Consider the following 219,139-nt stretch of genomic DNA (forward strand, 5'->3'; position numbering starts at 1 on the left):
TTGACGCTCCTCAACCTATCCAGTTCTTCCTTTGCGCGTCGAACCTGAACCTGAAGGGCACAGATCTTAAGCTCCTCTTCCTCTATCAACTTATTTCTACTACAAATTCTCTATTCCCAGGAGAGAATCTTGCTAGAATGGCCACTGGCTTCCCCACTACATTCCCCACAGTGAAAATACTTTTAACAAATCCCACACCGTAACCCACTACTCACAAACCTACAACAGAACCCACACTTCTCACTCATGGTAAAATTGTACAGTTACTGAAAAAAACTATACATCTACGTTACCTGAGTTCAGTTACACCAGTAGAACTATTTCTAGAACTAACAATAGCAGTCTCAAAATTCTCTGTCTACTAAGAAAGCAACTACTTGTATTAATTCTACTACACCACAGTTAATACCAATACCAACAAAACTTCACAAAATTACTAGCTAAAACCTAAAATTGAAGTGGCCACTGGAACATTCAACAAAGTTAAAACACTGAATGAAACTTTTACTGAAAGATTTCGCTAGAAACAATAAGAAACGTCAGCTGAAAACTAAAGCAAGAAATTTACTAAACAACTTCAATGCACAGAAAACTTAAAAAAAAAACAACAGCAAGCGAACATTTCCAAAAGTTTATTAAATTGTTACTTCACCACAAAGAGCACGAAACACCGCTGAAAACTACTAAATTTAATAACTGTCTAACAGTGCACAAATAACTTTGTCAGTACTTAGCTTTATAAGCACTACAACTTCAACTGCACGCCGCAAAATGTAAACACATTCGGTGGTCACACATATACAAGGGCGGTTCAGAAAGTAACCTCCGATTGGTCACAGTGCGGGTTGTGGGGGGAGTAGCGACGCCATCTGTGCGTTCACGCACTCAACAGGTCAGTCGGCATCAAGCCGTGGTCGAGTGAACGTCGTACCTGTGCTAGTTTAGTTTTTGTGGCAGTTTGAAATGTGTGCTGCAATAGAAAACCCCGCCAAATGTGAAGTGCGTGCTGTCATAAGGTTTTTTACAGCCAAAGGATATTCCGCAGCAGCTATTCATCGTGAGCTTTGTGCCGTGTACGGACCAAGAGTTATGAGTGAAGGAGTTGTCCGTGAATGGGTACGTTTATTTAAAAGTGGACGAGAAAACGTTCATGGTGAAGAGAGGAGTGGTAGACCATCATTGGTGACTGACGAACTCATTCAGACAGTTGATGCAAAAGTTCATGAAAATCGACTTTTCTCAATGTCAGAGTTGTCTACTGGTTTTCCACAGATTTCTAAGACTCTCTTGTACGAGATAGTGACAGCAAGATTGGGTTACCGTAAGTTCTGTGCACGATGGGTGCCCAAAATTCTTACCGACCACCACAAAACTCAAAGAATGGCCTCTGCATTAGACTTTCTGTCATGTTATGAGGACGAAGGAGAACCATTGTTAAACAGAATCGTGACCGGTGACGAAACCTGGATTAAGTACGTGAACCCTGAGACAAAAGAACAATCAAAGATGTGGGCACAATCAAAGATGTGGGCACATTCAAATTCGCCTACCAAACCAAGAAAAGCCTCGCAAGATTTTTCTGCCAGAAAACTGATGGCAACGGTGTTTTGGGATGCCAAAGGGGTGTTGTTGGTTGAATTCATGGAACGTGGTACGACCATTAATCAAGACGTGTACTGTGAAACAATAAAAAAGTTACGACGGGCTATACAGAACAAACTCCGTGGTATGCTGACTTCCGGTATCGTTTTTTTGCACTATAACGCCCGTCCTCACTCTGCTCGCAGAACAACGGCCCTTCTTGACTCCTTCAAGTGGGACGTTATCAACCATCCACCTTACAGCCCAGACCTGGCGCCAAGTGATTATCACCTCTTCATGCATTTGAAGAAATGGCTCGGGTCACAGCAGTTTGATGACAACGAAGAGCTCAAAGATGCGGTCACAGGCTGGCTCCAGGCACAAGCGGGTGATTTTTATGCAGAAGGAATTTCAAAGCTTGTGAAGAGATACGATAAGTGCCTCAATCGCTATGGAGACTATGTAGAAAAATAGTGCAAAGATATAGTTGTAAGATGTATATATTAAAATATTTTTATTTAACTTGGTGTAATTTTTTAAATCAACCGGAGGTTACTTTCTGAACGGCCCTCGTATTAGAAAACAAGATTAATTGCACAATGCACATGAAGAACATTTCTTTTCTTCGTTAACACTTCATTCATGGCACTGAATGACCTGAGGTGGATACCAAGACTGTAAGCACAACTTGCATTAATTGTTTCAAATCAGGGTTCATCATATTTGTCTCTATATATTCCCTGGATCAGTTTATGTATTTCCCCTTCCCTGTAAACTGAAAACATTACACAGCTTCCTTACACTTCTGTCACCTTTATTGATGTATGTTCTTGACACTAATGAACTGTGGTCACAGTTTTCTAGTCTTCAAATAGCGCTTCCAATTGTTCATCTGGTCTGGTTCTAAAGAAGGAAGGTGTCAACCGTCGCATAAATTTTGCACTAACTGCTGCTTGAGATGTGCTGTCAGGCTCTTCAAAAAATGTCCCTTGTGAATTTCTTTTACTTTACTAGTACCCCGTAGAATTGTGGCTTTGAATAAGTGAGATTTCATTACATGTCGATTTGCTCTAAATATGGACCTGGACAGTTACTATAACTATGGATTGATGTGCACTTAATTGCCCTTTCTGCATCTGGGAGAGAGAGAGAGAGATCTCTATCCCATAGGCACAAGGATAAGTCAGAAATTTCTGTTACACCCAAAAATTTTAATGAATTCATTATTAGTCAGAATTTTGTATAGATCATTGTATTCTTTCCTTGCCACCTCTTTTAGGAGCACTTGCAGATAGTGTAAAGAGCATTACTAAGGGCCTATAACTCTGTCACCCTGCTTTGACACTTCTTATGCTCAAAGCTGTCTGTCTTATGGTGAATACCTATCCTATCTTGGATAATATCTGTCCTAAAGCAGCTGGACATTCATTAAGTTGTATCTGATTTTTAGAAGACATGCTTTATGTAGTATACAATTAATCAAAGAAACAAGGAAAATTAGCAACAACTCCACCTCACTTATTGTTATCACAAACAGCTAATTCCAGTCTGTGTCTTAAGCAATGCCATTTTGATATAAGGAAAGAGAGTTTTTTCATTTATGTTGCAACGCCTTTTTCTCTTAGCAACCATTGCAAAGGCATCACCACACGCAAATCCAACTAGGTTTGTTAAAGTTAGTTTCATTTAGATTATGTGAATCCAAATTCTTTAGCAGAGCTTCTTTTATTGAAAATGTTGTGGAGTCAGTCAGCCATACAAAATCGCATGAAAATTTTTGCAGAGGGTCATTGATCTCAAACAAATTACTAGAGCAAATAATCAACAAAAAAATCAATTTTTGAAAATAGTCTTTCCTTCACCCCTCTTCCTTCCCCTTCAACCCTTCTGCCATGAGGAGGAGCCACTGGCTCTGAAAGCGTACAAATTGTAATACCTTTTATCTACATCTACATTTATACTCCACAATCCATCCAACGGTATGTGGCGGAGGGCACTTTACGTGCCACGGTCATTACCTCCCTTTTCTGTTCCAGTCGTGTATGGTTCGCGGGAAGAATGACTGTCTGAAAGCCTCCGTACGCACTCGAATCTCTATAATTTTACATTTGTGATCTCCTCTGGAGGTATAAGTAGGGGGAAGCAATATATTCGATACCAGAAACGCACCCTCTCGAAACCTGGACAGCAAGCTACACCGCGATGCAGAGCGCCTCTCTTGCAATGTCCGCCACTTGAGCCTGCTAAACATCTCCGTAACGCTATCACGCTTACCAAATAACCCTGTGACGAAACACGCCGCTCTTCTTTGGATCTTCTCTATCTCCTCCGTCAACCCAATCTGGTACGGATCCCACACTGATGAGCAATACTCAAGTATAGGTCGAACAAGTGTTTTGTAAGCCACCTCCTTTGTTGATGGACTACATTTTCTAAGGACTCTCCCAATGAATCTCAACGTGGCACCCGCCTTACCAATAGTTAATTTTATATGGTCATTCCACTTCAAATCATTCCGCACGCATACTTCCAGATATTTTACAGAAGTAACTGCTACCAGTGTTTGTTCCGCTATCATATAACCATACAATAAAGGATCCTTATTTCTATGTATTCGCAATACATTACATTTGTCTGTGTTAAGGGTCAGTTGCCACTCCCTGCACCAAGTGCCTATCCGCTGCAGATCTTCCTGCATTTCGCTACAATTTTCTAATGCTGCAACTTCTCTGTATACTACAGCATCATCCGCGAAAAGCCGCATGGAACTTCCGACACTATCTACTAGGTCATTTATATATATTGTGAAAAGCAATGGTCCCATAACACTCCCCTGTGGCACACCAGAGGTTACTTTAACGTCTGTAGACGTCTACCCATTGATAACAACATGCTGTGTTCTGTTTGCTAAAAACTCTTCAATCCAGCCGCACAGCTGGTCTGATATTCCATTAGGCTCTTACTTTGTTTATCAGGCGACAGTGCGGAACTGTATCGAATGCCTTCCGGAAGTCAAGGAAAATAGCATCTACCTGGGAGCCTGTATCTAATATTTTCTGGGTCTCATGAACAAATAAAGCGAGTTGGGTCTCACACGATCGCTGTTTCTGGAATCCATGTTGATTCCTACAGAGTAGATTCTGGGTTTCCAAAAACGACATGATACACGAGCAAAAAACATGTTCTAAAATTCTACAACAGATCGACGTCAGAGATATAGGTCTATAGTTTTGCGCATCTGCTCGACGACCCTTCTTGAAGACTGGGACTACCTGTGCTCTTTTCCAATCATTTGGAACCTTCCGTTCCTCTAGAGACTTGCGGTACACGGCTGTTTAGAAGGGGGGCAAGTTCTTTCGCGTACTCTGTGTAGAATCGAATTGGTATCCCATCAGGTCCAGTGGACTTCCCTCTGTTGAGTGATTTCAATTGCTTTCCTATTCCTTGGACACTTATTTTGATGTCAGCCATTAATTCGTTTGTGCGAGGATTTAGAGAAGGAACTGCAGTGCGGTCTTCCTCTGTGAAACAGCTTTGGAAAAAGGTGTTTAGTATTTCAGCTTTACGCGTGTCATCCTCTGTTTCAATGCCGTCATCATCGCAGAGTGTCTGGATATGATGTTTCGAGCCACTTACTGATTTAACGTAAGACCAGAATTTCCTAGGATTTTCTGTCAAGTCGGTACATAGAATTTTACTTTTGAATTCACTGAACGCTTCATGCATAGCCCTCCTTACGCTAACTTTGACATCGTTTAGCTTCTGTTTGTCTGAGAGGTTTTGGCTGTGTTTACACTTGGAGTGAAGCTCTCTTTGCTTTCGCAGTAGTTTCCTAACTTTGTTGTTGAACCACGGTGGGTTTTTCCCATCCCTCACAGTTTTGCTCAGCACGTACCTGTCTAAAACGCATATTACGATTGCCTTGAACTTTTTCCATGAACACTCAACATTGTCAGTGTCGGAACAGAAATTTTCGTTTTGATCTGTTAGGTAGTCTGAAATCTGCCTTCTATTACTCTTGCTAAACAGATAAACCTTCCTCCCTTTTTTTATATTCCTATTAACTTCCATATTCAGGGATGCTGCAATGGCCTTGTGATCACTGATTCCCTGTTCTGCACTTACAGAGTCGAAAAGTTCGGGTCTGTTTGTTATCATTAGGTCCAAGATGTTATCTCCACGAGTCGGTTCTCTGTTTAATTGCTCGAGGTAATTTTCAGATAGTGCACTCAGTATAATGTCACTCGATGCTCTGTCCCTACCACCCGTCCTATCGTGTGTTCTTCTGCCACCATTTGGTGATTAGATTACCTAACAAATTACTTGGGCAGGTTTATTACATATAGTAGTAGACTCATCAGTTTGCATACTTCCTTTCTCATTTCTTCTGATATGTGATCAATAAAGTTCACACAACTAAAATTAAAATGCAGAACTCTCCACATATTCAACCCATTAATTTCTTAATGTTAGATGTCCACGGGAAAATCTGTACAAGGTCTATTCATCCTGGCCTCTTACTATTTTTCACGTTCAGCCAGATATTTTCTTTAGTAAAATAAATGTACAGTTCTGAAGTCCAGCGTGTCAGTAACCAAGGTCCTGTCTCAACAATTACACTGTCACTAGTATCACTTGTATTTGAACACACAGAACTCATCCTCTTACCTCCAGTAGAGTCACAGACATCCTCAGTTGCTTGTTTCAGTGTATTTCTCAACTGGTTCAACATTTATACCATACGTTTTGCTACACATATATTACTCGTGTTTTCAAACTGTTAGCTAGATGGCTGTAAACACATGCACAATACCATAAAGTATGAACAAAAGAGAATGGCAGCCACTGGCAAGAATAATGCTTGCCTCCAGATGTGCTTCTTGAAAAGTAAAAACAAAAGTCAAAGCAGATGCTCATAACTGAAGACCTATTCAGGCCAACCAACATGTAGTCTAAACATTAAAAATATCACTGAAGATTAGGACGCATATGCATGGCCAGTTTAATAATGCTCTGTCATTATTAACAAGCATATCCTTTTCTTGAATAGGAAATGTTCTATTTTATGATGATATAATTTCCCATACTGCCAATACAATGTTTTGGGTCACATACTTTCCCTGTGGGTACTGGCCCACTCAAGCAGTGGTCAGTCTAATATAACACAATACCTTGCTACAAATACTTTCCTGTAACCAACCTTTTCACATTACATGCACCAATTCTGAGTTCTCACGAGAAACAAGTGAGCTGGAGTTTGTCAGCAATTTAAGATGACAGCACATCGTCTCCTACCACCCCTTCCACCCCCAAAACCCCGTTATCGGGACCCTCAAAGAGTTCAATCAGTTCATCAGCTGAGTGACTACAACTCTATACCATAGTGAGTCTATCAGGAATTGAAAAGCTATCTTAGGTGAATGGACTGGAAATAGAACTGTATTAGTTAGGAGAGTTGCCTCATTATACCCCTTTCCTGTGAATTAATTGACAATATTCAGTTATTAAATAACTATTGGAACCTTGTTTTAATGTTCAGAAGATCCCCTGAGCTCCCTCTAATGCCAAGTAGAGCATTGAAGCTCCTGCATCATCTGGTTTGTGGGGTGCGAAGGAGCCTTAAATGACTCACCACTATTGTACACCAATTTCTCTATCCCTGCAGAAGGGGCATGAAATGTGCAGTTGGCCACCAATTTGAAGTGAACAGGAACGTGATATTTAAAATGTTTATTTCCTGGATTGGCTCAGTAATTCTATTCACTTGCTGTTGAGAAACCACTGACAGCCTGTTTCAGCAGCTCAGCACATGATGCTGTTCTCAGCATGGTCCCCATCACTACCTTGGCAAAGCTCCAGTTGCAATCTTTGCCAGTAGGTCTATAAGGTAGGATCATGTGCGACCACCTCTGACAGTTGCAGCCAAGGGCCAGGTTAGAGACACCTCATTCTCTAGGCTGCTGGCTCCCAATCCACTAACATCTCACACTCCTGCTTTCCTAGGTTCCCTTCACAACTTTGGCTGTATCAGTCTCTCCAAGGCAACTTCCCTCGGTGCAGCATATGGTGCATGGGGATAATCCTTTAAAAATACAGTAAACTGCAAGGGGCTTTTACCAGTTTAAATCTTAATTCTCTTTCCCCAGTCGCATAACTATCCAGGATGCCAACCTGTCTGCTATCCTTGCCATATCCTGCACAGTAAAGCTACCTGCATTGTTGAGGGATCCAAGTCATCCTATGTCAGCAATGTCCTTAGTTCACTGGCATGGGAGGAATGGAAGTAACAGGTAGAAACATTTAAATGTAATGTTGTTTAATGCTTTATCTTCCATTTTATTCAAAGCCATAAAAACAACAACAAATGCATCTTATCATTATTTTAATTACATCATTCTCGAAAAAAAAAAAAAAAAAAATCATAATTTGTCATCATAGGTCTTACAGGTTGCATCACTTGCATTTTACACTAATAATGTCACTTGCCAGGTTATAAATCATAAAACAACAATGGTAATATAGCACCAGAAACAGTTTTGTTATTTGATCTCCAGTCTCCCACTTGGTGAAAACAGTTTACTTAGCTTTCTTAATTGTCTTTTACCAATGACATGACACCTTGAATTTTGTGGAAGTTGATGAAATTTTACGACCACACAAGTTGCACATAAGAAAATTTTTTTCTCAAAAAAAATTTCTTTTTTGACTATAGAGTAACGAAAAAGACTTAGCAATACCAGTAAATGGGATTGACTCTTTTGTGAACGAGCTCTCCCTTCTTGCACAACAGAAGCTAGTGATTTATTCTCACAGCTCGTAATTGCTTGAGCATACACAATCTCTGTTCCAAAATCAGTACTTTTCTGGATTTCCTCACCACACTCCTTTAAAAGGTTCTGATGATAACTGCATTTCGGATATTCAACCAAAATTTTGGGACCAGTCTCATATAAATGTACAGGAAACCTTTTCCAGATGACTGTATACAACTGAAATGAGTACCTCCTACTTCGTGCACTGCATCTAGCTCAGCTGTATTCAAATAAAGTCTGTTAGTAGCTTTCTGACATTCTGATTCAGTACCTGCCCTTGTGTACTTATTTTAATCTTAGTCTTGTACATTTCTTGCTGCGCAACTCCCAAGGGTACTCGTTGCAACGTCCATCCTGTTTATGCAATGCAATAGATAAATCTATGTCCTGGTTATACACAGCTACAGTTTCATTACATTTTTCACAGAAATATTCAAAATTACTTGCTTGTTCTTTAATGAATTCAGTTGGTTTTATAAGCACATTTTCATCGTGAGATATTGTCTTCTTCATTTTCCTGACTTCACGGTTGACTTTTTCTCTCTGGTGCTGTCCATGCAGAACTTGTCCATCACCTTCTGAACTCCACTTTGGTACTCTTTGAAGCACTTTTTCACTACAAGATTCCTTCTGTCCTACAGTACTTGTTTCACAAATGGAACTTTTCTGTTGGTTATGTTCATTTACCACTTTTGTGAGACTTTTACTCTCAGTACTTGGTTTAGAAAGCTTTTTGTCATCATCATCATCATCATCAACATCATCACCACCACCATCATCATCATCATCATCATCATCATCATCATTGACATCACCATCATCATCATCTTCTTCATGAACAACAACAGTGGCAGCTGTAATCTCATTTTTCAGAGTAGCAAGTTCATTGTAGAGTATATCCAGCATGCCACCAATATTGAATAATCTTTTACTAACAGCATCAACTGACCTTTCTGCTTCAAAATATGGCAGCAGGGCTTCATAAATCCTTATGCAAGAAGTAAAAGTGTCAGTTGTGTGGCATGCAAGCTTATAGAATGAACCGTTTTTTGACTGCACTGGAGAAGACATTCTGACATCCACACTTGCAGAAAGACTGCTTCCTGATGAAATTAATGACTAACAGAACCTGAAACAAACACCAGAAGATTGGCATTAAGAATAATCTAAAACTTTATTCAGAACTAAGTTGCTATGATTGTCGACTTGAAATATGAGATGCCTACTTAAAAACTGTTTTCATTTCCTTTGCCACTCACTGAAAGTGTTTGGCACATGTTAATCCCAATTATTTTAACTTTTAGTTATGTTCCGGATTCTCCAAGTCCCATTACATGCTAAATTACATGTAATGAAAAATCATGACTACTTTTACACAATAATTATGACTGTAGACCAGGAACATAACTTGACAGGGGTTTGCCTTTACAAATGTCTGCTTGTGTCTGTGTATGTGCGGATGGCTGTGTGTGTGTGTGTGTGTGTGTGTGTGTGTGTGTGTGTGTGTGTGTGTGTGTGTGAGTGTGTGCGCGCGAGTGTATACCTGTCCTTTTTTCCCCCTAAGGTAAGTCTTTCCGCTCCCGGGATTGGAATGACTCCTTACCCTCTCCCTTAAAACCCACATCCTTTCGTCTTTCCCTCTCCTTCCCTCTTTCCTGATGAAGCAACCGTTTGTTGTGAAAGCTTGAATTTTGTGTGTATGTTTGTGTTTCTATCAACCTGCCAGCGCTTTCGTTTGGTAAGACACATTATCTTTGTTTTTAGATATATGATTATGTCAATGATTAATTTTGTGATGGTCACCTGAAACAGCTTGCTGTTCCAAAAAGCACTGATATTGTGAACAACACTATTGAAAAAGGAGACCATTTAGCATACCATGAAGTAAAGACATCCTTATATGCATCAAAGATTGTGGCAGCACATTCAGTTTTGCAGAAACATTTAGCTGTCAAAAAGATCTGGTTATGATGGATTCCAGACAAATTAAATGATGCTCAAAAATGGGCGCATGTCAATTGGTGTTAGGAAACACTCAAAAAATTCAGCCAACAATGTACTGAATCTCTAGATACCATCTTAACAGGAGACAAAACTTCAATGTATGCATACAATCTAGAAACTAAACATAAGTCAGTTGTATGAGTATTCCAAGGTGAACCGAAACCAATAAAAGCGTTTCATTCACAAAGCACTTTCAAGAAAGGAAGGAAGATTACGGTTTAATATCCCATCAACATTGAAAACATTAGACATAGGGTACAAGCCCTGATTGTTTCAAGGTCAGGGAAGAAAATCAGCCATGCTCTTTCAAAGGATCTGTCTGGAGCCATTCAGAGAAATCATGGAAAATCTAAATCTGGATGGCTGGACACAGTTTAGAATTATCACCCTGAATGTGAGTGCAGCATGCTCAACACTTCCAAGATATTGATGACTTGTTTCTTTGGTTACGTTAGGCACATTGTGCTTCTAAGCTCAAAGAACAGTTAATGCTAAATTTTATACAACAATTTCTTTGCCACAAGTCATCAACAAAATCTGGAAAAACAACAAAAAGTCACATTATTCTTCAGGATGATATTGCTACTTGAGTGACAGCTTATCAAATAAATGATTAGTTAAAGGAGAAAAATATTGTACGGATGTCTCATTGCTGCCCATTTTCTCATAAGTTATCTGCTAACAACTTCTTTTTGTTCCCTTACATTAGACAATCACCTCCAGAAACTGTTGAAATCTTTCCAAAATTTCATCTTTTAGGTATCATCTTAAAAATGGAAAAAAACTTTCCAGAATGAATACATGAAAAAGTGTATAAATTATGAAAGTGAATATTTGTAGAAACAATAAAATTGTAAGCACAAAAAAAGTTTTTGTTTCATAGCTTTTGTAAAATCTTAGAAGGTGGCTCTCATATTGGGTGTGTTTATGCTGCCAGCTCCCAGCTTGCTGGCATGGCCCAGCAATGATGAATCAGAGACTCTATGTCTTACTGCTCCATTTAACCAGCACCATCACTGTCCACTAAGATCCTTTCCAGGCAATGACATCAAGCAATTTGTGTTTTGCACTGTGACCATCATCGATGTCCTGCAACTTGAGCTGTGATTGTCTGCATCAAGGCCACTCAGTGCCACGTTTGATTCTCCTAACACCCTACTTGATATGTGAACACCTGCAGGGTAATTACTTCCAGCAGGCAATGAGGCTGCAGTGTAAATATGAAGTGTCAACAGTGAGGTTGCAGTGTAAATACATCATTAGTCACTCTCTATTCTGCTCCAGTTGTGGATGGATCAAGGGTAAAATGACTGCACACTTTTGTAACAGTCATAATCTTTCTAATATTACTGATATGATCTCTACACAACACCTGATACAGGTAGTAGAATTGTAGAATTTATCTCTGATACCAACTCACATTGTCTACACAACAGGCCTTAGGAAGAAAAACCACATTTCTTCTGGTTCCCATTTAATTTCTGTGAGAATCTTAATTACAACTTCTGTATGGACAATATCAACCTTTACAAAATCTTACTGGCTTATACCCGGATTCCTGTAGGCCTACTGTCTTACAGTAGTCTTGAACAGCCACAGACACTTGTCTTAAGATTCTTACTAGGTGCTGTGCTCTTCCTCAGAAAACTCTTCAAGTTTTATATTTGTCTTTCCTATTACTGTTGAAATGTCCATTCCATTTTATACTTCTAAATTCTACGTCACCCCCATGTATTTAATCATATGATGCTATCTAGATATTTATCACTATTGGTGTAATTTAATATTGGATTTCTCTGCACTGTGCAAACCACTGCAAAGTGAAAATCAGAGGGTATGTTCAACTGTATCTCAACTGTAACGGTTATTAGTGCTTTTTCCCATTCCATTCATGTATGGAGCATGGGAAGAGTGATTATTTAAATGCCTCTATGCATGCTGCAATTAGCCTGATCTTATCCTCAAGATTCCTTTTCAAGTGATATGTAGACGTTTGTAGTATGTTCTTGTCATTGTTTAAAGCTCGTTCTTGGAACTTTGTTAGTAGACTTTATCTGTCCCACTAAATACGTCAGGTGTACACTACACATCAGAGGCTGCTACTCAGGTAGCTGACTACATGTGAGGAGCACTCAAGGGTTTTTTAAATGAGGCGACTCCCCATCCAATCCAGATAATGATGGCTGCTCGAAAGCCAGAAATATCAGTGTAAGATCGAAATAAATGCCTCCCACAGGTGAGAGTATTAAAATCCTAATGGTAAACTGCCAAAGCATTCGTAACAAAGTGCCAGTGTTTGAAGCGCTCACGAAAAGCTGTGAAGCTCAAATGTTACTAGGGCTATTCAAAGTGTACAGAGAAGGGCAGCAAGAATGGTCACAGGTTTTTTTTAATCCCTGGGAGTGTGTCACAGAGATACTGAAGGAACTGAAATGGCAGGCTTTCGAAGACAGATGTAAACTATCCCACGAAAGTCTATTAACAAAGTTTCAAGAAATGGTTTTAAATGTTTAAGTATATACTACAACCCCCAACATATTGCTTGCACAGGGATCATGAGGGTAAGATTAGAATAGTTACTGCATGCACAGAGGCATTGAAACAATCATTCTTCCCACAGTCCATATGTGAATGGAACAGGAAGAAACCCTATTAACTAGTAAAATGTGATATACCCTCTGCCATGGACCTCACAGTGGTTGGTAGAATATATATGTAGAGGTATCTGGATACTTTGCATGTATCTTGAAGAGTCTGTCAGTTCATTTCTCTCAACATCTCTGTGACACTCTCCTGTGGGTCTACCAAACCTGTGACCACTTGTGCTGCCCATTTCTGTATATGTTCAATGTCCCGGGCTAGTCCTCTTTAGCATGAGTCCCATGCACTTGAGCAGTATCCCCCCCCCCCCCCCCCCCACACACACACACACAATTTTATACTCCTGTACATCTAAAGCAGGTAGCCAATCTTTGCACCACTTTGAAATCTTAAAAAAGTCTGACTGAACATTTGTGCAGCTTCATTCACACTGCATGTCATTGTAGAAAACTGCATCATCTGTGAAAAGTCTTGGGTCACTATTAACATTGCTCTGCAAGGTCATTAATACAGAAGATGAACACACTTCCCTAGGGTACACCCGAAGTTACTTGCTGCACCGTCCCTACCAAAAAATCTTCACTCTAGTCACAAATTGCACTTGATACCACCATCCAGTCACAGTTTTGATAATAAGTGCGGGTGTGGTACTGAGTCAATTGCTTTTTGGAAATCAAGAAAATATTGCATCTATGTCAGTCAGTCTATTGATCCATGGCTCTCACAGGTCACAGGGAAGTTACTGAAAGTTGCACTTGACAATTATGAGCATGTTCAGTCACAGAGTTCAAAATATGGGTTGTTGGTAGCTCTTGGCAAAAGACTACAAGAATGAACGTGACCATAGAGTAAAAAGTGCTCAAAACAGAGTTGCTTATTGCAACAGAAGCACTTCATGAATGTCCGCATGAAGCAGTCTTCCAAGTTGTACTTCATCTGAATATCAAAAATACATTCAGGCAATGTTTGAAACCTCTCTGCCCCGAAGCCGTTTTATCCAGCTACAGTCCAGGAATACCAAACAAAGTCCTCAAAGACTGGAGAACAGAACTGAAGGTGTAAAATACACAACAGAAATGAAATTGAATCCCTCGATGGTGATGTGAACTGCTGTTAGTCATTACGGATACTGTGATTTTCTGTCTGCTTCAGCACCACCTTGAACTGTCAGAAAAATAAAATATCAAATGGCTGAATGTAAGGTGTACACCTGGGAGGAATGATCTTGACTGTATGTGCCATGTTTTGCAGTAGGATAGTATCGATATGAGTCCTGTCACAGTATCCCCTGAGTGAATCAACCAGAAGAGGAGACTCCTTCACTGCCTGTGGGAAATAGAAATCTTGAAAGAATTGTGTCAGGATTTGTTTCATGATTAGGCCGGACTTCGAGGCACCTTTGATCAGATTTTGCGATTTCAACATTTGTTGTACTACTCACACTCCAAACTGACCCCTAGGTTCCTGGTAAATTACATGCATCTTTGAAAACACTTGTCCACTTGCCGACATAACAGGTTAGATGGTGTAAGAACGAGTTGTTATCTGCACTGAGCTTCTTACTGACCTCTTTCCCTTGAAATGCTGAGTTCGCGATGAGTGAAGTTCTTTCTGTGCACCACTTTAATCAGTATTACAAATCTGTATACGTTTCATCTGTACACCACTTTAATCGGTATTATAAATCTGTATACGTTTCATGGTGTTCATGAAGGACATTACCTCCTTGAAAAACTTGTCCCACCTTTCATTCAAGTTATCATCCGTATTCCACACTTTGTTATTGCTCAAGTACCAAGATGGTATTTCCATTTAAACCTTGCAACCCATCTATGGATATATCCAGTGAATCGAGTCAGCCCTATTTCATGGGCCTTGTCCAAATCCCAAGCATGAATATCCCTGTTGTGCACATTAGCACTTACAACACTTCTCACCAACCTGAATTTTTCAGCTACATAATCATGAAGCATGTGTAATTTTGTGCGCTGGCCATCCTCTCCTTTCTCCACCACATGATGTAAATATCATAGATGGTGTATGTCTTGCACAATACTATATCATTTGTATACTGTATTGGAGCTTAATCTTTTAGTTTTCTCAAAACCTGGGACGCAATTAGCTCCTTTGCCTTTTCAGAGTATATATCATCCTACTTCTTCCTTTTCAGTGGGCTTTGCAGATAAGCAGACAATTGGCTTCCATCACTTCGTAACAACTCTTCTTCACTATCAGGTTCTGGATCATCCTTAAGTTATCCACAATCATATGGGTCTTCTTGATTGTATTCATATACTTCAATATAGTCAACTGTGTTTTTGTGCTGTATATTACTACCACTGGTTGTCACTCATCCATCATGTTAATTATGAGTGTAGCTGCATTTTTCTGCTTTGTTGTAATTTCTGTGAAGCTTCTTTTTTATGTGTAATGGCTAACAATCATGCTCACTATATTTGCAGGATTTATTATGACACTATTACATTGACAGTAAGAGTTATGTGACACACTACAAAATTGGTAACACCACAAATGGGTAGATTAACTGCCAAGGTTGATGGAACACATATGGTGGTCACTATTACAGTGGTTTCCTCGATCTTATATGTAATGTCTGTATAGTACCCTTGTATGTCACATCTGACACTTCATCAAATGACCTTCAATATGGTGCGGCGTGTGTCAACCATAGTATATGCTATAAATAACTATGTTAGCTACAGGAAGAAGAATTACATGATATGCTGAGTGGAATGAACAATGTAATGAGTACAGAACACGGATTGACAGTAAATTGAAGAAAGGTGAAAGTAATGAGAAGTAGCAGAAATGAGATCAGCGAGAAACTTAAGAAACATCAGGATTGATGGTCACAAAGCAGATGAAGTTAAGGAATTCTGCTACCTAGACAGCAAAATAACCAGTGATGGATGGAGCAAGGAGGACATCAAAAGCAGACTAGCCCTGCCAAAAAGAGCATACCTGGCCAAGATAAGTTTGCTAGTATATCAAACATAGGCCTTAATTTGAGGAAGAAATTTTTGAGAATATACATCTGGAGCACAGCATTGTATGGCAGTGAAACAATGACTGTGGGAAAACAGGAAAGAATAAAATCAAAACATTTGAGATGTGGTGCTACAGGCGAAATTTGAAAATTGTGTGGATTGATAAGGGAAGGAATGAGGAGGTTCTGTGCAGAACTGGAGAGGAAAGGGATATGTGGAAAACACTGACAAGGAGAAGGGACAGGATGATAGGACATCTATCAAGACGCCAGGGACGACTTCCATGGTACTACAGAGACCTGTAGAAAACACAAACTGTAGAGGAAGACAGAGATTGGAATGCATCCAGCAAATAATTGAGGAAGTAGGTTGCAGTAGTCTTACTCTGAGATGAAGAGGTTGGCACAGGAGAAGAATTCGTGGTGGGTCATATCAAACCAGTCAGAAGACTGATGACCCAAATAAAAAGCTACAGGAACACTGCCTGCAATGACCATAGTCACAATATCATTTTAGGTGTGGTCCACAGTGAGTGGAATATCATCTTCATAGATTACAGTGTAATTGGTGATGGCACATAGTTTACTTATTTTTGTGATCAGCACCTAAAATGTATTAATACAAATCACAACTTGACTGCAGTTCAGTATGTCATGTGAAGTAAGAGCAAGTTGAGTTTTGTATAACTGATGTTTTTGGAATCTGTGCTGGCTGGCATGGAGAAGGTCATTCTGTTCGAGATACCTCATTATGTTTGAGCACAATATATGTTCTGAGATTCTACAACAAATGGATGTCAAGGATATTGGACGGTAGTTTTTTTGGATCACTTCTGCTACCCTTCTTGTAGATTGGTGTGGCCTGTGTTATCCTCCTACTACTGGGCACAGTTTTTTGCTCAAGGGATCTACCATATATTATAATTCGAAGAGGGGCTGACACAGTGGCAAATTGGACACAGTATCCGACAGGAACTCCACTGGACCCAGTGGCTTTTTTCAATTATTTCAGCTCTTGCCACTGACACTAATATCTGTTTCACTCATCCTTTCAGTGGTCTGGGAATTGAATTGAGGCAATACCCCTGGGTTTTCCTTTGTAAAGGAATATTTGAAAACAGAGTCAAGCATTACCGCTTTTGATTTACTGCTCTCGGTTTCAGTTCCAATCTTGTCCACAAGTGACTGGACAATAACTTTGGTGCCACTATGCCACTAACAGCCTTTAAGTACGACCAGAATTTCTTTGAGTTTTGTGAATGATCTTTTGAAAACATTCCGCTGTGGTAGTCACTGCAGGCTTCAAGCATTGTTCTCTTGACAGTCAATCGTATTTCACTCAGCATGTCTCTATCTATACCCCTATGCTTTCTTTTATACCAATTTTGCAGTATTCTGTTTCTTTAGAAGTTTATCTGCAGTGACTGTATACTATGGAGGATCTCACCCATCATGAACTGTTCTTGTAGCTACATATCTATCCAGCACACCATCAATTATTATTTTAAACTAGAGCCACAGTCCCATACATGCTCCTGCCCTGAGCTAAAGGTTATAAGTTCCTCATTGAGATATGACACTGCGTGTTTTTTTTTTTTTTTTTTTTTTTTTTTTTTTTTTTTTTTTTTTTTTGCTGAACATATAAATCTTTCTACACTATTAGGTGCCCTTTATACTTTGGTATTCATTGTTGCTATAGCTGCCTCATGGACACTGATACTAGTTTCAATGAGGACATCCTCAAAGAGATCATGTATCTACCATATTCTTACCATGAATGGGACTCTGAACTATCCGTTCTAGGTAGTTTTCAGAGAAGGCATTTAGTAATGTTCCACTGGATTTGTTGTCACATGTACCAGTAACAATACTATAATTATCTGAATAGAATGCTGGATGATTAATGTCACCTCCAATGATTATGTACAAGCGAACTGACATTTTATTTTAAGTTTCCAGTTATATCAGGGGTGAGTCTGGCTGTCGATAGAAGGACCCAGTTTTCATCTTATACCCATCTTTTATTCTGAATATTAATCAAACGAACTCACATGCAGCTTCAGTTTCTGTGTCAGTGGATTTCAGTCTCTTAACTACTGTGACAAATACATCTGCTATATTTCGCATTTGCCTTTCTTTTCAGTATATGATAAATTTTCCCCAGAGACCTCACTACTGTCAATTTCAGGCTATAATCAGCTTTCTGTGCTTAATATTATGTAAACTTCAGTGCATTTTAAGGGTGTTTTCAAACTCTGTCACTTTGCTGCAAATGATTCAGCAGTTACACACTAAGATTTTGATAATCTCACCTGCACGAGGGATTTCTTTGGATCTTACACTGATACTTCTGGGTTTCCTACAGCAATTGGATAGTCACCTAATCCAAAAAATACCGGTGTGCACCCAACACAAAGTCAGCTTCCTGTGTAGTTGTCTGACTCCCGTGGGGGGACCCTTCAACTCTTAACCTTATGGTGCAAGTCTAAGAAGTCACAACATAGCTTGCGACAGAAGCTTTGGAGTCTCTGGTTCAAGCATCCCACTTGATTCAGAATGAGGGGGCATGATCTGTTCTGGGAGGAATGCTGCAGATTGTGAGCTGCATTGAAACTCTGTGAGCAAAGCTGGTATTCTCAGCCTCCTGTGATAGTCAGTGGAATGATTCAAGTACAACCTTGGAGCCCAGATGACAGACATTTGTTTGTCCCAATGTGTGCCACATCTGCAATTGGTTGCACCCTGTTCCCTCAATGGCTGCTGGAATAGCCTCTTCAACATTCTGAATGAAGCCTCCAGGCATAAACAGTGAGAGCACCTGATGTTCCTTCACATCCCTTGCCATTATTTCCCTATGGGTACCAGTATTTGTCATATGTTTCAACTGTGGACGATCAATAGACTCCTACCCCTTTGCATTCATTGCTCTTATACACAGGACGCAGCATGTTTCCCCACAGGAGAAGTGAATCTCACTGGCTCAGTTTCAGTGGAAGACAGCATCTGAAACCTGTTGGTTAATTTGATGGATGCAACATCTTCAGATCTGCCTAACATCTGTCTCCCCGGTGGAGGGTGCCAAGGCTTACTGTACCATTGACACACCACTCACAGCAAACGGACAAGTAATCATGGATGGTTTATTTACTGCAAGAGAGACAGTATCCACAGGAGAGGACAGTACTTGAGGTACCTTTGGTACCTCTTGTACACTACTCTTGGTAGCCCTCGCAACTCATCCATTTGCAGCAGCTTCTAAACCCTTGGGAGTAGTCAGAGGCAATTTCCGATTGCTTACAAACAGTAACCAACTCATCCCCTGCCTGAGAACAGCAAATACAGTGGGGCTGCATTTACTTTCTAGTGTAATATTTTACAAAGCAGTAAACAAAGAACTTATACCTGGTGCAGCAGAGCTATTTTGCAGAACGGTTAACAACCAATTCTACGCTGAAGTTGTTGTTTTACCAGTTGCCTTTTCGAACTAAAGTGATTTACGGTCAAAAACAAAATATCTGTTACAACAGAAAACTTTGCTAAAAGTTTTATTGTTTCTAGGCAACGTTTTTCTGATGATCGTCACAAATTCGACAGTTGTATTAATTTATGATATATGCCGACAACCTACACTCCTATTAAAAGGGAGAACTAATGTGACACGATATGTAACTAATTAACAGTGGTACCCCACCACAATATTATTGTACTTGGACTCCCATGGATTATCGGAAACATGCGGTGACTTTACAGTAAACCAGCACAGCGGCGACTAAGGAAAACGCTTGGCACCGTGAATAACTTCAGGGAAGTTGTGCATACATAATCAATTGTTACGGCGTTCCCTCGTGAAACATCGTGCGATAAGTCGACTGAAGCGCTCTCAGTCCCAGCTGCAATGGGTCTAATCCAGACCACCTACAATATATTATTGGTCTATTATTGCGGTCGGCTAATAACTGTCACGGCTAATAACTGTCAAACACATGCACCGATTTATTACGAAATAATATTATGCACAACACTCGTAATTTACAAAAATGTTTGCAATCGTTCGAAACTTCTCAAAAATATACCTTCTCGCGTAAATATATAATGAAACTGGAGTACCGTTAGTTGTGAACGAGGGTATAATAGGCACAGTTAAGTTTGCCGTTGACGATATAATACTACACATACCACGTTTTTAGAAAGCACAGATTATGTTTACAACTGACAATTTAGCACTACACAACAAATCACGATACCCGCACGAATTTTGATAGAATCAGCGCAAAATTACTTTTAAATTTTGCGTTAAGTTTTTGTTCCTAGGTTTTCGAAACGAATTTATGCGACATGTTCCTAGGTTTTCGAAATGAATTTATGTGACACATCTCATTTTACTCGAAGGCAAACGAAATGCCAGGATTCGGCTTATAGACTTCAGTACAGGTAAATAAATGTGCGAATTGAACGGATTTTGCAGTTTAACTGATTTTTTAACCGTGTCGTGCCAGAGATGAACACTGCAGCTACAGTAGGCCTATATCCATGCCTATATCTCACAAAAAAGACGTGAAATGCAGAGAACAGGAAACGCACATCCGCAAGGAACGGCCAACACCCAATATTGTCCACACCATTCTGCGTGTCCGTACAGATGATAACTGTTTTGTAGACAGCAGCGTAGTGGCGTCATTCCTGAGTGCTGCTGAACCCATTTGATAAACTGTTCAGTGTTCACTTGTTACGCTCGTAATTTTGTTAACAGTCGAATAATGGTAAAGCGGTAAGATCCAAACATGTAACTGCATCTTTGGATGTAGAGTTTAATATCTTGCTTCTCTTTTTACCATCTTCCGTTCTGACAGTAAATTGATAGGTGGCAGATTGGATGATAGATTTTTTGTTCATGTACCGTAATTCATAATTCAGACGGCATGAGAACTTTGTAGGACTTCCTGGCAGATCTTACGCTATGATTGGCACCGAAAATCGGCCTGGACTTTGAACACAACACTTCTTATAGGTGCACGGGTTCCATAAAATATGCTGGGTTAGTTTTTCGTGATTCTGTTCGAAGTTAGAGTTATCTCCAACAGTTTTTTAATCTTTTATTAACTTAATCGGTACAAATTAATCTACTGTGTAATTAACAATGAATTTCAGACCTGACTACGGGTCTTCTATGACTACGAGACCTCAACTAAATGTTTCCAGTTCATATGTAATGTGACTGAATAAAATACTTTTTTTTATTTTCAAGCAGCATTAGTTGAGGCAGCTATCACTATCATCATCTTGCAGTTACAACTGCTGATGGGTTTGGTGTTGTGTCATGAGCAAAGTGGCGATTATATTAGCTTTAACAGTTATTGTCACTGTCTTCAGGAGTTAAAGGTACTGAGTGCCAAGAATGCCAAGGTGATGTCTGTCCATACAGCACAGCAGCAGGATCTAGAAGTTTCACTAATATTATAATCTAACATTGCTGTGACTCCAAAATGTTCTGTATTTCCTTAACATAATGCAGGAGTGATAATTTCCTGCACACATATGGACACCATGCCATTCCCTGCAGACAGTAGTAACTCCAGATGATGGTGGTGATTAACTGTCAGAATCTCTGTAGCTCTATTGACATGGCTTGAAAACAGAGGATTTTATTTGATTATACAACTGAATATGATTTCAAGTATACAATGTTAGTGACTGTCTATCAGTTGTACGAAACAGAAATAAATTTCTCTCATTGTTCCTGTGATTTCAATGATAAGTAAAGTGCTGCAAAAATGTCTAAGTATTTATACTCATTAATGTATATCTTTTTGAAAAATTCTCTGTAATCAAGCAAATATTAGGCTGCTAATAGCAGATGAACAGCAGCTATATATGTTGTACCAGAGTGAGCAGCAGCTTTTTTCAGAGTAACAACTTTGTTTCTAATTGACTCAAATAAAATTTAAGGACATAAGCACAGTTAGCACTAAGCTATAGTCAGTTTATCACTAAAATAGTATCAAGGGTAAATTTCTATGACTTTCATGCCTTTTTTTAAACTATACATTGATCCATTCCACATCCCTGAACATTCTTCTTCTTGATGGGATCTAAAGTACATGATTAATGTTACAAAATCCACTTCTATAGCAAATAATTCAGATTTTTTATTTCCTTGTCATTGTATTTAGTGGGGATGTTAAATGTCTTATGACCAACAGAGATAAGTTCAGTGATTGACAAATGTATTTTCAGATGATTTTTAAGTAGAGCCCATTGGGAGAAAGTAAGAAAAGCACAAAAATACTAAAAAGCAACAATTGTCTGACAACAATGGTGAAGAAATGAGACAAACAATGATAAATAAATGTTCACTGAAATGAACCAGTCACCATGTGGGGGTCCATAGTGCTGTAGGCTAATGAAGCAGGTTGTATCCTTTCCTTAACAACAGTTCCCATCTAGAGAGATGTACAAGAGATGCCACAGGACTTATTAGGGTGCTTTGTGAAAAACATACAGAAAGATGAAAAGATCTAGAAAAGGCATTTGATTAAGTGAAATGGGGCAAGGCGATGGAAATTCTGAAATTGAAGAAGATTCACTATAAGAGAAGGAGACTAACTAACAGGGTACATACAAGGCAGAAAGCAACCGAGGAGCTAAGGAATGGTATGAAACACTGCTTTGAAATTGGAAGAGGAGTAAGATAGGGTTGTTGTGGCCTTCACCTACTCTATTTACCATATATACTGAATATTTGAAAACAAAGAAACTAGAGATAGAGGAGGAAGGAATAAGCATAGAAGGTCAGTAGATCAGCTGCATCATTTCTGCGTATTAGATGGTACTGCTTCGAGATGAGAATTTCTGTTCAATGAACACTATAAGGGCCTGAAGATGGATTCCTAGAGGAGCCTAAAAAATGAAGCAAACACTGATGATGAGACCACATGTTAAAGATGATATGAAAGTGGAAAGGTAAAAGTTAAAAATCAAACAATGGAAAATCCAGGATGGAATGTAACAATGTTATGAGAAGGAAAGTTGCTACACACAGTATAGCAGAGATGCTGAGGCGCAGAAAGGCACAACAAATAGACTCTCACAATTATAGCTTCTGGCCATTAAGGCTTTCCTCAACAATACACACACACACACACACACACACACACACACACACACACACAAAACCGCATCTCGCGCGCGCGCGCGCGCGCGCGCGCGTGTGTGTGTGTGTGTGTGTGTGTGTGTGTGTTTGTGTTTGTGTTTGTGTTGATGACGAAGACCTTAATGGCCGAAAGCTGTAATTGTGAGAGTTGAAATTGTTCAAATGGCTCTGAGCACTACCATACCCTAGTCAGGATTCGAACCTGCGACCGTAGCAGTCGTGCGGTTTCAGACTGTAGCGCCTAGAATCCCTCAGCCACATCAGCTGGACAGTTGTGAAAGTCTTTCTGTTGTGCCTATCTGTGACACAACATCTCCACTATATGGTTAGTAGCAATTTTCCTGCTCATAATGAAGGTAAAAGTTAGGTATTAAACAACCTCCCTCCCCCTGGATTTTTCAGTACCGGCATGGACATAAACATTAGGCTTATCTACCAGACAGTTTGTCACCACACTCACATTTTCGTCTTTCACATTCGTTGGCTTTGCCAGCTCACAGCTAAACTGTCACCTTCCACCCTAACCTAGAACTCAGTCTGTCCCCACAAGCAAGATTTCAGGTCCAATATGTTACTTTAGCTGTAAAAAGAACAATGGTTAAACTGAATAAGTTGCAGTGTATAGACATTTGGGGAGCACACTACTTAATAACTGGACAAAAGAAATAAGATCAAGAACTGCAATGGCAAACCAAACTTTCTAGAAAAAGAAACATTCATTATTCAGCAAAATAGGGTTGGTTAAATGCTTTGTGGGGTGTGTTTTTCTGTAATGGGCGAGAAAGCTGTACACTGAAAGAGAGATAAAGAGACATAATTGAAGCATTTGAGATGTGAGTTTGGAGAAGAATGAAGAAAATAAAATGGGTGGATAGTGAAGATGAGTGATTTAATGGAAAGGATGGTTGAACAAAAGAACTCTCCTAAATCCGGTTACAAAAAGAAAAGCAAACCAGGAGGGAAATATACTGCAAGGAAAAGGAATTCTCACAAGAGCTATTGAATGTACAGAGGAAGGCAGAAGAAAATAGGGAGGACAAGAATAAAAATGCTGCATGTACAGAGGAAGGCAGAAGAAAATAGGGAGGACAAGAATAGAAATGCTGCATGAAGTTCAAAAGAGGATCAGACTACGGAGCAGTTGGGCTGGAACAGGATCAGATGGACACAGCAATGGTGTCAGGAACATGCCACAACGCAGAATCCCCATTAAAATGATGACAGACTCGCCCTTACAGGTTTTGTCTTCCTTGTACAGCAAACTCTAATTGCAGTTTTAATTTTATATTTCTAAACCAATCCTGAATATTTCAGGAGCTTAGGTTATTTGTTTTCTAGTAACTCACACAGAAATATTGTATAATTCAAGCGTGACAAGTTTGAAAAAGAACAGTTAGAAGAACCTTAAAAGTGAAACTAAACAAGCCAACAGCTTCTTGCATTAATAGAGGTTTCTGGAACCTAGTCCAATGCAACTACATGGTTCCATGAGCATACTAAGGTGATAAACATCAAATGCGAATAACAACTGTGAAATGATGATGAAAAGTGCGATTACAATAAACTGTATCAGGTTAGGGAAGGGGCACTCAAGAACCGAAGTAACTTTTTTTACTCTTGCTGTTGCTGAGAACCTCTGCACGCACTATTTGTTTTGTCGTTGAAGCTTTGCAATTTCATTAACCGTTGTCAACATATTTTACAGTAATTGTCGTTATTATGTCTTTACATATCGATTGCCAATTCTTTTCCTTAACCTTCCGGTGGGCGCGCCCGTGGAACTCGCACGAGCAAGGCGCGTGCAGCACCGACTGCTGCCTCCAGAAAATCGGCTTTTCCGCTCATGTAGCAACCCTGTTTTCGATGTGATTGCTACGAGGAAGTAAATGACATCTGGCGCATGGATTGTGTTGACAGTAAAACCGACTGCAGGTATAATAATTCAAACGCCTTCACTACCACTTATCACATACACATCAACGTCTCACTGGAGGGTTAAGTGCAAGTCACGGAGTTTCAGTAATTCTGTTTCAAATTTCAGCAGTTCTATTAGGCACTGCATTTATCATAACTGTAACCTGTGACAATATTACAATACCTGATAAGTAACAAGCACGAAAACGAATGCACACCCGAACAGCTCAGAGTTTTCACAACGACCCACTCACAAACTTGAGTCTGTACCTATTGTGTATCCCTGGTACTCCCCCGACATGCAACTGCTACGTCTCCGGGGACCCGAACGCTCACGAGAAGAGCCGAAGATTTGCGTGACAGCAGACGAGAAACACTTTTTTCCGCGGTTTGATGACACCTTCGCAACACGGATAAGGCGCTGATTACAATAAGAATTTGAGGAAAAACAGAAACCAACCTCGTTATAGGCAAATCCAGGAAAGATCAGTGTATCGCTCTACAATCAAGGGCGCTAACATTTTAAAATATTTGCGAGGTGTGTGGAGAATAGCTTAGCCAATATTGTAATTTGATATGTCGCGGAAGAAACGCGCGTTTTTCGGTTAATGGTGCTAGTATGAAAAAGAAATGCCCACTGTGTGATCTGTCAGTCTTTTCTGGCCAGTAGTACACTAACAAATTTTTCTGAAACAGGTGGTTTCTCAAATATATTTGACATACCGAAGTGTAATAGGGAACTTTTGTCAAATGTTGCCTATCGCCAAATTTATTTGATCAAATCTAGCGCATCCTCTTAGATTCGATGTCGTTCGGCTGGCATGTGTAAACACACTGTGAAAAGATCGTGGGTTGTGTATATGGAGTGACGTTCAAAATGCAAACGAGGTCGCATTCCGGAGCTTATTGTGGAGCAATAAATAAGGATACGTGTAATACTCTGAGATGAAATAAGGTGTACTTCCTTTTTTTTTGGCAGGGAGACACTGAAATGCACCCTCTTTCTGCAAAACGAATTGGAATACTCTCTTTATCACGGACTGAAAATTAGCACATTACGCTTCTGCCATTTTGCGCATGACGTCACAGAAGAAGACTTTGCGCCCGTTTTGTATGTTACAGTCTGTGTGGTTTCGTGAGTTGTCGTTTTCACTTAGTTGCTTTTGTGTAGTGGGTTATTTGCAAGTGGAAGTGTCTTGAATATGTGTAAGTAAAGCCAGGTTGTTCCGTTGTTGTCCGTAATTCTCACAATCGCCAATTAAGGGGACGAAGTAGTCCTTCATGCTTTCCCTCACTATGCAAGTATACAAAGGATTTGGCCGTAGAAATGCTATAGAAAAGACACTATGAGTGTTGCAAATGCTAGAATATGCTCCCATGATTTAAAAAGAATGATAATGTTAGAGACTTCCGTTTGGAACTGCTAATATACCGCGGAAATGAGTGCTGAAGAGCGTTGTATTTACGTCGTGTAACTTGCGTTGTAGTAGTACCGGCAGTTCTAGCACACCACTGGTAGCAGAAGAAGGGAATGAACCTTTCAACAAATGTGAAGTCCACAGAGAAAACATATGGAATTTAGAAGAGCTTTCACCGTGGAAGAAGAGCGCTGTCAGATGTTCAAAGAAATGACGTCTTCAGTGAAGAAAGTAATCGAAAATGCGCTTGTGTCTCGTGAAATTAATCGAATATGTTCTTCCAATCAAACCAGAAGTTTGTCACGTGTGTCTAAAAGGGCCGGCCGCGGTGGCCGTGCGGTTCTAGGCGCTGCAGTCCAGAGCCGCGGGACTGCTACGGTCGCAGGTTCGAATCCTGCCTCGGGCATGGATGTGTGTGATATCCTTAGGTTAGTTAGGTTTAAGTAGTTCTAAGTTCTAGGGGACTGATGACCTAAGTCCCATAGTGCTCAGAGCCATTTGAATCATTTTTGTCAATAAGGGTGTGCGTCAAGAAGAACATTATTTTGCAATTCGTTTTTTTGTGCACCATTGCGCAGAAAAGTTACAATCATTACTAGATAAAAAATCGGATATCCTCTATCTGCAGTATCAGCCTTGCGTTCTTGGATAACCACAGTTTCAGTGGCCACCAGTTGTTTTGAAGGTTGTTCTAGTTGGATTAGCGAACTCAGATGCTTTCTAGAAATAAGACCCTTGTATAATTTCTTGAGTGAAAACAACAGTGCCCATCTGTTAGTTGCTTTAAACTTGTGATGAATACAAAATGAAAATGAGCTTTATGTAGGTCGTGTTCAGTCGTTAAAACTTTTATCAGAAAAAACTTACAAAATTACGAGCTCATTTCGAACGTTTACTTTGACAGAATACTGCAAAAACAGACTATACTTCGTGCTTTTTTTAATCTGTTTCGATACGACATATGCTTGATTTTTTTTTTTTTTACAAAAATCAGCAGTATCTGTTCAAAAGATGGTTAGGTTATTGGACATAGAGGCAGCATTCTAGCAATAGCAGAATATGAATCTACATTTCATCGTTTCATTACTTCAGTAGAAACTGAAACGTACCACAAATACATCGCGTCAGTGCGCAGCCCCACACGTTTCCCGTCGCCCACGAGAATACAGCAGCTGGCGCGTATGTCTCAACACGTGACACTGCAGCTGTCCCCTGCGGGGAGCGAGTAACTATTTCAGAAGAGTTTAATTATCCTTAAGTGAGCAAGTTCTCGATAGTACACGACGAAGTTAAGACCTACAGTGGGTACTTTTTCATTGACATATTGATTTTCCATGGGCCCTGCACAGATCCGAGTGTTCGTGAATTGTGGCAGAGAAGCCCACTAGTGTGAAGTCACATGTTTGTTGCGAGGGCTATTCGTGAGGCAGACGCTGTTCGTTAGTGACGTCACAGCATGAGTCAGTAGCAGCACAGAACCTTATTTTTCTACAGACATGGCGTTTCATCGATGATGCAGCAACAGTAGCTGGAACTGAGTTTTGTACTAAATGTAATGAAAAAGCAGCACAAGGGGACGTGTTAGAAGAATATACTGTATGTTGCAGCCAGGAAAGAGAAACTTGATAGGTAAATGCAAGGCGTGGAAGCAGGGACAAGGCCAAAAAGATCTTTTATAAGAATAAATAACAGCTAATGTCCAAGAAAAAATCGTGCCTAGTTTTGATGCATCAAGATGAGTCTGAAGTCAGTAAATAAATTCGCAAATGGAACTATAATCGGCGTGAAGCATTAGAAAGCAAACATGCAGATATAATCAGTTTCTTTTGAACCCAAACGTATCAGGCAACAGGTCATTTCTCACACTAAAGGGTTTTCGGCGAGAAGAATCACCGCCCTGTTTATTGATTGGGAACGATGAAACTAAAGGCAATTAACAACAGCAGTACACAGTAAATATCATGCGGTTCTTTCAAGCCAAACATTCTGAAAGAACTATGACGAAATATTTGACGCCATTGTAATCTGTAACAAACGTTTTTGTCCTACGTCGAAAATCTTTGTCAAAGTTATATCAACATTTGATCAAATTTCTTTGTCAAGGAAGTTCGATAGTGTAAGACTGGCCTAAGAAATGCTGTTTTGTTCGCTTGGCAGTGAAACATGATTTGACGATCACGTCAAAAGACACTGAGTTTGAATTTTCTAAAAAATTCGATAACTGGAAGCAGTAGAGCGAAAGAAACGTGATTCACTTAATGTAAAAAAATTGTGGTTCTTATTAAACTGCAGATAGATTCACATGATTATTTATTTATTTATTATCATCCCAATGTTCACATTTGTGATATAGGATTTGTCAGGATACATTTCAACAACTAAATAATATCTTTACAAAAAAATTTTCTATGCTGAATTCATATGAATCTATCTTATGTTTAATACAATATACAACTTATAAGTGTTTTTATAACATAATTTCTTATGTGCTTGACAGACCTCTTCCTTGATGTCGTGATTTCATTTGTCACATTTATGATATCATATATTCTTATACAGTTGAGCAGAGCTATTCACTTATACTGTAGTGACATTTGTTAAGCGTGTTGTTCTTAATCTTGCAAATTCTTGAAATTATTCTAAGTAGAAAACATTCTGAAAGGTCTTCATGTTCTCTTATTTTTCCATATTGGACATAATTTTTTTTTTTTTACATTCAGTGTTAGCTTGTTTGCACTAAACCATTTTTGTATATCTTGTAGTACATGTCCACAGTACTATGCAATGACTGCTTCATATCACTAACTATTAAACTAGTATCATCAGCAAATAACATGATTCTAGCTTTTCTCTCTGACACCTGAATATCATTAATATAAATGAGGAACAGCAAGGGGCCTAATACACTTCCTTGGGGTACTCCTACTGTGACCTCCCTTGAATCTGATCTTAGTTTAATTTTTTGGTTAATATTTGGTGCTGTAATTTCAACCACCTGCATCCATCCTAACAAATATGATAAATATGGCCTCAGATGTGTACTGTCTCATTTTCCAATGGTTGTCATTAGGAGAAACTAGCATTAGAGAGTAAACTAGATTTAGAGGCATTCATATACTATCAAAGATAATATTATGTCACAAAACTCTGGTACTGCAAAAGATTATATATTTTTAATCATTGTGTATTGGATTAGGAGATTAGAATAAAGGGAAATGGAGTAACATCACAAAAGTGAAGCTATTGCCAAACATATTGGTTTGCTCGTAATATTTGTTGTCAAGTGTGTATTCATTCCACATTGCAGTGGTACTTTATACTACATCAAAGTAATCAGAACTAATTACTAGTTAGATGTATGAAACCTAAGAGGGCAAGTGTCCCACAGTACTTTAACTGAGAAACTCACTTTCGGGGCTCTACAAGATGCTACCACTGGCTTCAGTTGATGGCTGTGCTGAGCACAGGTAGTGCCACCTCCCCTTATTCTAACCTCCTTGGTACTGAGAACATTATTTATGGTAAAATATTATGTACTGGAAATCATTATGCATTATGTTAGGCCTATATGTATCATGGAAACTCGTGTATCATATTTTTCCCACCTAAAATAGCTGCTTGTTGTATAACAAATAACATTTATTTGTTCTCACATAAGGTAAAACAGAAACAAGAGTAAACTACTTTCACCATGCTGAATTCAGCAAAGATAGTTTTGTATAGTGAGTGATGGGTTTGCACACTCATTGTGGTGAAGTGGATTGGTGAGGTCGCCACATCAGCCTCCTCACCCCAGTCTCCCCCCTCCCCCCTCCACTTTCCTTTTAAACTGGGTGCCCCAGTATGTGGAGGATAGCAGTAGTATAGTGGGGTTTGTAGCGCAATTGGATATTCAATTGATATGCAAATTAATTAAATTGATCACTTAGTCACCCATCCCCACATCCTCCTCAGATGACGTCACGTGTTTTTCTCACCTATGTGTGCCCCAGCCCCCTCAACCACCTAGCCTGCTGGCGGGAATTTCGAATTTCCGTGGGAATTTCTTTGTCCTAGGGATCTGCTGATATCCCACCCCACTCCCCAACTTGGAAGAGGTGGGAAATGAAAAATGGCGGTGCCCTTTGCGGGACTCGAACCCTGATCCTCCTGGGTGGAAAGTCCAAGTGCATCCCCTAACATATGGAAACTGTCCAGATGTGGGAGAGGAAGGTTAAGTTAGTGTACTTGATTTATTTTGGTTGGGAAACTGACACAAATATCTATCCGAATTACGTGATTAATTACGAAGATAGGGTGTAATTACACAACTACATGCATAGCGCTACACAAGGACGGCATAAAAGCGCAATACAGCTCAAAAACTGGCGACACCATACAACTGGTGTTATCCTGCTGGGAAAAAATTTCGCAATACCACTCGTAACTAGCGACAGACACACTCAAACTTTACCCTACACCTACAAGCTGGCGGGAAAAAGGCAGGGGTGTAAGGTACTATCTATACTCTTTTTGGTGGGAAATACGTTCAACTGACGAGATGCTAGTGTTGGACATAGAGGAGTTTAAAAAGTGCATTACCTGTAAGCATACAGGTTTGACGTTAGAGTTCACTACAGATGCAAAACCAGCACTCGTAATGAATGGGTCAATATGCAGCACATGTACTGGGGGAAAACCGTCGCCCTAAAAGACTGCAGAGTGCAGAGGGGGTGGTAGCTGAATGTGTGTTCTTCCCGATGTACAATCACAAACCAAGGCCTTCTCATTTCCCCTCACACCTCCCCCTCGCCCTCCCCTCTCTTTGATGCTCCGCCAAGTGTCTCACGCCCCCGCCACCATCCTCTAAGGCCACTGCCCCAATCAGCTTTCCACCATGTGGCTGCCACCTTAAGGCGAGGCTCCTACACCTGCATAATAGCGTGTATAGTCGACTAAACAATAGGAGATAAAAGGACGGCCGCCTCAAGTGCAACTTGTTCCTCTAAAATTTAGTGACAGGGCCCCCATGCACCACCACCCCTCAACCATCTGGCCGCCACCTTAAGGTGAAGCTCCTACACCAACACAGTAGTGTGTATAGTCAACTAAACAATAGGAGATAAAAGAATGACCGCCTCAAGAGCAACTTGTCGCTCTAAAATATACCGTCGGAGCCCCCACACGACGCCCCCCCCCCCCCCCCGCCCTCCCAGACAGAGGGATTGTGTCTGGCGACCACCACAGCAGACCTAACCCTCCCTCTCACCTCGCCCACAGCAGCCCGCCGTTCGGCGACAGAACAATTGTATTTGACATCAACGCATCTATAATCAAGCATCTATTTCAAAGGCAAAACACATTTGCGACCGTAATAAATGACTTCTTTCCATGAAAGGTAAATTCCATTTTCTTTTAGTTTTGTGAGCAAAATCAGTATAGTTTTTACGTTGCCGGCCGAAGTGGCCGTGCGGTTAAAGGCGCTGCAGTCTGGAACCGCAAGACCGCTACGGTCGCAGGTTCGAATCCTGCCTCGGGCATGGATGTTTGTGATGTCCTTAGGTTAGTTAGGTTTAACTAGTTCTAAGTTCTAGGGGACTAATGACCTCAGCAGTTGAGTCCCATAGTGCTCAGAGCCATTTGAACCATTTTTTTTTTTTTTTTTTTTACGTTAGACTGCAGTCGCATCTCATTATCATTTTGTAATGTCCAGCGAAGTGTACTGCCACCGATCACAAATGATCAGCAGAGACATGCCTACCTTACGTAAAATCAGGAAAAAACCACTTTGACTATTTTGATACGCGAATCACCAATCGCCACAGAATGCCCTCATTATTTCGAAACCATCATTAGAGTAAAGAAAAAGCGAGAATTTAAAGTCCAAAGAAAAGAAACTATATTAAGCAATGTCTTCCATCTTGTTGAACAAATTACACGACCTGAGAGCATCTCTTGCGTTCATTGTCTGCAAATAAACTCTCATGTACGTGTGTATTACAGCCATTTCAGACAATCTTTCACGCCATTGGTACACATGTTGGAAAAAAACCACACTTATTTAACGTTTGACAACAAGAAGCTGTAATTCAAGAGAACGTATTCCCCTTTTACGAATGCGATGCTATATCATACCAGTGTTTAAGAAACAAATCGTGAGAGCCTATCTCACCCTGTGTAGGTGGGTGATTGAAATTTCGTTAAAAGGTATCGTGGCAACGAAAAAAAAGAAACACTTGTCAAGAATCATTCTGTGGTGCCCTAGCCATCTCTTCCGCCCACCAGGCGTCATGTCATTGATATCAATTTGGTAGGCTAATTACTTAAATTGATCATGAGAGTCAATTTTTTTTAAGCAGTCAGATTACACTCGCCAAATAGGACAATTGGGAATCCACAGAAGGAACACGATGTTCTTTTCGAGGAACACTATTTAGAAATGTCACCTGAAACTGACCACAGAGGGGTTCTACAACCCACAACACACATTTCGCATAAGGACCGCACTATTAAAAACACAACCATAATGCCTTTGTTACCATCACCCTGCATGAAAGCAGTCTTGAGTGTACAGGCACACACGGTCACTGATAGAGCTACGCTTTCAGGCAGAAATGCCTTCCGCAATTTGGAAACAAGTATATCCATTCAACCACATATTTGCGTTGGATTCTGTAGAACTCCTCCCGAACAGGCCATGGAGGCCCAAAGGTACCGACCGGCCGCCGTGTCATCTTCAGCCCGCAGGCGTCACTGGATGTGGATATGGAGGGGCATGTGGTCAGCACACCGCTCTCCCGGCCGTATGTCAGTTTCCTAGACCGGAGCTGGTACTTCTCATTCTAGTAGTCCTCAGTTTGCCTCACAAGGGCTGAGTGCACCCTGCTTGCCAACAGCGCTCAGCATACCAGATGGTCACCCATCCAAATGCTAGCCTAGCTTGACAGCGCTTAACTTCGGTGATCTGTTGGGAACCGGTGTTACCACTGTGGCAAGGCCGTTGGCTGGATCCTGTGGAGACATCTTTTAATGATTACAGCCATTGGTGAATCATATTCGTGCCACTCTCGTATCTCGAAACGAGTCACCTTTTTTTTTGTTCTGAACCTATGTGCTAAGGATCCCATACACCAAGAATTCCAGTGCTGTTTTTAGACAGTCCCTTGCAACTTGTAACTGCTCCTAAGTCTCTGCCCTGCCCTCTCTGCAGCTTAGTCCATGTGATTATCCCAGTTTAAGTCCAACCTGTACGGAAGTCGGAGAGCGCTATATCTAAGACATACTGCATCCTGTGGGGAAAAGGATGAGCTGAGTTAATGCGACAGGAACGCGTTTTGACCACTCAGTGGAAATGGGAATGTGGTGTCATAGCTCCACCAACCGTGTACTATGTGTAAGGCCAGCTCCAAAAACCCTGCAACACGAGGTAGTAGAAGATATAGTACGAGCAGTTTCTTGTTGGGAAAATTAGTAAGTCTACACGTCATAAATGGCATGGAGGAAGGACGAAGATTTTGCAACACATCTCCAAACTACATACAGGTAGTCCGAAGGAGATGTGTGTCCCTCAGGGTGCATTTATATCTATCACCCATACATATGTGGCGATCCCACTAAATATACAGGTACTGGTTCATTGGAGCAAGTGGTTCATGATCGAAGTTACTTCCTCAGACCAGTAAAGTTTCATCACCTGTACTGTAGGACGACTATATCCAACAGACTGTCAATCACACAAGAGGATTCCTGTATTGCTCCTTCATAAGCAGTTTAATACATTGTTTTTTTTTCGGTTGTAACACAGCCAATCAGAGTACACTGCCATACACCTTGTTTTTTCTACCACGACTTAGAGACTCGTGTCAGCTGCTGCTAAACCGACATCGACAAGTTTCAATCCTCTGGCTCTCACCGAAAACTGAACATCGCATGTCATAAACTACACAGCTACACACCACAGGCTGGTAGAAATAAAACACAACATGATTTTTCTCATTGACAAAAATGTCTAAGACGTCGCAACATATGGAAACTGGAAGAGTTTGCAGTATTGTAAAGCGCCTCCAACAACTATTCGAAGGTGATTACCTGTACAGTTAATCTCATCTTCCCATCGAAAGAGTAGCGGGTGTCTCGGTGCTCCGTTTCGAAAAGCATTGTCCTTCATTTTTCAGTCATGTACATGATTACTGTTCCGGTGTTGTGGGGCTGTGTCGCTGTATTTTAGGCCAACAAGTTGCACTTGAGGCAGCTTGAGGTGGCCGTCCTTTTATCTCCTATTGTTTAGTTGACTGTACACGCCATTGTGCAGGCTTAGGAGCGTCGTCTTAAGGTGGCAGCCAGATGGTGGAAAGCCGATTGCGGGCAGCGACCTTAGAGGGTGGTAGTGGGGGCGCGGGACGCTCGGCGGAGCATCATAGAGCTGAGGAGGGGGAGGCGTGAGGGAAAGTGAGAAGCCTTGGTTTATGACAGTTTGTGGTTGTACATCAGGTAGAACGCACGTTCAACTACCACCCCCTCTGCACTCTGCAGTCTTTTAGGACGATGGTTTTCCCCCAGTACATGTGCTGCATTATGACCCATTCATTACGAGTGCTGGTTTTTCTACGACAATTTCGAAGTGTAATTAGATTTGTACCCCATTTTTTCCCATCAGTTGTGGTAGCGTGTATTGGCCTCGATTACCCGGGCTGCAGGATTGTTTTTGAACAGGCATCTATAGTGAACTCTAAGGTCAAACAGTGATAGATACTGTATGCTTACAGGTAATGCACTTTTTAACTCCTCTCTGTCCAACACCAGCATCTCGTCAGTTGAACATATTTCCCACCAAAATGAATAAAGATAGTACCTTACACCCCTGCCTCTTTCCCGCCAGCTTGTAGGTGTAGGGTAAAGTATGAGTGTGTCTGTCGCTAGTTACGAGCGGTATTGCGAAATTTTTTCCCAGCAAGACAACACCATATGTATGGTATCGTCAGTTTTTTAGCTGTATTGTGCTTTTATGCCGTCCTTGTGTAGCGCTATGCATATAATTGTGTAATTAGGCTCAATCTTTGTGAATAATTACTTAATTAAGATCGATATATAAGTAAAGTACCCTAACGTAACCTTCCTCTCCCACATCTGGACAGTTTCCATGTGTTAGGGGGTGCACTTAGGCTTTCCATCCAGCAGAATCGGGGTTCGAGTCACAGAAACAGCACAGCCATTTTTAATTTCGTGTCGATTCTTGGTTGGGGGGTAGGGTGGGATGTCATCGGAACCCTGAGACAAGGAAATTCCCGCCGAAATTCTAAATTGCCGCCAGTAGGGTTTGTTACAGGAGGGGGTAGGGGAGGAGGGGGCTGGGATACACGTGCAGCTGAGAAAAACACATGACATCATCTGTGGGCGGGGGTTGGCATGATGGATGGTGGGGATGGGTGGAGGTGTATGGGGCAGAGGTGATTAATTGATCAGTTTAATTAATTTGCATATCAATTTGATATCAAAATTGCGCTAGAAACCCCACTATACTACTACTGACCTTGCACTGGATTTGTTAGCCTGTTATCGTGAAAACAGCTAGTGCAAGCAAGTGTTGTGCCTGTTCTGTATTTGTTGCTTTGGTGTCCTCTTCTGGTGCTGAATTGCTAAGACACACTGTGTGTATTTTTTTAAGGTTGAAAATTGCCAAATTCAAAGCTGGAGAAGTGGACAACCGTGCCGTAGCTGTATTGATTCATTTATTGATCCATTTCGTCTACAGTTGCACAACATGGAAGAGATCTTTGGATTTTTGTGTCAATATTAACAATGTTCTATATAATTATACCTCTGTGCATAATAATGCACATTAATACATCAGTTAATAGTGAATACTTAAATAAATGTTGTTATGCTATATGAAGAGAGATAATATACAAATGTTCTCCTGCATGAGACTACAATGGGTTAATATACAAAATATGCTATATGAAGAGAGATAATATACAAATGTTCTCCTGTATGAGACTACAATGGATTAATATACAAAAAAGTTTTGCATCACCTCAGTTCCAAGAGTTCCAGAACCTGTACAGAAAACTGGAATAGAAGTCAACATAAATATCATTTCCACCCTTTTTATTGCTTATGAAAACCACACATTCCATGTTGTACCACCACACAGCGAGAAATTCAGAGTTGGTGGTCCAGATTGCTGTACACACTGGTACCTCTAATACCCAGCAGCACATCCTCTTGCATTGATGCATGCCTGTATTCGTCGTGGCATACTATCCACAAGTTCATCAAGGCACTGTTGGTCCAGATTGTCACAGTCCTCAATGGCGATTCGGAGTAGATCCTCAGTGTGGTTGGTGGGTCACGTCATCCATAAACAGCCCTTTTCAATCTATCCCAGGCATGTTCGATAGGATTCATGTCAGGAGAACATGATGGCCACTCTAGTCGAGCGATGTCGTTATCCTGAAGAAAGTCATTCACAAGATGTGCACGATGGGGGCGTGAATTGTCGTCCATGAAGACGAATCCCTCGCCAATATGCTGCCGATATGCTTGCGCTATCAGTCAGAGGATGGTATGCACGTATCATACAGCCATTATCGCGCCTTCCACGACCACCAGCGGCGTATATCGGTCTCACATAATGCCACCCCGAAACAGCAGGGAACCTCCTCCTTGCTGCACTCGCTGGACAGTGTGTCTGAGGCTTTCAGCCTGACCAGGTTGCTTCCAAACACGTGACCGATGGTTGCCTGGTTGAAGGCATATGCGACACTCATCAGTGAAGAGAACGTGATGCCAATCCTGAGCAGTCCATTGGGGATGTTGCTGGGCCCATCTGTACTGCGCTGCGTGGTGGCATGGTGTCGTGGTTGCAAAGATGGGCCACGCCATGGACGTCGGGAGTGAAGTTGTGCATCATGCAGCCTATTGTTCACGGTTTGTCATAACAGGATGTCCTAAGGCTGCACGAAAAGCATTATTCAACATGGTGCCGTTGCTGTCAGGGTTCCTCCAAGCCATAATCCGCAGGTAGCGGTCATCCACTGCAGTAGTAGCGCTTGGACGGCCTGAGTGAGGCATGCCATCAGCAGTTCCTCTCTCTCTCTGTATCTCCTCCATGTCCGAACAACATCGCTTTGGTTCACTCCGAGACACCTGGACGCTTCCCTTGTTGAGAGCGCTTCCTGGCACAAAGTAACAATGTGGACATGATCGAACCACAGTGTTGACTGTCTAGACATGGGTGATCTACAAGCAACATGAGCCATGTACCTTCCTCCTGGTGGAGTGACTGGAACTGATCGGCTGTCGGATCCCCTCTGTCTAATAGGTGCTGCTCATGCATGGTTGTTTACATCTTTTGGTGGGTTTAGTGAAATCTCTGGTTGAAGGGACTGTCTCTGTGACACAGTATCCATAGTCAACGTCTATCTTCAGGAGTTCTGGGAACTGGTGTGATACAAAACCTATTTTGATGTGCGTAGAAAAATTTATTTTTGTAGATACACCCCTGGAAATGGAAAAAAGAACACATTGACACCGGTGTGTCAGACCCACCATACTTGCTCCGGACACTGCGAGAGGGCTGTACAAGCAATGATCACACGCACGGCACAGCGGACACACCAGGAACCGCGGTGTTGGCTGTTGAATGGCGCTAGCTGCGCAGTATTTGTGCACCGCTGCCGTCAGTGTCAGCCAGTTTGCCGTGGCATACGGAGCTCCATCGCAGTCTTTAACACTGGTAGCATGCCGCGACAGCGTGGACGTGAACCGTATGTGCAGTTGACGGACTTTGAGCGAGGGCGTATAGTGGGCATGCGGGAGGCCGGGTGGACGTACCGCCGAATTGCTCAACACGTGGGGCGTGAGGTCTCCACAGTACATCGATGTTGTCGCCAGTGGTCGGCGGAAGGTGCACGTGCCAGTCGACCTGGGACCGGACCGCAGCGATGCACGGATGCACGCCAAGACCGTAGGATCCTACGCAGTGCCGTAGGGGACCGCACCGCCACTTCCCAGCAAATTAGGGACACTGCGTGTTTGGCGCCGTGCAGGTGAGCGCCACAATCAGGACTGCATACGACCGAGGCACACAGGGCCAACACCCGGCATCATGGTGTGGGGAGCGATATCCTACACTGGCCGTACACCACTGGTGATCGTCGAGGGGACACTGAATAGTGCACAGTACATCCAAACCGTCATCGAACCCATCGTTCTAACATTCCTAGACCGGCAAGGGAACTTGCTGTTCCAACAGGACAATGCACGTCCGCATGTATCCCGTGCCACCCAACGTGCTCTAGAAGGTGTAAGTCAACTACCCTGGCCAGCAAGATCTCCGGATCTGTCCCCCATTGAGCATGTTTGGGACTGGATGAAGCGTCGTCTCTCGCGATCTGCACGTCCAGCACGAACGCTGGTCCAACTGAGGCACCAGGTGGAAATGGCATGGCAAGCCGTTCCACAGGACTACATCCAGCATCTCTACAATCGTCTCCATGGGAGAATAGCAGCCTGCATTGCTGCGAAAGGTGGATATACACTGTACTAGTGCCGACATTGTGCATGCTCTGTTGCCTGTTGTTCTGTCAGTGTGATCATGTGATGTATCTGACCCCAGGAATGTGTCAATAAAGTTTCCCCTTCCTGGGACAATGAATTCACGGTGTTCTTATTTCAATTTCCAGGAGTGTATTCACATACTGTGTAAAAGCAGTGATCAGCCAAGTATAACTTCACTTTAGATTTGAAGTGACCACTGTTCTGTATGTGTTAAATGGTATCTACTAATGCATTGTATAGTTTGACACTAGGATGGATAAGACTGTTTTGAAGTATCTTTGTGTTGGCACTTTGAACATGGACACCTAGTTTTTGTTTTGTATCATGGCTGTGTATTGTGTGACTTTGAGTGATGAGTGCTCTTTTTGTGTGTAAGTTTTGTTTTAAATATATTATGTTTTCAAGTATGTAAATACAAGGAAGAGGCAGGATCTTACTTTTTTTAAACAATGGTCTACATGATTTGCGATCCTCTACCCCTCCCATTATTCTTATAATTATTTTTAAAATTTTGAAGGTTTTGGTAGCATCTCAAGAAATTCTGCAGAACATAATCCCATACCAGAGGTGAGATTGTACAACTGCATAAGATACATATTCAAGAGTGTTGTAACGGGTACAGTTTTTAAATGTACACAACACAAAACAAGAAGTACTTAATTTTTTGTTCATTTGCTCAATATGTGCTTTCCATTTCAAGTTTTGTTGTGGATGAAGTCCGAGAAATTTGGTACAGGCTGTTTTTGTAATTGTCTCTCCATATAGCTCTAGATTGGGTGATATCAAATTTTTGGTTTGTGCTATGTTTATATCCATAGCTACAGTTTTTCCAGTGTTTATTATTAAGTCATTTTTATCAAAGTAACATGTTAGCCTGTCAGTGGCTTCTCTTATGTTTTTGACAAGTCTTTCTTCTGAGTTTCCTGTAATTAAAACGTTTGTATCATCAACAAATTGAGATATTTGGCTGCTGGCATTGCTTATGTTAAGGTCATTTACATAGAGTAAGAACAGAACAGGTCCCATTATTGAACCTTGTGGCGTACCATATTTAACAGTCAGTAGTTTGGAATTATATTTCCTAATGACATTATCCCTTTCCTGATGTATTTCCACATATCGTTCCCTGTCCTTAAGATAAGAGCTGAGCCAGTTGTTAGCTCTTCCTCTGGTGCCTAGATTTTCTAGCTTGCATAGCAATTTATCATGATTTGTGGTGTCAAATATCTTTGACAAATCTAAAAATATGCCCATGGTAAGTTTTCTGTTGTTTGTAGCAAACAGTGCAAGTGCAACACAGTGGTCACATATCCTTGTTTGACAGCACACTGGTAAACAGATGGGATGGCACAGTGCGATAATAATTTGTAAAGCGAATTTCAGTTTCTGTTGATAGCTTCTCTGAAACAATAAATTGTCACAGTTCCTGTTCACTCGAATTTGGAGCTCATTTAATATCCATAATAATTAGCAGTTGCCTTTATGATATTGGCAAATGTTGACAATGAAGATTTAACTTAATTAATTTGCTTTGTAATTTCTTTGCACATGCTTGCTTATAGCCATCTATCTTTGTGCTAGTTCCAGGGTTTCAAAGTAAAGTGGAATCCAATTAACATTTCTCTTCTGAAATATGAATAACGTGTGCTATCGAAATCACTTCGCACGGCCGGAGTGGCCGTGCAGTTCTAGGCGCTACAGTCTGGAACCGGGCGACCGCTACAGTCGCAGGTTCGAATCCTGCCTCGGGCATGAATGTGTGTGATGTCCTTAGGTTAGTTAGGTTGAATTAGTTCTAAGTTCTAGGCGACTGATGGCCTTAGAAGTTAAGTCACATAGTGCTCAGAGCCATTTGAAATCACTTACCTCTCCTTAGGACCTAGATGTGTGTTATTTATTAGTTAATTGCTTGGACATTTCTTTGAATGATGTCGACGTTCTATTAGAAAATGTGGAAACATTAGAAGTAACAGAAAATTAATCTCATGGTCCCATAAATTATGGTTCAAACGATGATGTACTAATTAAAGTCCAGAACAGAAATGGAGTACCTTCCTAGCACTGCGGTGATGAGGGAATAACTTATAAAGCTATGGTGACATTCATTCACGAGACCACTTACATGACTGCAATATGAGGAATCAGTCGAAACAGAATGCAGAGCCATCATCTATTCTGTCACAGTGACAGATGAGTTTAAATGTCTCTACATTCACCTTTGGACAGCACTTTGGAAACGCTCCACAATGCCGCCAAACTCTTCCAGTTCACTTATGTTGTAACCGTTTTTTATTTAAAATCATCCAGTATGTGTGGTATGTTATGATACCAGCAACCACAACATGATTTACACCATGCGATGTCTAGTTTTCTGCGAGAGGCAATGGATCAGAATGTGGCAGATAAACAAAATATACGACAGTACAAAAAGGATGTTACAGTAGGAAAAAAGCAATTTTTTAAACAAAGACACAGGGTCACAGGGAGTGTCTCTTGCGACTTACAGTATAGTATGTGGGATATGGTCATTCTCCTGCAGTACAGGTGATGAAACTGTAAACTGGTCTGTGCAATGGATCAATACCTGTATATTTAATAGGATCGCTACATGCGTTTGGTGCAGGCATCCATACTAATTTGTTTTCGATATATGGGAGGAGAGAGATGCAGTAAAAATCTTATCGAGTTCTCTATCTGGTGAAGTCAGTGCAGCTTTCATAGTTCATAGTTTTCTCTGTTGGGTGCTACAGAATAACGAAGATAGAATGTTGGGGTGATCAGCGTGAATGGACTCTGAGGAACACAAATCTGCTTCGGACTGCAGTATCTGTATGTAGTTTGGAGAAGCACCACAATGCAGTTACAAAATCCTCGTCCTTCTCCCAGTTCCCGTACTGTCTTTAATACTACCTAGTGTTGCAGGAGCAGGCTTCGTTTGCCGCTGACCTTACACATTGTGCACAGTTGGCAGAGCAATGACAAAATGTTCCCGTTTCCATCAAATGGTCAAAACACAGTCATGTCACACTAACTCGGCTTAGCTTGTTTCTACATGGATTGTAGAAGGTGGTAGATATAGATTTCTCTGACATCTACTCAGTTCCGACTTAAATTGGAACGATCACATGCACAAAGCTGCAGAAATGGCGGCAGTTGCAAGAGGCATAGGGACTATCTATTTTTTTATTGTAGCAGATAGGTTCGAAAAAGGTCACTGGCTTCGAGATATGAGAGTGCCTGAAATATAATTCACTAGTGTCTGTAATCATTAAAGGACTTCTACATCAGATACAACGCAAGTATGTGGTTGAATGGAAAGACTTGATTCCAAATCACAGACATCATTTCTACCAGAAGTGTGGCACTAGAGATGTGAAAAGTTAGGGTACATTTCTTACGACCTCAGTCAGCACACCGTCTACTGTTTGTAATCCTTCTCAATCAACAATCTACTGCAGCCCATGTGATATATGACTGAACCTGTGACATGGCATTGAGACAGAATGCATTACAAATACTGGAGATGTATCTAGTGGCGGCATAATGGACTTGCAAATACTGGTTCCATACCATGTTCCTTAGCCGAATCACTTTCTAAATTCGGTAATTTTATTACGAGATTGCACAGTAGGCGACATGTAACAGCACTGTTGGTCTGATAATATACACTCTGGCGATCACCATCTATATTCAGTGTCGCGGTATTTGTGTGGAAAAACCACTTCATTCCGAGGTAATGCCATGCCTCGATTTATAAAAAGTCAGTATAGGTTTTAACATGAGTACTAGTGTGCACCTGTAGAACCAAGACTGCTTTTGATAGTAATTTTTTTAACATCTGGTGGTTTGAAAGACGATTACGTCTCTCTTTCTAAGAAACAGTGGTACCACTCGCAACAAAAACTTATGAGACATGTCCACCCATCGCTGATTTTTGGTCAGTATTATTTCGTATCGCCAGCAATCAGTTATTGGTGGAGTATTATACTTAGTAGTAGGGGATGCGTGATAGGTTTGCCCTGAGCATCAGGCTTATAAGGTATGTGTGTGGGTTCCAACATGGGCAAAGGGAATGATTATGTCCAGTCGTAAGGAAGTTATGGATACTGTGATAGCAAAGGGGAAAGTATGGCAAGTCATAAGAATGGTACAGATATTTCTATTTCCAGAGCCACAGCTGTCAGCAGGGTGTATTTCTGATACTTTGCTCATTTTCGAATGTCGTCCAATTGAGACCGCGATCCTAATATGTAACTGTAAGTACAGTGATAAAATATAAATGTGGCCAGTTCCCTGGGTTCAGTTTGTCTGTCCCAGTGGCCTGTGGCGGGAATGATTCACATTTCTAGCTAACGCTACGGGCTGTCTGAATGGAGAGGCCTGTTGGGGTGCAGGAATGTAGCTGACTTAACGTGTCGTCCTCTAGATGGCCAAATAGCGAACTAACAATTAGTATGAGATGGATAGCTTTCATGATCACATGGAAATTTGAGAAGATTCAATATGGAAGTGTGTTTGTGCTGGAACATTATTCCCTCCCACGTCAATTGTGCAGTTGACTGCTGCTATACAATTCACGCCGTTATTTAGTTGGGATAACATCGACTGTGGTGTATGCATCTAGCAAGTGAAAGACGTGTGGAAGACATGACTGCCAGTTCTCTAGACATGGGAAACACCTTAGTTGACTTTGTAAATTATAGGGATAACTTGGACTCTGTTGCATCACCGACATCAGTATTTTCGAGTAGAAATATCGGTTTCCTCTATTTTTTTCGAGTTTTCACATAAAGATCTTCGCAGGCGGGATAAGTTTCTAGTTACTCAGTGGTTTACAGCACACTCCATTTCGCTTAAGTTTCGGGTTTGAAATTATTTCCAGTCTATATCTTTGGAATTATGTTGTGCAAGTGATCGGTAGCATACTGCTATGTGCTTGGTATCGAGAAGTATCACGTACATGGTATAATATTCTGGCAAACCATCTGAAAATACATGTGTTCTCGTATTCTCAGAGTCTGGAGAAACAGTGACGCCTTTGTGCCGTGGGGAACCGATCCAGCCTTTGCGGTGTATGTGCGAGTGTCTGGTGGTAGCTACTGCATTTCCTATCGTGAGGGAGGTATATATTCAGCACATCGATAGTCCTAAGGGGAATGAAAGATTTTTTTATGTGGAAAATTCCAGGACCATGGTTATAAAGTGGAGACATATCCGGTACATTGCTCGGTGTCAGACTGCACAGGATTCCTAATATTCAATTGTAGTTACACTGATAAATATGTGTCTGGTTCCCAATATTCCTGTGAGTCTGGAGATGGCTGTAGAAAGTGTAACAGCAAGCAAGCAGGTCAGAGCCAGAAACAGCATCTCAGCAGACGCCTTTGTTCCGAGATGGGGCTTGCCCGTCCTTTGTACACCAGTTCAGGAGGCCAAGAAAGCTCCCGGCTTATGACAATTTAGCTTGGGGCTCCCCCTGGGTGGGCAAATGGTGAACTAATAACCAGTTGCTTTCGGGACCACGTGTGTCACACGTATATTCTGCGGAAATTTCAGAAGATTCAATACAATGAGTGTTTGCATTGGGAGTATTGATAGCATTCAAACTGCTATCTTTCAAGTTTCTGGGGTGCGGGGGTCGTCCATGGCCGAGTGGCCTCTCTCTGACTGACATTCGCTTCCGCAGCTGCTGTTATGGGCTGCGTTTACAGGAGCAGATTCCTCTGTTGGCGCTGCACAGTGGCACAGTGAGTATATGGACGTATTTGGCCATCTGTAGACTATTTTTGTGGGGTTTAACTGTCAGTGCAATACGGCGATCTGTACAAAATAGTTTTGTGCCGCTGAAAGTCTCATCTGCAGAAAAAAATGCAGACTGTGTTTCCACATGGGAAGCATCAGTAATTTGGAGGGTAAATTCAGTAAGATCCAATCACAATGCTCCATTCATTCACAAGATGTCCTTCGTGCTGGGGCATAGGAGCCTCTACAAACTGATTCGAACAAGATAGAGGCAAGGTATCTATGAAAAGTTCTGAGAAAGCAAGTGTTCAAAGACAAGTTGACGCAGACCATCCATCTCTGGCGGGGATCAGTCACTCATCCGCCACTGTGGCATTATGACATCTCCAGACCAGTAGCTGTAGGACACCGAAAGTTCCAGCAATTTTTCTCTTCTGTTGGACAGTGGTTCATATTCTGTTTGCGTAATTGTTCCGATTTTCTCGTCTGTGCTTAGACAGAGCTCGCTTTCCAAAAATCAAGAATGCTTTTATGATTAACGGTGTTTTCACGAGCGTGTGCAGACATGATAATGGCTTTTAGCAGTGAGAACATATACCGTTTCTGAGACGTACGTTGAAAGCAGGACGTCACGATTTCCAGGAAGGGAACACGTGATGTCTCGTTAGTACCATCAGGAATAATGTGTTCGTTGTTATTCTGAGCTATTTTCGTAAACAGGTCCTGTTAGGGCAAAAATTTCCGTGCAGACAAGCTGAGACATCACGAAAGCTGCTGCAAAAGCGACTGTTACCTATTTCTTCAACACTTTACTATTTCCGAAAGGTAGACTTGGCTCTTATTTACATACACGTGACATCAGTATAACATTGAGAACCTTTTTGCTGCACCTGCGAGAGTGCTTGCGGGGGTGATCCACTATGCAAACATCTCTCTCAGCTATGTGTCATCACGCCAGCAACAGTGCCTAGGTGAACACGTATTTCGGCAGGTATTTCTCAGGTGTCATGTATGAAAGGGATGCCACCGCCTCATCCTTGCAGGACATGAATTGACACCTGCGCATGGTTCAGCAGCTGACGGCTGCACCCTCACTTTGCAGTGGCCGCCAGTGCATCCTGACTCCTGGGAGCATGTGCGGTAGCATCCTGTGCAGTCCACTGGACAGTGGATGGCGGGCAGTGCATGCTTCACTCTGGAACGATTTTTAACTGTGTAATTAAATGTGATGTGTGTATCATGACAGTATTCCTTGCGCAACTCGAATAAAAAGGAACACAAAGGATGTAATTACTTCTCTCATGGCCTGCATCTATCCAAACAGCAGAGAATGATGAGCAAGAAAAATCCAACCCCTGCAAACTGATTTTTTTTTTTATGAACAAACAATGTGCTCTTGAATTTCCCTTCGTGAGATCCTTCCTCTCCACTGCAGAGCTGCCAATTTCTAGGTAGAGGAGGGATGGGGGAGAGGGAAGGGTATGGGTGAGGGGGTGGAGTTACTAGAGGGGAAGGGTTAATTAATTGCTCAATTTGTTTAAGTAGTCAATGAAACTGATACGAGCGAGGGGGGCCATTTGAATAACTCAGACATTACATTGTATCTGTAGCAGTGAGGGGGAGGGGGTGGGTTGGAGGTTTCCTGTGGGAGGAGGGGGGATGGGGGAACGATAGGTTAAGTACCTGTCAATCAAAAGGAAGTATCCTTTTAGCAGAACTATGGGTTCAGGACCTGTCAATCAAAGAAGAACAATAGGTTTGCCCCTGAGTGCATACCTGCCCAGATGTAGGCAACCTGCACTAACAATATGCACTCGCTCTCTCTTTGTCCCACTATTTATATCAATAGTAGGTTGATGGTGATAATGTTATGGCTTATCAGCTTATTAGACAACTTGTAATTAGAGAAAAAAGTGAAATTCGTCTGATGCACCAATCAAGAAGATTTTTTTATATGTAAGGTAGTGAATAAATGTTTTGTCTTCCTAGGTGAGAAGAGCAAGAGGTGAGAAAAGGCTTTTCCTTCATTGCTGCAGGTTGACAGGAGCAGCATAAATGAATTGTGCATACCTATCTGCATGTGTGATAATGACCTGACCAACTGCAGTAATTTTTGGCATGTTGTCTGTTTCGATTTCCTGTAAACGTACAATTAATTTGCTCCATGAGGATATTGAGTGGATACTATAAGACGTAAAAAATTAATTCACTTTATTACAACATAGATATGATCCATTTTCACAGGGATGTCGTTAGTACTTATAATTGTCTCTAAACATTAATGTATTCTAGATATGGACAAAATAAAAGTCTGTCACGTGGAGTACATTTTACAGCAACTTTCACATAGAGTTCTGACTAGTACACTGATCAAACAGTTGGCCTATTAAAAGACGATATAGTTGTCTTAGTCAGTGGACGTGTAATGTGGCAAGTGTTACTGTGCTCAGTCATAAGTAAAAGAGTAGTTGTGACAGCTTAGCGATACATTTCTGAGTGTGTCAACACTGGTGTCATTCATTCATAAGGCAGCTTCCAGCGATTATCTTCTCTTGTGGTCACATTGTGAGGTACCAATATTGCTTCAGCACCTTGCCTTCAGGCGACACCACAACTGGAGTTTCTACAGGAACAGATGAAGACACTTTTGGAGTATCCGGTACAATGTCGTACAAGAGATTCACTTTTCTTTTGATGCCTTGCAGACAAAATTCTGTGGTGAACGCTGGAAAACCTGTGAATTCTCTCTTTACCTTTGTCACTTTTCTTTGGCCTGCCTAAGTTGTCCATGCTCCCTGTTTCCATGAAGTCCCTGCAGTATTTATTCATGGATGGCTAAGAGCTTGATGGTTTCACTTATTGTGTTCTGAAATTATATGAACTTGAGTATCTGAATTCGTTTGAATAAGCCAAGCCACATGCTATGCTTTTTCGTGAGTGGACTCCATTCCTCAGGTCATGCATAGTGCTCTTACCGCTCTGCAACAACAAAGAAATAAGTTTTTCTCGCTTACAGTGCTCTTGTCATCTGGTAAGGCAAAACATATTTGGAATACATTGGTTGGTTGGTTGTTTCGGGGAAGGAGACCAGACAGCGAGGTCATCAGTCTCATCGGATTAGGGAAGGACGGGGAAGGAAGTCGGCCGTGCCCTTTGAAAGGAACCATCCTGGCATTTGCCTGGAGCGATTTAGGGAAATCACGGAAAACCTAAATCGGGATGGCCGGACGCGGGATTGAACCGTCGTCCTCCCGAATGCGAGTCTGGAATACATTGCATAAGTTTTTGGTCTATCAAGCAAACTTTACTCTTCTAAGTTAATTATAGGTCGAGTTATGTGACACTGAAGTCGTTAAGTACCTTTTGGGACACCATGCAACTTTATGTAATTCTAGACATGTCTTCTACACATTTATGGATCAGGCAATGGCCATGTACCACCTGGCTAACATAGACCAATATGTGTAGCATGATATACAAACTCTCATGTTATTATTTTAGGAATTTAGTTAAAATCTTAGAAATAATTCAAAAGCCAAGATCGCTTAAGTACTGTTTACTGGATAACCGGTTTCAACACACTAAAGGTGCCATCATCGGATCTGTGGAGATATAACATGACAGGTTTCAGGGAGGGCTTACATGTGTTACACTATATACATTACTAGTACCACACACCTGAATGTAGCTTAACATTTATAAACCATTTGGATATAACGATACATGACGCAGAGCAGCTGATATAAAATCACTGTCACAAAAAAATAAAAAACAACTGCTCTCATGGTCATTCTTTTCCATCAGATATGTAAAACCGAAGTCACTAGATAAAACTATTTGGTACATAACTACTCCTCGACTAACAACGGTCGGCAACACACTGCCCTATTCTGCACTAGTTTACCTGCTGCGATTCTAGTGCTTCACAACCGGCCACTAGGTAGCGCTGTCCCAGCAGTGCACACACAGTCCCATAGTATACCACTGATTACTACTACAGTACAACTTTACTATTACTGCTAATCAAATACCCATACAAAGAACACTTTCGTATACACTTACTGTACATACTATACATGCTATGCATACTGTACATACTATAAAGTACGTCAATTACAGAGTAAAAGCGTCTGAAGTAAAGGCATTATCCATATTAGCACCATACAAAACTAGATATGATCATTTACTACTGTTCATATATGGAAGTCAGGAATTTACACATAGTAAGCTGTTCATAACATGACTTAGATACAATGTGACGAGTGATTAAATCCTATATGCTGGGCTTTACCTGTCTGGGCAGTATGATCTTAGGTATTGTAAACGCTAAAAAAAAGTATTGACGTGCTATAAAAGGCTCTCACCGTCTATACACTCATTATGAACGTAGTACGGACCAACTATGAAAACCTGCATAGGTACATAAAATTAAGGAAGGCCAGGGGAGAAACAAACCGAGGGGGCACGGGAACAGGGGGGAAAAACACAGACATGTGCACCAAGATGCACAGCCACTCCACATGCGCTCCCATCGGCATGGTACTCGTTCCATCCATTCAACTCACCGAATGGGGAGCAATGGAAAACATATCTCTACGATACCAAGAAAACCCCATTCTGGACGGTCATACACAAATATATCTGCAGAATATAGAAACGTGATGTTGCCACATTTGGCGGGCAATGGTAATCATCAAGCAAACATTTACTGGCGAGGCTGACCAACTGCATGTCAGACCTCATAACGAGCATTTACCATAACATGGCAAGCCACGCCCTACAAAAAACGTGACCAATAAATGACATTAGCAGTACTCTATAGGTGGTTTTCCGAGCATAACAAATACACAACACCGAACATAGTTTGTGAATAGGCCGCGCAGGATATCTAGAGCACCGCATCAAATATGTCAATTATGGTCCGCCGATTCCAATTGGTCGTTCAACAATTTGCTTGGAAACCTCTTTCTGTTTTTGTAAATTTCGATGTTTTCCAAAACGTTGAGTTTTCTTCCTTTAGGTGCTTTATGCAAGATTTTTATACCTTGTTGTACATCAGTAATTTTATGGTTCGAGTGCCACAGATATATTTATAAACAACCTGGACAGTAAGTTATACAGGGATAATATAGCGCTAAGAGAGAAAACAGTCTATCATAAGAGGTATGCAGATGACATTATAGCCCTCGTGATAAGTCATGTTATGAACAGCTTACTATGTGTAAATTCTTGACTTCCATATATGAACAATGGTAAATGATAATATCTAGTTTTGTATGGTGCTAATATGGATAATGGCTTTGCTTCAGATGGTTTTACTCTGTAATTGACATACTTTATAGTCCTTATAGCATACATAGTATGTACAGTAAGTGTATGCGAAAGTGTTCTTTATATGGGTATTTGATTAGTAGTAATAACAATTTCCTGTGACATTCTTGTTGCTATGTTTCCCCTTTCCTTAAGTTTTACTTTCTTACGTAGCATTTTCCTTATTTTCCTGCTTTCTTTGAGTGTGTGCTTTAGTTTTCTTAGGTCTGTCCACATTCGTTCCTTTTAATGTGTGTCAGGGCGCTGATGACCTCGATGTTGAGCGCCCATAAGCCCCAACACACCACCACCACCACAATAGTAAAGTTGTATTGTAGTAGTAATGAGAGGTATACCATGGGACTAAGTGTGCACTGCTGGGTCAGCGCTATCTAGTGGCCGGTTGTGAAGCACTAGAATCGCTGCAGGTAAACCGGCGCAGAATAGGGCAGTGTGATACCGACCGTTGTTAGTCGAGCAGCGGTCATATACTAAATAGTTTTTTCTTGTGGCTTTGGTTTTACAAATCTGATGGAAAAGAATGACCATGAGAGCAGTTGTTTTTTTATTTTTTTGTGACAATGATTTTATATCAGCTGGTCTGCGCCATGTATCGTTATATCCAAATGGGTTATAAATGTTAAGCTACGGCCGGCCGAAGTGGCCGTGCGGTTCTAGGCGCTGCAGTCTGGAACCGCGAGACCGCTACGGTCGCAGGTTCGAATCCTGCCTCGGGCATGAATGTGTGCGATGTCCTTAGGTTAGTTAAGTTTAACTAGTTCTAAGTTCTAGAAGCTGAGTCCCATACTGCTCAGAGCCATTTGAACCATTTGAACATTCAGGTATGTGGTCCTGTACTAATAGTAATGTACATAGTGTAACTCATGTAAGCCCTCCCTGAAACCTGTCATGTTATATCTTCACAGATCCGATGATGGCACCTTTAGTGTGTTGAAACCGGTTATCCAGTAAACATTATTTAAGCGATCTTGGCTTTTGAATTATTTCTACAACAGTGTGATCGCCCCACTACACACTATGTGTTCATTGTTGGTTAAAATCCTCATCTGCAAACTGAACTTCTTTCTCCTTCTTTTTACTCGTGCTTATTGCTTGTTTCATACTGACTGGTGCCAACTCACAGTATGTTCACTCATATGTTTATTGCTGATTTAGCCTGACCAACTTAGGACCTTAAGGCCCTATCTTACATCTGACCAGGAAAAACACACACCAAAAATATTACAAAAACGTTCAGAGGAATAATAATAATATTACAACTAATCGAAATATCCACACCCAATACAAAAAATATACAGAAGATAACAGGAGAAAAAATTGAAAATTACATCCAACTGGCTGAGGAAGTCAAGGACATGTGGCATCAGGATAAAGTTGACATTATGCCAACGATACTATCAACTACAGGGGTCATACCACACAACATCCACCAGTACATCAACGCAATACAGCTACATCCAAACGTATATATACAACTACAGAAATCTGTAATTATTGATACATGTTCAATTACCCGAAAGTTCCTAAATTAAATACAACATATACCGCACAGTTAAATGAAGTCACGCTTGATCAAAGTCCGCGTCACTTTCCATTTTTAACCAGATATAACGTCTGAGAAAAGAAAGAAATAATAATAATAATAATAATATACTTGACATCAATAACGGTAATAATGATTGACAATAGTAATAATAATGAAAACAATAGTTCGCACTAATAATAATAATGATGATAATAGCGGAGAGTATTAAGAATTACATATTAGTTTAGCACATCTGAATATATGTTAACGTTATAGAAGTGGAATACATAAAGAAAGAGGAGAAGATTGAAATAACAGTGACGGTGGCTGTTGGGAAAGAAGAGAATTTAAATAAACTCTGCCAGCATGGAGAGAAAAGTTGTGGGGGACGGAGATTGATAAGAGCGAACTGCAGACTAGTATATGGGAGAGATGGCTACTGTGTAGCGATGTGTCGTCCGCGAACTAATGGGTCCAAAGGAACGGTTCATCAAGATGCACGGAACGAGCGATGAACGAATTCTAAGGAACGGTCTTTTTTGGTTCACTTCGGTCGCGGCTTTCTACTTATAGTTCCCAGGAACGGGAAACGGTCGGTCTCGTTCCAGCCTCGGTCCCGTTTCCATCTGTCTCGGATTGTCCTTCGCGTGACTACTCGTCGCAGTTCCACTGCCGACTGCTCATAGTTCAGTATAGAGTTGTTCGTTTCGTTCACTGCGTACGCCCATTCTAGATCTGTTTCAAACCTTTTTTTAACTCTGAAGTTCTAGTTCTTTTCCTATTCTATTCAGCGTCCATGATCGGCAATTAAAATGTATTTTATAATTACGTAAATTACATAAAATTACGTGGTATGTAACACATACTTTTTTTTCAGGTAACAAAACGGCATACTTTTTTTCAGGTAACAAAACAGCATATCAGCTTACTTCACTATTTCGATAAACAGCAGAAGAAATACTTGTAAAAAGGCTAGATTCTTTGGTTATTACACATGCAAAGAAAGTCGGAACGGCACACACGAGTAGCCATTTTCCATCTTGTTTTGGTCCAAGGTAAAAGAGCATGTTCATTGTTATGGAAAGCAGACCGACTTACAACCAAATGAAGTCCGCTTTCCATAATAGAGTGCCTGGTGTCACATTTTGTAAAGAGAATATCACAACTTCTACAATTTTAATTCAGTGGTACAGGGTGGCGCACGAAAAATCGGCCCAGAGTACTAGACTGCACATTGTCGCCTACCGATCGTCATCTGTTGTTTCGAAGTTGTTGTTTGCGTTAGGTTATTTGTTATTTCTTCACTGCCTAATTATTGCATGTTTATCTGTTCTGCTCGTAGCGGTCAACAAATCCTGCATAATTGGCGAGCAGTCTGTACTCGGGGCCGGTTTTTTGTGTGCCACCTTATATTATTTCACTACGATCAGCCACATAACGCTACAGTTGGCTAAAAAAGAGGTTTTGCAGAATCACGAAAATCACAAGTGGTTTTTTTAATGGTTCAAATGGCTCTGAGCACTATGCGACTTAACTTATGAGGTCATCAGTCGCCTAGAACTCAGAACTAATTAAACATAACTAACCTAAGGACATCACACACATCCATGCCCGAGGCAGGATTCGAACCTGCGACGTAGCGGTCGCTCGGTTCCAGACTGTAGCGCCTAGAACCGCACGGCCACTCCGGCCGGCCACAAGTGTTTGATAATTCTGTTATGAATAAAAACTCTGTACTCCAGGGCGGAGGTAAGTGTCCCCTCTTGGCGCCTTCCATCTTCAGTCACCTATGCTACCAATTTTCAGTTTTTCATAAGAACCGTATACCAAGCACAAATGAACGGTGAACGAGTAAAAATGAACTGTTCCCAAAAAAAGAGCGATCACCAGTGAACTAGTTCTCAAGGATGAAAGAGTTTGTCCATCTACTACTGTGATAGAAGGTGGGCCATTATCTGTCCCTTGAAATTTGGAAGGAATTTATTTTCTCTGATTTTTTGAGGATGATTGTTCCAAAGTTAGATTTCTGATACAGAAAATGGTTTAGAGAAAAGGAGTGTGTTAACTGATGGTACAGAGAGGATTTTACTTGAGAATGAGTATTTCTGCTGTGCTACTCGGATAGTAATGTAAGTGCTGAAGTTAGATAAGAGGAAGTGGAATGAATTAGAAGACAGTAGTGTGGACATGACAGTCCCTATACTTACTGGTATAGAGCCATGATCATTGTTCGTGGTTTAAATACTGTATATCACAAACATTCAGCACCACTTCTAGCCTGTGTGAGCTTTCCTAGAAATGTCCTTATAGAATGCCATCACCATGTCAATTACAAGGAGTGTTAGTGCTTCTATGAGCTGCTTTTTAACCTCAAAAGGAAATATTTTTTTACATTTCTGTGGTTAATGAAGTGACGCTGACACCTTCTTAGAGGCTGCAGTTGTGTTTTCAGTCCAGTCTAAGTGATGGTCCAGAATTAACCTCAACTTTTTTGCAGAAGAGAAAAGTATTATTACAGTGCCATTTAGGATTAAAGTTGGAAGAGAATCTCTGAAATGTGTGGTAATAAGTCGTTTGTTAGCGACTAATATTGTTTGCATTTGAAATGGGTTAGGTTTCAGACCTATGCTCCGTGCCTACTCAGATAAGACAACTAAATAAGTACGTACATAATGGATGGCTGCAGACATGTCTGTTGTACTTGCGCTTAGATGTAACTGAAGGTCGTCAGCATGAAGATGATACTTGCAGTGGGAAAGAATAGTTGACACGCCATTAACATACAATGAGAGAAGTATTGGGCCCAGATTGGAATGTATACCGCAGAGACAGGCTGGACAGTGAAGGGGGAGGCGTGTTTATAGCGATAAGAAGTGCAATAGTATTGACGGAAATTGACGGAGATCCGAAATGTGAAATAATTTGGGTAAAGGTCACGGTTAAAGCAGGCTCAGCAGCTGTTGTGGCCGAGCACCTGAAGGATAATTTGGAAAATATTTCGAGTAGATTTCCCCACCATGTTATAGTTCTGGGTGGAGATTTTAATTTGCCGGATATAGACTGGGAGACTCAAACGTTCATAACGGGTGGCAGTGACAAAGAATCCAGTGAAATTTTTTTAAGTGCTTTATCTGAAAACTGTCTTGAGCAGTTAAACAGGGAACCGACTCGTGGCGATAACAATTAGGCCTTCTGGTGACGAACAGACCAGAACTATTTGAAACAGTTAACGCAGAACAGGGAATCAGCGATCATAAAGCGGTTACTGCATCGATGATTTCAGCCGTAAATAGAAATATTAAAAAAGGTAGGAAGATTTTTCTGTTTAGCAAAAGTGACAAAAAGCAGATTTCAGAGTACCTGATGGCTCAACACAAAAGTTTTGTCTCAAGTACAGATAGTGTTGAGGATCGGTGGACAAAGTTCAAAACTATCGTACAATATGTGTTAGATGAGTACGTGCCAAGCAAGATCGTAAGAGATAGAAACGAGCCACCGTGGTACAACAACCGAATTAGAAAACTGCTGCGGAAGCAAAGGGAACTTCACAGCAAACATAAACATAGCCAAAGCCTTGCAGACAAACAAAAATTACGCGAAGAGAAATGTAGTGTGAGGAGGGCTATGCGAGAGGCGTTCAATGAATTCGAAAGTAAAGTTATATGTACTGACTTGGCAGAAAATCCTAAGAAATTTTGGTCGTATGTCAAAGCGATAGGTGGATCAAAACAAAATGTCCAGACACTCTGTGACCAAAATGGTACTGAAACAGAGGATGAAAGACTAAAGGTCGAAATACTAAATGTCTTTTTCCAAAGCTGTTTCACTGAGGAAGACTGCACTGTAGTTCCTTCTGTAGATTGGAATGGTAGATATCGAAATATACGACAGAGGGATGGAGAAACAATTAAAATCGCTCAAAAGAGGAGAGGCCGCCGGACCTGATGAGATACCAGTTTGATTTTACACAGAGTACGCGAAGGAACTTGCACCCCTTCTTGCAGCGGTGTACCGTAGGTCTCTAGAAGAGCGTAGCGTTCCAAAGGATTGGAAAAGGGCACAGGTCATCCCCGTTTTCAAGAAGGGACGTAGAACAGATGTGCAGAACTATAGACATATATCTCTGACGTCTATCAGTTGTAGAATTTTGGAACACGCATTATGTTCGAGTATAATGACGTTTCTGGAGACTAGAAATCTACTCTGTAGGAATAAGCATGGGTTTCGAAAAAGACGATCGTGTGAAACCCATCTCGCGCTATTCGTCCACGAGACTCAGAGGGCCATAGACACGGGTTCCCAGGTAGATGCCGTGTTTCTTGACTTGCGCAAGGCGTTCGATACAGTTCCCCACAGTCGTTTAATGAACAAAGTAAGAGCATATGGACTATCAGACCAATTGTGTGATTGGATTGAAGAGTTCCTAGATAACAGAACACAGCAGGTCATTCTCAATGGAGAGAAGTCTTCCGAAGTAAGAGTGAGTTCAGGTGTGCCGCAGGGGAGTGTCGTAGGACCGTTGCTATTCGCAATATATATAAATGACCTTGTGGATGACATCGGAAGTTCACTGAGGCTTTTTGCGGTGGATGCTGTGGTATATCGAGAGGTTGTAACAATGGAAAATTGTACTGAAATGCAGGAGGATCTGCAGCGAATTGACGCATGGTGCAGGGAATGGCAATTGAATCTCAATGTAGACAAGTGTAATGTGCTGCGAATACATAGAAAGAAAGATCCCTTATCATTTAGCTACAATATGGCAGGTCAGCAACTGGAAGCAGTTAATTCCATAAATTATCTGGGAGTACGCGTTAGGAGTGATTTAAAATGGAATGATCATATAATGTTGATCGCCGGTAAAGCAGATGCCAGACTGAGATTCATTGGAAGAATCCTAAGGAAATGCAATCGAAAACAAAGGAAGTAGGTTACAGTATGCTTGTTCGCCCACTGCTTGAATACTGCTCAGCAGTGTGGGATCCGTACCAGATAGGGTTGATAGGAGAGATAGAGAATATCCAACGGAGAGCGCGCTTCGTTACAGGATCATTTAGTAATCGCGAAAGCGTTACGGAGATGATAGATAAACTCCAGTGGAAGACTGTGCAGGAGAGACGCTCAGTAGCTCTGTACGGGCTTTTGCTGAAGTTTCGAGAACATACCTTCACTGAGGAGTCAAGCAGTATATTGCTCTCTCCTACGTATATCTCGCGAAGAGACCATGAGGATAAAATCAGAGAGATTGGAGCCCACACGGAGGCATACCGACAATCCTTCTTTCCACGAACAATACGAGACTGGAACAGAAGGAAGAACCGGTAGAGGTACTCAAGGTACCCTCCGCCACACACCGCCAGGTGGCTTGCGGAGTGTAGATGTAGATGAACAGCAATTCTTGTGGGATCCCTGATGCTACAGCCCCCCATTAAAACCTTTTAGTTCCAATCATTTCACACTGTTGGCAGAAGGTAAGGCATGAGTTGAACTGTTGTACAGCAAATGAAAAGTTTTACTAAAATCCAAAAAACACACAATAGTCGTCTCTTGTTTGCCCATAGCTTGTTTCAGTCGCCTTTATAAGAGTGGTCACGTTACGGTTTTGTTGGAAACCTGACCGGTATTCATCTAAAAGATTATTTGACGTTAAATAATTGGTAATCAGTTCCTGTACTATGTATTCTGAAGCCTTATATAATGCTGGTAGAATGCAAATTGGCCTGTAGTTGGAAGGCTGTTTGGCAGAGTTTTTCTTGGGTAATGTTTTTATGAGACCATGCGTCCAGGATGTTGGGAAGATGCTGGAGGTCATAGGATGGTTGACTGTGCGGCCAGTGCCGGCGGAGGTTCGAGTCCTCCCTCGGGCATGTGTGTGTGTGTTTGCCCTTAGGATAATTTAGGTTAAGTAGTGTGTAAGCTTAGGGACTGATGACCTTAGCAGTTAAGTCCCATAAGATTTCACAATCATTTGAACATAGAATGGTTGAAAATGTTCTTTATTTTGGGTAGTAGAGGATCGACGAAGAAACTGACCAGCTGTACTGTCATATTATCACGTCATATGGCAGCCAAACAAATACGAGCAGTGGACTTCGTGGCCGTCTAAGGTTAAGGTTGAGGTTATTTCTGGAATGAGACCAAACTGCAAGGTCATCGGTCTCATGAGATTAGGGGAAGGACGGCGAAGGAAGTCGGCCGTGCTCTTTCGAAGGAACTATCCCGGAATTTGCCTGGAGCGATTTAGGGAAATGACGGGAAACCTAAATCAGGATGGCCGGACGCGGCATTGAACCGCCGTCATCCCGAATGCGAGTCCAGTGTGCTAACAACTGCGCCACCTTGCTCGGTTGACCGTCTAAGGCTTACTACGTGCAGAAAAAAAGTTTTCGTTTCTGCCAACCACTGATACTTTAAGGTAGTCGATGGACTGCACCCTTACGAATTTGTCAAGTAAAGTCGTCGGTGTGCCAAAATGGTCATTTAGATCCTCAATAGGAACTAGTGGGTCAGCTGCAAATTTAGGTTTGCATGTTCCTAGACCTCACAGATTTTTCCACGCGACATCACGGCTGTTAAAGACCTCAGACAATGAGTCGGCATACCTGACTTTTGCATTTCTCAGAGATTGACTAATTGCTAGTAGGTGAGATGGTTATCAGAGGTCTGGTGCTAATTGTAATTATACGTCCTGTGTAGTGTGTCTGTGACACTCACTAGGTGTTTGAAGTGCTCTAAAAGTCATGCTGCAGGTTTTCTCCTTGCTCTTATTGTTTTCGGAGGAGCTTGTTTACCACATAAATTAGTAAGGCTCTCGGTGAAATGAGACACTACATTATTTTATGTCGACGTTCTTTCCTGCCATTGTCCAACAAGAAATATCGTAAGTGTCGGCTGTAAGATCAGACATATTCATGCACTTGAATCGCTAGAAGTTACCACTTGCGATTTGTTCTTCGGGCATTGCTACGAGTAGCTCACGAATATTATATCCTGATTGGACAAGCCAGGTGGCGAGATCTGATCTCTGCAAATTATTCTATTTGGAGATTTGGTTGCGAAAATATCGATCAACATACGAGAGTCAACTGTACAGTCAGTTCGACCAAGTGGAATCAAGTGTCAGATTTGAGCAAGAAAGTAAGCATGTCAGTTTTGCTAAGGAAGGGCTATAATTTAGACCCCTCGGTTTCAGTTATGTGATCTTACGAAGATTCAAGACTCCAGAGTGAAGAATTAAAACTAGAGAACTGTCCAATCTTAGACGGATTGTATATTACACAGATGAGAAACTTTCTGCTGGGAGGTTTAACTTCAGTGAACATGTACTCAGGCTGTTTGTCTTCGTTTTTAGATGTGAGCACGACTTTGGGGGACGAATTTGCACATACGAGTATACAGGGTGTTACAAAAGGTACCGCCAAACTTTCAGGAAACATTCCTCACACACAAAGAAAGAAAATATGTTATGTGGACATGTGTCCGGAAACTCTTACTTTCCATGTTAGAGCTCATTTTCTTACTTCTCTTCAAATCACATTAATCATGGAATGGAACACACAGCAACAGAACGTACCAGCGTGACTTCAAACACTTTGTTACAGGAAATGTTCAAAATGTCCTCCGTTAGCGAGGATACATGCATCCACCCTCCGTCGCATGGAATCCCTGATGCGCTGATGCAACCCTGGAGAATGGCGTATTGTATCACAGCCGTCCACAATACGAGCACGAAGAGTCTCTACATTTGGTACCGGGGTTGCGTAAGCAAGAGCTTTCAAATGCCCCCACAAATGAAAGTCAAGAGGGTTGAGGTCAGGAGAGCGTGGAGGCCATGGAATTGGTCCGCTTCTACCAATCCATCGGTCACCGAATCTGTTGTTGAGAAGCGTACGAACACTTCGACTGAAATGTGCAGGAGCCCCATCGCGCATGAACCACATGTTGTGTCGTACTTGTAAAGGCACATGTTCTAGCTGCACCGGTAGAGTATCCCGTATGAAATCATGATAACGTGCTCCATTGAGCGTAGGTGGACGAAACTAAAATGAGCTCTAACATGGAAATTAAGCGTTTCCGGACACATGTCCACATAACATCTTTTCTTTATTTGTGTGTGAAGAATGTTTCCTGAAAGTTTGGCCGTACCTTTTTGTAACACCCTGTATGTTCTGACGCACCACCCTCTCATCAGTTACACCTGTTATGTTTCAGAAAAATGTAACCATGAGGACTTTCAGAACTGGAAGGAATACTCGGTTTCAGTCATGTCTCAGACAGGAGTATGACATACAAGCTGAGGTCCTGAAATATGCGGCGGAACTCAGTCAGATGGGCTGGTAAGGACTGCACAGTTACGTGACCGAGCTGCAGTGCAGAGCCGTCACCAGTCGTTTCCGCTAAAAGTCAAAAATGGTTCAAATGGCTCTGAGCACTATGGGACTTAACATTTGTGGTCATCAGTCCCCTAGAACTTAGAACTACTTAAACCTAACTAACCTAATGACATCATACACATCCATGCCCGAGGCAGGATTCGAACCTGCGACCGTAGCAGTCGCGCGGTTCCGGACTGCGCGCCTAGAACCGCTAGACCACCGCGGCCGGCCGCGAAAACCAAGGGGGAGAGGGAGACAGAGTTTCAAAGTCATGGACGCTTGCTCGACATAGTACGTGAAAACCGAAGGTGCTTGGGTTTTCCAGAGATCGATAAAACACAGAGATTAAGTGAGCTGTGTATAAAACTTAGAGAAAATTTTAATGAGAGGGTAATTATACTAGGGATAAATAATGTAAAAGAAACAGTAAGAACAACAGATTGTACTGAAAAAGAACGGATTATACTTATACAGGAATGAAATAAAAATGTAAAAGGAAACAGTAAGAGCAACAGGAAATCAGTACACTGAAGGTTATGTTGCTAATGAGTACAATGATAATTAAACAGTAAATGAATAGTCTGAATTAAAGCCCTGTGAGAATGGTGACATAATAGTGAAATAACTGCCTATATTGGCATTGAAAGTATGAAAATCGAATATAAAATTTATAATAATACTAAAAATAAATCTAAACAAACAGATGATGTTTTAAAAGAAAGTACTACAAAAGAAATTGTTCCTTTACAATACAAAATGGCACAAAAATAAACACACAAACTAGATGCGGCAAGAGTTGACATGTTTTTAGCTCCTACAGCACAGGCTTTGATCTCTCCTGCATTGCAGACTGATCTTTTCCCGTTTTCGATCTTCACCGCTATTGTACTGTCGTTTGTCCACTCTTTTTATGCCCTAATCTCGAGATCTCATTGTTCAAAATCTTTGTTCTTTCAGAGGGGAGATCCTCTATTTCGCTCTGAAGATTTCAGATCTTTTCCAGTATTGCACAAACTGCATTATTACTTGGTCTAGGTTTCGAAGATTTTGGCGTCTTACGCCCCACTCCATGACTTCTGTCAGTGTCATTCAGTGCCAGTTGCCGGCATAGCTTCTCTCGCGTCCGTCGGTCGTCGTAATTTAATGTATATATTATTATTGTTATTATTATTTTTTGATTGTTGCCGACTTACGTGGTGGACCTTAATAAAAATGATATTTAAGTTGAACAATGTAATAAACTTTTCATCTAAATTTCCTCGGCTAGTCAGTTGACGTTAAAGCAAAAGATCTTTAGTTATTAATTACAATTGCGGCCCACACACGCGCGAGAGTATTTTCTTACCTCCGTTAACCATTGTATTGTAGTCAGAGTCCTGGCTCTGGGTCTCGGCTATGCTACTGAAAATAAGAATCTTAAAACTAAGTATTTCTGCAACTTCGTGCGGCTGTGGAGAAAAATTAATATTATGCTAATAGCGGTCGAGTTTTCCGCTTCCGCTAATTTTCATAAGTTAATATCGCCACGTAATGGCGTCGTTGGCTGCATCGGCCGCTGCGATTGTTGAGCTGTAAATTACTTGAATGCAGGTTAATTCAAGGAAGGCGGACATGAAATCGGGATCACCTCTTACAAATTAAAAGTGCACAATAATATTAAATCGTTATATTATTGTTCAACTCATACAAATATGCTTACATTTGTCAGCACACGCAAGACGTCCCTCTAGACACATTCAAGACAAAAGAAGAAGTGAAGTCGACTAAAAAATTAACAAAAGAGCGTATCTTGTCGTCTCTTTAGATCATTCTGTCATAAATTATTTCTTTGCAATCTAAACCTACCCAAAGAAATTATTATTTTACGGCTACATGATAAAAAATTTGGCACTGGGGACGCTATATTGCCCCCCCCAAATGTTTATGTCATAAAAAATGTTTGTATTTTTTGACATAAATATTTCCACTTTCATGTCCACAGTGTCCACACGCAGATTTTTCTTTCACAGTTTACATATGTCACATCGTATGTTGTAATTACTGAGGTGCGTTGCACACAAAGTGTAATACAGATGAAGTTCAAGGTATACAACCACGAGTTAGTCCGGAATATTTGAAGTCCCAGGGGTGTCAACTGTTCGCTCCCCATTTGGCGCGGCCGTAGGGAAACCTGGGGAAAACCTCGGAGGAGCGACAGACTAACTGCTTTGGTCACTTTCACTTAATTGTTTCTGGAATGTCATTGGAGTACAGGATGTGCATACAAATATTTTTGTTGCACTATGCAAAAAATGAGGTCATTAAAACAATTGATTGCGGTGTCGTTGATGATCTACGCCGCGACGTTTGGCTCGCGACGGCGTCGGTTGGTGTGTTCGGTGCTCGGCGTTCGCGGCGGCTGCGGAGAGGTCAACGCCCGCGCGACGCCAGCGTGTGTCTCGCCGTCGCGGAACGTCAGAATCAGCTGATCGGCTGCACCGTTGGCGATGCGCTTCTGTCTCGGCCGGGCGTGGTGGAGTGGGATGATATCCGCCCCCCGCTCTTGTTGGCAGGAGTCAGCCCTGCTACGCATCTCCGACGTAGTACCTGAAACATACACACAACCAACGTAATATTTGTTTCCCGCCGCAGATGGTTACGCTAGTGGGAAAGAAAAATTTATTAGTGCGGCAGAAGTTGTTAAGTTTTCGCCAGTTTCCGAGTGTCAAGCTAGCATTGTCTTGCAGAATACATGACATGGATCTTCTCCCGTGAATGAAGTTTTGTTGCGCCACTGTTTCCATTACACGTCAGTTTTTGTCTTGATACAATTATTTATGTTTTCGCCGCACTCGCAGGCACTGGTGAGTGTCCCAGTATGAGTTTAGCCCAAACATTCGCCGTTTCTGCGGTCGCTGTTTTGCAACAGTCCATGCATCGCATTCCAATCTCGCATTATTGTGCTCACTGAAACTACAGTCTGTCCCAAAAATAATGACTGTGGGTTCACTTCACGTTAACAGTTCACATTTATAAGCAAATTCACAGTTTTTCGTGCGTAATATTGGCGTTTGGCGTCCTCACCGCTGTTGAACGTTCAATACTAGCACTTCACTGTCCATATCACAGTTTCACCTTCACAGTATTTCACACTGTTTAAAGTAACTGTTTCGATTAGTTCACAAACACTAATGTATTTCATTCAGTCTGAACTGGATTTTGGCTTGTGCTGGATTTTACCAGTCTCTCGCACTACTTGTCTCTTTTCCTTTTCCACTTAGAGTCGTACTTGCCTTCAGATTTTTTGACTATACAATTGTATTTCCGTCTCATCTGAGGTGAGTCCCCATGTCATGTCTGCCCACTCACTGCGTACTTGCCCTCCAGAGCCAGGCTCGACTTTACAAAACCTTGCCTCTCGCATTATTGTACACATTTTATAATCTAGGCCTAGCGTGCAAGTTCCTAGATTAATGTTAGATTTGTGACTTTTGTTTGCACTACAAATTCGTGCAAATCTCTGCCTTAGCAGATGGCAATATATTTTAACACTGCTAAGCGGTAGTCGCGTTTACTGATTTGCTTTGTACCTTGTCCACAACACATGAGGTACCTTGGGTGATGTACACCCTGCACTCACATTGTTAAGTAAATTATGCTTGAGCATATTTCAAGATCGGTATAGACATAAATACATGAAACGACATATACACTATAATATTGAATTTCATAAGATGCATTACTACTACAGTTCAAAAATATTCATGACACACTAATGAAAAATTCTTTCATCGTTACATGCTGTTGAATTTTATTTCTTATTGTTTAAAGCATTTTTAAACATGAAATTTGTAAAATATTCTTAAACCTACGTTCATTTTTTTTTCAAAATGCAATTGTTTAATAATACTATTATTCCTTAACATCTACAAAATTGAATCGCACTAATCTTGTGTGCCTCATTGTCTTTAAATATTACACTAAAATCGGAACATTTACACACAGAAAAAATACACTATAAACTTAACCTACTACACGCAAATGTAAACATTGCTCTACTGAGCAAACTTCTTTAAGTCTTTGTAAGTATTTTTTCTTATTTCCTTGGTAACTGCCTCCTTATTTGACCACGGAGTGGTGTAGTTTGCGTGACAGAAAGTATCGTTAGGTACCACTTCGATGTTATAGGTGTAGCCCTCGATAACACCGGGTTTTTCCGAAAACACATTCTCATAATCTGTAAGTAGCCGAGTCAATTCGTTTTGTTGTGCTTCAGTCAAATGTTCTGACTCCCTAACTTTCATGGCTATCAGTTTCCTTTTTTCCTCTCTGTCTTCAGTAATAAACTCCTTATAACATGCTTGTCTTGTACTTAAGTCAGAATATAAATTCATTACCTGTATTCCTTCGAATCTCGACTGAAAGTTCCGGCAATATTTACCGTGCACTTCCCGTGTCCTCAACAGTGGCAAAATTACACGTGTACCCTCATTCATAAGGCTTACTTCTCCGCACAAGAGGTCGATTTTTGCGTCCCTCTGGCGTAGAAATTCCATCCCCAGGATGCAAGCAACACCTAATCCCTTAAGTACTAGGAACGAGCTTTTCATTGCTTCATTTCCTACCGTAAACTCGACTTGCACCTGCTGCTTTATGATATGAGATTGTGCACCTATTGCACCTGTTACACGACAATTCTTCACTGGCAATGCTGGTATTCTATTATTTTGACTCAAGTACTTGTAAAAATTTGCGCTCATGACATTGGTTGACGCACCGGTATCGACTATTATGTGTATTGGTGCTCCATACATATCTGCTTGCAATATAGCCTGCACAACACTTTTGTCGGTTCGGTTACATGTCTGCGGTATGTCTACAAGTTCCTTTTCTATTTTTGTTCCTTCATTGTATCTCAGCATACAAAGTTTATGGCTGTCATCCGTGAATGTGCCCTCACTACACCATCCTGCAGCCAACAACGGAGAGCGTATTGTGGCTGTCTTTAGTTTAACGGATGAGCATTAGTGGGTTGACAGTTGTCTGTCACTTCCACTAACCTCACATTGTGGTTCTGGTTGTTGTTGTTGCTACTGTTGGGTTGGCCGCCCTGCCTCCCCGTTGGTGTATTTTGATATTGTGTATGGCTCTGGTTTTGTGGTGGTCGGTTGTAACTCCCTGACATGTTCTGTGACGGACCTGGGTTGGCGTTCCATTGTGGCGCTGTGTTTTGTTGCCACTGTGGTGTCGGTTCGTTACGACCACGCCACTGGTTTCGGTTGTTGCGCCATTGCGGATTGCCGTTACCATTATATCCATTACTCATGCGTCCATCATGATGTCTCTTTCGATTTTCACGATTATAACCGTTGCCGTTATAACCATTGCCATTGTTTGTGCCTTGATTCTGTTGCTGGTGCTCTTGCCTATTCCCGTTACCATTTGGTACTAAGTTACTACCGTTACTGTGGCTGCTATTGTAATCAGCTTTGTGTTGATTATAGCCTGCATGGTTCCACTTGTTTTCGGTTTTCATATCTTCGATCAATAGGTCAACAGAATCCACTATTTCCATGAATTGTTCTATATCGTATTCCGGCACATTGATGAAATATCTTTTAATTTCACTGGGCAACTTCATTTTTATTAATCTGATTATGTCACGATCGGACATTGGCTCGTCCCAGTACCTGGTTTTGTTTATATACTTTTCGAAATATTTGCGTAACGTTCCCATCTTAGGATTGTACATTTCTGGACTGTACAACTCCTTACGTAGTCTTTCTTGGACGCTATCGGACCAGAATTTTTGCAAGAATGCACCTTCAAACTGTTGCATCGTTAGACATTTTTCGGACACGTCAGTGGCCCACAGTGCCGCGTCACCTTGAATAAAGGAGACCACGAACTGTATTCTTTGTCTTTCCGTCCATGTCCTGGGAAACACATTCCTGAAGCTCTTAATAAATACAACAGGGTGGACATTTCGTTTTTCGCTATTGAAGGGTTGGAATGTCCTGTGTTTTATTACATTGTCCTCTTTTTTGCATATCTGATTGCTACATTCTGGGACATTCATCACTTCGTGATGTGCGCTGCACGGTATCGCGTGTTGTTCGTGCTCATAATTCGCATTAGGTTGCGGTTGCGCACTCGCACCCTGGCTACCGTCAGCGTTATTATAGTAATCAGTGCGCGGAGTCTGATTCATGATCTGTCCGCCACTGTTTACATTGCTTTCCAACGCAGACAGTCTCCGCGCGACCTCCTGTTGCCAATTTGGCAAATCCGCAGTCACACGGGACTTAATCTGTGTTAATTCGGCATGTAGTGCGGCAGCGCTAGCGTCAATATTTACACTCGCGGCCGCAGTCGCTTGTCTACAGCTGTTTTTACGTCGCTTTCAATCTTTGCAGATATCTCGCGATCCTTTACTTCTAGCCATTCATTTAATTCTTTTTCTACTTTTTGAGCTTGCACTTCCAAATATGCGTCAATACTTTTCCGTGCATCTATCTCCACATTATCTACGCGGTTGGTTAAAGTCTGGACATTATCTTCAAGCCTAGCCTGCGATATCTGTAATTTTTGCATTTCGCCGGCTAAGCTTTGCGCAAGATCGGGTATTTCTTTGCACGCATCCCGCATCTCGGCTAGTTCGCTTTGGATACTGTCGAGTTTTGCTTCACTGCGCTGCTCTTGCTCAATGAGCTTTTGCGTTAATTTTTTCTCCTGCTCATGCAACATCTGAGCCAGTTTTTCGTCTCTTTGTTTTTCCCTCTGTTCTGACATTCTTTCCTTTTCCCTTTCTTTCAGTTCTCTTTGTTGCTCTTGCTCATGGAGCATCTGAGCCAGTTTCTGATCTCTTTCCCTATCTCTTTCTTCTAACCTGCGCAGAAATTCAGCAAAAGGGTCTGCAATCGGTGAGCATACTGGTGCCCCGCTTAATCTAGCACTCGATTGGCCCCCCTGCCAAGGCAGTGGAGTTACTCTATTCCCATTCTGCTGTGGAGCGTCATTCACCGTCCACAGATCCTCGCCCCCCGCTCCGGAAATTATGTTATCCGAGGCAGTGGCTTGGGATTCGTTTACGTATTGCAAATGATCCTCACTTTCCATATTAACAGAATTTTGTTCTTCTGGTACGGATGCTTTAGGTTGTCCTATCTTACCCATACTAAATTCACTTTAAGCCACTGACGAATCTTTAACACTGATACACACACGATTAATTATCCCCTCCAAAAATAAACACATAAATACACAAAACGAATAATTATCCCTCCAAAAATAAACACATAAATACACAAAACACCGAAGGTATCTCATGTGCACATGGGTTCGATATTCCGCGCAGAGCTACACAGGATGCTTGCACAATAGGTCTTACCTTACTTATTTTTCTTTCTCGCAATCCTCGTTCTTTTCTACACTTTTTCCTCTCCAGATCTCCTCAGGGTGTGGTTTTGTTGTTGTACATGTAAAAGAATTCATACAAGCATTAATATTTTACAACAATTAGACACATACATAATTACATTCATTACAATAGAATCATATTAATCGGGCCCCAAAGTTGCGGCGCCAATCTCGCGTCCGTCGGTCGTCGTAATTTAATGTATATATTATTATTGTTATTATTATTTTTTGATTGTTGCCGACTTACGTGGTGGGCCTTAATAAAAATGATATTTAAGTTGAACAATGTAATAAACTTTTCATATAAATTTCCTCGGCTAGTCAGTTGACGTTAAAGCAAAAGATCTTTAGTTATTAATTACAATTGCGGCCCACACACGCGCGAGAGTATTTTCTTACCTCCGTTAACCATTGTATTGTAGTCAGAGTCCTGGCTCTGGGTCTCGGCTATGCTACTGAAAATAAGAATCTTAAAACTAAGTATTTCTGCAACTTCGTGCGGCTGTGGAGAAAAATTAATATTATGCTAATAGCGGGCGAGTTTTCCGCTTCCGCTAATTTTCATAAGTTAATATCGCCACGTAATGGCGTCGTTGGCTGCATCGGCCGCTGCGATTGTTGAGCTGTAAATTACTTGAATGCAGGTTAATTCAAGGAAGGCGGACATGAAATCGGGATCACCTCTTACAAATTAAAAGTGCACAATAATATTAAATCGTTATATTATTGTTCAACTCATACAAATATGCTTACATTTGTCAGCACACGCAAGATGTCCCTCTAGACACATTCAAGACAAAAGAAGAAGTGAAGTCGACTAAAAAATTAACAAAAGAGCGTGTCTTGTCGTCTCTTTAGATCATTCTGTCATAAATTATTTCTTTGCAATCTAAACCTACCCAGAGAAATTATTATTTTACGGCTACATAATAAAAAATTTGGCACTGGGGACGCTATACCTCTCTCGGGCGAGATTGGTCACTAATTCGTCTGTATTCTCTCCGTTGTTCTCAGGAATCTCGAACAGTCTGAGATTATTGCGTCTCTGGTGTTGTTGAATTTCGTCATATTTCCCGATCAGCTTCTGTTTGAGCAATTGTGCCCCATCGTCAATTTAAAAAATGGTTCAAATGGCTCTGAGCACTATGGGACTCAACTGCTGAGGTCATTAGTCCCCTAGAACTTAGAACTAGTTAAACCTAACTAACCTAAGGACATCACAAACATCCATGCCCGAGGCAGGATTCGAACCTGCGACCGTAGCGGTCTTGCGGTTCCAGACTGCAGCGCCTTTAACCGCACGGCCACTTCGGCCGGCATCGTCAATTTATTTTGAAGATTTGTTCAGAGCCTGGGCCTCACTTGTGTCCGTCTTCGGAGTTTCCTGTACGTCGTCTGTCATGCCGCAGTGACACATCAGTGATGGTCTGTATAATGAGCCCGAGCTTGTCTTGAGACTGGAGCACGGTACTCACCTCAACGGCGATGTCGTGGATGCCGGGTGGTCCGGCCGTAGCTTCCGGTGTCGGCTCGACATTGGCAGTCCCTCCGGACTGACCGTTGGCGACGCCGCGCATTGTTCGACGGTTATCTATTTTTAATGCAGTTCCAGGTTATGGATTTCCTGAATCAAATGCTAGTATGACACTATGTACTCATCACACGATTCTCGTAGTAAATAGAGTAGCCTAAACGCTTAACAGCATCTCCAAAATTCAGGTAAACTGCGAACCAAAGTAATGCGCGTTACTCACTCGCCGCGGTCTTAGTCCTATCCGTGTTTTCATAATTTATTACTACAGTTTCAGTGGCGGCTAGTGAATACATATCATGGGTATTCACAAATTTTTACACTACTGGCCATTAAAATTGCTACAGCAAGAAGAAATGCAGACGATAAACGGGTATTCATTGGACAAATACATTATACTAGAACTGACATGTGATTACATTTTCACGAAATTTGGGTGCATGGATCCTGAGAAATCAGTACCCAGAACAACCACCTCTGGCCGTATTAACGACCTTGATACGCTTGGGCATTGAGTCAAACAGAGCTTGGATGGCGTGTACAGGTACAGCTGTCCATGCAGCTTCAACACAATACCACAGTTCATCAAGAGTAGTGACTAGCGTATTGTGACGAGCCAGTTGCTCGGCCACTATTGACCAGACGTTTTCAATTGGTGATAGATCTGGAGAATGTGCTGGCCAGGGTAGCAGTCGAATATTTTCTGTATCCAGAAAGACTCGTACAGGATCTGCAACATGCGGTCATGCATTATCCTGCCGAAATGTAGGGTTTCGCAGGTATCGAATGAAGGGTAGAGCCACGGGTGGTAACACATCTGAAATGTAACGTCGACTGTTCAAACTGCCGTCAGTGCGAACAAGAAGTGACCGAGACGTGTAACCAATGGCACCCCATACCATCACACCGGGTGATATGCCAGTATGGCCATGGCGAATACACGCTTCCAATGTGCGTTTACCGCGATGTCGCCAAACACGGATGTGACCATCATGTTGCTGTAAACAGAACCTGGATTCTTCCGAAAAAATGACGCTTTGCCATTCGTGCACCCAGGTTCGTCGTTCAGTACATCATCGCAGGCGCTCCTGTCTGTGATGCAGCGTCAAGAGTAACCGCAACCATGGTCTCCGAGCTGGTAGTCCATGCTACTGCAAACGACGTCGAACTTTTCGTGCAGATGGTTGTTGTCTTGCAAACGTCCCCATCTGTTGACTCAGGGATCGAGACGTGGCTGCACGATCCGTTTCAGTCATGCGGATAAGATGCCTGTCATCTCGACTGCAAGTGATACGAGGCCGTTGGGATCCAGCACGGCGTTCCGTATTACCCTCCTGAACCCACTGATTCCGTATTCTGCTAACAGTAATTGGATCTCGACCAACGCGAGCAGCAATGTTGCGATACGATAAACCGCAATCGCGATAGGCTACAATCCGACCTTTATCGAAGTCGGAAATGTGACGGTACGCATTTCTCCTCCTTACACGAGTCATCACAACAACGTTTCACCAGGCAACGCCGGTCAACTGCTGTTTGTGTATGAGAAATCGGTTGGAAATTTTCCTCATGTCAGCACGTTGTAAGTGTCGCCACCGGTGCCAACCTTGTGTGAATGCTCTGGAAAGCTAATCATTTGGACATCACAGCATCTTCTTCCTGTCGGTTAAATTTCGCGTCTGTAGTACGTCATCTTCGTGGTGTAGCAATTTTAATGGCCAGTAGTGTAGATTCAGGTAAATTTGAGCGTGTGAAATACCACCTGCAGTATAACAGTAATGATTATGTGAATTTATACAGCTACAGCGACTGCCAGTAATAATAATAATTATAATATTAACTTACCTGAAGAAAGAAAGAATCGCTTTTGTGGAATTTTTTTTGTTTTGTACATAGCTAAGTACAGTTGAGGGCAAGAACGAAACAAAATGTAAGCTTTCGCTACTCTCCGTTTCGCATTTCGTGTAAGTGGAAGTTTTCGTACTGTATTTTTTGGGGCAAATTTACAGTATCCCTAACATCTGTATTAGTCCAAGAATTAACTTCCTGGCTCAACATAGGTATTTTTACGTTGCACCCACACAACCTCTTAAGCTTAGTGTACACTTCTTTGTTAAATGTTCGCATGTAATCACTCTCATTTTATTTCGTCTCTTTCTCAGTCAAGAGATCTGTTTTGAGAAGCCTTAGTTCCTTTATGGCTAACTTTTCCTGGTAATTTACTTTTCTGTTGACGCTTTAAATAGATTCAGCAGACTTACTATTATCACTGCACACGAAAGCCAATTCCCGCACACTACACAACGAATTTCAAACAAACACTGCCGTTTGTGGAAATGCTTAAATTGAAGTAGTAATCCAGAATGAGATTTTCACTCTGCAGCGGAATGTGCGCTGATGTGAAACTTCCTGGCAGATTAAAACTGTGTGCCGGACCGAGACTCGAACTCGGGACCTTTGCCTTTCGCGGGTAAGTTCTGTACTTTTTTTTGCAGCTTCTCGGTGCAGACGTCGCTGTGTAACACCACAACTTAGGTTTCGTTGACCGAACACGCTGAGTTACCGCGCCGGCATCATCTGAGCTACCCAAGCACGACTCACACCCCTCCTCACAGCTTTACTTCTGTCAGTACCTCGTTCCCAAACTTTGCAGAAGCTCTCCTGTGAACCTTGCAGAACTAGCACTCCTGGAAGAAAGGATATTGCGGAGACATGGCTTAGCCATAGCTTGGAGGATGTTTCCAGAATGAGATTTTCACTCTGCAGCGGAATGTGCGCTGATATGAATCTTCCTGGCAGATCCCGAGTTCGAGTCTCGGTCCGGGATACAGTTTTAATCTAAAGTAGTAATGTCTACCAACATGGTCACTTGACTACAGGTAAAAGATACCCACTAAACTGGTGCACTCTCCTGTTAGGAATACAAATGGAATACTGTGTGATAAAATCCAAAACTTAGTGTATTATGACTCATTCAGAAATCCACAAAACCGGTTTTTCTGTCAGTAGAACTATAACATGCTCCGACATCGGGGTAATTTTACTATATGGTGAGTAAATTGCCATGACTGAGGTGTGTGTGTGTCGTCTAGCGGATTTTGTTAAGCAAACGGGGATAAAAGTCTACTGCATTGTGCTACCATCTAATGACACTGACGCAAACGTATAGTTGAGTATTGAAGGGCCAAATTTGCACGGTATGGACCGCGCACGTTGTCGTATTTGCCCATAAGGCAATTCCATTATGCCGGTTGCGCAGTGTACAACAGTAGATGTGCATGCGACCCTGATGCCAAGGGTTATTTTAATGAAAAAGTCGCCGCACTGGGTCACCGCTGGCGGAACATTGCTTCTAATGGGGCCTTCACATGTCCGAAATTCTCGGTATGCTAAAAGAAATAGACTGCCACGAATGTGATGAAGAAGTCGTTCATGAATGGATGAATATCGATGATGCAGATCCAGGACACCAAATCACGCAGGCCAGCGAGATTGTAAACGTCGTCACTGATAAAGATTTCTCCGGAGAAGATTCTCAGAAAAAAAGAACTTTCTGTGAGAAAGTTCTGAATTTCGTATGAATAAAAAATTCTAAGCATATTCTCTGACGATGGAGTTCCTCCCCGCTACCTCCCCCCCTTCTTGAGAAGGCTCTCGGTGTGTGTTATCTGCCATGTCCAGCACAGAATGCACGCGTAATCTTACATTTCATTCATCTCGCTCAAACAGGTAACTGTACAAATATGGAACTGGCATCAATGTGTTCTGGAAATGTTGCGCTACGCTTCGATTTGACTTGTTGCGCTACGCTTCGATTTGACTTTCATGTGGGACAACAGATTATTAAGACTATTAGGAACAGTTTACGAAAACACATGCAAACGAAATTTTAAGATCATGTGACATTTTCATGTACCGGTACTCTAAACTGGACCTCTGTCAGAGTTTTGTAACAAGAGATAATTTTGGTTAAATACGATAGATAGGTCTGCTCCCGTGTCAACTATGTAACCAATTCGTTACGAGAAACAGATCGCTAGATTTGTAACAATCCAGTTATTAATTTTTCTGATCCACGTGTTTATTTCTAACATAATAAAATATAAGATTTATGCTGTGAAAAGACATGATTATGAACATCTGTAAATGTCAATGAACAGTTGTTTGGTGTATACCTAAGACTTCTTGTGTATCAGTCTGAAAGCATGGATCTGCTAAATAGCAACAAAAATGTTATAATTTTCTCGTCGTTTGAAAGTTCGCCCCCTCTTCTTTCATGATCTTCTAGCAGGAAGTTTGCCAGACAAATAATACTTCTATTGTTAAATACGTACACACTTTTACAGTGTCTATCTTTAGTATTCTTTCGGACTACGTGTATCTTCTTTTGTCTTCTTAGCAACATAAATTGTGCCACTACTACCAAAAACTTGACCTCAACAGAACTTACCTCTAAGTATGCTACAGACTCACTTCAAAAAATTGAGAATGTTCTTTGCTCGTGAGAAGCTCCTCAAGTTTTATTCATACGAAATCGAATAATTTTCTTTGTTTTGAGCAAATTCCCCCACTCTTTTACTCAAGCGGAGAACAGTCTCGGGTAAAGTACATTCTCCGACAGGTTTTATTCATGTGAACCTTAGAATGTTTTCCGAAATTTCGAGTAGAAAGTATGTTCGTCGTTTCATTCATACGATCTCATGTTTCACGGAGTCTGGAGGAGTAGGACTGTAGCATAGCATGATAGACTTAAGTGCTATATATTTCAGATTACCGTATATATGTTATATTTAACAGCATCCAGAGAAAATAAACAATAAATCACAATATGTCAGAAGTCAGGGTGTTCACGTGCTCTTGTGCTCTTACACAACAACTGCCACTTTATTGGTTCAAACTCTGATATTTACTTATTATTTGTATCCTAACTGTGATAACTTCATAGCCGACTGACCATTTGACCTCATGACAGGTCTTACTATGGACATCTAGCATATTTAACTTACTTTTGGTCTTATAGTGCATATGATATATTTAGATTTCATTGTTGAATATATGGCACAATGTTGGTGATACGCTTTCCTGACACACATAACCGTTCACTGGTTTATTATGTACATTGTTAGTTTCTTATGATGATTCCTTACTTTTTATGGTGTAACGTTATTGTTTTAAGTATAGTATTTCAGTTTTTTATCTTCTTCCTTTTTACTAGAAGACCTGATAACTTTTTTATGCTTTCATAGTGGATCAGTTGATTGATGTACTTTTCCCATATAACATCTGTTACTGCTTGTTTTATTTCATATTTTCGTTTTTATTCATGTTTTACGAAAAATATTTAGCAGACTACAAGTATTGTTTCCAGGCTACTTTGATGCTTCGTCCTTAAGTTTTATATTTACAGTAGAGCGTCGATTATCCGAAGTAATTGGGGGACATGGGTGTTCGGAAAATAATCGAACTGTACATGTTTATTTGCCAAAAAGAAGTACTGTACAGTAAATTTATTCATAAAAACAGGCATCTCTTTTAGTATTACAAAGTAACATACAAAGGCAACTTCAGTAGGAATATATAGTATTATTTAACAACAATATATACATATTGCATACGCATTTTGTATGAACAATACACACAGTATACAAAATTAACGTTTAAAAAATTCCTTTATTTTGGTCTGTCTAAGCAAGCCTACACGCTTACGAGCAGCTAAGTCACGTACTTTTTTCATCACAGATATCTGAAACTGGTCACTTTCATCTTGGGCTTCAAACTTCATTACAGATATCTGAAACTGGTCACTTTCATCTTGGGCTTCAAACCATCGCAAGGCAGTATGTAAACAAGTGAACGCCTCAGAAGCTGTTGGTATACTTTCATTTTCACTTTCTGGAGCACTGATTGATGAGATGCTGGCGGCGTCATCTTTATCAGTGACGACGTTTACAATCTCGCTGGCCTGCGTGATTTGGTGTCCTGGATCTGCATCATCGATATTCATCCATTCATGAACGACTTCTTCATCACATTCGTGGCAGTCTATTTCTTTTAGCATACCGAGAATTTCGGACATGTGAAGGCCCCATTAGAAGCAATGTTCCGCCAGCGGTGACCCAGTGCGGCGACTACTGTGGGAAACTTGGTTTGGGAGTGAGGGGGATGATGGACGGTAGGGTGGGAGAGTAACAGGTGCGAGCGAGCACACAGTTCGGTTAAGCGGTCGTTCGGTTGACCGACGTTCGGATAATCGACGCTCTACTGTATTTATAGATTCGCCTAATTTTCATAAGATGTCTGCAGGCTCAGTACTGATTCATTGTTTGTCTAAAAGTGATAGTTACAACCTAGGAAAGCGTCAACAAGATACTCATACTCACTAGTTACTGGACGAGCTTCAGTGAAACTGAGAGGTTCCATGCCCACTTTTGTCTGTCGCCTCTCATTTTCATCAATTTTATTAATGTTTTGTGTCATTTCATTGTGGTAACAGGCCGAATAAGGTTATTGTAATGAGACTTCTTGTACTGAGAGCTCAAAATATTCTTCACTTGATTCCTACACGTGTTGGGTTACTTCCCTGGATGGGCTGCACGAGGCGAGCGCCGGAGGACGCAGCACATTGCATTTCCGGTTGGGGGCTGCGCTTATGCGAATACTGAGAGAGTCGTACATCATTGGGCTTAAGTGCCTGGTGGAACGACTGATGTCGGTCGAGTTTCGCCTATTGTATGCAGGACGAAACAACCTGCGAGACGGCTGAGTGTTGCCGCAGTTCGTGTGTTTACCGTTCCGGCGCGACCGGAACGAAGACTGCTGGCACCAGCTGACTGCATTGTCCTCATGATTCTGATAATACTTGTGGACCATGTCCTGCTGGACGCGACTGTCTAGCCCCAGGTATATATAAATATTCTTATATATTCATAATGGAATAAAACAGAATAGCATCAGATAACTAAGTAAAATTGTAAAAAACGACGAAAGTGTAAAAAGCAATGTAAAATGATAAACACTCATATTGGGAAAATGGTAATAAAAGAAAATAAAAAAATAGGAGCCTTGTCGCCAATATTCTTATATGTTCGTCTCAGTTTTTTATTCTTTCTTGTTTTAGCGCTTTTTATGGTATTTTCTCTTCCAGTAGCTATGAGAACAGTTGCTGTCTTAATGCGTCGTCACAGTTGTTAGATGATTTCCTCATTTGCATCATAATTCAAGAATACTCATTAGCAGAGTACCGTTATCTGTAGCAACATTTCTCGCTTTCTACAATATTCTGGTTCTGCTGTCACAGATGATACTTCGTTTATTTTGTCTTCATTTAATAGACGAATTGGTAGCCTACTGTATTACAGTCTTTTGGCCTCCTTGCTGATCCAGTTGTGTGATACAGTTTTCCATATAAAGGTCGTTTCTCGAATGTTTCCTGTATGCACGTATTTCATATTTTCGTCTAATTTGACTGACCTTTCTGTTTCATTTACGCTCATTCGGTTGGTATAATTGGAGTCACGAATATTGGCGGTCGAGTTTGGGCTTGTTCTGCCCTCTGACGTCACACATTCTCCCACAGCCAATGAGCACTACTGGATTCAAATTGCTCTGAGCACTATGGGGTTAACTTCTGAGGTCATCAGTCCCCTATAACTTAAAAGTACTTAAACCTAACTAACCTAAGGGCATCACACACATCCATGCCCGAGGCAGGATTCGAACCTGCGACCGTAGCAGTAGCGCGGTTCCAGACTGTAGCGCCTAGAACCGCTCGGCCACTGTGGCTGGCACTCTACTGGGAATACTTTAGCTAATGCGAGTATTAAATGTGATAGCAGCGTGTTAATTAGTGAACTTGTATACCATTTGTTCCCAGATGTCACCGACAGACATAATATGCTGGATATACACTTTCTTCAGGTGCAAAGCGCGCACATTGGCGTGCTGCAACTGTCACATGGAATCTGCTACAACGCAATCCCCGTCCTCGCCCTGACATGCGCAAACCGCCATCGTTCGTTGATCGGACTATAGTGAGTGTGTATATCTTTTCGACACTTTTCCAGGTTGTAACTATAACTTTTAGGCTGGTGCATCGCGTTGTCCTCATGACTTTTCTTATCTGTAGATTAACCTAGTTGTCACAGGATATCTGCATACTCAGTACTCGACCACTTCTCTTTCATTTGTAGTTGGGCCACATTTTTATACTTCCGGCCGCTGACACTACTCTGATGGTTAATAACAGTAATGCCTATTTTATTGAGCTATTCGTATTATGTAGTACACCTTTGCCTCACAACATTCGTTAGGTAATCATTGCCATTTTCCCAATACGACTGTTTATCATTTTACGATGTTTTTTTTATTTTTATCGTTTCTTACAATCTTACGTTATTAATCTGCTGCTATTCTTCGTTTGATTCCATTTAAAAATATAATAAATTAAATAACAGAATAGGAGGCTCATCATGCGTAACATTACATATTTTTGACAGTGAATGAAAAGGATTAATGTTTGCATTGCAATGAGCTATGTCTAATAGGTGACTTGTATCTTGTACTATTTGTGCATTCATAGTGTAAACTTGATTCTACCCTCAGTATATTAAATCACTTCTGTTTTCGTTTTACTTGCATATATTAATTCGCATCCTTCTTTTCATTCACATGATATATGTGCATCGTCTCATCTCTTGTAATTTTTACTGTGTAATGCCTTAAAACGACTCTGCTAACGAGTCGAAAGTAGTAGCATAAATGTAACGCTATAAAAATAACAGCTGTTGGAACACTGTGACTCCTAAATGCCATACCAGGAATCAGTACCTCACAGAAGCCCTATTAGCGAGAGAAGGCAATGGTCAATTAACATGCCTCCAGATTCTGATAAATGTCAAATAATTTCACGTTGTGTTTTATGAGCTCGTGAAATGGAGGACTTGGCCAGCAGCCCTCGTAAGGTGTACAAGTCCTGTAGCTTCTGAGGCGGAGGCGATGTTTTCACATCGTAGTTCAGATGCCAGAAGAGTGTGAGTCTTCGTGGTCAGCCAAGTTATTTCTTGCAAAAGGAAAACAAAAATCAGAACGTGTGTTCCCGTGTGTGGCTGTGGATTTCTGGTTGAGTCACTCCAGTTTTCTAGGTGAGAGGTGTTCAGCGAGTGTGCAGAGGCTCAGTAGGTAGAGACCTCAAAGTAGACAGTAGTGTTCACCGATTGAAATGGTTTTGGCGAGGTTTTAATTGAAGCAACAGAGCAGGGGTTCGCAACAGGGGGTAATTACCCCTGAGGGATAAAATGTAACTTCCTGAGAGGTAAGAGAAAAAGATTTGACTATTTTCCAGTCAGAAAACTAAATTACTTTTAATACATCATTGCTATTATCACTATAACAGAAGATTGTAATACCGATTATAGAAGTTACCAATAATTACATTTCTTTTCAAAATACTATGTTTAACGTTTGATGCAATGTTGTGGAGGCTACAATTTACTCACATAACACACCTACACACGTACTTTGCCCTCGTACTTGGTACCACGCATCTATACCATTACAATTGAGACATATGCACTGACGGAAAACATCGTAACACAAAAAATAAACCAACATTCATGAGAAAACATAACAGACCCCCACCCTGCCCTCCAACGCGCTCTCACTTGACGCCAGTGAAGTCACAAATGGCGGAGCTTTGGGCTGAGTGGGATGCAAGCAAAGGGATTCTGGCTCAGAGGTGTCCTTTGAGTAACTGGTGTGTAACGGTTCATTGCGTCACTGTGGTACCAACTGCTGCTCAGATTCCTGCTACTGACGCACCAGAACCATAGGGGAGATTTTGCACAGTATACTGACACCGTAGGTTGTATTTATACAAAATTTTTTTAAAACACATATAGTAATTGGAAGTACAACAACTGCAAAGTTAAAATGTTTATCACAAAAAGCATTAATTTTTAAAAATACAATACTTTAGCACACCAAGTAAACAAATAGAGAAATGTTCACGAATGACTATGGGGGAAAACCATTGCCCAGTATCACACTTCACAAACTCATTAATTACTACTGTAATTACTCATTTTTTGGCTAACAAGCGATACTTCTAATTAATTTATAAGTCCCTCTAAACAAATGGAATGTAAAAAAAAGATAACATGGTAATGTTTATGCATTTCAGTTGTCACACTTACAGTAAAGGAGATTTTTCTTGGTCCACACAAGCCCCATGAGCCCATCCTTTGCATAATGTGTGCACTGAATCCAATCTTCATTTGTTGATGCCCTGTAAATAATACACTCTGTAGTGCTGTCTTCTTCATTAGTCTCAATTTTAGAGCACCTGTTCTGTGGAATATTCTCCTGTGTACATTCTCCTGACCACCATTGTAGCAATCATGTACAGTGGCTACATTCCTGCCAAGTTGCTTTGCAGTATTACAGAAGAAACATCCAGCTTCTCGTAGCACTATACATGATCTCAGTCAAACTCTGTGAGGTGTTGATAATAGCGTCTTTGACGGCTTAACCTCATAATACCTGAATAAATTTCTTCACAGAAGAACAAAATCAGAATTTGTGTGTTTCTAGAAGTACCCAAAATACTCAGCAGATGGCAGCACATGTCAGAAGCATTGGCAGCTCCGTGTAGAATCTGCACCTACCAATGCTGGTGTTTGAAAACAGTTACCCTCCCACTCACTAGACACACTTTGGTGTGATGCGAATTGATGACACCTGGAATTAAGGTGATTCAACTTACCACATCCAGTCTCAAAGGTAACTAAAGCTCACGACCGTTACAGCGTGCATTTAAACCAAACCTGATATGGTTCTTTATGTCGCACAGCTCCTTCCTGGTATTGTGATTTTTTTCTTCATCAGTGTACATCACCACTGCTTCACTGTCTGATGAAAATGGCATCTTCAAATTGTGTGTAGTTCCCACAATTGGTCAGATATTGCTTCATTATTCGTTTCGCACCAGCACAACAAAACATTAACTTTGTAATAGGTACTACAGTGCTTTAGGATCCACAAAGTATTGTTATTATTGCTATTACTATTAGTGGTAGTAGTAGTACCAGGGATCAAAGCATTGGCATTCAAAAACCTTCCAATTTCTGCCAGTTCAGAACTAAGGAGTCCAGGGATCAATTGAGTTTAGGCCTAGTTATTCCGCACATATTTTAATTTGGTTCACTTTAAGTGGGGTGCAGGGTGTGGATGAAACAAATGTCGGTAGGGATAGAAGTGATGTCTTTTTGCAAGTGTATATCCTTAGTGTGGATAGGTTTCTTTTTTGAGAAGTGGTGGGTAGCACTCGTGATGCGCCGAGAATTGCGTCGTCGATCTGAAAAAAAAGAGTAGAAATAAACTGTACGACTGTCTCTTTGACACATTATTCCGTGGTTTTGTAAGACATCTACAAAAACTAAATATCATCTATTTTTCGTCATTTGAAAAATGAAAGGGCTCAAAGAAAATTGTTTATCATTCTAAAGATTAATGATGGTGGTGGAAGCCAGGATGTTGTTGGGGGGGGGGGGGGGGGGGGGAGGACGGGAATGCAAGCTAACATCTGGCTACCCTTAGGGGTAATAATAGTCTCAGAAAGATTGGGAGCCACTGCAATCGGTTTCCGTGGAAATTCCTGTGCCTTATTTTTACACGATGTTTCCCTCATTAACTTTAACCTGTATTCAAATTTTATGGTTGCGGAGATGATAGGCGAGTGTTTACTAGGGGGCAGTTGGGGACTGTGTACGAACTGTCTGCAGTGTACATATTGCATTCCGGTAATCAGATCTCGACTATTATTGAGAGTAGTTAGACAGCTATAGGGCTCCTAATTATTGGTTTCGAGAGGAAATCTAAATTCCGTCCACTCGCCCATAGGTACCGACAGCTGACCGCCGTGTCGTCCTCTGCCAATGGCGTCACTGGATGCAGAGGAAGCGTGGTGTCTCCTGGCCATTGTCAGTATTCGTGACCTCGACGCTGAACTTCTCGTTTCGGCTGATGAGGCTGAGTGCACCCTGTTCTACTCCTCCCACCACGGAAAAATGTCCCTGGCAGTGCTAGGAATCGAGTGAAGTTTCATGCCTGTTGCACTTGGTCGATCAATAGAGGGATGGCTTACGCTGTTTGTGGATGACGCTGAAGTTGTCGTCCGTTGATGTCCCATACGTGTTCGATTGGAGACAGCTCTGGTGATCGAGCGGGCCAGGGCAACTTCTCAGCACCCTGCAGAGCACATTGGGTGGCAACAGCGGTATGTGTTCAAGAATGGCAGCGCAACAGGTCGAATCACCAGATTGAAGTACAAATACGCAGTCAGGATACGTGAGCTAACCACGAGATTGCTCCTGCTGTCAGATGAAACTGCACCACAGACCATAACTCCAGGTGTAGGTCCAGTACGTCTAGCACGCAGACAGGTTGGTTGTAAGCCCTCAATTGGCCTCCTCCTAGCAAACACAGGGTCATCACCATGCCCTTCAGCAAGCTCTCGCTTGACTCTACTGAAGTCGCAAATGGCGGGGGTTGAGACTAATGTAAAGCACGCTACAGAGCGTCTGACTCGAAGCTATCCATGAAGTAACCGATTTGTAACAGTTCGTTGTGTCACTGTGGTGCACTGAGCGAGGTGGTGCAGTGGTTAGCACACTGGACTCGACGACGGTTCAATACCGCGTCCGGCCATCCTGATTTAGGTTTTCCGTGGTTTCCCTAAATCGCTCCAGGAAAATGCTGGGATGGTTCCTTTGAAAGGGCACGGCCGACTTCCTTCCCCGTCCTTCCCTAATCCGATGAGACCGATGACCTCTTTGTTTGGTCTCTTCCCCCAAACAACTCAACCCTCACTGTGGTGCCAACAGCTGCTCAGATTGCTGCTGCAGATGCAGTATGATGCCCCAGAGCTACACGCCTAACACCATGGTCTTCCCTCTCGGTAGTGACACGTGGCTGCACAGAGCACGGTCTTCTTGCGACCGTACGTTCTCGTGACCACCGTTGCCAACTATCACGTACAGTGGCTGCATTTCTGCCAAGTCTTTCTGTAGTATCACGGCAGGAACATCCACCTAAACCTATTGTACAACCTCATTCAAACTCAGTTGGGTTTGATAATGGCGTCTTTGCCGCGTTGAAGGCATTCTGATCTAACATAAACTCACCACGCACACTCTCAAAGGTAATTAGAGTTCACGACCGTTACAGCGTGTATTTAAAGCAAACCTGATTTGCGTCTTCATAACGGCGCTACTAGCGCCACTGTTATGCGATTGGTCCCACAATTAAGTATATGTAGAAACACGCCCCCCCCCCCCCCCCAACTTTCGTTTACGTCGCACAACTCCGCCTTGGTTCAAAATGGCTCTGACCATTTTGGGACTTAACATCTGAGGTCATTAATCGCCTAGAACTTAGAACTGCTTCAACCTAACTAGCCTAAGGACATAACACACATCCATGCCCGAGGCAGGATTCGAACCTGCGACCGTAGCGGCCGCGCGATTCCAGACTGAAGCGCTTAGAACCGCTCGGCCACACTGACCGGCACTCCGTCTTGGTGTTGCAATTTTTTTTCCGTCAGTGTATTTTAAGATAAAAAACCAAAAAAATATGCTGCCAGATTTTCAGGACACATATCTGATACAAAGAAGCACAAAATACGTCACATGAACATGGATGACCTTAAGAAATTGATTTGGGAAAATAAAAATTTATACAGAAAATGGTTATCAACTAAATTACCTCAAGACAGAAAAAATTACAAGAAATCAGGACTTACGAAACAGAATTAAATCAGAAAAGAACAAGATGTGGGAACAGAAATGCACCCAAACTCAGAGTTTAATAGGTGGATCGCAAAAGACAGAAGTATGGAGAACAACCACTAGTATGAAGAAAACACCAGTAAACAAAGCATTCCTTTAAGCGAATGGAAAAGGCATTACGCAGATCTTCTGACTGGAGACAGACCCCAGTACACTAGAGATGAAGGTAGGACTAATCAAACAGTTAGAAATATGACCATCACGATAGAGGAATTGCGCAGCGCATTACCTAAAAATTAAGAATGGCCGGTCATCTGGGGCTGGAAATATTCCTGTGGAATTATTGAAAGCTTGAGGACACCATTTGAAGAAAAGAATATTACACGTTATGAACAACTGGTGTGAACGAATTGAAGTTCCATCGGAGTGGAAAAGATCATATGCAGTCTCCATTTTTAAGAATGGAAATAGAAGAGACGCTAATTGCTACAGAGGCATCAGTGTGAACTGCACTATGAGCCGCTTATTTGACAAAATTATGTATGAGAAAAGAAGACAGAATGTTGTACACCATATTGGGGACGACCAGTGTGGGTTCAGATAGAAGAGATCCTGTACAGATAGCCTCTTTATTTTACAACAGCTAACGGAGAAATTCATAGCAGTAGGAAAAGAGTTACACGTCGCCTTTGGAGACTTAACTACACCTTATGACACGGTTACTTGACAAAACTCTGGAAAGCTTTGAAAAATATAGGTATGGATGACCATCCTTTACAGATTATTATTGAAATGTACAGATATTAAAAGGGGATCAAAATTATCAGAACCCATTAATGTCATAAAAGGGCTGAGACAAGGTTCCAGTATGTCACCCATCTTGTTCAATTTATATGTAAAAGTGGCTGTCTGAAGGTGGAGGAACAGCTGTGGAGGAATGAGAACTATTATTAACGACGTACAACTGTTTTCGTTAAGTTTTGCTGATGATCAAGCTGTTCTAGCACAAGTTGAGTTCGATCTTGAGTTCATGATACAGCCTTTATATCAGGAATATGATAAAAGGGGACTGCAAATGAGTCTGACAAAAACCGAATATCTGGTAGTGAATAGTGACACCAGATTTGAAGTTCACATCAATGACGGAGCAATTATGAAACAGATACAAAAATTTAAATATCTAGAGGCATATATTGACAAAAATGGACTGGATGCGTCAGAAATAAAATTCAGACTACAACAAAGCAGAAATGTAATAAGGGGTATGAATTCTTTTGGGTGGGACAAGAACATCTCTAATAACAATAAGAAAAGACTGGATAGACTAATGGTTGAATCTGCTCTATGCTATGGGTCAGAACTATAGATTTTAAATGCTGACCTGAAAAGAAGAATAAGAGCTGTGGAAACGAATTATTTTCGAAGGAGTGCCAGAATATCAAGAGTTGAAAAGAAAACTAATGACGAAGTGAGAGCTCGAATGAAGGCAGAAGAAACACTGATAGAATTGAAAGAAAATATCTAAAGTGGTATGTACATCTGTCGACAATGCCAAATCATGGCTGGCCAAAGAAAATTTTTGAATGGAAACCACCTGACAGACGTAAAGATGGAAGACCACGACATTCTTGGAGTGACCACATCAACAGAATAATGGGGATACGCAAGGAGGAGACACTCAGTAGAGAGGATTGGCAGAAGATAACAGGAGTGGAACAAAATGTCATTATCAATTGATCTCTGTATTAATTAATCCTGTACTAATAATAATAGCTTGCATCTGGAATAGCTTCAGCTCCCTGTTATAACTCATTTTCAACAACTCTTCACCACACAGCAGTGGTTCGCAACGTGGGATAATAATTCTCTGAGGAGTAAAATGTAATTTTCTGAGGGGTAAAAAGGATTCAATTGTATATCGGTCACTTCCACACATAGGCCACCCATTACAGATGTGGTTTGCTCTTCGACCTTGCATCTACGATAGAAAATTGAGATGTGTATATTATTATCATCATCATCCGCCCCCGGTAGCTGAGTGGTCAGCGCGATAGACTGTCAATCCTAAGGGCCCGGGTTCGATTCCCGGATGGGTCGGAGATTTTCTCCGCTCAGGGACTGGGTGTTGTGCTGTCTTAATCATCATTATTTCATCCCATCGACGCGCAATTCGCCGAAGTGGCGTCAAACCGAAAGACTTGGATCAGGCGGGCGGTCTACCCGACGGGAGGCCCTCGTCACACGCCATTATTTATCACCATCATCGGCCATTTCGATCTCTTGGTGATGTGGCCTCTTTGAGTCGACGTACAAGATAGGATTCCTGCAGGTTCTTCCGTTACTGGCGATCTTGATCTTCCCATCGCCTGTACAATCCGGCTATCTTTTTTAAGTCTCTGTCACATCTGCTCTGTGGTCTTCCTCTTGGTCTTTTTTTAGTAAATTGAGCTCCAATCTAGTACTTATTTTTACCACTTGCCATCTTTTCGTCGTGTGTCATGACCAGCCCACTGCCATTTCAAGGTATTCACTCTTTCCATTATGTCACTGACCATTGTTGTCTGTCTGACATCTTGCTTTACTTCGGTCTTTCTTTGTGTAGCCCAACATTGATTTTTCTATTTCTCTTTGGGATACTGCTTGTTCTCTGACAATGAACTCATTTAATATCCATGTCTCATAGGCATAAGCTATTACTGGCAGTATACATTGGTCAAAAACTGTTTTCTTCAGCTCGGCCGACATCTTGGACTTCAAAACTGAGGAGTAACTTCCATAAGCTTGCGAGCCTAATTTAATAAGTCTAAATATTTCTGGTTTTGGGTCTCCTTTAATGTTTAGCGTTTGACCTAGATATTCTGTAACCCTTTGAAGTTGTGTGCTTCCAACAGATGTATTTGCCTCCGGTGTCCATTCATCACATATGCTTAAATGTTGTGGTCTTCAGTCCAAAGATTGGTTTGATGCAGCTCTCCATGTTACTCTATCCCGTGCAACCCTCTTCATCGCCGAGTAATTACTGCAACCTACATCCCTCTGAATCTGCTTACTGTATTCCTCTGTTGGTCTCTAAGATTTTTACCACCCCACGCTTCCCTCCTGTACTAAAGCGGTGATTCTTGATGCCACAAAATGTGTGCTACCAACCGATCCCTCCTTTTAGTCAGGTTGTACCACAAATATCTCTTCTCCCCAATTCTGCTTAGTAGCTCTTCATTAGTTACGTGATCTACCCATGTAATCTTCAGCATTCTTTTGTACCACCACATTTCAAAAGCTTCTATTCTATTCTTGTCTAAACTGTTTATCGTCCATGTTTCACTTCCATACAATGCTACAATCCATAAAAATGTATCCTCCACGTTAACAAATTTCTCTTTTTCAGAAACGCTTTTCTTGCCAATGCCAGCCTACATTTCGTATCCTCCCTGATTCGACCATCATTAGTTATTTTGCTCCCCAAATAGCAAAACTCATTTACTGCTTTAAGTGTCTCATTTCCTAATCTAATTCCCTCTAATTCCATCACCAAATTTAATTCGACTACATTCCGTTATATTCGTTTTGCTTTTGTTGATGTTAATCTTATAGCCTCTTTTGAAGATACTGTTCATTCCGTTCAACCGTTCTTCGGAGTCCGTTGCTGTCTCTGACAGAATTACAATGTCGTCGGCAAAACTCAAGGTTTTTATTTCTTCTCCCTGGACTTTAATTCCTACTCCAAATTTTTCCTTTGTTTCCTTTATTTCTCTATGTACAGATTGAATAACATCAAGGACTGGCTACAACACTGTCTCACTCCTCTCTCAGCCACTGCTTCCCTTTCGTGCCCCTCGACTCTTATAACTGCCATGTGGTTTCTGTACAAATTGTAAATAGCCTTTCGCTTGCTGTATTTTATACCTGCCATCTTTAGAATTTGAAAGAGAGTATTCCAGTTAACATTGTCAAAAGCTTTCTCCAAGTCTACAAAGGTTTCTCTTTCCTTAACCTATCTTCTATGAGAAGTCGTAGGGCCAATATCGCCTCTCGTGTTCCTCTATTTCTCCGGAATCCAAACTTATCTTCCCCAACCCAAACTGATCTTCCACGAGGTCAGATTCTACCAGTTTTTCCATTCTTCTGATGATTCGTGTTAGTATTTTGCAGCCGTGACTTATTAAACTTGTTGTTGTTGTGGTCTTCATTTTCATACCTGTCAGCACCTGCTTTCTTTGGAACTGGGGTTATTACATTCTTCTTAAAGTCTGGGGGTATTTCGCCTGTTTCATAGATCTTGCTCACGAGACGAAAGAGATTTGTCATGGCTACTAGTAGTTCTAACGGAATATTATCTACTCCCGGGACCTTGTTTCGACTTAAATCTTTCAGTGCTGTGTCAATTTCTTCACGTGATACTGTATCTCCCGTCTCAACTTCCTCTACTTCTTGCATTTGCGTAATATTGCCCTCAAGTACTTCTTTCTTGTATAGATCCTTGTAACCGCCCTGTTAAATTATTAGAATCTTAGTCAACTGGTGTCGTAATTTTGATATGGAAGTTCGTATGAATGTCGCTTAATAAATATTTCACATTAAGCGCCGTTGCGACACAGGCAAAGTTCAATTGTGGGATCTAAGCTACTGAATGTTAAAAGTAATGATATTAAGGAATACACCCGAGTGAATACACAAAATAAGATGGCACGTACATTCACGAGTGAGTGGTTCAAAATAAGAATTAAAACTGTAAGGGAAATGGGTCATAAGTATAATTACGTCGGTACACAATCAGTTGTATGCGAACGTACGATCGGGATAGAGGCCCATACGTTCTAAGTACTATCATTCCCCGTGGCCTAGGTAAAAAGAATTGTGATTAAATGCATTTATTCATCTAAGAAGGAAAATTATCGGACTTCCTAATTAAATGAAAAGAAAGACTGCAGGTTCTGAATGTCGCGGCAAATAGGGCTATGACCTAAATATTGAAACTGATATTGGCGGTCACGAAGAGAAAGAGATGAACACATTCACGTACCTCTATTGTTGAGCAGCGCCGTCATGAAGATCGTCGCCTCCATCTAAACTCTCCCTACAAAATTAAAATAATCATAATCTTCCAGAGTTACAAGAGCTGGGATCCATGGTATCGTAAATCAGAAAATCATATTGTATATGAATTGCTTTCATTGTATAACACAATTTCACTTTAAAATTACTCAACACGTCTTATCACCAGGACACGAGAACAACGAAAGGTAACTAATACTAAAACTGATAAACGAAGAACGTAAAGCTTCTTTTGTCAGTGTTAAATACTTTTCAAGAGGATCTTTGGTGTGAGAGTCGAATAATTATCTATACCTTTACCAATAAGAAAAAAGTTGTTGAGTTCCTTTATTCCCTTTATATACTCGTTCCACCCGTCTGTTTTCCCTTCTTTGCTTAGGACTGATTTTCTATCTTAGCTCTTGATATTCATACATTCTTTTCTCCAAAGGTCTCTTTAATTCTCCTGTGGGCAGTATCTATCTTATCGCTAGTGATATATGTCTCTACATGCTTAGATTTATCCTCTAGCCATCCTTGCTTAGCCATTTTGCACTTTCTGTCGATCTCATTGACTGCATTTTTATATTTTCTCCTTTCATCGATTACGTTCAATGTCTCTTGTGTTACCCAAGGATTTCTACTAGCCCTCGTCTTTTTGCCTACTTGATCCTCTGCTGCCTTCACTATTTCATCTCTCAAAGCTACCCATTCTTCTTCTACCGTATTTCCTTCCCCCGTTATTGTCAATCGTTCCCTAATGCTCTCTCTGAAACTCTCTACAACCTCTGGTTCTTTCAGTTTATCCAGGTCCCATCTCCTTAAATTCCCAACTTTTTTCAGTTTCTTCAGTTTTAATCTACTGTTCATAACCAATAGATTGTGGTCAGAGTCCACATCTGCCCCTGGAAATGTCTTACAATTTCAAGCCCACGTCTACATGGATACTGTGCAAATCATATTTAAGTGCCTGGCAGAGGGATCATCGAACCACCTTCACAATTCTTTATTATTCCGATCTCGTATCGCGCGTGGAAAGAACGAACACCTATATCTTTCGGTACGAGCTCTGGTTGCCCTTATTTTATCGTCGTATCCCTATGTAGGTCGGTGACAAATATTTTCGCATTCGGAGGAGAACGTTGGTGATTAGAATATCGTGAGAAAAATCCGTCGCAACGAAAAATACCTTTCTTTAAATCCTATCCAGCCCAAATCCTGTACCATTTCAGTGACACTCTCTCCCATACAAAACGTGCTGCCCTTCTTTCAATTTTTTCGATGTACTCCGTCAGTCCTATCTGGTAAGGTTCCCACACCGCACAGCAGTATTCTAAAAGAGGACGGACAAGCGTAGTGTAGGCAGTCTTCCTTAGTAGATCTGTTACATTTTCTAGTGTCCTGCCAATAAAACGCAGTCTTTGCTTAGCCTTCCCCACAACATTTTCTATGTGTTCCTTCCAATTTAAATTGTCCGTGATTATAATTCCTAGGTATTTACGAGGATAATCCCAAACTTAAGGCCTCCCTTTTTTTGTAAGTACATAGATCTGTTTATTTCTACAGTGATTTACATCAGTTTACAGCTTGAACATTTAGCTATTTTTCGACATAATCACCATTTCTGCCTATGCATTTTTGTAGACGCTGTGCAGTTTTTGAATGCCCATGTCATACCAGCTCGCCGCCTTGCTGTTCATAAGGTTATGAACCTCTTCTTTCACCTCGCCGTCGGAGCTGAATCGCTGGGACCACAATTAACGCTGACAGGTACTGTGAGACTGAAAAAACTCAAAAGGGCAATTCAGAACTGGAGAAGAGGAATGTTGAGCAAGGGCGTACACATTCTCCATGACAACGCTCGCGCACACATCGCTCGGCAAACCGTTACTCTCCTGCAACAGTTTCAGTGGCACATAATCAGCCACCCACCCTATAGTCCTGACTTGGCGCCCAGTGACTGTCACCTGTTCCCTAGGTTAAAAGAACATTTGGCCGGAAAGCGATTCATCTCCGACGACGAGGTGGAACAAGAGGTTCATAACTTTCTGAGCAGCATGGCGGCGAGCTGGTATAAGGGCATACAAAAACTGCCACAACGTCTACAAAAATGCATCGACAGGAATGGTGATTATGTCGAAAAATAGCTAAATGTTCAAGCTGTAAAATGATGTAAACCATTGTAGAAATAAACAGATCTATGTACTTATAAAAAAAATAGGAGACCTTACTTTTGCGATTACCCTCGTAATTGAATTTACAGCCTTTAGATTTGACTGATTTATCGTGTAACCGAAGTTTAACGAATTCCTTTTAGCTCTCATGTGGACGACCTCACATTTTTCGTTATTTAGGGTCAACTGCCAATTTTCTCACCATTCAGATATCTCTTCTAAATCGTTTTGCAATTTGTTTTGATCTTCTTATGACTTTATTGGTCGAGAAACGACAGCGTCATCTGCCAACAAACCTGGTTCCCAAATCTCTGTCTTACCATTATATAATCTATCTGAAACCTTCCGGTGTCTCCAGGCCTCTTCCACATATACAATATGTTCTTCCATGTATACAACCTTCTTTCATGATTCATGTACAAATTTTCAGCTATGATTAACTTAGCTATGTGCAAAATTCTACCAGGCGGCTTCCTCTTTCATTCCTTACCCCCATTCCATATTCACCTACTACTTTTCCTTCTCTTCCTTTTCCTACTGTCGAATTCCAGTTCCCCATGACTATTAAATTTTCGTCTCCCTTCACTATCTAAATAATTTCTTTTATCTCATCATTCATTTCTTCAATCTCTTGGTCATCTGCGTAGCTAGTTGACCTCTAAACTTGTACTACTGTGGTAGGCGTGTGCTTCGTATCAATGTTGGCAACAATAATGCGTTCACTATGCTGTCCGTAGTAGCTTACCCGCGCTCCTATTTTTTTATTCATTATTGGTTCAAATGGCTCTGAGAACTATGGGACTTAACATCTTAGGTCATCAGTCCCTTAGAACTTAGAACTAACTATACCTAACTAACCTAAGGACATCACACACATCCATGCCCGAGGCAGGATTCGAACCTGCGACCGTAGCAGCCCCGCGGTTCCGGACTGCAGTGCCTAGTACCGCATACGAGCGCGGCCGGCATTAATCATTAATAAAACTACTCCTGCATTGCACCTATTTGATTTTGTATTTATAACCCTGTATCTACCTCACCAGAAGTTTTGTTCCTCCTGCCACCGAACTTCACTGATTTCGACTACATCTGACTTTAACTATTCCATTTCCGTTTTTAAATTTTCTAACCTATCTGCCCGATTAAGGGATCCGACATTCCACGATCCGATCCGTAGAACGCCATTTTTGTTTTTCCGGATGCTTAAATATCTCCTGAAAATGCCTTCTCTGAGTAGCAGGCAGTCCCAGAATTAGACTAGAAATTGAATCATGATTTATTCCCCAGCAACAAACGAAATAATTGACAGCCCAACACAACAGTAATATAATGGCTATTACACTGATGTTGCCCTATACTGTATTATTATTATTATTATTATTATTATTATTGTTATTATTATTATTATTATTGCTATCGTTATTACTACTACTACTATTACTACTACTACTAGTAGTTTGTTAGTGGCAGTGCTGACACACAAAGCATAAGCAGCTTGAAGTGTTTCAATTTCTACTATTTCAGTGGTAAGAAGTCCAGCAGTCAAGTGATTTACAAAGAGTATGTGTAAATAAAGTATCGCCCCTTCTAACTTGATTCATTTTAGATGCGGGTGTAGGGTGTGAGTGAAGCGAGTGCCCATAGGGAGAGGAGTATAGCAGAGGAAGCATGTTTTGTAACAAGTGTCTATCCTCACTGTGGAAGTTGCCGTTCTTTTCTGCGAAGCAGTTGCCGGTAACAGTCGTGATGTACAGAAAACTGCCTCATCATTCTACATAAAAAGAAATTGTTAGAAATAAACAGTACCAATTGTCTCATTGATTCATTAGTTCGTGATACGATACAACACTTACAAATACTAAAAATAATTTATCTTTGGTTAATTTTAAGATGAAAGGATTCAAAGAAAATTATTTTGCTTTTTAAAGTTTATTTAAGCGTTAATGTTGATGATGAGGGGAAAACTGGGGAGGGGTAAAGCTGACATATGACTGCACTCAGGGCTAATGGTCTCAGAAAGTTCGGGAACCTCCGCAACAATCATGGGAAACATGCAGGAACAGAACTTGCCAGCATAATACACGAAACTCTTTTTTCAGACGAATTGTATAAAATGTTGTCGTGGTTATGTCTAGTTAAGTTTTAGTCCTTCAGATTCCAAGACAGATGCTTAGGAAGAGGTGGACCAGTTCCGCAGCACATCCTTCCTTCGCGCTAAAAACCAGCAGGCATTTATATTTTATATGTGCATGTAGAGAGATGTAGAGTGTCATTGTGCTGTGCTGTTGAATGTTGCCTAATCATACACAGAACTTCACACGAACGCTGGATTCAATAGGACGGCAAGTTGCAAGTATCAGTGCTAATGAAGGTCAACACTGCCAGCAATTAAGACCCTCATGTGGTATGCTGATACGTTCTGTTGCTGTACGTGCTATGATACTGTGAAGAGTTACAGAAAATGGGTTGTAACACGGCATTAAAATGTTTCCGGGCCCATTCTCCTTATAAAATCTTTTCTTTTTTCTCACAGCAACAGTACTTAGTATACCCGTGGCAGTGGTTGTTGTAAGTCCGATGAAAGCTTATGTTGATAAAACATATACCTTCGTCGACCTATCTTGGAAAAACAACACGATGTACATTATGATTTACAGAATGAGTTAAACACGTAGTCAGACCTCGGTTGTTCTGTGCTGGCAATGACAAACCCACAAAACACGGACACATACATGATATTTTGACAACTATGAAAAGAAAATTGCACCCTGACTCTGTTGTCCATACACAACGGACACGCATCGCAGTAACACCACACGTTGGATAGTGTGTGCTGTGCAGTGACAGGTGTTCCAGTGCTGAATACATCCGCTTCCGGTTTCCTGCTGTGTGTTACAAACTGCACAGCGGGATTTTGTTGGGGCAGATACAAGGAAGACTCTAAAGATTCGAAATGTTCTATTGCTACGCTTTTACTTTCTGGTGCTTGCTGTGGCTGGTGAGAGACACGAATTTCTTTGTCTACATTTCTATTAACTATCATGAACATTTCATTAATTCATGTTAACGTAATGTTGAAACTTTCGTGCAGTTGCAACACAAATATCGCCTTGTAATTGTCTTTAAAATTACTTCGTAGGTTCAAAACAACAAAAAGGAAGGATGAAAATTAAGTTTTCTCTAATTAATATAACAAATATTGAAAAATCTTTAGGAACTGGTGCTCGGCATTTCGGATGTATTTACTGAGAATCATTGTGGCAATAAAAACATTGACTAACGGATGCATGAAAAACTATTTATATGGGCTGTTTTGTCACACAAAATAGATTCCCTCTGAAGACACCATTTTTTGAGATTATACTTGTATCTTTTAACTCCACTGACTTCTCCTCTAATCTTGCTAAGAAATCCTCATTTTTTAGCATTCAAAGCTTTGTTCAGTAGTTAGAGCACGAACTGTGTACTGAACATGCAAAGCTGACGCCACAACGACCATTTTTGATTTCACTGTATAAATTATTTTCCTTGCCACTTCATTTCTTATGCTCCGTCAGATTCATAATTTTTCGATTCTGGATTCATATGACCACATCTTCTAATATGTTGTTTATACAGTAAAATCAGCAGCTGACAATCTTCTGTAATGATTCATCCTAAGTGAAATATTTCTGACTTGCAGCAAGAGCGGCCAGTTGTTTCGAGCATCATACTGATCAAACAGCGTAAATATTCCAATTAAGGAACCAATAAGTAATGGTCATCAAAAAAAATCGAAATTTTAAAGTGATTTTGTCTCTTTGAGATTTTCCTGAAAAATTAGTTTTAGTTATTTTATTTTGAGTTTTGTTTAATATAGTGTGCTAATACCCAAGACCGCTTTTGATGTTATGCTAAGATTTGATATTTTATCTTTGTTTTAACGCTCACTCCTCATTTAGGCGTTTTCGTTTTCTATTCTAAAGTGTTGTGACAAACTTTTATTAACGGTATTTCGATGCTTGCTTGTTCCGCACGTATTAATTCTTTAGAAGTTTGTTTCCAGTTTGTTGTGTACTGTTTGTTTGTGTGTACTATTTTTGGTGGTCCATTAATTAAGTTGTCACTGAAAATTATTGTTTGAATGTCTCCAAAGATCTCATGAAGTGAAGACATACGGCCAATTGACGTACAGTTCATGAAGATGTGTGAACAATATGTTTTTGTAAATTTACCACGTATGAAAGGTTATGTCCTGTTCTCCATCAGATTGGTAATACATCATGGTGCAAATTTAACGGGGTACGAGTGAAAGGAGAGTCTTTGTCACATAATGATATTCTTCCTATATCTGTACATGGTGCAAAAGACCATATTTAGAGATCTGCCAATGCATGAGCTGCTAAAAAGGTATTGACATACGTAGACACAAAATGATTTTGGAACTGTCTACGAAAATCTATGTGCTTCAATAACTGCGGAAACCTTTCCAAGTGTTGGGTACTATAAAAATTATTAATTATTACTGAGGAAAATATGGTTTTAAGTCTTCGCCATTGTGACAACTGCCAAGTGCATGATACTAAAGGATCTGTGAAAGTCACTGCAACAAACAGAAGACAGATGGCTGGATGTTGACTAGACATTAGACTAAAAGAAGACCAAGCATGCGCACCAGGCGGTTTTTTAACATCTGTGAGCTCAACATTCATATTCCTCCAGAACAGTTCGAGGTACTTTAATGAAGTGTGTGGAGCTAAATAAACAGTATCTTCTGCTATGGAATCACACATAATATTAAATTTTTTTATTAGTTTCTTTTTAATTAAATTATAGATGGACAAAAAAGTGTCAATTCCGGATCTTATCTTTTCCAATTTCTTTAAATATTGCAGCTTAAAAAAATGTTCTTTTGAAACCTATCTGTTAATGGTGAATAAATAATCCTGGTATGGTAAGCTAATTGGAACGTTTGTACTCATACTTTGCCAGTCATACAGAGAGAAACTATCCTGGGCAGGGTCACCTATTGAAACGTATCTGCCAACGGGGGAGACTATACATAAGACAACTATCTTGGTAGGGTAAGCCAATTGAAATGCTGCGCGTAATTTGGTAAAGATTTGCACAACGGAACTGTCGCAAGAAGCACGTCCTCATATATGAGTATGGCTGATCGCCCTGGCTAATCCATTATCAGTCACATAGGCTACTGAAACAATAATAAAAAGAAATAATAATAAAAAGAATTCATTTATTTCACAATAATCAACTGGCATGGGGGAAAACTAAACATAGCGGACGTCTTCATTCAAAATAACAAATGAGACATGAAGCATTACGCTGTCTCAATTACACAAAAATACACACATGGTTGGCCCAACAGGTGTTACCTCCAGAGATTGCGAATGAATTAACTTCAGACTATGTGCCAGAAATATTCGCTTTATCCATGGTGCAATGAGCGGTGCTGCTCAGACATGCACAGGAACTAATACGTGCAGTTGGCAGGTAGTGACCAAGATGTGACATTACAATATTCAGTTAGAATCCACGCCTTAATCGCGAAAGAACTCAAGTAACTGAAATGAGAATCATGAATGTATTTTTAAGTAACATCTAACGTTTCCGCGACATTCCTAAACTTCACACCGTACCAGTCTCGGTTCAGTTCAGACATTGAAGCGAGAACACTACCATTCTACACAGCACTGGGATCAGACCCTATCTATGCTGCTCTAGCTTCGGACCCCGAATCTTTCGACGACGCTTTTGTCTCCCTAATCCTGGCATCCCATCCTAAAGAAAGACTGCCGAAGACAGCGTCATCCAACCGGGGATCAAGGTTATTTACTGAGCTATCAGAGAGAGGAAACTTGTCGCCAAATTTCCTCCTGTCTTCTGATGAGTCACAGAGAAGTTCGCGCCAAAATATTAGCTGACAATAAGAGTTCTAGTCTCATTGTTGGCCCATGAGACAAGAAGAAATGCAGCGCCTTCTTCTCCCTTTCTGAATATTTTCGAAATTTCTTCACCAGACTAACGTACCGAAAAGAAGAGCGCGCACTGGGCAGTACACAGGCAGACGCTCACCGCCCACGTAGGCAGAGAAAATGCCATTCTCCACTCACCCGCCTCTGCTTCTTTCGCGTGTTTCAACATCACCCTGTCGTAAATTTTCAAGTTTTTATTCTGAATGTAAGATCCAACAGCCTCGTATCACTAGCAGTCGAGATGACAGGCATCTTATCCGCATGCCTGTAACGGATCGTGCAGCCACGTCTCGATGGGGACGTTTGCAAGACAACAACGATCTGCACGAATATTTCGACGACGTTTGCAGCAGCATGGACTATCAGCTCGGAGACATTGGCTGCGGTTATCCTTGACGCTGCATCACAGACAGGAACGCCTGCGATGGTGTACTCAACGACGAACCTGGGTGCACGAATGGCAAAACGTCATATTTTCGGATGAATCCAGGTTCTGTTTACAGCATCATGATAGTCGCATCCGTGTTTGGCGACATCGAGGTGAACGCACATTAGAAGCGTGTATTCGTCATCGCCATACTGGCGTATCACCCGGCGTGATGGTATGGGTGCCATTGGTTACACGTCTCGGTCACCTTTTGTTCGCATCGACGGCAGTTAGAACAGTGGACGTTACATTTCAGATGTGTTATGACCCGTGACTCTACCTTTCATTCGATCCCTGCGAAACCCTACATTTCAGCAGAATAATGCACAACCGCATGTTGCAGGTCCTGTACGGTCCTTTCTCGATAATAAAATGTTCGACTGCTGCCCTGGCCAGCACATTCTCCAGATCTCTCACCAACTGAAAACGTCTGGTCAATGGTGGCCGAGCAACTAGCTCGTCACAATATGCCAGTCACTACTCTTGATGATCTGTGGTATCGTGTTGAAGCTGCATGGGCAGCTGTATCTGTACACGCCATCCAAGCTCTGCTGGACTCAATGCCCAGGCGTATCAACGCCAGAGGTGGTTGTTCTGGGTACTGATTTCTCAGGATCTATGCACCCAAACTGCGTGAAATTGTTATCACTTGTCAGTTGTAGTATAATATATTTGTGCAATGAATACCCGTTTATCATCTGCATTTCTTCTTGGGGTAGCAATTTTAATGACCAGTAGTGTATTTCATTTTTAGACATACATAGTGGGAGAAGAGCAGTCAGGGAGATTATGTCATGTAGTGGGCGAGGTTTTGTTGTATAAGGAATGGGGTGGAAGCAGACGTCCAGGAGAGGAAAGAGGCCCTTTTAAGATGTTGTTCATAACGCTTTTGTAGGGAGATAAATGGCCAGTAGAATCGTTGTCCAAGATAGCTTCCGCTGCTTCATGATCACTACCTTCGACACTCTAAAAAGTTTCTGCTAATCCTCAAAATCGTCTCAAGTAAATAAAAATTAAATTCTCTTCGTTGGTGAACGCATCACTTGAGAACGACTGGACCGGTTAGACTGTTTCTTTAAAAAAATGTTCGTAATAATCCGAATGCCGCCTTCAGGCTGTCACGATAAACCACTGGAAAGACAGTCTTTTTGTTTTGATTGTTTACTTGAACATCGATCTTGCGATCTAAATCTACCTGTAAATAAAGCCCTTGATATTCATTGTTATTTCAAATTTAACGGAATAAAATAAAGCATTTGATTGACATAAAATTCTGACCTAATTCAATTGAGACTTAAGTTCTGGAACAAAACCACATAGTTCCAAGTCAATCAAATTCCAGGCACATCACACATTTCAGTTTTGTATTGAGGAAAGAAATCACGACGCATGTAAAATCTCCCATTGGCGGTCTTCTAAATGTAAGCCTCCTCAAATAGAATACCCAGGTCCACAATCGTTAATAAATACAATCATCAATCAAAAATACTTTTATTTCTCATTTTTACTTTGTTTAGACATTGCCAATAGCTTTTCACGACGCCACAAAGCTATCACAAACAAATGTATTGAAATTTGGACATGACATCGTCTGTCAGACGAGGTAGTTTGATATCAATCTGGTGTGGTGAGTTCTGTATGCATCTATCATATTTCATTGATTTCAAGTCAGTGAAACATACGTTGAATAATCGTAGAAACACGTTTATTTCTTGGCTGTAGATTCTTAACTGCCTCATTGGTGTATACGAAAACAAAACTTTTCTCACATTGTAGATTCTTTGGTGTGCGCAATTTCTCGGCAGACAAGATGGTCTATTTTGCTATGCGATAAGACGCTACCTCATTGTCTGTCTCTTAGAAATACTAGAGGCCGCAGATGTCCAGTGGTTCTTGAAGTGGTGTTGAGTTAACACAACTGTACTCGTACTTTTGAGTGACGACAGCTTTCTGGAGAAGCTCTTTGCAGTTTCCGTCGCTAGTTAGATCCACACAGGTCGGCCAAAAGCAACAGAAATTCATCTTAGTTTTGAGCTGACTGTCACATACGTATTGGGTGACGATATTTCCATGACCATATTTCCATGACCATTGAAACGTATTGAAATAACGTTTAACGGCACAGAGTACACCTGGTTTCATTATCGTCAAAACCCAGTACTCACAGAATGAATAAAAACTGGCATACCTTTAATTAGACGCACGAGCCAATTCAAGTTAACAATTGCAAACTAAGAATCGTCCGTCTATATTATCGGTAGAAGATAGGCTTCAAGGAATGTACTTCAGCTAGTAGGTAACAGCACTGGTTCGGTAAAGCACTGGGTCGTATTTAGTTAGAATTTCTCACAATCCTGACGCGATGCAATGACATTATAGCACTGACGTACACTTTAAGACAAAGAAACGTCGCTCCACGAAGGAATTGTCTGAATAAGACGGAAATCAGTAGATGTGATTTACATGTACAGACAAACAAATGATTATAATGATTACCTGGCATTGTCAGCTGTATTGGAGGCGATCTCAGAATCTTACCACGGTTGTTCTGTGTTACGCACTACTGGCATAAAGTTGCCTGGGAGTAGAAGGAGGAGGCCAGACAAGGGCTGAACATCATTCGTATGAAGACTTTTACTAACACTTACCAGCTAAATAACTTTATTAATTAGGCCGGCAGGACCTTGATATATTAAGACAAAACTGTCAAATAAAGTTACTTAAAAACACTTACTGATAACCCATCAACAATTTACCAAATATTTCAGTGAGATCAAATAAGGAAAGGTTATGGTGTTAATTCAGATACTTGTTCTCAACTCTCCAAAAGTCATTCATGGTAACATGAAGTGTGAAAACTCGGATGTACAACAAATGTTATTCTCTCTTCAAAAATATACAAATCTTTTGTGCCACTGGTTACTATTGTTGAAATATTTACAGCTTTTTTTTTAATAAGGGAAGCGAGATAATATTTCACCAATTGAAGTTATAAAAACAATCTCTTCAAAGGTTCTGAGAAAACAGTCCTCAGATACGTAGACCGCAAACATTTCTTGAAATTGTTTTACTAAAATACAACAAATAATGGAGGAGCACCTAAAATTTATTTAAAAGGAAACAGTCAAAGCTGTTCAATATGAAATCACCACACGTCGGGCTTGTAGTCTCGGGAATGAACCCGATATTACTCAGGGCACGCCCGACACACTGTTCACCATACTTCTCGTTTCCGAAGCAACCAGTGGGAACACGCCCAAAGGCACGAACATACAGTGATAGCCTTCTGAACAGAAAAGCAATATTTAAGGAGAAAGAGAAAAACTTAAGTCATCATATTACACGCTAACAGTGTAGACAAACGTTTGTGAAAAATCGCTAAAAGATAATAAGGCAATTGGCCAAGGTAATTACCCCCACTTGCACCTGATAGTACGGAAGTTCAGCGGCCAAGTAACATTCAGCTTCAAATCACGCCACGAGACGGAAACCGTAAAAACTTAACGGCGCACGACGGTAAACATAGATGGAAGAAAAACACGAAAGGTTGGCTGATGAACCTCACCTAAGCCAACACAAGCTTTTATTGGAAGTATAACCCACCAAAATACAAGCGACAAGAATTGCTCCGATGAGGCACATGAGCTTGTAGGCTCCAAATAACTAAAGAAAGCGACTTGGCGATTTAGTACAAAAGCTACTAGGAAAAATGTTTTGGACGTCTCAGTTAATGAAACTTAACATACAAGAAATTTACAAAACCCTAATAATTTAAAATACGCAATCAAGTAATAACGCTGTGACAGTTGCCAAATGGAAGCTCCTCAAATCAGCTGGCCAGACACAGGAAGAGGTAAAGCCGCGCAGGGCAGCCATGTGGTCTGAGGCGCCTTGTGCGCGGCGCCCCCCACCAGAGGTTCGAGTCCCCCCTCGGGCATGGGTGTGTGTGTTGTTCTAAGCGTAAGTTAGTATTAGATTAAGTAGTATGTAACCCTGGCGACCGCTGACCTCAGCAGTTTGGTCCCTTAGGAACTTAACCACCACCAGGCAACAACAAAAACAGGAGACTGGGCTTAGTCCAATTTAGAAGTAGCAGGACCAAAACAAGCACAGGAAGCGAACCAGTCAAAATTATCGTGCTCACAGCTGGTAGTAAGGTCAGCGTTTACGGATGCTGCAGCGAAGCAACGAACTAAAAGTAGCTCACCGAGTATACAAAGTCACTGTGGAATGACAAGCAGTAGAAAACTTGGAGCTGTCAGGATACATGTAGATGTCGACAAGCCACGCCTCATATCCAGACCTGGTCAGCCAAAGGAATAATGTGTCCACTCTCATTTCCAGAAAGGTTTTTCAACAGAAAATGCCATATATGCTTTCACCAATCAAATTTTGAATGATCTGAATAACCGAACACCACCCATTGGGATTTTTTGTGATCTCTCAAAGGCTTTTCATTGTGTAAATCATGAAATTCTGCCAGACAAGCTCAAGTATTGTGGCATGAGTGGGACAGTGCACGAATGGTTTAATTCGTACCTAACTGGAAGAGTGCAGAAAGTTGAAATAAGTAGTTCTCATAATATGCAAAGATCAGCACATTCCTCAAACTGGGGAACTATCAAGAATGGGGTTCCACAAGGGTCGGTCTTGGGTCCTTGGTTGTTCTTAATAAACACTCCTGGAAATTGAAATAAGAACACCGTGAATTCATTGTCCCAGGAAGGGGAAACTTTATTGACACATTCCTGGGGTCAGATACATCACATGATCACACTGACAGAACCACAGGCACATAGACACAGGCAACAGAGCATGCACAATGTCGGCACTAGTACAGTGTATATCCACCTTTCGCAGCAATGCAGGCTGCTATTCTCCCATGGAGACGATCGTAGAGATGCTGGATGTAGTCCTGTGGAACGGCTTGCCATGCCATTTCCACCTGGCACCTCAGTTGGACCAGCGTTCGTGCTGGACGTGCAGATCGCGTGAGACGATGCTTCATCCAGTCCCAAACATGCTCAATGGGGGACAGATCCGGAGATCTTGCTGGCCAGGGTAGTTGACTGACACCTTCTAGAGCACGTTGGGTGGCACGGGATACATGCGGACGTGCATTGTCCTGTTGGAACAGCAAGTTCCCTTGCCGGTCTAGGAATGGTAGAACGATGGGTTCGATGACGGTTTGGATGTACCGTGCACTATTCAGTGTCCCCTCGACGATCACCAGTGGTGTACGGCCAGTGTAGGAGATCGCTCCCCGCACCATGATGCCGGGTGTTGGCCCTGTGTGCCTCGGTCGTATGCAGTCCTGATTGTGGCGCTCACCTGCACGGCGCCAAACACGCATACGACCATCATTGGCACCAAGGCAGAAGCGACTCTCATCGCTGAAGACGACACGTCTCCATTCGTCCCTCCATTCACGCCTGTCGCGACACCACTGGAGGCGGGCTGCACGATGTTGGGGCGTGAGCGGAAGACGGCCTAACGGTGTGCGGGACCGTAGCCCAGCTTCATGGAGACTGTTGCGAATGGTCCTCGCCGATACCCCAGGAGCAACAGTGTCCCTAATTTGCTGGGAAGTGGCGGTGCGGTCCCCTACGGCACTGCGTAGGATCCTACGGTCTTGGCGTGCATCCGTGCGTCGCTGCGGTCCGGTCCCAGGTCGACGGGCACGTGCACCTTCCGCCGACCACTGGCGACAACATCGATGTACTGTGGAGACCTCACGCCCCACGTGTTGAGCAATTCGGCGGTACGTCCACCCGGCCTCCCGCATGCCCACTATACGCCCTCGCTCAAAGTCCGTCAACTGCACATACGGTTCACGTCCACGCTGTCGCGGCATGCTACCAGTGTTAAAGACTGCGATGGAGCTCCGTAGGCCACGGCAAACTGGCTGACACTGACGGCGGCGGTGCACAAATGCTGCGCAGCTAGCGCCATTCGACGGCCAACACCGCGGTTCCTGGTGTGTCCGCTGTGCCGTGTGTGTGATCATTGCTTGTACAGCCCTCTCGCAGTGTCCGGAGCAAGTGTGGTGGGTCTGACACACCGGTGTCAATGTGTTCTTTTTTCCATTTCCAGGAGTGTATATTTATGACTTGCCATTCTATATTCATGAAAAGGCAAAGTTGTTCTCTTTGCTGATGATACAAGTATAGTAATCACACCTGACAAACAAGAATTAACTGATGAAATTGTCAATAATGTCTTTCAGAAAATTAGTAAGTGGTTCCTTGTAAACGGACTCTCACTGAATTTTGATAAGACACAGTACATACAGTTCCGTACAGTAAATGGTATGACACCATTAATAAATATAGACCTTAATCAGAAGCGTATAGCTAAGGTAGAATATTCAAAATTTTTAGGTGTGTCCATTGATGAGAGATTAAATTGGAAGAAACACATTGATGATCTGCTGAAACGTTTGAGTTCAGCTACTTATGCAATAAGGGTCATTGCAAATTTTGGTGATAAACATCTTAGTAAATTAGCTTACTACGCCTATTTTCACTCATTGCTTGCATATGGCATCATATTCTGGGGTAATTCATCACTGAGGAGTAAAGTATTTATTGCACAAAAGCGTGTAATCAGAATAATAGCTGGAGTCCACCCAAGATCATCCTGCAGACATTTATTTAAGGATCCAGGGATATTCACAGTAGCTTCTCAGCATATATACTCTCTTATGAAATTTGTTATTAACAACCAAACCCAATTCAAAAGTAATAGCAGTGTGCATTACTACAATACTAGGAGAAAGGATGATATTCACTATTCAAGATTAAATCTAACTTTGGCACAGAAAGGTGTGAATTATACTGCCACTTAAGTCTTTGGTCACTTACCAAATAGTATCAAAAGTCTGACAGATAACCAACAAGTATTTAAGAAGAAATTAAAAGAATTTCTGAATGACAACTCCTTCTACTCCATAGAGGAATTTTTAGATATAAATTTAAAAAAACATAAAATTGTTATATTAACTTAATTATATTGTTAAATTAACTTAATTATGTTGTTAAATTAGCTTAATTATGTCATGTATTGGAAAATTTGACTCGTTCCAGATCATTACGAAATATCGTATTCATGATCCATGGAACTAGTATTAATCTAATCTAATCCAGCGCAAGTCCGTCGTGTGCAGAAGATGCCTAACCAGACCAACTTGGAAGGCACACGGGCGGTAGAACAAACAGCCAGCTCGTTGCCCCGCAGGCCTGGGCTCTCCGTCCTTCTACACTGACTGCCTGTACCCGTAAAACGGTCTCAACGGCACTCGCGGCGAACGTGCCACGCCCCCTTCAGACCACAGAGTGTGTTCCATGGACGTGGCTCGAGCAAAGATTTATTCTTCTTACTATGGAAGTTTATCGGCCCTGGTCACATTTTACCGTGTTTAAACAATTAACTGCAGTTTAAGAAAAATTGTATGATTTATTCAAGAAGAAGAGCTTCACAAATTGAGCAAGTCAATATCTCGTTGCTCCACCTCTGGCCCTTATGCAAGCAGTTATTCGGCTTGGCATTCATTAATAGAGTTGTTAGATGTCCTCCTGAGGAGTATTGTGCCAAATTTTGTCCAATTGGCGCGTTAGAGCGTCAGAATCCCAAGCTGGTTGGAAGACCCTGCCCATAACACTCCAAACGTTCTCAATGGGGGAGAGATCTGGCGACCTTGTTGGCCAAGGCAGAGTTTGGGAAGCACGAAGAAAAGCTGTAGAAACTCTCGCCGTGTGTGGGTGGGCATTGTCTTACTGAAATGTAAACCCAGGAAGGCTTGCCATAAAGGGCAACAAAATTGGACGTAGAATATCGTCAACGTACCACTGTGCTGTAAGGGTGACGCGGATGACAAACAAAGGGGTCCTGCTATGAAAACGAATGGCACCCCAGACGATCACTTCCGATTGTCGGGAGGTATGACGAGCGACAGTCAAGTTGGTATCCCACAGTTGTCAAGGACGTCTACAAATACGTCTTCCCTGATCATCAGGGCTCAGTTCGAAGAGCGACTCCTCAATGATGATAATTCTGTTTCACTCATGAGATTCCAGGCCGAATTTGCGCGACATCACTGCAAATGGGCTTGTTGGTGTACGGAGGTGAATGGTAGTCGGCACAAGGGGCGCTGTAAGCTCAGCCCCCTTTCTCTGAGCCGCAAGTTAATGGTCCTTGTGGTCTCTGAAGCACCAGTTGCACGCAGGAATCTGTGGCCGTGACTGCCTCAGTTTTCACATCCTGTCGCCTTTCTAGGTCGACCGTTTTCTTCTTGACACTTGTGTTCGGCCATGCTTCACCCATTCTTACCATCATAATCGAATAGTGACATCGCTCCTATTCAAATGTAGAGCGATTTACCCATTACTCCGGCTGGCCATTTTGCGCCCAACTACACGTCCTCTCTCAAATGCTGAGGTCTGCGTATATCGTTCACGTTCCCTTCTGCAAGGAATAGTTACTATCCAACTGAGTACACGAAACGTAACTCGCAAAGACCTTATATCGTGGCATCAACGTGTGCCTCGTTTATTTGCCTTGTCTGCTGCGTGGTGCAATTGCTCTGCAGCGCCACACATTCATCCACTGACCGCCAAAGTTTATAGATTTGCATTTTATGCCGATATCTCTATGAATATCGATTTGTGACCATTGCTCTCATGAGATAACATTTTTATGGAGACTTAGTCTCAGCTTTATCTTCTATAAGGATAAAAGCTGAAGCAATGAATTAATATTTATGTCGCAGCTGGGACTTGAACAAGGGCCTCCTGCTGATTGGGGTGCTATTCCAATGTCGGAGAGCCTCGGCTACAGTAACAATGTGAGAAGGGGAAAATGGGCTGAGCATTTGAATTCAAGTTTGTATTATGGAGGGCATTTGACGTACATAGTCCGTGCAGAGGTGGTAACCACAGTGCTATAGTGGTGTAATGAGCCCATCTGCCTAATAAGCAGGAGACCTGAGTTCAAGTCCCGGTTGTGGCACAAATTGTAATTCATTGCTTCAGCTTCTATCCTTATTGTATAATAACATGTAATTAATCTATGCCTTATCTCTGATTAAAGCTAGTACCAACTTGGTTGAAAGAGTGTCCAGTGCGTTCTCAAAGTTTGTAAGTTCCAGTAAAAGCGAACATTCATACTCATTGCGTCAATCTGTTAATTCATTCATAACTTGCCAATGGTCAGCTGCGCTTAATCGCCTTTTAAGGCCAGCTGCTTTCTTTGACGATTAAGATAAGTGATTTTTTTGTATGATACACGAGGACAAATTTTAGTGAATATCTTGCAATTGTGGCTGTGGTGATCTAGCACATAGCGCGCTAGGCTCCGGTCCTGGAGGGCCAGCATCCAATCCTGGGTAGGGGAGGCGACTTTTCTTCGTTCCAGTACCTCCAGGACGGCCACAGGTCCACTCAGCCTGCTATCAGATTAGTACTGCGTATCGTTCCCATGGGCATAAGGCGGCTGGGATGATGGGCCCTCCATCTTCCCTCTCTTGGTGCCTCGGCAAAGAAAGGCTTCACTCTGCCTGCAGCAAGCAGGGTTGCCATATCTAGCTGGGACACACTGAGATGAGGGTGTAGAATTGAAGTAAAAATTTATTTAACGAAATTACTTTTTTGTTTAGAACACAATTACATGGAACTTGTTGGGGCAGAATTAATTGGTACACCCCATTTTTTGGAAGATTTCATCTTTTTCACCAATTCTTTTTTCTCTTTTACCTACTTATAAAACTCCATGCAAGTCAGCTTTTAGTTATACTGGCACTATTAGATCGATTCCAGTCTCTGGCAGCAGTCGATTTCTTTCATCAGTCCACTGGGCGGACATCAGCGAAAATACTCTTTCCAAATACTCTTTCCTCAGTGGCGTTGAGTGGAGGAACAGAAAACAAATACTCGTATAATTTTAGCAGCAGGCATTTTTGTTTAGGATTTTCGGTTTCGTTAAGAAAGTAAAAAAAAAAATGGTTCAAATGGCTCTGAGCACTATGGGACTTAACATCTATGGTCATCAGTCCCCTAGAACTTAGAACTACTTAAACCTAACTAACCTAAGGACAGCACACAACACCCAGCCATCACGAGGCAGAGAAAATCCCTGACCCCGCCGGGAATCGAACCCGCGAACTCGGGCGTGGGAAGCGAGAACGCTACCGCACGACCACGAGATGCGGGCTAGGAAAGTAAATCCACCTTTCTTCTATACAGTCTTTAGACTTCCGCTTTTCTGAATCACGTTTAGTTTCTAAAAAGCTCTTCATGTGTACACATTACTGAAAACAATTGTCACTTGAAATATTCACACCATTTTTAGTCAGGTATATAACAGTGTTTTCAATCATCACCCAGTCAGGGGTTTCAGATAGCGTCATCCACTCAAATACTTGATATTTATTGAAAGAAATAGCCCATTTCTCTATAATGCATTTGTTTGTACAGCCTGAACATCGGAATTGGATGCTGGGAGCTGCTCTGATTGGTTCCTTTTATTCTCACTAGGATGTAATTAAAGCTTCTTTCATCGTTCCTTAGTAGAATTATCGAACGCAGCCATCCACCCATTCAGTTACAATGTCCAGCCACATTAACGTGACCACCTGTCGGACGCCTGAATAACCATCCTTTGCAATGCGGACTGCTGCGTGACGTGCAGGAAAATAGCTAATGAAGTTCTGGAAGGTACCAACAAGGATACGGAGCTGTCTGATCTTCAGTGCGCTAGATTTCTCGGTTGAGGATCCACAGCGCGAACAGCCCGACTGAAGTTATTCCACAGATTCTCTATTGGGTTTAAATGCAGGGTGTTCGGTAGCCATGGAAATCTAGTAAAATCATCCCGGTGCTCTTCGAACCATGCTTGTACACTACAACCTGTGTGATACTTTGCATTGTCCTGCTGGTAGATGCCCTTGTACCAAGGACAAACAGACTACATGTAGGGATGGATATGATCCCGAACGATAGATACATACTTGCGTTGATCCATTGCGCCTTCCAGAATGACGAGATCACCCAGTGAATGCTATGAACACATTCCCCAAACAATAATGCTCCCTTCTCCGGTCTGAACCCTTCCGACTATTATTGCAGGATGTTTGCTTTGAAGCACTTCACGCTGTACACTGCAATGGCCATCTACTAAAGACGCCACCCGCTGACACTCGGTAGATGTCCAGTTGTGGTGTTGACGTGCATATTCCAGCCTCCGTCGCCGATGAACAGCAGTCAGCAAGGGTCCGTGAACCGGGCGCCTGTTGGGGAGGCCCATGAGCACCAACATTATCTGAACGGTTGTTACGGGGGTACTGTTGGTAGCCCTTGTTTTATTTGGGCAGTCAGTCGGTTAACAGTTGCACCCGTCTATTCACCCGTCCAGATTTCCACAGCCATCATTCACCTCTGTCATCTATGGTCCATGGCGCACCACAGCTGCCTCGACGCTGGCTTTGGATAGCGCCATTTTGTCATGCACGGTATAGTTTAACCACGGGGCATGTGAACTGTTTAGAAACTTAGTGTTTCGGTAATTTTTTTCACCCTTGTCCTGAAAGTCAATGCTCATGCCCTTCTGGACCTCAGATAAATCGTCCCATTCCCGCATTACCACAAATAGAGCACTGTTTTACGCGTCATCCCCATACGCTTTATACACTACTGGCCATTAAAATTGCTACACCAAGAAGAAATGCAGATGATACACGGGTATTCATTGGACAAATATATTATACTAGAACTGACATGTGATAACATTTTCACCCCATTTGGGTGCATAAATCCTGAGAAATCAGTACCCAGAACAACCACCTCTGGCCGTAACAACGGCCTTGATACGCCTGGGCACTGAATCAAACAGAGCTTGGATGGCATGTACAGGTACAGCTGCCCATGCAGCTTCAACACGATACCACAGTTCATCAAGAGTAGTGACTGGCGTATTGTGTCGAGCCAGTTGCTCGGCCACCATTGACCAGAAGTTTTCAGTTGGTGAGAGATCTGGAGAATGTGCTGGCCAGGGCAGCAGTCGAACATTTTCTGTATCCAGAAAGGCCGTTACAGGACGTCCAACATGCGGTCGTGCATTATCTTGCTGAAATGTAGGGTCTCACAGGGATCGAATGAAGGGTAGACCCACGGGTCGCAACACATCTCAAATGTAACGTCCATTGTTCAAAGTGCCGTCAGTGCGGACAAGAGGTGACCGAGACGTGTAACCAATGTCACCCCATACCATCACGCCGGGTGATACGCCAGTATAGCTATGACGAATACACGCGCTTCCAATGCGCGTTCACCGCGATGTCGCCAAAGACGGATGCGACCATCATGATGCTGTAAACAGAACCTGGATTCATCCGAAAAAATGACGTTTTGCCATTCGTGCACCCACGTTCGTTGTCGCGTAAGCCATCGCAGGCGCTGCTGCCAAGGATAACCGCAGCCATGGTCCTCGAGCTGATAGTGCATGCTGCTGCAAACGTCGTCGAACTGTTCGTGCAGATGGTTGTTGTCTTGCAAACGTCCCCATCTGTTGACTCAGGGATCGAGACGTGGCTGCACGATCCGTTACAGCCATGCGGATAAGATGCCTGTCTTCTCGACTACTAGTGATACGAGGCCGTTGGGATCCAGCACGACGTTCCGTATTACCCTCCGGAACCAACCGATTCCATATTCTGCTAACAGTCATTGGATCTCGACAAACGCGAGCAGCAATGTCGCGATACAATAAACCGCAATAGCGATAGGCTACAATCCGACCTTTATCAAAGTCGGAAACGTGATGGTACGCATTTCTCCTCTTTACACGAGTCATCACAACAACGTTTCACCAGGCAACGCCGGTCAACTGCTGTTTGTGTATGAGAAATCGGTTGGAAACTTCACTCATGTCAGCACGCTGTAGGTGTCGCCACCGGCGCCAACTTGTGTGAGTGCTCTGAAGAGCTGATCATTTGTATGTCATAGCGTCTTCTTCCTGTTGGCTAAATTTCGCGTCTGTAACACGCCAACTTCGTGGTGTAGCAATTTTAATGGCCAGTAGTGTACATCCTCCACTGCTAGTACTGCCATCTGGCGTTATTTCACGCTGGAGTCGCACAGAGGCGTTGGTGACGCTAATGTGACTGGACCGTGTAAAATGCAAGCACATCCATCATTAAATAATTGTAAGGGCAGATTTTATCTTACGTCTAAAGAAAAACACACATCATGTTGTTCATTGCAGGTCTTTCACCCTTCCGTGAACTGCAGCGATTTGAGTACTTGGCGAGAATGCAACGAAACGTATCCTGTTTCTGATGGTAAGTCTGAAAATACCGACTTACTCATTTAGTTTTAGGTTCATTCTCTCACTTCTTAGCCTCTTCCATTGGCCTCGGTAGCTGTCCACGTTATTGTGAGTCCCCAGGCTCTCCAGATCTTTCTTGACTCCACCTATCCATCTGAATTTTCCTATATGAAGAGGCCTCGTACCCTGCAACTTCCCTTGTTTGCTGTCTTCAACATCCTTTCTTCTCTCCACAGTACCTGTCCCAGCCATTCGTTTCTTCTACTCTCTATTACAGCTGTCACATCTGATTCATTAAATAGCGGGTGGATTTCTCTGTTTTCCCATCTTCTAAAAATTCCATTTCCTGACACTGGTTCAAAGATTTTTATTAACACCTTGTTTTCTAAAGTCATAATCTTTCTCTCCATTTGCTTGCTTAGTGCCCAAGTTCCAGCCCCATATATTAACACTGGCCATACAGTTATCTTGTAAATGCGGAGTTTTGTTGTTCTTGTTAATAGTTTTCTGCTGGACAGTTTGTCCATTGAGAATAGACACCTCTCTGCAGATTTTATTCGGTTCGTTATTTCCTCTTCTATGTTGGTGTATGCACTGACAGTAGTTTCTAGATTCTGGGTGGACCTACTCCTCTTAAATTCCATGTCTTCTGTTGCCAGTGATCCATCTGTTTCCTCTTCATTGTTTATTGTTACAGTCATACATTGTTTTATCTGATTATTCTCAGATCCACTTTTTGTGATCACGCTATTAGCACTTAAGTTGTTCTTATTAGTTCCAATTCCTCCTCCGCTATAACGGTAGTATTATCGGCAAAATGCTAACAGTTTCACTTCACCACCTAATTTACACTTTTTTCCAACTGATGACGCTCTTTTTTCTGTCTTCTCCAATAGCAAGGTAAATAGGCTGGAGGAGATGCAGTGTTCCTGTTTGTCACTTGTCTCCACTGTAAAACATTTGGACTTCCTACCTTCAAATCTCACTTCAGTTTTCTCACTGTACATTTTGGACAGCCTGATCAGTTTCGAAGGTACACCTGATTCTTCCATTATCTTCTATATGCGTTTCTGTGGATAATTCCTACATATTATCAATTACTTGTCTGAGAATGAATATGTATTCCTTTGCTGAAATGCCTTATCGAAATCCGACCTGATGCTCTTCAAGGTGTTCCTCTACATATGGTAACAGCCCTAGTAAGAGAATGCAAACAAAGATCTTGTACACACTGCATAGTAACGATATATGCAACTGTAATTCTCAAACTTGGTTCTGTTTCCTTTCTTATGTATTGAACATAGTACTACTTGTTGCCATTAAAAACCGCAGAATCATTCTACACGATGCTTTTCTGCATACTTCTTCGCCTTGTTTCGGTGGTTCTATTGTCATATCATCGGTTCCAGGAGCCTTATTGTTCTTCATTTGCTTTAGAAATTCATCCGTGTCCCTCACATTAGACTCTCCACTTTTGGTCTGGTCCTTCCATAGGTCTTTGTTTCCTCATGTCTTTTGCTACAGCGACACTCAACAGTTCTTTGAAATAGTCCTTCCATAAGTTCATGCCCTCTTCTTGGCCGGCCATCAAGTCACCTTCATTGTTGTACATCGTTGAAATGTTTCATTTGTAACCCTCCAAGAAAAATCTTACATAGCTATACAATCCTCTTACATTGTTCTTGTCTTTGTCTTTTTCAGCTTTTTCTAGTTGCTTGTTGATGAACTGCCTCTTTCCTCTTCCTATTGCTTTCCTAGTTCCTCTTGATGCCTTTTAATATTCTTCTGTACACTGTAGAGCATCGTCACTTAGCATCCTCTGTTTGTACTCTTTTCTCTTCTTTGTCACCTCTTAGCACTCCTTATTGTACTATATTTTATCCCTCCCTTTCCTTTCTTGCATTTTTTGGTGTTCCATCACAGTCTCAAACATTACAGGTAGGAATGTTTCCCGACTTTTTTTTTCTTCCTCTTTTCTTTCTCCTTTTTCTTCTACTTCTTCCAGAATTTGAAATCAATCCTGCAGCCTTACCTTGTATTCACTCCTTATCTCCTCATTAACTGAGTACCCATGTGTGTATTTATTTCATTTCTATTAATCATCTCCTTCTCCTCACCTCTCTCTATCCATCTCCTCTGCCCCCTCTCAGCCCAAATATTTCTCCCCCTCTCCCTGTCCACCACCTCCACCAACTGCTTGCTATCCATCTCTTCCCACCTCCCTCTCTCTATCTATCTGCTACTCACTCCTCTCTTTGTCCATTTCCTCCTCAGCCTCACTCCATCCTTTTCCTCTTTCCTTTCTGTGTCCATTTGCTCTTCCCCCTCTCACTGTCCATGTTCACCGATTCCTTTCTCTGTCCACCTCCCCCTCCCCCTCTCACTATGTCATACAATGGTGTAATTTTTTAGGTACATTCAGCGGCATATGTGGATACTGTCTCCTAAATGAGTTATGAAAAGAATTAGCAGCAAAGAAATAGTAATGAATTTAAACATCATGACATCACGCCTGATGTGACAGTTTTGCTGCATGAATGGCGAAAATAAAGTAAGCGATACATATTTTTCCTTTCGTTATTTCGTTGGGGTTGTAAGAAAGAAAGTTTCGTAAAGGTTTGAATGTCTGTGTCAAGTTTGTTGCTAGTCACTAAGTGATCTCATTCTCGAATAATGGAATGTTCAAATGTGTGTGAAATCTTATGGGACTTAACTGCTAAGGTCATCAGTCCCTAAGCTTACACACTACTTAACCTAAATTATCTTAAGGACAAACACACACACACACACACACACACCCATGCCCGAGTGAGGACTCGAACCTCTGCTGGTACCAGCTGCTCAGTCCATGACTGCAGCGCCTTAGACCGCTCAGCTAACAAATAATGGACAGTGCACATAATAGCTCTATGTTATGCAACAAATAGTGTGGAAGTATGGATTAAACATATCGAAGATTGTATAAGTATTTTATTTATTACTTTCAATCGTATCACGTAGCACATATCAGCCAATAAAAGCATTTTTACAAACATTATAAACTCCCAAAGGCAAAGAGTAAATAGCTTTCCCAAAGAGTAAATACTTTCCCCTGATTCGCGTAATATTCTTCAAATCAATAACCATGTATCCTACAACATACTTTCTAAAGTAGCTCATGTTCTTCCTCACGGTTCAGGCTATCTCTGTACCAAATGTTATCTAAATCGATTCATTGGGTTAGTAATAATAAACTTAAACGTCATGCATGATGCACAGTTTTTCACTCATCTCAGCGTTTATGGTGCCGTAAAAACTATATATCATACAATGATACAATTTTACAGATACATTCAGTAGTATATGCGAACACTTTCTGCAAAATGAGTCACGAATACAGTGAGTACTAAAGAAGGAATAAATTAAAACGTTAAGCCTGATGCGACACTGAACCGCGAAAACGTAGTAAGCGATAAACTTTTTTCCTTCTTCATTTTGTTTGGGAGTGTCAGCGAGAAAAAGTTTCGTGAAGGTTTGAAATTATGTTTAAAGTTTGCTGCAAGTCCCTAAGTGCTCTTGATGAATTAAATCTAAATGTTGGCATGTCGTGGCCTATACTTCATTTTCACCCTCACCCTTAGTCTTATAACAGGAAGGTGGTTCTTACCACTACAGCGATTCTTTCTAGACAGTAAGTGATATGTGTACCAAATTTGGTTGAAATCGGTTGCTTGATTTTGGAAGAGATGTGGAACACACATTCTAACATACATTTTTATAATATGTATCAGCTGAGTACCCGTCATTTCCCAGCTATGTGTTTATTCCATTAGCCCATCTCCTACTTCCCCCTCTCTTTGTCCATCTCCTCCACCCTCTTCTCTGTCCGTCTCCTTCACCCCCCCCCCCTTCTCTGCACAGCCTCCCCCTCCCCCACTCTTTGTCTGCCTCCCCATGTCTCTCTCTCTATCCATTTGCTGCTCCCTATCCCCCCCCCCCCAACCTGTCCATCTGCTCTTCCTGATCACTCTCTCTGTCTGCTCCTGCCCATCTGTCCATCGACTCTTTCCTCGTCTGTCCACATCCTGCTCATCTCTGTAAGTCCTTCTCCTCCTGCCCTGCTATCTCCTCCTCATTCCCTTAATCCCCTCCTCCCCCCTTTCTTTTCATATCTTTCTCCTCATTCCTCTGTCCATCGTCTCCTCCTGTTTTCTCTACCCATCTCCTGTCTCCTATTACCTTTCTCTGCTTATTTCCCCATCCCCATCTCTCTATCCAACTCCTTCACCAATCCTCTCTCAATCCATCTTTTCCTCTCCCCTTCTCTCTGTCCATCTTCTCATCTTACCTTCCTCTGTCCATCTCCCCCCCCCCCCTTTCTGTCTGCCTCCTCCTCTTTCTTTCCTCTATCCATCTCGTTCTCTTCCCTTTCTCTATCCATTTTCCCATCCCCCTGCTCGCTCATATCTGTGTCCATGTAATCCTTCCCCCCTTCTGTCTGTCCATCTCTCCGTCACCCATTCTGCCTCCACATAGTCACCACCACTCCAGTAGGAGGCTGCTGGTTCGTATTCCCGCAGTATTTCTTTCCAGATTCAAGTTTGGCTGAATTCGATCCAGGGGTTTAGGAGGAGCTTTTCGTCACCAGCTTTGCAACAAAATGCACTTGTCCCATATATTTAACACACTTACATTACACATACCTGTATTTCACCTTTATCTCTAGCGAGTTTGCTCCTGCAGTTTCGTTTGCACACAGCTCAGTCTCTATGATGTCATGTCTCCTGAACAGTTTGTTGTACAACATATACTATTGCAATCATATTCAGTGTTATATTTGAGTACTGCCTGCAAAATGTGTTGTGAATAATTAGCAGTAAAGCCTTAAAAAATTAAAAAGTTATGCAAGATGCGGCAATTTTCCACGCATTTCAGTGTTTATGATGGTATGTCTCCTGAACAATGTATTGTACGGTTATGTGATTTTGTGACTACATTCAGCGGCATATGTGGGCACTGTCTGCGATTTTTTTGCGAATGGTGTTAGTAACAGAGAAGTAATAGATTTAAACGTTATTCGTGATGTGACAGTTTTTCACGCATTTCGGTGTTTACAACGTTTTATTGTCCTGAACTGTTAGTTGCACAGTGATATAATTCTGTCAGTACATTGAGGGACATATGTGGATACTACTTGCGAAATTTCCTGTGAATAAATAGCAGAGAAGTGATAAATTTAAGCGTCATGTATGATGCGGCAGTTTTTCACGCATCTTGGTGTTAATGACGTCATATCTCCTGGGCTGTGTGTCGTGCAATGATATAATTTTGCAGGTACATTCAGCTGTATAGATGAATACTGTCTGCAAAATGTGTCATCAAGACAGTTGGTAGTAAAGAAGTAATAAATCAAGAACTCATGCCTGTGTGGCAGTTTTACTGCATGAACAGAGAAATTGCAGAAAGCGATAAACTTTTTACTTTCATCTTTTTTTGGGGGTTTGTGAGCGAGAAAAAGTTTCGTGAAGATTATGTGAAAAGTTTGTTGCAAGTCACTAAGTGCTCTCATTCTCTGACATTGGCTGAATAAAGTCTTTGAATTCGCCCTTCAGTCTGCAAATTCGCATGTCATGAGCTACACTACTTTTGCACCCCCAACTCCCAGCCCTTTGATAAGTATGTGGTTCTTACGTCCACAGCGATTCTCTCCAGACAATTGGTTGGTTGGTTGATTTGGGAGAGCAGACCAAACTGCGAAGTCATCGGTCCCGTTAGATTAGTGAAGGATGGGGAAGGGAGTTGGCCATGCCCTTTCAGAGGAACCATCCCAGCATTTGCCTGAAGCGATTTAGGGAAATCACGGAAAACGTAAGTCAAGATGGCCAGACGCGGATTTGAACCATCGTCCTGCAGACAGTAAGTGAGGTGTTTACCGATTGTGGTTGAAATTGGTCCTGTAGTTTAGAAGGAGATGACGAACATAGATATGTACATTTATATATACATCCATTTTTATAATATGTGTGGATGAATATCTTTTTTCCTCGACCCGATTTTTATGAAGTGAAGCCTATACGGTGCTCCAAACTAAGTTCAAGTCGCCTGCGAAAATCCCACGAAAAAGCCATTTCAGCAGCGGAAGATACGACGGTGTGTTTCAACAACTCAGAACATTCGTTAGTGCCAAGCTGGTAAGAAGTTAAATGTGCCTAGACTCGCCACGGACGCCATGCGGAAGATTTTTATGTTAGTTATGACGGTACGAAGATAACGCCCATGGTCCAATTCGACATGTTGAAACATTCTGTGAAGCTTTTTACACTGTCAGAATACCCTGTCAAAATGTTAGCTGCTAAGAAGCACTGCAAGTATTTTTAAACGAATTTTGAAAAAATTGCCAAATTAGTAGTTCGCTAGGGGGCTGGAGGGTTATACGAGGTGTGACTGGAAAGTTTTAAGAATGGATCTGCTACTGCTTATTCGTTCGGCGGACAGGTAGACAGAGGGTGGGGAGTGAGCCATTGTTTTGTCCTTGAATGCCGCATGGGTCATTTGAGCTGCTTGAGGCCATGTAGTGTCATGAAGGAAGAGAACTTTGCGAGACAGAAGTCAAGGGCGTTTTCCTTTGATGACACTCGCAGTTTCTTCAATACATTACAGTGCCTCCCTGCATTCATTGTGGTGTTGTGATGCAAGTAGTGAACGAATAACACCCCCTGCCAATCCCAAAAGATGGTTGCCATAAGCTTCATCACCGAATGTTGACCTTTGCCGTTTTTGGGCACTTTCGCCATGATTTTTCCAAACCCTGTTCTGACGTTTTGTCCTAGGAATCGAATGATGGACTCAGATCTCATCCCAGTGATAAGCCGTTTGAATACGAGATTTCCCTTTCTCTGACGCATTTTCAGGAGTATTCTGGCCGAATCCATCTGCTGCTGGTTGTTTTGCTGCGAAAAACCGAATGACAGAGCACATCTCATAAGCAGACACATTTACACGGAGTGTGAGTTTTTAACTACCAAAATTTTTTCAGACAACAATATCGTCCCCTTCAAAGCACAACCCTTCGGTAGCTATGCACCGGCGGAGTCGTTGTTCCAATCTAGGTAGCAGTGCTGAAAGGCTAAAATTTGTAGGGTCTTTTAACATGTCGGTCACAGTCTTTTGAATGTTCTCAAGGGTCACAAAATGACGTCCTTTAAATCATTTTTCAATTTCGGTAAAAGAAAAAAGTCACAAGGAGTCAGATCAGGTAAATGACGGGCTGTGAATCAACAGGAAGGCAGTTTGAAGTCAACAATTCCGTGGTGGAAGTGGCTGTGTGACATAGGGCGTTGTCATGATGCAGCATCCACTTGTCTGCAATGTCCAGTCTCACTCGATTCACCCTTTTCCTGAGTCTTTCAAGGACATCTTTGTAAAACACTTGACTGATAGGTCGTCCTGGAGGAACAAATTCTTTATGCATGAGACCCCTACTATCAAAAGAAGCAAATCAGCATTGTTTTGATATCTGATTTGCTCATTCGAGCTTTATTCGATCGAGGAGGTGTCTCAGTGTGCCACTCTTCACCTCGCCACTCTGTCTCAGGATCGTACTCAAAAATCCAAGATTCGTCACCTGTGATCACACGACTGAATCATTCGTGGTCATTGGCATTCCTCTCAAGAAGAAAAACGCATACGTTTTTTGGATGGACCTTCTATTCAGTTGTGAAGTTTTTCGGCACCATTATGGCACAAGCCTTTCGCGTGTACAAAACTTCGGCCAAAACTTGATAAACTGAGAAAGTGTTTAACAGGTCACCCATCATCCTTATTGTTAAAATTCGGTCCTCTCTTACAAGAGCACGCACACGTTCGGCGTTTCCGTCGGTTTTTGAAGTTGGAGGTCTTCCTGAGCGAAGTTCATCTGCAGCATGTTCTCAGCCTTCCAAAAATGATTTGTGCCAGCGAAAAACTTGTGCTCTTGGCAACGAATGTTCCCCATAGGCCTGTTTCAGCTTTTAAAAGGTCAGACTCATGGATTCCACAAGTTAAACACAAAACTTGATGGCATAACGTTGCTCTAAATTACGTTCTTCTATTTTATAAACACACAACAAAAATTTCACTGAGGGCGCTCTCAGAAATCATTTGATGGCCGTATGGAGCTGAAACAACTGAGCATCTGGAAGGGATGAACGCATCGGTCTACACGAATGGAACAACACAGCGTTGCCAGATAGTTTACAGTGTTATAAGTCTCGTTACGTCTCTCACACACCTCGTAGTAGTGTTAACACCATGCTAACTGGCTGCGTACTGGCAAGATACTGCGGTGTGCATCGTAAGCCAGTGTGAGCGTTGTCAACACAGACCGGTCGAACTCGCCAGCCGTCACCTGAAACACACACACTTTATTTTGCAGAGAAATAAAATAGGGAAACTTACTTAGTGGAGGATCCTCATATTTTGTGTGTCCTGCCATGTGCAGGATCAGAGGCTTCTATAGGTCTACCTCCTAACCTGGAGGTGGTTTGGATGTTTGGACTCCTCGGTGGATTTGTTTTCTAGCGTTCAATTGGCGAATGATGTTGCTGACTAGTGGCCTGGCGATCCGCTACTACGATCAGCTGTTACCAATGACTGTTGACTCTTGTGGTGTCAATTTTCCTCTAACTAAAATAATTGCAGTGTCCCTTGAAACAGCGTACGCAGTGATGTGCTGTCGGCGGTTTTTAATTAGGGTCGAGTGAGGGAAACATCTACCCCTACATTATTGCTGCTGCCTAGATAGTATGTACGAGGGTAAGTCAATTATTATCCACAATTTAGTTATATTTTTGTTTATTTTGGTAGTACTGTCGTTTCACGTTGATGACGCATGCTTTGTTTATTTGTTGTTATATCTTTGCAATTTTCAAGCTGCTAGGTTAGTTTTGTTGTCGCTGCCATGCTGTTAATCATGGCTGCTCCGCTTTCTATTTGCACCAAAGAAGAGCAACGTTCAGTGATCCGTTTTTGTTTGTTTTTTTTTGTCGGAAGGCATATCAAGGCCGAAATTTATAGAAGACTTCCAGTACAGTACGGGAACAGTGTTTTGCTACAACGGAGTGTCTACGAATGGATTGAAAAATTCCGAAATGGTCGCACAAGTGTTACGCACTGTTAAGGAGCCGGACGACCGTTTACCGCCACAAATGGAGAAACCATTGAGCGTTCACGTGAAATTATTCTCTTAGACAGACGATGAACTATTGACGATGTAGCACATCATCTGCAAATTAGTCACAGTTCTGCCTACGAAATGATCCACAACAGACTTGGGTTTCATAAAGTTTGTGCAAGATGGGTCCCAAAACAACTCGCATAGTTGCATAAACAGACGCTCTTGGACATCTGCCAAAAACATTTGGATCGCTATGGTAACGAAGGGGACGACTTCGTAGACAGGATCATTACTGGTGACGAAACATGGATCCATCATTACGAGCCGGAGAGTAAACGGCAGAGTATGGAAAGGAAACATCCAAATTCGCCGTGCAAGGAAAAGTTCAACACCCAGCCGTCCGCAGGAAAACTGATGCTTACGGTTCTTTGGGACGCACAAGGTCCAGTACTGGAACATTATGGGGAAAGGGGCACAACATTAAACAGTGTACGTTACAGTGAGATGCTTACTGCCAAGCTAAAGCCTGCAATTCGAAGCAAACGCCGAGAATTGCTGTCAAAAGGTGTAGTGTTGTGTTGTTGCACGACAATGCCCGTCTGCATACTACTGCCCACACTGCTGAAACGCTCCAGAAACTCAAATTTGAAGTACTGGATCATCCTCCATATAGTCCCAATCTTGCCTCTTCTGACTATAACTTGTTTGGTCCACTCAAACAGGCGTTAAGGGGCCGTCAAAAATGGTTCAAATGGTTCTGAGCACTATGTGACTTAACTTCTGAGGTCATCAGTCCCCTAGATCTTAGAGCTACTTAAACCTAAGTAACCTAAGGACAGCACACACACCCATGCCCGAGGCAGGATTCGAACCTGCGACCGCAGCGATCGCGCGGTTCCAGACTGTAGCGCCTAGAACCGTTCGGTCACTCCGGCCGGCTAAGGAGCCGTCGATTTGCCTCGGACGAAGCAGTGAAAGAAGCGGTACATTCCTGGCTCGCAGCTCAATCGAAAACCTTCTTTTATGAGGGCATCAGGAAGCTTGTACAACGATGGACAAAGTGCGTTGAAACGTAAGGAGACTATGTCGAAAAATGATGTTCTTGTAAGTTCCCTATTTGATTACAATAATATTTTATAACTACTTTGCGGCCGGCCGGAGTGGCCGAGCGGTTCTAGGCGCTACAGTCTGGAACCGCGCGACCGCTACGGTCGCAGGTTCGAATCCTGCCTCGGGCATGGATGTGTGTGATCTCCTTAGGTTAGTTAGGCTAAAGTAGTTCTAAGTTCTAGGGGGCTGATGACCTCAGAAGTTAAGTTCCATGGTGCTCAGAGCCATTTGAACCATTTTTTAACTAATTTGCGGATACTAATTGACTTACCCTCGTAACTGAAAGTCCCTCATAAATGTACTTACCTTAGAACGGCGTTTCGGCCCGTTGATGAAAGGGCAGGAGCTCGGCAATGCTTACCTGCTTGTGCATCATTGCAAAAAGTGCATGCAGTACGCTCTCTCCATTGCAGTAATGCTTAGGGGATATCGAGTGCTTCAGTTGGCAAAGGATTTATTGCGATTGGTCAGTTAAAAAGAAATTGAATTTATTTGGAAGTGCAGTGGTTTCACAAAACTATACATAACAGAAAGTACACGTCCCCAAATACACTTATGCCGACACCAAAGCAGAGAGAGCCATACCGACCAAAACAAAGCTGAGCGTGCACATTCCCAAATATGCTTCTATTAGCACTGTGAAGGTGGCATAAAATTTGCTGCAGAATCAGCGAGGAAACAAATATATGGAAAACACGGACAAGAAGGGACAGGATTGTGGGGCGTATGTTACGACATCAGGGAATAACTTCCATAATTCAAGAGGTAGTTGCAAAGATTGGAATATATCCAACAAATAATTGATGACAGTGGGTACAAGTGCTACTCTGAAATGAGAAGGTTGGCGCAGAGTACGAAATCGTGGTGGGTCGCATCAAACCAGACAGAAGACTGATGCTCACGTAACAACTGATAAACCAAAGGCACTGATCAAAACCTGTGTTCTGCCATGTGGGTGTTACGCATTTATTTAATTCAAAAACAATACATTCTTGGCGATAGCCCAATGTAGTTCACTAGTCCCAAAAGTCACTAAAAATCTCACACTTACAAGGAAAATGACACTAACAGCGACCACGTGGTTATAAACGATTTATAAAGGGGAGAGTGAAGTACCTGGGGGGATAATGTACCTACGAACGTTTGATGTTTCCTGGTTCGTGTTTCAGCCTAGTGATTTATTTTAGAATCACATGAAGGTATGCGCAGTAGAGAGCTAAAATCAGTTACTGTAATTTTTTTGCATTTTTTGTTGATGTGAGGCTTTGTTTGCGCAGCATTTGTAACTATTCTTAATTCCTTACATTTATGTGCTGCGACATATATTTAAGCCATTTGGAAGGTGATATTAATTCTTCAGCCATAGAATTTCACGGTGAGTAAAATTCTATATATTTTTAAAACTAATTGTATAGCATATGGTCAGGTAAGCCAACGTTGGTTGTACACCGTCTTGTACCTTGACACGGAAGAAGTTATTCTATCGTGGAAGAAGCGATATTTGCAAATGAAGTAATTGTGAGTTCCTTTAATGTCGTAGCAATTTGACCTGTCCTGAAGATGGAAATTTGTGTTTTCAATAGCTTTCATTTCAAAAAGTATCCAACTTTTAACTAGGTTTTGATAATGCTTCTACTTAATTTGATTTAACTTTTTGGTTATTGCGATTTTTTAAAGTAATAATGTAACAGACAGACTATTAAATACAGCATCGGCTAGATTATATCAACTGGGACACTTTTAAATTTCAGTTGAATATTTGTTCCTAAGTACTTGATCATATTGTACCCTGACACACTTTTCCACACTTGGAAAACCTTACTTTTGTGGAGTACTTTCTGTAATTACAGAAAAGGACTGTAGCACTTTAAAAGCGAATGCTATCATTTAAAAATTGAATAACAAAATATGGCAAACTTCAGTTACAATACTGACTAGAGGTGGAAGTCTTAAAAGTGTTTCAAGGTACAACACTCTCTCCTGCTATCGCCAAGACAACACATACATGAAGAACTAGCACGTTGGAGTGTGGGACATGGCTGTTCTGTGCAGCCGTCTTCTATACCAATGGAAGCCATTAAATCAGCTGCTAGATTTAATCGACGATGTTGGAGTTGCCCTGGTCACAATACACGATGACCACAGAACATGTTAATAATACAGCTTCTCTGGAGCTCTTTCTTGTAAGATCCTCAGGATATGCGTGTACATCTTTTTCTTGCCGCGCACTGTGGCACAGAGACATATGACGAGTGCTGCTTCGCAATGTCTTTTCCCTGAAACAACAGACAGCAACCCTATTTATAGCTTCTATTGAGTACTTTTCAGCCAGGACTGTGAATAAATATTTGTCTGCAAACGACTCTTGAAGTTTGATAAAGCTCTTTCAGGGATTCTGCCATTCATCCTGTTTCCAACTCTTAACAGAGCATACAAAGAACGTAAACATTGCGTGCTATTTCACGTTTTCCCCCGCTTTGGTAAACGGACAGTCCCATTCTTGTAGGAAGGGTTATCCTCGTAGAGAAATTGCGCCACAACACATGGGTTCAATGAAAGCACCAATGCACCAATGTTCTAGAAGCTTTGCAACTATAATAACCAGAACTGGATCCTGTGTCTGCTAGTTGCATTAACCAGACACCTCAACATAATACGCTTCTGCAGCGGGAATTGCCATAGTCACCCATATGCTCTCGCAATGGTTTGGTTCCTATGCAACATTAGCTACATATGTCGAACATACAGTAGCTCCTGAAAGAAGATATGTAGGCTTACACAGAATCAGCCAATTAAACTTTACTATTACATCACCCTGAATTTTCTTAATTTCTATACGTAATCAGATAATTATACAAGTACCATAAAGCTAGAATTAGACGAGATGGAGCGTGAACTGCAATCCAGTGCAACACTACAGGAGGCACATGAAAAACGTACTACCTCAGTGACCTCAGAGATGAAGAGTCCCATGCTTGCGAACCGCAAACCGCCAGTGATCAAATTAACCGAATTCGTCCATCAAGACCAGTGCAATCAACTATTTTTTTGACATGTCGACAGTGCAATACAGCAGTTTTACCTAATTAAATGTCTCACGAATGTATAAAATATGGGTACTAATGACCTCAGCAGTTGAGTCCCATAGTGCTCAGAGCCATTTGAACCATTTGAACCTAACTTCTGAGGTCATCAGTACCCTAGAACTTAGAACTACTTAAACCTAACTAACCTAAGGACATCACACACATCAATACCCGAGGCAGGATTCGAACCTGCGACCGTAGCGGTCGCGCGGTTCCAGACTGTAGCGCCTAGAACCTCTCGGCCACTCCGGCCGGCAAATATGGGTTGTTTACCATGTTATGAATATACTCACAGCATATTCATTCAGCTAAGCTTAAACGGCAAAATCATTGTGTGTTGTTTCAGAAACGATCATTTCCTTCCGGAAAAACGGCACTATACCAGACAAGTATGATACAACGGCAAGGGTAAGTGCAGGTATCAGCAGGTATCATTATTATTTGTATCCAGTGTGCATGATGTAATAAATATTCTTATTTTCCAGTGCTTCGCTGACTGTTATGGAAAGAAGACCACTATGGTAAGCAATTACTCTCTGAATCTGTTATCGTCTAGAAATATTTTTATGGGATGTACCAATATAGTGCTACATTTCCTGCAATATTTCATTAGTTTTGGAAGGAAAATCAGCATTGGTCGTATTTTGTTTTATTGTCAGCAAAATCGATTTTCGGTCACTTAGTGACCATCCTCAGTGCTGTAATATACAATTAAAATTGTGCCTACCAATCCTGTGACCATCCTCAGTGCTGTAATATACAATTAAAATTGTGACTACCAATTTTAATTGTATATTACAGCACTGAGGATGGTCACTAAGTGACCGAAAATCGATTTTGCTGACAATAAAACAAAATATGGCCAATGCTGATTTTCCTTCCAATTCTATCCACTATTTGGTCGTGGTACACAGAACACTCCATGGAATCGCCAATCAATAATTTCATTAGTTGGCTTCCTGTTGTACAGGGTGGCCATAATTAATGTTCCAGCTTCAAAACGCTGAAGAAAGAGAACTACTGCTCAGAATGGCTTCAGAATTGATGCAGGGGGAAACGTCATGGAACAAAAAAATTAGCGAAAATTTGACTAATAGATGGCGCTGTAAGCCTCATAATGTGAACACCAACAGATGCGCGACACGTGGCTCTTCCACAGTTGGCGTCCGAGACGCCAAACATGACTGTCTCCATGAAGGCTCGTGCGCTGCTGCTAAAGCTCTTTTACAAGAACGGTGACTGGACGCCAGTACCCGTGCAGAAGTTCCGGATACTCAAGGGTATGAAAAAAGGCATCGGTCTAGGGTCTGCTAAGGGTCTGGAGAAAATGATTACAAAATTCGAAAAGACAGGTTCTTCTAACGTAAGTGCAGTGTGGCAGAGGGAAAAAATCAGTTGATCCGACGTCTGTCGAAGAAGTGGCCACAGCATTGCTGGAGGGGTCGAGCAGTGGGGTGCAAACATACAGTGTGTGGGGAATTGCCCAAACATTGGACATGTCTGCGAACATGGTGTATAAAATCCTAGAAAATATCCTGCATTGCTAACCACACAAAATCATTCATGCTCAGGGGTTTCTTCTTGCTGAACTGCCAGCGAGACAAACGTTCACTCTGGAATTTCTTGCTCGCATAGAAGTAGACAGTGAATGGCTATGGAACAGCCTGTGAACAGACAAAGCCCATTTCGATCTCCAAGGACATTTCAATCAGGAGAATTGCAGAATATTGGCAACGGAGAACCCGCATGCACATCAACCAGTACCACTTCAGTGTGCAAAGGTGACTGGGCGCTGCGAGTTGACGGCGTTGTTTATCGTAGGGTCGTATTTTTGCCTATGAGATGAGTCATGAGGGTCCTGTTACCTATACCGTCACAGGTAAATGCTATGAGAGTCTTTTGCACACCAACGTCATTCCAGCCCTTCAACAGGGTGTACGTGTGGGTGGGGTCTTCTTATGCAAGATGGCTCTGCTCCATAGATTCCACAGCCAGTGAAGCGGCTGCTGCAGAAGCATTTCGGAAATACTAGAATTATAAGCTGTCATTTTCCTTCAGACTGACTGTTCAGATCACCTGATCTTAAACCGTGTGACTTCTGCCTGTGGAGCTCTCTGAAACAAGCTGTGTTCAGTGCCCCAGTTACGAACGTAGCAGAACCGAAGGTACACATTGTGCAACGCTTTCTGAACGTCACCCCCGAAACACTACGATCTGTTGTGGAACATGCTGTTTCTGGATTTCAGTTTGTGGCAGAAAACAGTGGACAGCATATTGAACATGTCTTGCGCCAGTCTCACGACAGTTAGATATCAATGCTATTTTTCTTTTTATGCGGTTTTGGCCCCAGAGAAGTAAAATACCAATGTCAGTTCGCTTTTTAGGCGGTGTTGGACCACAGAACAGTTAAAAACCGATTTTTCCCAACTGATGTCGTACGATCTTGCCGTGACACAATTTTTGACTGCCGAACTTGTGCTGGCACACACGTTGAACAGTATGGATGGTGTAATGTGTAACTCAGCCATGGCCATCGTATTGCGATTCATCTGTCATTTGTAGCCGACCCCATTTACGTTAAGACGCTTACAGCGCCGTCTTTTTTTTTTTTTTTTTTTTTTTTTTTTTTTTTTTTTTTTTCCATGACGTTCCCCTCCGTCAATAATATGCTGCTCAAATTTGACGTCATTCTGAGCATTTTCAACCTTCACCTTTGATTATAGACACCCTGTGTATTGAGTAAGTGCAATATTTTACGTACACAATAATTTTAAATTTCTATATGGCCATAGAGTAACTGACAGCATTCCCTAGAAAATGTACTGCTTTATATAGACACTATAATTCCTTTATTTTTCCAAAAATTACATTCAATGCAAGGTTATGCTTATTTTCTGTTACCTCATGCAGCTAACTTCAGATGGAGGTTTCAACTGGACCACCCTAGAAATCATTGCATCAAACTTCAAGACGAAGCACACCGCACTGGACGTATTTGGAAAGTGCAGGCAGGACAGTATGTATTTCAGTATACTTTTCCAATAATCGTACTAGATATTTCATAACAAACATCGGATTACATGTACTCTTTCTTAACATTTCCTGGGTTTTATATGTAAATAATACAGAGGAGGAGAGTTAATCTCCACGTCGACTTGTGTATCATTAGAGAAAGGGAATTAACGCAATCATACAAAGATGTGGGAAGGATGATACAAGTATAGCTATCGCACCCGACAGACAATAATTAACTGATGAAATTGTAAACGATGTTTTCCAGAAAATCATTAAGTGGTTCTCTGCAAATGGGCTCTCATTAAACTTTAACAAAACACGGTATATACAGTTCCACACAGTAAATGAAATGACGCCATTAATAAATATAGACTTCGATCAGAAATTGGTAGCTAAGGTAGAATATTCAAAATTTCTAGGTGTATGCATTAATGAGGGGTTGAACTGGAAAAAACACACTGAGGATCTGCTGAAACGTTTGAGTTCATCTACTTATGCTATTAGGGTCATTGCAAATTTTGGCGATATACATCTGAGTAAGTTAGCTTACCACGCCTATTTTCATTCTCTGCTTTCGTATGGCATCATATTCTGGGGTAACTCATCATTGAGTAAAAGAGTGTTGATTCCACAAAAGCGTGTAATCAGAATAATTGCTGGAGCTCATCCAAGATCATCCTGCAGACACTTATTTAAAGAGCTAGAAATCTTCACTGTAGCCTCACAATATATACATTCACTTATGAAATTTGTTATTAACAATCCGAATGAATTCAAAAGTAATAGCAGTGTACATGGCTAAAACACTAGGAGAAAGGATGATCGAGGTTAAATCTAACTTTGGCTCAGAAGGGGATAAATTATGCTGCCACGAAAGTCTTTGGTAACTTACCTAATAGCATCAAAAGTCTGACAGATAGCCATACAGCATTTAAAAGGAAATTAAAAGAATTTCTTAATGGCAACTCCTTCTACTCATTAGATGAATTTTTGGATATAGTAACTGGATAATTTCCCAACCCCCACAATAAAATTGAGTGTCATGTAATATTTATATTTTGACTAATGTAATATCTTGTATAGACACTTTTTATTAATCTGACACGTTCCTCATCATTACGAAGTGTCGTATATATGATCTATGGAACAAGTACTAATCTAACCGGTTGTGACACTTATGAAGGAATCATTCCGGTCTTTGCATTATGTGATTTATGAAAGCCACTGAATATACAGATTAAAATAGCCATACTAGGATTTGAACGAACCAAATTCTATACCTCTTCAATAAAATTGCAGGAATACAGTTGCATCCATTATTTTCCTCCCCTGATATTTCGACCAAGAACCATGCCCCTGTCTTCTAAAACATCTTCTGAGAGCACAGGTCCGTCCCTGTAATGTTACTGAACAAGCAGCACACCGTCAAAACACTAAGATTCATCCTATGCTTGTATACGAGGCTGTGCACGTCAACTGTTGATTGTCCAAACATGGGCTTCGATATAGTTTTGACGTTACATACAAATGTCTAACGCCACGTGAGCTGACCAATAAAGGATGTCTGGGCTAGAGGTGTACGCAAACAAATGCTCATTACGAGAGAACTCGACATTTTATGTTGTTGGGTAAAATCGATAGAAACACTCTCCAAGATGTGATGCTCACCGTCTCATGAACATTGCTGACAAGGGGTTAGCGTGAGTTGCAGTTGCAGTTTCAACAAAGTTTTGGTTTGCATATAAAAGTTTTATATGTACATTTCAAATATGCACACAGTATTTGGTATTGATAATTACACGCATGCACATATTCAGTCACTGAGTTCAAAAAATGGCTTGTTGGCAGCTCTTGGCAAAAGATAACGAGGCACTGAGTTCAAAAAATGGCTTGTTGGCAGCTCTTGGCACAAGATAACGAGGATGTACACGATCACAGAGTATCAAGTGGAGAAACAGAGTTGCTTATCATAGTAGGAACACTTCATGAATGCTTGCATGAAGCAATCTTCCGAGTCACACTGTTTGAACATCAAAAACGCATCGGGCAGTGTTTGAAACCTCTCTGGTCTGAAGTCTCATATGTAGTTACAGTCCAGGAGTACCGAACATAGTCTGCAAAGACTGGAGAACAGAACTAGTTGTGTAGAATACACATCAGCAATGAAATTGATTCCCTCGACGATGCTGTGAACTGATAGTCATGAAGGATACTGTGATCGTCAATCTGCTTCAGCACTGCCGTGAACTATTCAAAGAACAGCACACCAAGTAGCTGAATGTAATGTGTGTACCCAGGAGTCTCGACAGTATACACCATGTTTTGCGTTCGGATGGCATCGATATGAGTCCTGTCACGGTATGTCCCGAGTGTATCAAACAGAAGAAGAAACTCCTTCGTTGCATGTGGGAAGCAGAAATGTTGAAAGAATTGCATCAGGATTTGTTTCACGAATACGCCAGACTTTTAGTCAATTTGAATCAGATTTTGTGGTTTCAGCATATGTTGCACTACCTGCACTCCAAACTGACTTCTAGGTTCCTGGTAAATTATCAGCATCTTAGGAAAAACGTATCCACTTGCCGATATAATGGGTTGGATGGTGCAAGAATGAATTGCATCACTCTGCACAGAACTTCTTACCAACTTGTCTACCTTGAAAAGTAAAGTTCGTAATAAGTGAAGTTCTTTTCATATACCACTTTAATCTGCATTATAAAACTGAATACGTTCCATGGTTATCGTTAAGGACACTATTTCCTTTTGAAACTCATCACATTCATCATTCACGTCACTGTTCATATTCCAACCTTTAGTGGTTACAGTGGTTATACATTCTGTTATTGCCCATGAGCCAAGACTGCGTCTCCATTTAAACTTTATAACTAGGACTGTTAATATTTTTAAAACTATTGGGAGTCCGATATAGCGATATTTAAAAGAATATCATTTTTGCTCTCGATATTGCTAAAAAAGCTATCGACGGAAAAAATATCGATGTACCAGCCTGTAAAAATTTAGACCAGTCATGGTAAATATACCGCCGGTTTTAGAGCTGTATATTTAAGTATCGATTTATTATTAGATATTCTGGACATCAACAATCTAGCAGCCTGCTAATCCCCCTTAGATCAAAAATTGAAAGGGAAACGATGCACGTTCACACTTTGCTGGCAATGGTAACTTTGTGTAAGTGGCACAATAAAAGGTGTCTCATGGGTCTATCGTTCGGTTTCGGTACATATCGGATTTGTCTGGAACACTTCCGGTTCATTTCCTGTTTTTTCATTTCTGTGACGCCAGAGACCTAGCACTGGTAGTGTCGAACATGGTGCTGGTTACGTCAGCATTTCCCCTCACACGTCGCCATCCACCGCAAACACCTATCTTGTCATTTAGATTTTTGTTCATCATTGACAACAACTGTTTTCGAAGAATGCCGATGTGAAAGACATAGCATGCTAGTTGCGCTAAAAACTGTTTTTTTTTTCTTTTTTAACGCAGTTGGTGTGCTGTTTCTCCATATCAGAAATCTTGTTATTCCATTCACTCCGCCACCCTCAGGTGCAATCTGACTTCATTGTTCCACCTATACTTGCTTCACACAGTCAAAGACAAAACGTCCACGTGTCGGAAGCTCAAAAAGTAGTAGGACTCCTTCATACAGTGAAAGTAAAATTATATTCTAATGCAATTTCAAAAGAACAATTTCAAATATTTACCGAAAATAACGAAAAAAATTTAATATAAAAATACCAGCACTCGATATTGCTATTTCGATATCATATCATCGGGGAAGAAAATATCACCGTTACGTATCGATATATTTTTGGAAAAAATATCGATACATCTACATTTTATCAGCAACCCTACTTCAGCCCATCCAAGGATAGATCTACTGAATTGAGTTAATCCTATTTCTTGGGCCTTTTCCAAATCCAAAACACAAATATCCCTGTTGTCAACATTAGCTCCTGCCAACCTGACATTTTGGGCTACATAATCGTCAGTCACGTGTAGTTTTGAGTGCAGGCCTTTTACCCCCTTTCGCTACCGCGGGACGTAAATGTCATAGATGATTTGTATCTCGCTTGATACGATATCGTTCCTTTGCAGTACTGAAGCTTAATCTTTTAGTTTCCCCAGAATCGTGAAATGCTATTATCTCCCTTGCATTTTTCAAAAGATATATCACCCCACTTCTTCCTTTTCAGCAGGCTTGGCAGATCATCAGACGACTGGCATCCATCACTTCGTAATAGCTCTTCATCACTATCAGGTTCTGTATCATCCATAAGTTTTTCGCCGCCAGAAAAATCTTCTTCTGCTTATTCATATTCTTCAATACTGTCTATTGTATTTTCATGATGTACATTGTTACCATTGGTTGCGGCTGTTTCATCTACCGTACTGATTATGTATCCAGCTACATTTCTCTCCTTAACTGTAATTTCTGTCGATTCTTTTGTGTTCGTAATGGCAAACAATCAAGCTCACTGTATTTGCAGGATTCATTATCACACGGAGAATGATGTGATGCGCTATGAAATCAGTAACGCCACAAACGAACAGATTAACTGCAGAGTTTGATATTACACAGATGTAGATCACTATTGCATTGGTTTCCTTTCTCTTATGTGTAATGTCTGTCAAGTTCCTCTAGATGTCGCTTCGGATACTCGTCAGGTGATCTCCGGTACAGTGTGGCGTGTGTCAATCAGAGCATGCATTTGCAAACAGCTGCATTAGCAGGTGGAACACTGTTTACGACGACTACAGTTACTAAAGTCACGATATCATCTCAGTTATGGTGCATTGTGAGCAGAATGTCGCATTTTTGTAGCTTGCAGCACAATTGGCAACAACAATTTACACATTTTTGTAATCAGCACCACAAGCATATTTATATAAACCACAACTCAACTGCAATTGCGATCGCAGCTTGTGCTAATTCCCTTGTAAGTCATATGGAGCATTCACAAACCTGCACAAATGGTTCTGTGCAGCATGCAGGCATACTCTGACAGTTAACATGTGGACGCCACTACGAAATATGCAGTGTATGCTATGGTAAGTGGAGCTAAAATCTGCAACACACGTTCAGTGGCATGCGAGAAGAGACGATTTATGACTGGGACAGAACTCTTCAAGAAATGGAAAGTTTCGTTTTAAATGTTGAGAAACTTCCTAAAATTCAAGTGAGTGAAGAGACCGTGGAACACATGTGCAAAGCATTCGCTAGATCCAAGTATATCCATCGGACAAGCTAGTAGGAAACTAACCATACCCCGTTCAACAGTGCATGACATTGAGCACAAATGTTGCTGGTTGTGTGCTTACAAACTACAACTTTTGCATCACGTTAAGCCTGAGGATCACTGCAGACAATATGATTTCAGTGTTGAAATTTTGCTTCTTTTAGACGAAAACAACGACTACCTCAGTGAAGTCAGTGAACTATGCAGTGATGAAACTACCTCCCATGTTTATGCCAATGTCAACTTACATAACCGAGCAAGGTGGCGCAGTGGTTAGCACACTGGACTCGCATTCGGGAGGACGACGGTTCAATCCCGCGTCCGGCCATCGTGATTTAGGTTTTCCGTGATTTCCCTAAATCGCTCCAGGCAAGTGCCAGAATGGTTCCTTTTTTGAAGGTACGGCCGACTTCCTTACCCATCCTTCCCTAACCCAATGAGACTGATGACCTCGCTGTTTGGTATCTTCCCCCAAACAATCCAACCCTCAATTGACATAAGTGTCGAATATGGGAAAGTGAGACTCCAAAAGAAGTGTTGAGTATGAAAGGGGTATACCAAAAGTTAATGTATTGGAATTACATGAACATGATGTGATGGTCCGTTTTTAATGGAATCTACAATGATGGGGTACACCTATCTCGACAACTCGGTGAACTATGCAGTTCCACAGATGCTGCCTGACGTCCTGACGTTTTTTCTAGCAGGATGGTGCCCGACCCCACTGTCATGGAGACGTTACACCACATTTCTCCATGAGACGTTTCCTGAGTAGTGGATCAGAACCAGGACTCCCGTTGGCTTGGTCTCCTAGTCTGACTCTCCTGGATTTCTGTGCATGGACGTTCTTCAAGACAGAACAGAGGTTCATTATTTGGTAGATGTGAGACAACAGATCTATGCCACAGTAGATGCCATAACACCTGTTCTGCTTATGAACATGTAGTGAGGAGTGGAGTACCGTTTTCATATATGTGTACAATATTGGACAAATGGTTATAAACCTTAGTAGGTACTGAAATACAAAGAACTGCTTTTGTATACCTCTAGCCTGGACACCATGCACAACATCTGCGGTATTCACGAGAAATATAATACTCCTCAGAAATGCTGATACAAAAGCTATCCCTTACTGAGTGTAGCGTATCTTTTATCATCTTGAGTATCAGGAAAAAGCTTAAACGTCTTGTCCGCCCAGAAACCTGCCTATTTTACTATATTGCTGAGCAGGAAGGGAGGAGGAGTATAAACGTATAATTTTGAGATGTATGAACGTCGACAGGTTTTTGTTTCTTTGAAAGTGCCAATCTTACGTCTCTTTCTTATCTGAATACATTCTACAGATCAGATTTCGAATCTTGGAACCCAGCTGTAGCTGATCGGACAAGTATTATCTTTGATGAAACCAACAGCTTTTCCCAGCCTTGAGCTTTTGGGATTTCGTTGAGATCAGACTGCGTGACAATTACTACAGCTGTAACAATGTCTGGAAGTGAGAATTTGAAACTAAAAGGTTACAGACAGGAATGAGTTGTTGTTCAGTTTCCAACAATATCAGTGGTGCAACTGGCATACCTACATCACAGTAACCAACATAAACTCTGCTGGCATAGAAGAACTCACTGTACTTTGCATGACAGAAAAACGCTTTAATTTGTCCAACTATTACATGTAAAACACCACCGTAGCGTTAGTCTTTGTGTGATATACATTTTTAGCTGGATTTTACGAAAAAGGATTTAATTCTTGAAATGATTTCTTTAAGATGCATTAATTGTTTAATTTTTTTCTTTTTTTCTACTGGTTTTAGAGCTTCTTACTCTTTTCATTTATTTTATTATTCAGTGTCTGTTGATGATGACATAGGAAGCTGTGTAAAGCGTGAGCCACCATTTAATTCTAGTGCAGAAAGAAAAGCCAGAGTTTCACCAATAATATTAACGCAAAAATCAATAGTATTACATTATCTGAATAGTGGTTATCGGAGAACATTATACGATTTTGAATCTCGGAATCCAGCTATAGCTGACCGGACAATAATTATCTTTGATGAAACCAACAGCGTTTCCGAAGCACCGAGCTGCTGGGATTTCATTGAGATCAGAAAAAGTGTAAACAACAAAGACTACAATCGTCAAAGCAATTATGATGGAACTTGTAACCATATGTGGTTATCACGGAATATTAGTTGAGAGATAACACACTTAATATTTAATACACATTTATTGGTCACTCATACATTATATATATATATATATATATATATATATGGCTGTTACATATCTGCATGCTGAAAGTTCACACAAGAACATACTAGTCCAAAGAAGGAAGGTGCCAAAGATAGAGCGCTCTGCACCAGAGATGCCACTGACCCCCCTCCCACTCCTCTGGTAGTGCGCAACGGAGCATGGGGGAGAGAAGTCTCATGAGATGAAGTCGTAATTTTGGCGCCAATGCGACGGTTGTAGGTGCAGGCCGGCACGGGAAGTGGGAGCGGCAGTGTCAGCGGTGCTGCAGGCTGGTGGTTCCAACAGCTGCACATGAGAGGTGAGGGTGGGCAGAGATGAACAGCCAAAGGCAGGATCGCTGCGTCGGGAGGAAGGTCGTCATTGAGAGTCCATGCCAGTTAAGTCTATTAACTGAGACTGTCTTTGGCCGGCCGTGGAGGTGATGACGAGCATGTTGGTACTGTGATGTAGCACACAGTGAGGGCCTGATTAGGGCAGCTGAAGGACTGCCTGCACAGTGTCTTCCTGCAGCATAACAAAGTCGCATGTAGCTAGGTCCTTGTGGACGAACACGGGAGGGTGGTGCGGGGACGGGACACGGGGGTGCGGAGGTGTGCAACGTGCATGCAGACACGCTCAGAGTGGGGAGATCCTCTGATGTGGCAGAAGGTGAATTCTTGATGAACTTGGTGGGGAGAAGGTTGAGGCTCGCCATACAGAACTTCGGCGAGTGAGGCATTAAGAACTTCTTTATGAGCCAAGCGAATACCCAGCAGGACCCATGGGAGGGCCTCTGACCAGAGGCCTCCGTGGTACATTAGGGCAGCCTTGAGTGTGTGGTGCCACTGCTCGACAAGGCCATTCGACTGGGGGTGGTATGCTGTGGTATGGAACTTGGCGATGCTGCAGAGTTCACAGAGTCACGCGAAGAGTGTGGACTCAAATTGACGTCCCTGGTTCGTGATGAGAGATAGGAGACAGCCGCAGTAAGCAACCCACACCGAGATGAAGGAATGGCGATGGTCTCAGCCGTGATGTCAGTAGGTGGGACTGCCTTGACCCAATGGGTCACACGGTCGATGATTGATAAGATATATCCGTAGCCATCAGACAGGATAAGGGGACCAATGATGTCGACATGGATGTCCCAGAAACGCCCCTTCGGAATGTCAAACTTGTCCAGAGGAGGTTGAACGTGCCTGCCGACCTTTCTGCACTGGCACGGAATGCACACAAGGCTCCAAGTGCGCCCGTCATGCTTCACGTCAGGCCAGATGAAGCGCTCCGTAACCAGCCGCGTCGTGACACACATCCCAGAGTGAGCTAAGCCATGCAAGGTGGTAAAGACCCTATGGCGAAGAGCGGCAGGGACCAGGGTGCGAGGAGTGCCCATACAGAGAAAAGGTAGAACCATGAAGCAACTGCGTGAAATCTTGGATATGTGGAATGGGGTAGTTATCGATAATGGTACAGGCATTAAGGGACCTGTAGTCCCCACACATGTGTAAGGTGCTGTCCTTTTCGGAAACAAAGTGAATAGGTGAAGACTAGTTTCTATCAGAGGGGTAGAGGACACCCAAAGCCAACAGCTGCTGAACAATCTCCTTGGTGCACAGAAGTTTAGAATCGTTAAGGCACCTAGCCTTATAACGAACAGGTGGGCGATCAGTGGTGTGAATCTTATTGCAAGTGCCATTACTGATGGCCAATAATCGTGTAGGGAAGACGGCATTCAGGGGTCAAAAAGGTATTCACAGGCAATGTCAGTTCACTGACCTTGATAAACTGGAACGATGTAGGCAGGGCATTGGCTGCAGGCGGAGATGGAAGGTATGCTGCAGGAGTGAAGCAGCCCAAAGAATCAGAAGAGGCACCTGCAGGTGGGTCTTGGAAATTTGTCTGCGGCGATGAAAAAAAAGAAAACAGCAGGTGGTGGAGTGCTAGACACCGAAGCAGGTCGGCAAGAAGATTCTGTAGGGGGTGTGTGCTGGGCCACCTCACTGTGGAGTGGCAGATAGGTGAAGTACAGTACGCTGTGCATGTGACAATTCAGCAGAGGCAAGGCGATTCGGGCGCGTAAGTCATTGTTCGGGGTGTGGAGATTGTCGATCTGGGAGTGCACGTATGACAGATCAGAGAGCTGTGTGGTTATGTGCTCGACCAGTGAAGCACACGTGGAAAGTATATCCAAGGTGGTGGAGAGCTAAGTGGTGCTGAATTTGGGTGTGCACGGAACTGTAGAACCAGATGTGTGGCAGAGTGCAGCAGCATGCAGGTCTAGCAAAAGTTCATAATGGTGTAGAAAATCCAACCTGATCACTGGTTCATCCACGTTGGCAGTGTGGAAGGTCCAAGAGAATATGTGAACCAGTGAGAAGTGAAGCAACATCTTGATGGAGCCGTGGACAACAATGTGAGAACAGTTGCCAGTGATCAAGTTGAGGGTAGAGGGGGATAGTGCGTCAACAGCATGCTTGGCTGGAATGATGCTGACGTGGGTGCCAGTGTCGATGAGAAAGTGGATGCTGATCAAGATATCTGTGGCACAGAGGCATAGCGTCACTGCGAAAAAAATGTTACAGGACACGTGTATCTGGACATGCTGGAAAATTGGCTCATGCCACAACTGGAGACCGATAGCACCGACTTCATCTTTCAACAGGATGGTGCTCCACCGCACTTCCATCATGATGTTTGGCATTTCTTAAACAGGAGATTGGAAAACCGATGGATCGGTTGTGGTGGTGATCATGATCAGCAATTCAAGTCATGGCCTCCACGCTGTCCCGACTTAACCCCATGCGATTTCTTTCTGTGGGGTTATGTGAAAGATTCAGTGGTTAAACCTCCTCTACCAAGAAACGTGCCAGAACTGCGAGCTTGCATCAACGATGCTTTCGAACTCATTGATGGGGACATGCTGTGCCGAGTGTGGGAGGAACTTGATTATCGGCTTGATGTCTGCCGAATCACTAAAGGGGCACATATCGAACATTTGCGAATGCCTAAAAAAACTTTTTGAGTTTTTGTATGTGTGTGCAAAGCATTGTGAAAACATCTCAAATAATAAAGTTATCGTAGAGCTGTGAAATCGCTTCAATCATTTGTAATAACCCTGTATATGGGTTCACTTATTTCCACTGTTATTTCAAAGTAACAACTGATCATGCAGCATTGAAACAGCTAATGGGACTTAAATATCTAACAAACCATTTAACTAGATTGGCATTAAGACTAAGTGAATTTGATTTTGATGTTGTATATCAACTAGGTGAGTCACAAGTGAAAGTCCATTATAAAGTCTCTCTGATGAGCACTTATATTGAGTGAGTGTCTCTCTCTATATGTTTCCCACATCACCTTGTGTTTGTCTTTAGTTGTATGAGTGACTGTGTGTGCTCTGTTGTGTTGAATACCTACACTGTTGGTTTGATACAGGGTGATTTTTATTTATTTATTTTTATTTGGTATGCATATTCCATAGATCCGTACATGTGAGTGATTCGCCTGGATGTGGAACGTGTCAATACAATTGTACAAATACAATTAATGCTACAGAATAGTAATATAATTCAATGATATAGATATTACAAGCTGTCATTAAACTAGTATAGCAATTCTCAATATAACATTATAACTATAACATTAACACTATAACATTAACATAATATTGTATCATCCATCTAATAACTAAGAGACTAAATACATCTATTATTAAGGGAGGGCATTACTTCTGGAAAAGAATTCATCTAACGAGTACAGTGGATGGTCGAGCAGGTATTTTTTTAACATACCTTTGAACAGCGTTTCATTTTCTATTGTACATTTAATATAACTAGGCAATGCATTAAAAGTCTTTATAGCCGCATACTTTACTCCCTTCTGTACAAGTGTTAAATTTTTTAGTTCAACATGTAGATCATCTTTACCTCTAGTATTGTAGTTATGGTATGAACAATTTGTTTCATACTGAGCATAGTTTTTATTAACTACATTCATCAGAGAGTATATGTACTGACATGTTGTGGTCAGAATACCTAACTGTATAAAAAGTTTTCTACATGAGGTTCGTGGAGGAACCCCACACATGATTCTGACTGCTCTCTTCTGAGCAGTTAAGATTTTTTTGAGGCTGGTGAATTACCCCAGAATATTATTCCGTAACTCATTAATGAATGAAAGTACCCAAAGTAAGACGATTTTAAAATGTTGATGTCCCCAAAATGAGTAATTATTCTTAGAGCAAAAGTTGCTGATGGAAGCCTTTTTAGAGTAAGGGACACATGCTGTTCCCAGTTGAGCCTACTGTCAATGTGAACCCCCAGGAATTTAGTGGATTGCACCTGTTCTAGTTCCTGGTTGTCATGAGCAATTACTATACTTTCTAGAGTTTTATTTTTTGTGTGGAACTGTATAAAATTAGTTTTTTTAATATTAACTGAAAGAGAATTTATTGAAAACCAAGCTGTAACTTCTCTGAGTATATCATTAACATCAGTCTCCAGATCAGCAGTAGACTGACCATCAACGACAATGCTTGTATCATCAGCAAACATTGTGAATTCACAATTTTTACTAATGGACAGGGGTAAATCATTAACATATATTAAAAACAGCAAGGGTCCAAGGACAGATCCCTGGGGAACTCCATGCTGAATTTTGCCCCATTCAGAATCCACTAGATTAGGAGATCCTTTGTTGCAGCCATGTAGAACCACCTTTTGTTTCCTGTCTTGAAGATATGATTTTAGCCAGTTACCTATAGGCCCTTTGATTCCGTAATGATAGGCCTTCTCCAAGAGTATCTTGTGGTTTACACAATCAAAGGCCTTGGAAATATCACAGAAGACACCAACTGGTGACTTCTTACTATTAATAGACTCCAAGACATCATTTGTGAGTGAATATATGGCACGCTCTGTGGAAACCCCTTTTTGAAAACCAAACTGTCTGTGGTTAATAATATTAGGTTTATCAAGATGTGCCACAATCCTGTTATACACTGCCTTTTCAAGAACCTTTGAGAATGTTGTTAAGAGAGAGACAGGACGATAATTTTTTACATCTGTACCATCGCCAGACTTGAAAAGAGGTCTCACAATGGCATATTTCATTCTCTCTGGAACAACTCCCTCATAAAGAGACATGTTGCAAATGTGAGCAAGTACTACACTTACATCATTACTGCAGGCTTTCAACAGTTTATTAGAGATGTTATCTATACCTGAAGATCCTTTACTTTTCAATGAGTGAATTATTTTTTTTATTTCATTAACAGTTATGGGTGTTACATTTATATCATTAAAACATTGTGGGAGGTTAAGTTTCAGAATATCTAAAGCTTCTCTTAGGTCACCACTGCAACCTATCTGAGAGGTGACACTTAGAAAGTGGTTGTTAAATGTGTCTGCTATCTGTTTACTATCAGTTATTTCCAAATCGTTAATTTTTAGGACAGCAGATTTTTCATTGTCAGATGATGCAGTACCTGTTTCCCTCTTTATTACATTCCAAATCGTTCTGATTTTATTGTTTGAACAGTTAATTTCAGATTGCATGCACATACTTTTAGATTTTTTAATGACTTTAGTTAAGATTTTGCAGTATGTCCTATAATATTTCATCTGCAGGGGATTATTGGATTTTCTAGATATTATATACAGTTCCCTTTTTCTCTGGCATGATATTTTTATGCCCTTGGTGAGCCATGGTTTTTTGCTTGATTGCCTGTTCTGTAGTCTACAGACCTTTTTTGGAAAGACATTTTCAAATATACCTGATAATTCATCAGTAAATAAATTATATTTTGTATTAACATCATTTGCAAGATAAACATACCTCCAGTCAGTCTCCCGAATGCATAATTTGAATTTTTGGATATTTTCCTCATCCATGTTTCTAATGGTTTTCCACTGTGCACTAGCTTTGTTCTGATTTGTATTAAAGTTGTCAATTGTGAGTATTTGCCCATCATGATCAGAGAGTCCATTTATGACTTTTTCAACTTTGATGTGATTAGTTTTACTCATATCTACAAAGATATTGTCTATTAGAGTGCTGGAAGTGGCAGTAGTTCTTGTGGGAAAACTGACAGTGGAGACAAGGTTGTAGGTATGCATTAAATTTGCAAACTCTGTCTTAGAAGATGAGCTTCCTAGGAAATCTATATTAAAATCTCCAGTCACTATAATGTCCCTATTTTTTCTTGTGAGATACAATAGCACAGAATCTAATTGTTTCATGAATACTTTAAAATTACCAGATGGAGCCCTGTATACTGCTACGATTACCAGTTTCTTGTTACCTTCCACTATTTCTGTGACACATGCCTCAAAGTCTTTCTCTACACAATATTTCTCTACATCTATTGTATTAAAGGACAGGCTGTTTTTCACATAAATAACTGCCCCACCTTTGCACATATGCTTTCTACAAAATGAGGTAGCTAAAAAATAATTTGGTATATTGAGCATTTCAATGCCAAAAGTGATATGGTGTTCTGTCAGACAGAGAATATGAGCACAATTTGCGCCTGTTGGTTCATCAATATTTACAATAAATTGGTCTAACTTACAGAACAGGCTTTGAATATTTTGGTGAAAAATTTTGAGCTCATTTTTAATTACATGATTAGTTGTGGTGTTACCATTGCTGGGACTGAGTTTTATTACTTTTGACATACCAGTATTACAGGAACAGTTTTCTGCAGGGAAGAGGGAGCTGTTGTGCTGGTAACACCCACATTTGTTGTTATTAACTACATTACTTACATTCTGATTGGAACCTTCCCCCTTCTGCCCCAGTACCATAAAAAATCCCCATTTGCAGCTGAGGACTTTCTTGATCTCAGGCACATCCTATGTGGAGCAGCTGCAGTCACTACTGTGCTCCTTTTTGCCATAGAGGGTGGATCTCCTGTTGGTGAGGTTTCTACACTGTCTGCTTGTACACTTGATCCTGTGGGGGTTGGTGTTGCTGTTTCTGCTATTGATGACTGTTCTTCCTCCTTAAATGCTGCTGCTTCACAAGTTGGCGGTGGACTAACGTTTCCCACTTGAGTTGTAACTGCTGGTGCTGTCTTGCTTTTGTATAAAAGACCTGTTTGTGTTGATTCACATACAGGTGCTGCTGCATATGAAGTCTTCCCTTCAGCTGTTCCATTAGGTTTGAAGGAGTATTTTGACGACACTGTATGTATTTCTTCCAATGGTACAGTTTCAATGGGCACAGGTGCTTTTAGAATGATTGGAGGAGTGGTGTTTTCAAATAGTTTGAATGTTTCTGCTAATAATGCTTTAGCGAGTACACGTTTTCCTAGCCAGTTCCTGTGCATTCCATGCCGAGTAAAATGGTTTCTCTCTTCGGAATTACTGTCCAAAAACTTCACGTCCTTGAATGCTTTGCATACCTTTTGAAACATTCTGTTTGTGAATTTGATTTCATTATTTACACATGAACTGTTTATTAGGTCATGTCTATGTGGGATGCTAACGATGATTGTTTTTCTTGGCGAGATTCTTTCCAGTGCATTTCGCAATGCTGTGATTGCATTTTTCGACTCATTTTTATAAACATCGTTAGCTCCAGCAATAATTACACAAACATCGTTTGGTTGAGGGCTTAAATCTTTAATTATTTGCTGGAAAGGAGCCCCAGGTTTTACTGTGGCAGTAACGGAAAATTTAGATTGCATATTCGTAAGAATAGTGGCTAAATCTCGTCCATGGCTGTCTGCAAAGATATAAACTTTTGGTTTTGTCTCGTCTTCTCTCAATAATTTCATTTGTCGGTGTGTGAAACTGCTTTCACACTACATGCTTCCGTTGTTGTAGTGATCTGCTCCAGCTGCTGCAGACGCTGTACTGAAGCTGAAAGTGTTAATCAAAGTTGTGAAGAAATATTTGTCTGAGCTCTGTTGCATAGCAATCAGATTTGCTTTCAGTTCTTAGAAATATCCAACATTGGTGGATTAAAATGATCTGTGAAATTACTCCTTTTCCAAAGAAAGGATCAAACTGTTTAATTAGAACTGAATGCTCCCATCAGAAATGTTCTCGATTTGGTATTCATTAATAGATCACAATTGAAGTATACATCAATTGTGGAATAAACATGTACCTTTATGAAGTGAACAATCTTTTATTGACTTTTGTGTCTATGAAATTCTTCCCGTTACATGAATTATCTGTTCACTGGCCTATATACACGTATATAATACAGTTTCCTTCAAAATCTCGCAACGGCATCAATTTCTGCTTCACAAGAATGAAAAACTCCTAATGAATTACTTCTTAACAAAATCAAAGACTTCCTACACTAAGAATAATTATCTGAGTGCTAACCGCCACAGAGTAATAAAGAATATCTTTATCTCTCTCTCTAGCATCATCACATCAAGTTACGCTGCTTTCTCTTGTATTGCATGATACATCATATATGCCCCTCTTGTGGACGAACGTTTTTGGGCAAACACGAGCCTTCACACAACACTATGTCGATGATTTTTCATGATGCTGTATATTACACTGGTCAACACTCATTTTCTTGCCAAGGATATTTGAGTGGCTTTAGGATGGGTTAGTGGTGCTGAGGACGAATATAGCAACCATTTATGCAGTTTGGCTCTAGTTTTTTAGATAATGCATGATTTATTCAAAAAATTAGAAAAAATTGCTAATACTGAACTCGAGCGCTACAAACTACAATGAAAAAAGAAAATAATCTTTATAAATAGCTTCTATGAAAACCTGATAGGCATTTGTCCACATATAAAACATAATTGAAAAGTTTCTCTATAAGTATATCATTTTCCGTCCATGACGAACCGCTTCCTGCACGCTTTCCTTTTATAGGTCTCTTCAGAACAGTCACGTTGCAGATTCCAGCAATAATCTGCCATCAGATGCCTGTCCCATCTTCCTTTATATCTTTCCTCTATTCCTTTCATATCTTGATGGAACGGCTCTCCTTGTTCCTCATTGAAATCACCTAGATTACGAGGAAATCGATCCAAGTGGCTGTGAAGGAAGTGCAATTTTATGCTCATGTTAGCTCCTAAGTTTTGAAAGTTAGTGAGCATGTTTTTGACCAGTTCCTCGTAATTGGGAGCTTTATGATTGCCCAAAAAACATTTTACAACAGCGACAAAACTGTTCCAGGCCGATGCTTCAGTGATAGTCATGACACTTGTAAAATTGGTATCGTTGATGAGCCTGCGAATTTGAGGACCATCAAATATTCCTGCCTTAAGTTTTTCACTACTGAGTCCAGGGAACGTATTGCAGATGTATGTGAAGCAATTACCATTTCTGTCTAAAGCTTTGGTGAATTGCTTCATTAGTCCTAACTTAATATGTAATGGTGGAAGAACAATCTTGTCCCTACTAACCAGAGGTTCATTAATGATGTTTGCTTCACCAACAGCCATATGTTCCCTTGGAGGCCATGTTTTCTGCTTCCAATGTTCGTGCTTTGCCCTACTATCCCACATGCAGATAAAACATGGGTGCTTTGTGTATCCACTTTGTTCTCCAAGCAAGAAGTTCACCATTTTCAAATCAACACAAATCAACCACTGGTGCTGCATATACTGAATTTTCTGCAGAACCATCTTGATGTTAGCATATGCTTCACAAAGTTTTGTTGAGTGGGCAATTGGAATAGATGCGTAACGATTGCCATTGTGTAGGAGAACACATTTTAAACTTCTAGTGGAACTGTCTATAAAGAGATGCCAGTCCTCTGGTCTATATTCCGGCAGCCTCAATTCAAGTAAAAGTCCAGGTATATTGCTGCAATACACTATAACCTCTTCTTGGTTGAAGTATGGAAGAAGGTTTTCTTCTCTCGTCCGGTAAGCTGTTATTTTAACACTTGGATGAAGACAGTTCTTTTCCTTAAGCCTGGATGCTAAGAGTTCTGATGCTTGCTTTGAAAGATTGAGTTCTCGTATCAAGTCACTGAGCTCCTTCTGGTCGAACTGCTGGGGTTGTGTCTCACGTCCTTCGTATTCCGAACCACTACTTGTACATTCCTCGCCGTGCACATCGTCATCTGATGATGTTAGCGTGGGTAATGTTGTGAAGGTTGGTACAGGAACATCGTTGATGTGCACCACCGGTCTTCTTGCTGACTCCAAATTGGGATATTCCCACTTTCGTTTTTTGAACCTATTAAAACCTTTCACATTAACAATGCAAAAATAGCAATCATCTGTATGGTTCTTCTGCTCTCGCCATACCATAGGCACTCCGAAGTTTAAGCTTTTCCTTTTTCGTTTTGTCCACTGCCGTAAGCACTCCACACAGCATTTACAAACTTTATGGGGTGCCCACGCCTTGTCTTGATCTCCAAGTTTAATTCCGAAATATGCCAGATACGCTTCCTTCACAAAAGGAGTGATATTCTTCCTGTTCTTTTGAAGAACGTATTCACCACAAATGTAGCGGAACTCATCTGGATGGTTCACGCAAAGACGGCGTGAAGAACTCATGTTTTCCTAAAACAAAATTGCACAAATACTACATATTATGCAGAACTTTCTTGTATTTGCATGTCAATCACATCCAACAAACATCATTAATTGTTTTGTGTGACATGAATACTCACCTCTTATTTGCTACGTCACGATGAAAAGGTTCTATCTCCTTGAAGCTGCACTGCACATGTGTGTGACTTTCGACCATCGCCATTTTTCTTGTTTACACTGAACGCTACCTATCGGCTGTTGCGGGGATTACCTCGACCAACAAATGAATGTCGAGTACCGCCGAATTCAAATCTGCACAACCCTCAATATCTTCAACACACACACCGCACAACAGGACTGAACACATGCTGACAGTGTGATGTTTGCATGATGTAATCCTCAACCACACAGATGCACTCCCTGAGCACAATTGTTTAATAAAGATAGTACAATATCACTAATTAAAAAACAGGTAGCAAATACATTACACCATATATGGACCCTGCAGTCGATATTATCCACATGAAACTCTCATTTCCACAAATAACCTATATCTCAAAAACCAGAGCCAATTTGGAAAAAGTACAAATATACTCGGAATGAGTATCATAACAATATCCCATTTCCGTTAAAACTTCCCTGGCAACGAAAAAAAAGTTTTATTTTGTAGAGCTGTGTTATTAATGTCCACTACATAGAAATATCTGTAGTAACATTTTCTTATTAGTCCATACACTATCAATTGAAAATTGAACCTAAATTATACATTGGGGTGCATATAATTAATGAAGTACAATATTGTGCTAACAAATCTGTGCTGCTTGAAAATTACTGAAATGCAGCTTATATGCATAGCCCATTTAGCATGCTTTAATTCGTTTGTTGAGGATGGCATGAGATGTGATCAGAATCTTTTTTCATCATCACTCAAAGATTCTGTCACGTGCCTTGGGATGTCTCAAACTTGCAATCTAGCCATTCAGCCAATCCCCACAAAGGGAAACCAAGGAGAACCTCGGGGAAGATTCACCATCCTCGTATTTCTCATTTGCAAAAAAAATTAATTGAATAACAATGGATAATAGAATATTTACAATATGAATATTTTTTGAAATGAATTTAAACACTTTTCACAAAAGAAACACAACACTGTAAATCTTCTGTGTCTTGAGGTGAACAGTCGATGCGTTGGGTTACATCCATACAGGATTCCCTTCTATCTATCATCTTTTGGTAACTGATTTGAATTCTATTCCCATTTCATCGTATCCTCATGGGTATTATTTTTTCAGCACAGGGTTTACATAAAAATAAGAGTCAATGTAAGTTCTGTGAAAAAGGTGTTTTATCTATGCTGAGCTGAAATATAACCTAACCTTAAGTCCTTTCTAATTCTCTGTCCTGAATTCTAAATATTGGGAAGTTGTAAGATGTTCTTGATTCTTATCAATAACCGTAGGATGCACTATACACTAAACCAACTGATATTGCCATCTCAACCTATGCTCGTCATCTTTCAGATGCACCTTAACACTTGTTGATGTGCTTGTAACTGCTCAGCATTCACATAGTTGGTAACTTCACAAGTAACAATTGCAATGACAAAATTTACATACACAGGTATGTTACAACAATAATACAATTACAAAGAAAATGTCCATTACAAAAGATTGAAACAAAATAGAAGCGGGTTTTTAGCTGAGAACGGGTTACCCCTTCCGAACAGCATGACTTCATCTCAGCGAGTTTAAAAAGATACACACATTCACCGACATCGTCAAATTTGACATACGCAAAAAATATCTTGCCATAGACCAGATTCATTTGAATCACTAACCCATGGTCATTATGCATTGTGAGACCTGATTGAAGTTATTATTAATTAATTAATTAAAAATTAAAAGAGATCAGTCACACTATAGCTAAATTCTCTGCATTCTGGAAAGAAAACTTATCTCTACATTGAAAAACAAACACATAATGTCTGCATACATCTCGAACATTATGCCTGAAATGAAAAACTAACTACTAAATTGCAAAAAGAAACAAAATATCCTAAGTATGGTTCATAGTTTCAATGTAAAACTGTCTAATCAATGTTATTTGAGATGAATAGTATCTTCAATCTTCAGAACTTTCAGTCATCATGAAATTCCTTCAACAAGTAATGAGGATACATTCCTTTCTCCTTTTCATTCTTCACAGCCTTAAAAACATAGGCCTCTGGATGAGGTATTTTTGTAACCACAAATGGTCCCTGATACAATAATTGCCATTTTTTGTTCCTCCTCTGTATAAGTGAAGCCTTAGGATGAGTTTTTACTAAAACTTGGTCTTTCACTTTATATGTTTTTATTTTTCATAGTCGACTGTCAAAATAGATTTCTCTTTTCTTCACCTTGTCCATTATATTGAGTAAGGCTTGGTGTACTTTATTTCGTAGAGACATTCTGTCAATTGCTACTTTAGGGATTGGTCGAATCCAGACATTCTGTTGCTGTTTTCCAAACATCAGTTCGTACAGAGTGCACTCTGTCGTATTGGGTGTCATATTGTTCACAATTTCTTGAAAATTGTCAAGATAATAGATCCATTTGGTTTGTTGGTTGTGTTCTCATGAACCGGTTTAATTCACAAAAGATTTGTTCCACAGGATTTGCAGAAGGGTAGAACACTGATGTTAGAATTTGTTTTATACCACAGCTGCTTAGTGTTTGCCTCCAGCAAAATCCAGTGAACGTTGATCCATTGTCAGAAAAAATAGCCTCTCGTTTGCCTACATTGACTGTATAATCCTTGACCAGTTTCTTGATTATGGATGCACCAGTAGCTGATTTTAACGGGTGAAGTTTGACATATTTGGTGAATATATCGAGAAAAGCTACAATATATTTGTGTCCTTCCGATGATGGTAGAGGACCACAGACATCAACCGAAATTATCAATAGTGATTTAGTAGATATAATAAGATGAAGGAAATCCATCACACAAAAATCTCCTGGTTTGGCTAGCTGAAAAATTTTAAATTTCCTTAACTGTTGTTGCACTTTTCTGCAGATATTTGGGAAGTAGCAATATCCTTGAAACTTCTGAGCACATTTTAATACACCCAAAATGTCCCCAAGTGCCGGGCATGTACAAAATTAAGTCATCCTCGTTCTTCTCGGGAATACACACCACCCAATTTTCTGAATCAAAATGCCCTTTGAAAAATAAGACATTGTCCTCTACTTTATACAATAGCTTCAGATCTTCATTTCCAGGTTTTTCTAAAACTTCTTTTATTGAAAGCCATTGAGGATCTTCATTTTGTAGTTTTCCCATGTTCTTACACATTTTAAGAAAATGTTTCCTATATATTTTATCAGTCATTAACAGAACTTTGAATTTGGATGGATTGTCTGTGATGTTGATTGTTGAAAAATCACCGTCTGGCATTCTTGACAGTGCATCGGTGATGAAATTGTCCTGTCCGCTTATGTATTTAATTTCAAATAGAAACTCTTGTAGTGGGAGCGTCCATCTTGCTAGTCTGGGATGTAATAATTTACACATTTTCAAAAAACTTAACGCTTTGTGGTCACAGTATACTGTTGTCTTTGCTCCGTATAAGTAGTAGTGAAATTTTTTAAATGACCAGGCTATGGCTGATGCTTCCTTTTCGGTAGTCATATACATTCTTTCACAAGCAGTTAAGAGTTGGCTAGCAAAAGCTATTGGACAGAAAGTTGGTTTTCCATCTATCATTTTTACTTGGAAGAGGCAGGTACCGATTCCAATTTCCGAAGCATTCTTGGCTCGTATCTGGATGATATAATATTTGTGAGTTAACTAAGGCTTGTTTTATTGCTTCAAATGCAATCTGGCATTGTTGTATCCACACTCATGGAGGATTTTTGCGCAACAAGCTGTACAACAGCTCTGCATTAATAAAGTGGTCGTAAATGAAACGCCTGAAAAAAGAGGCAACTCCGAGGAATCCCTTTAATTGCTTTTTAGTTGTTGGAACTGCAAAGTTTTTGATTGCCTTTAATTTCTCAGAGTCTGGAAAGATTCCCTTTTCATTTATAAGGTGAGCCAGAAATTTAATTTTATCCCAAGCAAAATGGGACTTCTGCAGATTTGCAGTTATGCCTACTTCCTTGAAACAGTCCAACACTCTCCTCATTAAGTCGATGTGCTCCTTCCATGTGATCGTAGCAATGAGCATATCATCCACAAACAAAGTTAAACTGCTTTGAAGTGTTTGAAGTGCAGGTCCCAATGCATAATGTAGAGCATTTATAAAAACTCCCGAGCTCACGTTTAGCCCAAAAGGTAGAACCGTAAATTGGTAGCTTCTACCTGTGTGTACAAATGCAGTATACCTTCTTGATTGTTCGTCTAGCCAAAATGAACTGCTGAGATCAATATTCGATAAGTATTTTATCCCTTTGAACTTTTGAATTAACTCATCGATATTTTCCGGATGAGTTCGTATGGGCACAGTAATCTTATTTATTTGCCGTACGTCTAGCACGAGACGAACTTTTCTTCCCTTTTTTGGAACAACTTGAAGAGGACTACAGTATGGACTCATTGAAGGTTCAATAAGCTCCATTCACTCATCTGTTGGATTTCCACATAAACCACCTTTCGTTGATTCCACGGTACTGGATAAAAAGTACGGCGGAAAACCTGGTGTGGAATCACATCTAAATGGCATGTGTATCCTTTGATTGCATGAAGGTTTCCTTCAAAGACTTCATGATATTCCTGTAGAAGATCGTATAACTGCTTTCTTTGATGGTGCTGCAAATATTCAGGTTCTTGAACTTTTTCATATACCACATCTTCAGTTTTTAAGACTGGTTGCAAATAATTAATTTGGTATTCCCGTGCAGGTTCACAATGTATCCATTGGATTTGCAGTTTTCATCCATGACAATACTTTCCATGGCTACTATGTTCCCTGAGAAGATCCACCTGATGTCTTTGATCCATTATTGTAAAACTGGCAATGCCCAGAGAAAAATCAATATGCCAGTTCCTCACTCTAAATTCATCAATTCCCAAGATACAGTCCTCAACCAATTTTTCTATTACAAGGAATGTGTAATTTATAGCTACATTTCCTATACCTAACTGTAGTTGAGTATGCACTTTAACCTGAGAAGACCTACGACCAGTAGGGCCTACAATCCTACAACATCGAACAGGGAAAATCAGTGGATTTACTTTCTGAAGTATTCTTTGAAATAACTTCTCAGAAACAACATCTGCTGCTGCTCCCATGTCTAAAGTAACTTGCACAGTAATGCCTTCAATTTACACCTGAATTTTCACAACAGGTTCAGTGGTATGTTCCTCTTGACAAGGTATCATATCCTGCTAAAGTTCTTCTATTAGTAACCTGTCATCATTGTACCAGAAAAAATTGATGCTTGAATTCTCACCTCTCAAAACTTCCTCGACTGCGCTGTCGGGGCTTCTGACATTCGAGTCTAGTTTGATGATTGTACATTATTAGTAGATGTTTGGCCCATTATGTCAGTTATTACTGGTGATTGGTTTCACCATTCATTTGCATTGACGTTTGGCTCCCAAACTGAAGTTTGTGGTTGGTTGTGATACTCTTGGGTTTGTTGCTGATATTGGCATTTTGGCTGATAATTCCCCTCTTGATAATATCCTTTCCTCTGCTTATTATTTTTCCTCCATTTCCATTTATATGTTTGTTCACCTTGTTGGTCATGATTACTCTGTTCAGGATTTTCATTACAAGATTTCACATTTTTCTGGAAATAATTCACCTGTGGGTTTGGTGAATTGAATTGCGTGCAAAAGATTTGTTTCCATACCCGCTATTCTCTTTATTGTTGCTATTATATTTGTTGGGTTGGTTACTTGGTTGGGTATAGCAAACACGTGATTCTTCGAACAGGATGTCTATTGAATCCAATGTGGCTAAAAAATCTTCCACATGTTGTTCAGGCACATGTAGAAGTTTTTCCTTTACTTCAAGTGGAAGTTTGGCCTTTAATATTCAAATGACACCCTGTGTCAGGATTGGTTCATTCCAGTATTTGCTTTTATTTATGTACTTCTCAAAATACTTCCTTAAAAATCCATTTTTGAAAGAAAATGGTTGTGGGTCAAAAACTTCCTTGCATAGTCTTTCTTGCACTCCCTTATTCCAGTATTTGTGCAAGAAAGCGCTTTCAAACTGCTCATATTCATGACACCATTCGGATGCTTCTGATGCCCACATCAATCCATCCCCATGTATAAATCCTGCAACGTACATATTTTTTTTGTTGCTCAGTCCACATTTGTGGCACTATCCCTCTAAATTTCTTGATAAAGACCTGAGATTGATGGACTTCCTTTTGGGGTTAAATATCTGAAATTGATTATATTTAAGCACTTTCTTCATTCATAGTCACAGGTGTATTCTGGTGACTATTTCGTGGTGGATGATATTCCTGATAATTTGGTTCTTGTTGATTTTGTGAATATGCACCAATACATGGATATTGTTGCATGGATTCGGTTTCACTGGTTTCATCAGGAATAATGGCTGTTTTTGATAAACTGCAGGTAACAGGTGCCCCTATGGTATTAACTAAACCTTGATGGCGTGCTTTGAGTGTATTTTCAATCTTTACCTTCCAAGTAGGAAATTCTTCTCCTCTATTATCCTTAATCTCTTGAATTTCTGATTTAAGTTGTCCTTGTGCAGTATCATTGTTAACTTGCACATTAGCAACCATTTCTGTCAAGGTTTGATCAACATAATTTTGAGCCATCTCAGTTTGCTCTTTCACCCAATCCTCTATGTCTTTAGAAAATGTGATCTTTTGTTCACTGAAAAGTTTCTCTAGATGTTTCTTACCTTCGAGATTAAGACTGTCTATTCTACGAGTAAGATCAATGATTGCTTGCTCGTTGTTGTTCTTAATTGTATTCACATCCTATGCAATGGTGTTCTGTGCATGGACAACTCCTTGCACTTGATTACTTAGCTTATCTTGATGATATACGATATCATTGTATTTGGTTGTTAATTCTTTGTATTGCTGTTCTTGCATAACAAAGTGTTGTGCTTGACTGGCAATCAAGTGACTCTGTTTTGATTCCAAACTTTGGAATTTTTCAGTAATATTATCATTTATTGCTTTTAGTTTATTAGATGGTTCCTGAGTGAAAGTGGATTGTGCCATTGCAAAACTAGATTGTGTGGTTTCCAATGCTTGGAATTTGATTAATATCATTTGCAAAAGCGGATTGTGCCATTGCAAAATTAGATTGCGCAGCCTCCAATGCTTGAATCTTATTCGTTAATACATTAATCCCTTGTGATATGACAGTCAAATTTGACATTAGCTGGGGGAACAAATCAGTATTCTCAGCAATTGACATTTGCACTGGGTTTATTGAAGATTGTACTGACACATTAACTTCATTCTCGCGTGTAGTTGCAGGCAATGCTCCTCTAGCAAGTATGTCTGTATCAGAGGTCAAATTCATGTTATTTGTTGGTCGCTGAGTATTTCTTTGGATTTCACTAGACATATGAATGTTGGAAATTCCAACAGTTTGCGTCAATGGCATGAGCACAGTAATTACTGCTGGTTGCTCAGCCACAATCAAAATTTCACTAACTATGCCTGTATGAAATTCCGTGGCACTAGTTGATGATATATTTACATTACTCAGTTGATTTTGTGCCATCATGATGTTGTGTGCTTGCTTATTGGCTTTGAACATATACCTAGTTAACACCATGAAAATAAGCAACAGACAGCTTCTCTACTAAATACTTCCCACAAGAGTTAATATTGATTTCTACACATGCAAAAAAGGTTAATGTCCTAATGCTGTTAATGCACAGTTTACAATGTAACAGAACACGGTACACAGATAACACATAAAATACTGTCTTAAGATATCTACTGAAATAATGAAATTCTAGTCAAAGTAATACAGAAACGACTCATTTACACATTAAAATCAATAAGTAAAAGGTCATTACAATTCATAAATGCTCAAGAAAGATAGTAATTCAAATGCCTGGCCTTTTTTAAGTTTCAGCCTGGCTGCTAGGATGGCGTACATGTTCTCCTCACAAGATACTCCTGCACGTTCAGTTAGCATGAAACATACAAGGAACCATAATGTAGTTACTTCTTCTGGATATACATACATGCACAAAAATGAAACATTAATTACTTAATTAATAAGCTAACTAATTTCACAAAAAATTAGAACTATGTCTGTCACAAAGTATGTTACAGGTATCCGTAATCACAAATATGTTTGACTGTTAGTGTCATGTCTAACTGTCACCATTAAAGTGATATTAAAATGTTGTTGCAGCAGTCCTGTCATGGTTGCCATTTATAAAGTCTCTCTGATGTACACTTATATTAAGTGAGTGACTCTCTCTATATGTTTCCCACACCACCTTGTGTTTGCCTTGATATGTATGAGTGACTGTGTGTGTGCTCTGTTGTGTTGAATACCTACACCGTGGTTTTATACAGGGTGATGTGTGAAACTGCTTTCTCACTACACAGTTCTGTTGTTGAAGCGATCTGCTCCAACTGCTGCAGATGCTGTATTGAAGCTGGAAGTGTTAATCAAAGTTGCAGAGAAAGATTCGTCTGGGCTCTGTTACATAGCAATCAGATTTGCTTTCAGTTCTTAGAAATGTCCAACATTGGTGGATTAAAATGATCTGTGAAATTACTCCTTTTCCAAAGAAAGCATCAAACTGTTTAATTAGTACTGAACACTCCCATTGGAAATGTTCTCGAGCTGATATTCGTTAATAGATCATAATTGAAGTATACGTCAATTGTGGAGTAAACATGTACCTTCTTGAAATGAACAATCTTTTATTGACTTTTGTGTCAGTTGGTTTGTGGGGGTTGAAGGGACCAGACTACAAAGGCCATCATTCCTGACTTTTGTGTCAATGAAATTCCTCTTGTAACATGAATTATCTGTTCACTGGCTTATACACAGATATATAATACAATTTCCTTCAAAATCTCACAATGGCATTGATTTCTACTTCACAAGAATGAAAAACTCCTAATGAATTACTTTTTAACAAGGACAAAGACTTCCTACACTAAGAATAATTATCTGAGCGCTAACTGCCACCTAGTAATAAGGAATACCTTTGTCTCTCTCTCTCTCTCTCTCTCTCTCTCTCTCTCTCATGCACCATCACATCAAGTCATGTTGCTTTCTCTCATATTGCATGATACATCATACCATGAACTTAGACACAACATACGCACCATGAAATGTGCATGAGAAGACACAGAAGAATGGCAGGAGGCTCAAGTTACTAACCCAGACTATTAGCATGTTACAAAGCAACCACAATTCAGCAGTGTAGACAGTGTGCTGTATCGAGAGACAAGATGTGGTTTGTGCATAGTGATATCAGAAAAATTCCAAAATTGGTGTTGAGGGATGCTCACGATTCAGTTTTAGTCAGACACAATGGCCACCAAACCACAGAATGCTTAGTTGCACAAAATTACTGGTGGAAGACACATAAGGATGATGTCAAATATTATGCAAAGAATTTTATCCCATAGACACAAAGAGCGGAACTCAGCCGACAAAAAATTGTATTGCAGAGATTAGCAGAGACAGATAAATAATTTCAAATGATCCCCATGGATGTAATTAGACCATTCGCTCAAACACCTGCAGGAAACCATTTTGTACCAATGATAATTTATAATTTTTTGCATTTCATGTCTGTGATTGCTGTACCTAACCAGCAGGCAGAAACAGTGGTACACACAATGGTTTGTTAAGAGTACTGAAGTCTGGAACACCAGAGACAGTGATAACAGACCAAGGTCAAAATCTTACATGAGGTTTAATAAAGCAGTTGATTATTACAATTAAGGAATTCAAGACAAGAAGGTTAAGCCAGCAGGACAATAGGAAAAATGTGGTACTACATCAATAGCCCAGTAGTCTTAATGACAGTGATGCTCCACTCCCTTATGTAGTAACTGAGTATAACTTGAAGATTGATTGGATTACAGGCTTATTCCCATATTAAGTTGTTTTCTGTCAAAGCATGCCATCTCCTTTTGAGATAGCACAACACTTAAAAAAAAGTGTCAGTTCGAAATTTTTCCAAAAGGTTAAAAAGTATTTGCCATCAAATTAAAAAGATGAACACCAAGGCCTTAGAACAACAGGGAGGTAACCATAGCAAAAATACAACATTATTGAAGTATCATGTGGGACAGTGGGTAATGTGAACCAACCTATATGTGCCAAAGAGGAAGATTAAAAAGTCTGTTTTGCATTACAAATAGTCCAGCCAAATAGTAAAACTGACATAAACTGTTAATTGTAAATTACAACTTCCAACATGCACCATGATAGTGCACATAGGCTGTATTTGTTTATTTAAAGGAACCACGGAGACACTATCTCCATTACTGGCAGCACCTTTCAAAGGGGGAAGGGAGGGGTGGAAAAAAAAAAAAAAAAAAAGAAAAAGAAGAAAAAACGAAAAGAAAGATAAGATTTAGATAGTAAAACAGATTATACCTATGGTTACTCCAATCTATCCCTATGTACCTAGGCTGTGGGCCTGAATGATGAGCTAACAAAGGAATTCCTCTTTCTTTAGGGTGTGGTTCTTTTCCAACCCTTGACGAGTGGTAACAGTTCCAGCACTGGGCATTGAGCACAGTAGAAAATGGAAAATGAAGACAGGAAGCCTCATTGTAGAAGGTCTGCTGTGCTGTAGTGAAGTGACAGAATCCCTCAAGGTACATCGTCTAAGTAGTGGCATACTATTTGTGCTACAGCCAGACATAGTAATAATGTTAGGTCATCAGAAGACTCTAAGGATGAATTGTAATATATGGCAATTGAATACAAAATTTAGCAGTCAGAAGATACTTTTGCAAACTGCAACTCATGATGAAAAACCAACGAAGGTTGAGTCATACACGAGGGGAATCAAGTTGCTGCAATCAGATTTTACATGTAACAGAGGCAACTATGCCAGACTAGGGAGCTAGTTCAACGAAAAAAGGAGCTGGCTAGACACAGTTGGTTGAATCTTGAAAACTGATTTTGGTACGTGGTAACCATAGACCAACACAGGACACAGCTCTCCAGTCTTGAAAGGGATGTAGCAAATAACACTAAGCAGCTGTGCTCCTTACTCACCACACTCAAGACTTACATTCAGGCATCAGCAGAGACCACCAGTCACGACTTGGGCATATTTAGGGGCTGTAGACACCCAGCTAATGATTGTGAAGTTCCTTCCCACCCTCATCAATAGTATTATGACGTACAGACAGAAACCAATGAACTGCAGGAGGCACAATTACATTCTGTCCATGGTCATTCAATGCTGCTACTGGGTCTGTTCCTAGAAGGGTTATGAAGGTTTCAAGCAGAATTAGCAGAACCACTGGAATTACTAGAAACAGTGGGTATAGAATTTTTATCACTGCTGTGTCACATGGCCACCGTTGCTAGTACTCATACACAAAAGGCTACCCAGCTGAAAATTCGAATACAAATACCATTAACTTTTAGGGAGTACACATTTGAGTTTACACCCTCCATATTTACCCAGTAGCCTGGAGAGCCCTGCAAAAGTTTGTGCATCCGAATACTACTTGTGGCACCTAACAGACAGTCCCATATCCTGCTCTCCATGCGGTGATACTACACTGCTGAAATGGGTCAGTCACCATCAATCCCACATAATGAATACGCGCCATAGCCAGGTCATTTGAGTTCATCCTGTTCCACTTCTATAAATCTATGATGGTATACCCTAAAGAAGTGATCACAGTTAAAACTAAATTTTTCAAAAGGGTAGGATTGCACTGCCTGTTTTCTGTGGAAAACCCAGTGGTCACCTTTTACACTTGTTACAAACAAGTCTAACAACCTACACTGACACAAGCACCCCCACTATGTGGCTGCTTTTCGGACTACTTTCACAAGGCAATGACAGTGCCTTCAGCTACTGAACACCCTTTGAGAATCTTTCATATTAGCAAGAGAGTTCGATGATATGGAAGAATGCAGCAGTGATATTTCACCTTCACGATCAGCCTTCTGACAGCATTATTCATTCTTGGGTGGCCAGCCAGTCATTGCTCAGCTGCAGCTATGTTATGACACTCAACCATTGTCAGACGCTACTGTGAAGACAATGCTGTCCCAATGACACATCTTCTACCATCATCACTGGGACTCGAACCTCCCACTACTTTATATGACGGTAGTATCTGTTCCCGAAAGAACACATACCGTGGATGACCATGCAGCTTTGCTAGAAATGAAATGATAATTAAATAGACACCCTAGCTGCAAACAGGCGTTGGTATACTTCACTGGGGACATGTTGAAAATGTGTGCCCCGACCAGGACTCGAACCCGGGATCTCCTGCTTATGCCGGCCGCGGTGGTCTCGCGGTTCTAGGCGCGCAGTCAGGAACTGTGTGACTGCTACAGTCGCAGGTTCAAATCCTGCCTCGGGCATGGATGTGTGTGATGTCCTTAGGTTAGTTAGGTTCAAAAATGGCTCTGAGCACTATGGGACTCAACTGCTGAGGTCATTAGTCCCCTAGAACTTAGAACTAGTTAAACCTAACTAACCTAAGGACAGCACAAACATCCATGCCCGAGGCAGGATTCGAACCTGCGACCGTAGCGGGTTAGTTAGGTTTAAGTAGTTCTAAGTTCTAGGGGATTGATGACCACAGCAGTTGAGTCCCATAATGCTCAGAGCCATTTGAACCATTCTCCTGCTTACATGGCAGACGCTCTATCCATCTGAGCAGACCGAGCGAGGTGGCGCAGTGGTTAGCACACTGGACTCGCATTCGGGAGGATGACGGTTCAATTCCGTCTCCAACCATCCTGATTTAGGTTTTCCGTGATTTCCCTAAATCGTTTCAGGCAAATGCCGGGATGGTTCCTTTGAAAGGGCACGGCTGATTTCCTTCCCAATCCTTCCCTAACCCGAGCTTGCGCTCCGTCTCTAATGACCTCGTTGTCGACGGGACGTTAAACACTAACCACCACCACCATCTGAGCCACCGAGGGCACAGAGGATAGTACGTCTGCAGGGACTTATCCCTTGCACACTCCCCGTGAGATCCACATTCCCAACATGTCCACACCACTACATTCGTAGTGCGCCTAATAGATGTTTGCCCATCATACTCATTACTCGTGGCAGATTAATCTAGCAAGTCCCACACGAGTTCGGGCATAGCGTGTGCGTTCACACAAGAAGGTCAATGGCCGGGAAGCCATATTTTAACTATATATGACGGTAGTATCTGTTACCGAAAGAACACATACCGTGGATGACCATGCAGCTTTGCTAGAAATGAAATGATAATTAAATAGCCACCCTAGCTGCAAACAGGCATTGGTATACTTCACTGGGGACATGTTGAAAATGTGTGCCCCGATCGGGACTCGAACCCGGGATCTCCTGCTTACATGGCAGACGCTCTATCCATCTGAGCCACCGAGGGCACAGAGGATAGTACATCTGCAGGGACTTATCCCTTGCACGCTCCCCGTGAGATCCACATTCCCAACATGTCCACACCACTACATTCGTAGTGTGCCTAATAGATGTTTGCCCATCATACTCATTACTCGTGGCAGATTAATCTACCAAGTCCCCAGTGAAGTATACCAATGCCTGTTTGCAGCTAGGGTGTCTATTTAATTATCATTTCATTTCTAGCAAAGCTGCATGGTCATCCACGGTATGTGTTCTTTTGGGAACAGATACTACCATCATATATAGTTAAAATATGGCTTTCCGGCCATTGACCTTCTTGTGTGAACACACACGCTACGCCCGAAGTCGTACGGGACTTGCTAGATTAATCTGCCACGAGTAATGAGTATGGGGCAAACATCTATTAGGCACACTACGAATGTAGTGGTGTGGACATGTTGGGAATGTGGATCTCACGGGGAGTGTGCAAGGGATAAGTCCCTACAGATGTACTATCCTCTGTGCCCTCGGTGGCTCAGATGGATAGAGCGTCTGCCATGTAAGCAGGAGATCCCGGGTTCGAGTCCCGGTCGGGGCACACATTTTCAACATGTCCCCAGTGAAGTATACCAACGCCTGTTTGCAGCTAGGGTGTCTATTTAATTATCATTTCACCTCCCACTACTGTCTGACCACCCATGTACTGGCAGCCCTGTGGCTTTCACTGGTATACTCACAGGGATCCAGCTACACTCATATGTCCTGGGGCCCAGACTAAGGACTCCTCTGCCCTGTGTCACCTGGGTGTGATGCAGCCTGCCATAGCCATCCATCATCTAGTACTGAGTTCAGGCTACTGGGTCACCAAGCCAGCTGTTCTATGACAACAGCTAGTGCCACAGCTGGCCTGTTATGGGTCCAGATGCCTGAGAAATCCACTGACACCACAGTGGCAGCATTCGCTACCACTGATAAGATCAGTGGTAGGAAGTCAACATGCTGAGAGATGTCATGTTGATATATTTTCTACACTAATCGAGATTCCAGAGATCAACACAAGTAATTGAATGATGTAAATAATAAAAAATAAAGGGCCTTTATACCCACAAGCTCCCTTTCCTGGTGCACCTACATCCATCACTGACCCACACCAAGCCATCTGCAATGCCAATGCTATAGTAGAGTTGGTGAAAGAAGACCACTGTTGCCAGCTTTCAAGTATTTCAGTGAATGTAGCTAAAATTTACAAGTGAAAAGTTGAATATTGAAAGTATGATGGTCATCAGTCAGTTGAAAAAATAGATACCTAGATTTAAAGTTGTTATAATAGTCAGTTACAGTTTTAGTTAATATTTATGTTGTTTTAATTATTCATAAAGTAAACACAAAACACTTTTCTTAAGCATTTCTAATCTAGTCAAAATATTTAAGTTATTGTGTTTATTTATTTTAGAATGCTACCACCAAAAAACCAGAATGATTCTGAATTGCGAAACATCTGAAATGCACACAAAAAGGAACAAAAATGTTTAGGCTACACAGTAAGTAAGTGGATGTAATCAAATCCAGAAATAGGTAGCATGGCTAGTACATTGCAGTTACAAAGAACAGTCTCACAGTGTCTTTTACAGGAGATATTGGTGCCCCACTAGATAAACACAAAGAAAAGAGCAATAGTGACACTGATGATGAAACAGCTTCATGCCATTGTTATGGCTCATAAGAGTAAGGGATAGGAAATTACAAAGTTTTATTACAACTCATTAACACTTCCACAGGTAAATCAAGTCATGCCAGGTGGAAGCAGGAAGTGAGCTGGCATGTCACAAGTGGATCATGCCCTAGACACATTACAACACTCTCTGCTCAGTGAGAATATTTATTCAGCAGAAAGAAGACTGTGACAGAAAGCCAAAGGAAGTGAGACAAATATATTTGTCAGCTCATAAGACACAGCGCAAGAAACTAATCTCCTATACATGAGCACATAGTGAGGAACTGGCACAGCAGTTAACAGCCTATTAAGTGAAGACAGCAGAATAAGAAGGGCACATGTGGTCATTACAAACTGAATCTCCTGTCATAGCCTCACACTAGCTCCCTTTAAGTACACCAGCGTTCCAGCTCTAATCATGATTTCAAACCCCCCTCCCCCCTGGGGGCTTACCACTCTTTGGCAAGTTCGTGCTTGGCTACCACGGGGCCTCAGCCTTCGCAGCATCTTTTTTCTTCTGTGCTCCATGTCTATCATCTTGCTGTTCTTTTTCCCCTCTCTTGGAGAACTTGTCTGGGGTATTTTCTGCAATGTTCTGCATTGTGCACAGCTGGCATAAGAACAGTCTCACCACTGTATTTTTTTTCCTTTTCCTTTTCTTCATTCACCTTATCCTATCCTTCCTCTGCTTCACCGTTTGGGGCTCCTTTTTTTCTTCTTTCTCCCTTTGTGCTCCTGAAGGCCAGCTCATGCATCTGACATGTAACAGGTCGACAGGTACGGTTCGCATGTACCCCCTGGTACAGGCCAGGCCAAGGGAGGGGTGATTGCCTGAGCTGCTTCCTTCCCAGTTTGCCGATTGATCCCTCTGTAAGGTGTTCGAAAGGTGTGACCTGAGATGTGAACAATCACCTAAGGTGGCTGCACCCTCTTCTGAAGTGGCCCCCAGTTGGAAGGAGCACACCATTGGAGACACTGGCAATTGTGGAGGATTTTCAAGCAATGAGGCAATCATCATCTTTACCATCCACATCTACCAAACATAAATGGAATGAAGATCACAATTCAAAGACCCCCTCAGCAGTGCCATGTTTCCTCGTGGTTTCACGTACTGAAGATGGTCAGTCCTTTGTATTGATACATCCATTTCTAATTCAGAAAGGTGTTGATGCGATTGCTGTCCATGTGAAATCCTGCTCTCGTTTATGCAATGGCACTTTGCTTTTACAGACTACTTCTGATTCTCAAGCACAACAACTGCATGCCACTTTGCTTCTCCGCAGCTATCCCGTTTGTGTCGAGAACTCGCTGTCCCCTCATACAGCAGAGCAAGAAGCCATCAAACTCTCGCCTCTTGGGGTGAAGTCCTCAGCTACACAACTGGCCAGCTGGAAAAGACAGAAGGAATACTCCCTTGAAGACTTCCTAGTCCCTCCAGTCAACCAACACCTGAGTCTTCTCTGCTAACCAGAAAGGCTCAAAGAAGTCAAACAAAGGCAAAAGGTCTTCTCCCTCACTGACTCAAAGATCCTCTTCGACCCTGTTGCCACGTGATACCCTCTCTGACACATACTCGAGCGACTGTATCCCGTGTGCTCTCCGTTTGCTGACTCCTACCCCACCTGTGTGCACACCCAAATGGCAGCTTACTGAGGCTGAGTGGTGGCTTTACTCCTCCCTGGCAACCTTTGAAGGACAAGTTTTCCTCAGTTGTGATGACAAGGTGGCATATCTTACAAACGTTATCCTTACCACCACAGAACATTCCATTCCTCATACTTCCTCTTTACCACACCATGTCCCAGTCCCTTGCTGGACTGAGACATGAAGCAGCACGATTCGCACACGGAGACTTGCTCTCTGCATTTTTAACTGTCGTCCTATGATGGAAAACTGCATTCATTACAAACAGATGCATGCACAGTGTCGTTGCATTCTTTGGGATAAGAAAAAAGCTTGCTGGTTTTGATTCACTAGTTCTTTTAACAGTTCCAGTCCCTCTTCTGTCATGTGGACCAATCTCCGATGGCTCTCTAGTAGAAAGATACATTCCCCTATTTCTGGCCTGACAGTAGCAGATGATGTCATCGTGGACCCTATTGCTATCTCCAACACCTTGGGCTGCCGTTTTGCAGAGATTTCAGAGCCTCCCACAATCACCCTGCCTTCCTCCATCTGAAACGAGTGGAGGAGGCTTGGATGATACGCTTCTCTTCTCCAAATCATTGAGTGCTACAATGCTGCCTTTACTATGAGGGAGCTAGATCATGCTCTCACTTTGTCTCGATCATCCACCCCAGGGCCAAACGCTGTTCAGATTCACATGTTGCAACACCTTTCTTTTGTGGGCAAGCACTTTCTGCTTAACATTTACAACCACATCTGGGCAGAGAGCATGTTTCCCAGATGCTGGTGTGAAGCCACTGTCATACCTATACCTAAGCCCGGTAAGAACAAACACCTTTCTTCTAGCTACCTCCTCATTTCTCTCACCAGCTGTGTTTGCAAGGTGATGGAACGTAATGTTTCATGCCTGGCTGGTATGATCACTTGAGTCTTGCGATTTACTAACCACTGCACAGTGTGGGTTTAAAGCACAGTGTTTTGCAGTTGACCATCTTGTCACCTTGTTCACCAATGTCATGAATGGTTTTCTTTGGAAATCTCAGACTGTGGTCGTGGTTTTTGATTTGGAGAAAGCCTAAAACACCTGCTGGAGGACTGGTATCCTCTGGATTCTCTACATGTGGGGCTTCTATGGCCGCCTGTTCTGTTCCTTTCAGGAATTTTTAAAGACTGAGTTTTCAAGGTCGGAGTGGGTTCTGCCTCGTCGGACTCCTTTATTCAGAAAAACGGTGTGCCTCAGGGTTCCACCCTGAGCTTGTCCTCTTTGCTATTGCCATTAATCCTATAATGGCCTGTCTTCTGCCAGACATTTACAGCTCTATTTTCATTGATGATTTTGCCATTTTTGCAGTTCTCCATGGACTTGTCTCATTGAGTGGCATCTTCAGTGATGTCTCAATCATCTTTACTGATGGAGCACCGACAATGGCTTTCATTTTTTCACTGACAAGACTGTTTGTATGAACTTCTGGCAGCGCAGTTGGGTTCTTCCACCATCTTTGGGCCTGTTGCTCTTCTGTTCATTGAAACTACAAAATTGCTCGTGCTCATGCCTGATAGCAAACTCTGTTGGTCCTTACATGTGTCTTACCTGGCGACCCACTGTATGCAGTCCTTCAATGTCCTATGTGTCCTCAATGGTACTTCTGTGGTGCAGGTCAAACCAAAGCTGCCAAACTACAGCTTTCCTACCACCATAACTTTCTCCTCAGCAGATATGCATGTCTTTTGTCTGCCATACGTGACCACCCATACTATGCCTGCTTCTTCGATGACTCCCTTGACTGCCAGTATGGGGTGTGTCCCTCTTCTCTGTTACCTCTTGGGGTTCACTTTTGGCTATTACTCTGGCAGCTTAACTTCATGCTACCTGCAACTTAACTTTCCTGGTGGGTGTGAATCCTTCACCACCTTGGTTTCGTGCAGCAGCCCATGTTCACCTTGGCCTTTGTTTGCTTCCAAAGGACACTACGCCAATCTTGCTCTATCGTCTTCAGTCTCACGACCTTAGCATGGAATTTTGTGACAGTACCTTTCTGTACACTGATGGCTCTCGGACTGACCATGATGTCTTTGTCATTGGTGCCAATGTTTTTCGGTATTGGCTCCCAGAACACTGCTCAGTATTTACAGCAGAGCTCTTTGCCCCATATCAGACCATGCAGTACATTTGGCGACACAGGATTTTCAATTGCCTCATCTCCTCCGACTCTCTCAGCACTCTTCAAATCCTCTGTGTGCTGCACACTGCCCATTTCCTTAGTGCAGTGGGTCCAGGAAAGATGTCACTTGCTCACCCTTCATGGAGCCACTGTGATGTTTTTGTGGCTTCCTGGTCACATCAGTCCTTGTACCTCAGCCCACTATTTCTTATATCCCCTTCGATGATCTCTGTGTTGCTGTCTGCCAGCAGCTGGCATCACCACTCCTCCCTTGATGGGAACAAGCTCTGGGTTATGAAGCCTCTCCCAGCAGCTTGGAACCTCCTCTCAGCGCACTCGAAGTGAGGATATCATTTTAACTAGGTTGCGTATTGGGCACTGTCTCTTTAGCCATTGCCATTTGTTAAGTGATGCTCCCCCACCACTTTATGCATATTGCGCCCAACTTTTGACTGTCTGCCATATCCTGATGCAGTGACCTTTTTTTAACTGCTTACATTCCTATTTTTGTTTTCCATCTGAGCTATCACCTATTTTAGTGAATGACGTGCGGGGTGTCAACCGCATTTTATTTTATACCCATCATAACAATACGGCGAAGGCCATTTCAATTTTTACTTCTGGACCTCCATTTCTCTATGGCATACTCTATAGACCTTTCCCCATGTCCCTGTTTTCAGCAATTGGGATTAATGTGTAGTCATTTTTAACTCCTTTTGTCTTCGTGTTCAACAGTTTTGACATGGGTACGTATGACCCGAGTTGTTTTTGCACCCTAAAACAAAACACACAAACATCACGATATGATCATTGCGATCAGTGGCATTCACAGTAATAACACTTGATTCCATGATTATGATTTTTGTAGTGAAACTATGTTCTAGATGCTCCAGCACAGTCTGTGAAATAGCCAAAGATGTACAGGAGATCATGGTGTTTACCTAATGAAGCGCGCTTTATCCAGCTTTGCTTGCAGCGCCATCCATCGCAACAGGCGGAGAACTGCAAGGAATGTAAGAAGTCTCCCTCTGTGCTCTTTCTATATCAATTGCGCGCTTCCATGCATTGCTGAGTGCATAACTGGAATCTCTGTCGAAATTATTTTCACAGAGTCTAATTTCAACTGCTTCCCTGATGGCAGAGTCCCAATAGTTTGAAGCGTGAGCAAGTAGTCTTGTTTCATCGAATAAAATCTTATGTTTATTTAACAAACTGTGCTCAGCCACCGCTGATTTTTCTAGGTACCTGTATTTCAGGTGACGCTGATGTTCCACACTGCGATCGGCGACAGTTCTTATAGACTAGCCCACATCATTTTTGCCACACTCACAAGGAATGCTGTAAATTCCCTGTACTCTCAGGCCAAGATTATCTTTCACGGGTCACAGCATTTCCTTAATCGTCCTGGGTGGCCGGAAGACTGGTCTGATTCCTTGCCGGCTCATGACTCTGCCGATCTTGCTGGTCATTGCACCGCAGAATGGTAGCCGCGCGATGTGTTGGTCCTCTTGATCTGTTCGAACAGCGTCCTTTCTTGGTTTCTTCGCCAGAGTAGATCTGATATCACGAACAGAATAACCATTTTTTATGAATACCGTCGTCAGATGGTTAATCTCGGAGCTGAGATGATCCTTGTCCGAAATAGTCCTTGCTCTGTGTACCAAGGTGTTCAGCATAGCTCTCTTCTGAGCTTGGTGGTGAAAACTACGCGTGTTTGGATATAAATCTGTATGCGTCGGTTTTCTGTGCGCAGAATGTCCGAGACGTCCATCTGATTTTCGCTCCACCAGTACATCTAAGAAGGGTAACTTTCCATCCTTCTCCACCTCCACTGTAAATCTTATGTTCTGATGTATACCATTCAAATGTTCAACAAACTGCTGCAGTGCCTCATTGCCATGTGACCAGATTAAAAATGTATCATCAACATACCTGAAGAAGTTAGCTATGGCTGGTGACAGTGGCGAACCCATGGCTGTTCCATCAATCATTTCATAATATTTTCCACCATACAAAAAATAGGTGGTCGTCAAAGTGTGTCGAAATAACTTCAGTATTTCAGGAGAGAAATGAGCAGCCAACATTTTTAATGTATCTTCCACTGGAACCTTTGTAAACAAAGAGACCACATCTAGGCTGATCATGATGTCATTCGGACCTATCCTCATCTGCTTTATAATGTCAACAAACATTTTTGAGTTAGTTATGTGATGGCTACAGTGGCCGACTATAGGTGCTAATAATTTGGTTAAGTATTTTGCCAACCGATATGTAGGAGACCCAATAGCACTAGCAATAGGTCTCAACGGAACCCCATCCTTATGGACTTTGGGTAGACCATATAACCTGGGTGGCCTTGGTGCTCTTGGTTGTAGATTCTTCACTAGTTCTTCTGGGAGGCCAGAGTTCTTCAGTAGCTCCCCTGTCTTCCTACTAAGTGCTGCTGTGGGATCCCGTTTAAGAATACGGTACGTGGCATCTTCCAATAATATGGCCACTTTCTTATGATAATCGGTAGCATTGAGGATAACTGTGGCATTCCCTTTGTCGGCGCCCTTTTCTGACGCCACGACACCACCATCTCGGTTCTCAGTAAGGGACTGAACTTTTCTCCAGCTCCACAAAAGCTACCAGTGGCTGAGATTATCAGTGGAGTAGAACAAGCGGTTCGGCACCTTCCTGAAGAGGCAGCAGATGAGGTAAGGCTTGCAACTAGTCGGATTTTAGCAACAGCCAAGCCTCCTAAGCCCAATGTGAGCAGAGTGGAGAAACTGGCATTGAAATCGTTGGGGAAGGATGAAGAGTTAGTTGTACTACCAGCCGACAAAGGGAATGCCACAGTTATCCTCAATGCTACTGATTATCATAAGAAAGTGGCCATATTATTGGAAGATGCCACGTACCGTATTCTTAAACGGGATCCCACAGCAGCACTTAGTAGGAAGACAGGGGAGCTACTGAAGAACTCTGACCTCCCAGAAGAACTAGTGAAGAATCTACGACCAAGAGCACCAAGGCCACCCAGGTTATATGGTCTACCCAAAGTCCATAAGGATGGGATTCCGTTGAGACCTATTGTTAGTGCTATTGGGTCTCCTACATTCCGGTTGGCAAAATACTTAACCAAATTATTAGCACCTATAGTCGGCCACTGTAGCCATCACATTACTAACTCAAAAATGTTTGTTGACATTATAAAGCAGATGAGGATAGGTCCAAATGACATCATGATCAGCCTAGATGTGGTCTCTTTGTTTACAAAAGTTCCAGTGGAAGATACGTTAAAAATGTTGGCTGCTCATTTCTCTCCTGAAATACTGAAGTTATTTCGACACACTTTGACGACCACCTATTTTTTGTATGGTGGAAAATATTATGAAATGATTGACGGAACAGCCATGGGTTCGCCACTGTCACCAGCCATAGCTAACTTCTTCATGGACGATTTCGAAGAACAAGCGTTCAACAGTGCTCCCTTATGTCCATCCTGCTTCTTCAGGTATGTTGACGATACATTTTTAATCTGGCCACATGGCAATGAGGCACTGCAGCAGTTTGTTGAACATTTGAATGGTATACATCAGAACATAAGATTTACAGTGGAGGTGGAGAAGGATGGAAAGTTACCCTTCTTAGATGTACTGGTGGAGCGAAAATCAGATGGATGTCTCGGACGTTCTGTGCACAGAAAACCGACGCATACAGATTTATATCTAAACGCGCATAGTTTTCACCACCCAGCTCAGAAGAGAGCTATGCTGAACAGCTTGGTACACAGAGCAAGGACTATTTCGGACAAGGATCATCTCAGCTCCGAGATTAACCATCTGACGACGGTATTCATAAAAAATGCTTATTCTGTTCGTGATATCAGATCTACTCTGGCGAAGAAACCAAGAAAGGACGCTGTTCAAACAGATCAAGAGGACCAACACATCGCGCGGCTACCATTCTGCGGTGCAACGACCAGCAAGATCGGCAGAGTCCTGAGCCGGCAAGGAATCAGACCAGTCTTCCGGCCACCCAGGAAGATTAAGGAAATGCTGCGACCCGTGAAAGATAATCTTGGCCTGAGAGTACCGGGAATTTACAGCATTTCTTGCGAGTGTGGCAAAAGTTATGTGGGCCAGTCTATAAGAACTGTCGCCGATCGCAGTGTGGAACATCAGCGTCACTTGAAATACAGGTATCTAGAAAAATCAGTGGTGGCTGAGCACAGTTTGTTAAATAAACATAAGATTTTATTCAATGAAACAAGACTACTTGCTCATGCTTCAAACTATTGGGACTCTGTCATCAGGGAAGCAGTTGAAATTAGACTCTGTGAAAATAATTTCAACAGAGATTCCGGTTATGCACTCAGTAATGCATGGAAGCGCGCAATTGATATAGAAAGAGCACAGAGGGAGACTTCTTACATTCCTCGCAGTTCTCCGCCTGTTGCGATGGATGGCGCTTGAAGCAACGCTGGATAAAGTGCGCAAACAAAATCTATGGATATAGAGGCCGCCACCTCAGTATGCATCGGTTTCACCGTGACGTCATCCAGCCAATGAGAAGCCATCCACTGCTTATAAAAGCGGAAGCCTCACCGGTCCACGACAGTCAGTTTTACCCCTGACGAAGATGACGGAGGTAGTCATTGAAAGCTTGGGATTTTATCCAAATTTGACGCGGCAAGTAAACCGAGAACTTTTTATGCAATCACAGGCTGCTGTCAGCGCTGAACTACAACACAGAAGCCAGTAACAGATTCTTTTGGTGTCCACATTACTATTCAATATCCAGGCACCTCTGGGTGCTGAAGCGTACCAGGCCAGCAGGAGGTGGTCAACCGACAACATTACTACTGACACCAGGTACACCACTGCTGGGTCATTGCAAAATTTGAAGTGAGACTGAGGACACTCCAACAGGTCAGACGACCACTTCACTAGAGGCAACAGGTGCACCTGCTTGCTGGCAACCTGCCGTGGTGTCGAGGTTGCTAAACCTCACCTTGGCATGTAGATGCTGAGCTGACTAGACAGAGGTCAGCTAGAAACCTTCACATAGCCAAGGCTGGTGCAGAAGAGCAATGACTTGTAAACATTGTGTATAAATGATTGAACTCTTAATAATGTTTTACTAGCATTGAAGACATGTCACACATTCTCAAGAGCTATACTGATTTCATGCAGAAGTGTCTCCACCCAGCCCCCTGGTACCATTGTGTCACATCACATTCATAGTCTTACAGTTGCTTCTGTTTTTTCAGATATTGTAACAATACAAGTGTTGTCTCATTGAATGTGAACCAGAGCCAGGAAAAGACTGTGGTTTTAGTAGAACGTAAAACCAGTCTAAGTTGCAGATTTTTACTTTTTATTCATTCAATGACTGGTTTTGGGCTGAGACCCATTTTCAGATCTTTATGCACTGTAAATGTTCATTGCACATTTTTGACATCTTTGGAAATAGCATTTTCAACTTTGTTATGATGATTTGAAAATAGGTCTCAGCCTGAGACTAATCATCAAATGGATGAAAAGCAAAAATTAGCAGCATGGACTGGTTTCTCATTCTCCTGATTAACAGAAGTTGCTGAGCCAAGCTACTCCAGTATGCTGGAAGTTTGTAAATACTGGAAGTTTGTAAATACTGTGGTTTTAGTCTTTCAATGACTGATGATGGCAGAAATTCTTCAGCTGATTAGTTTCAAAGGACTCTGTCAAATAGTGAGAAAGTAGAGGGGAAATGGCTCATTTATAGTGAAAACACCAAATCTGTTTTTTGTTTCATCTGTTTATTATTTGGTACTTTGGTACAAAAGAAACAATTTTTTCTTAAGGATTTTATGATTGGAAACATTTAAATTCATGAATTGGATAACACTGTAGAGCATAAAAAATGTTACATAACATGGAAAGAAATGGAACTGCAACTAATCAAAGATAAAACTTTAGGCAGCAAGTTGTAATAAGTTATATCTGCAGAAAAACAAAGTGGAGATACATTCTAAGGTAATAATAGACATAGAGTTATTTTGTGACGGAAACAGCTTGATGCAGAGAGGAGGAGTCAAATAAACTGGACATTTTAAATCTAGTGCTGTAGAATTCCTGGCCACACATAATCCATAAATGAAAGAACACATGTTCTCTGTTACAAAAGGAAGCCTTTCAAACTTCTCACCAACTACACAACATTAAATAATTTCTGAACTTGGATCAGCAACAAAAAATAAAATTGTGATGAAAATTGTTCGAGCAAAATATTGCAGCATCTCATTTGATTGTACTCCAGATATAAACACCAAGAAAAAACTGTCAGGAACTGTGCACTATGTAGATACAAATAATGGAACATGTATACCTGAAGAAAGCTTTTTAGCTATTATAAAAACTGATGAAAAAACTGGCAGTGGACTTACATATGAAACTGTAAATAAATTTAGCGAAGACCATCTTATACTATCAGACTGTTGGGGACTGTCATATGACAATTGCATTAACATGGTGGGTAAATATCAAGGTGTTCAAGTGCAAATCTTACAACTAAATGAACACACAAGATTTTTGCCATGTAGTTCTCACTCATCAAATTTAGTTTATTGTTCCACGGATGAATAAATAAATAAATAAATAAAAAATAAATAAAGTTCTTGTGTCTTGTGTAACACCAGAAATGACTATATTTATCAAAATATGATTCAATTCACACATTACACACTCAACTACTGCAAATAATCAAAGCATTACATACTACTGCAGAAGGAACTGATGAAAGGAGGGCATATACACTAGATCCTGTATCTTCAGCTAAAATCATTCTAAAATGATTAATTTCCAAATTAATTTGTTTATTGGTTGAACGGAATCATCTTCTTAGAAGTATTAATCGCATTTTACAGGAAAAAACTCTTTTTATTGAGGTTGTATCAGGACACTTTGAAGGCCCTGTGAATGTTTCTAATGATTTCAGAATGAATTAAATAGAGCTGTGTAATGATTCAGCAAATAATCTAGAAAACGAGCTATCAATAGAACCAGAATTTTCTGAAGTGCATAAACAAAGGGTTAAAGCAATGTTTGGTGAAAGGGCCATGGATAATGCAATCATAATGACTCAAATTCAGAAGTTTAAAATTTCTGATTTTGATTTCCTAACATGAAGCCTGGACTAAGCATCTAAAGAGATCTGCAACTGATCTCACATTAAAATACAAGGATGATTTAAGTACCAATGAGTTGTGGTTAGAGATTGAAAGCCACAAGTACAAAATAAAATCATTATTGGCTGATTTAAAAAATGCAGGTTACATTCCATTTCTTAACTGCCATGAAGAATACAGCTTAGTGACCCGTTATCCCAATATAGGGATTGCCTTATGCTACCTGTGACTTCCGCCAGCTGAGCAGAATCTTTCAGAAAATTAAAATTAATAAAAAAATATTTACAATCACAGATTGTTCAACAATGTTTGAGTAACCTTACTGTACTATCAGTTCAGTATAACATTGCAAAAAGTATTAATGCAGATCATATTATTTTCAAACTGGCCCCAGAAAAAGTGAGAGAAGTAAATTTTAAGAGATTTTATAATGCTAAAATGAACAAACTTGTATTGTATTGTTTCTCTTCCTACATAACAGTAAGTAAGCACAAATTTTATGCTTGAATCTATACATAACTTAAATCACACTTTCAAAGTTATTGTGGTGTTTCCCTTCCTAGAAAATAAGTCTTGAGAGGGGGCGGAACAAAGTTAAAATCCTACTAGGGGTGCTCATGATCCTACAACTATACTTAATGTGACCTCAAGGTCTTTGAAAATTCCTTGTGTAATTCTACGTGACATTTCTGTAAAAATGCATCAAGTGCCCTCTGTTCAGCTTCCTGCAATATGGCCCTACTGGTGTTATAAACTCAGTCAGCACATATGTGTCAATATTAATCTTCAGAATGTGGTCCACATTTCTGAAATACTCTGTTAAGCTGCTCACTGTAGCACCTTGATGAATTTTTCCTCCTATACCTTCCTACTAAACCTCCTCATAAGTCGTCAAACAACTGCACATCCCTCAGTTTTCGTGGTGTATTACATAAGTCATAATGTCTCCTGATCAATCTATCTGCACTCAACAGCTGCTTATTACTCCAATTTCCCACCCTGGCAGTGGTATCTACATTATCAAACAAGTCAAAGATATCTTCCCCTGATTTGCTGGAAAATAAGGTTACCAATGAAGCTGTGTTAGTATCAACGATAGGTACACTAGGATATGACTATTCTCTCCCCCCTTGCCTCAGTCTTTCCAACATCCTATGCATTTCTGAGTTATCCACCTGTAACCGAGCTACTTGATCCAGCACATGGTGTATCATATCCTGATTGGGAACCTCTTCAGATATTTTGGTTGATTACTACCACCACCAGTACCAGTGCACCCAAAATAACAACAAAGAGGAAAGGATAGGAAAAGTAACCATACATGGCTAAGAAAATTCCAAACTCAGCACTTAATCATCTACTTGCATAGAATTCTCCCACTGCAGAAACAGTTCCATTGCTGGCCTCCATTGGTTATCTATCCAAATCATCAGTAGCTTATTCTGATACCAAATGTAATAAGTGTTGAGAATGGCTTAGTGTGGGTGAGTGATTCTCTACCAGAGATGGATGTGGGTGCACCAGGAGAAGGCAGCATTTGAATATGAAAGCCCTTTATTTTTTATTATCTTCAGTTATGAGTGTTGATCTCTGGAACCTCAATGAGTGCAGCAAAAATATTAACACAGCATCTTGTTGCGCACTCTCCATCCAGCACCAAACTCATCAGCTGAGCACAGACACTGCTGTGCAAGTGGAGGTCTCAGATGTCAGTTCCCATAGGAGATGGGCCAAAGCATTTGCTGCTGTCACAGAGTGGACAGCTGGGTGACCCAATGCCCTGAACTCAGTCCCAGATGATGGACAGCTACAGCAAGCTGCATTGTGTCCCAGTGTGGAGAAGTCCTCTGTTTGAGCCCCGGAACATGTGAAGGTGGCTGGATCCCAGTGAGTGTACCCATGATGGTGGCAGAATGTGGGGTGGCATTTCCAGCATAGTCAGGCAGTAGTTGCAGGTTCGAGGCCTGGTGACAGTGGTGGCAGCTGTTTAATGGGGCCAATATTGTATTCAGCCACAGCTGACCAATGAAGACTGGCTGGCCACAGGGATGGGAGGGTATGAACATACAGAAGTAGTATCACTGCCATATCCCTCTGCATCTTCTTGCTAATGTGGAAGCTCACAGAAGTAGAATGACACACAGAAGTGGCCACATGGTGGAGGGTGCTTGTGGCAGCCAGTGCCCAGAACTCAACACTCTGCTACCAGCACTGTTTGGTTTATTACAATAGGAAAGAACAGTCCCTCTATTCAAGCAAAATAGAAATGTGTTCAGAATAAACAAATATTGCAGATGTAACTGTCATAATGCCTATGCTTCACATTATTCTGCAGCCTTTGAAGTTGTAGCAGCCAGGTTACATGGAAAAGGTGATCTGAACGACAGGGTTTCACATAAAACCAGAGAAAATTTTGAGTACTGTAACTATAATGCACAACAGGCACCATATGCTGTGTGCACAGTAGTGACCTACGACACCGACATCACAGCTGACCCTGCCACTGTTCAGTAGCCTACCACTGCCATATCCTATTCTGCTGTCATTGCATCTTTATTTTCTTATCAGTAATTGATGGTTAAGTGCACAGCCGCACTGCAGTTATCCAAAGAGAGTATGTTTTGAACTTTTTCATTGAAAAAATTAATTGGTGCCTGTGTAATTGGAAGTTAGGAATCAAATTTCATACAATTCCTAAGAACAATGACATGAAACAAAAATGGATAAATGCTTGTAAATATGCCAATTTGTTTTCAGTTGATAATGCTTATGTGTGCTCAATACATTTTGCTGATTTACATTATGGAAGGGATTTGAAATGTAAGTCATTGATTCTTCTAACACAAGTTGAAGCCTGATGCTGTTCCAACTCTTTACAGATATGAGAAGTAAAGTGTCAAATCTACTTCTGTAACACAAGTTGAAGACTGATGCTGTTCCAGCTCTGCATCCTTCTTGTTCCACAGTTGATTTAGGTGGTAGTTATGAGCTTAATAATAAGAAAAAATTCAGGCACAAAAACGAAGCAACCATAAGAATTACAAGACAACTTAAACATAAATAAATTACCAACTAATGAAGAAACTACTACTAGAGAAAATATTAACTATAAAAACAAACAATGCTACAAATGTGATTATGCATGCTTATGCCAACAATTAGCAAATTAGAGAAAAATAAAAGAACTCTGGCAAAGTAATACATATTTATAGGATCATCTCTCAGTGTAATACTGAGTTGCTTAAAATAAAACATTAAAAACATGATAGATCATTCTTTTTCTAACAGCCAACAACAATTACGGAATATTATGGACACCAGATTCAGAAGGATGTAGGTTGCAGTAGGTACTGGGAGATGATGGAGCTTGCACAGGATAGATTAGCATGGAGAGCTGCATCAAACCAGTCTCAGGACTGAAGACCACAACAACAACAACATGGTTAAAATGGGTGCAAATTGAGAAGTAAATCCTGCATAGAGTCCTACAGGGATTCCACTGAGCCCTGGAGCTTTATGCAATAGCTGTTTCTTAGTGCCTCTGACACTAATGTCCAAATCACTTACATTTGCAGTGGTATAAGAATAAAACTGGAGCAGTATTTTTCACTTTATCTCTGTAAAGGATTATTTGAAACTGGAGTTCAGCAGTTATTATTCTGACTTGCTCCTGTCAGTTTCAGTTCATGTGTCATCCATGAGTGCCTGGACACTAACTTTGGTGCCACTGACAGCCATTACGTAGGAACACACGTTTATTGGGTTTTGCGAGAGGCATTTTGATAAGATTCTGCTACAGAGGTCATTGACAGCTTCACACAGTGCTCATTTGATAGACAAATGTGTTTGCTATAGCATCTTCCTGTGTGTAGCCGTATGCTTTGTTTATGCCTACTGTGAAGTAATAAGTTTCATTAGAAGTTTTGTTACAGAGATTGTATATTGTGTAGATCCCAAATAATCATGGACTGTCCTGCTAGGTACAAATCTATACAGTGCTTAGTCAATTATTCTTACAAACTTGAGCTACATTTCCTATACTTGCTCCTCCCCAGAGCTAAATGTTTCACCTTCCTCCCTGATATTTGGCACTAATGTGCCTCTTCATTTAGTTCACTGAATATGTAAATCTTTAGTTGTCATTTGTGCTTTTTGATAGACAGTAACCATAAGGGGCAATCAGATGAAAATGAGAGAAACAGGAGAAAGGTAAATAAGCTGTTTATTACTTCAAAAGTAATGACCGTAACTGTAAATATTTTTATCCCACTGTCAAACAAGTAGGTCAGTGCCTTTACGTAAAACTAATTGTGTATGCCAAAGGAGCCATGAATGTACCCAGATGTGCTTCTCTTTGTCTGAAGCAAATCAACGGCTGTGAATGTCTTTCATCGGGGCTCCAAAAAAATGAAAATCACATGGGGAGAGATCTAGACTGTATGGAGTATGTGTAAGGGCTCCCCAACGAAATTTTTAGATGTAGTCAAAACAACAGGCCTGCAAACTCTGAGAAAGTCATGATGACATTTGACTTTGAGTGCTGGGGCCCACTGCTCATTGACTTTCTGGAACATGGCACCACAGTTAATGCACAGCAGTACATGGACACATTTCAAAAACTGAAGCATGCCATAAAGTCCAAACATCTAGGAATGTTGAAGGACAGCATCATTCTGTTGTAGGATAATACCTGCCCACATGTCGCCAAGGTCATTTAAACTGTGCTGCAAAAGGTTTTGCTGGTAAGCCCTTACACATCTCCATACAGTCCCAATATCTCCTCACGTGAATTCCATCTTGTTGGACTGCTGAAGGAAGACATTTGTGGCCACCAATTTGCTTTGGACAAAGAGGTGCATGTCTAGCTACAATCATTGTTCCACAGGCAGACACAAATATTTCTCCAGGAAGGCACTGACCGTCTTGTCTCACAGTGGAATAAATGTATTAACAGTTATGGTGATTACTTTTGAAACAATAAACAGTTTACTTACTTTTATCCATCTGTCTCATTTTCATTTGGCTGCCTCTTATACTGGCTTTCTCCACTTATCAGTTTTGACAACATTAATAAATGCCATATGCTCCAACAAAAATACACTCCTTTTTGCAATTCGAACACTAGAAAAGCCAACTAAAAAGTATAGAAAATGAGTCATGGAGCAATTGAATAGCTACTCCTAATGCTCAAAAAGACTATGCTAATTTACCTCAAATGATGGAAGAGTTAGTCAATACTTCTATCTCTTGCTGTACCACATCCTTTTCCGATAGCAGACATTCATATACCATGTACCATGATTACACTGCTGCTTACAATATGGTTCACTCATATTGGTACGCAAAGACTGAAGATTGGACACATTGTGCCTGTACACAAGAATGAACCCACAAACTATCATCCACTAATGCTTCTGTCATGTTTTGGAATGCATTATTAAATGCAGACTGGAATGGTGGACTGAAAATTAGAATATTTCCCCGGACAAACGATGCAGATTGAGAAAAAATAGTCACACCCAAAGTATTCGTCATTGCAATTAGAGACATCCAAATTTCACCAAATGAGAATAAATATTTGCTGACTGTTTATGCAAATCTTGCCAAAACTTAACTACTGTTTCCTGCTCCCATAATCAGCACAGAAGTTAAATGATGTTGACAGGTTGAGAATCTTCATTTGCAATCTAGAGTGTAGTCCATAGATCTGGAACCCCCTTCAAAAAGAAAGAAGGTGAATAAACACAAATTTAAAGTCCAGTAGTATGAGATGAGAGAGGGGGGAAAATGTGTGATGCCATGTTACCACCATGGTGGCCAATTTGAAAGCCCTGTCTTGGACACAACTCATAATTTTTAAATGGAATGGTCATGTGATGTATCAAGCAGATCGAGGATTACATAAGAAAAACAATGGCACCTTACATCTGAGCATAACTTTATTCATTCTCACGATAAGTTCCATTTTGTACAACGCAAGACATATGCTTATGATAATACATAAAATATGGCACAGGATGTGCTCAGAGTGTTGTCTTACACACTGTAAGATGATTGTTATCTGCTCCACTCAGTCCTCATGGAATTCAACCAATGCATGTACCAGAATGCAAGCACAAGCAGCAACAATTTCATTGCTTTACTTTTCGAGTACTGGTACAGTATCAGTCGACATACGAAGATCAGCTACTGCAAAACATAGCAGTTCATTTTCCATAGCACATCTTCAAGACACAATGACATTTTTAACCGTTGCTAAACATGGCTGTTCATTTTTCACAGCAGAATTTCCTGATACAGTGACTTTTGAAATATTGGCTAAAATCACCTGCTAAATTGGTCATGTATTGTGGTGTCTGGGTGATAAAAATCATAAAAATATATTAATTCAGTTCTGAGTCTGAGATATTACTTATTCTTCCAAACTTCATAAATAAGTTCCACTGGATTATATATCCAAGTACATTTGCTGCATGAACACGTATAAATGTACTCTCAGCGTGGATACCTAAATTAGAATGGAAAAAAACCCTAAAAGCTGTTCTATGCGATTTGATCTATACATTTTTGAATATACATTTGTCCTTGGTGGTTCTTGACATCTCCTACTCTGAGGGCTCCCTTCAATGGTCTATGTAGTGTTGGAAGCTCCATGACATATTTATGATGTAAAGGTGTCTGACAGTGAACTCCAACTGTCCCTCATTACCAAGGATAACCTCAAACAAATAACTATATAACACAAACAAATATTTGTACTAACATATAATGTGCAAAAATGCGAATATGCACTTTATTTGGAACACGCTCTTTAACATTACATTACAAACAACACATGTACTCATTTGTATATGATGATGAAAGTACAGAAAACTTCACACCTCCAACTCTTGAGAGAAAAATCCCGAATTTAACCATGCAAAAATTCTGGACCCTTACAGGTTGAATTTCAGGTCAAATCACTTGTAGTATCACTAGTGATCCACTGTTCATGTGTGGTGGCCCTAACTTTATTTTTATGAGCAAATACAACTACATAAATCCTCCAATCTAATGGTTAACCATTAAGAAAAAGCAAAGTAGTGCACATTCTGCACTTGACTGACATGTATGATGCACTGCCTATCATTTTTGTAGAAGAGGAATATCTACAGAGTGAGCATAGTGTGCCGTGTGTGTTGTCAGCATCAAATATTAAATATCTTGTGACTTTTGGTATAACCCTACCACTTACATTTTGGATAAAGGACCAAAACTTTAACATTAAATGTGTTTTTACTGTTTTTATACATTAATATTGTAATGTTGAATAATAATTTTTGTTGCTATGGATGCTAATCAAAATTAGTGAGAGGAGGAACAGTTGCCTCTCACAGGTATCTACCACAAAATCATGTGACTTTGGATGCAATGTCCATTGGCAAAAAAATTCTGTTCTGTATAGCTGACAGTTCACTCCATAAAAATTACTATTCTGTAATCACTGAAAAGGTTATTTTCTGTCTAGTTATGCACTGTCTGACACCTTGTGTCTGTTAGGTTCTAATAGTTCTTCCATGTGCCATAAGACTGTGCTTTCACTGACTTTTCTTGCGTGGTAAAACTGAAAATGAATGTAAAATACAACTGCATTAATATTTGTTCTTACGTGACATTAGGTAATACATGTAGTTTTCTAATATCTACTGCGAAGACAATTCTCTGTGATGAACATGTTTTTAATGATTTATCAGTACTCATCATTATTGGTTTTGAGCCATAATGAAAGAAACATGCAATCAAGCAGATGTATAAATAGTGATACCAACCTCCAAAGTTACACTGAGATGACAAAGCCCGCATCTCGTGGTCGTGCGGTAGCGTTCTCGCTTCCCACACCTGGGTTCCCGGGTTCGATTCCCGGTGGGGTCAGGGATTTTCTCTGCCTCGTGATGGCTGGGTGTTGTGTGATGTCCTTAGGTTAGTTAGGTTTAAGTAGTTCTAAGTTCTAGGGGACTGATGACCATAGATGTTAAGTCCCATAGTGCTCAGAGCCATTTGAACCATTTGAGATGACAAAAGTCGTGGGATAACTCCTATCATTGTGTCGGATCTCCTTTTTTCTGGCATAGTGCAGCAACTCAAAAATTGTTGCAAGCCCCTGCTGAAATATTGAGCCAAGCAGCCTTCATAGCTGTCCATACTTGCAGAAGTTTTACCAGAGCAGGATTTTGTGCATGTACTAACATCTTGATTATGTCCCACAAATGTTCAATGGGATACATGTCAGGTGAACTGTGTTGCCAGATCATGAGCTGAAACTGTCCATAATGTTCTTCAAACCAAATGCAAACAATTGTGGCTCATGACATGGCATACTACTGTTGTCCATAAAAATTACATCATTATTTGGTAACATTAATTCCATGAATGACTGAAAATGGTGTCCATGTAGCTGAAAATAACCATTTCCCATCAACAATCAGTTCAGTTGGACCAGAGGAGCCAGCCAATTCCATGTAAAAATAGCCCACACCATTTTGGAACCACCACCAGCTGGCACAGTGCTTTGTTGAAAACTTGGGTCTGTAGCTTCATGGGGTCTGCAACACACTCATACCCTACCATCAGCTCTTCCCAACTGAAATCAGGACTCATTTGAACAGGCCACAGTTTTCTAGTCATTTGGGATCCAACCGATATGGTCATGAGCCCAAGAGAGGCACTGCACATGATGTCGTGCTGTTAGGAAAGGCATTCACATCGATCGTCTGCTACCACAGCCCATTAATGCCAAATTTTGCTGCACTGTCCCAACAGATATGTTTATCATATGTCCCACATTGATTTCTGTGTTTCTTCACACAGTGTTGCTTGTCTTTTAGCATTGAAATCCCTATGCAAATGCTGCTGCTCTCAGTCATTAAGTGAAGGCTGTTGGCCACTGTGTCGTCTGTGCTGAGAGGCGAATCCTGACTTTTTGTATTCTCTGCACACTGTGGGTCTCAAAATATTGAGTTCCCTTACCATTGCTGAAATGGAAAGTCTCATGTATCTAGCTCCAATTATCATTCCATGTTCAGAGTCTGTTAATTCCTGTCATGCACCCATAATCATATTGGAAACCTTTTCACAAGAATCACCTGAGTGCAAATAACAGCTCCAATAAAACCTCATGTACATGAAACTACTGCCATCTGTATACATGCATACGACTATCCCATGACTTTTATCAAATCATTGTAAATGTTGCCTTACAGTTGAAATTGCTCCAAGTATCCCAGAGTTATGCTTCACATATAACCCCTGCTTACTACAACCTCCATTACTACAGATTAAATGTCATCAGAAATTTCACCTGTTGGCCTAGCCATCCCTAAAACTGTGAAAATGACAGTAATATCACTTGCTTACAATCATTTGTACATGCCTTCTCCTTCATTCCTGTACCCTATCCCTAAAGTGCTAGGGGTGCCTTACCCCAATAATATTTTCTTCTATGTAGTAAGTCATACATAAACTGTTTGGTTGAAAAATGCACTTCAGTTTTATGCTTTCATGTCACTGCTATCCCTCCTCTACTCTTGGCACCATTGCTATTAGTGATAGGGATGCCATAATCCAAGAGTACTTTTTTCAGGTACTACATTATGTGTGTACAAATTTTGATTGAAATCACATCAAAGCATTCCCGTGTTAGATTTTACATGTCACCCCTTCCTACCACCATCCACATCCCTATGGGTTAAATGTGACTAGACAGCAGCCCATTGACCCCAAAAAATGTTTATTCAGCCCTGACATAACCCATTTTTTTATTATTTTAACATCATCCCTTTATAATACCACCTCAACCCCGAGGTTGTTATGGGTGCCTTGCTCCTGCAGTACCTTTTTTGAGAGAGTGATTCAGATATGTACTAAGTTTAGACATTCCTGAGTTATGCTAATGTCACCACATTTCCACCTCCATGATACAAACTCATCCCTAAGATACATAACTCAGATTATACCTGAATACACCTACAACTGGTTCACAGCTAACAGTTTCCATCTCAGTTTCACTAAGACTCACATCATCTAATTTCAAAACATAGTAAGAATGATTGGTTGACACCAGATGTAATCAACACAGAGATAAACTAGTCAAGAAGCTCAGTTCAATTTTAAGGATTTTGAATTTCGTACATGTTCAGTAAAAAATAGAGTGTAAGGTTACTGACCTATTTTCTGCACTCGGTAGCTGCAATTCTTGGCTCTAGTCTTCTTGCAGGTATTTGGTTTAGTGACAATTTTGTTAAATAATATACACAATAGTGTACAAGTTAACCTCAAATATTTCAACATTTAGTGACACAAGGAACATTATGCTTACCAGCTTGTATTTATGTAGTTCACGTATCACAGGTTAATACATCACCTTCTTTACGTCTTACAGAGTACACAATATTTACAGTACACCTTTCCCTACTGAGTTCTTTCTGGTCAGTAACATGAACTAACTGCTGATTGATTTGCAACATAAACATACATTTTGGCTGATGTGGTCTACAGATTATATCAAGTTGGCTACATAATGTGGGAATTAACTATATGATGTTGATGTTGTGAATGACTGCCATAGACTGAAGCACAAACTACATGATATTAAAAACTACTTATAAAATTGTTTAGCATTCTGTTTACTACAGTTCAGGTTCCTGTTGATACAGTTCTTAGTTTCTCCAGTCATAGTACAAAATTAAGTTCCATGAAGATATTTAATTTTGTGTCATTGTTGCCACTATAGAGTTCTGTACCAGGAGAATCAAGAGAGAGGATATTGTTTGGTGGCCAGTATCCTCTTCCTGCAAACACAACTGTACGCATGTATTAACAGGGTTCTCTGATCATAAGAACAAGAAGCTACTTATCTTTAAGCAAATTTTTGTGGTACAAGCTCTTCCACAATAGCCCACATTAGCCTCAACACTGGTGAAATAAAAGTCCTGTTATAAACACTATGTTCTTGTAGCCGGTGACATGAACTGTCAGATGCCAACTAGAATAGTGACTGAGCTACTAACTAAGCTGACTGTGACAGACTCTGTCTGTGACTGGACTGACACACTGTGACTGACTGGGCCCTCTAGGCCACGGCGATGATCTAAATACTGGCAGTCGAGAGGGCGTTGGCGACGCGTTGCTTGCAAGTCTGTCTGTGACCTCTCTCCTGATATGCACATTTAAACCACTGATACATGTTTTAACTTCTCACCTGTCTAGGATGCAAGAATTACAATCTTGATCTGAGAGAGTACTACAGCTGGGCACTGATGTATGTGAAGGGCGAAATCACAACACTATGAGTTCAGAAGTGGCCCCCCAGCACCCAGGAGGTGATGTCTTCTCCCGCTGCCACACCAGCATCCCACCAGGGTGTCTAGCTGATGGCAGAGACAGCAGCAGCACTCACCAACACCCACGCACTCCAATGTGCATTATGCATTGCATACTGGCTGCACCATGCATGGCTGCTGATGCCCTGTCTGCCCTAGTTCTCCATTGCTGCCCCACAACCAGTGAGACTACTCCGCGGGGCAGCTCCTCATGCTGCCCGGTGTGCCTCCCACATCCACTGCTGCACCATGCAGGACCTTCCTTTGTGAGTTGCAGGTCCAGTGATTTGTCTCATGCTTCGAGCCACCACCCACCACCAAACACAGCACACAGCACAAATCCCAGACCGACTCCTGATGCTGCCTACCCACCACAGACATACATTGCTGCCGTACCTCCCTGGCCCACAATAGCGGCCAGCTGCCATATCCTGCCACACACCATCAATGCAGTGACTGCCAAGGTCATGGACCAGCTGTGACTACCTGCCTGACACCCCACCACCTTGGCCACAACAGCGGCCCAGTTGCTTCTCCCCACCATATGCCGTGACGCCTTGCCCATCTACCAACGCGGTGGGCATCACCCGTACAACCTACTGTCAGATCAGTGTCTCTGCGCACCTCTATTGCCAACGCTCATATCATCAGTGAATGATGTTCCATCTACATTTACCTACATACTCCGCAATCCACCATACAGTGCGTGGCGGAGGGTACCTCGTACCACAACTAGCACCTTCTCTCCCTGTTCCACTCCCAAACAGAATGAGGGAAAAATGGCTGCTTATATGCCTCTGTACAAGCTCTAATCGCTCTTATCTTATCTTTGTGGTCTTTCTGCGAAATGTAAGTTGGCGGCAGTAAAATTGTACTGCAGTCAGCCTCAAATGCTGGTTCTCTAAATTTCCTCAGTAGCGATTCACGAAAAGGATGCCTCCTTTCCTCTAGAGACTTCCACCTGAGTTCCTGAAGCATTTCCGTAACACTCACATGATGATCAAACCTACCAGTAACAAATCTAGCAGCCCATCTCTGATTTGCTTCTATGTCCTCCCTCAATCCGGCCTGATAGGGATCCCAAACACTTGAGCAGTACTCAAGAATAGGTCGTATTAGTGTTTTATAGCCGGTCTCCTTTACAGATGAACCACATCATCCCAAAATTCTACCAATGAACCGAAGACAACTATCTGCCTTCCCCACAACTGCCATTACATGCTTGTCCCACTTCATATAGCTCTGAAATGTTATGCCCAAATATTTAATTGACGTGACTGTGTCAAGTGCTACACTACTAATTGAGTATTCAAACATTACAGGATTCTTTTTCCTATTCATCTGCATTAATTTACATTTATCTATATTTAGAGTTAGCTGCCATTCTTTACACCAATCACAAATTCTGTCCAAATCATCTTGTATCCTTCTACAGTCACTCAACGACAACACCTTCCTGTACACCACCGCATCATCAGCAAACAGCCACATATTGCTATCCACCCTATCCAAAAGATCATTTATGTAGATAGAAAACAACAGCGGACCTACCACACTTCCCTGTGGCACTCCAGATGATACCCTCACCTCCAATGAACACTCACCATCAAGGACAACGTACTAGGTTCTATTACTTAAGAAGTCTTCGAGCCACTCACATACTTGGGAACCAATCTTATATGCTCATGCCTTAGTTAGGAGTCTGCAGTGAAGCACCGAGTCAAACACTTTCAGGAAGTCAAGGAATATGGCATCCATTTGATACCCTTCATCCATGGTTCGCAAGATATCAAGTGAAAAATGGGTGAGTTGCATTTCACAGGAGCAATGCTTTCTAAAGCCATGCTGATGCATGGACAGCAACTTCTCTGTCTCAAGGAAATTCATTATATTCGAACTGAGAATATGTTCGAGAATCCTGCAACAAACCGATGTTAAGGATATTGGCCTGTAATTTTGAGGATCCGTCCTTCTACCCTTCTTATATACAGGCATCACCTGCGCTTTTTTCTAGTCGCTCGGGTCTTTACGTTGGACAAGAGATTCGTGATAAATGCAAGCTAAGTAAGGAGCCAATGCAGTAGAGTACTCTCTGTAAAACCGAATTGGAACCCCATCAGGACATGGCGATTTATTTGTTTTCAACCCAATCAGCTGTTTCACAACCCCAGGGATGTCTATCACTATGTCCTCCATACGGGAATCTGTGCGAGACTCAAACGGTGGTATGTTTGTACAATCCTCCAGCGTGAAAGATTTCTCAAATGCTAAATTTAAAATTTCAGCACTCAAACATCGCCACCCCAGTGTCTACCTCTTGCAAGGGAGGAGCTACGTGGAATGAACAAATTCCAATTTTGAGATCCCCACACTCTGCCCTAGCAGACAATTCTTGTCTTCACAGTCACTCCTGGACTTTCCTCAAAGGAACCACGTGCGATAAACTTTTCCCTCACCACTACGTGCAAAAACAGATGCTTCCACTGGATTTTCCCTATCTGGGGACACTGCTATTCTCATGTGTGTGCATGTGCTAAGTAGGAGTAACAGTGGTTTTCCATGTGTGTTGATTGCTAATTCAGTGAATTTGCCATGTTTTCTAATGAAGATCCGGTCACTATGTGGAGACTTATAATTGTTGCAACCCGATGGCAATGCATGTACATATTTCTGTGAGTCAGCCTTGTATCACATTTTGCGAATAACTTGCAGACACCTCATTTACCAAGCAGGACCAGTGGCATATCCAGCAGCATGGCTCAGATGTACAGCTGCCTATTTTAAGGCAGCCTGTGGATCCATTGGTCAGTGGTGGTGAAGCATCAAGCTCAGTGTCGCGTGGCTGTATCTGGGTTCCAGGCACTGGTGGTGTCAGGGCAGGTGTCGATGTCAAGAGCAGCTTTGGTGTCAGTGGTTGGTAGAGATATCTTGAACACCAGCAGTGTCTCACTGTCATCGATGGTGAGCACATAACCTGGCTTTACTCCGTCGATGGACATCACTGATGATGCGCCATGAATGTGTACAGTGAATATTTATCACTTCACTGTAAAGTGAGGTGATGACCCAAGTACTGTGGGCAGAGCAGGGGCTCACAGGCACTGACGCATAGTGTCACATGACTGCACAATGTGAGGTCGCATTGCATGAAAGTTTTGAGCTTCCATGGCGTAGCAGGATGTCAGCCGCTGCTGGACCATGTAGTCTTGCAGATGCTGAACGTAAGCTGGGATACACAATGTAGTGGACAAAGCTTGCATCTCAATAAAGTCACCTGGCAGGACCAGGGACACTGGCCATCCGCAAACCTAACAAGACCAGTGGCAAAGTGGCAGAATATTTTCTGATGCAGCAGGTACAGGCAGATATCACTGCATGGTGGAAATGTTCCACCAGTGCCTGCTATTGAACATTATGAGGTGGGGGAATCAAAACAAAAAACCCATATGTTGAATAATGCTGCAGTAACTGTTCCAGCTGAAATGTCCAGGATGGGCTTGGCTTCTGGCCACCATGTGAACTGGTCAGTCCTTGTGAGGGAAAGCGGCAGCCATCTGAAGAGTGGAAGGGGCTGACGGAGATGACATGAACAATGAAGAATCAGTTTTCAACAGGGGCAAATGAAGCCATCAGCATGTGCCTGTGATGATCAACTTTGACTTGCTGGCATGGGATGTAGTTGCTAGCCCATGCATGGCACTCCTGTTAGATGCCAGGCCAGAAAAACAATCCTGGACGAGGGCAATGGACTGCAAATGCCAGGATGTACTAGCCATGCAAGTAGCCAAAAACTGGTTTGCGAAAGACCAGGGGAAGGTATGCACAAATGCAGTCTTTGGAGCTGGTGGTGTACACAGAGTCAGACAGGAGATCACACTAAACCTAGAGGTCAGTACCTGGGAGTGGCAGGAGTTGGAGGATGAGGTCTGAATTTGGATCCTGATGTAAGCGAGCTAGTGTTGAGTCAGTGGTCTGGGCTGTTGCTAGAGGCTTTTAATCTAGTGGAGGGTTGAAGGAGTGGCTGAGGCAATGCAATGATGTTGTTGACTCTGTCTGTGTGGTGTAAATCAGTGGTAAATTGCACTACGTACTCCTGCTGGCTGAACTGCCGAGGCGAAATTTGATCACCATCTTTCTGACAAAAACCCATCGTGAATGGCCAGTGGTCTGTAAAAATAGTGAGATGGTGTACATCAACAGAGCAGCAGAAAAATTCACTTCCTCAGGTATTACAAGCAGCTCCCAATCGTAGGCAGCCCATTTGCATTGCAATTCTGACAGCTTGGCCAAAAAGAAAGCCAGCTGCTGCCAAGTGTCCCCAACACACTGCTGCAGGACCATGCTGATGAAGGAGTGACTTATGTCAGTGATGATAGTGAGGGAGGTGGAGGAGTGGTGGTGCATCAGGAGGGCAGCTTTGGCAAGGTTGCATTTGATGCAATCAAAACTCGCTGTCATACTTGGGGTCCATGGTATGGCCCTGTTACCTTTTGTTTGGCTGCCCCACAATGCAAAGATGATGGGTTCCTGAATGGAGGCCATGACTTTTAGGAAACAGCAAAAAGAATTTGCCATCCCCAAAAATCAGGATAGTTCCTTGTATGTTGCAGTGCATGGAAACTTTGCAACTGTGTGGACTTTCTCGGCAAGGAGCGTGAGCCAGATGCAGCAATGATATGTCCAAGGAACTCAATTTGCTATCCCAAACACGCATTTGGCCATGTTGAGGATGACCCCTGGTTGTTACAAGCATTTAAAAACTGCCCTGAGGTGTTTGCGCTGTTTGGTTGAGTTCCAAAAGCAACAAGGACGCCATCCAGACAGACAAAACATCCTGTTGCGCCATGGGGAACAGTGTCTAGAAAATGCTGCCACATTCACGTGGCAATACAGAGGCCGAAAGGCATAAAGGGGCTTTCAAAGAGACTAAAGGATGTAATGGTGGTAATCTTCTCAATGTCCTCTGGTGTGATTGGGATCATTATAAAAGCTTTTACATAGTCTGCCCCACTGAATATGGTAGAGCCCAAAATGTCATTACTATAATTGTGCAACAGGGAGACAGATTAATGGTTGGGAATTGTTCGTTTATTCAGATGCCGATAATCACCACACGGGTGCCAGGTAGAATCCTTCTTGGGAGCTAAATGGAGTACTGAGGACCATAGGCTTTTTGAAGGTTGCAGGATTCTGGTGGCAATGGAGGGTTCAAATTTATGCCTGCCGAACTTGCTTTTGGCAAGCAGGAGAGGGTGGATTTGGCAGCGTACCAATGGGTGTGAAGTGGTCGTGATATAGTGCACTGTGTCTCGCTGTGCCTTGTGAGCATGCCAGGGGTGGGTTGAGGGGGGGGGGTGGGCATGAGGAGTGGAAATTTGCAGCTTACAGAGTGATGTGACGTGCCATCGATCAGGTGATGCTGAGTTCAGGAAGGAGTCTGAAGTGGGAAAGAAAATCTGTGCCAAGGCTTGGGTCACTAGCATCAGCACAGTGAATGTCCAAAGATACTCCCACCAAGGCCATGTCAACATGACAGGTGTGGGGGCTGTAGGTGATGATGATGGAATCGTTTGCAGGAAAGGGGTTGGGGAGGGTTGCAGTCAACCAGGGGCAGGAACTCACATGGGAAGATACCAAGTCTGAAATGGTGTTGATGAGGTAGGATATGGGCAGGGTGGAGTAACGGTGGTTCAATATGAACACAATTGGAGAGCAACCAGATGTACCCACCAACGGTCACAGTGTTTGGGCACCACCATCATGGCAGATATAATTTTGCTGAATCACTGCCTAAGCACTTTTGGTACCATGGTCAGTGTCACGTGACGACTCCTGTTCACCAGATGGGGTTGTCGCACCTGCACAGCCATGTGTGCGGGTGGTCGCATAGTGAGCCACGTGGGTAGTCACTTTGGGAAAGTGGGCGGGTGCGAGCACTCAAGAGCAGTGGTTAAGTTGGCCATCTCACAGTTCAAGTGTATCATGAAGTATCCTAAATTGGAATGTTTGCCCTGAGGCACAGGCGATGGTATCCTTTGTGGCTTTACTTTGGAGTGGCTGGGAGACTTGTTGCCATGGCTGGGAAACTTGTTTCTGCAGTGGTGGAGGGTGCAGGGGGGGGGGGGGGGGGGGGTGAGCATGTGGTGAGCACTGACAGCACAGCATATGTACCCTCACTGGTGACCCTGGTTCTTGAATTTTCCCACACAATGCATTCCTCCATGCTGCACAGTGTCTGCATGAGCACGAAGAATGCAATCCTTGTCTTCCCCTCTCCTCATCTGTCCAGCCACACTTATTACTGGGATGCAGCGTGGTCCCACACAGCAAACTTTTGGAACCTCATCCACAGCAGAAAGCATTCCCTCTCATCACAGCTATACAAATAATCCTTCTAACCCACAATCACGGTCAGCCAGCTTCAATCAGTTCCTCACACAGTTTGCCAAACTCATGAGTGCTGCTGTACCCCTCGCATAGCCCCCGGTGTCGGCCAGTCAACTGAGCAAAACTTCCACCCACCTTCCCGCATTCGATGCCAGTGACCCACCTCTATGGTTCATCAGAAATAGAGAATACACACACACAGGCAAATGCAGCTCACTCACACATGACCACAGTCTTTGGCTGCTGAGGCCAGACTGCCAGTCTAGTCTCAGCAGCCAGAGACAGTGGTCTTGTGTGTGAGAGTTGCATTTGTGTGTGTGTGTGTGTGTGTGTGTGTGTGTGTGTGTGTGTGTGAGAGGGAGAGAGAGAGAGAGAGAGAGAGAGAGAGAGATGAAGTCCCTGTTGGCTGGAATGTTATGAAACCTTACTTTTTGACAGTATCTTTGTTGTGCCTATCTGCGATTCAACATCTCCACTATATGGTGAGTATCAACTATCCTTTCCAAAATATTACCCTACTTTTAGTTCGTTAATGTCAATAGGCATTGTTCCATTAAAAAAAAGTATGTTTGCATAAAAAACACTTTCTAAGTATTGTTTCAATCTGATGATTGGCAAACAATATGAGCCTCTGACAACCAACCCATTCTGTGAAAACTGCACATCAATTGCACTTTCCACTACTGCAATATTTGCTGTGGAAGTTTTAGGTGATTTACCATGTATATTAATAAAACTAGATAAGATAAATAAATAAAAACATATTGATGTTGGGAGTGGCACAAGAACAAGTACGGTAGTTCCACCTTTCTGTTACAAGAGGAATGATCTCCATATTGCATGCATACCTTTAACTACAGTTCAGTCAGCAGTATCTCTGATTTTGTTGGCTTATTTTGCATATTTTCAATTCTTGATGTCATATGGAATTATCTTCTGGGAAGACAGCAAACTAAAAATAAATAAAGCATCTTTTTAGCTGAACTGAGCTGTAAGAATATTGCATAGAGTAGAGAAACTGACATTCTTGGAATTCTTACACTTACTTTTTTCACTTCTTAATGGGTTTTGCTATTGTTAATGAACCATGTTTCAACTGAACTGCAATTTGCACAATCCAAGACATCAAAATAGTTTTCTTTTAGACATTGACTCCTTGTCTGAGGTACAGAGGAGACTATGTTCCTGCAGGTGAACAATGCTTTCTTGAACCAAGTAGCCTTATTGTTATCAAGTAATAGCACGGAGTTGAGAATAAAATTCCTGACACTCTGTGTCTGGAGTTCAATAATGTATGTAAGTGAAACATGACGCACAGAAAATACAGAGAAGGAAATGTAGTTGTCATGGTCTTCTGCCAAACACTGATTTGATGCAGCTCTCTACACTAGTCTATCTAATGCAGGTGCCTTCATCTCTGCGTAACTACTGCAAACTACATCCATTTGAATCTGCTTACTGTACTGAAGCCTTGGTCTCCCTCTACAATTTTTATCCTCTCTCCACAAAGATATATGGGTTTAGCATGGTAGGGTTGCCGATTCCAATGATGCACGCTACACCACATGTAATAAACACTATTTTTATTTCTCGTAAGCACACATATACAGTTGTTTACATTCTGAATTCTCGGTACACGTCCGTACACTTTCACACGCGACCACAGACTGGGGCAAAGAGCTTGCCAAAAACAAAGATATTACCCGCGACTTGGTCAATAGTTGCCACATTAGCCCCCCCCCCCCTAGAGTGTGGAGCACAAACATAAATATTGGGGCATACATGTAAAGGGAACACCCAGGGGGGAGGGAGAGGGTGTTTAATCAGAAACCATACCTTACATTACATTACATTAGTAATTGAAGTCTTCGAGCCAGCGAGGGGGGCGGATGGTCCTGCCTGACCGGGTGAATCCTCGTACAGCAGTTGAGGGATCTGGGGAGGGGATGGTGGGTTGTGAGGGGCCAGGATAGCGGATCTGAATGCCAGTGGCGGTACGTAGGACTTTGACCATTGATGGGTCAGTACCAACAGGCAAGGGGACAGACTGGAGGAGATGAATGTGAGTTAAGTTGTCACTGGGGAAGGTGGCTTGTTCGTAGAAGATGTACACATTACCCGGCTGCATAACAAAAAACACATTAGAGCTGCAAATAAGATCTGTGTTGACATTCACTACCGCTTCCTTATACGGGTTGACAGAATCTCCACACGAGTCGTCATCGGTGACATCACACGCTCTGAGGCTGGTCCCTGATACATCACTGAATCCTAACAGGGGAGAGGCGAGGGGCTGCCTGCACCTGTAGCACTGTCACACGACTGGGAGTGGGGAACGTCACATGTGTGGGAATGGGCGTCGCTCATCCATGGACTGTCGGTAGATGCCTCATGCGAGGTGGGTGCAGCAGGGGATGGGGTCTGACTGGGTGGGGTATCGGGCAGTTCTCCCAGAGTCCATGCAGGTTTGAGGCGGCAGACGGATACCGTTTGAGGCGTGCTGTTAATGAGCACTTCGAACGTGTTGGTACGCCGTGATATGACTCTGTGCGGGCCCGTATATGGAGGTCTGAGTGCCGGTCGGATGGTGTCATCACGCACCATGACATGAGTGCACGACGCCAAGTCCTTATGCAGAAATACGGGAGGGGGCGTGTGTGGTCGAGGAGGCGGCACGCGGATGTTAGCGATTAGCTCCTTGACCTGCCCGACGAATGTCGAGTCGCAGATTTGATCTGGAGGAAGGGAAGGCTCGACTAACTCTGCTGGGAGTGTGAGGGGTTCTCCATACAGTACCTCTGCCAGGGATGCGCCAAGGTCCTCTTTGTACGCGGCCCGAACGCCTAACATTACCCATGGTAAAGCATCGGCCCACTCACCTCCGTGGCACATCAGGGAAGCTTTAAGCGTTCGGTGCCAGCGTTCCACAAGCCCATTGCTCTGGGGGTGGTATGCTGTAGTCCTAAATCGTTTCACCCCACACAGTTCACAAAGCTGTCGGAAGAGGGCAGACTCGAACTGGCGGCCCTGGTCGGTGGTGACAGAGACTGGGCAGCCGAAGCGCGAGATCCACATTAACAGCAGGGCTCGGGCCACTGCATCGGCTGTGATAGTAGTGAGAGGAATTACCTCTACCCAGCGGGTAAACCTGTCAATTGCGGACAGTATGTAACGGAAGGGGCCTGAGGGGGGTAAGGGCCCGACGATATCGATGTGTATGTGCTGGAATCTTCTTTTTGCCACATCGAACGTACCCATGGGGGGCTGTGCATGACGTCCTACTTTTGCGCGCTGACAAGCCACACATGCTCGTGCCCAACTGCGACACTGTTTTATCACCCCGGGCCAAACAAAACGTTCAGATACCAGACGGGCGGAGGCGCGAATGCCAGGGTGTGCCAAGTCGTGGATACTATTAAATATGTCCCGGCGGAGAGGTGCAGGAATCACCGGGCGTATGCGTCCTGTTGAAATGGCGCACCAGATGGATGATGAAAACCCAGGAAGTGTCCGTAACTCTAGTTTGAGTCCTGTTTTGATATCGGAACGCAATGCTGCGAGTTCAGTATCCTCTGTCTGCAATTTAGGGAGCTCACTGAGGTCCAGTTGTGAAGATAAAACCGACACCCGAGACAGAAAATCAGCGACGACATTGTCTGCGCCTCTGACGTAACGTATGTCATTCATAAACTGACATATAAGGTCCATATGCCTAAAACGTCTCGGGGATGAGTCCTTACCTGGGTTACGGAAAGCGTAAACCAATGGCTCGTGGTCGGTAAATACCACGAGATGGCGACCTTCGATATCGTCTTGGAAATATTTGATAGCAGCGTAAATAGCAAACAGTTCCCGGTCGAAGGTCGACCATTTACGTTGGGAAGCAGTCAGTTTGTGGGAGAAAAATCTGAGCGGCTGTACAACAGAACCCACGGATTGCTGAAGTACTGCCCCCACTGCTGTATCACTTGCGTCTGTAGTAAGCGAGATGGGAGCATCAGGAATGGGGTGAGCAAGCGTAACAGCTGTCTGTAAGGCTGACTTTAGATTATCAAATGCGCGACGCATATCTGGAGTCCACGTGACCGCCCGAGACCCTGATGTGTTTTTTCCTGCGAGGGCATCCGTCAGTGGGGCTTGTATGTCGGCGGCGTGGGGAATATGTTTACGGTAGTAATTTACCGTTCCAAGGAAGCGGCGCAGGCCCTGAAAATCTTTGGGCAAAGGCACCGTACTAATGGCCTCCACCCGTTCAGTTAGGGGGCGGATGCCGTCGCCAGAAACTCTGTGGCCCAGAAAAGTGACACTGGTGCGGCGGAGTTGTGACTTAATATTGTTCACTGCGATACCGTTTGCTTTTAATAGTTGGAACACTGTATTTAAATGTTTTTCATGTTCCTCGAGGGAGGAAGAAAAAATTAACAAGTCGTCCAGGTACGCATATGCAAAGTCCAGTTTTCCAACCAGCGAGTCGATGAACCGTTGCCACGTATGTGCAGCATTTTTAAGGCCGAATGGCATAAACAAATACTCGAACAACCCGAACGGGGTGATGATAGCGGTCTTTTCAACGTCCTCAGGTGCCATTGGCAGTTGGTGGTACGCCTTATGTCAATCGACTACACTGAAAATTTGTGCCCTATGCAGCTGGGAAGCAAAGTCTTGAATATTTGGGACGGGATAATTATCTAAAATTGTTCTGGCGTTAAGCGCCCGATAGTCACCGCAGAGGCAGAAAGTGTCATCTTTCTTGGGTACCAAATGAATGGGTGACGACCAACAACTAGAAGAAGGGCGGATAGTCTTATTATCTAAAAGTTCCTGAACAATAGCTTTAGCGTGTTTAAGTTTTTCCAGATTTAAACGCCTAGCCTTTGCACGTACCGGTGGGCCTTCTGTGGTATTTATTCTGTGGACAGTACCGTTATTGATCACAAACACCGATGGGGATGCTGGACCAGCACCCGTTGCACTGTGACTAACCTGTAATGCACACGTGTGTGTGTCCAAGGCCGGCAGTTCAGCAGCAGTGGCGGTGATCCACTGGTAGTCCTTGTCGAAGAGCTCGGTGGGGTACCTGGTAGCGTCGCGGGTACAGCTTCCGTCCGGCAGTAGAAATGTCACGCGGTGTCGGCTGCAGGTGCGAGGAAGTGGTGCGGGGGTTGGGGGCGTGGCCGTGTGCGACAGCTGGGCGGTCTGCTTACGCGCGTCCGTGAGCTTGGCTTGCACGGCGGCGATGCGTAAGCGGAGGGCCCCATTGCTGTCCCGAAGTTCGTCGTTGTGTGATCTAAGAGAAAGCACTGCAACAGCAGTTTCCGCTAGCTCACACAGCAGAATGGCACTTTCGGATGAGAGAGGTAAGGTATCTGAACCGGTGGTACGGTCTCCCGAGTTAAAGGTTAGTGTACCTCGTTGTAGGTTGGGTGACAGTGCGTGGGCTAAGAGAAAATCTACCCCAAGCACGGGTTCATCCACATCCGCGATAACGAAAGTCCACTGTAAGGGCGTATTAATGTCCTACAGTTTAAGGCTTAAATTCGTTATTCCATGAGAGTGGATCAGGGAATTATTGGCGGCTCGAAGCGGGGGGCAAGGCTGAAGCTCGAATTTAATACCTGCGGATAAAGGTATCACACTAACCTCGGCCCCCGTGCCGACTACAAATGAAAGGCAAGACACTGCATCTTTCACGTGCAAGCGTCCTGGCGCGTGAGGAGAAGAAGTATTTAGTGATAGGCGTCTGTGCGGTGCAATGCGGCCCATAGCGCCTGAATTGGGTTGCGTTATTAGTTTGGGAACGCGCCTGGAGAACGACATTTCTTAGCCGCGTCGCCAAAGCGGGAGTGGAAATAACACCACGCGGGGCGGCGCGTGGCGTCGCCCGTCGCGCTGGTTGAGGTCGAAGCGGCAGCGGAGGGGGACTTGTTTGTAGTTCCCTCCGATGGCGACGCTGCAGTAGTGCTGGTAGGAGAGGAGTTACTGCGGCGGTTGCCAGGCGGCGTTGGCTCCGCGCGCATGTGTGGAGCGAGTCGTGCGCACTCTGTTCTGCAGGATGGGAACTGCCGCGCAGGTGTGCCAACCCCTGAGGCCTGAGGGCACCCTGGGGGGGTATGCGGGGGGGGGGGGGGGGGGCAGAATGTTGTAAACCTGGTCTGCGATCTTCAGTTTGGCATCTAGTGGGGCCGAAGTTACATGTAGAAGGTGAAGTTGAGCTTGCGGGGGAAGTTTCAGCAACCAGATGGTCCAAAGTGTAATGTCCGGCATGTGATGCGTGTCAATCATAGCGCGGAGATGACGCCAGAGTTGCGACGGGGGCCTGGATCCCAGCGATTCCTGACTGATGAGGCGGATAGCTTCCTCTGTCGATGTGGATAGTCGCTCAAGGATGGTGCGTCGGGTGAACGCATATTTGTCCGTAGCGGGGGGCGAAGCCACAATGTCGCAGATCAGATCCAGTTCGTCATGGAGGTGACACAGTAAGCATAGGAACTTCGAATTGTCGTCGGCGATGCCGTGTAGCTGCAGGACGTGGTCGACCAAGGCAAACCATGTGCGTGGGTGATCCTTGCGAAGGGGTGGTAGCTTCGGCCAACGGGTGGGAAAGTCTTGACATAAATGTTTATCAGAAACTGTCTCTCCCTGTCCATAGTTCTGCAACGTAATTGTCTCGGTTGCAGTAGCGGTGCACCAGCTTCCGCCACTGTCAGTGGCACGCGGCACGGTAGGCGCGGCTGGCTCGACCTTGGTCGAGAAATAAACGAATCGGGCGGTCGACGGAGTAACGCCGACGGGCGTAGAATGGACCGGCGTGGTAGAATCGACCGTAGTCGACCGATGTGCGGCGAACGACGCAATACAGTTTCCGGGCCCCTCCCCTACAGGTGCATTAAAATAGTTAAAATCACCTAATGTTTGTGGAACACACGCGGCAGGAACGGCGTGTGCCGTCGGAAACACTCGTAAAGCGGACGCTGGTGGTGTAGGGGGGGTTGGTGCAAAATCCGGAGTTCCGGCAGAAATATGAACTCTCCTGTCTTGAGCGTCCGGCTCGATTTGTACAGTCACTGATTCGGGTGGAAAATTCACACTTGCACTTGGGAAACCTGTAAACATAGTCACTGGGGTTTGAGCACATTGCGTCGGCTGTTGAGCACTCGGAACACGTGGCTGTGGAATTGTATAAACACTGTCCTGTTGAGTACAGCTAGTCGATGTGTTCGGAACTTGCGTAGAACTATTGCAGACGCCCGGTGGATAATTGTAAAACCATGCCGAAGCGTCCGTTGGAACACTTAGTTGGCACGTGTTCGGTGTAGCAGGCGGCAAGCGGTCCATTGTGTACTGCTCGATGGTATAAGATTTCGTTGTAGCACTCGCGAACAAAATTCGGGGTCACCAGTATGGGTTTAGCGTGGTAGGGTTGCCGATTCCAATGATGCACGCTACACCACATGTAATAAACACTATTTTTATTTCTCGTAAGCACACATATACAGTTGTTTACATTCTGAATTCTCGGTACACGTCCGTACACTTTCACGCGCGACCACAGACTGGGGCAAAGAGCTTGCCAAAAACAAAGATATTACCCGCGACTTGGTCGATAGTCGCCACAGATACATACACTTCCCTCCCTAAAAAAATTAATTATTGTTTGATGCCCTCAAATGTCCTATCAACCAATCTGTCCTTTTAGTCAAGTTGTGCCTTAAATTTCTTTTCACCTCAGTTCAATTCATTGCCTCTTCATTAACTATCCAACATAATCTTTGGCATTCTTCTTTTAGAAACATATTTCAAAAATTTCTATTGTCTTTTTGTCTGTACTGCTGATTGCATCCATTTCATTTCTTAATAAGGCTAAATTCCAGACAAATATATTAGAAAAAATTTCTTAACAGTTAAATTTATATTAGCTGTTAATATAGTTCTCTTTCTTTTAAATGTTTTTCTTGTTAATGACTGTGTCCATTTAATATACTCTCTATTTCCATCATCAGTTATTTCATTTCCAAAATAGCAAGACTTCATAACTTTCAGTGTCTCTTTTCAGAATCTATTTCTTTCAGCATTGCCTGTGTAATTCAATTACATTCCATTACCCTTGTTTTACTTTTGTTGATAATACCTCTTTTGAAGACAGTGTTTTGAAAAAAGAGGTATTATGAACAACTGATCTTTCAAGTCCTTTGTTATCTGTGATAAAAGTATGATGTCACTGGCAAACTTTAAAGTTCTTATTTCTTCTGCCTGAACTTTAATTTCATTCATGATAATCTTTCATTCCCTGTATTTTATACTTGCTACCTTCAGAACTTCAAGTAGTGTATTCCAGTCCTCACTGTAGACAGCCACATATAAATCTACAAATGCTATAAATGTAGATTCACCTTTTTTCAGTCTGTTATCTAAATAAGTCAAAGGGTCAGTAACACCTTACATGTTCCAACTTTTCTCCAAAACTCAAACTGATTTTCCTATAACTTGGCTTCTACCATTCTTCTGTAAATAATTTGCATTAGTATTTTGCAATCATGACTTATTAAAGAGATGTTTCAGTAATATTGACACCTGTCAGGGCCTTCCTTCCTTCTTTAAGTCATTTTTTCCTGTTTTGCTTATCAGGTGGAAAACTATTGTCATAGTTGATTCTCCCAAAGTATCTTAATAATTCTGAGAGGGGTGTGTGTGTGTGTGTGTGTGTGTGTGTGTGTGTGTGTGTGTGTGTGTGTTTTGTTTTGACAGCTTCATTTGCTGCATTTTTATGCATATTTTGTCCTTTGGTCATTAAATTCAGGACCTCATGTGTTATATCGACCTTGTTGTTTTGGTTAGTTGTTCCTCTGTTGCCTAAACTATTCCATCTCTCAAAGCTACCCTTCCATTTTCTATTCCTATCCTTTTCCAGTCAGTCACTGCCTAATGCTCCCTTTCAAACTCTGAAAAACCTCAGGGTTTTTTTTCCAGTTATGCAAGTCCCATCTAATTAATTTAATTTTCTCCCTTTATGCAATTTCTTTAGTTTTTAATCCGCAGTTCATAACCAATAAATTATTGTCAGAATCCACATATGCTCTTGGATATATTTTCTAGTTAAAAATCTGATTTTGTCTAACCACTCATGAGCTATCCAAAACCTTTCGTTCTCTCCAGGTCTCATCCATATATACAACCTTTTTTCATGATTCTTGAACCAAGTGTTTATAATAATTAAATTGTTCTCTGTGTAAAATTCTACCAAGCAGCGTCTCATTTCATTCCTTTCCCTTAGTCTGTGCTCTTCAACTCATCACACTAAATAGTTTCTCTTTTGTCATTGTACATTTTTTCTCTCTATCATCTGTGGAGCTAGTAAGTATACAGTGATGAGCCAGAAATTATAGCCACTTGCTTAATAGCATGTTGGTCCACATTTGGGATGCAATGCAGCAAAAATTCTCCACATCGTAGGTGCAACAAGTCCTTGGTATTTATTTATTTAGTCCTTCTAATTCTACATGTATAATAATAATAATAATATTTATTCAACATCAATTAATCAAATACAATCCCTAGAAATAATACAGTTTCAGGACATCATACAGATTATTCTTCTGAATACATCAGTTTATAAATTACAAACTAAAGATTTGTTTGTATTAATAAATTTTACATTTTGATGCATTTTACATTTGTTAGTATACAATCACAATATTACAAATATTGTTGTTATCAACTTTATATTAGTTTTAGGTTACTTAAAACTATGGGCTTGACATACTTATGAAGCACTTTTCATACAGATATAATACTCATCTAGGGAATAAAAGGGTTTTTCAATTAGAATTCTTTTTAGCTGATCTTTTAATTTGTTAGTAGGAATGGTTGTAAGACTTTTTGGTAGTTCATTGGCTAGCTTCAGCCCATCATGAAGTGCATTTTTTTCATATAAAGCTGTTCTGTTGCTATTTACATGGTATCTGAACTTTTGCCTTGTATCATACTGGTGTAGGTCACAGTTGAAATTTGGATTTATTGTTTCCACAAGCAATATAACTTACAATATGTACACATCTATAATGGTAAGCGCACCTAATTTTGGGAACAGATTCCGACATGATTCTCGAGGTTTGGCACCACAAATAATTCTGATAACTTTTTTCTGTAGTATTAATAATGTGCTTAGGTTGGCTTGAGTTGTCGTACCCCATATTTCTACAGCATAGTTTAAATTTGATGAGAATAGGGCATGATAAGCAGTTTTTAGAACACACATGTCCTTACAGTATTTGCTAATCATATTTACAGCAAACACATTCTTCGACAGCTTACATGCTAAGGAATCGATATGCATGTCCCATTTGAGGCTGTCCTGGATTGTAATTCCCAAGCACTTTGTCCATTTTTCCATTTTTACAATGTCATTTCCTATGGATAATTTCATGTCAAATTCTATTTGTTTCCTTGTGTTAAATTCCATCATTGCAGTCTTTGAAGCACTTACATTTAGATGGCTTTCATTAAAATATTCGACTATTTCATTAGTTACACTGTTGCACAGCACTTCCAGACTCTCATAGTCTTTGTGTTTACACAGTATTGATGTGTCATCTGCATACAATATTTTTGTACAGTTAGGAGAACAATACTGTATATCATTAACATAAATCAAGAAAAGAAGGGGTCCCAAGTCAGAACCTTGAGGCACTCCATATTTTATATCAGTAATTTTAGATTTGTAAGACCCACTGTTTGTTTTAAACAAGACAAATTCTTTTCTATTGCTCCTATACGATTTTATTAGCTCATAGCCAGTTCCTCTGATATCCAGGTTCCACAGCTTGTCAAGTAATATGGCAATGTTGACACAATCAAAAGCTTTTTCTAGATCAAGGAACACTCCAGTTACATCCTCCTTGTTCTCTATGGCCGTTATTATTTTGTCTATTAACTGTGCTGCTACTACTGAAGTTGACTTGTTTTTCATAAAGCCATTCTGATTTTCAAATATTAAATTGTGTTGACTCAGGAATGTCATTAGTCTAGTATAAATAACTTTCTCAACTACCTTAGAAAATGCAGGTAAGATTGAGATGGGGCAGTAGTTTTCAATTTTAGATTTATCACCTTTCTTGTAAATCGGGGTTACTTGTGCTATCTTTAGACTATCTGGGAAACAACCTGATTCAATTACATCATTTACTGCTGTGGCCATGGCATCAGATATGTTGTCTATGGATCTTTTCAGTGTACTGATAGACAATCCATCATAGCCTGCTGATTTTGTATTTTTTAATGACATTACTATGTTTTTGACTTCCTTGCTATTGGTTGGGGCCAAGTATATGCTTTGTTTGATTGGAATGCCCTTATGTCGATGCTGAAGATTCTTAAAATGGTCATTGACAGATTTTCCAACAGAAGAAAAGTACTCACTAAAAACATTTGCAATCTGACGTTGGCATTTCATGATATGCCCTTTATGGTTTATCACAAAATCACTTGTTGATCTGTCCTTACAATCCCTAAAGCTATTTATTACTTTCCAAAAAGCTAAACCAGTGTTAGTAGAGTTTCTTAACATTGTGGCTACATATTTACTTTTAGTTACTAGCAGAATATCTTACTAGTAATCCTGATAGTTCTAAGCAATAATAAAAATCATTGGTGATTCTTTTTGTCACATATTGTTTCTCTTTCCTATTGACGTGAAGATTTTCAGCTTCTATCAATACCTGTATTGCATGATGGTCAGAAATGCTTCAGAACTGATGCACTTCATGTAAAGTGGGACATGTTAGTTATAATGTTGTCAATGCATGATTTTACACTATTGACCTCTCAAGTGGGCTCGTTTATCAGAAATGTTAAGTTAAATTGAGTTAGTATTAGCATTAGTTTTTTAGATATAGAGTCATTGGACAGCAAGTCAGTGTTTATATCTCTAGTTAGTATTATGTTAACCCAGCCATTTTTATTGCATTGTTTACTGTCAGTGTCAACAAGCAGGTCATTAAGAACATCAAAGAAACTATCTAGGCTACCAGATGGAGGTCTGTATAGGCCTGTAATAATTAAGTTCTCCTTCCCCTACTTATAATTAATTGCTGCTAGTTCTATTACACCCTCAATGCTGAAAGCACTTACATCTATTACACTATAATTACTACCACTGGGTGCAAAGATAGCTACCCACCACCACGTTTCTCTTTTCTACTGAAAGCAGAGCAAAAGATCATGGAGAGTGGCTTACATACACTAATTAGCTCATCTGTGTACCAGTGTTCACTTATAACTAAAACATCAGGGTTATAAATTGCTGTAATGGTATCCAACTCGTTGTGCTTATTGCCAAGACTTTAAAAGTTCTTCTGAATTAATTAGAAAGTGAGTTTGGAATGTTGAACACTTGATGGACGTGTCACCCTACCAGAATGGTTATTTTTAAGAGTACAAGGGTTCTGCTGTATGATATTAGGGCTAAGTTTCTCCTGATGGACTATACAGGGAGATTTAGAGCTACCAGGCTGTCCAGCAGGGTTTACAAGTTTCCCTGGCTTGTCAGCTGTAGCTCTTTGTGTGGCATGTCATGTTTGTGTGGGTTGTGCCATTCCATAGCAATGCACTTATTTACACTGCTTTGTGTGATGTTTTGTCTGATTCCATCAATAATTAATTTACTCACAATCTTTTTACCTCTCTTGTTCACGTGCATACCATGAGTTGTGTGCAGGTTTCTATCTAGGTTACTGATGTTTACCAAAGACACATTGCGAAATTTGTTACATATTGTTTTGAGCCTAACATTTGTTTTATGCACTTCCAAGTTCACAATAGATTGGTCCATTAGATCATGTCTCTGTGGAATGTTGACGACAATTACTTTAGTGCAAGTCAATTTACCGAGTGTTGCTTTCATGTGCCTGATAGCGTCATTTGCTTCATTTTTAGCCACATCATTTGTACCACCAATGATAACGACATAATCATTTACTGCGAATGATTCACTATCTTGCACACATGTCTTCACTACAACAGGAGGAGGTGCACCAGGTTGAATGTGGGCCACAGCTGTGAAGTCGTCTTGGATATTTGCGATGTTTTGAGCTATTTCGCGACCATGATTGTCTCCGTATATAAGAATCTGGCCCTTCTTGTACTTCTCACTTCTTCTGCTGCCGGTTTGGAACAGTTTCTTGCATACACTTTTGTGGATTACGCTGTCATTTCTTTCACGGATTTCACTGTCGTTACATTGAACATTTTGTTTATGTTCAATCACTGGGTTAGCATTAAAACATGAGTTTGGGACTTGGCGTTTTTTGAAATTATCACTGACAATTTTTTTACAGTTTGAACGGTTGTTTTTAGTTTGCACGGGTTTCAATGCTGCAACTTCCGCTATTGGTATTTTGTCAAGAATCTGATACCTGTTTTGAGTTATGATAGTCAGAAAGCATTCCTTGGTTTTTGATTTAGGCCTGCTATCATTCAACAGGTGCTGCCAATCAATTTTGTTCACCTTTTTATGTAGTAATGTAACCTCAGCTTTTAAACACTGAATTTCACTTATTAAATCTTCCACTAATGCTGAGAATTGGCATTTACAGTCACGCATCGAAAATGAAATGAATTGTATATAGAATATATACAAGGATATTGGACATGGTTAAGTCTTTACAACATAAAATAAATTTTGTATTGCATTCCTGAGGACTAGATATTTAAGTAATTTAGCAGAGAATCATGTATGCAACAAACATTAGAGACAACATGCAAAGTAGAATATTCATATTGCATATTTATTTTTGTCGTTTGGTTCCTAGGTACTTTATCACACTTTAAAAGCAATGATCAGTTAAATATGCCTTTAGTTCAGCCTTAATACTACTGAGTTTACTTACAAATTTAATATGATTAGGCAGGTTATTGTAAATTTTTATCCCAATTTGTAGAGTGCCTTTTTGGCACAATGATGTTCTCACATGTTTCAGATGAAGATCAGACTTTTGTATTGTATATCTTCATTTTTTAATAAGATATCTGGGTGTCTATCAATATATTGTTTTATGAAGACCGATGTTTCGTAGATAAAAAGAGGAAGAATTGACATTTTTTAAAAAATATGGATCTGCATGATTTCCTATTGTTTACCTCTTCAATAATTCTTAATATTCTCTTTTGCATCCTGAAAAGTTCAGATGAAGATCAGACTTTCGTATTGTATATCTTCATTTTTTAATAAGATATCTGGGTGTCTATCAATATATTGTTTTATGAAGACTGATGTTTCGTAGATAAAAAGAGGAAGAATTGATATTTTTTTTAAATATGGATCTGCATGATCTCCTATTGTTTACCTCTTCAATAATTCTTAATATTCTCTTTTGCATACCGAGTGAGGTGGCGCAGTGGTTAGACACTGGACTCGCATTCGGGAGGACGACAGTTCAATCCCGTGTCCGGCCATCCTGATTTAGGTTTTCCGTGATTTCCCTAAATCACTCCAGGCAAATGCCGGGATGGTTCCTCTGAAAGGGCACGGCCAACTTCCTTCCCCATCCTTCCCTAATCCAATGAGACCGATGACCATGCTGTCTGGTCTCCTTCCCCAAAACAACCAACCAATCTCTTTTGCAACCGGAAAAGTTTAGAACTTGTTATTGCACTGCCCCAGAAGATTATGCCATATTTAATTACAAAATGTACATAGGAGTAGTATCCATTTAACAGGCTGGCTTTGCTGCAACAACTTTTTAAGATCCTTACCATGTAGCAGATTTTGCTTAGTTTTCTTTGCAGATATTCAATGAGAACCTCCCGTTTTGTGTTGTTCTGGAGCCAGAGTCGCAGAAATTTTGTGCTGTCAACACTTTCAAGAACTCTGTCTTAGTTCTGTGCCTTCCTTTTGGATTGCAGAAGTTTAGTGCTACTGTCTTTTCTTTATTTATAATTAGCTTGTTATACCTGAACCACTGTTCTATACTGTTCATTGTTTGGATATCAGAGTCTTTTAGTTCTTCTTCTATTTTCCCACTAATAAGGAAGCTTGTATCATCTGTAAACTGGAGGGTATTTTGGCAATACTTATTGTATATAAGATCATTGACATTCAGGAGAAACAGAATGGGTCCTGATACTGATCCTTGAGGGACCTCGTATTTCACATTTTCTTATCCTGAATAGTAGTAGTTGATTTTGTTATGGTCAGTATGTTGCACTTCATCTATCTGTTTGTGGCCACTAGGTGTGTCCTGAGCCACTCACTGGATATACCTCTAATTCCTAACTGGTCAAGCTTGTAGGGCATTATGGTCAATGATGTCAAAAGCTATGGATAAATCAAGACATATGCCTGTGACAAATTCACTCACATCCAGTTCAGCACAGATTTCATTAAGAAATTCAAATATTGCCCTCTCAGTTGAATAGCCTTTCCTGAAACCATGCTATGAGGGAGATTATATTTTATGTGTATTTAGGAAATCTTATATTTTATTAGTATTTAGGAAATCAGACAATCTTTTATAAAAAAAATTTCTAAAATTTTTGAAAATACAGGCAATAAGGTTTCTGGAGGTATGTGGCACCACATTTCTATGCAAATGCCACACAGTTCCCATAAATTACAGGAGGCTGGTTTGCGGGTGTTGAGTTGGCTGCCGATAATATCCCAAGTGTGTTCCATTAGGTTCAACTCAGGCAAGTATGGTGACCAAAGCATCTGCATGTCTTCATTATCATGCTCCTGAAACTGTTGTAATATGATTCTGGGCTTGTGACACAGACAGTAATCCTGCTGGCAGATGCTGTTGTCATTGTGGAAGATACTAAGCATGAAGAGATTCAGCTGGTCTGCAGTAATGTTCATGTCATGGTGCTTTCAATTATTATCACAGGTCCCAAAGAAGCTCTGGTGAATGTAGCCCGCACCAGAATATTTTCCCCACTGGCTTGCTTCCATGTCAGGGTGCATGTTTCAAAGCAGCCATTTGCCCGGATGATGCATATCTTGGCACAACCATCAACCTGGTGTAGCAAGAAATGTGGTTCATTTGAGCAGGACTCATATTTAATTTGTTCCACAGCCCAAACTTGATGAGTTCATGCCCACTGGAAACATAAGTGACAATGTCACTGGATCAACAAGGGAATACCTATTGATAGCTTTCTGCATATCCCCAAGTACAACAACGTTCACTGAACGATGTGCTCCAAATTATTTGTGCCTTCACCAGCAGTGCACTGTTATCAGCAGATCTGCCACAGATTTCTGCCTATCCTGTTTTACAGAATGAGCAATCCTCCAACCTCCATATTCTGTGAAGAGGATGGAGGCCCAGTACCTCAGGTTTGAGGTGTGGGCCAGCAGTTGCAGGAAATGTTGGGGAGCGAGTAACAGGTCGCCAGCATTGTGAAGCCTAGCGCAAGATTGGCTCAGGTGACTGACAGCATAGGGGAGTTATGTAGGAATTTTACAGAGGAGGATGAGGTAGTGATTGTGGGTGGAACAGGGAACAGTCTTGATAGGGGCAGGGAATATGATGTAGGTGGTGACCTGGTAAAGATAGCTACTCGAACTGGTGGCACTAATGTTCATTTCGTGCAACTGCTTCCGCGTCATGATCGGCCTCATCTTAATGTGGCTGTTAGGTGCATTAACATGGGGCTGGGGAGGGTGCTGATGGCACAGCACATGGGTCACATTGCAGTGGTGCCAGTGGGATCTATTAGTAGATCGGGTTGCACTAGGCATGGCCTGCACCTCAATAGGTATGGGAAGCGGAGGTGGCGAAAGCTTACAGGTTACAGTGTAGTGTTGCCAAAGCTTATAGGTTACAATGTAGTGGGTGGTGGTGAGATAACTCATGGAAAAATTCCTGTAATAGTTGGTGTTAGAGCTGCACCTTTCTTAGACTGAAGTATACCTCCTTAAAGGAAGTTCCTTTACGGGTTCACCTTCAGAGGACATCATGTTTCCAAGTAGAGAAGGAATTAGTATATTTCATCAAAATATTAGAGGTATTAGAGATAAAGTTAGTGAACTGCTTATAGATGTTGACTCTGAAATTATTGGTATGTCAGAGCACAACTTAAATACTTAAATAATTTGGCAATTCAGAGGCTTCCTTTACCAGGATACAGATTAGCCAGCTGTTTTTCTAGGAGTTCCATGCAGGGTGAAGGAGTGGCTATGTACATAAAAAACAGTATTCCGTTTGAGTCCATAGACATATCATGGCACTGCACTGAGCAGATATTTGAATGGAGTGCAGGGGCAGTTGAATTTAGTGAGACTAAACTTCTAATTGTTGTTGTTTATAGGTCCCCTAACTGTGACTTCAGAGAGGGTTCTTGATTCACCTTGTAGAAAGTACCAAAAATTACTTATATGTGGTGACTTCAATATAAATTTTGTATATGATGGAGCAAGAAAAAGGATGTTGGTAGATCTCCTAAATTCAGATGATCTGATACAGACTGTCTTTTTTGCACCTAGGATGCAGGGGAACAGTAACACAGCCATAGACAATATTTTTATTCATTATTCGTTACTACAGGGTGTTACAAAAAGGTACGGCCAAACTTTTAGGAAACATTCCTCACACACAAATAAAGAAAAGATGTTATCTGGACATGTGTCCGGAAACGCTTAATTTCCATGTTAGAGCTCATTTTAGTTTCGTCAATATGTACTGTACTTCCTCGATTCACCGTCAGTTGGCCCAATTGAAGGGAGGTAATGTTGACTTTCGTGCTTGTGTTGACATGCGACTCATTGCTCTACAGTACTAGCATCAAGCACATCAGTACGTAGAATCAACATTGTTAGTGTTCATCACGAACGTGGTTTTGCAGTCAGTGCAATGTTTACAAATGCGGAGTTGACAGATGCCCATTTCATGTATGGATTAGCACGGGACAATAGCCATGGCACGGTACATTTGTATCGAGACAGATTTCCAGAACGAAGGTGTCCCGACAGGAAGACGTTCGAAGCAATTGATCGGCGTCTTAGGGAGCACGGAACATTCCAGCCTATGACTCGTGACTGGGAAGACCTAGAACAACGAGGACACCTGCAATGGACGAGGCAATTCTTCGTGCAGTTGGCAATAACCCTAATGTCAGCGTCAGAGAAGTTGCTGCTGTACAAAGTAACGTTGACCACGTCACTGTATGGAGAGTGCTACGGTAGAACCAGTTGTTTCCGTACCATGTACAGCGTGTGCAGGCACTATCAGAAGCTGATTGGCCTCCACGGGTACACTTCTGCGAATGGTTCATCCAACAATGTGTCAATCCTCATTTCAGTGCAAATGTTCTCTTTACGGATGACGCTCCATTCCAACGTGATCAAATTGTAAATTTTCACAATCAACATGTGTGGGCTGACGAGAATCCGCACGCAATTGTGCAATCATGTCATCAACACAGATTTTGTGTGAATGTTTGGGCAAGCATTGTTGGTGATGTCTTGATTGGGCCCCATGTTCTTCCACCTATGCTCAATGGAGCACGTTATCATGATTTCATACGGGATACTCTACCTGTGCTGCTAGAACATGTGCCTTTACAAGTACGACACAACATGTGGTTCATGCATGATGGAGCCCCTGCACATTTCAGACGAAGTGTTCGTACGCTTCTCAACAACAGATTCGGTGACCGATGGATTGGTAGAGGTGGACCAATTCCATGGCCTCCACGCTCTCCTGACCTCAACCCTCTTGACTTTCATTTATTAGGTCATTTGAAAGCTCTTGTCTACGCAACCCCGGTACCAAATGTAGAGATTCTTCATGCTCGTATTGTGGACTGCTGTGACACAATACACCATTCTCCAGGGCTGCATCAGCGCATCAGGGATTCCATGCGACAGAGGGTGGATGCATGTATCCTCACTAATGGAGGACATTTTGAACATTTCCTGTAACAAAGTGTTTGAAGTCACGCTGGTACGTTCTGTTGCTGTGTGTTGCCATTCCATGGTTAATGTGATTTGAAGAGAAGTAATAAAATGAGCTCTAACATGGAAAGTAAGCGTTTCCGGACACATGTCCACTTAACATATTTTCTTTCTTTGTGTGTGAGGAATGTTTCCTGAAAGTTTGGCCGTACCTTTTTGTAACACCTTGTATATGGGCATTCTGTTAGTAAAAGGGTGAATGGCCTTTCAAACCATGATGCACAAATTTTAACACTAAAAGGCTTTTGTACTCAGACAAATGTCATACATAATTACAAACTATATAGGAAACCTAATCCAATGGCATTAGAGAGTTTTTTAACCTTGACATAGGAACAAGAGTGGCACGATGTTTATGGTGCTGATAACATAGGTGATAAATATAATGCTTTCCTTAACACATTTCTCATGCTCTTTGAGAGTTGCTTTCCATTAGAACATTCTAAATAGGATACTAGCAGTAATAGGCAGCCCAGGTGGATAACTAGTGGGATAAGAATATCATGTAGAACAAAGCGGGAATTATTCAAAATGTTAGAAGTAGTCACAATCAAGCTTCAGTAGCCCATTACAAACAGTATTGTAAGGTACTTAAAAATGTTATTAGGAAGGCAAAGAGTATGAGGTATACAAATAGAATAGCTAATACACAGCATAAAATTAAAACAATAGATTCAGATTCTTTCAGATTCTTTGTTGCCGTTGACCACATATAGCCAGTTGTGAAGAAAGTGCCTGGTCAGCAGGACAAGGTTGACGATCTAAAGTCAGTTCGTAGTAAAAATATTTCTCTTACTGATAAATCAGATACAGTTATAGTATGTAACAGTCATTTTCTGAGCATTTCTGGTGAATTAAATAAAAATTTTGTTTCTACAGGGAATCATATAACTTTCCTGGCAAATGCCTTTCCAAGATGGATGTCTGAAATACTCCTTGTGATAAACACGGGGGTGAGGATTGAGTCAATAATTATATAACTGAAGACTAAGGACTCTCATGGATATGATGGCGTGCCTAGCACAATATTAAAGTACTGTGCTGCACATGTTAGCCCTGCATTTAGCCATATTTGTAAATTTTCTTTTGTGAATGGTCAGTTTCCTGAATGATTAAAGTACTCAGTAGAAAAGCCACTTTACAAAAAGGGAGAAAGGGATAATATAGATAATTTTAGACCTATTTCTCTGCCATCAGTGTTTGCTAAAGCTATTGAAAAAACTGTGTACTTGATCATTTTATATCACACAATTTGCTATCAAATGTACAGTTCGACTTTAGAAGTCATTTAACAACTGAAAATGCTGTATTCTCTTTTCTCTGTGAGGTACTGGATGGGTTAAACAAAAGGTTTCAAACACTAGGCATATTTTTTTTTTATTTAAGTAAGATGTTTGATTGTGTTGATCACAAAATATTGCTCCAGAAGTTGACCATTACAGAATACGGGGAGAATCTCACAACTGGTTCACCTCTTACTTTAGCAACAGACAGCAAAAGGTCATTATTCACAGTATTGAGAGTGGCTGTGATGTGGGGTCTGAGTGGGATATGGTCAAGTGGGGGGTGCCCCAGGGATCAGTGTTGGGGACACTCCTGTTCCTTATTTATATAAATGATATGCCCTCTAGTATTACGAGTAACTCTAAAATATTTCTGTTTGCTGATGACACTAGCTTGGTAGTAAAGATGTTGTGTGCAACATTGGCTCTGTTTCAAATAGTGCAGTTTATGACCTAAGTTCATGGCTTGTAGAAAATTAACAAATGCTAAATGACAGTAAGATTCGGTTTTTACAGTTTCTAACACACAATTCAACAAAACCTGACGTTTTAATGTCACAGAATGGTCATATGATTAGTGAAACTTAGCAGTTCGAATTTCTAGGTGTTCAGATAGATAGTAAACTGTCGAGGAAAGCCCACGTTTGGGATTTTGTTCAAAGACTTAATGCTGCCATTTTTACTATTTGAACAGTATCTGAAGTGAGTGATCATCTGACATGAAAATTAGCCTCCTTATTTTCATTAGCTTATGTTGTATAGTATTTTATTTTGGGGTAACTCTTCCCATTCTAAAAGGATATTTTTGGCTCAGAAATGGGCGGTTCAGGCAATAAGTGGCATAAGTTCACGAACCTCTTGTCGATCCCTGTTCACAAGTCTGGGTATTTTGACATTGGTCTCTCAATATATATATTCTTTACTGTCATTTCTTGTTAACAATATTCCCAAGAATAAGCAGCTTTCACTCAGTTAATACTCGGCAGAAATCAAACCTGCATTTGGATCGGACTTCCTTAACTCTTGTGCTGAGAGGTGTGCAGTATACTGCTGCATCCATTTTCAATAAGCTACCACTCGAATTCAAAAATATTAGCAGTAATCCATGCACTTTCAAATCGAAACTGAAGAGTTTCCTCATGGGTGTCGAGGAATTCCTTGAAAAATTAAGCTGATTCTTGTTGTATTGTTGATTGCGTTTACTTAAACTTATGGATTGACTTTTTTGGGGTTCATAAACATTTTATTTTTATCTGTTATTACTTTTATGTAGTAATTTCATGTACTGACACATTTCATGACCTTAGAGATTTGCTCCTCAATTTGGTCCTATGGAACTTGACGTGTAAATAAAAATAAAAAAGGTTTCACCATACTTCAGCCAGTTTCCACAGATGCACAAGATGGTAGCACATGAACTACTGACCAGCTTTGCCATTTCCGAGATGCTCAGTACTAGGTGTCAGTCTATAACAATCTTCTTAGATCCAATTATCTCAGCCCTCAGACTTTAAGCTCATCACTGTCTTGTCACATACAGCCATGAATGTCCACACAAAGTGCAATGGGGCAAGAGACAGTGACTGACATTGGGCATTGTGACTTTCCACTGTGTTCATAGGGTTTATAAGACTTGTTGACATTCAAGTGCCATTTGTCACAGTGCTATGATGACAAAGGAGAGCATTCTATGAAAGTTAGCAGTTGGAACATAATTTCTACTGGATAAACCTGGAATAAGCCAGAATAGTGCCAGCAGGAATAATTCCAAGCTACTAGTTACATAAGTTTTCTAGCAATTTGCCCAAGCCAATGTTATCAGATAATATGATATCTTTAAACAAACTGGTGAGAAGCTCCAAAAACAAAAATAATATGAGGAATAAGTAATGAATTCATTAAACATGTACTTGCAACCATGTGTGCAATTGTCACTGCAGACAATGCATTATCACACTTCACTGATTTCCCTTTAGCTACAAGTAAAACCAATCTTGCTTGTGGACACTTGCACTTGAGCAACAAGTTAACTTGATGCATGTGCTGACTACCTTTACATCTATTCTTTATCAATGTGTCTTACATCAATGGATTTCCCTATGTGTGGCATGAGTCATTGTTAGAATGATTCCCATTCATTTCTGCACCTCTTATATACAGGGTGAGTCAAAAATGACTTAATCACATTGAAATGATATAGAAATTTATTGAGATAACTTACAGAATTGGTAGATGTGTCATTTTGTATAGCAAACCATCTCAAGTTTGATTCACTTAGGGTATCAGAACCCATTCCGCCAACAGGAGCACCAGAATAGTGCATACTTAAAATGGCTACTTTCACTGGTGTGGGGACATTCACTGCGTGTTTTGGTGTTGTATACCTGGATATGCTTGAAAACTTTTTAGTTCCACAGATCAATGAAGATGACAGAGATGGGATGGTTCATTACCAACACTTCCTCATGGAAGTTCAAGGCTTCCTTGATAATCGCTTCCCAGTTTGGTGGATTGTCCATGAAGGGCCAATTACATGGCCATGTCATTCCCACAACTTGGCACCATTGGATTTCTTTCTCTGGGGTTTCATTAAAGACTGTGTATGTTCCTCCCCTACCAAATAATTTAGCTGACCATAAAAATCGAAACTAAGCTGTCATTGCACAAGTTATGCCCTATTTGCTGCAACAAATGTGGGAATAAATTGATTAATATGGGATGTTGCCACATCACAAATGGTAGTCACATTGAATCAGAATTACACTTGACTCATTTATGTGGAATTTTAGGGGGTTTTTTGCTACAAAATGACGAATCTACTGATTCTGTAAGTTATCTCAATAAATTTTTATATCGTTCCAAAGTTGTTAAGTCCTTTTTGACTCACCCTGTCCCTTCCTTACCGTGTCAAACGCTCTCAACACCATCAGGTGGCACTCACTGTAATGAGAAGGAAATATAGCAAATTCAAAAAGGTATGATAGCAGGAAGTTAAAAATTCATTTTATAGATAAAGTGCAAGTTCGAGTCAGCAAAGGAGAAGCCTTTGAAAAATGATTACCAGAAGAAAAGAGCTTAACAAGGAAAGAATATTGGAATTGGTGCTGAAAGGGTGGTAGAAAGGAGAGTTGTAAGGGCAAGAGATTTGAAAATTCAAAATACTTTGTTAAGGATGTGTTCGTTGTAGAATATATGCAAATATGAATAGATTGGCACAAAGTAGGAAGAGGTAGACTATCACAGGAGATTAGATAAAAGCTAGTTAGCTAAAATTATAATAAAGAGCTTTATTTAAACTTAAGAGAATAAAATAGATACTTGTTACAGTAACATAATCTTAATGAGAAACTGAAACAAAATAAATCTTAGTTTTAGTCAGCAATAAAATCAGAAGAAAATGCTATTTTTTTCTACGAATCTGTTTTTTTACATGTTTTGTCTGCTTTTTTTACTCGAATAAAGTCCTTGCTACACAAGTCTATACTTTTATTTTTTTGTTTTTTATTTCACAGTCAGTGATGATGAATGCATGCAAAGCTACCTTTCACTCCAGTGTGTGGCTGAAACAATCCTGTCCCTTGTTAATGCAAGATAATGCTGCAGCTGCGTGAGGATGTCAGAGCATCACAGAGAAATTGAAGCTCACTTCTTCAAAGAGGAATCCTGTGTTGAATTTATTCACTTAAACTGAAGTGATTTCAGTTAAGGACTATTACCAACAGCAGAAACTCGTGTATCAAAAATATTCTTTTGTGCAGCAATAAAAACTTTATTGTCAAATAAATAAACGAACTACCACTCTCCAAAATGTTCTGTTGATTCCTCATTACCTAGTCATTACTTTGAATCCAAATAACTTTACCTATTTTCAGTATTGTATATCAGACATACTAAAATACTTATTCAGTGTAATGTGGCATGCGTATAACAGTTTTGTCGATATTTCAATGACTATGATGGCTGGTTGTGAAAATTAGTATGATGTTTGTTTACTTATGGGCACTTATGTAGGACCTGCTGAGGTAGGTATAACAAATGCTGATTTAGTGTTATCATACCACAATGCTCTTGTTTTCAAAATTCGGTCAATGCCATTGAAAAAACTGTAAAAATCTCTGTAAATATCCTAAGCAAAGAGTCCAGAGTAAAAGTGCTGTCCCTTACAAATATCAATGATGCATATAATTCCTTCTCCTCAATCTCCCTGAGGTATTTCAAGAGGTGTTTTACAAAGAAGCTGTCATGAATCAGATTCTGTGATAATGCAAAGGCAAGTTCCTGGATCACATCTGGCTTTAAAAATTCTTCCAAAACTCTAAAAATACTAAATTCTAAAATGCAAACATGAACAAATGTAAAGTTTATAGAATATATTACGAGCTACAGGAAGGTAGATTGCAAAAGTAATACCTAAGCCAAAATTTCTGACTAATGGTCACTTAATAACACAGTCTGAAAACAAGCTGAAATCAATTTAGGTAAATGTGAAGACTGGGAAGGGAAGACATGTGACGAACATAATATCATTCTCAAAAATTCAGACAATATTAATACTAAAACAGAACATTTCATTAGTCCAACAAATTGAGAAAAACCAGTGTCCAGAAGCTGCCTGCAGCAAGGGAATAGATCTAATGAACAAACATAAAATATTAAAAGCAAAATTAACTGAAGATGATATTAGGAATAGATGAGGTACCTACATAGAAAACTTGCCTTTAGTGAAAAGTTGAAAATATCTTAAGTGAAACCATTGTTTAAAAACAAGTATCAGGTAGTAAACCATTGACCAGTCTCACTCCACTGGGCATTCTCCAACATATTAGCAGACTGAGAAAGCACTGAATCAACAAAAACTTTTAAATGACCATAAGTTCCTAAACCTCCCCCCATGAACCATGGACCGTGCTGTTGGTGGGGAGGCTTGCGTGCCTCAACCATACAGATAGCCGTACCGTAGGTGCAACCACAATGGAGGGGTATCTGTTGAGAGGCCAGACAAACGAGTGGCTCCTGAAGAGGGCAGCAGCCTTTTCAGTAGTTGCAGGGGCAACAGTCTGGATGATTGACTGATCTGGCCTTGTAACATTAACCAAAACGGCCTTGCTGTTGTGGTACTGCGAACGGCTGAAAGCAAGGGGAAACTACAGCCGTAATTTTTCCCGAGAGCATGCAGCTTTACTGTAGCATGGAGAGCTGCATCAAACCAGTCTCAGGACTGAAGACCACAACAAACAACAAGTTCCTAAACAATAATCAGGATGGCTTTCAGGCACGTAAAAACACAGAAACAGCAGTAATGTGCTACACTGAACTAATAATCAAAAATCTGAAAAAAAGCAGTAGTGTAGTAGCAGTTAATTTAGATCTCTCCAAAGCATTGTATACTGTGAGTCATAGCATCAATTTCAAAAAATTGGAAGCACTAGGTATCCAATGGTCTCGCAAGAAATCTGATCCAAAATCAGTTTACTTTCAAATACAAAAAATTGGAAATAGAAGTACCATAAGACAGTACTAGACTCCATGTCATTACTTATAGTATAAATGATACATGCATCCCAGATAGGGCGGCCAGTGCCATGCTAATCATAGATGATACTAATGTGATAAGTACACCACAGCAACTCTTGCTTCCAACTACTCCAATTGTGTCCACTCTCGGTTTAATGCAAACAGGCTGATGTTTAAAGCAACTCAAACAAATTGCATGCAATTTTGGAAAATAAGTTAAAATGTAAATCTAGATCTGGTCTTGGGTGACAAAGCCATAACGGAGTAACAGCTATGATTCTTGTTGTTGAAAACTTAAAATTTTAATGACTGTGTAATGAAACATGCACTGAAACTCAATTCTGTCAGTTTTGCTCTCGGATTTATCGCAGCTGATTATACCTCAAGAAGTGTCAGGATGGCACAATGATTTTTTTTCAGTTTCTTGCAACATATGGATAATATTTTGGGGTTCCACTACTTGCCAGTTGGTATTTTTTTTTTTTTTGTTTGTTATAGAAGAGGGCTATCTGGATAATAATACACAGTCCTGCACAGACAATGCAAACTGTGGTACAGATTGCGTAACTATACACTCTACAGTTACTGAAGTGTGAGATTAAACCTCTTAAATACAAAAACATTCACAGAATTTCAGAGTTAAACTATGAAATAACACAGGAAAGGCTAAATACTTAATTACATATAATAATATTGTATTTTTGTATCATGTGAAATTGTTTTTGGTGAAGTTGACAGTAATTTTGAAATAAAATTAAGGTTATTTATCTAATGAGCAATAAATTACAATTCAGTATCACATAAATCAAATTTGGAGAATAAACAAGTTCAAGTGACATTTGTAACAAATTACACAAAAAAGTGATGTCAAATTACATTTCTCATAGACATAAATTCTTAAATCTTGGTTTGTTATAAAGTGACCTGGGGGTTGAGATGACACATCTCAGGTGGTGAAGTGGCTACATGCAGGAGTGAGATGGCAACAGGGTCAAGTTGAGATTTTTCAGGTCTCTGTGGTTGGAAGTAGTACAAAATGACTTGGATGTCGGGCTACGGAGGTATATATGGTGACAATAAGAAAATGGGTCTGCTTTTAATGCTCCTTCATGTTTTCACACGAACATGCCACAAAATACAGACATTGGGTTATCATTTGGGTCCCATATGTGTAAAACATAGACAAGGCTTGAAGCCTCACACAGTTACTAAAAATGTCACCACACCAGCCTAACACTCAATGTGGAATAGGATACACACAGTGAAGCATGGTATTTGAGACCACATATCATGAAAGGAGCCAGTTTCTGTCGGTCTAATCTAACCCTTAGGTTCAGTCACATGTCACAATGCAAGTGACAAACAGAAGGTACATATGGGCAAATGTACAAAGGAAACCACTAATCACAGTCCAGAGGTACACACAGGTAAAGTTTACAAGTTATTTTTAGTGTAAAAGCTTAATTGGGTGCAATTCTGACATAGTTTCTGTTGCCAACTGATGATCATCCAAGATACTGGTTTCAATGGATGTCAAGGTCAAACTTTGCTGCTGGCTGGAACTCTGCTGTGCTTGTCATTCAGTGGCCTCTATATACTGCATTTGGGCATGGTTGCTTACAGACAGTGTGCGACTGGATCACTATCTGTGTCCAATTAGCAGTCAGTGAGCTTAAAATCAGCAGTTTTTTAATGTGTATGATCTCACATTGAATTGGCAAAAGCGACTGGCACTGCATGTTTCCATCTAAGTTACTAGATCAACTTCTAACTTACATTTTATTTTTCTGTTAACCTTTCATGAATGGTCATTACAATGTACACAACATCAGGGCCACTTTAACATCTGAGACACAAGCAGCTGCTTGGGGTGCCAAGCTGAGAGGGCTGCAAACTTTGTATATAGGGTGAAAAACAATTAGTAGCAAAAACTGACATGGGTAAAAATATGTGATAATATCTGTAGAAGAAACAGTATTCCAGTGAACATGGCGTGGCAACTGAATCATTTGGAAGGTAATTGCGAATGTGTGCTTACAAACAGTCACTGACTTGAATGTGAAATATTGTACTAGGTTAGTATATATGTATTTTAAATTCAAACTTTTTGCTTATATCCTAATATACTTGGGCTCAAATTTCACCCAAGACCTACCTTGACAAGAAACAAAATACTACTTCAGCACATTACATGTTAACAGTTACTGGTCTCTAATACCTCTCAAAGTAAGAATTCCTCACATCGTCCTCACATCTGGAGGCTCTGCTGCACTCATCTGTACAGTGAGTTATGAATTCTTTCAAACAGCCCCCAGATTACCTCATAAATATTGACAAGACTGTACAATTTGCTGCTCCAGTTCTTCAACAGTGTCAGTGGAAGTCCTCTAAACTTCACTTTGGAGATGACCCCAGATAGAAAAATCCAAAGGAAAGTGTCAGGTGAGCGTGGGGGCCAAGGTAAAGGCTGTGTTTGACCTATCCATCTTTGACCATATTGATGCCTTAGATGTTATATGAGTAGCAAAATGTTCCTATGCCCCATCATGCATGTACCACATTCACCAGCAATGCACAAGATAAGATAGGCCAGAGGTGAAATTTGAGCACAATTAGATGGGGACTTAGTCAAAAAGTTTCCATTTCAAATACATTTATACTAACTAGGACAATATTTCATATTGAAATGATTGGCGGCTCATAATCACACATTCGTAGTTACCTAGTAAAGATCATGTTTTTTGGCCCACATTTACTGGAATATTTTTCCTTCAGCTAACTCTATACCTTCATAGTGCTAAGTTTCCTATCAAATGTGATCCACTATAAATTTTTGAAGGTCTCAGGAATTGTCTTAAATGTAAGTGAACTGTTTCCTCTCTTAATACTGAGTACTGGAATAATATTTTTAAAAAAATTTGCTGTTACAGAGAAATGTGTGCCCTACTGCGCTTTTGGCTTGTGGCCTTTATTGCTTCAGTAGTTGTAACAAAGCCTTAAATTGAAATTGGCACAAATAATTATTCTACATCTATTTTTGCAATTACTTTCATGTAACTTACAGACATTTAAATCTGTTGTCCTAAATGTTGATACTTCACATACCATATATATCAACAAAGCACTCCCTTTCTCCAAGGTTTCAAAATTAACTCCCTTTTGAAGACAGCTCACACATCCACTGTGATTTGTACTTGTTCAGCAGTATTCATTACAAATGGTGTATTGGTTGAGACAGTAAAAGTCTGTCTCCACCTACTTCAAGCAGTGTTCTACAAGTCAGGCAACATCTATAACAAAGTATTTCATAAGGTCTTCGTGCATTCAATTTATTGAATAAAGATTGCATATTCCAAAGTTCTTGAGATTCTTCACAATATCCAGTTTACTGCTACAGATTCCACATTACAATGAAGAATGTTAAAACTGCTCAGATTTCTGTACAGAAGCTGCACCTGGTACTTTAACATTATCAGTATTACAACTGTGACTTCTTCTCCAAAGATACATCCTGAAAAAAGTGGTCAACTTTTTACCATAAAATACCACTTTTCTTTCCTAATATGCATAAGATAAGATGAATTTAGGTAGATGTAAATCACTTGTAATTGGTGCTGCTGTTGGTTCTGCTACTGATAAAGTTGTGGTATTACTACCAACATAAAAGTGTTCTATGAAGTGGATGCATAGACCTGCCTGTGTGGTCCATGTACAATTTCAGACGGGTCCCATATTTTATCTTACACATAGTTGATTTGGAGCATTTATTACAAATGACTCTTTTCTTATGCTGTATTTTATAACACTGTATGATGTGTGATGTAGTTTTCATTAATAACAAAATATGTCTTAAGAATCCCCTCAAAGTATTTGCAAAAGTATGTATACACCTTAGATGATTATTCTTGTACGTAAAATTGTAATGTAATGTGATATAAGCATAGAACATGTGATGTAAATAATTACTGTAATTTGCTAATTATTAGACATATATTGTATACTCTTCTATGCCCGTTACTCATTTTTTGAGTTTATCCATGCAATACGAAGCATCTTAACATTGCCTGTGGATATAATAACCATTACAATTACATTTACAATGCCAAAGTTAACTGTCAATGTGGAAGACTACTCCCTTTTTATATAAGTGCATTGTTTGATTTTTCAGTGGGCAAAGAGGGCCACATATTGCAATTAATGACTGTGACCATGAACGGGATTTTCACGGTGATTTTGAGGTTAAAGTGATCTGTTTTTTAAATGATAACCCTAGTATTTGATTTAAGATTTGAAAAGAGTTGCAAATTTTATTGATAAAATGATACATTATTCAAGGCTGTGGTAAGATTCAATGAAGGTCAAATAAGCAAGTATGTTTTTAAATCCGGTAGGGATTAAGACAGAATAGAGGAAGGATAGAGCAAAATACAATGTTAGATACAAAGTGGAAAGGACATAATGGGTCATGTGTCATTACCAATAACCATGACCTTAAAGGTAATAATTGACAGTACCTTCTATAAAATGCCTTTGGGAATACTGACCCCATCATAATACTAGCCTCTTGTTCTCCACAAAACTGGATACTTACCATAACAGTCCTGACCCAGCATTGGCTGGAAATTGGCACTGTAAAGAAATTAAGGAAAGGATGGATGTTTAGTGAGATGTAACTGACTACATATGAGTATGTGTGGAGTGTGAACACGAGGCGAGAATTCCATACACAGCCAGATGTTTTCAGTGCCTAGAGAAAGGAGGTATTATATAGGCAGACTTTAATTGCGAGAGTCTTTTTGTTGTGCCTATCTGCAACTCAGCATCTCCTCTACATGGTGAGTGGCAACTTTTCTTCTTATAATATTGATACATTCCATCCAGGATTTTCCATTGTTTGTTATTATGCTAGAAAGGAGTTTTAGCTGGTAGGTATTACAGGCGACTTTTTTTACACAATTAGCTGATGTGCTCCTTCCATGTAAGATGTTCATCTATTATAATACCCAGGAATTTATGTTTATCTGTTGTTTTATCTGAATATTCTGGTTCAGTATCCACTTGCTTTGCTTTATAATTGAGCGAAACTCCATCAGAATTTGCATGAATGCAGAATCTCACGGCGATAACATTGAATAAAATGTTCTCAATTTTCCAACTGCGTCAATTGCTTAAAACTACATGAGCTTTTGGCCAAGCACTCCTTGGCCATTGTCAATATCAATAAAAAAAGTGATAAAAACTTTCTTGAGACTGGTGGATTGACTGGGAGGCTGAATAAAAATATAAATTGAAAGTAAAAATACGTATGGTGGTCACAGGATCCTTTTCCTCTCGAGTTTCATCATGTACACCATCACACTTTGCAAACACTGAAAGGGGCAAAGATGGTGTCTAGAATCTAATAAGTGCAAAGAACATAACAAAACAAAACACTATTTTGGAACAAGTCTAAACATACTAACCCTCTGTCTGCTTGAGAGAGATAGGTAGGTAGAGAGAGAGAGAGAGAGAGAGATAGTTTATATTATTAAGAGTATATCCGT

General features: G+C 41.2%; 1 protein-coding gene, 2 non-coding genes and 1 pseudogene across 3 annotated transcripts; 2 read left to right on the forward strand and 2 right to left on the reverse strand.

Annotated features, from left to right (window-relative positions):
• Window positions 1-33,353: 33,353 nt before the first annotated feature.
• LOC124726676 lies at window positions 33,354-33,471 on the reverse strand (annotated as a pseudogene).
• A 59,249-nt stretch (window positions 33,472-92,720) lies between these two features.
• LOC124709272 lies at window positions 92,721-211,866 on the forward strand. Its single transcript, XM_047240827.1, has 6 exons — window positions 92,721-92,913; window positions 109,569-109,644; window positions 123,307-123,368; window positions 123,446-123,481; window positions 125,871-125,976; window positions 211,595-211,866. Exons 1-6 carry the CDS (start codon window positions 92,869-92,871, stop codon window positions 211,675-211,677), a joined length of 408 nt encoding a protein of 135 aa, XP_047096783.1. The 5' UTR covers window positions 92,721-92,868; the 3' UTR covers window positions 211,678-211,866.
• Window positions 157,403-157,477, reverse strand: Trnat-ugu. Its single transcript has one exon. It is a non-coding gene; the product is annotated as a tRNA-Thr (tRNA).
• Window positions 157,975-158,049, forward strand: Trnat-ugu. Its single transcript has one exon. It is a non-coding gene; the product is annotated as a tRNA-Thr (tRNA).
• Window positions 211,867-219,139: the final 7,273 nt, after the last annotated feature.

This window comes from Schistocerca piceifrons, chromosome 1 (genome assembly GCF_021461385.2).
Source record: "Schistocerca piceifrons isolate TAMUIC-IGC-003096 chromosome 1, iqSchPice1.1, whole genome shotgun sequence".
In the NCBI taxonomy this organism is placed as follows: domain Eukaryota; kingdom Metazoa; phylum Arthropoda; class Insecta; order Orthoptera; family Acrididae; genus Schistocerca; species Schistocerca piceifrons.

Bases quoted from the DNA above. Each gene is read 5' to 3' on its own strand.
- LOC124709272 (XM_047240827.1), top strand. From the start codon at position 92,869: ATGTTCTATTGCTACGCTTTTACTTTCTGGTGCTTGCTGTGGCTG. The intron at 92,914-109,568 runs GTGAGAGACACG...TGTTCATTGCAG, and splicing joins TCTGGTGCTTGCTGTGGCTG to GTCTTTCACCCTTCCGTGAA. The intron at 123,482-125,870 runs GTAAGCAATTAC...TACCTCATGCAG, and splicing joins ATGGAAAGAAGACCACTATG to CTAACTTCAGATGGAGGTTT.